The sequence below is a fragment of the Microtus oregoni genome, unplaced genomic scaffold (genome assembly GCF_018167655.1).
Source record: "Microtus oregoni isolate MIOR12 unplaced genomic scaffold, Mior012 000012F_ref0000307, whole genome shotgun sequence".
Lineage (NCBI taxonomy): Eukaryota > Metazoa > Chordata > Mammalia > Rodentia > Cricetidae > Microtus > Microtus oregoni.
The window spans coordinates 13809761-14053553 of NW_024543071.1; the positions used below are offsets into that span (position 1 = coordinate 13809761).

Below are 243793 nucleotides of genomic sequence, written 5' to 3' on the forward strand. Positions count from 1 at the left end.
CTGGAAATATCATTCTTTTTCTAAAACACCAAACAAGAAATAACTCAAAACTAAAAAAAGTATTTAAAAGTTTTGGGTCTGCAGAGATGGCTCCATGTTTAAGAGCACTTGCTGCTGCTCTTCTAGGACCCAGGTTTGGCTCCTAGCACCCGTATGGTGGCTCATAGCCATCTGTAACACCAGTTCCATGGGATCTGATACCCTCTTCTGACTTCTGCACACATCAGGGCACCAGGAATACACATTACACATACATGCAGACAAAACATTTATATACATAAGATAAAAAAATAAGGATTTTTTACAAGCTGATAATATACAAGCTTTCTTCTACATTCTTATCAAAGATACCTGATGGAGGAGGCAGCATGCTCAAGACCAAGCGAGCAGCCCACACAAGTGGTCTTCAGATATTACTCACCTTACGAGCACACCACCTGACAGAACAGTTTTCACATAGCCCCTCAGAAGCTGCCCTTCCTTGACATCCTGGATGGAGTTAATCTCTGGATCTTCAATTTTACTTTTTGCTTCTCTGTTAGCCCTAAAGGAATACAAGGCTTACATAGACATCCCTTTAACCAGTGATGCTCCCCAGTACACCTGCAGTAATCACATGTGTATGACTGCCTCTGCACCTAAAAGACTAGTCTACAGAGCCCAGCCTGCTCACTCCCACAGACCTGCCGGGCCAGGGCTATGTGTCTGACAGCTGGCTATGCAGAAACAAGCCAGAGAGAGGCCTGTTTAAAGCCTGACGTTGGCACACCTATTTCTAGTCATGGAATAAATGGATCACTGGCCAGTCCCTTCTACCCCATACTTATCCCAACAATGAACTTTGGAACCAGACACCTCCCCTCCCTGGTACCATCTTGTTACCTTAGACTCCTACATGTAAGTAAGTGAACCATTTCTTATGAGACAAGAGCCAGGACTCTTCTAGCAACCCGAATCCCACCCGACCCTTGGGCAGAGAAGGCAGAAGCTTGGAGTTATGTCACAGGAAATGCAATCCATACTGAGTCTTCTGGGTCGTTCTTTCTCCCTTCCCACCCCAACACCAACACTCACCTGGACGATCGTAATGACAAAGCCAACACATTGTGTTCTGTGGACAGAACATAACATCTGGAATGGGCAAAAAAAGGACACATTCAACCATCAATATTCTGGAGACACTCACATAAATAAAATTAAATCTTTAATAATTCTGGATTTTTGGTCAGGTTGGTAAGACACAGGATACTCTCACAGTGTATTCTCAGCTTCTGGTATCTTCAACTTACAAGTTTACTGGCATAAACAGACGTTGACAGATATCTATACTTAAAAGAAGAGACCAACTCCAAATTCTTTTGTTTTTCTGAACCGGTTTTTGTGTAGCTCTGACTGTCCTGGAACTAACTCTGTAGACCACACTGGCCTTGAACTTGAGAGATTTGCCTGCCTCTGCCTCCCAAGTAAGTATGTGCACCACCACCACCCAGCTCCCACATTAATTCTTAACTATGATCTCCAAGAGACAGCAAGACCACAAAAACACATGGCCAAGGGACTACTGAGTGAAGCTGCAAACAGCAAAGCGGCCATGCAGCAGTCAGGCCTGGGCAGAGCAAGACTCTTAAGAGAGAAGCGGGCTTGGCTCTCACTGGTCCCAAGCAGCTCAGGTAAAACTGACTCATGGCCTTTATCACAAAGTAGAAACAGAAGGAGAGGTGGAAAAGATCACGGCCACAACACTTGCAGAGGTTCCCACAGCAGATGTCTGCTTTTTGAATCTGGAAGGAGCCTTCAGACACTACCCTGAGGCAAATGATTGCCTACCCACATCTGACAGATGAAGGGAATTCTAATTGCATGCTACTCACAGGTCTGGCTATCATAAAAAGTATTCAAAATGACTATGTTGCTAAAACCACACCCTCATTTTGTAAGCTTCAAGAGACAAGCCAGAGACGATCTGTGTCTCTCAGGGACTCGTCACAGATTGGTTTCTTCTGCCAGGCTCTGGGTACTTTTGTTCTGTTTACGAGTAGTTGACAACTTAGGCGTATGTCGGTAGCTGGGACATTTGGATGGGAGTGGGCCATGACTGCGCTCTAGTCTCTGCCTCCCAAAGATGCACTCTACCATGAGCCGACTCTGCCTTGGCTTGGAGTAGAATACAGACCTTGAAATCTGGCTCTTCAAGGCTACAAAAACGGTCTTGAAACAGAGTGGGGGCTTTGTGGAGTATGTTGTGCTCCTAGTACTTGGAAGGCCTCTAAGAAGATCACAAGACTGAGGCCACCCAGACTATACAGAAAGACCCCATGTCTCAGCTCAAAAATACATAACCAAAGGAAATTCCCAGACAGGTTTGTCTGTGGGCATATGAAACAGTTTATAAAGTCCCCACCCCCAAAAAACACATACAGATTATTTTTTTATTAAAAATATGAATATTTCAAATATAAATGAGCAATTGACTTGGAAAACAAGAAAAAACATAAAAGAGACAATATAAGAAACACAAATTAACAGGCTAGAGATGGCTCAGCGGTAAGAGCACTGGCTATTCTTACAGAGAACCCAGGTTTGGTTCCTAGCACCCATATGGCAATTCCTAACTGGGTATAACTCCAGTTCCAAATCCAACGCCCTCTTCTGGCCTCCACAGGCACTGCATGCACATGGTGATTTACATATACACATAAAATATTTTTTAAAGTCTACTTAAGAAATGTAAATTAAAATAAAAGATCTAAAACAAAAAGAGTATCTATCTAATCTGGAGGAAGTGGAGGAAGGAAATGGGAGTAGAGGAGGGAGAGGAAATTGCAGTTGGGATGTAAAATAAATGAATAAGTTTAATTAATTAAAAAAAAAAAGAATACCTAGTCCAGGCTGGATAAAAGGTTCAGTGGTTAAGATTACTGGCTACTCTGTCAGAGAACCTGGGTTCAATTCCTAGCACTCACACACACAGTGGAACTCCAGTTCCAGGGAAACTAATATCCTCTTGTGGCTGCTATGGACACCAAGCATGCATATGGCACACATACACATAGGCCTCATACATATAAAACAAAACAAAACAAATAAACAAATCCAGTCTTATAACTGGGAACTACCACCTAGGACGCAAAGGGAAGCAGTCACATGTGTGACCGTTAGATAGGGCAACTCTGCAGACTGCACCATCAACTGGTCCATGAAATCTACTACAATTGTATCTCAGAGTTGTACTGTCATCCAAACGTGTAAGACAGGCACTTCAGCATAAGTCTAGATAACAGTAGGGTAATACAAATAAATACTAAAAATAAGGTGAAAGAACAAGGTATTAGCATGAAAAAGAAATTCATAATAAACTGCTTTGAGAAAAAAGCAAGTTGCAAATAATATATAAAATGAATTCTATTACTAAACGAAGTAAAATTATACCCACATATGTGTTTAAGTGGAAAGATTAGAGGTCAAAATATATGGCAAAAGCAGGAGGGGGGAGAAACAGGAACTATGTACTATTTTTATATTTGAGGCTTTCTTTCCAGTAAAAAAACTCAGGTTTCAGCTTAGATGTTCATCAATAGGATGTAATGAATAAAGAAAATGTTACAAATTCACGGAGTATAATCTTGCTTGATTATAAAGAATAAAATTACATCATTTGTAGGTAAGTGAGTAAAACTGGAGTTTATCATGATAAACCAGACTCAGAAAGACAGGGTCACAACAGTTCCTTCGCGTGTACAACAAACAAAAGCACACATGCACGCAACATGAAAAGGAAGGGACTATGGGGGTAGGAAGAGGAAAATGATAGTTGGAGAGATGGATGGGGATAATGAGCACCAGCTGCTCTTCAGAGTTCCTGGTTTAATTCCCAGCATCTACAAGGCAGCTCACAATCACCTGTAATTCCAGTTACAGGGGATCTAATGTCTTTTTCTGGCCTCTGTGGGCACCAGGCACACGTGGTTCACAGAATACATGCAGGAAAAACACCCATTCACATAAGATAAACAAATAAAGTAAGCAAGCAAATAAATAAATAGAAGAGCAAAAGAGGGTAATGGGAGAGGGGAGATGGGGCTAAATATATTTTCTTATATGCAGAACTGAGATTTAACTGCACCCCCCCCCCCAATAACATGGAAGCGGACCAGCCAAGGAGGAGAGATGGAGAAAGGTACTAGGAAGGATGAGTCTCAGCAAGGTACAAAGATTTAACTGCACCCCCCCCCCAATAACATGGAAGCGGACCAGCCAAGGAGGAGAGATGGAGAAAGGTACTAGGAAGGATGAGTCTCAGCAAGGTACAATGATCTTATGCGTGAAATGCCATAATGATACCCATTATTTTGAATGCTAATGAAGTTCAAACTAATCATGCTCTCAGCTGCTCTCTAGTTCGTGCCACTCCTAGCTCTTGGGGCTCCAGTTCAAGGAGAGAGGTCTCTATGCCATGGCTGCTGTAAAGCTGACTGCTGGCAAATGCACACACAAGACAACTAGCTTCTAAAGGTGCTTGTAAGAGTGTGCAGTCTCTATTGGCCCAGAGAGGAGACCACAGCATCACAGAACAATAGACAGGCTATGTGAAGTTAGACACTACCTGAAGTCCACTTAATTTCTTTATTCACAGACTCCTCTGGCAGAGCTGGCAGGAAAACTGCTCAGGACATCTAAATAGCTGTGCTCCCAGGGCACAGCTGCGGGCGCTGTGAGGGGGCAGGTGAGGCCTACCTGATGGGCCTTCTGAAGATGGCATCTTGTGCACCATCCATACAGAACACATGATAATATGTCAAAAGATACCTAGTTAGCACTTTGCATGCTTGAGGGACATGCTTAAGAATCCACTCTTGGGGGGCTGGAGAGATGGCTCAGAGGTTAAGAGCATTGCCTGCTCTTCCAAAGGTCCTGAGTTCAATTCCTAGCAACCACATGGTGGCTCACAACCATCTGTAATGGGGTCTGGTGCCCTCTTCTGGCCTGCAGGCATACATGCAGACATAACATTGTATACATAATATATAAATAAATATTTGAAAAAGAAAAGAATCCACTCTGGGGCCAGAGAGGTGGTTCAGGGGTCTAAGATAAATCTTGCCCACCAAGCCTAATAACTGAGTTCAATCCCCAAGACCACATGATGGAAGTAGAGAACCAACTCTCACAAGTTGTCCTCTGACCTCCACACATGTGTTGTGGTGTATGGAAACATTTCTCTTTCAATTCTGTTTTCCTTCCCCTCCCTGCTATCAGTAGTTCTAAATGCTAGTGATATTTTTCCCATATAGAGTCAGAAGGACCTAGGGAAGTGACTATCAGAGAACAGGGGCAGAAATAAGGTAGAACAGCTTTTCCATTTTTATCTGTGTGCATAATTTTAAATAAACATAGGATGCTCCAGTGAAAAGGTCTTGGCAGATCAACTTGGTATCAACTGTAGTAAACCTGTTAAATTTTTCGGTGGGCAGAACGGGGGGACTAAAATGACACACATACATACCACACGCTGCACATCAATTGAAAAGAAATTCCACCAACTCCATACATAGGCAGAAGAGGAAGGGCTCTGTGGCTTACTTACCTGACGATCTTCTGGGGAAAGAAGTCCTCCAGGGGTGCCTCAGAGTAAGAGTCACTCACATGAAATAAACTGACTTTCCCTATCTTCCCAAAGGGGAAGCAGACGGTCAGTCCCTTGTTGGGTGCCACACTTAACACTCGGCCCATGGCTATTTCCCCTTGTTCAAGTTTGTAAGGACCTGGTGGGCAGAGAAAACAAGATAGCAGCTGGCAGTCTGGCCTACTATAGCCTGCCAGCCCAGAGGAGATAGAGACCAGGTACACTTGAGGCGGCCAACTTGAGTAAGCTCATCATAGCTTGAAGCCTTGAACCCCACAGTCATATGACAGGTAATCCTTCTAAAGACCTGAGGAAATCAAGTTTAGAAAAAGAAGAGCCAGGAAAGTGATGCAATCATACAAACCAGAGAACAAAGTATAGAGAAAGCCAAACAACCCACTCCCAGGAAGCTCTCCACTGAAGGGTTTCTTTTACCCAGACAGGGACTGAAGACCCTCTCCTGGCCCCTCTTGCAAGCCCCTCTCCATCTAGAGACCGCTTCTTTTCATACCTATGAGTGACAGACACAAGAAAGCCTTGGGGATGTCTGAGCTGACCACAGTGGCCTTCAGGGCCTGCCCAATCTGGAACTTCTTGTCTGGGTGTTTCAGAACCTTAAAGGATTAAAAAAAAAAAAAAACAAACTTCTGATATCCCCATAAAGATCTGTCACATATCCAAAAACATAACATTTAAATCACTACAGTAAATACCTCCCAAACCACTAAACCCCGTATTAGCCCAGGGCTCTTTGTAGCCCATGGGAACTTGAGTCTTCTCCAAGGATTACCAGGCACTAACCTTGAAGCTCAGGGAGGTGAGCAACAAAGGAATTCTCCCTCGGACGTCTGGTGCAACATCTACCTCCAGCCACTTCTTAATCACGTTGTACTGTGCGGGGTACAAGGCAGATGTAAGAGCTTCCTGTGCTACCCCACCAGTAAAACACACTCTCTTAAGAACACAAGCTTGAGAAGGTCCAAACCCCACATTTTTCCAAGGGAGAGGAATCCACCCTGACCACCTCCACATCTCATGGGCTTCAACCAGAGTCTAGCCTGGCAGAGAATGAGTCCTTCCGGTGTCTCAGCTGAGACCGAAAGAAACATGCTGAAGACATCCTCAGGACACAGCAGGACCAATCCCACAATCCCACCCTCTTTCTGCACTTGACTGTTCTCTGACAATTAACCATCACCAGAGGCCAACGTTTTATTTCAAGATCAATTTAGATCTTTATTTCTCACTACCACATCCTGTATAAATTCTAACTTTCAACTCAATAAAATAAAACATTTACTAAGAAGTCACTGTATAAAATGGTTTATTGGGGCTGGAGAGATGGCTCAGTGGTTAAGAGCACTGACTGCTCTTCCAGAGGACCTGAGTTCAATTCCCAGCAACCACATGGTGTCTCACAACCATCTGTAAGGAGATCTGGTGCCCTCTTCTGACATGTAGGCAAACATGCCAACAGCACGTTGTATGCATAATAAATATTTTTTAAAAAATGGTTTATCATAGTGGTAAACAAAGCCAACCCCTGCCTTCAAGGTTACACTTTAAGAAGCAACTTCAATGTGCATGCAAATAACTAGAGTTCTAAGCAGTGTATACAAAGTTCAGCATGCTACAGGAATATGCTGGTTATCAACTACAGGGAAGATGGTAGATTCTGACCCTTAAAGGGTCCTAGACAGAAGAAAAATAGGTAAATCAGGTACAGGAATCAGCATGATACTGACAGGATGAAAAACAAAGATGGTTGTCAAGGCTGCACTAAGTCATCTATCTAGGGACTGTGAATGTCCACAGGCAGGGGTGACTAGAGGGATCAAATATTAGTGACACGCTCAGAAAGATGATTATGGATGAGACTCATGCTGGGTGTGGTGATACACTGGGAGAAGCAGGCAGATCTCTATGGATTCAAGGCCAGCCTGGCCTACAAATGAATTCTAGACCTGTCTTAAAAACAAAATGAAACAAACTCCACCAAGTAGAGAAAGACTGGCCTTTTTTACTGAGTCTGGAAAGCTGCAGCGTTAAAGTACAGTGGCAAGCATCGCAGCACGTGGTGTCTTTGTCTAGCAAACAGCGGCATATCAGACTTAGTATCAAGGTGTCTGTCAGTCTCTGGACAACTCATTCTGCTCAGCCAGGGCCACACTGCCCATGGAGTGCTCTGGTCCTGCAGCAGCTCCACGCTGAGGTCAAAGCATCTGAACAGTATCAGCTCTGCTGCTGCTCTTCTTGTCTTCCACTAAACAGCTGCAGCTGGACAGCTACAGTCACAAATGGTGCTTTAATTTCTCAGTCCTGATTAACACCACATCAATCCACTTAACCACACAGGCCATGGACTGTCACTTTGCTATTGTCATTAAAGACTGAACTCTGGAAGCCAACATACCAATCTGTTTACTCATTTTCAACCAATTGTACTGCTTGGTTCTTCTGGCATTGTCTGTGTTTATCCTGAAACTTCAGGCTGCCTTTCTGATGTTCTTTTAAAATTTTGGTCTTTTCAACCTTTTCCTCCCTATTACATAATTTTAAAAGATTTGTTTATTTTTATTTTATGTGTGAGTGTTCTGCCTGCATGTATGTATGTGTAGCATGTGCAGCCTGGTGCCTGGGGAGATCAGAAGAGCATGTTGAATCCCTGGACACCCATAACTAAAGTTGACAGATCCAGGTGGCAGCTGGGAACAGAACCTAGGTCTCCTGGAAGAGCAGCAAATGCTCTTAACGGCTGAGCTGTCTCTGCAGCCCTCTGCATTACATTCTTGGTGCTCTTACTCCATTCAGACTTTAAGGTAACAGATGTTTCTGCAAAGCTGAACAGAGAGCTCCTTGGATTCAGGGGCCAGAGTCAGGACATACATAGATGGGAGAATAGTAGAGGTACATCCACTCCCTGCCACCACTCCTTTATTTTGGTCCCACATAGAGGTAAGATTTTAGGGGCAGAAGCCATGTATCATCACCCTTAGCCTCCATGGGAGTAAGTAAGGACGACACAGAATGCCCAGTGCAGAGCCTCTGACTCCAGTGTCACCCACGCTGCTCTGGAGGAAGGTCAGCCCTGCAATGAGGGCAGCAACTGCTCACCTTCTTGAAGAAGCAAGTCACAGTCTGCCCGGCCTGGTATTGTAGAGTCTTCTCCATGGGGCTTACAGACGGAGTATTAAGAGCATTGTAGTCATCCTTCTTCAAATCACTGTTTGCAAAAAGGCAAAGGAAAGAATGAACCAATCACTGGGCAGAGTCTAGATTGAAAGAACTGCTGTAAAACTGCCAGAGGGTTGGTACGGGACTCTGCTATTACTTACTCTCATGGCCAACTTTCTCCTTAAAGGATACCCTTCTAAATAGCCTACCTGGAACAAATCGTCTCTTCCCCAAGTCATCAATCTATGTATAAACCAGCAGTGAACTAGCTCATGAGTCTTTAATAAACTTAATAAAATTTTTCTATTAACAGGAGTTGTTGGCACACCTTTGAACCCAGCACTTGGGAGGCAGAGGCAGGCAGATCTTTTTAAAATCGAGGCAAGCCAGGTCTACAGAGCAGGTTCCAGGATTGTCAGGGCTACACAGATGAGTCATCTCAGTACCTCAAAAAAAAAAAAAAAACGCTAAGCTACCATTATCAACTTATCTTCAGACACACAAGGGCATGCGATCTGAAAGTTGTCGTCAATCTACACATCACTAAACCAGCAAATGGAAAAAGGAGGAAGAACTACTAATCCCACTTACCCATTCAGATCATTTCTAAAACAAAACTCAGCCATATATTAAATAGTACAGTGATGCTGGCAAAAATGCAAAATATAGTCAAATGTGCTAGTGAACGTAGAAACGCTCCTTATACTAGAAAAGCACAACTGCATATATCCTGACTTAGTAACTCCACCTGAAAGAAACGCTTACACGTGAGCACAGTGGTGAGTGCAGAGTTGTTTTCTCTGTAATTTTAAGGAAGATCAGAAACGAGCCTAAACGTAAATTGTCTTTCATGAGTATGGTTTGGCACTTTGATGGGATAAATTACTACCATTTAAACTGATCCTAAATGAGTAGATCTCCTCCAAAACTTTCTTTTCAGCAGTGCTAGGGATCTAGGCCCCTGCAGATTCCAGGTAAGCTCTACTATCGAGCAACAATCTTCCATGCAAAATCATTTTTTTAATATAATGCAACCAATTTTTTTCTAGCCCAATTAGTGCCCATACACACAGAAACTCAGAGGGCAGGAAGTGCATTAATAAAAGCCAGTCTTTACCTAAAGAAAACAGAAAATTTATTATTGAGCTGGGTGTGATGGTACATGCCTGTAATTCCAGCACTCTGGAGGCGGAGGCGGGTGGAACTCTTTGAGTTCAAGGCCAGCCTGGTCTACAGAGTGAGTTTCAGGATAACCAGGGCTACACAAGAAACCCTGTCTCAAAAGAAACCAAACAACACACATACATACATTTGATTCAAAATATTTTACACGTGAACAGTAAACCTCAATAACTCATTCTGAATAGCTACTAGTGAGAGAAAGGAAAAGAACACTTTTTAAGAGGTCACAGACCTTGCAGCAGGGCGGTGGTGGTGCACGCCTTTAATTCCAGCCCTTGGAAGACAGAGAAGGGTGGATCTCTGTGACTTCGAGGCCAGCCTGGTCTACAGAGTGAGTTCCAGAACAGGCTCCAAAGCTACAGAGAAACCTTGTCTCGAAAAACAAAAAATAAACAAACAAAAAAACAGTAACAACAACAACAACAAAAAAAAAAAGAGTTCATAGACCTAGATGTGTTCCTTAAGCATTAATGCAAGAAGCAAGAATAACCGAGGATCTTAGTGGCCTCTACTGACTTCTGCTATCAGCTGGAGGTGGACATCTTCAAAAACAAAATGTTAATGAAGAAAAAAGTAAGTATCATCCCAGGTGACCCTGCATGGCATTCCCATGGTCACATGTCTTCAGCATCATTTACTGATGGTCCATCAACCCCGAAAGCTTGGGGTCTTTCACAGACAAAGCAGAAACGAGCAGGCCTGCAGGAGTCACTACCACAGAGACCACAGTCCTCCCCAGGAGTCTCTCACACAGTGTCACTCCACAGAACTCACTGGAATACCTAAAAGGCCACATCACGTCACATCTGTCACAAAGCAGTGAAGCTACATGTGCTGACAGAATAAGTTTCCTGGCTACGGTACTTAATTCAGGAATTACTGAGTCCTAACACACTGGGTCCAGAGAAGCAATGCTTACATTCCACGTTTGCTTTGTGAGATAGGCTGTTACTATAGTCTAGCCTGGCCTTGAATTTGTGGCACTCCTTCTGCCTTAGCCTCAAGTGCGAGGATGTCAGGTATGAGCCTCTATTTCCCTGGTTCTCAGCACTCCTAATGCTGGGGTGACTCCAAACCATAAAATGATTGCATTGCTACTTCCTAAGTCTAGTTTTGCTCATGACCTTAGGCAACACCTGTGAAAGGGCCGTTTGACACACCCAGGAGTCACAACATAGGCTGAGAGCCGCTGCTCGAAGCCCACTTTAGTTTTCATTCCTCCCACAAGCCTTAGGGGAGTTAAAAAAAAAAAAGCAGCCAGGAGCTGAGGCACAAATGTGTGATAACATGAGACCTTGGTTGCCACCCTCAGGATGCTCAAACAAAACCGTGTAGTCAAGAATTCTGTTATCTAAAAACGGACAAAGCCTAGTCTTTCTGTGTGGTACTCCCTGATGAGATGCTGAGCCGGAACTGTAGACATGCTCTGATGAGTTTGCAGAGTCTACTGGGAGGAAAAGGCAGAGCAATTCTCTATAGACACAGACTGTCCAGAGAAATAAGGAGACTTGGACGAAGAGAGGCAAAGATGCCCTAAGCCTGGTAGGACCAGAAGACCCCAGGATTACTGGTTCCAAAGCCCAGCACTCTTTCCATGAGGCACTGCCAGTTTCCCTCACCTTGGCCGAATGCTCAGCTCCAGGATGGTCAGAACAAATCTGGGGTGACTTATTGGGAGAAACCTAGAGAGAGAAAGAAATCAAATCACTCTGTACTCTCTGCTAACACAACAATCCCAACTCAGGGTCTTTCTGCCCCACCCTCCCCCAAACTGATTCCCACCACCTCTCTCCCCTCACACCCACACTAGGCTGACAAAGGGTTGAGTGACAGACTGTATCATTCCGAGATCTAGAGAGGATAAATGCCTTCCTGAAGATCCTATGCTTAGTTCCTGAAATTAGTATGCTGTTGTGTATTATTATTTTAAGATGTTACATTTGTTTACGCTGTGAAACTTTTGTTTTCATGATGCAAAGATGTGTTGCATTCTTTTATGTTGTATTTGTTTAACTCTGTGAAGCTGTGACTCTTTGCCTGCCTAAAACACCTGATTGATCTAATAAATACCTGAATGGCCAACAGAAAGGCAAGAGTAAGGATTGGTGGGGCTGGCAGGGAGAGAGAATAAATAGGAGAAATCTGGGAGGAAGAGGAGCAAGAAAAACAAGGAAATGAACACATCAGGGGTCAGTCACCCAGCTACACAGCAAGTCACAGAGAAAAAAGGAAAGAAAGGTATACAGAAATAGAAAAATATAAAAGCCCAGAAGCAAAAGATAGATGGGATAATTTAAGTTAAGAAAAACTGGCTAGAAACAAGTCAAGCTAAGGCTGGGCATTTATAAGAAAGAATAAGACTACGTGTGTATATTTATTTGGGAGCTGGGTGACAGGCTCCCAAAAGAGCCAAAAAGAGCAATGGGTAACTAACAACCAACAATAGTATGCCAACTATACATTAGATTTTTGAACCCCTTCTTTTCTTGTTAGAGCAAGAAATTCTACACAACAAGATTTAAAGTAAGGGGTCTTTAAGACAGCTTGTGTGCAGTAGTGACCACCTAGGTCAACCCTCCAGTCCCACAAGGAGGCAGGAGAGAACTGACTCCTGAAATCTGTCTTCTAACTGCCAGAAACGGGCCACAGTGTGTGCATGCCTGTGAACCCGTGTGTGCAAACACACAGATATTAAAACAAAGATGTGCCATGGAGGATGCACTATGATAACTGCTGATACATACTGAGTAAGAGCTATGCGGAAGCAACTTACTAAGCAGGCAGCACACATGTGTGCTCACTTTTTCTGTTTTCCCAATGGCTTTCCAAGGCAGACTAGGCCATTAGTCCCACTTTACAAGTTATGGAAATAACTCAGCAGTTAATCTGAAATTCAAAGGCAGGTCTAACTTTAAATCTACCCTTTAACCACTATGTTCTATGTTTAAAAACAATATGCTAAAGGTTCTGACTGATTTCCTTGTAGTTAACTGAGAGAAATATTTGCATGCAACTCTTTAATACCTGCCTATGTTCCTGCTCCTCCCCTCATTGCAAACTCCCCTCAAAGCCAGCCCAGTCTCCCAAAACTTCATACTTGGATGTCTTCACGTCTCGTCCACCGATCACTCGTGCAGTGACTGTCTCCCCAACTTTAAGTGTGGTTGTAGGAGAGGTGCCCACTGGAACGTCGTCTAGAATGCGGGAGGCATGGATACAGCCAATGATGCCATCTTCTAGGGTCACAACGACATGTGTGGCCTTCACAGACTTAATGGTCCCAGTGACTTTGTCCCCAATAGCCAGGCCATGCTTCTTTTTATTCCTCACAGTCAAGTCTGTGTCCTCCTCTTCCTCCTCTTTGCCATCAACCGTCTCGGAATCCCTCTGAGCTGGACTCTGGGTCCTCTTAGAAGCTGGCCCTTCCACAGCCAAAATCAGACCCGTCACTCCTGGTTCTGTGGTCTTGAGAGTGAGGCAGACACCCTGTCCCACATGTAGCTTCTCAGAGTCAAAGTGGAAGGTGTCGTTGAGATGAGAGGTCAGGGAGAAAGCTACAAGTTGGCCAGTCTCCATCAAGGAAGCCACAGCAAAGGACTCCTCCAGATGTTGCACGATGCCTTGATGTCTACTGTTCTTCCTCAGCTGGAAAGGGAAGTCACATTCATTCTCACACAGTATGGTTACTTTGTGCATGGCTCCACATGGCAGCGTGTAAAGAAGGCCCCTGATACCAGCAGACTGGGCTGTAAGTAATTAGCTTCCCCTCCACAGACATGGCTTTCTTTTCCTGAACACTCATTCCCAGATCACCAGAATCCCCTCTCATTGGTTCTTTTCTTTTAGACAAGGCTTTGCTAAGTCATCCACAGTGGCCTAGAGCTCAACTATTCCTGCCTCAGCTTCTCAAGTGCAGGGATTACAGAGGTATGCTATCATGCCTGGTTTGTTTTGAATGTAAATTCCTATGCCCAATCCTGGAACTATTGAATCTTAACTCTGTAGTTATTCGGGTGCACCTGATGCACAGCCAGGAGACCACCAGTGGTCTTAAGACTGACTGACGGTCCCGCCGCAGGCCCAGAGCACTTGTTACATCACTGAGGCAGGAATCTTTAATGGGAGCTCACTGTGTTCATGCCTGACAGTAAGGTGGCAAGGCCTTACCACCACCGAGGAGACTGCTTGGCATGTTGGCACACACCTATAAAGCCAGCAGCTGGAGGCTGAGGTAAGACAACTATTGAGAGTTCAAGGGCCACTTAGTGATTTCTAGGTGAATTTTTACACATGAGAAACTCTTCAAAACAAACAACTAGGAACACACACACACACACACACTAATTGAAAAATCTAAAACCCAAAATGTTCCCAAATCCATGTTTGAGAGTTATTAGCATATCAAAAGTTTTATAGTTTAGAGAGTTCAGCTTTCGGACCTTTAGAATTAGGAATATTACATGAGCGATGTCTATTTAACTATTCCAAAGTTCAAGAGTCTGAAGTTGCCTAGCATGCTGCTATACACCTGTGATTTCAGCACAGAAAAACTTGGTTCAAATATCAAAAACAAACACAAAAACAAAAACCTAAAAATTTGAAACACTTCTGGTCCCAATCATTTCATTTTGAATAAATGAATACACAACCTATATAATCTTACCCAGAGAAACTTTCTACAGATTGAGATTTTTCTTTAAATCTACTCTATCTTTTGGTTTTTCAAGACAGGGTTTCTCTATGTAACCCTGGCTGTCCTGGAACTTGCTTCGTAGACCAGGCTGGTCTCAAAGTCAAGAGATCCGGGCTGGAGAGATGGCTCAGTGGTTAAGAGCATCGCCTGCTTTTCCAAAGGTCCTGAGTTCAATTCCCAGCAACCACATGGTGGCTCACAACCATCTGTAATGAGGTCTGGTGCCCTCTTCTGGCCTGGAGACATACACTCAAACAGAATATTGTATACATAATAAATAAATATTTAAAAAAAAAAAAAGAGATCCGCCTGTCTCTGCTGGGATTACCATGCCCAGCTCTTCCATCAGACAGAAGGATACGGAGGCATCAGGAACAAGTGTGGACATGCTTCCTGAATGTAAGAAATGCCCAGACCTGATTAGTTTCAGGTGATTTTTATTTTTCTTAAGTTAGTTTACAACATTTATTTCAAATAAAATCTGAATTCTGCCTTTTCTTAAAAATCAAAGGCATGGTGGTACACAACTGTAATAAAACTAGCATTTGAGAGAGCAAGGCAGGACTGGGTTCAAAACCAGCTTGTCTCAAAAACCAAAAAAGGTAGGTAGGGGTGGAAGACAATATATATTTAGCAACATTAGACCCAGGTAGTCCTCTGCTAACAACTGGATGGAGCCAAACAGTCTGGCCTGTGTGGGCCAGGCACACATCTGCCAATCTGTCTGGTCTGAGCACTAACCCTCCCTAATCTATGTCCTACTCACTCATTACAGTACCTGATTGGCCCTAAAGCTAGGGGATCATAAAATCTGTCACCCTAACCAGCATGGAAACCTGTCCTATTAGCTACAGCAGGATAAGAGGTATAGTGGAAAATATCCTATACAGAATCAGGCACACAATCACTCTAACTACAAATTCCCTGAGCTGTGAGTGTAGTGTGGAAGCCGAGACACAAAGCCACAAAAGTGCAATAAGCTTACCTTTCTAGCTTTCCTATTCACCAAGTCCCGGTGAAGGGAAACATGGACTTCCAACTTCAACATGTCCACATGTAGGACTACAACCTTCCTCTTCTGCCCAGACTCCACCTCTTGCCCTGCAATGCAGAACCAAGCATAGCGCAATCAGCCTTGTGGAAAGGGGAAGGGAAGCTAGCTCTCCTGGGTCCCTCAGTCCAAAGGGCAAAGATGGCCCACAGTTTAGGGAAATCAAGATGGCCTACCACACCTAGCTACAGCAGGAGTGGGTCTTAATTTATGCAATTTAATAACATAAAATCCCAACTTTGTACAAACACAATAAAAGCACTTGTCTTCGTTTCCTGTTGCCATAATAAAACCCCTGACAGAACAGCTTATGGGAGACAAGGTTAGCTCTGGCTCACAGTTCAAGGTGCAGCCCACCATGGTGGGGAGTAAGGTCAGCAGGAACTGGACACACTAATCACACTGCACTCAGCCAAGGAGCAGAAAACAAAGGATGCATGCTACTTATCAGCTCCCTTTCCTTACTTACACAGTGCAGCCCAGCCCAGGCTTCCCATTGTGGTTAACAGAGCCAAGATGCCCCTGCTCCCTAGGGATGCTCAGAGGCCAACCCAGGTAATTCAAGACCCTGTTATGCACTGATACTAACCATCACAAGAACCATGCTTAAACATTTATCCTGCTATCAATAGTCTTGATTTTCATTCACACAAGGTAAGGATGCTTCAACTCAATCAACTCATCTACTATACGACCATGGAAATTTCTGTATCCAGTACAGGGAGCAAGCAAGCACAGGGTCTCCCAACATGAGGAGCAAACTCACCTGCCCGATGGTATCTGCTGGCTTTCAAGATCAGGTCAGGCACAGGACCCCCACTGAACACCACTGAACCATCTTCCAACACCTTTTGCACCATGACATCAAGAACCATCCCCGGGGTCATCTCAGCCAGTGTTTGAATCAACACAGAGTCTGTCAAGGCCCAAAGAAAGCAGGGAATTAGTAAAGGACACTCTCAGCATTTCTTTCCTCTGGAAATGTGCTGTCATCACAGAGCAGAGGAACACTCAAACACTGATAGGGTGAATTCACTTCCTGCAAACCATCCAGTGTCAGATCAGATGTAGGAGGCAGAGACTGTCAGATCTCTGTGAATTTGAGGACAGCCTGGTCTACACGTAGTGAGTTCCAGGCCAGCCGGGGCTATACAGTGAGACCTTGTCTCAACAAAACAAATCCCACACAAAAACAAAATAATCTAGTGTTATGGCCAGTAAGATGGCTCAGTGGGCTCCTGCCGTCAAGTCTGAGGACCTGAGTTCAATCTCTGCAACCCATGTGGTGGAAGGAAAGAACCAATTCCCACAGATAGTTCTCTGACCTATACACACATTGTATGGCATACTCACATTCTCTCATGTGCACACACAAATAAACCTAATCTTTGTTTTTGCTTTCTGAGACAGGGTTTCTCAGTGTATCTATGACTGACCTAGAACTCGCTCTGTAGACCAGGCTGGCCTCAAACTCAGATATCCACCTGCCTCTGCCTCCTAAGTGCTAGAATTAAAGGAGTACACCACTACCACCCAGTAAGTATTCAAGAAGATCTTCATCTTAATCTGGGTAGTAAATGGATGTCATTTCATAAACACGTAATGACTACTTTATGAACATTTACTATTCAAAAAAGCATAGATGGAGAATACAGGTCAGTAGTACAGCACTTGCTTGAGTTTCTAGGTTGGCTCAGTTTCTAGTAACACAGAAAGAATAGAAATAGAGAGAGAAAAAAAGGCTTGCTAAGGTGGCATGCAACTACAGCCCCATACTACTGGGGAGACTCAGGTACGAAAGTCACTCAGACCCACAGTCTAGGGCCAAACTGGCCATACAAAAACTCTATCAAACTGCACTAGTTTTTTTTTTTTGTTGTTGTTGTTTTTGTTTTTTTAAATTAGAGAAAGCCCCCATGTCACCCTAACAACAGGTACAATGGAAGTAGACACTCCTGTCTGGACCTTATCCTCTGCTTCCTGCCTCCATTAAACATGCCCCACCTTGGTTACTCATGAGGCTGCGGACACCCTGCAGCTCTTCCAGGCACTGGCACAGGAGGATAAAGCTGGTGTTAGCCGAATTTCCCAGGCTGCAGTCTGAGAGTCGCAGAGACAAGAGCATCCTTTGCTTTTCCTCATCCACATTGGTCACCTTAGCAACGACTGTCTGACCCACCACAAAGTGGTCACTTGGAGTGGTTACAAACTTGTCACTCATGATCTGAACAGTAGATAAAAAATGGGAAAAGGAAAGCAGCTGTCCATTAATACAGTTAGGGCTAAAGACAATGTTGTGGAGTAGAATATTTGTTTAAGTAAAAATGTGTCATATTTATGTTGCAAAATAACTGTTTAATTAACTATGTAAAGATGTGTTGCATTTGTTTATGATGTATTTGTTTAACTATGTAAAGATGTGCTCTTTCATCTTGGCTAAGGAACCTGATTGGTCTAATAAAAAGCTGACTGACCAATAGCTAGGCAGAGGATGATTGGCGGGACTGGTGGGCAGAGAGAAAACAGAAGTCAGTCAGACAGCTGGGGGCCAGGCAGCCAGACACGGGGTGAAGCAGGAAAGCAGAAAGGACAATACATAAATGAGATAAATGACCCTTGGAGCAGCACACAGATTAACAGAAATGGGTTAATTCAAGTTTAAAAAGCTAGAAACGAGCCTAAGTAAGGCCAAACATTCATAATTAATAAGTCTCCATGTTATGGTTTGGGGGTTGGGCAGCCCAAGACAGCCTGACACCTTTGGTGCCCAACATGGGGCAACAAATGCCACTTAACCTTCATCACAGTGGCTGGCTTTAAACTGATAGCAGCCCAGCTGCTCAGCCTGTAGCCTGGGGGGATTCTGTTCCCCCCAGACAATGGCTCTGTTGCTGTGGTTAAAGGCAGCTTTAACCAAATCTCTATTCTAATAAAACTTAAGATTCAAAGGCCAGGGTGAACACCTGCAAGCTCAGAGTTAGAGTAGCAACTGGCTAACTCTCTCTCTTTACTGCCATCCAGGAAGCCTCTCTCCTTCCACACCACCCCGACTAAAAAACCCATGCTAAGCCCACCTCTCTGAATCAGGTTAATTTTATTTAATTAACGCAAATGCAACACGTCCTCACATAGTTAATCACATGCAGCACAGACAGGTGTAACACATCTTTGCCTAGTTAAACAAACATTCCACAAGAAACCAGCCCTGTGCTGTGTGCAGTGCTGCCATACACCTGTCCATGCCCTTCAGGACCCAGCTTCTTCAGCAGGCATGGGAAGTTCCAGTTCCACTTAAGGAAACATTAGGATCTTTTCCATCTGAAAAACTTGTAATTCAATGGCACAGAGGAGAAAAAAGTAATTCCAAAGATATTTTGGTGCCTCCACACCTTAAAAACCACAGGTTTTTAAAAATTTTTTAAATTTTTAAAAATTACACTGGGCTACTCAGGAAAATTCAGTCTGAACATGCTATAAACACAAGCCAGTCCTCCTAAAACTGCTAACAGTCACCTATCAAAGTCACTGTCACCCAATACTGCTGTGTGAGACAAAGGCCCCTTTCTCTAGGACCAAAAGAGCAAGCAGGAGGTTCATTCAGTACATCAGTTGCATTCACCCTTTTTCCAGTGACTTCATGGCATTCACACCTTACATGATTCTCCTTGGCCCCCTTAAAGTACTCAAGCCCCCTGCTGCTTCTCAGTTTAGCAGGTCTATGAGTCTGAGCTCTCTCCCCAAAGGCCCTTGTACATAGAACTGAACTTACAGCTTTGGGGGCCAGTCCATTAAGACCTGAAGGGAACTGGATGAACACACCATAGTCCTTGATGCTCTTCACAAAGCCAAGGAGCAGCATTCCAGGCTGAATTTCCGAGAGACTCTTGGGGTCCTGGCCACCTTCTACTGTGGAGACCAAAGCTGGCTTCCTGCAAAGAAGCTAGTGGAACTTCATTAAGGAATGTTCCAGAAAGACAGATGAAATATCTATAACTCCATTTCCTCCTCCTAGTCCACTGACTTTACTATTACTATGGGTCTCTCCGGGCAGAGAACCACAGCAGGAGCAGCACAGTAAAGCTTGGGAGAGGCCAACAAGTTCTTAAGCATTCCCTAACTGCTCAAGTAGCAGCTCCAGTGGGGCTGCCCTTCAGGAGCTGATGTTCTGTGATGCTGGACAATCAATTTAGTTCTTCCTGCTAACTCCTCTCCAGAATCCTGTAGGTCTGCCAACAGGGCACAGCACATGTCCACGATCCAATACAGTTCCCTACTGATCCTGTCTGCGGCCAATGAACCCCACTCTACCCTGCTACCCTAAGGATTTTATCTTATGATAATAAGAAAGGGCAGTGTTGTCCTAAAAATTATCCATGAGCAGCACTCAAGGAAATCACTCTGAGCCCCATTCCCCAACAAGAACCTTTCTGAGTTACTGCTTCAGCCATGCCCGGTCCCTGGTAGGACCTGGGCCTGTTCCTGCTTTCCATGCACAGGTCTGGTCATCAGTTTGGTCTTACAGAGTATTTTCAAGCTCAAATAGTTGATTTTTCTCCCCTTAGTCCTGCCTAGAATTTCCCACCCAGGCACCCATGGCCCTCCACTGCCCCAGATATCAGTCAAGGATACAATATGTTTCTCACCCTGGCTCAGACACAGAACTCGATGAAGGGTGTCACCTGCCTGGAGCCAGTGATGCAACAGAGGGCCATTGGCAACATGATCCGACAAGTGAGGCGTGGGAAGGAAAGCAGGGATGTTATGGGGAAGGACGGCCACCTCCAGCCCATCTTTGGTCTTCTCCAAAACCTTCACATCCACCAACTGCTCAGAATCAAAAGGTAAATACTAGGGTCTGTCCTGAGAAAAGAGCTCAGAGGTCAGCAAGAGGCTAAAAACAAAGACACCTTCCTCTAGACCCCACATCTCCACCCACACCACGATTCCTCTGGGGTTCCCTTGCCAGTTTCTCTGTGATTCCTAGAAGGAAGAGGAAACTGCAGGCTGGCCTTAGCAATTAGAGAGGAGACCAGTAAGGCCATGCCCTAACATAACTTTTCTCTCATGCCAGTTTCCACTTGCAGGCAGGAAAGGTGCCCCCGATCTCACAGAGCCACCCCTCTTCTCCTCTAGAACTGATGTCACCATAAGACACAATCACTTGTCCAGGTACCTACCTGCCCAATGTTAACAGCTCTTCCTTTCTTCTGACTGCTTTCGACACTCTCGTTCTTTGGCTCTGAATCGCTCAACAGTTTGAAGGACAGGAGCATCCTCTCCTTGGAAGGTTCACAGTTCAGCACGGCCACCTTCACCACCTGGTGAGAAACCACATGTGTCTGGCCATCTCCTGCAACAGCAGGCCTTCAGAGCCGAGAGCAAATTGCCCTCCACGAGCACTACAGGGTCCTTGGGTCAGATCCAAGGGCAGGGAAAAGATGACAGAGGCTGCATTTAAAAGTCCCATAAGTGAACCTTCTTAACAACGACATAATAACTTCAAGTTATAAGCCTCAAGTTTTAAGAAGTTCTTTAAGAGAAACTCAAACCCACTAGCTTTCCAATACCTCCTATAGTGAGAGTCTGAGGTGACCATCTCTGGTTCATTATAGGTAATGAGACATTTCATTCAGGTAGTGGGCCTGGGTCCTCTGGATTCCAATGAGAGCTCCTGGGTCGTCACTCCCTCCCCGTTTTAACTGGCTTGGGCCCACTTTATCTTTGCTTCCTTTCTCTTCCTCTTAAAAAGCAGCCGTCTACCACTGCTCCATTAAACCTGCATTCCCAGAGTCACTAAGGGTAGACCACCTGTACAGAAGAGGGTTACCTGGCCAGTGTAAAAGACCCTCTCAGGGTCAGGAATATGCTGCTCACTGAGCTCATGCTTGGGCACCAGCCCCTGCACGTTATTGTAGAACTTTACGATGCAGCCGTAGCTCTTGACTCTTATGATAACACCATGCGTTTGCAGGCCAGGCTTGGCATCCTCGTAGCACGTAATGGCAGGTAGTTTGGATGTGACGAGAGTTTTCTTCAGCGTCATTATCAGCTTCTTGGCTTCAGGGTCACAGTGCAAAACCTAGGGAAAAGATAGAGGCTATCAATAAGTTGTTATCAAGGCTGTCACTGACTGATCTGTTGCCCCATGAACCCAAAGGACATAGGTCATTCTCAAAGAACCAAACACCTTTCACCTCTAATAATCTCAGCTGTAGATTTTTTGTTTCTTGCAGGATGGCATCTAAGGCATAGAAATCTCTATTGCAAATGTACTTCCTCTCATATTAACAACCCTTTTCCAGGCACACACACAGTGTGACTGGTCTCATATAGCAGCACTAGCCTGATGTTTCAGAAACTTACAATAGCACACCTTATGCCCACCTACCTTGTTATATGGTTAATGGTATTATTTATTAGTTATGATCTAAGACTGAGCAATCCAATTACCTTGAGAGAAAAAAAAAAACATTTCTAGCTATCCTGGAATTCATACTGTAGACCAGGCTGGCTTCAAACTCAGAGATCAAGCCGAGCGGTGGTGGCGCACGCCTTTAATCCCAGCACTCGGGAGGCAGAGGCAGGCAGATCTCTGTGAGTTCGAGGCCAGCCTGGTCTAGAAAAGCTAGTTCCAGGACCGGAACCAAAAAAAGCTATGGAGAAACCCTGTCTCAAAAATCCAAAAAAAAAAACAACAACAACAAAAAAAAACAAAAACAAAACTCACAGAGATCCACCTGCCTCTGCCTCCCAAGTGCTGGGATTAAAGGAGTGTGCCACCACACCTGGTGAGAAACCCGTTTTCAATCCCTTGACCTCACTACTTAAAATCTGCACCAATGTGCAATTACTGCCCTTTATGCATCAATAATAATAAAATACAGTAAAGATAAGAAAACTCAGCTCTAGCCAGTAGTATGTTTAAGTGGAACAGCATGCTTAGCACACAGGAAGCACTGGGTTCAACAATCAGTACCAGGACAAAACAGAACCAGGAACTCCCACTACCCAAACTCAGCAGGCCCTATTCTGGGTACTTATGCAGAATCACACTTACTTTTCATAACAAGCTTCTCGATGGACTTAGGTATCTGTGGAAATCTCTCATGTTTTTGTGGCATGGTCTAGGCTGTTATTCTTTTAGTTGCTTAATTATTGTGTTGGAGGGCATGCACATGCCATGATGCATGTGTGTTTGTATGTGGGGAAACAGGGAGGGAATTCACATGCCATGGTGCAGTACATTATGAAGGGAATGGGAGGTATGCACGTGCCATGGTGAACGTGTGCAGAGGTCAGAGGGTAGTTCTCTTCCTCCATTATGCGGGACCTGAGACTCCAACTTACCCATGAGCTACTTCCCAGGGTCTAGACTATTTTTTTAAAATAAGGTTTTGATTAGTATATGTTAATTATACATAATAATGGGATTTGCTATGATATTTCATACATAATATATCTCAGGACTATTTCTGAGTCTGAACATATTCCTTTCTCTTCCACAACCTTCCAAACCTTGTTCATCTTTCAAGTTCTACCATCATCAGAAGTCCAGAAGGCATTATTATACTGAGCTAACTCTGAAAACTGGTTCTGTCATTTATTAGTTGTGGGACTTTGGCAGATACTTGGCTTTCCAATCCTTTAATTGGCACTTTGAAAATGAGGACAATACAGTTACTTGACAGAATGATTTTAAGACACAGGACATGTGGTGTATGGCAGTGGCTACTGGCAATATGGCTCTGTTGTTGAATCCCACCTCTCTTTCTGAGCGCTAACCACAGCATACAGCCTGCACCAAACCATGCAACAAACGCCACACAACCAGCTTGCGTGGGTATTTTAACTTACAGTATACTACACAAGCCAGGGACTCACTTTTCTTTTCCTAATGTTCAGTAAAGGATACCCTGCCGATATTAGACACTCATTTTACAGAAAAAGGCAGAAATGTCAGCTTAGAATCTCTCTCTTCCCATCTAACCCTAACCCAACATGGACACCCTCAGGAGGCTCACCCGGCACTTGATCTCATCCCCTAGGTGGTACTTCTTCTCTGGATTCTTCATCATGATGTCAGCCAGGTGCATGGAAGGTACCAGGCCTCTCATTTGCTCACCTACTTTCACCAGTATTCCAAATGCCTTTATGGCCAGCACTGTACCCTATGGGATCCAAAGAAAAGACACCATGATCTCCTAAGAACAGTATTTTCTCTTACTGGGGTTGTCACCTTCCAGATCTCATGAAGGTAAGCCAATCCTTTCCCCCAAGCTAGACTTAGCCAGGCCTATGTATGAAGCTTTCAAGTTTTCTGGCTGAGCATGTAATTCCTGTGTTCCATGCAGGAACACTTCCTAAGGGGACTATGTCTCTTGGGGAATGAACTCCACCTTAAAAGTATCTGCTCCATTAGTGTTACATGCTGGAGGAGTGGGATCTGGAGCCAGGTTCACACTAATATCATACAACTAACTATCTGTTTTAACAGCTGCCACCAAATCCCAAGCCCAAGACTTGTGACCTATTGTCTCCATATGCTTGGGTGGAGCTAGTAAGGTTTTATTTTGAAATTGATTACAGTCACCTAAGGAATATACAGAAGTGTCTGTTTTTAGACAGTAGAAACATGTCTTCAATATATTAATAAGAGGACGAGTGAGCTGACAGTTAGCACATAAACTAAGGATGCATGATGGTGGAGAAGGGTCCTTACCTTTATCACTGTCCCCGATGTGATGTCATGATATCTAAGAAACTGAGCTGTAATAACTGATCTAGAACAAAAGAAAAACATACAGTTACACAGTCTAAGGAAGGGGCTGCCTATAATTCAGGACCTCCACAATCGTGCCAGCAAGAAAGGACACCCTCACCCAGCCAGTCCAGAGAAAGTGAAAATGCATATGCACAGGGGCATGCTTCCCTGGGTACTAACAGCACTTACTTCCGCAGAGACAGCAGGGCCAGCTCATCCATTTGACTGTAGTCAATAATCCTACACTTGTGAGTGCTCCCTGGTTTGAAGGTCTCAGCACTGAATAATTTTTTAGAATCAGAGAGATGGCTGAGCTACAGAATATCAAAAAGTAAAGATAAGTCAGAAACACAGCTCCAAGGCAGAGTGCAAAGCACACTGAGATGACTGAGATGACAACACATTTATCATCACTATAAAAACAGTAGTTTGTGAGATGGAGAGATTGCTCAGTGGTTCAAGCATCGGCTGCTCTTTGAGAGGTCCCAGGTTCAATTCCCAGTACCCCCATGGCAGCTCACCACCACCTGTAATTTCAGTATCAATAGATCCACAGACATAAAAGCAAGCAAAATATTCAAAACTTAAAAATATTTTTAAAAACAGTACTTTATTAAAGCAATCCTCACCCTTTCCTATCATGGAATCTCATGAACAACAGTCCACCTAGATCATGCATCAATAAACTACACTCATATGCCAGTAACTACTTTTATAAATGAAGAACCTTACGGGACTGTAGTTGAGCCTATTCAGTTACATGCTGTGGACACTTTCATACAACACAGCTGAGCTGCTGGGGCACAGATCAGAGCCTGTAAGCCTAAAATACTCTCCATCCAACCCTTTAACAAAAGCTCTACTGGGACTGGAGGGATGGCCGCATAGTAAAGAGTATGTACTCCTCTTGCAGCCATGATGGGTGGCTCTCAATCTCCTTTAACTCCAGCTCCAGAGGAACTGACATCCTGCTCTTGTCTCCATGGGAACTGTACCATAGGCACAAAGACACACATATACAAATAATCAGAAAATTTTTAAGATTTTTTTTCTTTTTTAACAACGACATCAAAAGTTTTTGCCAAGCCTTGGTCTGGATCCTATTTCATTCCTGTTCTACCTACTGGTCAGGTACCATACATACCAAGTGCGGCTAAGCATTCTGAAACAACAAACTTGTCACTGTCCTGACTTTAGGGATAGTTTTTCACATTGGAGACTGTCAAAAACAAGATTATCAAGGGATGAAGGAAGCAGAAAAGAACCTATTTTCCCTAAAGTCCTTCCAGTGATAAGATCTTTGACCAAACAAAGAAGCCTCCTCACCCGGGCATAGGCCAGGGTCCCATCCTTCAGCTTGAAGGTAGCCCCAGCCTTCTCAAAAAAACCCTGAACAGGAACATTATCCAGGACAGCCCCTATCTTCTGGAAAGAGATCCGGGTGAGTGGACGCCCAAGCTGCAGGAAGATGGGACGCAGGCTCAGTCGTACAACTCTAGTTCGAGGATGGATGCAGAGGATGCAGGCTTTTACCTGTACAAAAAAGCAAAGTGAACAAGAGGTGCCCACATAATACAGCTGAGACCAGACCCTAAGGGATCAACTACAGTTGTGCTAATCAGGTAGTACTAAAATCTTCAGGAGTAACAGACATCAGCCCATGGAATCAGTGTGTGGAGAAGTTAAACGAAATGTCCCAGAGGAACTGTGTCTAACTCAGTACCAAATTCATCATACCAGTGCCACCACAGTGAAGGCCTGTCTGAAACATCCCAACATACACCTGAACAACAAAGTAAAAACATGCAAACCATCCAGGCAGTGACAACACACACCTTTAATCCCAGCACTAGGGAGGCAGAGACAGGCGGATCTCTGTAAATCTGAGGTCAGCCTGGTCTACAGAATGAGTTCTAGGACAACCAGGGCTACACAGAGAAACCCTGTCTGGGGGTGGGGGGAACACTCGAATTGTGTCAACTCTTCTTCACACAAACGTAACAGCACCAGAGCTGGGCAGTGGTGGCGCACACCTTTAATTCCAGCACTCAGGAGGCAAAGAAAGGAGGATCTCTGTGAGATCAAGGTCAGCCTGGTCTATAAGAGCTAGTTTCAAAACAGCTAGGACTGTTACACAGAGAAACCCTATTTCACAAAAACAACACAACAGCAAAAAAGCACTAGAAAAGTCACTATGGTGTCAACAGTATCGGCTGAAATCAGGAGGAACATCTAATTTCTCTTAAAACATTTCTCTCTGTAAGATACATAAGAATGTAATACTATTTTAAAAGTGAAACTGAGTCATCTGAGAATTACAAAATTCTAAATAACATACATTCTAAAGTACCCATGTTCATTGTAGAAATTTTGTTTAGTTTTGGTTTTGGTTTGTTTTTCGAGACAGAGTTTTTTCTCTGTAGTCCTGGCTGTCCTGGAATTCACTCTGTAGACCAGGCTGGCTTTGAACTCAAGAGATCTGCCTGCCTTTGCTTTCAAGTGCTGGGATTAAAAGCAAGAGCCACCACTACCTGGCTCAGTGTAGAAAATTTAAACATTTAGGTAACTGTAGAAAACTCACCAGGGTCACTACTAAAATCTGATTATACAGTGTTTTAATCAAGTATACTTTCTACTATGGTGTATTTTAGGATCAGATCTAAGCTAGGTGTGCTAGCACACACTTGTAATGTCAACACTCTGGGTATAGAAACAGGATCACATGTCCAAGGGCATCGCAGCTACACAGAAAGTCAGAGCCTAGCCTGAGTTACAAGAGACTGTCCAAAAGACAGAGATGACAACATGCATGGTTGAATGGATGTCAGTGGGTAAAGGCATCTGACATCTTGACAGCCTGAATTTGACCCCCAGGTCCCATATGGTGGAAAGAGAGAACTGAGTTCCCCCCGGTTGGCCTGGAACTTGACCAGGTTGACCTCAAACTTGGGGTGATCATCCTGCCTTTGTCTCCTGAGTGTTGCAATCCAGGCATGAGCCACTAAACCTGGCCTCATAACTGTTTTAAAGCATATTTTCCTACTTGAACAAACTGTGTTCTATACTAACTACTCTTCCTTTAAAGTAAAAGGCAAAGCTACCCTCTATAGCTGTAACTTCTCTCAGTCTTGCCAATGGTCTTTCCCATGTCATTTCCAAAGAACCTTTTCCCATTTCCCGTATTTCACTGCATACGGTTCACATGAAGTCCTAGATAGAACACCAGACAGCTGGCTAAGGCACAACTAGGAGCCGGGCGGTGGTGGCGCATGCCTTTAATCCCAGCACTCGGGAAGCAGAGGCAGGCGGATCTCTGTGAGTTCGAGGCCAGCCTGGTCTACAAGAGCTAGTTCCAGGACAGGAACCAAAAACTATGGAGAAACCCTGTCTCGAAAAATTCAAAAAAAAAAGAAAGACACAGCTAGGAATCAAGAAAAGGTAGCTAGATGTTTCTTACTGTTTGAGCTGAAGAATAGGCTCCAATTTTCTTGGGCTCCAGATGCATAAAGTCAACCAGGCCTGTGAAGAACGTAAGGAAATTGAGCTGGAGTCCAAACTGAGTTACCTACAAGTAAACATTACAAGTTATGAAAAAGAATTCAATGGAGAGGAACATGAGATATTCTTCACAGCAAACACTGGATCCCACAATGCCCACAACTATGCATTTGTTGTTCTATAGCTAGCCCTTAACAATATGAATCACTTAATTTTAAAAAGTGAAGCATCTAGCCGGGCGATGGTGGCGCATGCCTTTAATCCCAGCACTCGGGAGGCAGAGGCAGGCGGATCTCTGTGAGTTCGAGACCAGCCTGGTCTACAGAGCTAGTTCCAGGACAGGCTCCAAAGCCATAGAGAAACCCTGTCTTGAAAAACCAAAAAAAAAAAAAAAAAAAAAAAAAAGTGAAGCATCTTTGAACAGGTATTTCTCCAAAGAAGCTGCACTAACAGCCAGTGAGTACATCATCATCATGAAGATGGAGAGAATCACTCAACTGTTGAGACAATGCCAATCAAAATCACCATGAGGTGTCACTTCACATCCACTAGCAGGCTTCTTCTCAGAAAGATGAATAAATGCAGGCACAAGGTGACAGTGAAGTCACCAACACCCAAATGAAAGAAAACAATGCTTCAAACTGGTAAATCAGGAGATACCAGCAGAAGCTACTATTATCAGGAGAGATGGCACAGTTCTTCACTATGAGCTTTTTAATATCACTTGACTTTTTAAAATCAACTTAATTTTTTTATCTTAATTTATTTATTCTGCGTGTGAATGAGCGCACTTAACACCAGCACAGCACCCAAGTGGGAGTCAAAGGACAGCCTGCAGGAATGGGCTCTGTCCCCCATCATGTGGATCGCAGGGATGGAACTCTGGCCATCAGACTAGACGACAAGTGTTTTTACCCACTGAGCCATCTGAGCAGCTTAATCAACTGTTTCGAGACAGGATTCACTATGTGGCCCAAACTCCATCTGTCTGTCTCTGAAGAGCTGTGATTACAGAGATGCCATCACCACATTTGGTTCCATCTGACTTTCGATCAGCAGTGTTCGGCAAACACCATGGTTACAACTGGGCATGGTGGTGTAGGCCTTTAATCCTAGTACTTGGAAGGCAGAGGCAGACAGATCTCTGAGTTCTAGGCTAACCTGGTCTACAGAGTTGAGTACCAAGACAGTCAGGGCTACACAGAGACACCCTATCTCCAAAAGAAAGAAAGAAATGCCATGAGTAAGGTCAGGTGTAATGGCACACACCTTTAAACTTAGCACTCTGTAGGTTGAGGCAGACAGATGTCAAGGCCAGTGTGTTCTACATAAGAGTTGAGGGCTACACAATGAGACCCTATCTCAAAAACTGAAAAGGGGGGGGGGGGGAAGGAAAGAAAAAGAAAAACCATGACTATAAAGCCAATCCCAGAGAAGCTAAGGCAGAAGGATTAAGACTTTGAGGCCAGCATGATCTATACAGTGAGACCCTGTCTCAAAACTACCAATTATAAACAAATAACAACATACGTGTGTTCATATAAAACACAACATAGTAACCTTAACTTTTTAAAGTCACTTTATAAAAAAGTGACTTTACAAGGAGCCAGTAAAAACATTTGCTACTAGCCTGGCAACCTTAACTTAATCCTTGCAAACTACATGGTTGAAGGAAAGAACTGAATCCCACAAGCTGGCCTCCAACGTCCGCATTTGCATCATGATGTGTGCTTACATCAGTGTAATTTTAAAAAGAATATCTTAAATTTAGTCTGCATGTCTGAGTGCTCTGGCTCCAGTGTAGAGCATGTGCATCTGGTGCCTGGGGAGGTCAGATCCCCTGGAACTGGAGGAACAGACAATTGTTATAGATGGCATCATATGGGCACTGGGAACTGAACCCAGGTTCTTTAAAATAGCAATTAATGTTCTTAACTGCTGAGCCATCTCTATAACCTCATAAATGTAATTTTAAAAGAAAAATTTTTAGTTTTACAAAACAAAAACAAAACCAGATGGAATTTGGTTGAATAATAGCTTGACCAGCCTGGGCATAGTAGTATACACTAATTAACCCAGCACTTGGAAGGGACAGGTAAGCAGATCTGAGTTTGAGGCCAGCCTGGTGTCTACATACTAGTAGTTCCAGACTAGCCAGAACTACAGTCTCAAAAAACAAACCGAGTAATAGTTTGTCCAAAATACTGTCATACCAACATATGGCACTGGCCACATTCCAAGTGCTCCATGACCAGAAAGATCTACTGGGTACCCTATCAGCTTTATTAGTAAGCATATTAATATTTTATTAAAAATTATAATTTACAGGGTCTTGGTAGATAGCTCAAAGGTCAAAAAGTGCCCTGCTCTGCCAAGGACCAGAGTGTGGTGTCCAGAATCCACACCAGGCAGCTAACAACCTCCTTTAACTTGAGCTCTAGGCAGATGCAATGGCTCTGCTCTTCACAAGTACCACACAAACGAACATACCCACACCCCCACACACATAACAATAAAGTAAATCTTTTGGAGAGGTGGTTCGAAGCAGAAACCAGTTTCTCTGTGTAGCCCTGGCTATTCTAGAACCCTTGAGAACTAGGCTGGCCTTGCACTCACAGAGCTCCACTTGCCTCTGCTGGGATTAAGGCGTGCACTACCATCATCTGGTGAACAAACTTTTCAAACATTAATAACAACGAACAGCTTACCTTCTGCACCTGGGCTTTGACCACGAGTCCTGGGAGCAAGTTATTCAGGTTCCAGCTTTGCTCCTCAGTTGCAAAGGCAGAAGAAATCTCTGAGTGCTCTACAGAGAGACTCACAATTCCTCCATTGCTTTTCACCTCTTCAACCAGACAGGTCAGGTACTGGCCAATTTTGAGCTTAGCACCTGTAAGCCCAGCCCCAGCAGCAAAAGAAGAGTATACCTTCATGAGAATGGCCCTTAACTGTGGGACCAAGCTAACCTGTAAAGTACCATGGCCCACCCACCCACCCAGTGATCATCTGATGCTCATCAGCCATGAGAAGGGTAGGATGTCAACCTAACTGCTCTAGAATTCAACTATCTCACAGAAATGTGAACCAAATAATCCAGTAGTGGCAGGCAAGTTCAGTAGACTCTCTGAGATAAAGCATACTGAAGCCTGTCTATCTCACCATAGAGATTTTTCATTCTCTGACCCTCCATGCATTATCTTCCCTATCAGCTGTCATTAATTCTCCAAAGCCAACCAGACTGCAGGGTCACTATTCTGTCCTGTTTCTAATCAAAGTGGCAATGAAATATAAATACAATCCCGTATGTCTGCGCTCACCCTCATGTACCAGCCCCATCTCCACTAGCCCTCACCTTTGTTCTTCTGTAGTGACAGAAAAGCTCTGGTCCCAACAACACCAATGTCCACTAGGTAGCCATGGTCTTCGAGGCTTGACACTGTGCCTGTCAGCAGCTGGGGGAAAGGAAGCAGTCCTAGAAGTTTCATATCAAAGGCAAACAGGACACCCACCAACTCCACCACCATACAAACATAACTTTACAAATGGACTCCTCGTTAATCATGGCACTCAACCTTGACATCATAGCTCCCTACCTGAAATCAGAAGGGAAGATGTCAACTCTCTCATGGGGCTTAAAGGGTTTGTCTCCAGAAAGTGAGGAGTATTATATATCAAGTTTGAAATGATACATGGACAGAAAAATCTTTTATATTAAGCAATGAGTTCCATGGCTCTATAGAATCACACCCAGAGCCAGGATTACCAAGAGAATCCAGAACCATCCTTTTATCTTCCATTCATTTTTTTCTAAACTCTTGAGAAAGCATATTTTGCCAACAACTTATACATTATTTTTTTTTTTTTTTTGATTTTGCGAGACAGGGTTTCTCTGTGGTTTTGGAGCCTGTCCTGGAACTAGCTCTTGTAGACCAGGCTGGTCTCGAACTCACAGAGATCCACCTGCCTCTGCCTCCCGAGTGCTGGGATTAAAGGCGTGCGCCACCACTGCCCGGCAATTTATACATTTCATAAGAAGCAGTAAGCAGCTTTGGCCTTAGCTGGTCTCTGTGAAATCACTGAGATCTCAAATGGAGAAGGGGAGACTGTCTACTACGTCCTATATTTGCTCTGAGAACTAAACAAGACAAAGTGCCAAAAAGAGCACTGTCAGGAAGGGGGCCTCCCGGACACTTGTCAATTTGTTGCAATATGGCTTACTTTTGTTCTCTTTGAACAGAACTAAATCCTATTCAACTTTATAGGCCTTCCTTAAACCCCACTGCTTCTAACCAAACACTTCAAGATATATCTGACCCTTAATCACCAGAACATTTGTGTGCAGCTCCCATTATTATACCTAGTGGACTTGGAGGATCTAGCCTAAGTTCACCTGTATCTCCAGAGTTGGGCATTCAGACAGCTGGTAGGCTGGCTGCTGTCTGACCTTTACTTGCACTCACTGAGGGGTCCTTGACATCTCCCAAGGCAGGGTTCTGGAAAGACTTACACTGTGAAGAACTAGTGGGGAGAGCATCACAAGAAACCCTTTTTACCACCTCCAAGCCTCCCTGCAGGTACTTGACTGTGCCTACCAAAGAAGCTTCAACTTTTCTTTCTTCCCTCCACAATAACAGAATTAGGTTCAAGTCTTCAATGTTCCCTGAGCACCTAACGGACTCCAGAAAGACCCACTGCCTGAACAGGCATTAAACAGAAAGTAAAAGGTGGCCTACGCCACACCCCCAGGAGACAGCATGACATGCTCCTCCTCCCTGTGACATCCAGATACGCACCATGCCCGGCCTCAGGGCCTCAGCACTCAGCACTTTGTTGACATGTTTGGGGTTTACAGAAAGCTTGACAGTCTTCTTGCCCCTATCTGTGATGTCCAGGCTGCTCACCACACATCTCACCAACATTCCAGGTGAGAAAAGGTCAGGCAAGCGGAGTAGGTCCTGCATAACGGTAATGAGAAAGACCGGATAGATGTACAGTCATGTATAATCCAGCTTCTCCACAGCTGCCCACCTTCATCCTAAGCTGTTCCACCTTTTGCTTATGCTAACAGCACTTTCTTTCCTGCTACAGTCTGACTTGCTTGGACTCCCCTCTTCCTGTACCTGGGAAACCTTCATCCTTCAGACCTCAGCTCCAATGGTATTTTCTTATAGAGGTGTTCTAGGTTCCCTAGACTAAGTCAAAAAATCCCTGTATTGGGCTGGAGAGATGACTCAGAAGTTAGGAGCACTGCCTGTTCTTCCGAAGGTCCTGAGTTCAATTCCCAGAAACCACATGGTGGCTCACAACTGCAGAATACAGTGTATATATAATAAATAAATAAATCTTTAAAAAAAAAATCCCTGTATTGTTTAAAAAAATACAACCCCTGGGTCAGCAAGTTGGATCAGCAGGTAAGAATGCTTGCTGAACATGCCTGAGGACTTATGTTGGCTCCCAGGAACCCACATGGTGGAAAGAGACCCGAACCTCACAGGCTGTCCCTCTGACCCCCATGTGTGATATGGCATGTGCACACCCGCACAAAATAAATATGAAACACAAAAAAAACAATGGTTTCCACGGCACCTGCATTTTCTTTTCTCAACATTTCTATTCTAATTCCAGGGGCAAGTTTCACCCAAACACCCCTTACTTCCAGAGGCTCTTCTTGGGCCACCTGCTCGTTCAGCTTCTGAGTGTAGGCATCACAGATTTCAGTCACTTGCACAAACCCTTGGAGGCCATTGGGAAGACTGATCACCAGTTCCAGTTCATTCACCTCTTTCACACAACCCAAAATCCGCATTCCCTCACACAGGGACTAGAAAGGAAAACATACATAGTAACTACATACAGTAAAGCACACAACAATGACGGCAGTTAGGGGGACTTTGGCTTTTTGTCCCAACACCAATACTAGAGGGATTTTATAAACAAAAGGAAAACACAGGCATGTGTATATATCCTGGCATACTAGCTATCTCACTGAACGCCAGGAAAGGTCTTGATCAGACAGGGCTACAGTGCTGGACTGCTAGAGCCGCCAGCACACTCTACCATACCCTAACAGCCCTCATGCAGAACACCTAGAAGACAGCATGGGAAGGAGACAGACCACTGTAGCAATGGCAGCCTGGAGTGTGCCTATCCCTTCTATGACACAGCTTCTAGAGTCCTCAAACATGGGGGAAAGGGGACTTTCTTTTGTCAGGAGTTTGAATTTTCATGACACCAGCCTCATATTTTTACATGAAATCTCTAGTATAGTATCACCAAGTTAAACAATTTTTTTTTTGTTTTTGTTTTTTTTTTGTTTTTTCGAGACAGGGTTTCTCTGTGGTTTTGGAGCCTGTCCTGGAACTAGCTCTTGTAGACCAGGCTGGCCTCGAACTCACAGAGATCCGCCTGCCTCTGCCTCCCAAGTGCTGGGATTAAAGGCGTGCGCCACCACCGCCCTTAAAATATCACAATAGAAAACAAAAAATTTCTGCAGGCTAATGAATTACCCCAGAATAATCTATTTTCCTATTTTAAAATGAACATATATTGGAGGATGAAGGTGAGAATAATAAAATTTTAAGAACCGTAAGACCACACCATTAATCTGAGGCCATTTCACATCTACACAATGAATGAGCAGAGGTCAGGCATGGTTTGACATACCTTTAATCCTAGTGTTCAACTGACAGAGGCAGGAAGATCTCTATTAGTAGGAGGTCAGCCTGGTCTGCATAATGAATTCAAGGCTAGCCAAGGGTTAGATAGTGAGATTCGGTCTCTAGTTCTAACTTCTACTAAAAGACAAGCATATATAAACCACACATATCTAACCATTTTCATGATTTGCTTCTTGAGACAGAGTCTTGTGCATCTCAGACTAGCCTGGAACTCACAGTTACAGATGACCTTAAGCTTCTGATCTTCCTAACCCAGGTCCCTAAGTACTAGGATTACAAGCATATACCACCACATCTGGTTCATGAGATGCTGAGGCTCAAACTCACGGACAGAGAGTAGGGATAGGGGGCAGATGGGAGGCAGGCTGACTATACACAGTACTCCCTGTACGTGCGAGATGGAGGTCCTTGACTATATAGACAGGTCAGACAGCATAAGACCTTACCTCAAAAAACCCCCAAACAGAGCCAGGCAGTGGTGGCACACACCTTTGATTCCAGCACTGGGGGGGGGGGGGGGGGGGGGGCACGGACCACGGAAGGACGGATAGGCAAATCTCTGTGAGTTCAAGGTCAGTCAGGTCTACAAAGCAAGTTCTAGGACAGGCTCCAAAAGAAACCCAAACCAACCAAATAGAAAGACACCAGGCGGCATTAGTTAATAAGTAAAGGAAATTAAGCTCATTTCTCATAATTTGCACTTGTCTCTACAGACACATACAGAAAACATAATTGTGTGCACGTATGTATACAAAGAATAAAGGAAAAGAGGGAAGAGCACACAAACTTAAACAAGGAGCACGTTACAGAGAAGACCAAGTATTACAAACCTCAACACTGAGGATTTCAAATTTCTCTCTCACAGATTTCTTGGCTTCTCTCTTTTCAGTTTTCAGTTTTTTTGTTTTCATGGGCCCTTTCTGGCTCTTCTTCCTTTTAGTGGATTCTTCTTCTGTGGAGATCTTAAGAGGGAAAAAGATTCACGGATGCAGAAGAATGATACGCAGCAATCTTAGCTGTCACCACAGGTTTGGGGCCTGTTACCTTGCTCTGTTACTTTACTCCCCCAGGCCACTCCACTCTCCCACCCCATTGTCTTCATTTCTGCTGCAGTCCCAAGCCTAGTATCCAGGTGTCAACGTTCTCCTTGCCCAGGGTCTGAGAAGCCTCCTCTCACTTCCCAATGTCTCTTCTATCCTGCGTGCTTCCTCTGGTGAGCGGGGTGGACACTGGGGTTCCCTAGCTTGAGAAGCCACGTATCATGTGGAAATGGAGTCCTGAGGCTCAGGAAAAACTCCAATGCTTTTCCACAACAAGCTTTATGCTTTCAACAAAACATATACCTTCCCCTACAGCTCAGTTTCTCAGCATGGAACAATGACTTCTACTCTAGAATACATGTGGAGAGATTCTATAATACTGATGACCTAAGACCACACACCCCTAAATGGTGGTTTTCCTTCTCTCCAGCATCAAGAGCACAAACCACTCTATGAGACTGAATTCTAATGTAAGCTTTCCTTACTAGGACTCCTTTTAAATAAATGCACAATGATTAGAACTGGGGCAAAGGAGCTCAGGAGAAGACAACTTGCCTAACATGCACAAGGTCCTAGGTTCGAGCCCAAGAACCACAAACAAAACAAAACTTTAGTATCAAATCCCTTTTGTCCATCCTTAATCAACTGGCACAGACTCCCTAAGGACAAGTCACAAAAGCATTTCAACATCAAACACTAAGCATCAAAAAGAAGCCTGAGGTGGCAGAGACTCTTTAACAAGTTCAGTTTCTAAAAGTGACATCGAAGAGAAACAAACTGGAACATAACTGCTGCCAGAGAGGCTCGGTCATCCCGGAGATGCTACCAAGTTTCAGGTCTCACCAAAGCAGCACACCACTTACCTCAAATAAGTTGTCCTGTTCAACTGCCTGCTGGGAAGGTTTCTCTGATTTGTGGCTTTTTCTTGTACCCCCTCGGGGGAAGTTTTCTTCCAGGTTTGCCATGTCTGGGTCTCCTAAAGTTGATAAAAAGAATAATGGTGAGCAGTAGCATTGGGGGTAGGTTTCATAAAGGATGTGATTCATGGCATGAGAACCTTCCAGCAAGGCACTAAACAAGATTTAAGAGTATGTTATATAAAGTTGATATGCCAGGTTCTTGTTAATCCATGTCTTTCCAACTTTGTATGATTCAAAACCATGAACTATACACTATGTACCATCTTCCAGGAAAGGATTCGATATAGTAAATGTTCATTCAATATTAATTATTGTAATTATGTCAGGTGTGTGTGCATCTGTGCATGTGTGTGTATATAAATACAATATGTAAGTAATTTAAAATGCAAATCAAATTATAAAGCATAAACAAAAAAGTGACAAGATTCAGTAAAGGTGGCAAGCTTCATGAGAAAGATGCTTTTGAGCTGAATGTTCAATAAGTAGGAAGCCAGGTCTGATGGGCCACGCCTTTAACGTCAGCACTTGGGAAGCAGGCTTAACTCAATTACCAAAAATTAGTTATCAAAAATAACTAATAATAATAAATAGTAATATAAGTAAAAAATGTGGGGGGGGGGGACACTGAAAAAAGCCTATTTTCCAAAACATACCAGTCATTTACCTATCAAACAACTGTTTGAAGGGCTTCTTTAAAAACTGAACACTCTAGTAAACCACTTAATAACAAGTTATATTTTGGAAATCAACTTGGGCTCTTCCGTGGAAGATAATTGAAAATAAGTAGCTTGTCTTTACTTGGTACTTCAGAGACTTGGGGGAAGCGACAGAATAATGAAAAACAACATTCTTCACTCTACCGACTGGAGAGGAAAAGAACGAAGTCAAAGCAAGTAACTCAAAGGCAAGTTTTAGAAACAGCGTGTAAGGGTTGAAGAGACACCGAGCAGGTCAACCATGGGAACCAGGGCAAAATATAAATGAAGACACAAGACAGGTTGGTTTATTCTGAGATACCTGGGGATAAAAGTTCAGTTACAGCGTGAGACTGAAAGAAGTGACGACCGAGAAGAAATGCAGGGTGCATGCGTCACAGAAATAGGGCCACTGTGCTGGGAATCCAATCCTTAATTCCCATTTTAGACCCGATGAGACTGAGGCGCCAAAGAGCCTGGCGATCACGTGCAGAGAAGGCACTAAGGGTACTTGAAGTGGACAGCCTGGCTTACAAGAGCCGCTAAGGCAAAAAGGGGCATGGGTGGGGAGACCACCCATGCCGACTCAAAGGTGCATAGCAGGAAGGCCGGAGACCCGGGCCAGGAAGCCGAGGTGGGAGCCATGAGGTCTCCTCCCTCTAGCTGAAGCTCCTGGGTTCCAGCCCCGCCGCTCCCGCGACTGCCTACCTCACCGACCGGTTCGAAGCGATCGCACGCGCAGGAAACCGCGCCAACAGCTCCACGCCGCTCTCCTAAAGACGTCAGCAGGATCCGTTCTACTTCCGTTATGAGGACCATTCAGACACGAGCCGAGACGGGAAGTAGGGGGGAGGGACTTTTTATGATAGCCAATCAACGCAGAGGGCCTAGTCGCCATGGCCAGTCCGTCGCGTGGGGGAGGGGGTGTCTTCCGGTCGGTCCGTGCTGGTGGCTGGGTTTGTTGAAGGACATCAGCTGCGGAATTTGTGATTTGGGCGAAGGTGGGTGAGAAGGGGCTGTCGGCTGCTCGGGCTGCTGACTGGGCTTCGCAGGGCCGACTAGAACCTGGCCGTTTCCCCGGTCTCGCACTAGCGAGAGGTCTTCGCTTTGCGGGGAGGGGCCGGGGAATGGCTCTGGAGAAAATGAGGGTCGGGGCCCTGCGGTGCGTCTGGGTAGCCTCAGCACCGCGAGGTGCATGCGCCCCAAGGCTCGCACGGTTCGCGGAGAGCCTTCTGTTCCATTTCCCAGTGGGAGGGTGAGACCCGTCGAGAGGGTAACTCCCCAAGGTCATCCTACAGTGTTGGAAGCGATCTCTGGCTTCTCACCCCATCTCTGGCTAAATTCTGTGTTTGGGCCTATATGGCCATAACTATTTGTTTTCTCTGAGCTGCAGTCAGGAAGCTAGCTCCCTTAACTGTGCGGCAGTCTTTGTCAAAACTAGAGTAAAAGAAGAGTAGCCCTTGCGAATCTCCAGGCCTGGGCGCGATTAACGGGTTAGATTTAAGTCTGTGTTCCGGAAGTAATCAGCTTGTGATTCGCGACCCCCCTTCCCAGATATTTATCTCCAAAAATTTTTACATTACGATTCATAACTGTTAAAATGGCAGTTATGAAGTAGCAACGAAATTAATTTTATGATTGGGGATCACCACAACAGGAGCTGTATTAAAGGGCCGCGGTATTAGGAATCAGTGGAAAGGTTCTACAAAAAGCTCTTGCTTGTAGACCCTGGGCGCCTTTGAGGCGACTTTCCTTTACTTAGACCTGGTCAGCTCGGTACTCCAGATAGGTGTTTGTAAGACAGGAGAATAGCAATATCCAGGGACCGATTGCGAAGCAAGGGCAACTGATCACCCTAAGCCTTTAATGAAACACCCATTTCACAGGGAGAGGGGCATGGAGAGACTGGTTGTTTTTAAGAGTAGTATTGGGTTATTTAAAAACAAGCAAAATCTATCTGCTTAAACTTTCTAACAGAATGCTGTTTAACGATAGTAAATCTTTAATAAATCACAGGTTCACAAGTATTAGTCTTAGGTGATCTTTTCACTATTGTATGGCTCTAGACTTGCATGTGATTTCAAGGAGAACACATTTTAGTTCATTTATTCCTATTGCCAAGTGTGAAATGGCTTATGCCTTTAATCCCAAAACTATCAGGCAGATCACTGAGTTCAAGGCCATCCTGGTGTATGCTGTGAGTTCCAAACCATCTGGCTTTGCATATTGAGACCCTGTCTTTTAAAAAATAAAAAAAAAAATCCCATAAAGGGCAGTATTAACAAAAAGGTTCCTGGTCATTACCCCAAAACAATATTCAGTTCGTTGGAAGGTGTAGACCTGTAATGCTTTAAGCCTTAATATGACAATTGTTTGCTGAAGGTGGCGCATGCCTTTAATCCCAGCACTCAAGAGGCAGAGGTGGGCAGATCTCTGTAAATTCAAGGCCAGCCTGATCTAAAGAGCGAGCTCCAGGACAGCCAAGGCTACACAAAGAAATCCTGTCTTGAAAAGCCAAATGATAATACCATTGTTTATCTCACAATCAGCATGACTATTCTTCTTCCATCTAAGATTCTTTAAGACCCCAGTTCCTATACCATGTCTTTGTTGTCTTTGACTACATTCATCCTTGTTCCAGTGTCTTGTAGAATGACGCTGAGGCTGTCAGCGCTGGCCCACCCTGCACTGTACCATGCTAGCATAGCAGTCAGTGAGTTTCTGTAAGGTTTCTCGTGAGAACCCACTTCATAGCTCTTTAAGAAGCATCATGAAGTGCATGGAAAACATGTGCTTTCGTAGTTTAGGAAAGGGAAACTTGACAAACTATGAAGTTGTTTGTTTAATGGTGATTTCCTGCTTTGGCTAGATTGGCCAAGGTCTGTGAAAGGGACCCAAAGAAGTTTAGATTTCCTTCACTGTTCCAGTAACCATTTTGAAAATGTTCAAAATTAAGGTCTGGAATTTGTTGCAAGATCTTTGAGTATGAATGCTTCTGAAGCCCTTTGAATGGTAAACAAAGGGGATGCCAGTTTCCGTCGCAACATTACCCTTACTGTTCTCTCCCACTTCCATTTCATCTAGAGCCAGCCAGCCAGTCTACCAATCTTGCCTGGACCTCGACCAGCTACTCCAAGTTGTCATTAGGGTCTGTGGCTCGGTCGTGGTAGGTAGGCAGTCATGCATACAAAACTTTGAGTGGTTTTGAATTCTGCTGTGGCTTTCTGGATTTGTGTCTGCATTTTTCATCCTTTTCCCTCACTGTCCCCTTCCTCCACCCCATCTAACTCGTTATGATCCCCTCCTTACAGCCAAATAGTGCCCCATCTCCCTTCATTCTTTTTTCCTCCCTCTCCTCACGCCCTTAAAATCTCTTCTTCCTTTTTCAAGGTCCCCTTTCTGTTTTCGTGATTTAACACAGACATACACATACATATATGCATATATATTTAAGTCAAGGGTCCTTATACAAGAGAAGATATTGGGTATTTGTTCCGAGTCTGGCTTATTTAACACAATAATCTGTTGTACCCTTTCTCCTGCTTGTGTCATAATTTCATTTTTGGGGCCAGGTGGGGTGGTGGCATGTGCCTTTAATTCCAGCACTTGGGAGGCAGAGGCAGGCAGATCTCAGTTTGTTCAAGGCCAGGCTGGTCTACAAAGTAAGTTCCAGAACAGCAAGAGCTATTACACAGGGAAACCATGTCTCGAAAAAAACAAGAGAAAGGGAAAAAGTTATTTTTTCCATTTTTCTCATGGCTGAATAATTACACAGCAGATACGTACCACATATTCTTTGTCTGCTCATCTGTTGACAGACATCCAGGCTAGTTCAGTTTTGCTTGGTGAATAGTCTAGCGGTAAACATGGTTATGCAAGTATCTTTGCAGTGCTTTGATTTAGTCTTTCAAGTATATACCGAGTGGAGTAATTGGGTTGTATGGTAGCTCTGTTGTTAATTTTTTGAGAATTCACCACACTGACTTGCACAGTGGCTGAACCAGTTCACATTGGTGCCAGCACTGTGTAAGGATCCTCTGTCCCACATTTCACCGGTGGGTTGTTGCTTTTTTTAATGTAATTTCTCACATTAAAAGAAATAAAGCTAGATGGTGGCACATGCCTTTAATCCCAACACTCTGGAGGCAGACTCAGGTAGACTCTGTGAGTTCAGGTCAGCCTGGTCTACAGAGCAAGTTCCAGAACAGCCAGGGCTACACAGAGAAACTCTGGGGGGGGGGGACTGTATTTTCTCCAGGGGTTTCCCCATATAATTATTGAGCATTAAACATTTTTCTGGTGTATGTGTATTGCGTATTAAAATTACCTAGAGGTCGTGTGTGTGTATTAAAATTACCTAGAGGCCTTACAAGACAGATAACTGGACCCAGGTTTCTAATTCAGTATGTCTGTGGTAGGGCCCGATGATCTGCCTTTCTAAGAAGTTTCCAGTGAGTTTTATGCTGCTACTTTAGGGACCAGACTTTGAGAGCCATTGATGAGCCCTGAAATACCCAGAAGTAGAGTTGATTTTTAGTATCACTTGGGGCCTCCTTCCATATGGTACGCAGTTTCCTTTGGTAGCAATTGTCATTTATCAGTTCATGTTGAATTTCTCATCTTTCCACTTTTGTAAACAGTGTTCGGTAACGAGCTATGAACCATGTATTTCTGCCTTGTGATATTTCTGAAAGGTAAATTCTTGGAGGAGAAATGACCCAGCTAGATAGAAGGTATATTTATTATATAATTTGACAGACACTTTAAATGTTTAAGTTTACGCTCCACACAGTATTAAACCCCAGTTGTAACAATGCTTATTGTAAGTTCATAGTTAGTTAGTTTTACCTTTCTTCTTTTGGGGGGGGGGCGGGGGGCATGGCCGCATGTTTAACCTGCAACTCAAATCAGCCTGCCTCAGCCTCCCTTGAGCTGGGATTAAAGACCTGTGCCACACCAAACTGATTTTAATTGCCTTGTGAGGTTGACTCTCCATTTTTTATTTCCTTTCCTTTAGACTTCTCTTTGCAAAGACAAGTAAAATAGTTGCCAATATTCTTCAAGAGGTTTTAGCTCCATTGTTTCCACTCAATTCCTTTATCCGTTTGGGTATAAGGAGTAGGTTCCAGCTTCAGAAACCACTGTTGACTGACACAATATCATCACCAACTGGTCTGTCTCCTGTGGAAGTCCTGAGTGATTTATAGTGAGAAAAGCTGTGAGAATGTTACTCTCTTCAGTTGTTTACCACTGAGAAGATGTGAAAAGCACTACAAGTGACCTAATTCAGTGTTTACTATATGTAACACAGGCTGGATAGAGAATGCGAACATTAAGCTGTCCTGAGTCAGAAGACACTGAAGGACAATCTTCTCTTTCTCTGCTAAGTGCTTAACTGTTCTGGAGTACTTAGAAGAGCAATGGGGGACGGTCCTAGTAACAGTCCTTGCTAGCTAGGCTTTTCCCACCAGCTCTGCTATTGCAGTGTCAGCTAAACCACAGAGATGTCATAGGTTTTGAAACTGAATTTTTATTTTCTTATAAATTGCACTCAAATCAATATTTTGTTCCTTTTTTTTTTTTTTTTTAAGATTGAAGTCATGGCTGGTCCTGAAAGTGATGCCCAGTTCCAGTTCACTGGTATTAAAAAATATTTCAACTCTTATACTCTCACAGGTAGAATGAATGTAAGTATAAATTACATCTTTAAGCACTTATATCTTAGAATAAAAGAGATATGATAACTTTCATTTGCATCTTTTTTTTCTCAGTGTGTTCTGGCCACATATGGAGGCATTGCCTTGTTGGTCCTATACTTCAAGTTAAGGCCTAAAAAAACTCCAGCTGTGAAAGCATCATAACTGGTAAGGAATTGCCATTTTAAAGTTTGTAACTTAGCCATTTCTTGTCAAGGTTTTTCTCTTCCCTTACAAAAAAATAAATTATTGGCACTCTGAAATTTATTGCGTACCTGAAAGCAAACACTGGGTATGATACACCTGTAAGCTCAACAGTGGGGGAACAGGGGCAGGATTGCATGTTAAGAACAGCAAGACATGGTCTCAACACAACTGAGAGAGAGAACAAGGAGTTGGGTGTAACGTCTCATACCTGTAATCCCTGCTGCACTGGGGAGGGTGGCACAGCAGGATGGTCTTGTGAGTTTGAGTCTGCTTTGACTCAAAAAAAAAAAAGACCAGAGAAAGGTATACAACAAAATGGTGTTTATTCAGGCTTAAATGCTTTCCCAGACGATTATGGAACACCTAGCTTTGTAAGAGGATATGTCTTTTATGTCAGCTGGTATAGACTGTGGTTTTTCCTAAACTGGCATGTTTAAGAAAAATTGTCTTTTGGGCTTTGTTGAAGTACTTTTCTCTCTCACCGTTTGTCTCTTAATGCAGTTAGATGACTTCTATATTTTATTTTTGGGAGCTTATTTATTTGCACACTCACATGCCATGACACTGGTGTGGAAATATATGAACAACTCTGGGGAGTTGGCTCGCTCCCCCTTGTTGAGACAGGTCTCATTTCTGCCGTCATGCTGCACTGTGCATTCCCAGCTAGCTATCCTGTCCTCCCCCGTCTTCAGAAGAGAGCTAGAATTACAAATGTGCCACTGCATCTGGCTTTTTTTTTTTCTTTTTAAATAAATTCTTGGGATCAAACTCAAGTCTTCATATACCCCTCAGCTCAACTATAAGCTTATGTAATTTGGTCGGGTTTTGTCTATTTAGGTATTGAGACAGTCTTGTTTATAGCCCAAATGGTTTCACAATTGTAGCAATTCCTCCTCAACTGGCTGAGTTTTGAAATTACAGGCTTGGGCCACCATGCCTGGGGCAGAGGCGGGATTAACCAGAGCCTGGACAGTGGCTCAGTGGTTAAGATCAAGTACTGTAAGAATAGAGGACTCGAGTTCAGATCCCAGCACCCATGCCAGGTAGCTCAAAACTAACTCCAGGCATCTAAAACCCTTTTCTGGACTCTCATACAGAAACACACATGAAACTTGTGGTACTGGGGATCAAACCCGGGGCCTTGGCAGGTGCTAGGCTGCCGCTCTGCCTAGTGACAGTCCCAACCCTAACCTTCAGTATATGAAGTTGCAAGTATTTGCTGGGTTCTGGTAGCTTTATATTTTCATAGAATACTGGAATGTCCCCCTGAAAAAAACCCTTTAAGGTTCTTACAGTCCCCTTCAATCCCTTTTACCTATCCAGAAGTCAGTAAATGTGGTGTTAGCAACATCTGTGCAGAAAGCCAGAAGGCTAGAACTCTGTCGAATGCTTTCTTCCCTTCTTTTTGTTCTGCTCTTAAAAGCTTTACCCAAGTCTGTTAAAAGTAGGGGTCTATGTAGTCCAGTACATTCTTATTCCTTTTTGGGTACTTTGCCCAGTTTTCTGCATGAAATTACTTCTGACTTTGGAAGGGTAATATATCTCCATGAAAACTTTATCTTGAACCGAGCAGTGTTGGCACATGCCTTGAATCCCAGCCCTCAGGAGGCAGAGGTTGGTGGATCTCTGAGTTCGAGGCCAACCTGGTCTACAAGAACTAGTTCCAGGACAGCCAGGACTGTTAAACAGAGAAACCCTATCTTAAAAAACAAAAAACTATCTTGAAAACAAAGTAGTGGACACTGTATCTTACCTATTTATATGTCTGTCCTACTGACTATTAAGAATCTGATGAATTTGTATTTTATCTTGGGGGGTTGTGATAATTACTGATCGTCACATTTGTATCAAACTGTTTTTGCTGTTTTGTAGGGTCTTTCGATGTCTGACCTCATCTGTTAAGTTCCATGCCTGAAGAAGCTGATGTCAACTCATCATGTGATACTCAATTTGTACAATAAATTATGAACCTGGAAAAGCTGGTTGTCTTTATTTACAAGATATCAAAAATATAAAACTGTACAAAATGCAACAAAAGCAAAAACTGGCAGTGACTTGGTCTAAATCTCTTAGTTTTCCAAAGCAAGGCTCAGTACTGGAGGTAAGCAACTGAAATGTCTGACTTCAAGTGTACTAGGTCGTATGTAGCCATGTCAGTTGAAGTAGAGTATGGGATCTAGATCTCTTCACCTGGTCTGTAGAGTGACTGCACTCAGAACTTAAAAGGTAGCAATTGAGATGTCAGTGGCTGGTTGGTACTACTAGATCTTAGGAACTGTAGTTCCTACCCAGTTACATACATCATGGTGAAGGAAAGCATGTTAGTGGGTCGTTTGCCATAGTGCTTGCGTGCCGTACAGAAACTTCATTTTACAGCAGACACACACATGTTCATAGAGCTCTTCAGCTACTCAAGATGGTACTGTATTTCTTAGTTTGAATCTTGAAGCAGAATAAATTGTTTAAATCAAATTGACTTCCTTTCTAAACATAATAAATTAAATAGCATTTGAACAGAAAAATGCATAGTTTCCACACAATCCAAAGCACCATAAATGTCCCCTCCATGAACATAATACCTCTCATTCAACTAACGGAAATTAGTTCAATGTGGTTGCTAGAGAAACGTGGAACTGTCCTGTTCAGATTTTCCAAGCAGCATACTCCCAGATCCATGTAGACAAAAACATTCTTTGTAGCTTAAATACTAATCACTGAGGTATTTGCTTTTTAGTCTCCCTTTTCCAAACAGTAGCTTCCAAAAAAGTCTCTAATACCGCTGGTTTATTGCGGACTGTAAGCTCCTGCAGCTAGAACCAAGTTTCTTCGAGTAAAATGTAGGTGTACAACTGGTGTTGATTTGGTCATATATGTACCCAATAATAACTCCTGGGAATTCTCAGGTAGGTTTATATGCCCAGTGGCGGTAGTAAAGTCATCAGTCTCTAAATCTTCAAATGCTTTAATGGCATCCCATAACCGGACTGTATTATCCATTGAACCTAAAAGAAAACCAAAGAAAATATTAGTATCCATCACATCTAGAGTCTGACATTTTCCCATGTATACTCTGTATTTGCCTTGTTTGTTTTTATGAAAACTAAACCTTTACCCCAAAGCCATTAAAATAATTTACCTGATGCCAAAATTTCACCATCTCTACTAAACCTAAGTGAACACACTGTATCGGTGTGGCCTTTTAATTCTCCAACCATCAAGCCATGTCCAATATCCCAAAGAAGTACTCTGCCATCTGTTGCTCCTGTAGCCAGGAATCTCCCATTGGGAGAAAATGTCAAGGAATGAATTGGTCCCTAGAAAAGAGCAAAATAAGGTTAATTATATCTGATAAGGCCAAGACAGAACTGTAGTTTAGTGGCATGGATACTATCTTTAAAGCGTGCATGCTGCTAGTTAGTATTTTGGCTTTAAAAGGATCTGTGTGTGCTGGAATAAGGAGGTGTGAAATACCTTGTGTCCAGTGAAGATCCTGACACAGTTACCATTGAGCACATCCCAGAGCCGCACAGTTCTGTCTGCAGAGCCCGTAGCAACATAGTTCGAATTTGGATGAAATCTAGTGCAGTTCACATCAGCAAGATGTCCAGCAAATATCCTTAAAGGCTGATAGTGATCTGTAGCCCAAAGCCTTTTTGAAATTAACGAAAAATAAATAGTAATTAATTGAAATAAAATTTAACCCAAAAAATTGGTACATCCAGATGAAAGTCAATTCTCAATGGCACCTCCTTGCCATCTTAAGGAAAGACAACAGAAGATTGGGCCTAGTTTGAGACAGGTCTCACTATGTAGCCTTGGCTGTTCTGGAACTCAAGATATCTGCAGATCAGGGTGGCCTTAAACTAGGCCCCTACCTTAATCTTCCAAGTGCTAGGACTAAAGGTATATGCCACCATGTCCTGTTCTAGAGTGCTGGGATTATGGGCATGGAAATTCCTTTTATTTATTTTTGGCTTTTAGAAACAAGGTGTTCTCTGTGTAGCTCTGGCTGTCCTAGAATTCACTCTATAGACTAAGCTCTGCCTCTGCCTCCCAAGTGCTGGGATTAAAGGACTCTACCACCACCACCCAGTTTATATAATATTATTTTATGTGCATTGGTGTTTTGCCTACATGCATGACTGTGTGAGGGTGTTGAATCCCCTAAAACTGGAGTGACAGACAGTTCTTGGCTGCCATTTGAGTGTTGGGCATTGAACCTGGGTCCTCTAGGGCAACAACCTCTGAGCCATCTCTCCAGCCAGCATGTAAATTCTATGATTCTTTGTATACGCACTGCTTCCCACTCCTAATGCACAGAAAACCATTTTCCTGTAGTTTGGGTAACTACATGGTTTCTAGGAAGAATTTTGCCAATGGAAACTTTACAATAACAGGAGACAAAAGGTGCTCATAGTGAGAATGGGAAACAAGACACATCTGACGTGGGGAACGTTATAAATTACATTAAAGCAGGACCCTTAGTGTACACATAATGAAAGACAGTAATATTCTTCCTCACATTCATTTCAAACTACGGCAATAAATGCTTATCTTCTCAAAAAGTCAGCCCTGATAGCATGAATATGATGTTTGCTGGACTTTGTATTCGCAACAAGAATCAGTTATGTTCAGTGAATAAACCCATGAGGATCATAGTGTTCTTACCGAGCTACTCGGTCATGGCCTCCTGACACAAAATAATATCCATATGGAGAAAACTGTGTGTCCCATACTGGGTAGTTGTGTCCTTTATATCCCACCAAGCAAGTAAACGTCTGAAGGCTCCAGAGTCTAACAGTTCCATCCTCTGAAGAGGAGAGCAGATAGTTCCTGAGGAGAGGAGGTGATATGTTTGATTTCCAGAATAATCTGGTTACCTGTTTCTTCCCATTCTCATGTTTCAGCAAATGACATAGGCCTAGGTATATCTCAGTGTGTGCACATACATGTGGAAATGCGCAGATAGTGCTGAGGACTGAACCTCAGGCCTTGCACACGACAGGCAGGAAATCTACCACTGAGCCCCTCACCTGTGTGTGCGGTATGAGGTATACATGGCATGTTCAGGTGTCTTCCTTGAGCAATCTCCCAAATGAACCCAGAGCTTGTCAAGTTTTCTCCAGAGATCCCATCTCCAACTCCAGAATACTGAGATTACAGGAGGGCTGCCATGCCAGTCCAGCATTGTAGGTGCTGGGGATCCAAAGTTTGGTCTTCACACTTGCATGACAAGCACTTTACCACCCACTGAGCCATCTCATCCCCACCTCTTTATTTATACTTAGAACCAAAAGCTAAAATTATTAAACTAATGTTAAAATGAAATACTGTCATACTATATTCTGAACATCAACTATATAAAGCTAATTATTAAAAATATATAGTGATTATGGGGAGGGGGTCACAGTACTTTAGAAAAAAATAGTAAATAGTCTGGTAACTCATGAGTGATCTCAGAATTTGGGAGATTGAGGCAGGAGGCTTGCCGCAAATTCAAGGCAAGTCTGGAATACAGCATGAGACTCCATTTCAAAACACCAAAATAATAATAATATTCAGAATAATAAAAAGTATGTTTACCAAGACAGCCAAAAAAAACGAATGTCAATTTGTGGATATTATTTCCTATCCACATGGGCTATATTTTAAAAAAAGAAAAGGAGTGGAATGTAGCTGAGTAGCAGAGTTCTAAAGTCTACCATTCAACCAGACTCTACTCCCATGCAAAATGATAATGTTCTACTTTTTCCAGGGATAAATACAAAAAGTCAACTGTTTTCACTGAAATCAGACATTTCTTCAAGTAAAATGTACAATCTGGTTAAATCACTATTAAATATATATATTTTTTAATCCCAAGATCTCACAAATACAGTTAAAACTCTGGTGGTTGAAAACTACTATTCAAGTAGAATACAAATGATAATATGGGTGAAAATTCCCTCTTCCAGTCATTTTTGCAGAAAGTTATAAATTAAAATCAAAAAATAGCTAAACACATATGGTGCTATTATTTCAGAACATGATCTCAACCACAATCCCCTCGCCTTAGCCTCCCGAGTAGCTGGGATTACAGGCACTTACCACCATGCCCAGCCTTCTTCATTCTTTCCATTATAGCCTGCTAATGCTTCAGTAGACAGCTATTAATGCCATTAGTATACGGAATTTGTGTTAAATTTTACAAAGTGCCACAAGAACAACCAAGAACTCAAGGAATTCAACCTCTATTAGAGGGTTGTTCAAAGATAAAGCTAAATTTTGAAACCAGTGAGCCCTGAATGTGCACCTTGATCCTGTAAATTTAGCATATACTTAGTTGCTATTTTATATACCAGTACTCCAAGATAAATTAGAAATGTAAGATTCTAAAAGATACTGAACTACAGGCAATCATGATGTTTTTCTAAAAAGTGTCTACGCATATGCATTTTATTTCCAGCAGTTAACTTTTAAATCTCAATACTGTTTATCAGTATTTAATTTTGTTTGTATTTTACCTATCCGGACTGAAGCTGGCTCCATAGACAGGCCCACTGTGACCATACAAAATCTTCAACTCACTTGCAGTTTTCTCATCCATGATTCTTTCTAAGACATCATCTGATTCTTTGTCTATAAGACTAAGATCTAAAAAGGTTCAGAAATATTATTTTAGGTTCGTTCATTAAAACACTTTAAGGCAATCCCATCATAGCTCAGAACTAACATTTCAACATTTCTTCCTATGTACCAATAACCACTATGCTAAAGCCTCTAAAGTCAGTGATACGTCCCCTTGTACAGAATAAAATGAACCTTCAAACAGTTAATAATCTGCTAAACCACACAGTTACTCAGAATGAGAACCAGGACTGATTCTCTAGTTTGCCTACTATGCTATGTTTCATAAAAATCCTAAAACAATTTAAATGTACTATTTAGGAAAAATAGCAACAAAAGCTTTAAAAAATCCTGACCTACCAGCCTGGTCTACAAGAGCTAGTTCCAGGACAGGCTCCAAAACCACAGAGAAACCCTGTCTCAAAAAACAAAACAAAACAAAAAAAAAAAAAAATCCTGACCTTATTAGAAGTTTGGGCTTTTGTTTTGTTGTGCCTTTGTTTTTGTTTTGATGAATGAACTTTAAGTGTATCAGTGTTCTGCCTGCATGTAGAGGAATGCACCAGATACATGTGCTAAGCCACTGAACTAGAGTGACGGCTGGTTGTGAGCTGCCATGGTGATGGGAGTCTAACCCAGGTCCTCTGCAAAAGTCAGTGCTCTGAACCACTGAGTCATCATCTATCCAGTCCCTTGTTTTGATGTTTGAGACAGGCTCTTCACGATGTAGCTCGGTCTGCTTTGAACTTGGCACTTGGGTGTATGAAGTGAATTTGAAGCATGTATGCCATCACATACATGTGGATGTCATCATATACATGTGGATGTCAAAGGACAACTTGCAGGGCCCTCCCAGCCCTCACTATGGTTTTCTTAAAATTTACAGGCAAATAATCATCAGATATTAGAGTTTTAACTTTATAGAGTTATCTAAAAAGGGCTAGAGAGTTGGCTCAGTGGGTGAGAATATTTAGTGTTCTTGCAAAGGACTCAGGTTTGAGTCTCAGCACTCACATGGAGGTTCATCAACTTTTTAGGCACCAGGCACGTGCATGGTACACAGACCTACATTCAGACAAAGCATCTATACACATAAAATAATAAAAACAAATCTTAAAGCCAGGCAGTGGTGGCCCACACCTTTAATCTCAGCACTTGGAGAGACAGAGTCAGACGGGTCTCTGTGAGTTCAAGGCCAGCTTGGTCTACAGAATGAGTGCCAGGATAGCCAGGGATACACAGAGAAACCCTGTCTTGAAACCTCATTTCACCCTGCCTCCCTGCCAAAAAAAGAAAAGGGTTGTCTGACCTAATCCCTTCATTCTACAAAGGAGAAAACGGAGGGCCAACCAGTTAATCATTGCCAACCCCAGCAGTTCTTTCATTATTGGAAATGGTATCTTAGTTTGGTGTTTAGTTTTATTTTCAGACAGTTTATCTAAGTTTTGCAGGCTGGCCTTGAATTCTCCCTGCAGTCCAGTCAGTCCTTGAACTTACTCTCTTTTATTTTAAATTATTTAGTGTGTGTGATTATGTGGGTGCGCACATGCCTAGCACATGTGGCAAGGTCAGAGGACAACTTTTGGGAAGCAGTTCTCTCCCTCATGTGAGTTCCAGGAACCAAACTCAGATCATCAGGCTCAGCAGCAAGTGCTTTATCCTGATGAGTCATCTCACCTGCCCAGTTCTTGAATTCTCAGTCTTCCTGTTCCATCCTCCTAAGTAGTTTATAATCACAGGCCTATATCACCACACACAGCTGGGAGTGTTACCCTTCAATTCAAGTGAAATCAATTCTGCAAAGATCACAACTTCCTGTCTACATTCCATGGAATCAAACAGATATAACTTCAAGTTTACACCAATAAGTCATCTCAGTTACCTGATGCTTGTTTGACACTACGAAGCTTTTTAGGTGTCACAGACCACACTCTGACAGTTGAATCTGCAAAACCTCCAGCAATCAGACTGGAATCATCAGTGACATCCACCGCAGTGAGGCCCTGACAGTAAACAAACAAAAAAGGGCATCTGAACACAAGCACATATAAGCAAAGTTAAATGCACACTTGGATATATAAACATACATATGAGTATATACATATAATAATAATTAAGAGTAGATCATTATGTAGGGTACACAGGGAGAGATGAGAGGCAGAAGAGATATACATGCAGTGCTCAAGGATGAAGTTCTCCAAAAAAGCATGCAGAACTAAAAATAAGAATATCTTCTGGGAGGTGGTGGTGCACACCTTTAATCCCAGCACTCAGGAGGCAGAGACAGGCAGATAGATCTCTGAGTTCGAGACTAGCCCAGTCTACAGAGCAAGTTCCAGGACAGGTTCCAAAAATTGAGAAATTCTGTCTTTAAAAGTCAAAAAAAAAAAAAAAAAGAAGTTACATTCTGTTACATATATTTGTTTAACTATGCAAAGATGTGCTGTATTTGTTTAACTATGTAAAGATGTGTTACATTTGTTTATGTTGTGAAATATTTTTTGTTTAAAAATTTTAACTATGTTTAAAAAAAATGTATTGCATTTGTTTAACTATGTAAAGATGTGTTGCTGTTTTACCTTGCCTGCCTAAAGAACCTGACTGGTCTAATGAGAAGCTGAACAGTCAATAGCAAGGGAGGAGATATATGGGGACTTCTCAGCAGGGAGAGTAAGTAGGAGGAGGGATTTAGCTGGGGTGTGGGGCACCAGGGAAACACAAGGGCCCAGACAGACATGGAAGGAGCAGGAAAGTAAAATATAAAGAATGAAAGAAAGGTAAAAAGGTCCCTCAGGCAAAATGTAGATAAATAAAAACAAGTTCAATTAAAAAGCTACTGGGACAAGCCTAAGCTAAGGCCAAGCATCCATAACTTAAGTAAGTCTCTGTGTGTTTATTTGGTTGTTTTTTTTTTTTTTTTTTTTGGTTTTTCAAGACAGGGTTTCGCTGTGGCATTGGAGCCTGTCCTGGAAAAAGCTCTGTAGACCAGGCTGGTCTCGAACTCACAGAGATCTGCCTGCCTCTGTCTCCCAAGTGCTGGGATTAAAGGTGTGCGCCACCCGTGTGTTTATTTGGGAACTAGTTGGTGACCCAAAGAAAATTCCAACTACAACATTCTCCAATGTCTGAAGGCACAAACATGAAGAGCATGATATCACTCCGTTTTTGCCTCTGTATCTGGAGTACATAATAGAAGTGTTAGTAATTCCTGTACTTTACTAGATACCTCATCCTCAGCAGTCCATTATAAGAAGTCAAGTAAAGACATTTAGAATTAGTTAAAAATGCCAACTTTACATTAATACTTAAACCAAGTTCAAAAGATGAGCCAGATAAAGTTCCTCAGAGGTTAGAACTCCAGTCAATCATCAGGGGTCAAGTATAAGCAGGATTCTGACTCTTGCAAGCTGCTAAAGGCTTTGAAACTCAGAAGACATCTATCTATTCTGACCAGTGTCATTTTCTTCTTCCTCCTCCTTTTTTTTGTTTCTTTTTTATTCTTTTAAGACAGGGCTTCTCTATTTTATAGTTTTGACAGTCCTCGACAAAGCTGCCCTCAAACGCAGAGACCCACTAACTCCGCCTGGAAAATGCTGGGATCAAAGGCATGTGCTACCATACTGGCTTTCCTTTGTTTCCCAGTTAAATAATGCCAAGAGTTTAAATAATAAAATTCCATTTTAGCTACTTTTTCTCAATGGTAAAGCACCATTTTATCTGACTTTTCTGGAAGAAATATTTGTTTTACTAACCTGGTAAGCATTGAGGAATGTGTAAAAACAAATGGAGGGCAAGCAGTCGGGCCCAAGGCGCACTCGTTTGGTCGTTTCTTTCATATTCATTATTTTGTCCAGTTTGTCTGAATCTTTCAACTCAGGGAGAGGGATTCTATAAGAGAAACAGACTAAGAATCACTCTGAATATTAATAAGCTTCAGCCCTCTGTAACATAGCTTTCACCTCCACACAAGTTTCTTCCCTACCTGTTTTGAGGAGGGGCATTGGGATCTTGTTTCTTGCTTTTAGACCCAGCACTATCCTTCTTAGGCTTCTTCTTTTTAGGTTTTCCTTCTTCATTTTCTCCTTCTTCATCCTCATCATCCAAAGGCACCTCAATTTCTGGCTCTTTTAATAAACCAAAAAATACCTACAAGTCAAAAGAATCAACATTTTTTTAATTAACTTTTCTTCAGTGTATTTGGCTAAATCATTTCTCTTTTCAGGCTCTCTTGCAACTACAAATTACCACATAACATGGTTCTAACCAACTGATATTTATAGACGTACACCGCATATAGTTTTAGTTAGAAAAAAAAAAGGCAAGCTGTGCTTGGTGACATATGCCTTTAATTCTAGAACTTGGGCAGAGGCAGGTGGATTTCTGTGAATTCAAGGCCAGCCTGGTGAACAAAGAGAGTAACAGGACAACCAGGACTACACACAGAGAAACTCTGTTTCGAGAAACCAAAAAAGAAAAAAAAACGGCAAAAAATCCACATATTGTCCTGATTTTAAGAGACTTAGTAGACCTCTCAATGTGGCCCCTCCCCCTCCCTGGATTCAGCTACAATGCCATAGTAGCCATTTGAGTGTGTTTGTACATGAACACACACACACATACATACACGCATAGACATGCATGCCACATTCTAAACATGGTGAGCCAGGAATTAGAAGCCAAGGGATACAGACAGCACTTTGAAACTATTATGCTACTCTCCCCAAAAAGACCCTTGTCTCAGCCGCTGTAGTTAGGGCTCTGTTACATGGAACCATTCCCAAACCCTTACATACACTAGTAATCCTTAGAACACCACATTTTAAAAGCAGTGGAAGGTTATTCTCAGGTATAAACTATGAAATGGAAACCCTACGATTTCCAGTCTACATGATCTGGTTCTGAGGCTTACTCCCATACCTTTGATTTGTTTGCTTCTCGCTTAGCCTCTCCAGCGAGACTTCCCACCATGGCATCTATCTGTTGCTTACTACGAGGCATCCCATCAAAGATGTCAATGTAGAGGTGCTCCTGAACTATGTTCCATATCTGATTGTTCTGTTTCTCCTGAAGATGCCGCTTCAAGAGTTGGTAAGAGTCACGGGAAATACGGAGAACAAATTTACTTGTTCGAAAGTCCAGCATGGTTTCATTCCCTTTCATATGCTCCTTTTTGGTAAGACTAGATAATACTCGTAGGTCATCCTGGTAATAACATTCCTGATCTCCATGGAACCTGTTTTAGTGATTTTAAAAAGTTATTTTTCAGTGTGTCATTAAGATAATATTTCTCCTCATACATTTATAAACCATCCCAGAATAATCTGTAACTAGTATATAGTAAGATATATTTATAATATAATAATGTAACTATATAAATAACCCTGACTTAGGCAGTAGGATAACTAATAATACATTTTTAAATGATTATAATTCAGTTTCTAAACCCACCCTCAAAAGTGACCAATTTTTCTAATGAAATGTATCATAAACATTTCAAGATAAAGTTTTGAAATAAAGCAGAGTGAACGAAACATTTGAGTGGAATGTAAAACCCACCACTAGTATGTATTTCTTTTGAAAACCATCTTCGGTAATACATAAAAATGTCAGAACCCTTGCTTTACTGAATTTTGTGTTTTCTCAAAACCCAACTCTTTAAAAATTTTTATTATAGAACATTTCAAGCATAGAAGTAGAAAATAATATGCCTCAGAAATAATCAGTACATGGATTCTCATAGCCTAAACATTTCAATTACTTCCTGTGTTAATACACATTAAACGTCAACTAAAGAACAAATATTGGTACTGAACAATGAGCACTTTCATAATTTCACTGTTCTCAAGGCAATGGAATAAAGCATCCAGCCTCGGTATAAGTTTAAATATACTTTTGTTTTACCCTCATTAGGAATGGGGTCATAGTAGACTGTAATGGAAGCAGAGACCCTTTTCTGAAAGCCCAGCTTCCCACATAGGAAGATGCTATCTCAGGAGACTGATAACAGGACTATTAGAATAGAAATTTTGTGCTCAGCCGGGGGCGGCGGGGCTCAGGCTCAGTTTGCTCTCTGTCCCCTCAGCTGGGACTCTGAGTTTAATAATGAATACGAGAGCTGAGAGTCTGCTGCTCCCCTTTCAGCATCATCTTTGTTAGCGGATGACTCTTGGCTTCACTCAAGTGCTTCCCTTCGGTCAAGTCAACACTGCCTCCTTGACATCAGAAACTCAACACCTTCCTGGATTTCCTCCTCTCTCCTCTTTCCTTTTCTAGATCTTATACTTGGTTGTTAAATGCTGGAGCTCCTCAAAGAAATGTATGGCTTCAGTGCCTCCTCCCCTCGCAGCTTTTATATAGGGGTGGGGAACCGGGTTACATTACAGAGGGACAGAGTGATTATTAGCTGACCAGTCCTGGAGGAAATGGTTCTTTTTTATTTGTTTATTTTGGTTTTTCAAAACAGAGTTTCTCTGTGTAGCACTGGCTGTCCTGAAACTCACTCGGTAGACCAGCTGGTCATAAACTCAGAGATTCACCTGCCTTTGCCTCCTTAAGTGCCAGGACTAAAGGCATGTGCCGCCAAGCTGGGCAAGGTTATTGGTTCTTAATGGACTTTTAAATTAATCAAAAGCAAATCTTAACTTGGAACTAAAGATTCATTCCCCTACTTGACAAGGGTTTCTGTCAGTAAAGTCATCCTTATCCAGACAGACCAGAAACCTGGCTTATCAATTATATTTCACCTCATAGCTAACCCATCAAGTGTTGAATCAATCTACTTTTCACCTACACCCGCAGACTCTTGTTTCTCATCAGGGATGCTACTAAGGTATTAGGCAGGGCAATTCTCTGCTAAGTAGGACTACCTATACATCCTATAATTATTATCCTTCTCTCCTTCCTTACCAGTTATTATGACAAACAAAATGCCTTGAAATATTTACAAATGGTCAAAGGGAAAAAGGAGTATCACCTCCATCAAGAACACTTAATAGCCCTGATCAAGCAAAGCCCCTCTGTCCCTCACCATGTTTGCCTCTTTGCATAAAGGTCCTTTACGTAAAGAGGTATACTCAGGCTATGGTGGGGTAGACCCTGCCTATAATTCTAGCACTCGGAAGGGAAAAGCAAGCAGAATTCTGCCAGTCTGAGGCCGGCCTGATTTGCACAGTAAGTTTTAGGCCAGGCAGGGCTATGTAATAAGAGCCTGTCTAAAAAGAACAACAACAAAAAAGAAAATTAGCCGGGCGATGGTGGCGCACGCCTTTAATCCCAGCACTCGGGAGGCAGAGGTAGGTGGATCTCTGTGAGTTCGAGACCAGCCTGGTCTACAGAGCTAGTTCCAGGACAGGCTCCAAAGCCACAGAGAAACCCTGTCTCGAAAAAAACCAAAAAAAAAAAAAAAAAAAAAAAAAAGAAAATTAATGAAATTATCCTCTATTGACATCTATAGCAGAGATGCCTCATTGTCCCCAAACGCTCTATCTATTGGCTGAGAACAGATACCTAAGGAAAGACTATATTTCCTACATTTGTAGCCAGGGATGGGCACTGACTGAAAAGTTAGAAAAAGAAGTGTGGGACAGGCAGTGGTGGCACACACCTTTAATCCCAGCACTCAGGAGAGAGAGGCAGGCAAATTTCTGTGAGTTCGAGGCCAGCCTAGTCTACAGAGCAAGTTCCAGGACAGGCTTCAAAGCTACAGAAAAACTCTGTCTCAAAAAAATAAAAAAAGAAGTGTGTGCATCTAGAATGTATGCCCCCTTGCTGATTAGAACATGGTGAGGACTGTTCACTGCTAGAGGACCTTCTGTGTCACACAGCGGAAACCACGTGACAAGGACGATAAACCAAGGAAGGCCACATCCTGACGATCAAGGATTTACTTATTAGTCTTAAACTTCCTACCTTTATGAAAAAAACCAAGCTTCCATTTTATATAAGCCTCTACTTGGGTTGTCAGTTATTTTAAGTCCAACCTAATTCTAACATAGTTTCTATTGCTCTTAGAATAAAGTTTTATTTATTTATATCAGTTTTCAGTGACTCTCAATCAAATCTAATTTCATCCGATACAAATCCCTATTATTCCTATGACAAAAATCCTGAACACAGCGCAAGAACCTGCCTGTTTCCAGGTCCCAACCAATGCTTCCTGTTCGAGTTTCTTTTCGTCTCTGTAACAACCATGACTGTTCTCCCAGGCCTTCCAGATATGCTCTTCTCTTCATCTGGCTAATTCCTAGCCCTTCTTCAAACTTCACTTCAAGTCTGGCTTCGTCTGGGAGATCAATTCCCCTAGCCCCATGTTAGGTTCATATTGCCCAAGGTACATCTCCTTCTCAAAGTACCTTCTGCTTTACAATCTTACATTTGTGGGGTTACAGATGTGTGTGTATCCATATACGGATATAGATGAATAAAAGATGTTAAAATTCACATACTTCTCAAAGAACGATTTTGCTTCATTTTCATGTTGATTATAAACTAGCTCCAAGTACATGTGTACAAACAGAGGATAAAAGAGTTGGGATAATTCTGCTCGATGGCAGTCCAGAGAACATTCAATGAAGTGTTTCAGTCCGCTGTAGTATTCTTCATACATTGCAGGGTCTCCTTGTTGGTTGTAGGCCGACAAGACAGCACTGACATCTGGCTGGTCTTCCACAGCTACACTTCCAACTGTTTAAAAAAATGAATGACAACTTTTAAGAAAATCATCTAAAATGAACAATGTGAATGCGGAAGTTTGCTAAGGCTCAAAGGAGAGTTATTACTCACGTTTGTCCTTTTCCTCTTGACCTCTATTCCCCAACACAATCATGTATCTTTTTTAAAATTTTGCATTACATTTGTTTATTTTGTGTACATGTGTGAGGCTGCATATGGGGGTGGGGAGACAAGCCACTGTGCTCAAGAGGAGATCAGAGGACAAATTACAGTAGTCAATTCTCTCCTTTCAAGATGGAGGCTTTAGGGAGTCACCTAAGTCTGTCAAGCTTGGTAGCAAGCACCTTTACCTGTTGAGCAAACCTGCTAGCCCACAATCACAGAACTTTTTAATGGGATTTAGTATGCCTTTCAGTTACCCAAGCCAAAAGCCCTTCAGTTTGACTACATCTTACCATTTTTAAATCAGTAACAAGAACAGTCAACGTTTTTCCTGGAACCGTCTTATTTAAAGACAAAGGATACATGCAGGTTTGGTATTGGGGCTAAGTGGACAGGAATTGTCTAGCATGTACAAGGTCCTAAGTTCAACCCCCAACCACCAAATAAATAAATAAATATGCAAAGCAAACAATTATGTTAATCTCTGTGCAAATGGATACAACACATTCAAGCTCTTTGTATATCACTCCTGTAATAGATCTAGCCCTGTGATACCTTCATATTCAAACATCAATCCCCTCATATAAAATATCAGCATTTCGGCCAGGCAATGGTGGCACACACCTTTAATCCTTGCACTTGGGAGACAGAAGCAAGTGGATATCTGTGAGTTCAAGGCAAGCATGGTCTATAAAGCTAGTTCCCAGGATAGCTAGGGCTACACAGAGAAACCCTGTCTCGAAAAACAAACAAACAAACAAAATATCACCATTTTAATGAAAAGAGGGAACATTCGTTATGGCTCAATATAAAATATAAAAGACTACAACTCAATTGTATATGCTTAAAGCAATTTTCTATAATCAATCACTTTAAGATTGAAAGACTGAATATTTATTTGTAATGTAGCAATACACAACAAACAATAATGCTTTTTTCAATCTTTTGTTGTTGTTGTTGTTGTTTTTGTTTTTCGAGACAGGGTTTCTCTGTAGCTTTGGTACCTGTCCCGGAACTAGCTCTAGTAGACCAGGCTGGTCTTGAACTCACAGAGATCCGCCTGCCTCTGCCTCCCGAGTGCTGGGATTAAAGGCGTGCGCCACCACCACCGGCTGCTTTTTTCAATCAAATCAGAGTTTGAATATTGGAAATGTTGGTAAACTGCAATTATAGTGTTCCACACTTCTGTGGTTTTTAGTGGATATACATACTCTTTGAAGCAAAAATTATAAATAAAGTTATAATATTATAGTCACTCTCATGGTCTCTTTTCCTCCTTGGCTTCTCAAGTGTGATATAAAAACTAAGTCAAGTTTCTGGACATATGATAGATATTTAAGAAATGTAACAACAATAAAATTCATGTTACAATATACTTACAAAATGTAGCATAAAGATCCTTCTCAGTCAAGTTTTCCACACATTCCTTACTTCCCCCTTAACTATACTTAAGTATAGGTTGGCTTTAATCTCACAGTAATTCTCCTGCTTCAGCATCCCAAGTGCTGGCATTATAAACATGACACATCTCTATTTATATACATAAATTACAGTGCCAGGTCTGGCAATGCTCTCACAGATACAGATTAACTTGTCTAGAACCACTACACTGGCTACTGGCTAACTTAATTCAATATTTACTGATATCCTTTGAGAATTTATACTAGGCGTGAGTTTAAATTTTTAAAATATGGTGTGTGTGAAAGACAACTTTTAGGTAGCTGGGTCTTTCCTTCCACACCACAGATGGTCAACCATGGTGCCATCACATTGCTGCAAGAGGTTTTGGTTTATGTTTTTAGAGACAAGGTTTTTGTTTAACAGCCCTTGCTGTCCTGGAACTCACTATTTAGACCAGGCTGGTCTCGAACTCACAGAGATCCGCCTACCTCTGCCTCCCAAGTGCTGGGATCACAGGCATGAGCCATCACCACTGGGCTGGAATGGTGTGTTTATGGTATGAATTTTGTGACAAGTGTCTGGGAGGAAGGTGGAGAGGAGTTGTTAGGACTGGATTCAAGAACTAAAGTTTTTCACTACTTTACTATTTTCACTATTTTACACTTTACATCTTAGGCTTGTATTAACCTACTTAAAAAAAAACTAGGACTCGAAAAACCAAAAAAAAAAAAAACTAGGAAAAATGCCTTTAACTGACATCACACGAGGGGGAGCAACAGAAACAAAAGTGTCTGCCCCACATCTAGCCGTAAAGTTCGGGTTTTTAAAGGTTAGTATACATCAGTACTCCTTAAAAGTCGTTAGGGCAGGTCCCCAGCCCCAAACCCTTGAGCATTTTACACCTGAAGTGATGCTCAGGAATTTGCATCCTCCAAAACACTGAACAGCACTTAGCCCACATTCTGATAAATACGGACTACCACTACTCTGGATGTGCGGTCCTAAGCGCCTTCCGCCTTTACTCCACAGCGCGTTCTCTCGTCTCAAAAGGAGAGATGAGAACCACGGAGCTGTGAAAAATCAAGATACAGAAAGGACTTGCAGTCAAAGTATGGAAGTGTAACGGTCCTAGTGGTGTTCATGCGAACGTATGCAAGGCTCAGAAATCTAAATAAGAGGAAAAACACCGAAACCCCGTGGTCCCCCACTTCTGTCAAGCCCGGCTTCCCGGCACCTCCCCTCGGCTCCACAGCTCTGCTCAGCCTCTGGCTGGAACTGACAGCTCAGAAGAGGGTTTGACTGCGCAGCCCGCGCCGTAGCGAAAGGGGCGGGCATGTGGCCCTAGAGGCGGGCCCAGGAAATTCAAAACAAGCCCGCAGAGGTGCAGGCCTGCCAGGCTTGCCTTCCCCGCTAGATCCCCTTCACGCCGGCGCTCCTGTCCCGGGACCCCGCGATTCACCTTTTCCTGGAGCCGCAGGACCTGAGGCTGAACCCGAGAATACCGTGGCCCCCGAAGCGCCGCTGCCAGGAGGGTCAGGGGCCGCAGAGCCGGGGACTGAAGCGGTGACCCGGCTGAGAAGCGCGCTAGCCGCCTCCGCGCCGGCCCCGTCCAGCTCTCCCGGAGCTCCGGAGCCCGCCACAGCCTCCTCCAGCAGCCTGGCCTCACGGCGCAGCGCCTCTTCGGCCTCGCGGAGGTTGCTCTGCCGGAGGAACTGCAGCACTGCCAGAAGGGTCTGCCGGTCGTGGGGAGCGCCGGCCTCTGTGGGAGCGGCGGACACCGGGGCCGCCCCCGCCGGGGCAGCGGCAGAGACGGCCACCACGGGATTGGGGGTCCCGCCATCCCCGCCGGGCGCCGCCGTCGCCGCCACGGCCGCCACATTCCCGCCGCCGCCGTTGGGGCCGTTGTTGGGAGTGCCACCGCTACCCTCGCCTGCGCCGTCGCCAGTCTGCGGAGGTAGCAGCGTCGGCGGTCCCTCAGGCTCTAGCTTGACCGCCACCTCCGTCTGCTCCTCCGCCAGCGCCGCCATCTTGCGGCTGAGCCACCTCGCGCCGTCAAGCGTGACTGCGTTTTCGCCACATGGAGGGCGGGGTAGAGCGTTTCACGACAATTGGGGCAGGCCATTTACGGCAGGAGGAGGAGCCAGCGAGGAGAAAAGGAATGAGCTCGAGCAACTTTCAAAACTGAGTGAAAGGCACGCAGGAAGTGGTAGTTGCTTACCGTCTCTATTACATTTGCCTGATAATTACAGTTCATTGCAGTCAGGCTGTAATCAGGCGTTGAGACAGACATTTTTACGTTATACGAGTTCTTCCAATTCAACAATTTTAGAAGGTGCTAACCCCTGGAGTCTTTATAGACGGCTTAACCAAAACCCAAAGAGGTTAAATACCATGGCAAAATCACACATGGGGGAAGACTGTCAATATTCAAGTCCAGGTATTTAATTCAAAAGCACATCTATTGAGTTACTGGTAAGGTTTGCTAATATTAGAAGCTGAACTGTGGTTACCTTTTATTTCAGTTTTCATTCCTGTAAGAACAATCTCACTTTGTGAACTTTACAGTATGTTTTATATTGTAATAAAAAGCCTTAGCCGGGCGGTGGTGGAGCACGCCTTTAATCCCAGCACTCGGGAGGCAGAGGCAGGCGGATCTCTGGGAGTTCGAGGCCAGCCTGGTCTACAAGAGCTAGTTCCGGGACGGGCACCAAAGCTACAGAGAAACCCTGTCTCGAAAAACAAACAAACAAACAAAAGCCTTACAAGTGCTGGGATTACAGGGGTGTGATCTCACAGCCAGCTAAGAAGTTTTTAAACTTAATCTGTGACTGAAATGTTTCTGCTGTGTATTAATTGTCAGTTGTCACCATTTTACCATTTTGTTGTTGTTTGGGGCAGTGCTAGGAGCTGGACCTTGGCCCCCTCTTGAATACAGACTATTGCTGAGCTACAGCAGCAGCCCTTAATTGGGAGGCAATCTCAGACGCACGGCCACCTTTGTCCCCTCTAGGGTGTCCTTTAGCTGAAGTTAATGACTTCAGGTACAGGGATTCTAGTTACTGAAAGAGAGGAACTCACTGAGTGCCTAGGAGATGGACTTTACTGTCTTGTTTTCTTCCCTTCTGATGCCTACTTCCACAGTCCCTCTCTTTCAGAGAGTCTGCTGTCAGGCTGGATCTTGGTTGGGAACCCGCTCTTTCTCTCTAGAGGCTGCCCTTTCTCTTTGGTTTTCTGTTGTTTTCACTGATCACGGTTTTGGTCTGACATCTTTTTCTGTAGGTCTTCATATTTAGTAAGCATGTTTACAAAGATTTCTTCATTTCCACGTTTGCCCTTCTTCCAACATCTCTTCCTATGAATGTACCAATGGATAGTTTTGTCTTTGAGGTCAGTTTGTCGTTTACAGTTGTCTAATACCTGCTTAGAGACTTAGTTCTTCTACGTGAGTTTTTTTTTTCAGTGTAGTAATACATTTTTAGCCTAGCTCTATATTGCTACATTTATTTATCTATCTATTTATTTACTTAATTTGGTTCTTTCTTCCTTTCTTTCTTTCTTTCTTTCGAGTCTGGGTTTCTCAAGTGTAGTCCTGGCTACCCTGGAACTCGTTCTGTAGACCAGGCTGACCTCGAACTCTCTGACTCCTGAGTGCTGGGATTAAAGGTGTGTACCACTATGCCCAGCTATGAACTATTTTCTTTAAGAATATAGGTTTGGGGTGGGAGAGATGGCTCAGCTGCTCTTCCAAAGGACCCAGGTTCTTTGTACTCACAGACAACTCATAACTAGCTATAATCCAGTTCAGGGCATCCAACAGACAAACACCAATGCACATAAAATAAAATAAATAATAAATAATATAATAATTTTTTTAAAAGGCCAGGCAGTGATAGCGCACTCCTTTGATCCTAGCACCCAGGAGTCACAGGCAGGTGAATCTCTGAGTTCAGCCAGCCTGGTCCACAGAGGTAGTTCCAGAACAGCCAGAACTACACAGCGAAACCCTGTCTCAAGAAACAAAGAGCAATAACAACAAAAAGAATATGGTTTGTTAATGGAGTATCTACCAGAAGAAGACTGCTTGGACATGGATATAAGCCAATGGAAAATCTATTAGCTGGCTAATGACCACACCGTGTGCTCGGGATCCCAGTGTAGGCCGAGTCTTTCTCATGGTGAGCTTTTAAGCATAAAAACCATATCCTGGGTTGACATAGTTCAGTTAGCAAGAACAGTTGGCCAGAAGGAGAACTAAAGAAGCCAAATGCCAAGGTTAGTACATTTAGAAGCTGTCCCAGAACTATGGACTTTGGTGAATTAGGCCTTTGTTTTCGTTTTGGCAGATGGTACTGTCTACATGCTGAGATTTATGGCCTGACTGATTATTTCCATTATGGAGTCAGTTGTGCTGAGGCTGGGGGCCTGTTACAGGTTATCTTATTTAAATTATTTTTCTACCTGATACATTTATTCTGATAATCTATTTCATTTTTTTTGGCTTCAATTGGAGCTTAATTTCTATCCATATTTCATTACATTTCTCCACGAATTTTCAGTTTCTTTGACTAGTTCTCTGGTGTTCCTGTTTGGGTCTCATGATCTCAGTTGCCAGCTCCCCATGCACACACAAGCATTCACTCACGGGAGCCTGCACACGAATGGAGACATGCACAATTCAGAAACCTTCATGTAGTCTGTCTCTAGATGTCTTCCCAGAGGAAGATGGGGAAACAGGCAGAAAAAGTTTTCCCCAGGCGTGGCCACCTTAAGACCATGCCACTTTGGGTGGCTGCCACATACACAAAGGAACACACAGGAGTTTTGCTGTTTCTACTGGCCTGCCCATTTAGTGCCCTCTGCAGGTTTGGGGCAGCCAATCCCCACACATGCTTATTATAACATTGGCTCCCAGCTACACTGTGACTTTGGCCAATCAGGTACTCCATTTAAAACCGACTTTACTTTGTCAGTTGGTAAAAGCTGGGGTCCTGGGTGAAAAGGCCTAGAGAAGCTAGAAAAAAAAATTCAAGAAGAATAAAACTCCTGAAGCTCCTGAAACAATATGGGCAATTTTTACTCCAGTTGGTTGCCCAGCAGAACTAGAGGTAAAATCACTTTGCTGAAGACCTCTATGCCTTAGTGGCAAGGCATAGAGTAAGCAAACCAAACTGGTCCGGAGGCTTCCTCCCCTGCTCATCAGCTCAAGAGGAGGCCATGCAGACTGCCTGGGCATGGCATGGATATTCCACTCCGAACTCACAGCAGCTATAATACCTACGCAAGGTTGACAGGGGACTGAAGCTCTTAACAGCTTAAAATGGGAGGTATGGGGGGAATGTTACCCACACTTCCCTAAGGACTTATGCACAGGTAACAGTTAATGGTTTTTGAGGTATATAAGAGTTTTGTCTGATTCTATATCCATGCCTTTAGGGACCAAAATTGAGCACTGGATTCTCCAGACCTGGAGCTACAGATGGGTTATGAGCCTCTATGTAGGCATTGGGAGCCCTTCTAAGGAAGAGAGGCAGATGACATCTCTTTACCCCCATCTAACTTTCTATAAAAACAAAACAGCAAAACACAGTGAGGATTTGCTCCACTCTTTATACTTAAAACCATGGTTCTTCTTGCCAGATAGGCAAGTGTTCCTCCCCGAGGTTGAGATGCAGGCCTTGCTCCTGTATCATCCCCTCCATTGATTGCCACTGTGGGTTTGCTTGTGGGACGGTGTGGGTAAGAGTGGAAAAACAGGGGGCTGGAGAGATGGCTCAGTGGTTAAGAGCATTGACTGCTCTTCCAGAGGTCCTGAGTTCAATTCCCAGCAACCATATGGTGGCTCACAGCCACCGGTAATAAGATCTGGTGCCAACCTCTGTCTGCAGGGACACATGCAGGCAGACCATTGTGTACATAATAAATAAATCTTTAAAAAAAAAAAGAGTGGAAAAACAGAACCAATGAAAACTTTGGATCTTCTCCCTGCTCTCTTGTGGGTGCCCTCTTCTTGCCTCTCTGACATTTTTTTTTTCCTTCTCAGTACTAGAGATTGAACATAGGCCTTGCACATGCCAGGAGAATGCTTTATCACTGAACTGATGGCTCAGGCCTTGGCTTCTCGACAGTGGTGAGATATATATATATACATACATACATACATATATATATATATGTATGTATGTATATATATATACCAATACACACACACACACTATGTGTGTGTTCATGCGCACAGGGATTCTCTCTATTATGTTGCTCTGGCTGTCCTGAGATATAGGTGGCATTTTATTTGGGCTGCCAACCAACTCCCAAATAAAGACACAGAGACTTGTTATTACTAGTTATGAATGCTTGTGATGTAGGAGTCCCCTCTGTATGATGTGAATACCCTTGGTGAATAAAGAAACTGCTTTGGACCTATAGCAGGGCGGAATTTAGGTAGGCGGGGAATACTAAGCTGAATGCTGGGAGAAAGGAGATAGAATCAGAGAAAAGCCATGTAGTCCTGCCAGAGATAGACACTGGAACTTTTCCTGGTAAGCCACAGCCTTGTGGCAATATACAGAATAATAGCCAAGCAGTGATTTAAATAGTATAGCTTCTGTGTGATTATTTCAGGGCTGCACAGCCGAGAACAAACTAGCAACCTCCCTACAACAAACTGGTGCCTAATGTAGGGCCAACTAAAATCCACTTAAAACCTGAGAGGGCTTGCAAAGGAATTCCAGACACTAAAAAACAAAGCTTAGCCACATTTTGTTTCCGAATGGACGTTGCTTACCTTAGGGTAGGCTGGTCTCCTAGCTCGTTTAACTTAATTTAACCTATTTCTATTCATCTACATTTTTGCCTCAGGGCTTTTTACCTTCCTTTCATTCTGTATGTCCTACTTTCCTGCTTCCTCTGTGTCTGGCTGGCCACTGGCATGTCTTGGCATCTCCTTCTCCCAGAAGTTCCACCTATAACTCCTCTTGCTATTAACCAATCAGGTACCTTAAGCAGGCAAGGTAAAACAGCAACACATCTTTACATAGTTAAACAAACATTCCTAAACACAGGAACTTGCTAAGTAGATAAGGCTAACCTTAAACTCACAGAGTTCTAAGTGCCTCTACCTCCCAGTGCTGGGATTATAGGCATGCACTACCACATCCAGCAAGATGGGGTCTTTCAAGGAACTCTCTCCAATTTGGTCTCAGTGGGCACCAGGCATGCATGTAGTTCACTTATATACGCTGGCAACCATTCATAAACCTTGAACTCAGGTCATCAGGCTTACACAGTGTCTTTACCCACTGACTCTTACTAGCCCCTCTTCTTTAATTTTTGTTTTTTGGGTTTTTTTTTTCAAGACACAGTGAGACCCTGACTCACTCAAGAAACAACAAAATGGGAACCGGTGAGATGGCTCAGGAGGTAAAGACTCTTGTTGAGAAACTCAACAAGCTGACTTCAATTCCCAGGACTCACATGGTGGGGACACATACACAGAGATAACACATAAGAAAAATGAGTATACTAGAAATAAAACATAGTGTTACACTTATATACCAGTAAAACTACAGAATTGACTCTCTTTTTTGTTTTGTTTTGTTTTTCAAGACAGGATTTCTCTGTAGCTTTGGGGCCTGTCCTGGAATTAGCTCTTGTAGACCAGGCTGGCCTCAAACTCACAGGGTTCCATCCTCCCATCTCTGCCTCCTGATTGTTGGGATTAAAGGCATACGCCATCACCATCCGGCCAGAATTGGCTCTATCTGAGATTTTTTGTGTGTGCATTTACATGAAGTCAGATTTATCAGTATTTTACTGCATCTGGAGCTAGAATCACTTGTAGGATGCCTTTCTAAGTGCATGGATAAGGAGGAATTCACCCATGTTTCCTTCTACAGCCTAGTTTCTTTTTGCTTTAGTTCATGAATCAGTTTAGATTTAATCTTGTATATGGTATAAGGTGTGCATCTAAATGTCTAAATGTCTTTTTGGTGCCTGTCCTGGAACTCACTCTGCAGACCAGGCTGGCATTGAACTCACAGAGATCTGCCTCTCTCTGCCTGCCAAGTGCTGGGATTAAAGCACCACTGCCACGTAGCTTGCATCTAAATGTCTTTTGCAAAAGCTTTCCAGGGTTTGGGGATGTGGCCCTGTGGTAGAGTCATTGCTTAGCATTTACAAGGCCCTATGTTCAATTTCCATTAGTGTCAGAACAAAAACCTAATCAAAAGTATTTAAAGGGTGTCAAGATGGCTTAGCAGGCAAAGATGCTTGCCACCAGAAGATGCTGTACCAGAAGATGACCTGACTTTGATCCTCTGAACCTGCATGAAGGTGGAAGAAGAGAACTAACTCTAGAAAATTGTCCTCTCATACACTCTGTGGTAAACACACCCCTCTCTTTCACACACACATACATACAGTGTGTACACACGCACACACGCACATACACACAATAATAATGATAATAGTAATAAAGTTGGAAAAGGTATTCCAGAAGTCCCACAGCTTCTGAAAGCCTAGTAACCCTCTGAAAATACATTCAGGATTCAGTAGCAAGTGAGGGCCAGCTGTGTTGTGCACACTTTTAATCCCAGCACTGGGGAGGCAGAGGTAGATGGATCTCTGTGAGTTTGAGGCCAGCCTAGTCTGCATAGTGAATTCCTAGCCATCCAAGGCCGAACAGCAAGTTCATGTCTCAAAAAAAAAAAAACAAAAAAAACAAAAACCAAACCAAACAAAAAACCCAAAAAACAAAAACCAATGGCTATCTTGCTACATAACCAGCCACAACTGTTTCAAAAGTCAGCCCTCTAACAATGAAACCACAGGCACGCATGTCATAAATACTGTTTTTTTTATAAAGCAGTGTGACAAACTGGCACAGCATGGTCCACTACCCCAGGTACACACATCGAAACTGTCAATCATTGACAGAGAATAAACGCTAATGATCGCAGTTCCAGGGGTTGACCAAGGGTCAGTCACAGTTCTAGATTTCCTTGAAGATAGAAAAGAATAAGCAACTTCCTCTGCTGTTTTAACTTTCCTCACTAGGCAACTAACCGTTTTTCCTCAGTATTTCTGTGAAAGTCTGCATCTACCTCAGGGATTTGGGATGCCATTCTTGCCTGTACTCCGAGGTCCCATATGCACTCTCATGTCCTTCCGGATTTCCTCTCCTGTTTCTGGATTACATTGGACATACAGATGCCAGGTTGAAGGGTTATGGAGCCGGGTGGTGGTTGTGCATACCTTTCATCCCAGCACTCCGGGAGGCAGAAGCAGGATGATATTTGTGAGTTCAAGGCCAGCCTGGACTACAGAGCAAGTTCCAGGACAGCCAGGGCTACACAGAGAAATCCTTTCTTGAAACGCCCCCCCCCCAAAAAAAAGAAAGGGTTATGGACTATTCAATGATTTATAGAGGGTGTCCATCACTATAGTTTTCTTTATGGTGTTTATCAATATTCTTTGAAGCATTTTTATTTTTCCAATCTATATTTTCTTTTTGTCATTTGTCATTTTAGAGACAGGAATAGCAAGGCAGTTTATGCCTGTAATTCCAGCACTTGAGAAGCTGAGGCAAGAGGAGCACTGTGAGTTCACTGTTACGTAGTGAGTTCCCCGTCAGCCTGGGCTACAGAGGAAGACCATGTTACAGAAAAACAAAACAGAGGCTGGATGTGGTGACATGAACCTTTAACCCAGCATTTAAAGGCAGGGGAGCCTATGAGTTGGAGGCTAGCCTGATCTACAGAGCGAGTTGTAGGAGAGCCAGGGTTAGCAGAGAAACGCTGCCTTGGAAAAAAAAATACAAAACAGGGCTTGTGAGATGGCTCAGAAGATAAAGGCTCTTGCTGCCAAGCCTGGCACCCTGAGCCCCATCCCTGGGACTTACGTGGTGGAAGGAGAGAAGCATTTCCATCGCATTGTCCTCCACCTTTGTGCAGTCACACCTCTGGACATACACACAGGCACAAGACATGTCAGGAAAACTGAAAAGACAAGATTCTTCCCTCTTTAATTAGCTTGGCACTCTTGTCAAGGGTCTCAAGACTAAATGTGAAGGTTCCGACTTCTCAATTTTATTCCGATTAATCTATGTGAAAATTAAAAAAAACATTTATTTATTTATTATGTATATAATATTCTGTCTGTGTGTAGGTCTGCAGACGAGAAGAGGGCACCAGACCTCATTACAGATGGTTGTGAGCCACCATGTGGTTGCCAGGAATTGAACTCAGGACCTTTGGAAGAGCAGGCAATGCTCTTAACCACTGAGCCATCTCTCCAGCCCACGTATGTGGCAATTTTTGTGTTTTGTTAGTTTTGTTTGTTTTTGCTTTTTTAATTTTTTAAAAAGTATTTATTCATTTATTATGTATACAATATTCTGTCTGTGTGTATGTCTACAGGCCAGAAGAGGGCACCAAACCTCATTACAGATGGTTTTGAGCTACCATGTGGTCGCCAGGAATTGAACTCAGGACCTTTGGAAGAGCAGGAAATGCTCTTAACCACTGAGCCATCTCTCCAGCCCCTGTTTTTGCTTTTTTTAAGTAAGGATTCTTTTTTTTTTCTTTTTGGTTTTTGTTTTGTTTTGTTTTTTGAGACATTTGAGACAGGGCCCCTCTGTAGCTTTTGGAGCCTATCCTGGAACTAGCTATTCTTTTTTTTTTTTTTTTAATGTTTACTTATTTATTATGTGTACAGCATTCCTTCCATGTGTGCCCGCAAGCCAGAAGGGGGCGCCAGGTCTCATTATAGATGGCTGTGAGCCACCACGTGGTTGCTGGGAATTGAACTCAGGACCTCTGGAAGTGCTCTTAACCACTGAGCCATCTCTCCAGCCCCCTTATGAGGCTATTCTTATCGATGCTGTCTTCTAACTTTTTCTCATTTTTCATATTTCTTTTCTTTTTCTGGTTATGTTTTTTGGAGCTAGAGATGAACCACGGTCTCACACAGGTAGTCAAGCACACGACCTTTGAGCCGTATCTTCGACCCCAGTCATTTTCTTTTTCGTATTCACCCGCTGACCTTTAATTGGATTTGGTATGTTCTTATAAATTCTACAATGGATTTTTTTTATTACTATTATTGTTTATTTTGTGGGGTTGGGGGGCACACATGAGCCTTGGGCACAAGAGGAAGTCACAGAACAACTTTCCGGAGTCGGGTTTCTCCTTCTACCAGGTGACTACTGGGTATTGAATTCAGATCCTTACGCTTGGTGGCAAATTCCTTTACCGGTTGAGCCATCTTAGCTTTTTTGTTTGTTTGTTTTTTGAGAACAAGGTTTCACTAAGTAGACTTAGCTTGGATGGATGCAATAGTCACAGAAGGAAAAACGTAAATAGTACTCAAAATGAAGTCATCATCATTTGTAATTTAACAACACATGGCATCTAGAGTTCCATTCTCTATGAACAAGCAAATGCAAGTAAAATACTGAAACTGTAGCATTCTAGTCTTTTTGAAAAGTTCAAGGCAAGCCTCAGACAGAAAAATTGGGTGACCTTCCTTTAAGGCGCGGCCCACAAGCCCCGCCCCCACCTGAGCAGCTCCGCCTCACCTAGGCAGGCACTAGGTAAACCACATTTCCCAGAGGCCCCTGCAAAGCTCCTGCGCCTGCGCATTAGAACGGAGAGGGTGTTGCTGTTGCTCTCCTCGCGCGCTAGCTGTCCGCCTCGCCTCGCGCTCACCTCGCCTGGTTTCCGACCCCCGCCATGGAAGAGGCTGAGACGGACGCCACTGAAAACTGTCGCGCCTCCGAGGCCAAGCGAGCCTCTGCCATGCCTCCGCCGCCGCCTCCCATCTCTCCGCCGGCCCTCACCCCGGCGCCCGCGGCCGGTGAGGAGGGCCCGGCGTCCCTGACCGAGGCGGGCGCTCCCGGCTGCTCCCGCTCTCGGCCCCCGGAGCTGGAGCCCGAGCGCAGCCTGGGCCGTTTGAGGGGCCGCTTCGAGGACTACGACGAGGAGTTGGAGGAGGATGAGGAGATGGAGGAGGAAGAGGAGGAGGAGGAAGACATGAGCCACTTCTCGCTGCGGCTGGAGTCGGGGCGGCCGGACTCCGAGGACGAGGAGGAGGTACCGACGACCCTTCCGGACCTGGCTGTGCCCGAGCGGCCTCTGGGACCGAGCGGGACCGGCAGACCTGCCATTGCTGTCGTCGCTTGCAGCTCGCGGCACTTGTGTAGCTCTCCATCCCCGCCCACCCAGGCGTGGCCTCGCTCCTGCTTTATTTTGCGGAGTCCCTGCAGATCACCTAGCGCACTCTCTGTCCGGCTTCTTTCTGTTGTCTGCAAGACCGGGAGGGGTTAGCCGTCTAGGTTTCGTGAGGCTGTCCTCGAGTCTACAAGTCGGACGGAGACGTAGTCATTTTCTGCAGGGTGTTGAGGGTGATAAATCCATCACTAACAGTGAGCGTTTGGGTTTTTGTTAACGTGGTGGTCTAATTTGCCCATTTTTGTAACTCTGTGGAAAGAAAGGCATCCCGGTGGTGGGCGTAGCCCTTTGGTAGTGTTTCTCTGGCCTGCAGGAGGCTTACATTGGGCGAGGCTGTAATACCGTTACTCTCAACATTCGGGCGGTGGAGGCTACAAGTTCAGGGTCGTCCTTGGTAGTGTGGGATGTCCAGGCTGGTCGAGGGGCGTTTTGTAAAACAACAAAAGAACTGATGCCCTTCACTATCAGCGTAAAGTATATGCCAGAGAAGCGGGATCTCTGAGAAACAGAGATTGAATATTTTGAAGGGTTGAAGGTGCAATTAAGTTACATTGCTTATAATGAAATCTTGAGATTATGGCTTAAATTGTTTTGAAATGAGGCCTTACAGTGTTGCTTTGGCCTGGTCTTGAACTCCTGGGCTCAAATGTGCCTTCAGTTTCAGCTAGTAAGGAGGAATATAACCCAAGACTGCCTCACCCGGCTGGTGTATGGCTTGGAGACGGCAAAGGCTTGTATTCTAAACTTGTTACCATTGCATTTGCAGCGCCTGCTGAACCTTGCTGAACTGACCCCGTACATCATGTGTTCTATTTGCAAGGGGTACTTAATAGATGCAACTACCATTACAGAGTGTCTTCATACCTGTAAGCATACAGCTCACATTTCAGAATTGTAGTTTACAAATTTGAAATGTCTTTAAAGTATCCTAAACTAAACAGTTTCTCTTCCAATAGTTTGTAAAAGCTGCATTGTAAGACATTTTTACTATGGCAACAGATGCCCAAAATGCAACATAGTTGTCCACCAGACCCAGCCTCTTTATAATATAAGGTAAGAAAAGATGCATTTAAAATGGATTTACCTTTAAAATAATTATTTTAAGTATTTTTTCTGAAATCTTGATATTGTGTAGTTGTATTGTATTCTTTGAACTCTGTCAAAATTAGCAGAAAGGGAATGGCATAAGCAATGTGTGTGGAGCATGTACCGTGTGCCAGGCACTGTGGTGTATGCTTGAGAGTATATGGCCATTAGTGACGGGAATGGGGAAGAAGTGACAGCAGACACAGGTTGGCTATTCTAACCTAACCCTGAAGGGGGGATACTTTCAGCCAGTCATTTCCACTCTGCAGCATGTAGGTCGTTCTCAGAATTCCTGAAACAACGAGCCTTACCAATAAAACTTAGGTCATTATAGCATATTAACTGACTTTCCATTTCATGCCGTTTCCTTAGAGAATTGGGGAGAGTTCGAGACAGGGTTTTTCTGTGTAGCACTGGCTGTCCTGGAACTCAAGTTTGTAGAGCAGGCTGGCTTCAAACTCAGATCCCCCTGCCTCTGCCGCCTTCCTAATGTAAAAGAGTATACCACTCCGCCTGACTTCAATAACTATTTTTTTTAAGGTGTGCCATATGTGTACCTGGAGCCCTCAGAGGTTAGAAGAGGGCAATGAGTTCCCTGGAACTGGAATTACAGATGGTTATGAGCTGCCATGTGAGTTCTGGGAATAGATAGAACTTGGGTCCTCTGGAAGAGCAATCTGTGTTCTTAACCATCTCTCAGATGAGATGGTACTTAACAGTTAAAATGGAGTCTTGAAAAAAAGGATAGGAGGTGGGCTAGTGAGATGGCTCAGTGGTTCTTCCAAAGGATCCAGGTTGAATTCCCAGCACCCACAGACACATGCAAGACACAAATAAAATAAAATAGAAACATAAGATAAAAATCATTAAAAAAAAATACGTAGTCCTGTCCTCAAGCTCAAATTCTTACTGAGTGCACAAGACCAAGGAACAGTTAGTGAACTATTCAAGAATCTATAAGATTACATATATGTCTTTGGTTTTCTTCCTTTTTTTTTTTTATTCTTTTTCTTTTTTTTTTCTCCCCCTCCCCCCAATGTCTTTGGTTTTCTGAGATGAAGTATGTCTTAGGCACTGCGAGTACTGCCTTACTCTGCCGACTCAAGATGTCTGCTCCTAGCCAGACATGGTGGCGCACACCTTTTAACCCAGCACTCAGGAGGCAGAGGCAGGTGAATCTCTTGAGTTTGAGGCATACAGAGCAGGTTCCAGGACATTTAGGGCTACCCAGAGAAACTTTGTCTTGAAAAACCAAAAAAATAAAAATTTTTAAAAAGATTTTTTTTTTTTTTTTTGGTTTTTCGAGACAGGGTTTCTCTGTGGTTTTGGAACCTGTCCTAGAACTAGCTCTTGTAGACCAGGCTGGTCTCGAACTCACAGAGATCCGCCTGCCTCTGCCTCCCAAGTGCTGGGATTAAAGGCGTGCGCCACCACCGCCCGGCTTTAAAAAGATTTTTGCTCCTGAGGGAAAACAGTGAATTGACTTTGTACCAAAATTCATTTTTCTGAATGTTGCAATATTCTCTATCCTTTCTTTTCTTAGGTTGGACCGACAGTTACAAGACATAGTGTACAAATTAGTGATCAATCTAGAGGAAAGTAAGTTTCTTTCATTTCATGGTTATGACTCCCAAAGGCTCTGATTCTGCTAGTTACATTTTACATGTAATTTAGTCTGTGTTTTATCATTTTTTTAGGAGAAAAAAAGCAAATGCATGATTTCTATAAAGAAAGAGGTCTAGAAGTACCCAAACCTGGTAAGTTTGAATGTGTATTGTAATGTATTCATGGACTGAAGAGATAAACTGTCCTTGGGGCGCTGTCCTCATTCGCTTTCTATTAGGTGATAAAGTAGACCTGGTAGGAGCAGCTTAGGGAGAGAGGGTTAGTGTGGCTCACAGGCTACATCACATCATTACAGGGAAATGAAGGCCGAGGAACTGGAGCTCTTAGTCACAACATGCTCACACTCAAGAAGAGAAAAATTCATGCACACATGCATACCCACTGCTCAGCTCACTTCCAACCCAGGGAATGATACTGCCCACTCTTAGGCTGGGTCTTCCCAGATAGATTAACATAACATAATTTTTTTTTTTTTTTTTTGGTTTTTTCGAGACAGGGTTTCTCTGTGTCTTTGGAGCCTGTCCTGGAACTAGCTCTCGTAGACCAGGCTTGGTCTCGAACTCACAGAGATCCGCCTGCCTCTGCCTCCCGAGTGCTGGGATTAAAGGCGTGCGCCACCACCGCCCGGCAGATTAACATAATTAAAAACTCCTCACAGGCATGCTCATAAACCCAGCCGGATATAGATAATCCCTCATTAAGACTTCCCAGGTGATTTTAGACTGTCAAGTTGAAAATTAATACCATCACAGGTGCTCTTTGGAAATACCTAGTTATATCCTCCCCAGAAATATTTTGAAGGTAATGCTACAGTATAACCTAACCTAACAGTTTGTAAGAATTAAGGGGACTGGATGTAGTGCATGCCTGTAATCTCAGCACTTAGGTAACTGAGTCAGGAGGATTGCTGTTGAGTCTAAGGCCAGCCTGAGTAACATAATGAGACACTTTGTTTTTTTCAAGACAGGGTTCCTGTATGTAGCCCTGGCTCCTCTGGAACTCACTTTGTAGACCAGGCTGGCCTCAAACTCACAGAGGTCCACCTGTCTTTTCCACTTGAGTGAGGGCATTAAAGGTGTGCACCACCACCCCCTGGTGAGACTTTCTTTTTTTTTTAATAATATTTATTTATTTATTATGTATACAATATTCTGTCTGTGTGTATGCATGCAGGCCAGGAGAGGGCACCAGACCTCATTACAGATGGTTGTGAGCCACCATGTGGTTGCTGGGAATTGAACTCAGGACCTTTGGAAGAGCAGGCAATGCTCTTAACCTCTGAGCCATCTCTCCAGCCCGACTTTCTTTTTTTTAAAAAAAAACGTGTGATTGCTGGGCAGTGGGGCAGTGGTGGCACACACCTTTAATCCCAGCACTCAGCAGAGGCAGGCAGATCTCTGTGAGTTCGAGGCCAGCCAGGACTGTTACGCAGAGAAACCCTGTCTCAAAAAACAAAACAAAGCAAAACAAAAGTGTGTGAGGAGGAATCACAAACAGACTCAAGAGCTAGATTTTGTGAGTTTGTTCCTAGCACTGACTCTTGGTTAGGTTAGGTGATGTGAGGAAATAATAGTAGATAATACAGTGACAAACATCTATAAAATAAGGATGAATATCATACTTGATTAAACACATTGATTAATACCAGCACTTTGGACAGTGCTGGGCACATGGTAACTTACTTTTATGTTAGTAATAATGTCAGGTAGATTTGGGTTTAAATCCTGATTGTTCTGTTACTTGGGGACCTTAGGCAAATTCTTCTCATATTTTAAGTGTAGCTATTGTACATTTATAATGATTAAATGAGAGTGTAATGTGCTAAGCATGAGTATTGTACATAGTATTTGTAGTTACTTATGTTGTTGCTGTTTTAATGAACTCTGTGTGGCCCATATAAATCAGTCACATGTCTGCCTTTTATTGTGGAGTGGTCCCTGAGCTTACAGTTAATTTTGTTGTTTTTCTTTCCTTTTTTTACATTTATGTTTATTTAGAGAATGTGTGTGTATATGTATGTGTGCAAGTGTATATATGTATGCACACGTGTTTGTACTTGCACAGGAATCCACTGGCAGAAGTTAGTACCTCACAAGGTGGGTCCTAGGGGTCAGACCCAAAGACTTGGCAGCAAGTACCTCTACCAGCTGAGCCATTTTTCCTACCTTAAAATCATTGATTTTTGATAGATTAACTGATGTTATTACGGAAAAGAAGATTTGTTCAGGGCTTTATAATAATTTAGTTAACATAGTATAATAATACTGTGTGATTCATTCCTTAAAGATGACAATTATTAAATTATTATATTATTAAATTATTATTAAAATTGTAATGCTACGTTAGCTTCTTTGTTTCTGTCTCAATTAGCTGTTCCACAACCAGTCCCTTCAAACAAAGGAAAAACCAAGAAAGTCCTAGAGTCAGTGTTTCGTATTCCACCTGAACTTGATATGTCTTTATTACTAGAGTTCATTGGGTGAGTAACCTAGAAAATGTGTTTGCTTACTTTTTGCATTTGCATTTTGAGTCAAGGTTTTTTTTTTTAATTAATTAATTAATTAATTAATTTATTTATTAAAGATTTCTGTCTCTTCCCCGCCACCGCTTCCCATTTCCCTCCCCCAATTAAGTCCCCCCCACTCAGCCCGAAAAGCAATCAGGGTTCCCTGTCCTGTGGGAAGTCCAAGGAACCCCCACCTCCATCCAGGTCTAGTAAGTTGAGCATCCAAACTGCCTAGGCTCCCACAAAGCCAGTGCGTGCAGTAGGATCAAAAACCCATTGCCATTGTTCTTGAGTTCTTTTACACTGTAGCCTAGACTAGCTTTGAACTCATCCTCTGGTGCCTGGTTTTCAGTTTGTAATCCACCATGCTTGGCTTGTAAATTACCTTTTGGGGGTGAAGAGGTGTTCCAGTGGTTAAGAGCATTTGCTGTTCTTGCAGAGGATAGTTCCCAATCATGTCATATTGCTCACAGCTGTCTGTAACTCCAGTTTGAGAGGATCTGTGTTGTTTTTAACAAAATATCAATCATTTGATTTTATGAATAAAGATTGGAACCCAGATGCTGGGGTGAAAGCCTGCTAGCTCAGAGAGGCAGAGAAAGAGCCCAGCTGACATTTTTCTTCTGCTCTCAAACCAGCCTTCTCAAACTCAATGTCCCTCCCATCTCTTTCTTTCTTCTTTTTTTTTTTAAATATTTATTTATTATGTATACAATATTCTGTCTGTGTGTATGTCTGCAGGCCAGAAGAGGGCACCAGACTTCATTACAGATGGTTGTGAGCCACCATGTGGTTGCTGGGAATTGAACTCATGACCTTTGGAAGAGCAGGCAATTCTCTTAACCTCTGAGCCATCTCTCCAGCCCCCCTCCCATCTCTATCCTCCTGACTCCCTCTTACTCTGTTTTTTTTTCCTTAATAATCTTGTATTCACTTCCTGTCAGCTGCTTGGTTGTTTTGCCTCTTGATCTGTGGCTGACTTTATTTAATTCTGTATACAATATTCAGGCAGAAAGCTCTTGGATTAAAGGTGTGTGACCGGTTCATAAACTTTCTCCCCCTCAGGAAATGAAGTGTGCAAAGTTTAAAATGCGGTATTAAACTTTACTTGTTTTACCACTAGGTGGCAGAAGTGACAATCTTATTTCTTTCCAAAGATTTATATAACCATGTTTTAAAAATAGAATAAGGCCTTTCCTAGTAGTATGCACGCCTTTAATCCCAGCTCTCGGGAGGCAGAGGCAGGCAGATCTCTGTGAGTTTGAGTACAGCCTGGTCTACATCTCAAGCCCAGAACAGCCAGACTACCCAGAAGCTTGTTCTCAACCTACTGCTCCCCCAATCCCACCCCACCCCAAAATGCTGGGTGTGGTAACACACAGCTGTAAAACCCCAGTGTTCAGGAGGTGGAAGCAGGAGAGTCAGAGATTCAAGATTAGCCTCAACTGCATAGTGAGTTCCGGACCAACCCCAGCTACATGAGCTCTTGTCTCAAAACATAATATAAAAATTGAGGCCGGTGAGATGGCTCAGCAGGGAAAGTCACTGTCAAGCCTGTCCACCTGAGATAGATCCCAGGAACTCGTATGATGGAAGGAGAGAACTGATGCCTGCAAGTTCTCTTCTGACCTCCACATGGAAAGCACTGTGGTGTGAGCGTCAATATAAAACAAATGTAAAAAAAGATTTTAGCCCATTATGGTGGCATGCGCCTTTAATCCCAGCATGCGGGAGGCAGAGGCAGGTGTATCTCTGTGAGTTCAAGGCCAGCCTGATCTATAAGAGCTAGTTTCAGGACAGGCACCAAAGCTACAGAGAAACCTTGTCTCAAAAAAAAAAAAAAAAACCAATAAATAAAGTATTAATATTGAGTAACCGTTCCTTTATTTTTTCAGTGCTAATGAAGATACAGGACACTTTAAGGTAATGCATTTTTTGTTTACTTAGAGGATGCTATAGATAAAAATTCTGAATCAGATTAGCAATCAAGTAGAGATTATCTTTAATTAAAATGTTTGATAAGCAAGCTACTGAAATTCAACAGTAACAGTAATGCTGTATTAGTGTCTCAGGGTAAGGAACATTAAGTGGAGCTTTGTTACTGATTCAGAAAGTAATATAAGGAAAATAAGTAAATAATTTACAAAACCAAATGCCATGTTGATTGGTTATTCATTTTTTTTTAGATTTTTGAAATAGATCTTATATAGCCCCATGCTGGCCTTGAATTTGTTATGCAGCCAAAGATGACTTTGAACTTCTGATCATCCTGCCTCTACTTTCCAAGTGATAGGATTACAAGCATGTACTACCAGTCCCAACTTTAATGTAATTTTAAAAAATTCTAAGAGTCAGGTTTGGTAATTATAAGCTTGTTTTCCTACCTCTCTGGAGGCTGCAGCAAGAGGATCCAAAATTTGAAGCCAGCCTAGGCTACTCTGTAAGACCAGTCTTAAAAAAAAAAAATCCAAAGTGTCTTGTATAGTTGGTGCTTAGAGTTTAACATGAATTTAAATTTTTATATTTAACATTTTTGACTAAGTTAACCTGCCTTAACTTGTCACTTCAAGCATTCACTGAGATTTGAGGTAAGAATAAAACTACTTTGTATCATACTTTGTCAGTTGTTGAGATGTATAGCAAGCTAGAGACACCTAGAAAAGTAGATCTCTGATGTATTTGTGATAAAGACTGTTCATTTTATTAAGAAATGGCAGAGTTGTTTTGTTTGTGACACCTATGTACTAGAGTTCTAAGGGAAAACCCATGGCTGTGTGAGTCCCAACAGGCAAGGCTCAGTTACCCATCCTGTTGTGACAGTTGAGGCGAGTTTGGACTAGGGATAGAGTTCCAGTTGGTGTGGCTTTTTCTTGCCACACTCCATAACCAGTGTGGTTCCTATGCCTGAAATCCCAGCACTTGTGAGGTACATGTCAAGTTCAGGGCAACTCTGGGTAATATTGTCTGGGGAAAAAAGTATTGATGAAAAGCATTAAAAGGTTTAATCAGTATTGCCACATTAGGAAAAGAACTGATAAAGAGGTTCCGTGATTCATTTGTCTTAAAGTCACTGGCTTAGCTTTTTGTGGTGGTTGTTCTTTTGTGTTTTTGAGACAAGTTCTCATTCTGTAGCCCAGCTAACCTGGAACTCACGTAGCCCAGTCTGGCCTTGAATTCATGGCACTCTGCTTGCCTTAATGCTAGGAATTTATGTGTGAATCACCATGCCTGGCAACTTTAGGTTTAAACAAAGCTGGGGCAAGAGGCAAGTATTTAACAAGTTTTGATCAGACTGTGGTCTGATGGGTCATTACCTTAGTTCTGCCTCTTGAAGCTGGTTCAGGAGTTTTTATTGTTTGAGGGGACAGTTTGGTTCTCTTGAGATGGTTGTTCTGGCTAAAGATGTTCTCACAATGGGGAGATCTGTCTGTGAGGTTCTGCTGTACCTAGAATCTAAGGTGACTCATTTTAGTGGAGATCTTCAGATGCCTGTGGGGAATCGGGAACAGGATATTGTAAAAGATGGCAGCATGGGGCAGGAGAGACGGCTCAGCAATTAAGAGCCTAGACTGCTCTTGCAGAAGAGCTGATTGTGGGTGGTTCCCAGCACACTCATCGAGCGGCTCACAACTACCTGTAACGCTAACTACCTGTGTCTAGATTTCTTCTTATTTTAAATTTTAGAAAGAAATTCTCTTTCTTTCTTTCTTCCTTTTTTTTTTTTTTTTTTAATGAAATAGGCCTATAGCTTAGGTTGTCCTTAGCTCATGACAGTTTTCCTGCCTCAGCTTTTAGAGTACTGGGATTATAGATGTGAGCCACCATACTTGACTTCAAAAAAACAAAAACAAAAACCCTTGTTTTCTCAAGTGTATGTATATGTTGTCCAGGCTGTCTTAGCTCTTAGGCTCAATTAAACCCGAACTGCAGGCATGTACTGCATTGCTCTTGTGTCGTCTTCTCCCAAGTAGATGAAACTACAAGCAGGTGCTGCAATGCCCGGATTTTCTTGTTTTGTCGTGTGTGTGTGTGTGTGTGTGTGTGTGTGTGTGTGTGTGTATATTTGTAACAGGATGTCAACCATAGCTCAGGTTGATCTTGAACTTAAATCCTCTTGTTTCCACTTCTTAAGTTTTAGGATTTCAGACATGTAGCATTGGACTGGACTTCCTTGTTTTTCATGAACTTTTAAAGTAAATCAACAAGCCTTTCTATTAAAAATGTTGTTGGCATATTTAAAAGATTTGCAGAATTTCTATTTTTCTTTTTTTTGGATTACAAATTGACTCAAGTTCATAGCAGTTTTTTTTTAAGAGCCTACTGAATTATCTTGGCTTAAAAATTTGCGTTAAAGGCTGGAGAGATGGCTCAGCGGTTAAGAGCACGGGCTGCTCTTCCAGAGGTCCTGAGTTCAATTCCCAGCAGCCACATGGTGGCTCACAGCCATCTGTAATGAGGTCTGGTGCCCTCTTCTGGCCTGCAGGGACACATGGAAGGAATGTTGTATACATAATAAATAAATAAATAAATCTTTTAAAAAAAAATTCTTTAAAAAAAATTTGCGTTAAAGTTTGTAATTTTATGTATGTGTATACTTAAATAATCTGAACAGTCTTGTCTGTTTTTGTAGCCATTAGAAAAGAAGTTTGTGCGTGTTTCAGGAGAAGCAACTATTGGGCATGTAGAGAAATTTCTTAGAAGAAAAATGGGTCTTGATCCAGCTTGTCAGGTACAGTACATGTATGTAAAAGGAAAGGTGAGGTTGAAAGACTACCTTTGACATACTGAAAAATTGTCTCTAGAATCATGCAGTGGCTTTTATATGATACAGATACTATGACTATTAATAGAATGTTGATATAACTGATATTAGTTATAATTCTCCAAGAAACAAAACTGACAGAATGAATATAAATATAATAAATATATGTATTAAATATATATATATATATATATATATATATATATATATATATATATATGTGTGTGTGTATAGGTTTACTAGAATGTTTTACAGGCTGTGATCCAACTAGTCCAACAATGAATGTCTCTTGATGCAAAAGTCAAGAATCTGATAGTTGAGTCCACGGGGATAAGACAGCTGGTCTTCATTCTGCATACTAGTAACAGCAAAATAATGCCCAAGCAGCAGGATAGATGAACTCTCGAGTGAGATAGGCTGCCACCAGCAGGTCGATCTTCTGATCTCAAATGATCCATTTAAGAAAATTCTGCACAGCTTGTCAGTGGTGGCATACACTTTTAATCCCAGGTCAGGGAAAGTCTTTGGGATTTAGTTCTCTACCTCCACTGTGGGTTCTGGGGATCAAATTAGATTGTTGGGCTTGCTCACTCAGCAAGTACTTTTATCTACTGAGTCATTTTCCAAACCCATTTATTTGTTTGTTTGTTTGTTTGTTTGTGGTTTTTGGAGACAGGGTTTCTCTATTTTCCCCAGCCCATTTATTTGTTTGTTTATTTATTCATTTGACAGGGTTACTTTATAGCCCTGCTATCTTGGTACTCACTTTATAGATTAAGTTAAGTAAGATCTGCCTGCCTCTGTCACCTTCCAAGTTCTGGGATTAAAAACATGTACCACCATGCCTAGATTCTAGGCCCACTGTTTTAGATTTACTTCATTTTTTTATTTAACGTAATATGTATGTGTACTGTGTGCATGCTTAGTGCCCCCAGAGGCCAAAAATATCGCATTGGATCCCTCAGAACTGGAGTTACAGATTTTCGTAAGCTTCCTTGTGGATGCTGGGACTTGAACCTGAGCCTTCTATAGTAGTAGCAATTACTCTTAATCACTGAGCCATCTCTCTAGACTCCCAATATATTGTTCTTATTGATAAAGATCATCTGTATATTTGTGCAACATTTACAAGAATATTTTGAAATTTGTACGCTATGAAATGACTAAATTGAACTAACAGAATCTTCTTTATTTTTCTCTGGAGACAGGGTTTTTCTTTGTAGCTCTGGCTGTCCTAGAACTCACTTTGTAGACCAGGCTGACCTCAAAGTCAGAGAGACCCACTGTTTCTGCCTCCCAAGTGCTGGGATTAAAGGTGTGCACCACCATGCTCAGCAAAAAAAGAAAAAAAGGCCACACCTATTTCAACAAGGCCACAACACCTAATAATACCACTCCCTTAGGGGGGTCATTTTCTTTCAAACTACCACAGAGTCTAAGTTATAGACTGTTGTGAGCCACAGTGTGGGTGCTGGGTATTGAACCTTGGTTCTCTGGAAGAGCAGCAAGTCCCCTTGATCACTGAGCCAGCCTAATAATGCTTTTTAAAAGATGAGACACTGAAAATGTTTATTCTCTTGACTGATCTGTAAAATATGGGCTTGGGACAGAGAGGTGGCTAAAGACACTTGCCTTGCAAGTTGAGTCACCTGAATTCAGTCCCTTGAGCCACATAGTTGTGGAAGGAGAAAACTGACTCTACACAGCAGTCAAAGCTTTGACCTCCACACACTCACTGTGGCACACAGGCTTACACAAATCTGCACACATACGATCTTTTTTTTAAAAAGACAGTTTCACTTTTTTCTCATAATATTCAAGAGTTTTAGAAATTATTTAAATTTTTTAAAATTTTGCCAGCTCTTAGTTATGTAGGTAAATATTCCTTTTTTTTTTTTTTTTTTTTTTTTTTTGGTTTTTCGAGACAGGGTTTCTCTGTGGCTTTGGAGCCTGTCCTGGAACTAGCTCTGTAGACCAGGCTGGTCTCGAATCCTACTGTTAATTCATACCTCGTAGTGGTCATAACTTAGCATTTTCTCAAAATATTGAAATAATGGTAAAGATTATCAAAGATATAGACCCATGAATTGTGACTTTCAGTGTTTAAGCTTTCCAAATCCTAGAGACGATAAATAAGTTGTTTCATTATGCTATATTGGAGATTGCACCCAGGGCTTTATACTTGCTAAGTAATGCTACTGAGCTCATCTCACAGCCTCCTTTTTTGTTTTATGTTTATTTTTTAATTTTATATGTATGGGTCTTTTGCCTGCATTTATTTATCTGTGTACCACCTGTGCGCAGTACTCAAGGAGGTTAGAAGAGGGCATTTATCCTCTGTAACTGGAGTTACAGATGACTGTGAGCTGCCATGTAGGTGCTGGGCTTAACTGGGTGCCCTTGGCTGCTGAGCCATCTTTCTAGCCCTTTGATTTTTTGCTTGTTTTGTTTTGAGACAGGATCTTATTGTGTAACATGGCTGGTCTGGCCTATTACTAAGAGATCCAGCTCCACAGTACATGTTTGTAGTCCAGGCCCAGGCACAGATAGATAGATTCCCTGAGCTCATTAGCCTTCCAGCCTAACCAATTAGTAAGCTCCAGTTCCAGGGAAAGTAAGTTAAGACAGTGATAGAGGACACTTTTTGGACTCCATGAACAAGGGTGCACATAAAGAAAACACTGTAATTTTTAGAAAATCTACTATAAAATAGTTAAATACAATCGTGAAATAGTCATGCTAATTCCCCTCTTCACATGTTTTGAAGCAGGAAAGTGGTCTGATATAGCCTGTTGTTTTCCCATAGGTAGATATCATCTGTGGTGATCACTTATTGGAACGGTACCAAACTCTACGGGAAATCCGGCGTGCAATAGGTGATGCAGCAATGCAGGTTGGTTTTTTTTTTTTAATATTTATTTATTTATTATGTATACAACATTCCTTCCATGCCTGCCTGCATGCCAGAAGAGGGCACCAGATCTCATTATAGATGGTTGTTAGCCACCATGTGGTTGCTGGGAATTGAACTCAGGACCTTTGGAAGAGCAGTCAATGCTCTTAACCTCTGAGCCATCTCTCCAGCCCCTGCAGGTTGGTTTTGGACTTTATCAGACTTATGCTAAACAGATTTACAATGTAATGAATTATAAGAATTCTGTGGTGATAGAGCTGAAGAAATGCCTCAGGGATTGAGTACTGCCTCATCTTGCAGAGGACCTAAATTTGCTGTTGAGTTTGAGGACCTTGGGCTACATAGTCTATACATCAAGCAAAACCAAAGATTCATAAACAAAAATCTTTGAATTTTAATTGAGTGTGACAGGAAACTATTGGAAACTTCTTGTAGTGATACTTCATTTGTATTTTAATAAATAAAGCATGCCTGAAGATCAGAGAGTAAAACAGCCCCACTGATCAGCCTTACAGACTAGGCAGTGGTGACACACACCTTTAATCCCAGTAGCCACCCTAGTTTGCCATAGAAACCAGGCGGTAGTGGTGCACACCTTTATTCTCAGCCCTAGAGAGGAATATAAGATGGGAGGAGACAACTCTCACTCACATTTTGAGGATTCAGGAGGCAGGATCACCATTTCGGACTGAGGTAGAGGTAAGAACCCGTGGCTGACTGTTTAGCTTTTCTGACCTTCAGGTTAAACCCCAGTATCAGTCTCTGGGTTTTTATTAATCATGCTACAACTTCTGAACAAAACGAAAGTGGCAGTTTGATTTATTACTCAAGAGTGCTAGTGGAGACAGCTGAAATTGCTTTATAATAGCCACATTTGCTGGGTGTGGTGGCACTCATACTGTCACTTGGTAGGTGGAAGCAGGAAGATCAGTAGTTAAGGCCACCCTTGGCTACATAGTTAGTTTGAGACCTGCTTTGCTATTTGAGACACTCAAGGCTTTAATACAGTCTCAACATTACCTGGTAATTCCCTTAACATGCATTAATACATTTATGAGAGTGGAGACCACTGATCTAATTACCTTCCACTGAGCACCACATCTTCAACACTCTACACTGGGAATCAAGCTTTAGATTTGAACCTATGAAGGACAAACCATAAACTGGCATAGAGTTAAAAGTTAACGGTGATAGAGATATGAATAGAAAATATAAATTTAAATGTTGTTTACATATACATATTTATAGAAAATATAAATATAGCATCTAGATTACATTTAAATTACAAGCAATTATTTTGAAAGATATGTTCATATATATGCACTGAAGTAATTTGAGATCTTAAAACAGCTTGTAAGCTACACTGAGTTTTATATCTGCATATCAATGTATTATTCTGAAAAATGATACTTTTTAACTTCTGAACTATGACAAAAATGCAAAAGTATGATTTTTATGTATATAAATCTGGTAATGGAATCTTTGTATTTGTGTTATATGGATATTCACTTTGATCATGCTAATTTGAGTAGGTATAATGATGGTTCATGGATCAAATATGGTATATCATGTTTTATTTGACCTATATTCTCCCCCACACACTTATTGATTGATTGATTGATTGATTGATTGTGAGGCTGAGTTTCTCTATGTAACAGCTCTGGCTGTCCCAATTGCTGGTCTTTTCTATATTTTAAATTTTTAAATTCATGCAGATAAGCATCTGCTTTTTGGTTTATCATTGATGTTTGCCATTCCTTACTATCTCACATTCATTTACATTACATTACTTTTCTGGCTTTTGTGAGCATTTGAATTTGTATATCCTTTTCCAGAATCTTCTTGTCTTTTCTGGAGTTTGCCAGGTTGCAGTGGGTTGAGTCTTTCTCAGATAGATCAAGTATTCAGTCTGTGAATAGTCTGTGGACAAAAAAAGTTCTCGGTTGTTTTTGATCATAAATGCCTGTCCCTGATTAGCTGTGGTTATATGAGAGGTACACATTGGCTTCTGAGCGTCATCATATTGAGCTGTTTGGGGTGTGTCACCTGAGCTGCTCAGGAGGCTAGGGCAAAAATTGTTTTCAGCCCAGAAATTTTTGGCCAGGCTGGGCCCATCTTTCAAAAGGACCTAGAGTCTGGAGAGATGATTTAGCAGTTAGGAGCCTGTACTGCTCCTGTAGAGTTTGGTTCATAGCACCCTTGTCAGGCAGCTCACAATTCTAAGTCTTAAGAAGAAAGGAATGGGAGGCATGGTGGTGCGAGCCTGGAATCCTAGCAGTTATTCAGAGAGTAAGGCCAGACAGAGCCGTATAACAAGACTCTGACTCAGAAAAAGAGAAAGAGGGGCTGGAGAGATGGCTCAGCGGTTAAGAGCATTGACTGCTTTTCCAAGGTCCCGAGTTCAATTCCCAGCAACCACACGATGGCTCACAACCATCTGTAATGAGATTTGGCGCCTTCATAAATCTTTTACCAAAAAGAAAGAAAGAAAAAAGATACATTGACGGCGAGTTTTTAGTCATGCCAATAAAAACCAGCTATATTTATCTTGTACTCTCTTTTTTAATGTTAAAGAATTTCTCATTACTGTTAGATTATAAAAAATAGGCCATGTTGGTTTGTTCATATATCATACATAACTAGTTCTGAAAGAACTGAATAGTCTTTTTTTTCACTTTCCAGGATGGTCTGCTTGTTCTTCATTACGGTCTTGTGGTTTCTCCTTTGAAAATAACATGAAGAATTGAGGGTATATGAGGAAGAAAATGCAGTAAGGATGCTTCTGCAGGTCTGCATCACACCAAAGATTCTCAGAAACATGTAGCCACCACTACTTTGTGCTGTTAAGAGCTAGCTTCTGATTTTCCACACCAGAACCCTAGCATTGTGTGTACAACTTGAAACAATAGAATGTATTTACTACACTAGAGACTATATACAAAGCACTCAAAACTCAGGGGAAAAACTGAAAACACTGAATTTTAAAATTCCTTGTGATTCCAAATACGAGGAAGTTGCTGGTTGCTTCCCATCTTTGAGGTAGGTTGGTCATCTGGCAGCTAGGATTCTGCCTTCCAGGCTGCATGGGTCGGGCAGGTGTCCTTGCAGAGCAGCTTTGCTTTGAGTTCAAAGCCGGACTTTAAACCGCAGGGTGCACTCAGCACCAAAACTACTGTCCGTTACACAATCCTGTCCTATTCTAAACGTTAAAAACCAACAGTGATCCTATTAAAGCAGTGTTATCCAGCTCTGAGACAGTGGAGAGACTGTCTCCTGTTGGGTACGGCTCTTAACATCCCTAAATATGAGGTGCTTCTCTGTGATGTTTTATTTGCATAGATCAGTGCTACTGGGACAGGTGTCAGATGGGTTCCCTCAGTGTGGCTGTTGATAATGGCACTTGTCATGGCACTGCTTCTGAAAGTAGCAAAAAATTTCAGGTGAATTACCAGAAGTTTACAGAATCCTTATTGTTTCCTCAGTCACTTACCTTAACTGGTTCTATGTTTAATGTTTGTTTTCTCATCACTGGGATAAAGAATGAGAGTCTGAGAACCTTGCTTTCATGAAGTAAGGTCATGAAATTTATATTTTAAACTTAATGTTTAAAATTAATTTTAAGCATTATTTTGCCTAAAATTAGCATCCTGATGCTTTCTAGAAGAAATATTTTATAGACTCTTATTTCACAGCAAAATTTCCAAACAGAAACTTATAAGATTGAACTTACATTGGCAGATGTTTTGTAAAAAATTTATGAAATTGTGTGTGAATCTCTTCTGACATTTAATAAAATTTATTTTATCCAATGTTGATTTCTTGACATTTTTTCTTTATTTTTTATTGTATGTATGTGTGTGCTATAATATCGTGGGAGGAAAGCAAAAGAATAATTTCTCTTCATCCACCGTGTGAGTCCTGCAGTTCAAATTTAGATAGTCAGGCCTGATGGCAACACCTTTATCTATGAGACAGCTCAGCAGCCCTTGGCTGGGTTTTAAAAAACAAAACACTTCAAAAGACAGGTGTCTGAATTAAAGTGCCGTGACTAGGTATTTAATCGGTGTCTTGACACTTGCCGCTGCTGTGCTGTGCCGAGCTGCTGTGACAGTAGACAGTTGTAGAATCCATGCCATTGCAGCGGAGGCAGCCAGCACCTAGTTAGGATTTCCAAGGCCATCCTCAGGTCAAATCCAGAGGATGCAAATTAAAATCAGCAAGGGGAACAGGCACATTTCCTGGAGTTAAGGACAACAAGGCACAAGTTTCTGCTTGACTTACTCCAGTTGTCATGTAGGGGCAGTTGTTCTCAGAAATTAGTGTGATGATGTCTTGCCAACAAGTTCACTGTATTATTCCGTTTTAGTGGGAGTTAAGGAGGCACTAGTGTATTTGTGATTTTGGTAATTAGCTCCTTATACCGCAGAACCTGCCCACAAGCAAGTTACACTGTTAGCATAAACTTCATGCCATGGCCCCAAATCTCTGGTGTACACTGGTAATCAAAGCCTGATGAATTTACCCTTTATTGTGTAATATCACATACTAGAAATCCTGGTTTGTTGCCAGAGAGAGATATGGCTCAGTGGATAATGTTGCCCATGCCAAGCCTTAAGTTCAATATCTGGAACTCACGTGGTAGGAGAGAACCAGTTCCTACAGATAGTTCTGACCTCCACACGTCTGTTATGGCATGCCTCCCATACATATATTCATACATGATAAATAATGAAAATAAAATTTTGTTCGGGGTGTGGGAGCTTAGGTCAGAAGTTACTCAGATGGTCCTCAGGGGCTGTCTACTTTTTTTTTTTTTTTTTCAATATAGGGTCGCTCCTGTAACCTGGGATTCACTGATTTGGACAGGCTGCCTGGCCAGCAGACCCCAGAGATGCTCCCATCTCTACCTACTGAGCCTTAGTTACAAGCACATACTGCCATGTCTAGGTCTTTATATGGGTGCTCGGGATAGGGATAGAACTCAGATCTTCATGCTTGTATGGCAGGCACTTGCTAACTCATCTCCCTAACCCCTGAGGGCCTGATTTTGGAATAGAGATAGAAGCCAGCTAGGTATTACGTGAGACAGGATCTCTGAGTTCAAGGCCAGCCTGGTCTACGTAGCAAGTTCTAGGACAGTCAGGGCTCCATGGACTCCATCTCAAAAACAAAATGGCACAAAACCCCTCAAGTTTGTGTATGCTAAACGTCTTTGTGTATATAGGTGCGTGTTCCTGTACATGCATGGGAGCCAGAAGAGGGTTGTATCCTTCAGAGCTGAAGTTACAAGCATTTGCTAGAAGTTTGAGTTGTAAGAAGAGTGCTGGGATCCAAGTCTGATGCTCAAGCTTGCACAGTGAGCATTTTTAACCACTGAGCCATCTCCAGCCCTCCACAGTTTGCTTTGAGACAGTGTTAGACATCAGCCCAGGATACATGATACCCTTTTCAAAGAAGAATAAGAGTCTCACTTTTTATCCCTTGAATGTTGTGATGTACAAATAAATGTAATTGTTGGCTTCTCTTCAAAACTAGACTGGGGAAATCTGAATTAATTTCCTACAGAGATTTAATAGTCTTTCCACAAATGAAATGCCATATTGATCTTCTGAAAGTCTGCCAAGCACTTACACATGGCAGCAGGCCTACTTGAGTCTCTTAGTACAGTCAGTTCCTTCCTAATGAATAAGGGAATCTATCCATTAATATCATGAGGTTGATATAGAATCATTTACTTCTTCCTTCTTGCTTTGCCTACATTTACCACTAAGCAGAAGAGGGGTGGAATACAGCCTGGGGATTAATATCTCAGATTCTGAGGCTGGATCTCCTGCATTCTGATTTTAACCTTAGATTCTTGTGCTTATATTTGATCTAAAGTGTCCCACGAACTTCAGGTACCAGGGGAGCTCCTTTTTGAGTGAGCTAAAGCTTGATGAGCCCTGAAGGAGGTGGTTTGTTTGAAAGAGGGTCTCTCTGGCTCTGACTGGCCTGGAACTTGCTGTGTGGCCAGGCTGGCTTTGAACAAAGAGATCTACTTACCTCTGCCTCCTGGATGCTGTGATTATGTTGTTCGTTTCTTGGCTGCCCAGACTCCCAAAATATTCACACAGAAATGGTATTAATTAAATCACTGCTTGGCCAATTACTTAAGTGTATTGCTAGCAAGCTCTAGAATTAACCCATCTCCATTATTTTATATTTTACCACAAGGCTCATGGCCTACCGGCAAGATTTCAACATGTCTGTCTCTGGCTGCGGCTCCATGACTTCTCCCGACTCCACCTCCTTTCTCCCAGCATTCAGTTTAGTTTTCCCCTCCTAGCTCTGCTTTACCCTATCACAGGCCCAAAACAGCTTCTTTTAACCAGTGGAATTCACAGCATACAGAGGGGACTCTCACATCAGGATATAGGGCATGGACCACCACATCTGGCCAAGACTTATTTATATTGGTCAGGAAGTCTTTATAGGCAGTCCATTTCTTCATTAATTTGCATAGCAGATGAGTCTACCTGAGGTAAATTTGTCTTAATACGCACTGCTGGTGGCTCAGCCTGTTACTTGGGCATCTGCAGCAGAAGAATCAAACGACCCTTGAGTTGGGGGCCAGCCTGGCAAAATAGACCTAAACCAGACCTGGTGGTATAGTCCTATAATCCTAGCATGTGGCAGATATGGCTAAGAAGAGTTTGAGTTTGAGGCTAACCTGGAGTAAATAGCAAGTTCCAGGCCAGTTTTGGCTATAGGGTCCTGTCTCGAAAAGGGGGGAAAAATCAGATGTAGGCTCTTTTAAAAATATATGTTTATTTTTGGTGGCACACACCATTAATCCCAGCACTTGGGAGGCAGAGTCAGACCGATCTCTGAGTTTGAGGCCAGCCTGATCTATAGTGTGAGTTCCAGGATGACCAGGGCTACAGAGAGACCCTATCTTGGAAAAAAGAAAAAAAAAGGTTTGTTTTGTAATCGTGTATGTGAATATCAGTGTGAGGATTTATGTATATGATTGTGTATGCAGGTCCCCATAGAGGCCTGAAGGGGGCATCAGATTCCCCGGGAGCTCAATGGTTGTGCACTTTTGTGTGTGTGTGCTAGGAGCTGAATCTGTGTCCTGTGCAAGAGCAGCAAGTGCTCACAACAGCCTCTAGATGTAGGCTCTTAAACAAGCAAACAACAACAAAACACTCCTTTGGGGTTTGCCCCGTGCAGTTATCACCAACAGACTAGACCTATTCCTGATATATTCCAAATTCCTAGCCTTTATTCTGTGATCTGGGTTACACTCTGCTGGGCACTCTAAAGCAGAACCCATTAGAGAGCTGGAATGAAATGTCACAAACATTGCACAGAGGCCACCTGCTTCATCAGGGACGACAGTTGCCATCTGGTGGCTCCCGTGATGAATCAGTGAGGAGGAGAGATGAGAAAGTCCTCCATGATCAATCTTCATTTCTGCTTGGTATCCAGAGCTACGAAGAATCACTGAGACCCTACAGAAGCATAAATCCTCAAAAATCTGCAGTGTGACTTACTGTTTTAATATAATCCCATTCTCTTTGTATGTGTTTTGTGAGAAAGGATTTATAAATCTTAGCTGATTTCCACCCCAGCCTAGGAAGCTTGGATGATCTGAGCATTAAATGTAGGAGCAATCAAATTGTCTTCTAGTAGATCGATAGGGGAGGAGAGAAGCCCTTTGATCTCTGTAGCCATAATTCTTTTTGTCTTCTAAGGGATGCAGCAGAGCATGGTAATGTAATAAAAACATCTCTGTGTTCAGCTGGGCTCAGCAGTGTTTCCCCCATTTAATGGCATATCCATGTGCTATATTTGGAAATTGCAAAATGCATGGTGGCATTAATCTAATATGCATATTTAATTGGAAACAGTTGCAAAGGCAGTATAGCGGGTTCTATAAAGAAAAAATTTACATGTGTGCTCTGTTATTTTCATTTTCAATGACTGTATTTGCTTTCAGGTGTTTGGTTAGAAGAAAAAAGGTTAGGTGCTTTTCCGTACCTCAGAGATGTCTGAAGATATTATAATGAAAGTAACAGTAACAGTGTTGGGAGCGCAGAAGTAAGCAACATTGTCTGTTACATTTTCTTCTGTTACATCCAGGGTGACTTCTGGCTTTTTCTCCAGGCTTTAATTTAAAATCAATACTCTTGTCGGGTCTGCTTTCTGCTATCCTGGAGGGATTCTTTCTATTTGGGGGGGGGGGGAAGGAGGGGAGGAAGTGGCTGTATACAATGGTCTCAGCTGGAGCAAAAGGTGCATTGGCTTCCATGACTTTTTTTCTGATAATTTTATAAATTCAATAGGTTTTTAGAATTGAGTTTAAATTTGCATAACACAAAAAGCAATCTTTTTAGGGCTAGGGAGTTGGCTTGCAGGTGCTTGCTTCTATCCCCCAGAAACTAAGTTAAAAGCTGGTCAGGAGACGGCCTGCTTCTAATCAGCACATAGGAGGTAGAGACAGGAACCTGGAGCAAACTGGCTAGTTTGATCAACCATGGCAATCAGCTGTGGGTTCAATGAGCATCTGTCTCAATCTATAAGATGAGAGCCATCGAAGAAGTCACCTGACATCAAACTCAGGCCTGCACATGCACACACACATGCATATCAGCCTCCTCTATACATGAAAATACAATAAATCATTTTTTAAATGTATTTGAGACAGACCTGGAACTAATTATGTGGATCAGACTGGCCTCGAACTCACAGAGATCTGCCTGCTTTGCCTCCCGAGTGCTGAAATTAAAGGCGTAGCCGGGCGGTGGTGGCGCACGCCTTTAATCCCAGCACTTGGGAGGCAGAGGCAGGTGGATCTTTGTGAGTTCGAGACCAGCCTGGTCTACAAGAGCTAGTTCCAGGACAGGCGCCAAAACCACAGAGAAACCCTGTCTCGAAAAAACCAAAAAAAAAAAAAAATGGAATTAAAGGCGTGCACCACCACACCTGGCTTAAAACACTTATTTAAGTGATTCAGAAGCTAGGCATGGTGGTACATGCCTATAATTCCAATGCTTAGGAAATTGAGGCAGAAAGGTCCTGAACTTGATGCTACTTGTATTACATAGGGAGATCCTGTCTTTAGAAAACCAAACCAGAGATTTGGTGTGCTTATAGTGATGTGCAGCTGCTTTCTCCCTAATTCCAAAATATTTCCCTCTGAAATGAAACCCTGTAGTAACTAACCAGTCATTCTCAATTGTTCCCCCTCTCTGGAAGCTATCAATCTACTCTCTGTTCCTATTGACCCTTACTCTTTCCCTCCCTCCCTCGCTCCCTTCCTCCCCCTCCCTCGCTCCCTTGCTCCCTCCCCATCCCCCTTCCTCCCCCTCCCTCCCTCCCTCCCTCCTTCCCTTCCTCCCTGCCTCCCTCCATCCTTCCTTTCTTCAGAGCCTTGTGCATTCTCAGCAAGTGTACTTCCACTAAGCTATATCCTACCTCTCCAGTGATTTTTAAATGATACATTTAAAAAACTGTTTTGTTTTTGTCTTTAAAGCCAGGAGCAGTGGTTCTTCTAGCCTTCTGCTTGAGCTCACAGGTAAAATCTAGAACTTTATCCCTATCTGTAACTAATTTTGGAGTCAGCTTGGACTCTGGCTTCCAGATGATTGCTTAGCTCTTGTACTCACTTTGGCCAGGGCAGTACAATAGGTTTCAGGCAGTCTGGATTTATTACCCCTTGAAGACGGGTCTTCTTTGTAATCCTTCTTTCCTCCAGGACCGTTGATGGAAAGTTAACACCCCTTTTGCAAGGCTATAAGAAAGCTTGTCTTCCCCCTACTATGGAAATAGCATCCACAGCTACCTAATATTTTAATAGGAAAAGAAATAACCCATGGTCAAATGGGACCAGCCAGCACCCTGGTTTGTTCTCATTATTGATTTTTTTTTTATTTTTTGTTTTGTTTGTTTTGTTTTTCGAGACAGGGTTTCTCTGTGGCTTTGGAGCCTGTCCTGGAAGATTTTTTTTTATTTTTAAAAATTTGAGACAAGGTTTGTCTGTGTAGCTCAGGTTGTCCTTAAACTTGAAATCTTCCTGCCTCAGCCCACCAAATAATGGAATTATAAGTATACACCACCCATGCCTAGATTAGGGCCAAGTTTTTGTTGTTGAGATGGGGTCGCATGTAGCCCAGGCTGGCCTCGAACTTGCTGTGTAGTAGCTCTGGTGGTTTAAGTAAGAATGGCCCCATAGGCTCATAGATTTGAATCCTTGGTCACCAGGGAGTGACACTGTTAGAAAGGATTAGGAAGTGTGGCCTCATTCGAGGAAGTATATCACTGAGGGTGGGCTTTAAGGTTTCAAAAGCTCATGTCAAGCCCGGAGTCTCTCTCTCGGCCTCTGGATCAGAATGTAGCTTTCAGCTACTTCTCCAGCACCATTTCTATCTGTATGCTGTCACGCTTCCCACCACGAGTTAATAACGGACCAAACCTCTGAAACTAGACAAGTCTTCAGTTAAAGGCTTTCTTTCTTTCTTTCTTTTTTTTTTTTTTTTTGGTTTTTTTTTTTTTTGGTTTTTTGAGACAGGGTTTCTCTGTGGCTTTGGAACCTGTCCTGGAACTAGCTTTGTAGACAAGGCTTTCTTTCTTAAGAGTTGCCTTGATCATAGTGTCTCTTCACAGCAAAAGAACATGGACTAAAACAGTGACCAAGGATGGTCATGGATTCTTGATTCTCTTGCCTCTACTTCTCAGCTGCTGGATTGCAGGCATGTGCCACCACACTGGACCCAGAGACCAGTTAGGTTTCCACTGCCTCATTGCCCTGCAGGAAGGCAGAAACTCAGGAAGTCTGCACAGGTAGCAGTTTGCCCGTGGGACTTGGTACTGCCAAGTTTTCTGGGCAGAGGAAGCTTTCTGTGAAACCTGCTGAGAAAAAGATTTGAAAAGATTTCTGCTCTCGTTGGCAGTACTGCTGCAGCCTCCTAAGCACCATGCTTCCTGGGAAGAGAGGCAAGCGTTGTAGAGTGCGACAGAAAGACCCAAGTTCTAGCTCAGCCACTTGCTGTGGGACATCCTACAGTGATCCAGGCTGCAACCGTGAGGCTCTGCCACCTGGCTTATAAAACGATTGTACAAATACCATACCTAAAGTGTGGGTGTGAGGTTTAATGAGATAATTCTATGTTTACTGTCTAGGATGGTATTTGACATTTATGATAGTAAGTAGGCATTAACAGGTAAATATCTTAAGATGCAGAGAGGTTTGGAAGAATTGGTTCAGTGGGTAAAGTGCTTGTTATACAAATATGAGGATCCAAGCGTAGAACCAAACAGCCATGTAAGAAAAGCCAGGTTTGGTGGCATGTTATCTGTAATCCCGGTGCAGGGAGGCAGAGACAGCAGGGTTGTGGCAGCTTGCTGGCCAGCTAATGTAGATGAACAAGTGGCCTCCAGGTTTAGGGGGAGATCCTTTTTTCAAAAAATAAGGTGGGAGGAATAGGGCAAGACTTCTGGCATGGACCTCTGACCTCCATATGTGCATAGATGGGCACACACACGTGCCACATAAATCTTTTTGTTCTTCGAGATAGGGTTTCACTGCGTAAGAGCTCTGGCTGTCCTGGAACTTGCTTTGTGGACCAGGTTGGTCTTGAACTCAGATATCCACCTGCCTCTGCCTCCCGAGTGCTGGATTAAAGACATGCATCACTGACCAGCAGCTTCTTTTAAATACAGGGATTCTGGGATCAAACTCTGGTCCTCATGCTTGAAAGGCAAATACTTTGTCCAACCAAGCTATCTCCCAACCCTCTTTTTTGTTTCTGAGACAGGGTATCAGTATGTAGCCCAGGCTGACCCACCTCAGCCTCCTGAGTGCTGGGATTACAGGCATTTACCGTTATGCTCACCGTGTAAAATGCAGGTCCTGTCCTCTCACTCTGGCTTCAGGTGACTAGTGGCAACTCGTTAAAAACAGGAGATAAAAAAGTAGTCAGGAACAAGCAACCTGTGAACAAATGACGCTTTCCTCAGGAAACCAATAGAAACCACAGAACACAAACCACGCTGGTAGGATTAATACCTTTTAATTTCTCATATTACTAGCATCTTACAGTAAGTGTGGGGGCCAAGAGGGGATGGTGGGTCAGAGAGAGGAAAGTGTCTTTTCAGTTCCTTGATCTACTGAAGCACGTGCTAGGATGAGTTCAGTATCAGCATCATGTCCTTATCAGCACAGCTTGCGATGACGTGGGTGGGGACAGGACAGACACTGTATAGCTCTGGTGGAAGTGAGCAGAGACAGGGAAAATCCTGCATCAAATTTGGCACACGAGGCAGACAGGACACGTGGATGATGCAGTTGGGTGCACCAGGAGCTGACTTTCCAGACTGCCTCTTTGGATCAGGGGAGGAGTGTGCATACACCTGAACTCTGAGTTTCTGTCTTTCCTTAGGGGGATCAACACCCACCTACTGCAGCAATGCAACACTGTTGGAGAAAGACTCTTGAGAGATTTTTTTTTTTAATATTTGCTGGTGGTGTTGATTGACCAGAAGTGTTTGTTTATTTTTTCACTTTTGGGCAGTAGCATTGTGTCTGGTGATAAAATATCCTATATGTAGCACTCTTATTAAAAAGCGAGGCCTCTTGACGCCCTAGACTAACAGGAAGGGGACTATAGATTTGAGGGCAAGGGTATGAAAAAGCTAATTCTATACCACTACACGGCAACCAACACAGAGGAGACCTTGGTCTTTCCCACTCAGAGACGTACTCCCCTCCTGTACTTACGCTACTAAGTCTAAGGTTGGCTTAAGCACAGCATAGACTACTATCACTGTGCTTCTAAAGTTAAAGTGAAAAGCTACAACATTTAAGGTAGGTTTCCCCCCCCCCCCAATTAAGTGGATTTGGGCAAGCTGAAAGCTTAAAATCTAGAGATCCTTTTTATTTTTTAGGAAGACCTTACAATCAATCACTGCTGTTATTATCTTTTTCTCTTTCTTTAAGCTACAAATGTGAAAGGACATGAAATGGGCGAGGAGAAGTCATTCCACAGATCACAGAAATGTCAGCATGCATCTACTCTTACGCACAGAGCAAAGAGCGCAAAGGGAGGAAGCTCTACAAGAGTTTAGGGACGCTACACTAGCCTTTCCCCTCCTCTTGGGTGGAAGGAAAGGAAATAAGGAATGGAGGGGAGGAAGGAATGTGCCCATGAGAGAACAACCTGTCATGTGTGACTCAGCTGTATCAGCGGGGATGGGGTGATGGGGTCTGGACCACTGGCTTATCCTTGGCAGTGATTTTGTTTTAGGCATCTACAGTAAGAATCTATAGCTGGGTACTGCGGGGGATAGTGGATAAACATAGGTTTCCATTTCAGCTCACAGCGAATGATGACCAGAATTAGCACCTTCCTCTGCACCCGAGTCATCTGTCACTGTGAAGCCCGAGCTGTGGGTGAGAAAGCAGTGTTCTCAGGGAACTCCTCTGACTGCTCCAGGACTGCAGTTTGCCCATAGCGGGTGGCTTTTCTACCGGAGAAAGTAAGGATTCAGTACTAAATGTGACATTGAAGCCTTAGAGACATTCTATAGTGGTGACTGGTGCTGCGGTTCAGAAGAAAGCTGTGGACAAGTCAAGTGCATTCCCTCTAGGCGCTAACTTTTTTTTTTTAAGTAATGGAATTACATTTTTTGGCTTGAAATGATGCTTTCTTCTATATTTGACTTCTCGGTTTTCTTCGTAGATATTACTGTTTCCTCCAGTGTTTCTTCAAAACTTTCCCCTATCTTAGATGTTTTCTCAGAGGTTTCCTTAGAAGCCCCTTCCTCTTCTTCCTCCTCTTCCTTTTTAAGGGACAGCCCAGTGGATAAGGCTTTGGGGGTTGCAGAACTAAGGATTCTAGGAGGGAGCAGATAACTTGGGTTGGGAAGTGGATTCAGCCCTGAAATGCTTAATCCACTGGTGCTAAATCGGGTCTCTTCACCTTCCAGCAGTTTCCTGTAAGTTCAACAGAGAAAAGCTCTCAGGAATCAGGTTGTTAATTTTGTTTAAAGAACTTAACTTTCATTTTAGAGGCTCCAAAGAACACCGCAGCTTCTTCTTGAGACTGAGGCCAGTAATGCTGCATTGAGCTGGAGATTAGCACTCCTGTGGATTCTTTCCCTGCCCTCCCTCCAATATCAGTAATGCTGCATTGAGCTGGAGATTAGCACTCCTGTGGATTCTCTCCCTGCCCTCCCTCCAATGTCAGTAATGCTGCATTGAGCTGGAGATTAGCACTCCTGTGATTCTCTCCCTGCCCTCCCTCCAATATCAGTAATGCTGCATTGAGCTGGAGATTAGCACTCCTGTGGATTCTCTCTCTGCCCTCCCTCCAATATCAGTAATGCTGCATTGAGCTGGAGATTAGCACTCCTGTGGGTTCTCTCTCTGCCCTCCCTCCAATATCAGTAATGCTGCATTGAGCTGGAGATTAGCACTCCTGTGGATTCTCTCCCTGCCCTCCCTCCAATATCAGTAATGCTGCATTGAGCTGGAGATTAGCACTCCTGTGGATTCTCTCCCTGCCCTCCCTCCAATGTCAGTAATGCTGCATTGAGCTGGAGATTAGCACTCCTGTGATTCTCTCCCTGCCCTCCCTCCAATATCAGTAATGCTGCATTGAGCTGGAGATTAGCACTCCTGTGGATTCTCTCTCTGCCCTCCCTCCAATATCAGTAATGCTGCACTGAGCTGGAGATTAGCACTCCTGTGGATTCTCTCTCTGCCCTCCCTCCAATATCAGCGTTGTTTTAAGTATTGTCAAAGGAAACCTATCACATTCACAAACTGTTTTCCTGCAGGGAAACATACAACCCTCCCTTGGCCACATTAGATACCCACTTTTGGCAATTAGAGTCTACAAAGCTCTAGAGAGAAGTAATTTCCCTAATTAACACCTTAACTGTAATGGGGTAAGGAAGTGAGAAGTCCACAGAGGAACAGGAAACTAACTGCCAAGTCCAGCCCACACTCAAGATTTGTGCCTTTTCCATGTATGAAGGTATGAGGGGAATGAGCCAAGCCATGACAGCCGCTACTCCACAACTTCAGGTACCAGTCTCTACTCAGCCTAGACTACACGGTACCAGATCAGAGTGGCCTTTGTCTTGTTTCTCACAACCCTAATAGAGTTTTGTTGTTGCTTCTTTATTTGTTCTTTTGCTTTTGGAGACAGGGTCCCATATAGTCCTGGTTGGCCTTGGTATATAGCTGAGGCTGGTCTTTAACTCCTTACTGTCTTTTGTTTTTTCTTTTGGTTTTTAAAGACAAGGTTTCTCTGTAGCATTGGAGCCTGTCCTGAAACTCACTCAGGTAGACCAGGCTGGCCTCGAACCACCTGCCTCTGCCTCCCAAGTGCTGGGATTAAAGGTGTGTGTCATCATCGCCTGGCTGTATTTTGATTTTTAAAGATTAATTTTAATAGTGTGTGTGTGTGTGTGTGTGTGTGCGCGCGCGCGCGCGCGCGTGCGAGCGAGCAAGTACAGATGCTTGGGGAGGCCAGAGGCATATTCCCCTGAAGCAAGTTATAGGCAGTTGTGAGCCACTTAATGTGGGCGCTGAGAGTCAAACTTGGGTCCTCTGTAGAGCAGTATGCCTTAACCACTAAGCCATCTCTCCAACCCCAACTCCTATTTTTGTTTTGTTTTGTTTTTGTAGACAGGGCTTCTCTGTGTGTCCCTGGCTGTCCTGGAACTTGCTCTGTAGTCCAGGCTGGCCTCGAATTCACAGAGATCCACCTGCCTCAGCCTCCCTAGTGCTGAGATTAAAAATGTGTACCACCATGCCAGATTCTAATCCCTATTTTTAAATTTAGATCTTTCATTTTGATCTTTAGAAGCCTGCATTACCTTTTAAGTGCCCAGCAGAGGTATGTAGAATATTCCGGGACTAGCAAGGTGAAGCTAGGATATATTCAAGAGGGACTGAAGGGTCAGCTCGCCTGACTGGTTAGTGATGCTCTCTCCATCCTCCCTCATTGGTCAGAAACAGATCACATGGAACCACTTCTGTAGTAACATTGCCCCCAGGGGAGCACATGCTTTGCTAGGGTAAACGTGGTCTTTTGTGTACCTGTAAGCCGCTATCTCAATGTCAAGGGCCATTTTGACATTGAGCAAATCCTGGTATTCCCGAAGATGGCGAGCCATCTCACTCTTGGTGTTTCTTAGGTCATTCTCCAGCTGCCCAATGCTATCCTGGAAAGAACATATCCAAAATATTTAGACCAAAGTAGCAAAAATTCATTGACATTTCTACAAGGCAGGATCTCAACCCCGACTACATGTTAAAATTATGTAAGGAACTGATAGAATACTTACACAGCAATCTGTGTCCAGCCTAGATTCGGTTTTGTCTGCTCTGGAGTAGGGGCTCAGCACTTGCATTTTTTCCCTTTAAGGTCCTTGGGAAATTTAGATGCATGTTGACAGTTGGGAACTTTACCAAGGGACACATGAGGTCATAAATCCCTCCTTGACTGTGTAAATTTGTGTGTATGTGTTTGCATGTCAGTGAATGTGAGTATAGGTACCCACAGAGGTTAAGAGATACTCTGGAGCAATAGTTACAAGCAGTTGTGAGCCACCTGACGTAGGTGCCAGGAACTGACTCCAGGTCCTCCAAAGGAGCAGTACACACTCTAACCACTAGTCCTATAGATGATAAAAATTTAATGTTGGGTAGATAGTTGTACATTTCTCAAAGCAGCAGCTTTTAAAAAAATGACAATTTTTAATTTTTGTACATTTATTTATTGATTTGTTTAGGTTTAGGTCAGTACACTCCACGGTGAGTCTGAGAACAAACAACAAACAATATAAAGTTTCATGGAAACTACACATTCCTAGCAGGGCGTGGCGGAGCATGCCTATAGAGCAGGCTTTAAGTTCAATCCTAGCTTAGACTACACAGGGAAACCTTTCTCACAAAATGGAATAAAAAACATATTCCTGGCCCTACCTAAGAAATACTGAATCCATTTCTTCAGGAGTGGTCAGAGAATTGCTGAAAACGCTGCTCTTGGTCTTGGTGTGTGTGTGTGTGTGTGTGTGCCACTAGGGATGTGTGGAACGAGAGGACAACTTGTAGAAGTTGGTTCTGTCTTCCTGTTAGGTAGGTCCTAGGGAGGAATGTGGAGTCTGGATACCAACTCAGGCTGTCAAGCTTGGTGCTAAGTCTTCACCTGCTGAGCTATCTTTCAAACAACCCTCAACATGATAATTTATATAAAACCATTTTACAGTGGCAAATACCACTTATTATTTGGACATGAAACATAGTCTTTCTCAGCAATCAAGTGTTGTGAAATGATGTTATTTTTCTGTGATTTCATGTCTGTTATCTTTCAGATATATTTGGGGTGTTTATTTCTACCCTAACAGTTCCAGAGAGCAGTGTCTGTCTTGATGTTGCAGTTTATTGCTCGTCTCTGTCCTGAAAAGTGCTCTGACAGGCGCTAGGCATTCTTGACAATGCCTGACTCTAGTGTTCTCCCATCTCTATCCTTCTACAGGCTTGAAACCCAAAAAAGGAATCATTTCTTTTGATAATCATGTTAAGAATGTTGGGCTGAGGGTATCAGGGGGGCCAACTTCTCAATATGTGGTTTAGAGGTAGATGTTTGTCTCATCAGCAGCTTAATTCAATTGTTTATTAAAAACTTTATTTCACGACTGTCTTCAGAATGAGAGGCTGCTAGGGTGCTGAGTTCTAGATAGGTGAGGGTTTCTTGCTCTTGTTTTACATCTCACATGGCTATGGAGCAGAGTCGACAAAAAGCGTAAGCCAGCCTCTTCCAGGAACTGGGGAACTGCTGACCGCCTGTGGGTCACTCAGCTCTGGTCTCTTTGTTTGTACACTCCTCCCCGCACTGGGCTGTCTTGCTGCCCTTCACAAGGCCTCCAGCGTGAAATGTGAGCAGAGTGCTGCAGTCTGCCCCCTCCCCCAACCATGCAGCTGCAGGAGAGGAGAGAGGCGGCATTCCCTGCTCCAGCTGGGACTCTCCTGGAGCAGCGAAGCATCTGGCCCAGGGTTGGAAGGAGGCAGGTGGGGAAGAAGACAAAGCATGATCAGCCTAGCGTGTGCAGTGAAGAAGAGGAACAGCGATGTGCCCGTTTCCTCTTTGGGAGTGGAAGGGGAGACCTCAGCCAAACAAGCCAGAGTGCAGGCCACACAGAACCACGGCTGTGCATAATCATCTAGCTAGGGAGAGAGGATTTTAATGTATGGTCACCTGCAGGACACATGTCCTTATTCTCACTCCTATCGTTGCTGTACCCTTGTCTTCTGTCACCCTCTGAAATCCTATCTTATGAGAAAGTGTGACTTAGGTCAGTACACTCCAGTCAGTCTGAGAGCAAACAACAAACAGAGTTTCACAGAAACTGCACATTCCCAGCAGGGCGTGGCGGGGCATGCCTATAGAGCAGGCTTTAAGTTCAGTCCCAGCTTAGGCTACACAGGGAAACCCTGTCTCACAAAATGGAATAAAAAACATATTCCTGGCCCTACCTAAGAAATACTGAATCCATTTCTTCAAGAGTGGTCGGAGAATCTCTCTTAAAAAGCTGCTCCTTGGTCGTGGCGTGCCATGGGGTTTAGATCGCCAATTTAAATTTCTTCCTATAAAGAAGCTATTGTGGTGGCCCGGGTGACAGCGACAGGGTGAGATGGGGGCAGGTGGAACCACTTTAGAGAATGAATCCTAATTTCAGAAATGGATCTATTAAGCTATAGATTTATATGTAGCCACGGCTGCTTCCGGTCTCTCGAGGGCCAGACCCTGCCAGCTAAGTAATTAGGCTGGTCTCCAATCTCATACTGGAGAAGAGGGTAGCCTTGGCTTATCTCCCTGGAGAACATTAACCAGCAGTGATCTTGACTGCTCAGCAAGGTCTTTCAAGGAAAGCTTTGGCTTTCTAAGACGCTCCACATTACAGGACCGAAAGCCCTTTGAGATGGCCTCTGCACGGCCTTAGTAATGTCTGAGGTTCTAATGGCAGTGCCCCAGCTATGCGGGGACCAGGAAATGTTCCCTGTCAGAGACGAAAGGAATGCCTTGTTCTTCTCTGCAAAGCATGGCCACCGTGGGCCTGTACGACAGCAGCCCCAGTTCTTCCTATTGTGTGCCTACCATGTCACCTTGAATCACTCTTTGTCCTTTTGAAAGGACGTTAAGCTTTCTGTCTTCTGATAGGCTATCAACTCTCTGGGGCAAGGAAAAGGACTTTAATGGGCTGAAAGCTCACATAGGAAAAATGTGCTCACTGTGAAACTCTGAACCAGAAGGGAAAGAGCACTTCCCGTCACTACTGTGGTGCAATGGAGGATGGGTACAGGGCAGGAAGACAATGGTCTCAGTGAGGAGGCTCTCCACCTCCACCAGCATGAAGGTTGCTGGAAAACAAGCAGGGGTGGCAGGCAGTGTTTGCAGGCTAAACTGTGAGCCCCACCCCAGCATTAGGACCCAAGGGGGTAGGAAATAGCTTTGTGTTGTTTTGTCTCCTCCACTCCCTCAGCAGGTCACTGAGGCTCTCCAGGCTAACGCTGACGGGGACAGTGCTGCAGACTGCAGGTTCTCATTCCTTTTGTTTCCTGGACGTGTCTGGACGACACTACTATTTTCCAACACAGAACGCCTGTATTTTAGAGCTAATAAGCCAGACAAAATCATCACCACCTCTTAGCTTAATTGGGCTTTGCTCTGCCATCCTTTTGCTTATTCTGACAGTTTGGGGGTAAGTTACCCCTTTTTGTAGAAATATTGGGCTAGTCCTCAAGAAGACTACCTAATTCAACATTTGAGGCTCCTGGAAGAAAAGACATCTTAATTAAGTATAATTGATTGATTGATTCAGATCATCCAAGGCCTGGGACACATACTGAAAAGCTCAACTTACATATTTTGTAGCAAAACAAGAATATTTATTTGAATAATACTATGCATCAAACTAACCAAACAGACATTTCAAACGGGCCTTTTCCCTTTATGCAAGGGGGTTGTTTGTAATGGCCAGTATATACCTTTTATCAATAATTCTTCAGCTTCTTAATAAAATAGTACTTTTGAAATATTATGCCATTTTTTAGTTCTATTTTTAGTGATGTTTCCCCAACACATTAATTTTTATCAAATGTAAAATTCAATTCCAGCTAGAATAACTTCAAGTTTCTGAATTTATAGACATTCTATTCAAAAGAGCTCTTATTGTTCCTTGTACTTAAGCCATGTAGTTTTGTATCTTTCTACATTTTTCACCAATCTTGTCTTCTTACTCTGTGCCCTTTGGGGACACAGCCCAGAATGTCCAGTGTAGAGAAACTGAGGACATGGTGGCCTTTGTTGGGAAGAAACAGCCAATCAATACCTTCACAGAGCTTATAGAGCAGGGAAAGATGGGGGGAAAATGTCACCTCTAACAAAGAAACCATCTCTGTAATTTGCCACATGCACTTAAGCTGAAAAAATATTAAGGTAATGGGGCCTTTCAAGTGGGACTGCACAGCTGTGGAGCAGATTAAATGGTTTTTGTTAAGTGCTAAGCCATCCATGGAGGCGAAAACTGATGCTGTCTACAAGATGAACTTTAACTTTAGGAAGCCAAGACTGATTGTATTATAGAACAAAAAAAAAAAAAATGAAGCAGTTAATTGCCCGGAGGCCCAGAGATTCCTAACTGGGACAGCTTGGAAACATCAAAGCAGGAGACATTTCGAGGCGGGAGGGGATCAGCACCGCGGACAGCGCCCCACCATTCTCCCTGCGGATCTGGCTCCGTACTTTCTTAGAACTGTCAGAACTGTCAGAAGGTGGACAAGGGAGCCGCGCGCGTGCAAGTGCGTGTCGCGGGTTCGGGAGGGGCGGTAAGGGTGGGGCAAGGCAGTTGTCACTGGCTTAATTATGCCAGTAGGCACTCCTTTGTAGAGCAAAACTCAAGAAAATGAGCCCAGTTCTCAACCGTAAAGCAGACCATGCTCTATAAACATCAATTCTAAGGCTCAGAAAAGCCCTTTCAGAGCTAACTAGACAAACCAGACAGGACCACTCGGAGGTTGTGACCTTGCCCTTCTGGGCTCGTCAGAGGGGTCGGGATTGTTCTGCTAGTGTGTTTATACGCTTGGTGACAGGAAGACACGGTTAGATGTTTCGGACTCCCCAAGACATTGAAGATTCCTTTGTTAGAAGAGTTCAGACGAGAGACTGGGGGTGAGTATTGTAGTTTGGTGTTACAGCATATACCTAGCATATGCATGAACACTTGAGTTCGGTTCCTACAACTCCCCCATCACCAAACTAGAGTGCAAAGACATTAAGGGCTTGAAAGGGCTTCCAGGCACATCCAGTGGAGGCTGCATGCATGGGACCGTGATTTTTTTTTTGTTTGTTTGTCAACACCTCCAGCCAACACTCCTCTCTCCTCCCTTCCCCTCTCCCGGTTTCCTCAGGACCCCAGTGTACAGGGAGTGCGCGGAAATGGACTGGGCACTCTTCCCTAGCAGGCAGCCCTTACCTGATAGCCGGCCACCTCAGCGCTGTGCCGCTCCTCCAGTTCCAAGATCTGCCTCTCCAGGGACTCATTGGCCCCGCGCAGACCCTCGATCTCAATGGTACGAGCTTGAAGCTGGCGCCGGTATTCGTGGATCTCCTCTCGGCTGGCTCGGATGGCTTCAGTGCTGCGCGCCGCCTGCTCGTTCAGGTTGGCGAACTTGGATTTGTACCACTCCTCGGCTGACTGCAGGTTCTTAGCGGCCAGGGACTCGTACTGGGCGCGGATCTCCCGGAGCGCCGAACTCAGGTCCGGTTTCGCCACAGACACGTCCACCTCGGCGGCGGCCTGCGACGACGCCTGCAGCGTGGCCAGGAGCTCGGCCACCTCCTCGTCGTGCACCTGGCGCACGAAAGCCAGCTCGTCGAGCAGCGACTCCACCTTCTTCTCCAGGTCCAGGCGGGCCAGGGTGGCGCCGTCCACGTCGCGCTGCTGCGCCTTCAGGGCGCGCTCGGCGCCTTCGCGCCCGCGGCTCTCCTCCTCGCAGCGCGCCCGCAGCCGCTGCACCTCCTCGGCCAGCCCGTCGCGCTCCAGCAGGGCCTGCGCCCGCGCCGAGCTCGCCTCCTCCAGCTGCGCGCGCAGCTCGCGCAGCTCGCGCTGGAAGAGCTCGCCGACGCGCGACGGCTCGGCGTGGCGCTGTCGCAGCGCCGCTAGCTCGGCCTCGAGCGCGCGGTTCTGCGTCTCCAGCTGGTGCACCTTCTCGATGAAGACGGCGAAGCGGTCGTTGAGGCCCTGCAGCTGCTCCTTCTCGTTCGTGCGGATGATCTTGTACTCGTTGGTGCGCGCCGCCGCTTGGCTCAGGTCCAGCCCGTCAGAGGCGGGCAGCCGGCGGTAGGCCAGGCCCAGGCCGAGAGACGAGGCCGAGGAGCAGGCGGCCGTGGAGGCCACATTGCTGCGGGACAGCGACTGCGAGCGGAAGCTGCCCGAGCCTCCCGGCCCGGAGAGGCGCGTGGACAGGCGCGAGCCGTCCCCGAACACCTTGCGGTAGGAGGAGGCAGAGCACAAGTAGTGCTCCGATCCGAAGCTCATGGTGCCGGGGTCGGGGCCGGGCGCACGGCTGCGGCGGGACCTGGCGAGGACGAGAAGGTGCGGCGGAGGCTGGGCGCGGCGGGGCGGTATGCGGGGCTTTTAAGGCGCGGGGCTGGGGCGACGCGCTGGGGGCGGAGCTTCAGTTCCCGACCTAGCGGGGAGAGGGAGGGGAGCCTGCGGGGGCGGGGGTGCGCAGTGCCACCGCAGCTGCGCGCCACCGACCTGGGCTGTCTGCGTGAGAGCCCCTCCCTGTCCGCAGCGCCTGTACCCCAAGAATCTGCTTTGGAAAAGACCAGAGGGGAGCGGGTCTCCCCAAACAGCCTGGACTTTCTAGCCCGAGAGCACTCAGCGCTCTGATGGCTTCAAAGCCTGTCCTTCCTTTTGCCTTTATTCCTTAAGGAGAGTAGGTTTTCTGAAAGGTGTCCCCTCATCCGCACCACAGAGTTCTCAAGGGTGAGGCCCCCCTTTTTCTTTCTTTTTTTTTTATTTTTGTTGCCCCTCCCTCCCCAGGGGGAGCGGACATCCCTTTATCTCCCGTCTTCGGGGGTCTCCTGGGGCTCAGCGGGGAAAGCGGATCCACTCCAGAGAGCATCCCACAGCTCCGCAGCCCCAGGAGACTGGAGGAATCGCCGAAAGCTTGAGATGCTCGGGGTCATCCGTGAAGAACAGGAGCCCGAATTCCCGAGGGTGCGGTGCGAAGGGTTACAGAGAGGGAAAGGGGCCAAGCCTGGAAAAGGACAAAGCGCTGAGAATTAGCAGGGTTCCTCTCTAGGCCTCTACCTATGGCGCATGCCAGGACCGCGGATTGGTAGAAAGGAGGGTACAGGCTTTGGTTAAACAAACAAACAAAAAAAGCACATTAGATCTTAAAACGTTTCAAAAATGGGTTTTGGCCAGGAGATTTCACCTAAAATGAAACTGATTGATGTTGACATTTTAATGCCTGCCCCCCGCCCCTGCCACTCTTTAAAATGGGAGTGAAGGTGACCACAGTGGGTGGAAGTGAGGTGCCCTTTGTTTAAGTGAGCTGCTCTCCACGGTCCCCGTCACTTTCCAGACTCACGTTTCATATCTCTAGCCCTGTATGTATTTGAAATTCTATTCTGAATTAGACAGGAGAGCCGTTTTCTGTGGAAATTAGTCTTTGAACCAAAGACTCAATTCCAGGAATGAACCGGAAGAGCACTGCTGGCAGAACTGACCTCCCTCACTACACAGTAAGGACAGAGTCTGAAAGATGAAGTAAGGATAGATTGCCTCAGTTTACCATCCAGCCTATGCACCACTCAGGGGAATGTGAAGCATTTTGCTCTGTAGTTCAGGATTCCAGACTTCTGTTTGTTTGCTTGTTTTGAGACAGCTTTCTCATTCTGCTCCCCCAGTAGCTCAGGTTGGTCTAGTGCTTGCTCTAGAGTCTAAGCTGGCCTTGAACTCCTGGCAGTCCTCCTGCCTCCTCCCAGACTAACATTTTATCAGTGTGGCCCACCACAGCTGGCTCCTACTGCCTTTTTTGATCTTGGAGTTCTAGGACAGATTTGTTTCACTTTGTGGGAGGGCTGTATCACTGGGACAGGATCCTAACGGTAAGAGGAAGACTTCTATGAGACTTCAGAGCACACCCCTGGCTCTGTGCCACAGCCGTTCTGGTTCCTTATCATTCACTGAAGGCCTGAGCTAAAAGCAATTCTGGGCTATTTTGGGCTCTGAAAGACTGGGAAGAGGATACTGGAAGAATATTAACCCTGGTGAAGAATTACTGCCTGTCAGTCACAGTGCCCACGCCTGTGTAGTTTTCCTTCCTAAGACAGCTGCCACTCCTGTCTTATGGTTAAGCCACTGAGGCTCAGGAATAGCACGTGTGCCCAAGGCCACCAACAAGCAAAGGCATACTTTATTTCCTCAGTACATAATGCCTCTTAGTGCAATGGAACTCTTGTCTCTTTGTCAGACAGGACAGGGCTGAGTGGGCTTCAAAGAATTTTGGCTATTAACAAAAGATCAGGTTTATAATTAAAGAATGCTGGGCTCAGTCGGAGATGATGTGACCCTCTTTCACTTACCCTGTAAGAGCAGCAGCACCTACCTCTACTGGATGGTGGAAGGCTGGCTGGATGCATGTGGCTGGGCTCTGTATTCTGCTTCTGGATAAGGAGTTTCTTTTCATCAACATTTTCAAAAAATATGTATGAGTGTGCACATGCGCCACTTATGTTCCTGAAGAGGGTGTCAGAGTCCCTGGAACTGGAGTTACAGACAGATGTGAGCCACCACCATGTGGGTGCTGGCAATTGAACCTGGTCCTCTGGAAGAGCAGAAAGTGCTCTTAACCACTGAGCCATCTCTCCAGCTTCATCACCATTTTTCCCCCAGGGGGATGCTGCTCCACTCCACAACAAATGGCATGAGCAGGATTCAAAGACTGTAGGAAACCATCACATTTTTCACAGGCTTCTAGAATGCTTTGGGAGAAGGTACAGCCAGCCCTGATTGTGGTACCAGCCTGGCTTGCACGACTGTAGAAAGTAGAAACACAGTTAGAGCTTCCTTTGCACTCTAGTTCCAATCTCACTTCATTCGTGTCTCTTGAGACTACTAGATCATCTGATGTTCTGGTTGGAATTCTGCTTTTCTTTTCCTTTCTGTCCTTCAATACAAGCAGTGCCCCAGAGACACAGATGTGCCTAGACCAGAAGAAAAATGAAACAAAAGACTTAAAACCCAGCCAACAGGCAGTGCTCATGAGGAATCGGGGTGGGCTACATTTTGCACCTTATTAACAGCTTACTTAAATTCTCCCTTGCATCTTCTGCCTCCCTTCCTGGGCATCCCGCTCTAGCCAGGTTTAGGCTTTAACAGTGTCAACACAGGAATATCCTACGGGAGTTATCTTGGCTGCACATCCGTCCATAGCTCCTCCCAGCTGGCCAGGTCTCCTGAGGGAGTACCCTGGCTGTTCCAGGCTCAGGTCTTCCTCTTCCTGTCAGCACTCAGGCCATGGAGCTGTGGGTCAGCCATCCTCCTTCTCCCTCGTGCCACATCCTTCTCAGTCTCTGTGGCTTTTGGCAGGCTGACTGTTCTCCTTGGCTTCAATTACAGATTTCTGCACTTCCCATGAGCTCTGGTTTTTACATAGTAGGTTTTCCAGAGTTAGGTAGACATTTGCTGAAGATGTTTTGCTAAGAGATCTACATTTGTGTCATGGTTCTTCTTAGCCATGTGACCTTGAACATATTACTACTGTTTGCTGAACTTTATCTATAAAACTGTCCACGTGAATCATCTTCAAACTTGGCTGATCTTTAGGACTACCTAAAAACTTAATATCATATCTTCAGGCTTCACCCAAGACCATCTTCTCAGTGGGTCTCATTTATCTCTCCAGAGGTTGCTGGGTGGTTTGTTGAGATTATGTGTACCAAGTGGATATCTCAAAGCTTGCTGTGTGACTATTCAGTAAACACTGAGATCAGAATTATCAGCTCCATTCATTCAACAAATAGTCGCTGAATGTTTACTATGTGCCAGGTACTGGAGCAGGTGCATAAAGGACTGGGGTGGGGTTGGGGAGGTTGAAATCAATGGCCTCACCTGTGACAATGAGTTGTAACTTGATGTTTCTGCTTTCCACCACCCTTTGGGTATCTAGTGCCTCATGAACGTTGCTGGCCACTGTTGATCTAAAGTAAGCTGACCTAGGGTGCTGTAGCACATGCCTGCATTCTCAGCTGTTATGGAGGCTAAGGCAGAGGAGTCACTTGGGTTTAGGAGTCACGCAGGGCTAGCCTGAGTGACAGAGTGAGATTCTTTGTCAAAATGTAAATAAGCAGAGCAAGTGGTGTATGCCTTTAACCCCAACATGTAGGAGACTAAGACTGCAGGGCTCTGAGTTCAGTAAGCCTGGGTTATATGGTAGGTTGAAGGCCAGCCTGGACTATGTATTGAAACCTTGCCTCAAACCACCCTAAGTAAGTAAGTAAATAAATAAATAAGCAATCTCCCTCTGGAGCCACCTTCCCCACTTTTTGATCTTGATTTAAGCTATCTTTGTCCCTCGATTTATGTGATTCTCTTTTCCTGGGAATTCTTCCCATGCTCTTACTATCCATGATTGCACTCAGAGAGATCTGCCTGCCTCTGCCTTCCAAGTGTTAGGATTCAGGGCATGTGACACCATATCCAGCTGAAATACAGTTTTTTAATGTTAAATTTTATTTACAATTTTTTTATTCTTCTTGTGCAGCAGTTAAAAAAATGTTATAATCTTAATGTAACTATGAGCCATGGATGGTTGACTCACCGAACAAGCTGTCAATAGCACAGCAAGAGCAGATGAAACTTTATTTTTTAAAATTAATTTTATTTTGATAATATATCATTGTTGTTAGTCTTAAGGTTTCAATTGCTATAAAGAAACATTACAACCACAGGAATGCTTATAAAAAAATTTGTGGTGGCTTGCTTACAGTTAAGAGGTTTAGTCCATTATCATCATGGCAGGATGGTGATGAGATCATGTGGTGTGCAGGCAGACATGGTGCTAGAGAGGTAGTTAAGAGTTCTACACTTTGACTAATAGGCAACAGGAAGTGGTCTGTGTCATTGGGCATGGCTTGAACATATATGAGACCTCAAAGCCTGCCTCCACAGTGTCAGACATCCTACACAAGACCACACCTACTCCTACAAGGCCACAGCTCCCAATGGTGTTATTCCCTTTGGGGGCCATTTTCTTTCAAACCGCCTCATTCCACTCCCTGGACCCCAAAGGCTTGTAGCCATATCACAGTGCAAAAATACATTCAGTCCAACCTCAAAAGTTTCCATAGTCTATTACAGTCTCAATAATGTTTGAAAGTCTCTTCCGAGATTCCTGCAGTCTCTTAACCGCAGTCCCCTGTAAAATCAAAATCTAAAAACAGATCACATACTTCTAACATATAATGGTATAGGATATGCATTGCCATTCCAAATTGCAGGGAACGAAGCATAATGAGGAAATAATGGACCAATGCAAGACCAAAAACCAGCTGGGCAAACTCCAAACTCTGCATCTCCATGTCTGGTGTCCAGGTCTGTCCAGCGCTGTTGATGCAGCACACTTCTTCTCTTGGGCTGGTTCCACTCGGCTAGCAGCTCTCCTCGGCAGGGATCACAGGACTCTGGCATCTCTAACATCTTGGCGTCTTCAAGGCAATTCTGGCTTCAACTTCACGGTTTTACACAATGACCTTCCTAGGCCTCCATTCTGGGACACCCCTGACACATACCTGAGCTCAGTGACTTTTCTTAGTCATGGAGGCAAATTCCATAATCCCTTTCTCCTATTCTTGACTCTAAAGCCAGAGCCATGTGGCTGACGTTACCATGTTCTGCTGTTTGCTGAGGCTGAAACACGCTCCCCTCATTCAATTACATCTTCATCATCTTTCTGTTTTCCATGGTTTCCTTCACTACCTAAATTTCACTGTTCTGGAACTTGCTCTGTAGATCGGATTGGCCTCAAACTCACAGATCCACCCAGCCTCTGCCCATGGAGCGCTGGAATTAAAGGTGTACACCACCACACCTGGCTTTAAATTTTTCTTTAATTCCTTTTCATAAATTGGAAATTTAGCTGGGTGTGATCTTGCCCTGAGATCACCACTCCCATTATTCCATTTCTTAATCTGTCTATCTCCTTGAACACAGAATTTAGCTCCATTTCACTTTCTGGTGCTCCTTTTCTCCTTAAATTTTGCATTTTGGAATTTACACTGCTCAGCTTGCTCCTTTTCATCATAAATCTTCATTAAAGTTTCTCCTAATAATCACATGACAAATCTATACTAGACTGTTTTGAAATTTCCTCTGCCAACAGAATTACACTTTTCATTTTAGCCTCAGGCAGACTCTTCAGATAAGGGCAAAAGGCAGCTACATTCTTCATCAAAATATCACAAGAACATTCTCTAGGAAACACACTAAAATTCTTCTCTGAAACCTCTTGAGCCAGTCCTCCACAGTTCAGGTCATTCTCAGCGCTATTGTCTTCCATGTTCCTACTAGTATGGCCCATTAAGCGATGTGTAATGCATTCCACTGCTTTCCTAACTCAAAGTATCAAAGTCCTTATTACTCCAGACAAAAACAGGGTCTGGCCTATTATGGCAATACTCCAGTCCCTGATACCAACTTCTGTCTTAGTGAGGGTTTCAGTTGCTGTGAAGAAACACCATGAGCACGGCAACTCTTATAAAGGAAAACATTTCATTGTGGTGGCTCACTTACAGTTCAGAGGTTTGGTCCATTATTATCATGGTGGGAATCAAGGCAACATGCAGGCAGACATGATGTTAGAGAAGGAGCTGAAGGTTCTTACATCTTGACTCACAGGCAGCAGGAAGTGGTCAGTCTCGTTGGGCATGGCTTGAGCATATCTGAGTTCTCAAAGCCTGCCTCCACAGTGTCACACTTTCTTCAGCAAGGCCACACTTCCTATAGTGCCACTGCCTTTCAAACCATCACATTATTATTATGTATTATTGTTATTATTTGGGTTTTGAAGATATGTTTCTCTATGTAGCCTAGGCTTTCCTAGAACTAACCCTGTAGACTAGGCTGGCCTTGAACCCATAGACATCCACTTGCCTCTGCCTTCTGAGTGCTGGGATTAAAGGCGTACGCCACCACCTCCCAGCTAAAAATAATTTTTTGAGACAGGAATTTTTTGAGACTGGGTCTCTTGTAGTCCAGGCTGACTTCAAACAGATTGTATAGTGTTCAGAATGACCCTGAGCTTCTGATCCTCCTGCTTTGCAAATGCTGGAGTTATAGGTGTGTACCACCACCCCCAGTTTAGGTGGTGCTGGGGAAATCAGGGCCTTACACATGCTAAGCAAACATTCTACAAGCTCATTACACTCCCAGCACCTTTAAATTAACTTTAAGCTTAATGTACAAGTAATGGGCCGGGCGGTGGTGGCGCACGCCTTTAATCCCAGCACTTGGGAGGCAGAGGCAGGCGGATCTCTGTGAGTTCGAGACCAGCCTGGTCTACAAGAGCTAGTTCCAGGACAGGCTCCAAAACCACAGAGAAACCCTGTCTCGAAAAAACCAAAAAAAAAAAAAAGTACAAGTAATGGGTTTCATTATGGCATTTTCTTCACCCCACACTTATTCTTTGAGACAGTGTGTTGTTGCGTAGCCCAGGCTGGCCATGAGCCTTCAGTATTCCTCCTACCTCAGCCTCTCAAGTGCTGCCTGGCTCATTATGGAATTTTCTTTATATGGTGGATTATTATGGTATTTTCTTTTCTTTTTCTTTTCTTTTTTTTTTTTTTTTTTTTTTTTTTGGTTTTTCGAGACAGGGTTTCTCTGTGGTTTTTTGGAGCCTGTCCTGGAACTAGCTCTTGTAGACCAGGCTGCTCTCAAACTCACAGAGATCCGCCTGCCTCTGCCTCCCGAGTGCTGGGATTAAAGGCGTGTGCCACCACCGCCCGGCCTATTATGGTATTTTCTTAAAAAATATTTATCCAGGGTGTGTATGTGTATATATGTGTGGGTGTGCTTGTGCCATGGAGCATCTGTGAAGGTAAGAGGACAACTTTCAGAAGTTGATATCGTCCTCCCCCTTATTAAGTCAGGGTCTTTCTCATGTTTTTGCTACTGTACTGCTTATGTTGGGCTACTCATTCATAAGATTCTGAGCAATTGTTCTGTCTCTATCTCCCTGTAAGAGTGCTGGGATTAAAGATATGTGCCGGGGCTGGAGAGGTGGCTCAGAGGTTAAGAGCACTGACTGTCTTCCAGAGGTCCTGAGTTCAATTCCCAGCAACCACATGGTGGCTCACAGCCATCTGTAATGAGGTCTGGTGCCCTCTCCTGGCCTGCAAGCATACATACTGACAGAACACTATATAGACAATAAATAAATCTTTAAAAAAAAAGAAAAATAAAGATATGTGCCATCATATTGAGCGCGCACGTGTGTGTGTGTGTGTTTGAGGTAAAGTCTCATCATGCTACTCTGGCAATCCTGGAACTTGCTATGTGGACCAGGCTGGCCTCAAACTCAGAGATCTTCCCTTTCCTGACTCTGAGTGCTGGAATTAAAGGTGTGCAACACCATGCATAGTCACACTCAGCTTTTAACATGGGTTCCAGGGATTGAAAATGTGTTTTCAGACTAGTGGGGCTAGCCCCTTTATCCACTGAGCCATATGCCTGGCCTTTTGTTCTGACACTTGAATACATGAATGTCATACTTTGTTCTTATTCATTCAGCTATTGGCATCCTTAAGATTCAAATGCTACTTCCCCCTTGAAGCCTTTCTTATATCTACAATGTAAAATGCTCTGTCCCGCCTACAAACTCTCCTTTTCCCTTCCTCCTCCATCTGTACAGCCTCACTGTGCTCACATGATTCATGTTTACTTATCATCTTCTGCTGTGATTATTCTAATATAATCCCAATGATCTAATATGATCTAAGGGTTTTGTGGTGGTTTGAAAGAAGATGGCCCCCATAGACCCATAGGGAGTGGTACTCTTAGGAGGTGTGGCCTTATTGGAGAAAGCGTGCCATCATGGGGGCAGGCTTAAGGTTTCATATGCTCAAGCTATGCCCAGTATGGCGCACAGTCTCCTGCTGCCTGCAGATCCAGATGTAGGACTCTCAGCTCCTTCTCCAGCGCCGTGTTCGCCTGCACGCTGCCACGTCCCACCACGATGATAATGGACTAAACCTCTAAAATAGTAAACCAGCCTCATTCAATGCTTTCCTTTATAAGAGCTGCTGTGGTCATGTGTCTCTTCACAGCGACAGAAGCCTAACTAAGACAGGCTTCTTATACTCATGTCTTAGAAAAAAAGAAAGACAACTGCTTGTGAAAGTCTTTGGCCTGACACCAAGATTGAGATCCAGAAAGAAAACAAAATCAATAAATTTGACTTCATTAAAATTAAAAGCCTTTTCTTTTCTATTAAAGACGCTGTTAGAGAAATGAAAAGACAAGCCATAGACTGGGAGAAAGTACAAGTCACAGGAAGGGATTGGTATCTAGAATATATACAGAACTCTGTAAACATAGCAGTAAGAAAATATGTTCCAAATACAAAGTAGAGGGAGCTGGAGAGATGGCTCAGTGGTTAAGAGCATTGCCTGTTCTTCCAAAGGTCCTGAGTTCAATTCCCAGCAACCACATGGTGGCTCACAACCATCTGTAAAGAGGTCTGGTGCCCTCTTCTGGCCTGCAGACATGCACACAGACAGAATATTGTATGCATAATAAATAAATAAAAAAAAGACAAATACAAAGTAGAAAAAGTCCTGAACATCTATTTCTACCAAAGGGAACACTGAGGTGGGGAAGGGGCACATGGAGACGGCACAGCATCACCAGCTGTGGGGAAGGGGCACATGGAGACGGCTCAGCATCACCAGCTGTGGGGAAGGGACACATGGAGACAGCTCAGCATCACCAGCTGTGGGGAAGGGGCACATGGAGACGGCTCAGCATCACCAGCTGTGGGGAAGGGGCACATGGAGACAGCTCAGCATCACCAGCTGTGGGGAAGGGGCACATGGAGACAGCTCAGCATCACCAGCTGTGGGGAAGGGACACATGGAGACAGCTCAGCATCACCAGCTGTGGGGAAGGGACACATGGAGACGGCTCAGCATCACCAGCTGTGGGGAAGGGACACATGGAGACAGCTCAGCATCACCAGCTGTGGGGAAGGGACACATGGAGACAGCTCAGCATCACCAGCTGTGGGGAAGGGACACATGGAGACGGCTCAGCATCACCAGCTCTTAGGGAAATGAATGTAAAGCGAGAATGATATAACATTCCATATCCACCACAGTGGCTAAAATGAAGAATCTTCAGAACAGTTGGGAATCCAAAATGGTCCAGCTACTCCAGAGACACCTTGGTAAGGTTAGGCTAAAAAATTATCCTGTGTTCACATAAAAATGTGTCCATAAATGTTCATGACAGCTTTGTTTATAATAGACTAACACAGAAAGCCTCCTGGGGTACGAGGTTTCCCCAGGTGACTAGGTAGAATATGTTTGGGAATGAAAAGAATGAGCTGCTCCTACACACAGTCCCAGGGACTCAGGCACATGCTCAGGAGACTGAGAAAGAGCTTGAGGTTGAGGCCAGCCTGGCTACAAGGCAAGTTTCAGGTTTGTGTGGGCTGCATATTAAAAGACCCTATTTCAGAAACAATTGAAAACCTGAGTGAGCTACAGGGCACTTTGTTGGGTGAAAAAAATTCTCAAAATACTATATTTTGATATTCCTCTCCCATTATAGTCTGAAGTGTTAGTAATGACTGACAGGGGTTAGGACTCAGCAAGGATGTATGTACTATTAGATAACGCAAGGGAGTGTGTTTTGTGTGTGCTGGGATAGTTCTGTTACTTAAATGAATACACATGATAAGAATGAGAGAGGGAGGGAGGGAGGGAGGGAGGGAGAGAGAGAGAGAGAAAGAGAGAGAGAAGGAGGAGGAGGAGGAGGAGGAGGAGGAAGAGGAAGAAAGGGAAGGAGGGAGGGAGGAAGAGAACGCTTTCTCCAAATAAGGTCTCTAGCTGGATTAGTATACTGTCATTTTCCTGTTTCTGATGGAGTGCTGTGGTTATGTAACTTTCCATGGAGAACCTGGTAAGCAGTACATGGGAACTTCCTGTACTATTTTTATAACTTCGTGTGAGCCTTAAACTATTTCAGAGTAAGATGTCTATAAATAAGTTGTGGGGTATTTGTACACTGTGTGAAGATGTATTTACTGTGATTGGTGTACTAAAAGCTGAACAGCCAACAACTAGGCAGGAGATACAGGTAGGATTTCTGGAGAGAGAGAAAGAAAGTAGGAGAGGAAGCTAGGCATACAAGACATGCCAGGAGACACAAAAGAAGCAGACTAGGTGGCACATGACAGAAGTTAGATTAATAGAAATGGGTTAATTTAAGTTATAAGGACTAGTTAGGAACAAACCTAAGCTATAGGCTGTTTTCATAATACTAAGTCACTGAGTCATTATTTGGGAGCTGGCTGGCAGGACAGCAGGGGTGACATGCAGTTAATGGGTGGTGAGTGTAGTGCAGGGGTGCACAGAGGTTTATTGTGTTAAAGCTAGCTTGCAACTCTTCTCAGCGTTTAACTTTTTTCAAATAAGTTTAGAAAATTGATTAGTAGATAGACAGGCAGGTGAATAAAGTAGAGAACGGGGAAATATCACCTAAGTCTGGGATAATGTAAAGTGCTTTCTCCACTCCTGTGTACCCAGCAACAGGAGAGCCTGCTGCTGGTTCAATCCTAGACCTTGAATTCACAGAGATCTGCCTGCCTCTGCCTCTACCTCTTGAGTGCTGTGATTAAAGGCATGTACCACCACTGCCCAACATGGTGATAAAACACCATGACCACAAGCAACTTGGGGGGAAAGGGTTTCCTCTGCTTGCCTCTCCATGTAACCTCCATCACCAAGGGAAGTCAAGGCCAGCACCTGTAGGCAGGATCTGATGCAGAGGCCATGGAAGAAGGAGAAGTGCTGTGTACTGGCTTGGTCCCCATGGTTTGTTCAGCCTGCTTTCTTAGAAGGACTCTCCTCCCTGGGGATGGAACCATCCACAATGATCTTGGCTCTCCCACATCAATCATCAATCAAGAAAATGCTCTTCAAGCCGGGCGGTGGTGGCGCACACCTTTAATCCCAGCACTCGGGAGGCAGAGGCAGGCGGATCTCTGTGAGTTCGAGACCAGGCTGGTCTACAAGAGCTAGTTCCAGGACAGGCTCCAAAACCACAGAGAAACCCTGTCTCGAAAAACAAAAACAAAAAACAAAAAAAAACAAAAACAAAAAAAAAAATAAAATGCTCTTCAGACTTGGCTACAGACCAGTTTGGTGGGTATTTTCTCAATTGAGGATCCCTCATACAAAATAACTATAGCTTCTGTCAAAGTGACATAAAACTAGCCAGCACAGGTAGTTTCTTGGTGCTTAAACCCATCGTAGTCACATGCTTTTGCTCTCTTTTCTCTCACCCCCTCTCTGTCTTTCCTCTACAGAATGTTCTCTTTACTTATCTACTTAGAAGCCAGAGACTAGGCTGTACCTGAGTTTCTGAGTCCCACAACTAGGGAGGCAAGCATGAGTCATTTTCTCTTCAGTACCTCGGACAGCTCCAAGTCTCCCACTGCCAGCTCTGCTTCCTCACCCACGCCCCTTCTTTTTCTTACTCTCCTGATGAAGTCACACATTTGATTGTCATCCCTGTGGTGGGTGCCTGGTTTTTAGATGTCACAGAGTTGGAATCAGAATGAATTGGGGAGACACTGCTGATTCTTCGAGAAGGATCTCCCACCGCGATGGGAGAATTGCTAACTGGGGAAGAAACAAAGGCTCTGAGGACTCCCCTCTCCCCAGATTTTCCTGTATTTGTGAGCTTGTTGTTGCTTGAAAAGAAAATTCTTTCAGAATGAATAAAGATACAGTTGTTTTTTTTTTTGGTTTTTTTGAGACAGGGTTTCTCTGTGGTTTTGGAGCCTGTCCTGGAACTAGCTCTTGTAGACCAGGCTGGTCTCGAACTCACAGAGATCCGCCTGCCTCTGCCTCCCGAGTGCTGGGATTAAAGGCGTGCGCCACCACTGCCCGGCAAAGATACAGTTTTGGAGGTTAAAAAAATAATTTCAGTCTGAAGAGGCTGGTAAGGTGACCCAGCTAGTAGACATCTGTCACCAAGCTTGATGATGGAAGCCACATGGTGGAAGTGGTTCTCTGACCTCCCCGTGTGCTCTCTGGTGTATATATGCATCATACCTTTCACAAAATAAAACAAGGTAGAAAACAGAATTCCGGTTTGAATAGAAACTTGGGGCTGGAGAGATGGCTCAGCGGTTAAGAGCATTGTCTGCTCTTCCAAAGGTCCTGAGTTCAATTCCCAGCAACCACATGGTGGCTCACAACCATCTGTAATGAGATCTGGTGCCCTCTTCTGGCCTGCAGGCATACACAGACAGAATATTGTATACATAATAAATAAATAAATAGAATGTGTATGATATCCATTTAAAAAAAGGAAAGAAAGAAAACCGTCCCTTATGTGTCTTTTCTGTGAGACAGAGGACAGAACAGCACTGCATGAAGGTAGGCACAGAAGGCTTGAGAGGGAAAGTCAGCATGGGTGTGGGAGTGGGGGCCTTTGCAGGCAAAGTTAAAGGGTACACCTAACACTTAACATTATTATTTGAGTGTACATGGGTGGATCAGGCTGGCCTCAAATTCACAGCAACCTGCCACTTGGTAAGTGGTGGAATTACAACTGTGGGTCACCGTGCCTGGCCTGAGTCTCACTGTGTAGCCCAGGCTGGCCTGGTACTCACTACTCAGGTATTACCTACTCACTACTGGTATTACCTACTCAGGCCTTGATCTCATGGCAGTTCTCCTGCCTCGGCGTTTGAAATGCTGTAATTACAGATGTGTTCAAATAGACTGGCTGGACCATGCAAGTGGAGAAGGAAGCTGAGTGACAGGACCATGCACTTGTGCTCTGCTTCCTGACTGTGTGCACGATGTGACAGACGGGTTTCGTTCCAGCTGCCTTAAGTTGCTTCTGTCAGGGTATTTAGTTAAAACAAGGAGAAGAAGCCAAACACTTGCTTTATCTTTTAGTTAAGAAGATTGTGTGTGGGCTGGAGAGATGTCTCAGAGGTTAAGAGCATTGCCTGCTCTTCCAAAGGTCCTGAGTTCAATACCCAGCAACCACATGGTGGCTCACAACCATCTGTAATGAGGTCTGGTGCCCTCTTCTGGCCTGCAGGCATACACACAGATAGAATACTATATTCAGAATGAATAAATAAATATTTAAAAAAAAAAGAAGATTGTGTGTGTGTGTGCACGAATGTGTTGGTGCCACAGTGCGTGTGTAGGGTGAGAGGACAGCTTGAGAGGGCTGATTCCCCTTCTACCCTGGAGGTTGTGGTGCTTGAATGCAGGTCGTCAGGCTTGGTGGCAAGCACCTTTACCTGCTCAGCCATCTCACTGGGCCTTCTTTCCTTTATTAGCATACAAAACAATAGGTTTCATGAAGGTATTTTCCTACAGCTGTGTTATTGTACTTGGTTTTAGTTTGTCTGTTTCTGTTCCCTGTTTCCTTCCGCTGTGTCCCACGCCCCCCAGCCCTGCTTCCCCTCCCTCCTGCAGACAGTCCTTGTTTTCTCACAGACATTCCACTGTCTCGTTTTCTCCTTTGACCTTCTCTCCCTCTTCTCTCATGATTCCCTTTCTAGTTTTGTGACTCACTGTGTTAGTTACAGTTTCTATTGTGGTGAAGAGACACCATGACCATGGCATCTCCTATAAAAGGAAACATTTAATTGGGATGGCCCACTTACAGTTTCAGAGGTTCAGTCCATTATCATGGTGGGAGAATGGCAGTGTGCAGGAGATGTGGTGCTGAAACAGTAGCTGAGAGGTCTACATCTTGTGGGCATCTAGAAGTCAGCTGAGGCACTGGGCGGCATTCTGAGCATAGGAAACCTCAAAGACCACCCCCACAGTGACACACTTCCTCTAACAAGGCCATACCTACTCCCACAAAGCCACCCCTCATAATGGTGCCACGCCCTATGAGATTATGGGAGCCAATTACATTAAACTACCACACACAAAATGTTTTTTTTAAAAAATAATTCTTTTATTTTATTTATTATGTATACGGTGTTCTGCCTGCATGTACACCTGCAGGCCAGAAGAGGGCACCAGATCTCATAGATGGTTGTGAGCCATCATGTGGTTGCTGGGACTTGAACTCAGGACCTCTGGAAGAGCAGTCAGTGCTCTTAACCTCTGAGCCATCTCTCCAGCCCCACACACAAAATGTTAATTTTAAAATTAGGTTCTGCATATAAGAAAAAGGTGGTATTTCCTTTATTTTCATTAAATGTGTACATGTATGTATGCCTGTAGATGTATATGTGCCTGAGATTAGAGACTTCCCTGGAGTTGGGGTTACAAGCAGTTGTGAGCTGGCTGATGTGGGTGCTAGGAGTTGAATTTAGGTTCTCTGCAAGAACAATGCATGTTCTTAACCACTGAGCCATCTCTCCAGCCCCAAAAGGTTGTATTTTCTTTCTGAGTCTGGCTTATTTTGCTTAACATAATCATCTCTGGTTGCATCCATCCTCCTGTTTGTCATAACTTCATTTTTATTTATGGATGACTAAAGTTCTGTTGTGAATCCGCACCACATTTTCTTATCTGTTCATCTGTTAGTGAGCATCTAGGTTGGCTGCACTTCCCGCCTGGGATGAATAGTAGCAATGCACGTAGATATCCATGCTAAGATGACTTCAGCTCAGAGTGGCAGAGTTAAATAATATGGTGGTTCTGTGGTAGAACAGAGACTGAGATGAAGAATCAAGGTTAACATATGAGGAGACTAGAGGGTAGCTGAGCAGTTAAGATCACTTCCCATTCTTCTAGAGGACCAGAGTTTGATTCCCAGCACCCATGTCAGGTAGCTCACCTATATAAAGCTGTGTACCTGTAGATAACTCCAGCTCTAGGGAATCCAGTGGCCTCTTTTGGACTCTACTTCTGGCACCTGCATTCATGTGCACATACCCACATACACATGACATACACATAATTAAAAATTAATGAAAATATATTTTGATACAATCTCACTTTGTAACCCAGGCTGGCCCTGAACTCACAGAGCTCCACCCACCTGTGCCTCAAACATAAAAATTAATCTTAAAAAGATTAATATATGAAAGAAGCCAATTTTCAGAGTAAAGCTGGATGCTTTTCTTTACCTAGATTTCATTTAACAAATAAAGCATGCACACACGTACACAAAGCAGGAGCGAGCACGTGCACACAAGGTAGGTGAACACAAAGCAGGTGCATGCACACACACATAAGGCATGCGCACGCACACACACAAGGCAGGTACACACACACAAAGCTGGTGTACACACACACAAGGCAGGTGCACACACAAAGCATGTGCACACACACAAAGCACGTGCTCACACACAAAGCATGCACACACACACACAAAGCCCATGAAATGCAAAGGAGAAAGGGGGACTATAAAGGTCCTGTAAACACATAGCTGGATCCTTTTGGGGTTATTTTCTTAGTCTACTAGCTCACTGCCATTCATGGGAATGCATTTCCTTTCTTTAATGAGCTGTCTGCCCCTATTTCTCTTTCTAATCATTGGAAAAAGCCCAGAGGGAAAAGCAAGACTAGATAAAAGAAAACTGAAAGGGCCTGCAGGATGGCTTGGAGGGTAGAAGCAGTTGCTTTACAAGCATGATGGCCTGAATTTGAGCCTTGGAATACACAGTTGAAAAGAATCAACTCCCAGAAGTTGCCTTCTGACCTGCATGTGTGTACTGCGACACACATGTACATGCATTAGAACACCCACACGAATATTAATAAATATTTTTTGTAAGATTTTGTTTATTTATGTGTATATGCATATGTCTGTGTGCATATATGTCACATGTATTTGAATGGCTTCAGAGTCCAGAAGAGAGCATCAGAGACCCTCGAGCTGGAGTTCTTTTTTTTTTTTTTTTTGGTTTTTCGAGACAGGATTTCTCTGTAGTTTTTGGTGCCCATCCTGAAACTAGCTCTTGTAGACCAGGCTGGCCTCGAACTCCCAGAGATCCGCCTGCCTCTGCCTCCCAAGTGCTGGGATTAAAGGCGTGCACCACTACCGCCCGGCCTGGAGTTCTAACATGTTAGGTGGTTGTGAGCCACCTAACATGGATGCTAGGAAACAGACTCTGGTCCCCTGGATAACAGCAAGTGCTCTTAGCCTCTGAGCCCTTCTCCAGCTCCACAAATAACTTTTGTTGTTGTTGTTTTTAATATTTATTTATTTATTATTATTATTTTGCCAAGACAAGATTTCTCTATATAACAGTCCTGGCTGTCCTGGAACTTGCTCTGAACTCTGTGAGTTCAAAGCCTGCCTCTGTCTCCTGAGTGCTGGGATTAAAGGTGTGAGCCACCACCACCTGGCATAACTTTTTTATTTTAAGAAAAGAAGAACAGGGCTGGAGAGATGGCTCAGAGCTTAAGAGCACTGACTGCTCTTTCACAAATCCTTAGTCCAATTCCCAGCAACCACATGGTGACTCACAGCTATCTATAATGAGATCTGGTGCCCTCTTCTGCTGTTCAGGCATACATGAAGGCAGAACACTGTATACATAGTACATAAATAAATCTTTTTAAAAAGGGGGAAAAAGGAAAAACAAGAGGAGGACTGAAGAAGGATGTTATAGAGAAAAGAACAGACAGAAAAATGAAAAGAAAAAACAAAAACTAAAGTTATCAATAATGAGAAAATTTAAAATCAAAGTTAGATAAGTATAAGAGTAAAATATAAAGATAGGAGGACTTTTAAAATGCAAACAAGCCAGGTGTTGTAGCGCACACCTTTAATTTTGAAACTTGAGAGGGAGAGGCAGGTGGATCTCAGCTCTACACAGTGAGACTCTTAAACAAAACAGAACAGGCAGGTGGTGATGCATGTTTGTAATCTTAACCCTTGGAAAGTAGAGGCAGGAAGCTGAGGGGTAAAATGTCATCTTTTAGCAACAGTGTGAATTCAAAGCTAGCCTGTGCTGTAAGAAACACTGCTTCAGGAATGGGGAAAAAGGCTGTTAAGATAACTTAATAAGGGAGCTGGAGAGATGGCTCAGCCGTTAAGAGCACTGTCTGCTCTTCCAGAGGTCTTGAGTTCAATTCCCAGCAACTACAACCCCATGGTAGCTCACAACCATCTGTAATGAGATTTGGTGCCCTCTTCTGGCATGAAGATGTACATGCAGGGGGAAACACTATACATAATAAATAAATAAATCTAAAAAGAAAATTAAAAAAAAAAACATAGCTTAATAGGTAAAGACAGTTAATTGCCTTAGGTAATTGTCAGGCCTGTCATTCTGAGTTTGATTCCTCACGTGTAGAAAGAGACTCTACTAGAGCAAGCTGTCCTCTGACCTCCACACACATTGTAACATACGCACCCCCCAATAAATAAACGTAAAACTATTGTTTAACTTTCCCTTCAAAAACAAACAAAAACAACAAGGAAAAGTTTTAAAAAAAGTCAACAAAACTTAAGGATATATTGAAAGGTAATAATAAAAACAGAGATTGGACTGGCAAGATGTCTCAGTGGGCAGCATGTTTGTTGCATAAATCTGAGCTGATAACGTCTTACAGAGGTATTTCTGCACATATTTTTAGATTATACAAATTATTGCCATATGGTCATGCATAGTTTGGAGTTGCTTAGAATATGCTCAGCCTACATCTAGCTGCCTACTGAGTTTCTGAATAGGACTATTTCTCTAAGGCTAAACGTCTATTTTCAGTTCTCTTGCCAAGTCTGCAGTAACAGGAAGACATTCAAAGCACAGGGTACACTGATTAACAAATCAAATTTCAACACATGCACATGCACTTGTACACACAGGTACACACCTGAGCATATATTCAAGCATACACACACAATTTCAGTACAAAAGCCACCACTTTGTACAACAAATATAAAAAAATTTACCACCCCTTAAGTTCTAAACTGACTCATGAAGAGATAGAAAGTCTAAATATACGTATATTAAGCAATGAGTTTCATCAATAACCAAATACCTTCCAGAAAAGAAAATATCAGGAACATATTGCTTATTGGAGAATTCCATAAATGCCTAAAGGAAAACCAACAGTATCTTAAGACTCTGGGAAAGAAAACAGAAGAAGAGACAACATGTTCTTACCCGTTATATGAGGCCAGTATTCAATATCATGAGTCAGACAAAGATGCCTTCCAAAGACAGTTACAAACTCATACCCCATTCTGCATACAGATGCAAAATTCTTCAATATTTTAGCAAGCTAAATCAAATAGCCTACCAAGAGAACTGTATATAGTGACCAAATGGGATTTAGCCCATTGATTTAGTGGTTCATCAACCAGTGTGATACACCAAATTAATAAAAGGCACTGCCCATGTGTGATCATTTCAGCAGACACAGAAAAGACACTTTTTACAGAATCTAGGACCTTACATAATAAAAACACTGAGGTGGAAATGCAAGGGCACTTCTTTGATTTGTGAAGGAAAGCTACAAAAAAAAGAAAATGTGTTGTACAGCAAGTCCCTGGAATCCTGCAAGCTGCCTGGTTCAGAGGCACCATGGGAAGTTCTGCAGATGAAATGGGAAAGGAGTGTCAGAGGCAAGGGTGATCTGGTTATCAGCACCAACGTTGACTCCTGCGTGTGGTGCTGTAGGATGAGGCCACATCTTTGCCCACAGCCACAGTCCTGCCATAGCAGCTGCCTCTCTTTCCACCCCTGTGATTTCACAGCCAAGACTGAACCTTAGGCTTCTTCAGCAAGTTCTTTACCCACTTTCTTGTTTAATGTCAGAACCAACTCCTGAAAGTTGCTCTCTAACTTCTTTTTTTAAAAACTTGTTTTATGTTCATTAGTGTTTTGCCTGTATGTCTGTGTGAGGGTGCCAGAAACCCTAGAATTGGAGTTACAGACAGGTGTGAGCTGCCATGTGGATGCTGGAAATTAACCCTGGTTCTCTGGAAGAGCAGACAGTGCTCAGAACTGCTGAGCCATCTCTGCAAGCCCCTTATTATCCTCTTTGACAACCTTAGTGGAAAGTATCTCCACCAGTCAGCAAACTGGTGAGGGGACTCAGAATCACTGCATGTGTCTTCTGGTTGTAGCCTGTCTGCCTGCTACAAATTTTTTTTTGAGGTTGGTCTAGTACTCAACATAAGACCCAGTACTCGGAGACTGACTGTTAGCACACAGTTACTCCATCGGGGTTTCTTTGGCACCAACCTGCAGGTAACTGACCAGCTTACTGGGATTTTTAGATTCAAATTTTGATTTTTTAAAAATATATTTTTAAGACAGAGTCTCCTGTGTCCTAGTTGGCCTGCAACTCATTATGTACACCAGCCTGGCTTTGAACTTAAAGATCTGTCTGCCTCAGCCTCCCAAGTGCTGAGACTAAAGGGATGCCCCACCATGCCTGACCATTTTCCTGGTTGCTGGAATCGAGAGTCACATTCTGATCTTCTCTACACACTGACTGAGTGACTGACAGCTACTGTGGTGATTCTGTTCTTCTGGATGGTGGCTGTTGTTATAGGTGCTGTCTCCAGCATGCTGTCCAGTGACTTATTCGTTTGGGCCATTTTCACCTTGATGATCTTTGTGGTAAGGTTCTCTAGGCTTACATCTTTGTGCTTGCGAAAGGTCTGTGGAGTGGAGTTCTTGCATTGGAATTCAGAATAATTTCTGGAGTGTCTGTTTAGACTGTGTAAATTAGACTTTAAAAGAACCCATACCTGACACTGCTTGGGTGGCCTAGAGAATAGATAGCCCAGAGACCCAGGATCAAACCAAATATTACTGATCTTAAAAAGAAAAAAGTATCCATAAAATGACTCCTAATAATATTCTCCTATATTCATAGATCAGTGCCTTGTTCAGTCATCATAGAGAAGCAACAGATGGGAATAGATGCAGAGACACAGAACCAGATGTGTGTGTGTGTGTGTGTGTGAGAGAGAGAGAGAGAGAGAGAGAGAGAGAGAGAGAGAGAGAGAGAGAAAGGAGAAAAGGAAGGGAGAGGAGGGGAGAGGAGAGGGAGGCAGACAGACCTTGGAATGTACACACAGTTCTTACTGGGATGAGAGGAAGGAAGAGGAGGGGAGAGGAGGGGAGAGAGGTAGACAGACCTTGGACAATACACATAGTTCTTACTGGGATTTCTCCAGCAAATCCCTCCCCTCAGAACTCAGGGAACTCCGTGGAAGAGGAGAAAGGAGTGTAAGAGCCAGAGGTGATGGAGAGCACCAGAACAATGCCTCCAAGTCAACCGAGCGAAGCTCATATTAGGTACAGAGACTGAATCTACAAGCAGCAAGCACAGGACCTACGCGGGTCTGCACCAGGTCCTCTGTAATATATATTATAGCTTTCACTATAGTATTTTTATGGGACTCCTGAGTGTGTGAACAAGTGGTTTCTGATTCTTGTGCCTGCTCTTGGGACTCTTCCTTCTGTTGGTTTGCCTTGTCCAACTTTGATAAGATAGCTTTTATTTTATGTTATTTAATTTCACTATCTCTTAGAAACTTTCTTCTAATGAGAGACAGAAAGGGAATGGATCCTGGAGGGGGAGTAGAGGGAGGAGAAACTGTAATCAAGATATATCATATGAGAAAAGAATCCATTTCTTCTTTTTTCTTTCTCATTTTAATTGTTTGGATGGGAATGTGCTATACATTTTCCCCACTCCCATTCCCTCCTCTTCTCTCTTCTACCCGCCCCCTGCATTCCATGCTCCCTATTTACTCAGGAATTCTTGTCTTTTTTCCCCCCTTCCTTGGCGAATCTATGTCTCTCTTAGGATCCATGTATGTCCAGGTTCCCTGACAACATAAAGCTGGTTGTCCTTTGCTTTATGTCTATTATCTACTTAGGAGTGAGTACATATTATATTTGTCTTAATGGGTCTAGGTTAGTTTTGTTTTGCATTTTTCTGGTAACTAAGGGTGTTGAGCATTTCCTTAAGTATCTTTAGATCTATACCCCATTTTTTATTGGATTATTTGGTCTTTTGATGTCTAGTTTCTTTTCTTTTTTTTTTTTTTTTTTTGGTTTTTTCGAGACAGGGTTTCTCTGTGGTTTTGTCCTGGAACTAGCTCTTGTAGACCAGGCTGGTCTCGAACTCACAGAGATCCGCCTGCCTCTGCCTCCCGAGTGCTGGGATTAAAGGCGTGCGCCACCACCGCCCGGCTTTGATGTCTAGTTTCTTGAGTTGTTTGTATAATTTGGAGGTCAGTCCTCTGTCAGATGTGGGGTTGGTAAAGATCTTTTCCCATTCTGTAGGCTGCCATTTTGTCTTGTTGACTGTGTCATTTGCTTTACAGAAGCTTCTCAGTTTTAGGAGGTCCCATTTCTTAATTGTTGCTCTCAGTGTCTGTGCTCCTGGTGTTACTATATTTAGGAAGTAGTCTCCTGCGCCAATGTGTTCAAGGCTACTTTCCACTTTCTCTTCTGTGAAGTTCAGTGTGGTTGGTTTTATGTTGATGTCTTCGATCCATTTGGACTTGAGTTTTGTGCATGGTGACAGATATGGATCTATTTGTATTATTCTACATGTCGACATCCAGTTATGCCGGTACCATTTGTTGAAGATGTTTTCTTTTTTCCACTTTATAGTTTTAGCTTCTTTGTTAAAAATCAGGTGTTTGTAGGTGTGTAGATTGGTGTCAGGGTCTTGGATTCAATTCCATTGGTCCACCTATCTATTTTAGTGTCAATATCAAGCTATTTTCATTACCCTAGCTCTATAGTAGAGCTTGAAGTCAAGATGGTGGTGCCTCCAAAAGTTTTTGTTTAGGTTCTTCTGTGATTTTGTTGAATATATTTTCTGTGTTTTTGATCTGGAGCTCTTCTTCTTCTATCCCTGTTATTCTTAGGTTCGGTCTTTTCATGGTGTCCCAGATTTCCTAGACATTTTGTGTTAAGAATTTGTTGGATTTAACATTTTCTTTGACCGATGAATCGATTTCCTCTACAATATCTTCAATGCATGAGATTCTTTCCCATCTCTTATATTCTGTTGTTTATACTTGTATCTGTAGTTCCTCATTGTTTACCCAGATTTTCCATGTCCAGAGTTCCTTCAGTTTGTGTTTTCTTTATTGCCTCTATTTCAGTTTTTAAGTCTTGAACCATTTCCTTCACCTGTTTGATTGTGTTTTCTTGTTTTTTTTTTTAAGGGATATGTTGCTCTCTTCTAATTTTTTTGTCTTTTCTTCCATTTCTTTAAGAGAAGTTTTCATTTCCTCTTTAAGGGCCCCAATCATCTTCATAAAGCTATTTTTAGCATTGTTTTCTCCTGCTTCATCTGTGCTGGGATGTTCAGATCTTCTTGCTGCAGAACCACTAGTTTCTGGAGCTGTATTGCTCTTTGTATTGTTTAGTGTATTCTTACCTTGTTGTCTACCCATCTCTTCCTCTAATTGGTATGGGTGGAGCCTGTGCTTCAGGGGGTCCCTCTTCCTTCAGCTGGTGTGGCTGAGGCTGTGGCTCCATTGAACATTCCTTCAGGTGCAGGCAGAGCTGAGCCTCTGGTGATTGCTGTTGCTCTTCCAGGTGAAGATGGGTCCAAGGCTCAGGCTCCTCTGGTGCAGGCAGTGTCCTGTGATCACTGCTCTAGGTGTAGGTGATGCTGAGACTGAGGTTCTGGTGGTCAGATAGTTTCTGGAGGCCTCTGCTGTCACCATGGTCCATGATGGTGATGTTGGGCGGTGATGCTGTCTCCAGGTGCGGCCTGGTCCCACGACAGGCGGTGATACTGCCTCCAAGAATCCATTTTTAATAAAAAGGAGCGGGGAAAGATTTTGTGTGGTTGGGCCACAAAAAAAAATCTGAGTCCACACCCTCATGGTGGCACTTGGAAGGTAAAGGCAAGGGCCATCCGGAGTTCAGCTACAGCCTTGGCTTCCTGGTTAGTTTGAGGCCAGAATGGGCTACACAAGACCTTATCTCAGTGAAAGCAAAGCTGCATTTCTGTCACTTCCATAACTGGAGGCAAGGGAAGTCCAATGGGTTGTCCCACCGCCTTCAGTTCGAGTATGAAGCAAGGAGGCATTCATTGCTTTACAGCAAGCAGGGTTATAAAATGAAATCCTTTTGCAACCTGATGGTGGGGCAGTGAGGTAAGAGGTGGGGTAATTTGGGCAAAATGTCATGGATCTTGGGAGATGAGCTATTCCTCACCTCTCTCTTAAGAGTCTTTGTTTCCTGAATAATGTACACTGGCAAGAAATGGGCAAAGAAAACCCACTGAAAGGAGGAAGAGTTAACATCTGGTTACTCTGGTGAGTGGTGGTGGTGGTGGTGATGGTGGTGGGTGGAGGTGGTGGTGGTGGTGGGTGGTGATGGTAGTTATGATAGTGGTGGTGGGATGGTAGTGATGATGGCGGTGATGGTGGTAGGTGGTGGTGGTAATGGTGATGGGTGGTGGTGGTTTGTGATGATGTTGTTGTTGTTGGTGGGATGGTAGTGATGGTGGTGGTGGTGGTAGTGATGTTAGTGGTTGTGGTGATGGTGGTGGTGATGATGGTGGTGGTGGTCAGATAGAGAGTTCTAGCTGAAAATGTGCTAAGACTGGAAACCTATCAGTCCTTTATTCCTACATTTCTTTCTTCATCTTCTTCCTCCCCCCCCCCCGCCATCCCCTCCTGACAGGTCTTATGTAGGCAGGTCTCAAGCTCACAATGGAGCAGAGGAGCCTTGAACTCCACCCTCCATCTCCCAAGCATTAGGCTTCAAGGCTTCACTGTATCCCATTCAGGGAGAGTCTTCCGCAGCTACAGTCCTTGGAAGATGTAGTAATGTCTCATCAGGCACATGGACCACACGTCAGACCCACACACGTGTTCTCTAATGAACGGAAATGTGTCTTTTCTCTGTCCTTGAAACACTTGGAAGTGAAAGCAGCCCCTTTGGGTTGAGGAACCAGGGATGTTAGACAACCCCAGCTGAGGTGGAAACGGCACCAGACTCTTTGCTAAGCTTCCACGTGTGTGGTCGAGTTGGGTGTATTTTAAAGTGATCCTGTGTGTGCCCTGGATGGTCTCAGGTCAATTCAGGTTGTGCTGGCTACATAAATTAAAAGTGGGCTTCTGAGAAACTAACTACTGCTTTACATATTTCCTCAGTTCCTATCTGGTTTCTTTGGAGACCAAGACTAGGGTAAAGGAAATAGGAACCAAAAAGTGAATAGTCCAGCCATCATCCTTCACCGAGGACCCTTTCTGGAGCTCTCTATATATCTGAATTTTCATTGAAACGGAACTGTACCTCTTCCCACCAACAGTCACAGAGAAGTCCTGTGCATTCCTTTTCTGTTGCTGCTTCTCATACTTCACTGGTGGCTGCACAAAAGCTCAGTGTTCTGCAGTGAGTGCCTAGGGACTTATATTTTCTATTGCTCACACAAATTCTTATTTTAAACTTTTGAGACAAGGTTTCTTATCGCTCAGGCTGGCCTTGAACTTGATGTGCAACTGAGGACGGCCTTGCTCTGGTCCTCCTGCTTCCATCCTCAGAATGCTGAGCTTACAGGTGTGCACTACCTTGTCCACTGAGCAATGCATGGATTAAGTTTTAAAATAGTCATTAATTTTATATGTATGAGTGTTTTGTCCCGCGCATGTGTGTGTACCACCACACATGTGCCTGAAGCTGGAGGTTAGAAGAGGATTCGGATCCCCAGAAACACAATGTGCTGGTAACTGACCCCACGTCCCCTGTAAGACCAACAAGTGCTCTTAACCTCTGAGCCACCCCCTATCCCCACATAAATTTATTTTATTTGTTTATTTTAGGTTTTTGAGACAGGGTTTCTCTGTATTCTGGCTATCATGGAACTTGGTGTATACCGGCTGGCCTCAATTTCACAGAGGTTCACCTGTCTCTGCCTCCCCAAGTGCTGGGATTAAAGGCGTGTGCCACCACCTTCAGCAAAGAGTTAAGGCTTCTTTCTATGTGTAGCCCTGGCTGTCCTAGAACTTGCTTTGTAAATCAGGCTGTCCTTGAACTCACAGAATAAATTTATTTTAAAGAAATTAGAATGTTTATTCCTCCTCTAGGAGGCGTGATTAATGAATTGGTGCTTTTAAAGCGTTTCCTGGAAATGCAGGCAGTCAGGGCCTGATTCAAAGGCTTGTATCTTTCTAATTCTTCATTAAGAACAACCTAGTACTTCGCTCTCCAGGCCCAGGGTTTGTTTTTTGTTGCTGCTGTTGTTGTTGTTTTATTTGTTTGTTTTTAATTCTTCCTCAGTTCCAGACAGGTTTCAGCTATAAATTGAGGTAGTATCAGATTTTTCGTAGGCTTGCATTAAATGGTAATGAAAAGTAATTAAGGGCATGCCCGTGCGAGTGCCCAGCCCCATAGCTGGCCATTGCTAAGTGCTCAGCAAGCACAGGTCAGCTCAGGCTCTGAAGATGGTTTAAACAGGTTTTGTAAAACCTAGGCATTATATTTTAAAAAACCCTATAGTTTAGGAAAACACATACAAGCTGCTAACCAGATAACAGAGAATTAAAGGAAGCCTGGGGAGATCCTGACTGATGAGATTCAGGGTTCTGGAAGAGCTGGGATCTGAGCAGATTTGCTGAAGAGTCAGGTGCACAGAGAGCAGGCTGGCTCTTGGCTGGGGTTGACCTTTGGGCTGCCCTGAGTCTGGTAGACCAAGTTGAGTTAGTCTGTACCACTAGGGGGCAGTATGGACTAACAGCTTGTGCCTTGCCCAACTTCAGTTCCTGAAGTTCAATTTTTTTTCACTCTAAAAAAGGCATCTATTCAACAAAATATATATTAAGTATCTCAAAAGGGAAGGCGTTGAATGAACAGTGTATGAAAGGATACTGCAATGAATCTTTTCTCCAGAAGAATTAACATGGGGATCAGTGGGATGGTTCAGTAGGTAAAGGCTCTTCCCATAGCTTTAGCCTATGACCTGAACTTGATTCCCCAGAACCCACAGGGTAGAAATAGACCTCTATGCATGCACAGGAAATAAAAATGCAATAAAAAGTAAAATACAAAACACTGTTAACTGTGATTATCTTTAGACAGTTGAATATAAAAATTAGGTAAGGTACTGGGCGAGTTCTGCTTTGCTGTTTGTGGTCTTCAGGGAATGCAAACTGAGCTGTGTTCCGTACTCTAAAGCAGTAAGCATCAGGCCCAGGTGGGTGCAGGTGCCTGCTATAGTTCCAGCTCTTCAGAGGTTCGAGGTCATCCTGTGCTGCATAAATTCAAGGCCAGCCTGAGTTACATGAGAACTGGCCTCAAAAAAAATAAGTCTAGGCATGACCCTGTGCTTAAATTAAGTGCATCTGAGTATATCTGTGTGTTTCTGTTCTTTAACTATGTTTTGGCTTAATCTCTCTCTCCCTCTCTCTCTGTATGTGTAAATATTGCTTTTTTAAAATGCAAAGAAAAAGCTGTTCTTTCTACACATTTAGCCTCTAATGAAATAATGTTACCAATTTAATGCTATACCAAGAAAGTAGAACTTTGAGGTTCAGTTTTGAGGTGATAGCTGCAGTCAGTAGGAGCTGAAAGACACAGCATAGACCTTATTTTGGGGGATACTTTTAGTGGGGGTTGCAGTGGCAGATTAATAACAGCTCCACCTTGTGTGGTGAGTGTCAGGGTGACACACTTGGAAGATATGATGCTGAGGAGTTGAAGTGTATTACTCAACTTTTAAATCTATTTATTTATTTTTCAGTTTTTGAGATGGGATCTCACTATGTAGCACGGATTGGCCTAGAACTTGCTCTGTTGATTAAATAGTGTTGAACTCACAGAGATCGGCCTGCTTACGCCTCTTGAGTGCTGGGGTGACAGACATGAGACATATGCCCCACTTTCTTTTTAAAATCTTGATGCATTTGTATATCTGTGTGTGTTTATGTCTGTGAGTGTGAGCACACGCCTGCCATGGTGCACATGTAGAGATCGGAAACAACTTTGGATGTTGGTCTTGCTTCCCACCCTGTTTGAAATGGGGTCTCTTGTTCCTTGGTACATATGCCAGGCTAGGTGGACCTCGAGTTTCTGGGGATTCTCTGCATCCCATCTTGTCTGTAGGAATGCTAGGGTGCGTATGTCTTTACAGTCGGGTCTGCGGACCCAGATCCAGGTCTGTAGGCTTGTGCAGAAAACAAACCCTCTACCCACTTAGCTCGCTCCCCATCCTGGAAGAGGTCTTGAAAGGCACTAGTGAACTTATTTATTTTATGTCCCTTCTTTAATATGTCTGCAATTCAATAGCCAAGTATTAAAGCAGGCATTATTATTCTCATTTAACAAATAATTTTATCACTTGTTTTCTAATTATTCCACCCTTCTACCCAATGACTCTGATATGATCTGTGTTTAGCTGGCTACTGGTTAACCCACTATAAAGTGCAACAGAATGGAAGGACCATGGACCTTGGCATTGGCTGAAGTGGATTCATACAGGTCAGACCTCGAGCAGCTGAGCCCTTTAGAACCCAGTGGTGACTATGCATCACCCCTTAGTCATTTGTAAAGGCCCTTCCCAGGTCAATGAGTGGCAGAACACCACCACCCAGGCTCTTCAGAGAATGCTCACCTCTGGCCTTTGTCTGCAGGAGCAGCCAAGCAGATCATGGAGCTAGGAGCTCTGCAGCTGGCCCCAGCCTCTGGGACAGGGGGCAAGGGGACAGATGGGAAGGTAGGGCCTGGGCATCCTGCCATAGCTGCGCCTTTAGTTAATATTTATTCTTTCTCCGTCTGCCTGGAGACTGAGGGGTGCCCAGCCACAGACAGTGAAGGAAATCCCTGGGCCTAGGAAAAACTGGTTTCTGTGAGGGATGACTCCAGCAGGCCTTTCCAACAGGCAGTGCCCCTGGCTTCTGAGCACGGTCTTGAGTGTAATTCTTAGAGACCATGTTATTATCTGCTCCGCACCATTGTCTCCTATGAGTCGAGGCGGGTAATAAATGCAGAACCTTGTTCCAGTCTGACCTCTGAATAATGGTTTTCCCATGTGGAGACCCCTCAGGTCTCATCTGGGCATGGCAACCCTTCTCTTGTTAATACCACCTCTAGCTTGGCTTTCTAAAACCCATTTCTTTAGTGTTTTCCTTCCCAAAGGAAGCTTGTAAATTGAACTCCAGATTTCTTAGCACAATATAGAGCTGATCAGAATTTCTGCTGACTCATTGTTCTTCCTCTCATCCTGCGCCCTTGCCCAGGGCTGTTCCGCGTGGCCTGTGAGCCGCCTTCTTCACAGTTGTTAGGACATGATTTCTGGAGCCCAGATAAACTGAATTTAATATGTATCACCTCAGCCCCAGACGACAGCTACCCTGAGAATCAGCATTTGGACAGCTGTACTGATTTTTTTAAAAGATTTATTTTATTATTATGTATACAATGTTCTGTCTGTATGTATGTTTGCAGGCCCGAAGAGGGTACCAGATCTCATTATAGATGGTTGTGAGCTACAACGTGGTTGCTGGGAATTGAACTCAGGACCTCAGAAAGAGCAGTCAGTGCTCTTAAGTTCTGAGCCATCTCTCCAGCCCCTGTACTGATTCTTGTGATGACTGCAGCTTAAGGACCGTTTTTCAAGCAAGATGACAGCTTTCCTGATTCATGAGCAGCCACATCTCAGTGGATTGCCTTCCTTGGGCCTTTTCTTCATCCTTCCAAGGACAGAACTGACTAGACATTTTTCATCCAGGGCCTGATTCCTGGGAACCATTTATTTCAGATTCTTTGTTATTATTATTATTTTAAGCAGGGTGTCATTTGATAGTCCAGCCTGTAACTCGCAGTATATCCCACTATGGCCTCAGACTCACACTAATCCTCCTACTGTACCCGGGTTACTTCCCGAGTCTCGGCCTCCTAACTAGTGTGAATACCACCTCAGTCAGGCACATCTTGGACCTTGACATGACGCTGTAACTCGAAAATGCCAGTCTACTGGTTTCTGGCCAGAGCTTCCTGACAATAGCTTGCTTACTTCCTCAATACCCAAACTGCCCTTGCTCCTGGCATGGCTTCCTGCATCTCTTTCTGAAAACGAATGGCCGGAGCTCCAGTTGCACACTCAGTTTGTGTGTGGTACTGATATGAAAACGAATGGGCTTTGGAGATGGCTCAGTTTGAGTTCAATCCCGAGGACCTATTTAAACATTTGGAGTATGGTGGTGTGCTCTTGTAATCCCAGCATTGAAAAGGCAGAGACAGGAAGATCTCTGGGGCTTTCTAGTCTAACTGATGAGCTCCTGGCCAAGAAAGACTCTGCCTCAAAGGATCTGCCTAGGAGGCTTTCCTGCAGATGACACCTGAGGTTGTCTTCTACCTCCACATGTAGGTGCACATACATGTGCATGCACCTTCTTTGAGAGACATGTATACACATGCATGCATAGATTTTTCCTTCCTTCTTCCACCACCGGTTCCCATCTGAACACTTCATTTGGATGCCTTGGTGCCTGCACCGCCACCAGCATCTCCCTTCTTCTGTCTTTTTCCTGACTATCCATACACACCATCAAGCTTCTCTCATCCCGACATGGTCTCCAACTGCAGCCATATCTTGGAAGCTCTTTTGACAGCATAGTTTATCAAAAGCCAAGGCTGTTTGCTACTGACGTGTCTTGACTCTATTGTCTCCTCACCAGTTCAGTGATTGCTAAGGTAGTTTTGAGCTGCCTGACATGGGCATGGATCTGAACTCAGGTCCTCTGGAGGAGCAGCAAGGTTTCTAACTGCTGAGCCATTTCTCCTACACTTAAATTACATTTTAAATTGAGTTACTAGATATTAGGTTTCCATCTGATTTTTTTCATATCTCTTTCAATTTGGTTAACCTCCTAATCCCTTGCCTCCCCATCCTTTCCACCCCTTCCTTGCTTAAACCTTTTCACCCTCATCTACCATCCTCCTTCTTTTTTAAAAAAAAAATATTTATTTATTTATTTATTATGTATATAATGTTCTGTCTGTGTATGTGTCTGCACTGGCCACCAACCTCAGCCCTCTCTGTGCCTGTAAAATTCAACAACGGTCTTGAGACTGTAAAAAATGGAAGTGAAGAGTTGGTGGTCCCTAGGCCCTGTACAAAACACTAGAAGGTGGCTAGGGGTTAGCAGGGAGTGAGAGAATTCATCTGCCAGGACCGTGTAGAACAGTTTACTTGATCCACTACAGTAGTGCAGCAGACAAGGGCAGTAACAGAAGAAAAGCCTGCTTTATTCAGGCTTGTTTATTATATTTCATTGTGTGTTTGAATGCATGTGTCTGTCTGTATTTGTCTGTGTGAGTCTCACTCTGATTCTGTGTGTGTGTGTGTGTCTCTATGTGTGCACGTGGTGTGCGTATGTGTGAGTGTGCATGTGTGTTATGAGGGATTGACCATAAAGTCTGAAGCATGCTAGATTCCACCACTGAACTCTATATCCTTTCTATCCCAGCCCTTATTATGGTGAATTTTGAGTTTCTCAAGTGCACAGAGTTGTATAATGAAGCTCCCACCAGTGCATGAGACATAACCAGCAGCCTCTTTAAAATAAAAACTAGATGAACTTCTGGCTCCAGTGTGCTTGCTCCCTGGTCTGGGTCATGCCACACACTTTGTACCAAAAGAAATTGCCTTGTCAGGTTACTTTCATCTTGTTCATGTGTGTCTTTATGCAACCCAGAAAATATTCTTTCCCAACAGAAGTGCTTGCCTGTGACCTCAGAATTCCACAGAGGCGAACAGGAGGATCAGTAGTTTGAAATCAGTTTTACTTACATTTCAGGGTTAAAGTCAGTCAGAGCTGTATGAAACTGTGCCTCAAAAAACAAAACAAAACAAAAATAAACCAAAAGCAAACAAACCCACCAAAAATGAAACAACAACAACAAAACCTACCATAAAAAAACAAGCAAAACTTTGCCCCCAAATACTAATGTGTAAGGTAGGTAGTTGGTTTGGTGATAGAGAGTGATTGTTCTTAGTGTGTGCAGAGCCTAAGGTTCCGTTCTATGCTGCAACAAACAGCAGAGAACCTGACTGTAGTTTACTGGAGTGGGGGAGAGCCTGGGCATAGGTGTGTCTTCCGAGCTGTCCTGGTGATCCCAGTGCTCAGGCAGAACTGAAAACCTCTGATCCACTGAGACAGGAGAAATTCTAGCTGCCAGGATTCTCTGGAGCCTGGGGAGTGGAATGTCTCCAGACAGTCTGGTTTCACCTGCTGTTGGTTCAGCTGGAAACATTGCTGAACTGGCTCACTAAGCCGGAATTCCAAGAGTGCTTGTGGATTTCTGAATGTTTAAATCTAGCAACTGACTTCAACTAGGAGAGTCCTGGGGAACCCTGTCTCTGGGTGAGGGAAAAACCTGTCCCCACTCCTCCTCTGCTATCTGTGCTTTGAATCCAGATGTCCTGGAGTTCCAATCAGGTTGAAGGAAAGTGTCTGTCAAACAAACAAACAAATAGAACAAGGGCCAGTGAGGCAGTTCACTGAGTCAGGACACTTGCTGCCAAGAGAAATAGTCCGATTTGATTGCTGGGACCCACATGGCGGAAGGAAAGAACTGACTCCTGAAAGTTGACCTCCACATGCACACCATGTAGATAGACAGACAGACAGACATAATGAGATAAAACAAATATATGATAGAATCAAGTCTTCAAATAGTTAAGACTCTTACCAAAAATTATAGTGTATCAGTAGCAGAATCAGTAGGCAGGTAAGCATAGGGAATAGCTTAGCAACCTAGGATTCCACTTGGTTTGAACTATACAAACACTCTCACAATGTTCATTCTGGAAAAAGAAATGGGATAATTTCTCTATCAAACTATGGGAATGAGAGGCTGGTCTGGCCTAGACTGGTTTCAGCTGCATGCTCAGCAAGACAAACTTTCCTCTGAATGAACTTTTAGTTGTAACCTCTATTTACCTTCTTATACCTGTGCATAATTGGATGGACATATTAATAAAATCAGATGCATCTCGGGAAGGAACATGTAACCCAAGCCTGTCAGTCAAAATAGAGAACAACTCTGGTTATCCCCCTTAGCAACAAGCCCCCCTTTCCCTTAAACCCCATAAAAGGAAAACCCCAAACAATTACTAGAGCCCTTAAGTACTATTTTTTAAGGTTTTAATTAATTATTGCTGTTATTGTGTGTTGTGATAGGTCCGGGCAAGAATGCATGGCGTGGAGGTCAGACAGTTATCACACAAAGGCCAGCTTGAGTTAGTTCTCTCCTTTGACCTTTATGTGGGTTCAGGGGATCAAACTCACACCACAGGGCTTGCTAAACTTAGCAAGCATGTTTATCTTCTGAGTCACCTCAGGGGCTCAACCTGGAGCTTTCATTCACACCAGCCCTCTTGGCAGCCTAACTGGTCTGCATGACTGCTCTACGTTTGAATGACATTTCCTCGCCTCTTTGTAGCGATGTGGATCTCTATTTCAGTTCCTTGAGTTTGCTACTAAGAGCCTGGAAACATCCAGCCAGACACTCATCTCCAGTAACAGAGTCAAAATTCTGCACAGCCAGGTTGCTGACAACATTCCTTGGACTTGGAGTCAAGGTTCTAAAATGGATCTATCTTATACTATAGGGCAGTGGTTCTCAACCTTTCTAATGCTGCAACCCTTTAATACAGTTCCTCGTGTTGTGGTGGCCCCAACCATAAATTATTTTCGTTGCTACTTCATAACTGTAATTTTGCTATTGTTATGAATCATGATGTAAATATTTTGGGGAATAGAGGTTTGCCAAAGGGGTTGCAACCCACAGGTTGAGAAGCACACTCTAGGGACAAATTAAAATACCTTTTAATCTCATGTGGTTCATCCTCCTCTGAATACCGTATCTCTCACTCTCTGGGAGCTTTAGCAAGTATCTCCCATTTTGCAGAGTTTGGGATATTCAGTTTGGCTTTGAATTTTGTCATTTGGGGATGTATTTGTTGAAACCCTCACTGTACCCAGGAACACTCAGCGCTTCTGCGGGAGCATCAGCAGGATGGGGAGATGCAATCCTTTACTGCTGCCTGTGCACCCTGATAAGTCTTAAAGAGACCTCTACTCAAGTGAAGCTGGGGTGCTTATCCATGCCATAAAAGAGAATGTCACGACTGATCAGTATGAAGAGAGGTTTTGCTAGGTGTGGTAATGTATGCCTGTAACCCTAGAACTTTTGTTGGGAGGGGGGCCCAGGCTGAGGCAGGTGAAGATCATCAGTCTGAGGCCAGCCTGGGCTACACTTGGAGAGCTTGTCTCAAAAATGACAACAAACCCACAAAACAATAAAACAAACAAAAAATACCAAATCAACCAAATAACGAAAGCTGGGGCAGAGGAGGATGAATCTCTGTGAGTTCAAGGCCAGCGTGGTCTACAATTCAAACTCCAGGACAGCCAGAGCTGAGAGAGAGAGAGAGAGAGAGAGAGAGAGAGAGAGAGAGAGAGAGAAAGAGAGAGAGAGAGGAATAAATATAATTAAAAACATTTTTTTTAAAGGTCAGACATGATGGCACACACCAGCACACACACCAGTACTTGGGAGGTGGAGGCAGGAGGGTCAAGGTTCAAAGTCATTCTCACCTACATAGTTAGTTCTGCATAAGACTGGTCTTAAAGGTTTTAGCATGGAGCCTGGTGGTAGTGGTGCACACCTTTAATCCCAGCACTCGGAGGCAGAGGCAGGCAGATCTCTGTGAGTTCGAGGCCAGCCTGGTCTACAAGAACTAGTTCCAGGACAGGCTTCAAAGCTACAGAGAAACCCTGTCTCAAAAAACCCAACTGGACATGGGCTTTTCAAGAATTAATTTAAGTGCCATAGCAACAGCTGTATGTGAAGGAGCAGTACTGCCTGACAAACCAGAAAAAAGTGTGCCCATTCAGAAAAATCATGCTGCTTTTCTCCAGCAGCTGAGGAGTGAGCCAGTCAAAATAGCTGCAGTCCTTACCTCAGAGCTGCAGCCTCTGCACAGTAGGAGTTAACTGTTGAGAGATTGTACACAGAGTGTCTCAGCCTAACCAGATGAGGGCCCCTTCGCCAGCCCATGGCTCATACTTGACAAAATCCCTTGCTGTATAGCTTGTATGGTTTTGATGGCATTTTCTAGAGACAGTGTCTTGTTCTGTTGCCCATGCTGTCCTCAGACTCAGTGGCGATCCTGCTCCCCAGCTGCTGGGACTACAGATGTGAGCTTCCACACCCAGATCTTTAAAGAGTTTCTAAGAACCCACCTCGTCCCCCAATGAGGTGACAGGGCAGGTCCTGAGGTTCATTGTTTAGGATGACAGATTAATATAATAACACAGGTTACAGGGGTCAGAGAATCCATGCTGGGTCACAAGAAAGGGGCTGAAGAGATGGCTTGGCAGTTAAGAGCACTTGCTGTTCCAGCAGAGGACCCAGGTTCAGTTCCCAGCATCCACATGGCAGCTCCCAACCATGTGTAACTCCAGTTCCTGGAAATCTGATGCCCTCTTCTGACCTCCATAGGCATGCATGTGGTGGTGCACATAAAACATACATATATACAAGCAGAACACTAATACACATAAAATATAAATAATCTTGTAAAAATGTTAAAACATGTATTGAAAGCAAAGAAAATTGATAATTTTGTTTGTGAGGTTTCTCAGAAAGCTGCAAGTTTCCAGCTGGGAAAAGAATAAGCTTACACTCAAAGGTCACATGCTTTTAGGCCTAAATCCTTCCTTATTGCTATTTTAGAGCCTTATTTTAAATCCTGCTATATCAGAGGAACATTGTCTCTGTACGCAGTCTTCACAGTAAATTGCGTTGGTTGTACTCACGTTTCCCGTTCAGCTGGCAAGCAGCTTCAGCTGGATCTGAGGTAAGGGCCTCTTTCCCTTTCCCTGTCACTCAGTTTCCTGTCTTACTGTTCTGTCTCAACCTGTCAAATAGCATTGACCACAGGCTGTGTCACAGACAGGACCTGGTCAGAGACCTCTATTTCAAGGTTGAGTGAGTGGACAAAAACAAAACAAAACAAAACAAAAAACAGGGTAGTGATGTCACAGCTGGCAGCTGAAGCTCAGTTGTGGACTAGTTCGGTGGGGAGGGAAGAGGAGACTGTAGAAGAAGGGAGGGAGTTTGCCACACAGGACAACAGGCTGCTCCAGGCAGAGTGTCCATGAATAGAGTGTTTGTGGAGAGAACTTGACTAGTCAGACTTTGGAGAAATTTGTGAACTTCATGGCTTTTCCAGGAAAGACAGGAAACTGAGGGGTGTCAGCATTTGCTCTGGATGAGCCTGTTTGTGCTAGCGCTGCTTGAACAGAGCTCTCACTGTGCTAACGTCTGTCAGATTCCTGATAGCTGCGTAACCAGGTTGACCTCTGCCTACAGTTCTTTTGTTTTTTAATGCGTTTAAAAATACTTACAAATGTTTTGCTTTCATGTATGTATGTGCATATGTGTATCATGCTCATGCCTAGTGCCCAGGGAGACCAGAAGAGGTCATCTGATCTCCTGGAACTGGAGCTACGGACATCTGTGAGCAGCTACACGGCAGCTGGGGCTCGAACCTGGATCCTAGGTTAAGAAATCGCTGACTGGTGTCTTCAGTTCTGGGTTTTGCTTGCTTGCTTACAGTTGTCGCTTTACTTGAGCCTGTTGACTTCCTGTCTCAGTGTGTGGATGCACACACACTAAAGGGATTTATGGAGGTCAGAGGGCAGCTTGCATGAGTCAGTTCTCTTTCTATCATGTGGGTCCAGGGGATGGAACTCTGTCATCGGGCTTGGGGGCAAATGTCGCCCTCCTGAACCATCTTGTCGGCCCTGTTTTCCATTTCCTTTTTAGCTCTGTCTACTGCTCTCCTGAGTACTAGGATTAGATGTGTGCGCTACCACACTGCCAGCCTTTTTCTATTTTAGCCAAACCGAGTCGTTATTTTCTTATTTATTGCTGTGCTAAGGATTAAACCTGGTGCTTTGCACATGCCAGGCAAATGCCATTACACTGAATCATATTCCCCAGCTCCTAGTGCCAAAATCCAATTCAGTTAAAATCCTATTAAAAACTAGGCATGGTCGTTCATACCTGTAATCCCATTTGTTTGGAAGTGAAGGCAGGAGGATCAGGAGTTCAAGGTCATTGTCAGCTACGTGTCACATTTGGGGCCAACCTGGGCTACAGTACATGAGATAGTGTCTCAAAAATAAGCAAGGACTGACAATATGGATCAGTGGGTAAAGGTGCTTGCCTGACAACTGGAGTTCATTCCGGGGACCCACATGGTAGAGGAGGGAGCTGACTTCCATGGGAGTGCGTAGGTACACAAAACAGATAGCCCTGTTATTCCCAGATTAGTAGGCATTTGCCTTTTCATGAAAGAATTATGATAGCAGAAGGCAGTTTATTATGAAACTTTTCCTGGCACAGTTAGAGGATTGCCAATCTGTATAATGGTCACCACTACTTTTTTGGTTTTGTTTTTCAAGACAGGGTTTCCCAGTGTAACAGTCCTGCCTGTCTTAGAGCTCACTGTGTAGACCAGGATGGCCTTGAACTCACAGAGATCTGCTTGCCTTGGCCTCCCTGATTGCTGGGACTAAAGGTGTGCGCCACCACCTCCCGGCCTACCATCCCTTTTTAAATGTTACTAACTTGGAATGATCCATAATCTCAGAGACAGTGGCAGGAGGATCACTGTAAATTGAAGGTCAACCTCAGCTACTAGGGAGTTGAAAGCCAGGATGAACTGCAGAACCTGATCTCTAACAAGAGGGGAGGCAGAAGCAGGCAGATCTTTGTGAGTTTGAGGCCATCCTGGTTTACATAGAGAACTTCAGGCCAGCCAAGACTACATAGTAAAATCCTGTCTTTAAAAACTAACAAACGTGAACAAACAAACAACAAAATTCTGTGTAAATGTTACTGACCCAAGAAATCCCATGTCAGTTAACCACTCATCACTTTGGAGTGTCAGCATTAATGCCACATGACCTCGGGGTAGTAGAGGCCACAGCAGTGTAGGAAGAAAGGAGCTGTTGCTGATAGAGCGATTGTCCAGTGTGCGTGAGATCTGAATTCCCCCCCCCCCCCCCGGTTGTTACCACCACTCAGATACACAAATAAAAACAAACCACCAGACATAGTGATGTATCCGCAGGCCCAGCTACTTGGGAGGCTGAGGCAGGAAGATCATTTGAGTCCAAGAGTTCATGATCAGCTTAAGCAATAAAACGAAGACTCTATCTCAAACAAACATTAATTTGTTTTTACTTATTATTTCCATTTTAATGATGAAAACACTAAGGCATGAGGACATTAAGAAATTTGCCCAAGGTCAAAGCTAGCTAGCAACAGCCAGGAGTTGAAGCCAAGAGGGGTTAACTTTGGAATCCTTGCTCTTAATCCCCATATCAGTATGCCTGGTTAAAAAGCAACTTAGGCTTTGCTGGCATGTAATGACCTATTTTTAGCCCTTGATACCATACACAGAAAGTGCCCATGGAACATTTCTGAACAAGCTGCCTGATATCTGCAGAGCTGCTGTCAGTGATCCCCTTTGAGGTGGAGGTGTTTCCACATCAGTCCTGGGGAAATCAGAGCAGATAGATATCCCTTTGGCAGAGTCATAAAAGTCCACAGCAGCCCAAGCAATGAACTTTGCATAAGGTTAATAAGTCCTTAGAATGTGGAGCCTGAGGAGTTATAACCTGGTCTAGTAGTTTCTAAAACTTTTTTTTTTTTTTATGATTCCAGTAGATACTCATTTAGGGTGAGACAGCTGCAGAGCAAACCATTCTTAAATGGTGATTCTGGTTGGAGCAGCTTCATAAGCACCTTAGACCGTGCATGTCCACAGATCTCAACCACACGATCACTTCTGCGCCCATTCTTCTCTCGCTTCTCTTTCCTGAACAGCATCTTCAGATGTGGCTGAAGTAGGACTTATCTCCTCGTATCTCATCCACTGTTCCTTAGCAAGAGCGGATGTCTCATGGTCAGGTCCAGGGTCTCTTAATGTGAAAATCCTGTCATTATATGTACACACAGATTAGCTCAGCCAGCTTCATCTGCTGCCTGCTTCTCCTTTGCTAGACTTTTGTTTCTTGACACTAGATCTCACATAGCCCAGCCTGGCCTCAAATCCTTGATCTTCATGCGTCCCCTCCAGAGAGTGCTGGGATTGCTACCCATGCCTCTCCTCTCTGACTGCAGCATAGTCCCCATCCCAGGAGTTGACTTATTTCACTTCCTGTAGCTGTTAAAACCCCACTCAACCTGTCCTCTTGAAATGAGTCCCTTTAGCTGGCTAATGTCTGCACTAAGGAACTAATTGGAAAGAATTATTTTCTGTTTGGTGAAAGTAAAAATAATAAACTCAATTATTAGACCTGGCGAGATGGCTCAGCTGTTAAGAGCACATACTGCTTTTTCAGAGGGCCCCATTTTGTTCCCAGCACTCGTATCAGGTGACTAGCAATGACCTGTAACCAATGGCCTCCATGGCCTCACTAAGAACCTGCATCTACCTTTACTAAGATATATACATGTATACACGTAATTAAAAATAAAATAAGTCTTTAAAAATCCTCAACTACTGGGCACTAATTTGAAACCAAGTCTATTTACTTTCTGAAAATTTTTATTTTATGCATATGCGTGTGTGCCTGGGTGTATGTATGTGTGTGTGTGGGAGCCTGTGAGGGTCAGAAGAGGGCATTGGATCCCCTGGAACTGGAGTTATAGGCAGCTGTAAGTCACCATGAGGGTGCTGGGAACTGAACCTAGGGCCTCTACAAAAGCAGTAAGCAGTCTTAACCCCTGAGATGTCTCTCCAGCACAAAGATTGATTTACCTTAGGCCTAGGAGTCAAGCAAGACAGCCCATTAGGAAGTAGAAGGCATGAGAAAGGAAAGCCCTTTCTGAGTCCCGTCTCACTGGTTGACATCCAGGAACTTTAAACATAAGTGCACAGAGGACTGGAGTCTTCTGTTTGGGAAACAGCACCAATGAGATCGTTAGAAATGACTGGTGACATGGAGGGTAGAAGGGCTCATGAGCCCCCCAGCAGGTGAGGAACTGCTGAGAGTTGATGGCTGCAGACAGGAAAGTTAGTGTTCTTTAAGAGTATGGCCCCACTCTCATGAGGATCTAGCAGAATGAGTTGGACTCGTTGGGTTACCTAAAAATAGCAGGACATAAAGACAGGAGGGATGGGAGGCAGGGGAGTAGATCTGGGGTGGGTGGGGAGAGAATATGATCAAAATACGTGTACACATGTGTGAAGTTCTCAAAGAATTAATAAAAATAACCATTTTAAAAATGACCGAGGAGCCGGACGGTGGTGGCGCACGCCTTTAATCCCAGCACTTGGGAGGCAGAGGCAGGCGGATCTCTGTGAGTTTGAGACCAGCCTGGTCTACAAGAGCTAGTTCCAGAACAGGCTCCAAAACCACAGAGAAACCCTGTCTCGAAAAACCAAAAAAAAAAAAAAAAAAAAAATGATCTCTGTCTGTCTGAGTTCGAGGCCAGCCTGATCTACAGAGTGAGTTCCAGGATAAGCTCCAAAGCTACCAAGAGATCCTGTCTCAAAAAAAACCCAGTGTGTGTGTGTGTGTGTGTGTGTGTGTGTGTGTGTGTATGAATGACTGAGGACTACGGCTCAGTCTTGTTGTGCAAGCATGAAGATCTAAGTTCAACCCTAGTGTCTACATAAAAGTCAGGTGTGGTGGTGTTTGTCCATTATCCTAGACATCCTATCCGGGGGCAGACAGGAGCATCTCTGGAGTGTGCTGGCCAGTTAGTCTAGCCAAACTATGATGAGCTCTAGGTTCAATCGTTAAGTAAAGTGGAGAGTGACTGAGGAAGATCCTAGACATTGATCTCTGGTCTCCATGCGTGAGTGCACATGAGCACACACATACATCATAAACACATGAGCACACACATACACCATAAACACATGAGCACACACATACACCATAAACACATGAGCACACACATACACCATAAACACATGAGCACACACATACACCATAAACACATGAGCACACACATACACCATAAACACATGAGCACACAATACACCATAAACACATGAGCACACACATACACCATAAACACATGAGCACACACATACACCATAAACACATGAGCACACAATACACCATAAACACATGAGCACACACATACACCATAAACACATGAGCACACACATATACCATAAACACATGTGCACACGCGCACACACACACTGGCTAATGATTAGGCCTTAAGCACAACCTCTTGTGACCTATGTTTGTCACAAAGATCCATGTGATCAATGTTTTATCTCTGCCAGAACTCCCTTCTCCAGCTTCAAGCCTGCACAGTATACCTGTCAAAAGTCTCCTCTTCAAGACGAAATCCTGTGGATAAGAAAAATCACACACTTTGCCAAATATCTAAACCCAATTTCTGATTAAGTAGCTTCACCCTCCTCCCCCAGTCACATACTTAATAGCTACTACTGTGTACTTCAGTAGCTATTAACTCCTCCTAACGCCTCCGCTTGACTCTCTTTAAGTGTGTCTTGTCTTTCTGTGTAATGAATCCACCAACCTTGTTCCACTTTGATTCACTCTGGCATTCTTTTCTGTGGCAATGTGTCAAGAACTGGGCTGCACCTTCATAGATACCTGGGCTCTCCAAAGGTGGCCCTTCAGGCTGCCCAGAGGCATCCACAAATTCTAGTTCTTGCCTGCTGATGATGATAGAGGTAGATTTTTGCATGTGCATGAGTGTGTGCACATGTGCATGTGTGTGTTGCTTTTTTGTTGTTTTTGTTTCTTCATAAAGGGTGTCAATGTATAGAATAGGCTGACTTTGAACTTATTGAATATTTCAGGTTAGTGCCCACCCCATCCTCTGAGTGCTGGGTTATAAGAACACCTTCCTTGCCCAAACAGGACTTTTATTACAGCAGGGGTGCTGTGGGTGTAAACTGGAGACTGCATCCTATTCATGCTGAGTGACTGGGGACTGGCATCTGCCACATGCAGAAATAAAAGTGAGGGAGCTGGTTAGAGACGGGTGCTCTGAAGGTGGTGACAGGCGTTTGTGATCCCGGGTCCCGTAGCCATTGTCAGTTGCTTTGTATCCATTCTGTACTTTTTGCAATAAATATTCAGGAGATTGTTGTTCAAAATGTCCCCTTGAGCTATCAAACAAAGAAGCTCACAGAGTCAGCTGTTGCCTGGGCAGCAGCAGGCAGATTGGCTGCTACCATGGCAACATTGATTTCAGTCACAAACAGGCTTTAGGTAAAGAGTTAATGTTGTCAGAGGACACATGAATGGGCCACCTGCCTCAGAAACACCTAGGAACTTGTTTAAATCTTTTGTTTTGTTTTTTAACATAGAGTCTCATGTAGTCCAGGCTATTCTTGAGCTCCAGATTTACTCCAGGCTGGCCTTGAACTCCTAATTGCCACTGTGATTTAGACCTTGAATTCCTAGGACTCAGACCAGATATTTTTAACTGGTAGAACTGTCACAGAGCCTAGAATCTACCTTTTAGAAAACTTGCAGGCCATAGAGCTATGGCTCAGTCAGTAAGGTGCCGCTGCGTAAGGTAAATCTCCAGTGCGCAGGTAAAAGCCTGCCATAGTGATATAGTCTTGTAATCCGTAATCCCTGTGCTGGAGCAATGAAGACAGGTAGACTCTGCATTCACTGGCCAATCAGTCTAGCAGAATCAGTGAGCCCCGTGTCCCAGAGAAGGACCTCAGATGTTAACCGCCAGTTGGTCGGTCTCTGTCTCTCTCTGTCTCTGTCTGTCTCTCTCTGTCTCTGTCTGTCTGTCTGTCTGTCTCTCTCTCTCTCTCTCTCTCTCTCTCTCACACACACACACACACACACTTGTGTGCGCGCGCAGAGGCATTGCACACAAACTCCCTAGGTGCTAGGTGTGGTGGCCCATGCCTATAGTTCTAGCAATCCAGACAAGCTTCAGCTTTAGGTGCATTTGAGACCACCTGGATTTCCTGAGACCCTGACACAAACCAGGTAAGTACACACAAGGAGAGTGGGAACCGTTAGAGGAGACAGCATGTCTTTGTTACAGAGACCTGGCTCACTTGTTTGAACTAGAGCTACTGTCTGCCTTACAAAGGCCTGCTGTTTGTTATTTGTTTGTTTAGTGATGGAGTGCCATGTACCCATCAGCAGGCTTTAGAGCAGAGAAGTGACACTGGGTCCTTACTGGCAATGTTGATGACTTCTTGATCGTCCCAGTGACTGCCATTCCTCAATGTGTGGTTTAAGCCTATTTTAACTGGGTTTCCTGTTATGTATGATCAAATTTCCTAACATCTGTGGTCATAAGTTTGCCTTGCACTCTCTGGTTTATGCAATTTATATGTAAAATTTTAAGAGAGTTAAAAGCAATGAGAAGGCTATGGCTGTGGGCAGAGTGGATGGTGGGGAGCTTGTTTACAGCAGAGCTGTGGTGAGCAGGCTCCCCCACCCCATACTGTCACACCTGTCACTTCCCACTAGTGTCTGTGCCCAGAAAACAAATTCATTAAATCTTTTATTTGCATTTCTTGTCTCCAAAATAATTATGTTTGTGTAGCTTCCTGGTAGCCAGCCAGAAAATTGTTTACTATTGTTGAAGTGAAATGGCTAGTTGGGAAATGAAATCATTGAGGAAGTGCTCTCACTAACTAATAATAGAAAGCCTAAAATTACCCAGATTTGTCATCAAATACACGGGCAAATGCTCTGCACTCCAAGCATGTCTCAGGCTTGAGTCCGGTGTGGGCTGAATAGCCCATCAAGCACGGTGCTTAGGCGCTTCAGTGCAGTGCTGGAGGCCTGATGCTTCTGATTTCACAATAAGAAGTCCAGCATCTTGTCACTTACGGTTCTGGCTTTGCTATCATCTAGGGTTCTTGACTGGTTTGTTTTCTCCACCAATTAAAGAATTAAAAGACATGACTGAAGAGATGGCTCAGCAGTTATGAGCACTTGCTGCTCTCCCAAAGGTCCTGGGTTAAAGACCTTTACACAGCTTACAAAGCTTCTCTTAAAAGTACGCAGCTCCAGTTCTGTGTTCTCTTCTGACCTCCAAGGGTACCAGGCAGTGTTTTTAGTGACCTGGGATGGGTTCCCCTTCCCTAATTTGGGGTTGGTCAGTTTAGACAAAGAAGGGGATTTGAAAGGTCCACAGCTTCGGGCAAATATGTGTTTATGGTGGGATAATACAGAACCTCTTCCCTAATTTGGGGTTTGTAGTGAGGAGGCAAGCAGGCAGGCCTGCTTTTTGTCCTGCCCGGCTCCCACACAGCTAGCTTAGCCCCGGAAATAACAACACACACATTGTTTTCTTTTAAACACTGCCTGACCCATTATATCTAGCCTCTTCTTGGCTAACTCTCATATCTTGATTAACCCATCTCTATTAATGTGTGTAGCACCACGAGGTGGTGGCTTACCGGGGAAAGATTCAGCATGTCTGACCTGGCGACTGGCTCCATGGTGGCTGTCTTACTTCCCTTCTTCCCAGCATTCTGTTCTGTCTACTCCATCTACCTATGTTCTGACCTATCAGGCCAATCAGTTTTCTTTATTAATTAACCAATGAAACAACAGATAGACAGATGACCCTCCTCCATCAGGGGTTGGTCAGCTTGGACAAAGAAAGTAGGCCAACATATTAACAGCTTTGAAAAAGTCAACATGTTCAGTTTCAGCCTTGAACATACCTGACCAGTCTGGACTGGTCAGCAGGAAACCAGGCCTGCAGGAGGAGGAAAAAGCCTACCAGGTTGGGCGGTGGTGGAACACGCCTTTAATCCCAGCACTTGGGAGGCAGAGGCAGGCGGATCTCTGTGAGTTCGAGCCCAGCCTGGTCTACAAGAGCTAGTTCCAGGACAGGAACCAAAAAGCTATGGAGAAACCCTGTCTTGAAAATCCAAAAAAAAAAAAAAAAAAAAAAAAAAAGAAAAAAGAAAAAGCCTACCAGGCCAATGAATCAGGCCATGATGGTGAGGAAGAAGCCAGAGTTTGCTATCTTGGTCATCCCTCTGTAATTGTTTTCTGTCTTTCTGTCTGTCAGGGATCTGTGTAGCTCCTAGCCCCTCAATTGATTTCTGTCACTCTGATAAACAGAACACTCTGACCAAAAGCAACTTAGGGGAAGAATGTGTTTGTTTTAGCTCACAGGTCACAGTCCACCACTGAGGAAAGTCATGGCAGGAACTCAGGCAGGAGCCATGGAGAAAGACTGCTTGCCAGCTCCTCACAGGCTCATGGTTAGCCAGTTTTCTTTCAATGTCCAGACTACCTTCTCAGGGAATGTGCCACCCACAACAGGCTGGGCCCTCCTATGTCAATTAACAATCAAGACAACTCCCTACAGACCCACCCACCCACACGCCAATCAGATCCAGGTGATCCCTCAATTGAGGACCAGTCCCTTTTTTGTTTGTTTGAGACAAGTCTCTCTCTGCATAGCCCTGACTGTCCTGGAACTCACTGTTAGACCAGGCTGGCCTCAAACTCACAGAGGTCCCTCCCTCCCAAGTGCTGGGATTAAAGGCGTGTACCACCATGCCCAGCTGAGACTCCTTTTTATTTAACACTAGACTATGCCAAGTTGACAGTTAAACTAACTAACATAGTGCATTTATTTTAATGGGTATTTAGGTAAGAAGGTCGAAAGGTTGGTGATATGTCAGTTCTTACTAAAAACAAACTACTGTTCTCTCATTCAGATTTTTGAGTAAGAGAGCTAATGTCTTCATAGGCAGGAATATAATAATGAAAGCTGGGCAGGAGAGACAGGTTAGCAGTTAAAAATACTCACTGCTCTTCCAGAGGACTTGAGTTTGGTTTCCAGCCCCCACATTAGGCAGCTCACAATTGCTTATACCTTCAGCTCCAGGAAATATGACTCCCTTTTCTGGTCTCCTTAGGCACATGTGCTCATTTACACATACTCATACACAGAGATACAAACATATGCATAATTTAAAAATAAAACAATTCTAAAAAAAAAGAATGGAAGACATGATTTGCTTCCTTTTTCCCAGCCTCTAATAATTCAATGAAATGTAGACCATTGACCTAGTAATGTAGTTCAGTGCATTTGCCTAACATAAAAAGACCTCAGATTCAATACCTAGAAACACACACACACACACACACACACACACACACACACACGCATTCTGTGTGTGTGTGTGTGTGTGTGTGTGTGTTGGGATTAAAGGCTTGTGCCACCATGCCCAACTGAGACTTTCTTTTTATTTGACGCTTAGTTATGCTATGTTGAAATTAAAGCTAATGTAGAATATTTATTTAAAAGGGAGAAAGGATAGAAAGGGTATGTGTGTATACATATATAGATGCACATTAATTTTTTTAGATTTATTTACTTTATGTGAATAAATATTTTATCTGCACACAGGTAAGTACACAAAGTGTATGTGTGTGTATAAAATCAACAGATATTTAAATCTGCTCATATGCTCAGTATACATTTAGTTATTCATCAGTTGGTTTAAAATATATGTGCACATTCAGGAGGTAGAGAAACATCAGAAGGTTAAGGTAATCCTCAGCTATATAGAGTTTGAGGGAAGGTATATATGAGATCTTGTCTCAAAAATAAAATACACAAGACTGAGGCGCTGACTCAGTGGTTAAGAGCACCCATTACTCTTGCAGAGGACCCAGGATTTAGTTCCAGGACTCACAACCCTCTCTAACCCCAGTTCCAGGAGATACAACAGGCACTCGTGTGTGCATATGTACATGCAAGCAAAACCTTTATACACATAAGATAAATAAATCTAAAAAGTTTTTGATGTGCCTATGCGCGCACACGTGCGCGCGCGCGCGCGCACACACACACACACAATGTATATATGTAGTCTCTGATGTGTCAGACCCTAGGTTAAGAACTGTGTATCTCTCTGGTGATGGATCGAGATAGAGACAGAGACCCAAATTGGAGCACCGGACTGAGCTCTTAAGATCCAAATGAGGAGCAGAAGGAGGGAGAACATGAGCAAGGAAGTCAGGACCACGAGGGGTGCACCCACCCACTGTGACAGTGGAACTGATCTATTGGGAGCTCACCAAGGCCAGCGGGACTGGGACTGAATAAGCATGGGATGAAACCGGGTTTTCTGAAGGTGGCGGACAATGAAGGCTGATGAGAAGCCAAGGACAATGGCACTAGGTTTCGATCCTAATACATGAACTGGCTTTGTGGCAGCCTAGCCTGTTTGTATGCTCACTTTCCTGGTCCTGGATAGAAGTGGGAGGACCTTGGACTTCACGCAGGGCAGGGAATCTGGACTGCTCTTCATTCTCGAGAAGGAGGGGGAATGGAGTGGGGGGGAGGGAGAAGGGGAGAGGAGTGGGGAGTGGGGGGAGGGGGAGATGTGTGCGAGGAGGGGGAGGGAAATGGGAAATTTTTTTTGCAACAACTAAAAAAAAAAAAAAAAAAAGAACTATGTATCTCTGTTGGCAAGGTAAAATGGAAATTCTCCCTGCCTGAATTAGAGAGTGTTAGAGGGAAGGTACTAAGGCATATAAATACTTACTTTGTTGTACCTGTGGCAAGTTAAGGGAGAGAAAGGAAGGTACACCTGACACGGGAAAGAAAGTAAGGGCAGCAGGGTCCGGTGCCTCGTGCCTATAATTCCAGCTCTCCAGAGGCCAAGGCAGAAGGATTGTTATGAGTTTGAGGCTATCCCAGGCTACATAGAGAGTTCCAGGTCATCTGAGGCTGTAGAGCAAGACCCTGTCTCAGGAAATAAAACAAAAAGAAAGGAAGTAGGAAGTTCTGTTGGATTGGACAAGGTGTTAGGATGGCCTCTCTGGTATTTGAGTTCGGGGCTTCAGGATGAATGGGAGCCAAGAAAGTGTAAGCTCTTCATAGAGAAAGTTGCACCTGCAGAAACCACAGGACAGCTGTAGGTGAGTTTGGATGAGATAGTTCTATAGTGTGTTTGATTCCTTTTCCGAAAGTTAATTCTTTTTGGTTTTGTGTTTTGAAACTGAATCTCTTATAGCCCAGGCTAGTCTTGAATTTAATATGTAGATAAAGATGTTCTTGATAGCATGTACGTACATGGTTCAGATTTAAACTTAGAAACTTGGGAAGAGACTCTCAGGATACAGAGAGTTGAATCTGCATGTTTTGACAGTAGCTAACCATGTGATTTCATGGTGTATGTGGTTATGTTCCTCCAAAGATACAATTAACAACTGAGCTTAAAAACTACGTAGAATCTGGGCCACTGAAATGGCTAAACATGCAAGGAGTTTACCCCCAAGCCTGGTGATCCGAGTTCCAGCTCCCACAACTTGTGTTCCCACAAACATAAACATAACTATGTAATCACTTAAATATTAGGTAGCATTTAAAATGAAGCAAAAACATATGAGATGTTTTATTTATTTTAGTTCCCTGTCTTGTTTTCTGAGACAGGATTTCTCTACACGGCACAAACTGGCCTTGAATTTATAACAGTACTCTCTGCTTTTGCCTCCCAAGCAAAAAGTTCCAAGATTACAGGAATGCCACCACTTCTATTTTTTTTTTAATTGTTGAAGAATTCTCTCAGGGGCTGGAGATGTAACTCAGTAGAGTGCTTGCCTTGCATCCACAGTGTCCTGGGCTCCATCTTTAGTGCCTACATAGATGAGTTGGGGTGCCACATGCCTATAGTCTCAATACTGGGGAGAATGGAGGCGGGAGAATCAGAAGGTCCAGGTCATCCTTGACTACATAGCTAGGTAGTTCAAGGCCAGCCTGGATGAATGAAATCCTGTTTTTGTTTTTTAAATACTTGTTTTAAGCCAGGCATTGTTAGCATATGCCTTTAATCCCATCACTTGGAAGGCAGAGACAGGCAGATGTCTGTGAGTTCGAGGCCAGCTTGGTCTATAAAGTGAGTTTAAGAACAGGCTCCAAAGCTACAGAGAAACCTGTTTAGAACCCCCCACCCCCCAAAAGATTTGTTTTTATTTTATATGTATGAGTGTTTACCTGCCTATATACCTGTGTACCATACTCGTGCATGGTGATCTTGGAGCCCAGATGTTTTCAGGTCCCCTGGAACTGGTGCTACAGTGGTGAGCAGCCGTGTGGCTGCTGGGAATCAAACCTGGGATCTCTGGAAGTACGACAAGTTCTCTTAACCACTGAGCCGTTTCTCCAGCACAAGATCCTGTGTTAGAACAAGAACAAAACAACAACAAATGTTTTCTTGTCAATGAAATCGCAGTTTTATAAGGTGCATTGCATAGATGTAGCAAGGAGACAGGAACACCGATCAACCCAGCTAAACTCAGGGTCTCCACATTCCTGCCTGAAGTTTATTTGTTGCAGATGTTTCTGTTTGAGGTCTGAAACAGTCATCATCTCTGTGGCAAGTGTGATTTTATTGGTTGTACTGAAGTTTCTGAGTCACTGCCTGTCTGATAATATCTAGTTGTTATGAAGGAAGGTGTGCGTGTAAAGGCATAGACAGTTCTGGAGTAGAGACTGCTCCTTTTCTCGTGTCCTCTAACTTTTCTTGTCATTTAATTCTGCCTCAGTATAACATTAGACCTTTTGTGTCTGTGTCTTTCACTTGGTGTGATGTGTTTAGGTTCCTAGAAAGCCTTTCAAAACTTACTCCTTTTTTGGTTTGTTTCTCTGAGATGGTATAACTGTGTATCACAGGTTAGCCTTGAACCTACAATCTCCTTGGCTTCCCAAATGCTGTAATTATAAGCGTGTGCCAGCGTACCTGGCTCAATTGTTTTTAATTTTTAATTTTTTCAGATAGCATCTTGTATATGCCTCTGACTAGCTAAGGATGATTTACCCTCTGCTCCCAGCTCCAGGTACCAGGGTTATATTATAGGTGTATGCCACCACTCTCAATTTATCATCCAGTTTGTAACATGTATCAAAACTTATATTTATGGCTGAAAAGTTGTATGTGTACACCATTTTTAATTCATTTCTATGTTAATGGACACCTGAAGATCTATGTGGAACTGGGATTGTGAAATCACATGGTAATTCTGTGTTTAGGTTAAAAAAAAACTGCTGATTTGGTTTTTACTGCAATTTGCTATTTTTTTACATTCCCGTCAGCAGTTCATAAGCATAAGGATCCAAATTTATCCACATTTACTAACACTCCTACTTTTCGTGGTTGTTGCTCTCCTTCATTTCTGGTTTTTGAAACAAGAGTCTTCCCTGTGTGTAGCCGTGGCTGGCCTTGAACTCAGCAGTTTTCCTGCCTCAGCCTCCCCAGTGCTAGGATTATAAATGTGAGGCACCATGCTCATGACATAGTATCTTTGTATGTTTGATCTTGATTCTCTTGTGTCTTCAAGAATCCTCCTGGGTCTTGTGCACAGCTCTGTAGTCCCAGCTACTTGGAGAGCTGAGACGGAAAGATGGCAGACTCAATGCCAGCTTGGGTAACTTACTGAGATCCTGTCTCAAAAAGGGTGACATCGCAGGGTGTGTGAGGATATTGGTCAGTAGTAGAGTGCTCGCCTAGCATGCATGAGACCCCAAATTCAATTCACAGTCCTACAAAATAAGTAAGCAAATAAAATAATATATCTCTCTGAAATTCTGAAGCACGTTGGGGTCATTAATCTGGCATGGGCCTAATAGTTGAGACCTAATGTTACCTTTCTTCGGGCCTTACTCAGGATCTCATTTCCTAAATAGTTGTGTATCAACTCTGAGAGGATATGGGTAGAAGTTAAATTTTTAATCTCTAGAGACTTCTGCTTGGTGAATGTTCAAGAAATAAAATAATTTTGCTAACAGTTGTAGATCATCTCTCATGTTGTAAATATCCAGTAGAAGACTCCAACAAACAAATGAGTTACTTTTTATAACTTCATGGGGGTAATTGGCTGGTGAATAATATTTAAATTGTGAATCTGATTCTTGCCATTCCTCTGTTTTATCCTTTGAGTTCTTCTCTGGTGTCCTGACGGTAGGGCTCCGGGTCACCAGTAGTGCATAGATTTGTTCCTTCTGGGACTGTTATTTGACACTTTTGTTGTATTGGAATATGGAGGATTGAACCTAGGGCCTTGCACATGCTAGACTTGTAGTTGAGAATGGCTTTGAACTTCTGATCTTCGTGCCTCTGCTTTCTGAGTGCTGGGATTACAGGTGTGCACCAGCATCGCCCTTAACATTTAATATTTATTTATTTATGTGCACATGGAGGTCTGGTGACAACTTCGTGTAGTTGGTTCTCTCCTTCCACCATCTGAGTCCCAGGAATTGAAGTCAGGTTGTCAGGGTTGGCAGCCTGCTGGTCCTGCCTGGTTTTGTATGGTGTTTACCTAGCAGGCATGAAGACAGAAGGGTTGGGAGGCAGGGGAGTAGATCTGGGATGGATGCATGTGTGAAGTTCTCAAAAACTTAATAAAAATATCCATTTAAAAAATGGCTGAGATCCGTGCATGCTAGGTAAACTTTACCCACTGAGCTGTATCTTCAGCCTTATTTACTTATTTAAAGTTCGTCTTCCAGATTGTCAGCAAATTCTGTGAAGGCAGGCACTCACATCTGCACTGATGAGTGTTAGTTAGGCACAGGGTCAGTACGTAATGCACAGAAGTAGAAAAACTGCCAAGTGAGCTGTGAGCACTGCTCATAGTTTGGCTGAATCAAGGCTTATAGTACTTTTTATTAAAACAGTGTTGATCAGATGGTGTGGTGGTTTGAATGAAAATGCCCCTATAGGCTCCCAGGGTCTGGCATTATTTGAAAGGATTAGAATATGTGACCTTGTTAGAGTAGGTTTGGCTTTGTAGGGGTGAGCTTTGAGGTTTCAGAAGTTCAAGCCAGACCCAATGGCTCGCTTGTCCTCTCTCCCTGCTGACTGATGATCTGGATATAGGAGCGCTCCAGCACCAGTCGGATGTGTGCCACTGTGCTTCCCACCATGATGATCCTGGACTAAAACTCTGAACTGTAAGCCAACCCCAACTAAATGTTTTCCTTTCTTAGAGTTGCCTCAGCCTTGGTGTCTAGGATTATGACAGAATAGAAATCCTAAGGAGGATTGATGGAACAATCATGCAAGTGTTTTAGCTGGAAGTCTGGTGCTTGGCCATCTAAGGTGGAATGGCTTCTTAGACCAAACAGTGCTGAAATTCTCCAACCAATGTCAGGTTAGAGACTCAAGCCCCTCATGATGGATGCCCCAGCTTCCTTAGTCCTCAGTTACAATCAGCTTAGCTTGGCAGGAGTTCAAGGTCATCCTTGAATTTACAGGAAACCTGGTTTATATGATATGCGTGTGTGCATGTGTGTGTATTTGTGTGTATATATACATGCACACACATACACTTGATTTATGTTAGTACATATAGTTCAAGATCCCTTTTAAATTCTACACAGAATACCTTTATATGAATATTCTGTGTTTTATTTAGTTATGCCCCTTTGGTAGGTATTGAGGCTGATTCTAAATTTATATTTATATTTTATGTATTTTAATTTTAAAAGTTATTTTCATGATTTTTTTATGTATATGGGTGTTTTGCCTGCATGCATGTCTGTATACTGCATGTGTGTTCTAGGAAGAAAGGGTATTGATCCCCTGGAACTGGAGATGGTTGTGAGCAGCCATATGCGTGCTGGGATTCAAACCCCTGTCCTCTGGAAGAGTATCCAGTGCTCTTCACCACTGAGCCATCTCTCCAACCAAGACATTTTATATACTTTTTTTTTCATTTGTTTTTTGTGGTTTTGCTTCTTCGAGACAGAGTTTCTCTCTATAACCCTAGCTGTCCTGGAACTCACTCTGTAGACTAGGCTGGCCTTGAACTCAGAGATCTGAGTGTCTTCTAAGTGCTGGGGATCAAAGGCACACACCACCACCGCTCAGCCCTATAGTGTTTTTTCTGTTGTTGTTTTGTTTGTTTGTTTGTTTTTTCAAGACATGGTTTCTCTGTGTAGCCCTGGCTGTCCTGGGACTTGCTCTGTAAATCAGGCTGGCCTCTAACTCACAGAGAGCCATCTGCCTCTGCTTCTGAGTGCTGGAATTAAAGGTATGTGCCACTAGGTCTGGCTCTGCTTGGTCATTTTATATACTTTTTTTTTTTTTTTTTTTTTTTTTTTTTTTTTTTTGGTTTTTCGAGACAGAATTTCTCTGTGGTTTTGGAGCCTGTCCTGGAACTAGCTCTTGTAGACCAGGCTGGTCTCGAACTCACAGAGATCCGCCTGCCTCTGCCTCCCGAGTGCTGGGATTAAAGGCGTGTGCCACCATCGCCCGGCCCATTTTATATACTTTTAATGTAAAATATGCTCTATAGCTAGGCAACTGTGGAGCATTCCTTTCGTCAGAGCACCTGAGTGGCAGAGGAAGGCAGATATCTCAGAGTTCAAGCTCAGCCTGGTCTACAGAGTGAGTTCCAGGACAGCAAGGGCTTCAGAGAAACTCTGTCTTGAAAAACCAGAAAAAAAATACACACAGTATTTAAGTGCTTATACACCCAACTCCATATGTGTGTTTAAGTGTGTGGGCGTGTAAACCTGTGTGTGTATGTAAGTGTATAGGAATGCAGACCTGTGTGTGTGTGGGAGCGTGCACATGTGTGTTTATGTAAGTGTATGGGTATCTAAATAACTAAAAAAAATTGTGTTAGTCTGCACACAGTTGCCATGTAGATGCTGAGAACTGAACTTGGGTCCTCTAGATGAGTAGCAAGTGCTCTTAACTGCTAAACCATCTTTCCAGACTCTCCACAAATTAAAAGAAAAAGTTTCTTAAATGAATATGGGTATTTTGCCTTGTACCACGTGCAGGCAATGACAGTGGAGGCCAGAGCATCAAATCCCCTGAAACTGGAGTTACAGCCATTATTGATAGAGCAATCAGTGCTCTTAACTGCTGAGCTATCTCTTTAGCCCCTTCCACCAAGTATCTTGAGATAGTCTCACTGAACCTAGGCTAACTAATTGGCTAGATTGGCAGGTCAGGGAGCCCAGGGCATCCTCATGTTTCTACCTTTTGGCCTTGGGATCATAGGCACATACAGCCATCCTGGCTTTTTTATACAGCATCCTAGAGAGCCGAATTCCAGTCCTCAGGCTTTAGCAGTAACATCACCCCAACCTCCTAGATTTATTATAAAAGCAACACAATGTAAGATAATTCATGAAAAAGTATAAAGAAAAACCAGACATGATGGCTCATATTTAAAATTCCAGCTGAAGTAGGAGGATTCTTTGAGTTTGAGGCTAACCTATGTTAAAGATTCCAATGAACAAACAGAAAAAGGAAAATAAATAAAAAAATAAATAAATAAACACCTAGACTCTCGTCATGGAAAGAAGAGTATTGTTTACACATGCAGTTGTTACACGCTTCTTTGTTGTCTTCTGAGTGTGCTCTGCACTGTTTACATACGCAGTTGTTACACACTTCTTTATCGTCTTGAGTGTGCTCTGCACTGTTAACACACGCAGTTGTTACACGCTTCTTTATCGTCTTGAGTGTGCTCTGCACTGTTTACACACAGTTGTTACACGCTTCTTTATCGTCTTGAGTGTGCTCTGCACTGTTAACACACACAGTTGTTACACACTTCTTTATCGTCTTGAGTGTGCTCTGCACTGTTAACACACGCAGTTGTTACACGCTTCTTTATCGTCTTGAGTGTGCTCTGCACTGTTAACACACGCAGTTGTTACACGCTTCTTTATCGTCTTGAGTGTGCTCTGCACTGTTAACACACGCAGTTGTTACACGCTTCTTTGTCTTCTGAGTGTGCTCTGCTTCTTCTGTTTCCTGCTGTGCTCACATTACATGTATAGACAGTGAAGAATGTCTTTATTCACAAAACTGGGCATTTTTTACTTATTTATTTTGAGACAGGGGCTTACTTTGTAGTCCTGGCTGGGCCAGAACTTGCTCTATAGACCAGACTGGCCTTGAACTCAGAGATCCACCTGCCTCTCCTCCAGAGAGGGATTCAAGGTGTGCACCACCCCAGACCTACAAAACCAGGCTTTATAAAAATTGTATTTGTTTTAAAGGTGTGTTAAACTAACTGCAAACTGTTGTATGTCATTTTCCACTTTGGAAAGTCTAGTAGGTGAAAGGTTGGGGGCTTATCCTCAGCTGACCTAGCCCAGTGTGAAAAACCCAGGAGGGGGTAGGTAAGAGCTGGAGTGGAGCCTTACTGAAAGAACTTGGCTGTTCAAGGTGACTGCAAGTTTAGTATGAGTCAATAGTGTGTCTGCCAAGAACTTCTCTTTTTTTCCCTTTTCTTCTCCTTCCTCCTTTGCTTCCTTTCTCTCTTCTTTTTTTCTTTATTTCATTAGGTTGCTCAGGTTAGCTTCAGATTTTGAGCTCAAGCAATCCTTATGTATGGGCCCCAGCATCTTCACTAGCTAAGACTTCAGCCAAGCCACCACACACACTCAGTGTGCACCGCAAGCCTTACTGCGCAAATGCGAGGCTACGTTATGAAGTGGAAGTCGTAGTCCTTTTTGATTATGATGCTATTACAAAACCTCGGATTAGTCTTGGATGATACAATCAAAATCAGCCACGTGCTTAAGGCCGTCAAAGATCCAGAGGAAAAATAAAAACAATGGAATGGATCAAATCAGAGAAGACATTGGGAAAAGTCCAGGGTCCAAGAGCCATTAGATCAGTTTGATCTCAAAGGCTTCCAGGGCTAGGACTTGGTCTTTGAGATGAAACTCCAGAGCTGCCCAGACTAAGGAATACAATGTTCTGGACATAGTGGGCTTTCTGTCTTGGATGACTCTTCTTGTGGTGAAGTGCAGTAATGGGTGGCGGTACAACTGCTACTTTTTATTGTTCGCCAAGAGCCAGAACTAAGCCTGGAGTCTTTATTATTTCATTCTGTCTGTGTAGTCTTCGTTGAGATAATTGGGTGGGAGTCTGAGTCCTCGGTCAAGTTCACTCAGTTGGTAAGAGCGAAACTAGGATTTGAACTCATTCTGAAATGACCAAAGCTGGTCCTTTTGGTTACCACGGAGTTGAGTTCAAGGGTCTCTAGAAAGGGTCTGGCCAGAGAGGCCCTCAGGTTCAGCAGTGTGCAAGACTAGACAGCTAGACCTAGTGAGGGACACCCTTTCCACCCTAGGGAAAAGCCTCCGGCAGAGTAGGCGGGGTCACTTAGGTGGGGGCGGGGTAGCCAGCCCTCTGCGGAAGGGCACAGGCAAAACGCCAAGCGGTGGTTATCAAAGGAAATGGTTGGGTTCTTTAGGTGCATCACCTCCAGAGCTCAGAAGCCCCGGGGGTTCTGTGGTTGGAAGTTCCTCGAGCCCTGTGAGGGGCTGAGGCAAGCCCACCCTCCAGAGAGCATCGCCGTGGCCAGCTTTTGCGGCACAGCCCGAGTGCGGAACAGAGCGCTGGTCCCTGGCCGGGCGCGAGCTGGGGGCGGCGCCGGGGCGGCGGGGGCGGGGAGGGCGCGCGCCGAGGCGGCTGCGGCAGTTGCGCGCTAGGATTGCTGCGGTGCGGCGGGGCCGGTGAGTGCGGAGGCACCGCGGCGGGAGGGAGGGGGATTGGAGCGGGCGGCGGCGAGCGAGCGAGCGGGCTGGGGAGGCTGCGCGGCGGAGTGCGCGACCCCGTGGCCCCTGCCGCCGGCCCGGGGCGTCCTTTCCTCAGGGCCCCCACCCGGGCCCAGATCCGCCCGCGCGCCCGCGGCCTCAGCACCCCGGGGTGGCGCACGCCCCTGGCCCGGCCACCCCCGCCCGGCCGCAGCCCCTTCCCCGCGCGGCAGCGACGCCCCCGGCCCACGTCACGCTCGCGCCATTGTTTCCCCGGCGTCGGCTTGCTGGGACCCCGCCTTTCTCGCGGAGCGGGCCAGCGCCGCTCTCTGTCCCCTGTCGTCCCGCTCGGCGGGCAGCCTCGCCTCCGTTCTCGTCGTGGGGCGGGCGCGGGGCTTCTCCCGGGGACTGAGGGCTTGGTAGGGTCTGCACCCAGCCGTGGAATGGCCCACGAGCCAGTTCTGTGGTGTGCGGCACTTCCTGAAATGCTTATAGCGATTGCAAGTCGCCCCCAAAAGACGTTTGGGGGCGGTCTGTCCCTTGCCTTTTTCCTGGGGTCCCCCGAAGCCCCGCAGGGCGATATGCCACCTGGGGCCTGTTACTACAAGGCTATTGGTTTTGCCTGGCCCTGGCTGTTCAAAGCAGTAGATGAAGGTCTGTGTTGGAGTTGTTCAGAGCCGTGCTCTACTACAGCGCTCTGAAATGACTAGTCACTAAACACGATTGCGTGTGTTTCACCACGTCTCTGCCCGCGCCCGTCCACACATTGTTTCATAATGACCACAGGCTATTTCTTAAGGAATGTAAATTTCTTAGCTGGCACGTGAAGGGGAGGATGTTAAAACAGTGCCATTAATGGAAGACATAGTGACTACAGGAAAGGCTTCAGTAGTCACCTTAGCATTTTCCATCAGTGCTTAAGAATTGATCCAAATGAAGACATCTGGCCTTGGAGGTTCAGTTCAAGAAGCCAGCTAGTTTGAAATAGAAGCTTTGAGGGTGTCTTGCAGTGGCAAAGTGATTATTCTGGGCCGTTGATACTTGGATTGATGCTACCACACATACTTTCGAAGAGCATTTCCATTACAGCGTGAATCTGTTCTGTGGGCCTTAAACAGGCTGTGTATCCTAGTGGCCTCGAACCTGGGATCTTTCTCTCTCAGCTTCCCTAAGTGCAGGTGTTAGCAGACTTGTTTCACCATGCATTGGCTTGAAAAATAGTCTTGGTGCTTCACTTTTACCAAAAAGCTCAATGAAAGCAAGAAACAAATTAAGTAGTTTTGGTATTCTCAACCTAGAATTTAGAACCAGCTAATCTGTAAAATAAGATGATGTCCTTCAAGGCTCTGTTCTATGAAAATGTACAGTCAGCCAGAAGTTTATAACTTCAGTAAGATTAATACGAATACTCAGAGTGCCTGCTGGCCTTACTAGATGAAGAAAGCCAGATTATGGAGTACTGTTAAGAAGAGGAGTGTTCTTTTATGTGACAAGACTTTCTGTTGTATGAGGAAAGTAGTGTACAAAATATGGTATTTAGAAAAAGTTGGTGTGAATGTTGTTTTTGCTGTTTATTTGGTGTTTCCATGAGACCCCAAATGTTGTTATGCATTCCAGGTTGTCCTAAAAACCCTGGTTCAGCCTTCAGAGTACTGGGGAACACACTACTTGGCCTGGTCTAAACTGTAGGCTCTCAGTTTGGTGTGGTGGTACACTGGAGAGGCAGGGGCCGGTGGATCTCTGCGTTCAAGGCCAGCCTGGTCTGCATAGCAAGTTCAGGACAGCTAGGGCTACTAGAGACCCTGCCTCAAAAAACAGCAGCAGCAACAACAAACCCAAAAATAATTTTTAAAAGACTCTGTAAGATTGACTTCTCTCTACACTGGAAATTGAACTTGGGTCAAGCTTAGGCTAGGCAGTGCAGTCTTCTGTTGCACTGTATCCCAGTCCTTTTTGTTTTACTTTGAGAAAGAGCCTCATTAAGTGCTCATGGGCTCCTCTCCCCCTGGCCCAGGACCCATCCATACCTGGAGTTGACTGTGTGGTTTAGGCTGGCCTCCAATTTGGGATCCTTCTACCTCAGCTCTCCAAAGTGCTGGGATTATAGACATGAGCCATCATGCTTGCCTGGGCTTGAAAAAAGGAGAGGTTGTGTGCTACTGCTTCACTCTTTCCAAAAAGCTTAACTCAGTTAAAGCAAAACAAAAAACAGCCTGCCTAAATCTTATCATGGCATTTATGTTTAATGCTATTTGTTTCTAGCTTTATGAGATAAGGTCTCACTTTGAGGCCGACCTGCGTAAGCTTCTCAAGTGAGCCACCATGGGTGCTCTCAGATTTCATTAGTGAGGATTGCTGTGTACGTATTGCCACTGTGCTGTCCATGTTTCTAGGGATTTTCGGTTGTGATGCTTTGTAACAGGCCTTTCTGCACTGTAGTAGGCAGCGCCTGGCATGCGTGCTTTTAGTAAATTTTTGTTGACATGATGTTTTTAGCTTTTATGACATCTAACAGGAAATGTTAACTACTAAGGCATATGTTAGGTGATGTGTGAGTAGCAAACACTACTCTCAGCCAGAAGAAGGCCTTGTGTATACATTTTAAGGGCAGTAGTACGAGATAAAGCCAGAATGTTCTGGTAAGCTCTTTATAAGATAATGCTACTTGGATTCTTTGAAGCTAGAGCAGAATGAATAAAGAGAATCATTTATTTATTTATTGGTTTGGGTTGAGTTTTTTAGGTCAAACCCAGGAAGTTAATTTCATTAAATGAAGTTGGTAACAAATTGCCATGGAGTACTAAAATCTTGTCATTTGACCCACTAAGTACTTTTTTATTAGATTTATTCATTTTTTATGTGTGTTTTGCCTCTGTGTGTGTGTATGATATACACACACACACACACACACACACACATACACCATTTGTGTGCCTGGTGCCTATCAGTATCAAAAGAGGGCATTGGGTCTGGAGCTGTAGTTGCATATGGTGGTGAGCCAGCATGTGGGAGCTGGGACCTGAACTCCAGTTCTCCCGAAGAGCAGCGAATGTGCTTATTCACTCAGCTGCCTCTCCAGCCCCACTAAGTCATAAAAGATTTATCTTTTGAGGGGATGTAAGGGAAGGGGGCTTGAAATGGGGATCTCACTGTCTCTTAAGCAGGTATGGAACTCAGTTCAGGCTAGCCTCCAACCTTCTAGTCTCCTTCTTCAACCTCTGCAGGGCTGGAATTACAGGTGAGGGCCAGTATGCCCTGTTTTATGTAACTATTTATTGAAATTTGATTGCATCCTGTGGTGATTGTTTGCCAAGGTTTTCAGAAAATAGCTAGCAACAATAAAAACCCAACAGCAGTAAATCCTCTAGTAGCACGATAGATAGCAAAAATACTCCCCCTTTTTATGCTGAGTACAGAAACAGAAAGATGAAGTTGATTTGGAGATGAGTGAATGATTTGTTCTACCATTTGTGTGGTTTCGTTGGCTAGGAACTATTACCAGGAATGTCACACAAAATAGCCAGTGTGACAGGATCTACTTGGGAAATCTGGCACCTGAAACTTAATGTCTTTCAAAAAAAGTGAGGCCAGCAGTGGTGAAAACAGAAAGATCGGGAGTTTAAGGTCATTGGCTACACATGGAGTTCAAGGCCAGCCTAGGATCCAGAGACCACGTCTCAAAAAAACAAACAATAATTTATTTGACTAGTTTCTTTTTTGTTGAGAATTTTATATATGAGTACTATATATAATCTTCCTACTTTAACCCCTCCACACCTCCAGTGCACCCCCTTTCTCAAATTCATAGTCTCTTTTTTATTATTGTTACATATATGTGTTCCTAACAAATTTATAAATATAACCTGGTGAGTTCATTTAGTATTGCTGATATCTGTATTTAGATATATTTAGAGCTGACTACTTGGAAGTGAATAACCTGTCAGGGAGCTCATCCCTAAAGAAGACTGATTCTGACTTTCTTAGCAACTATTAATTCCCTATAGCTCCTCATATTGGAGTGGGCCTTGTGAGAGTTTCCCATCCATGTTGGTATGTCAGTTGATAGTAATATTTTTTTCAGGTCTTGTTTAGGCAGCCATATTGTTGAGTGTCCATGGGTGCAGCATCCTTGTCACATGTAAACAGACACTGTCTCACAGCAGACATATTGATGCTTTGGCTCAGAGTCCCTCTTCTTCCACACTTTCCTCTGAGCCTTAGGTGTAGGAGTTGTGTTGTAAATCTGTTAGTTGGGCTGAGAGAGAGCGAGAGAGCGAGAGAGCGAGAGAGAGAGAGAGAGAGAGAGAATATGGAGGATGTGTCCTTGAGGAGGGTGAGAACTACACTACCTGTTAGAATTAGGACAAGTGTTTAGAGTGCAGTTAGAAGTTACACTGTTTAGGAATTGGCAGGAATAGGGTCCCCTCTAGGTTCCATGTCCTCCCCAGCCACAGCTACTTAGCTAGGATTACAGTGGCAAGCATGAATTCCCTCCCGTTGAGTGGCCGGAAGTCTAGTTAGAAAACTGTTGATTACTTCCAGGATGTAAGTGCCTCTATTGCATCTTTAGGGATGTCTTGTCAGTTTGGTCATTGTCATGGTTCATAAGCATTACAGCTTGTTAGGACTGTTGATGCTTTTCTCTCTTGGAAGCTTGCATTACTTCTTCAGATGCTATAAGAGCTAGTCCTTGGGGAGGAGACTAGGTCATTTCTCTGTCAGGTCCTCCAAGTCCTCTAGCTGAAGTATGTCAAGTCTTCAGCAATAGGGTCTTACCTTCAATTTTTGGGAGGCTCTCAAGGGCATTGGCAATAGCTTTATTTTGGGGGTCTCTTGGGCTTCTCTGACAATTTTAAGATTTATTTATTTATGTATATGAGTGCTCTACTTGCATGTATCCTTGCAGGCCAGAAGAGGGCATCAGATTCTATTATAGATGGTTGTAAACCACCATGTGGTTGCTGGGAGTTGAACTCAGGTCCTCTGGAAGAGCAGCCAATGAGTGCTCTTAACTGCTGAGCCATCCCTCCAAACCCCTCCCCCAATACACAACTTTAAAGGAAGTTGCCTATACCTGGTACTAGGGTTTTGTTAGATAGTCTATAGGCTTTTAGGGAGAAATACATATTTTTAAAGTTTCTTGTTTTAGTTGCTGGAACATCTAATATGTAATGTCTTACTGTGGTACTGGGAGCTTGTGCATGCTAGGCAGGGGCTCTACCACTGAACATATTCTCAGCCTCCCCTCCCCAAATGTTTTGTTTTGATAAAGCATTCCACCAGTTGTCCAGGCTGGCCTAGAAAATGCCCTGTAACCCAGGCCAACCTTGAACTTAGAGTCTGCCTGCTTTCAGCCTCCAGAATAGCTGGGATTATAGGTCTTTGCCACCAGACTCAACTTAAAATTTTTCTTCCCTTGGGGCAGAGAGGTGGCTCAGCAGGTAAAGGCAGTAGTCTTGCAAGCTTGGCATCCTGAGTTTGATCCCTGTGGTTGACAGTGGAAGAAGAGAATTAATTCCACAAGTTATCTTCCAAGGCCCAAGTGTATTCTGTGGCACAGATGTCCCCCTCCCCGCGATAATAAATGTAATAAAATTGTTTTGCCTCCCTCTCTTTTTATTTTTTCTTTTTTGCTTAAATTACATTTTATTTACTGTGTGTAAACACATACCCACATGCATGCACATGCAGGAACATGCCTTTGTTTACACATAGGACAGAGGACAGCTTGTGGGTATTGGTTCTCTTCTTCCACCGTGAGGGACCCAGAGACTGAACTCAGGTCATAAGGCTTGGTGGCAAACACCTTTATCTGCAGAATAATCTGGATGCCCCTGTTCTGTTTTGCTTTTTTGAGAGATGGTTTTTAATGGTAGCCCTGGCTAGTCTGGAATTCACCATGTAAAGTAGTCTGCCTCTCATTTGAAGTGATCCTCACAGCTGGCCTCCAATTCCAGGTAATCCTCCTGTCTTTGCTTCCAAGTGCTGGGATTCCAGGAGTGCCACTAAACCCCTTCCTACTTTTTTCCTTTTAAACAATTTTCTCCTTGATCTTCTACTGGAAAACTTACTCAATTTTATGCCATTGATTGCTTTGTTTTGTTTTTGAGACAGATTCATAAGGAACCCAGCCTGGCACACATGACCTTAAACTCCTGTTTCTTCTTCCTCTGTCTTCCTAGTACTGGGGTCAGTGTGTCACTACACCCAGCTTCCAGTGCTGATTTCTAAGTCTTCTTTCAGTTGTGTTGCCAATAGCTCTTGTGTGGTTTTCATTATTTTTTCTTCTGTGCATCGGTTTACATTTTTATCCAAATTTTTTACTTGAAAGTTTTAATTCTATAGAAAATTACTGATGGTCTAATAAATTCTTTTATATCTTTCACCTGGATTTACCAGTAATTAACAATGGCTATCTTACTTTATATTGTTGCATATAATTTGAACTTTTTTTTTTTTACATTTATTTATTTTGTGTGTGAGGGAAGTGCATGTGTGCCTCTGGGTGTGTGTGTAGAGGTCTCTTCTTCAGCCATGTGGGTTCTGGGGATCAAATGCAGGTTGTCATGCTTGGTAGCAGATCCCTTGCCTTTACTGTTGAGCCATTGGCTTTACTTACAATGTTTTAAATCTAGAACCACTTAAAAATAAGTTATAAACATAAAGGTATTTCATTCTTTAGAATTTTGATTTGAATAACCTAAGAAGAGTGCCCTACAAAACTATGGTACTATTATCACTTTAAAAAGTAACGTAATGGGAGGAGTGTGGAAGGGGAGAGGGGAGGAAAGAAGGGCATGGGGGAAAATGTATAGCTCAATTAAAAACAAAAAAAAAATAAAATTAAAAAAATAATGTAACATTGGACTGGAAAGATGGCTCAGTGGTTAAGAGCACTAGTGGTTCTTCCAGAGGACCTGGGTTCAGTTCCCAGCACCTCCATGTTTGCATACAACTATCTCTAACTCTAGTTCCAATGGAGCTGATATACTCTTCTCACCTCTTCAGGTAGTAATGATGCACATGGTGCAGATATATGCACATAAAACACCCATACACATACTTTCTGATTTTCAGGTAATGTTGAAAATTTCTTGATGCTGGAATTGTATACGGATCCATGGTGGAGTGCTTGCTTGGTGTTTATAAGATCCTGGCTTGGAGCTCAATATACAAAACTAAACAAACATAAAACTCAAAACATCATGTCTTAGTAATGACCTGTATGGTTAATTCTTGTTTCTAGTGCTGGTTTGAAACTTTTTGGCATTGGGGGTGTTGTCTATTGTAACATGAGGGCCTTGCTTGTTGAGGTTTCTGTCCTGACAAGTTCCCACAGTCAGTAAGCCCCAAAGAAAATCACACAGTATTCTCCATAAGTTGTAAGCTGATTGGCCCATTAGCTTAGGCTTCTTATTAGCTCTTATATTAACCCATTATCCTTATCTATGTTAGCCACATAACTGGATACCTTTCTCAGCGCGGTAGGACACATCTTGCTTCTTTGGTGGTCTGGGCAGGACTGGGAAGAAATGGGCTTCCTCTTTCTCAGCATTCTTCTGTTCTCATCACCCTGCAACTCTACTTCCTGTTTGGTTGTCCCACCTATACTTCCTGCCTGGCCAATCAGCGTTTATTGAAAACATGATTGACAGAATACAGACAATTCCCCCCCCCCCCCCCCCACCAGTCTGTAATTTGGAATCAAGGTCACACTGTATTTCCCTGGTTGACAATTCTGCTTTTGCTTCTTTTTTTTTTTTTTGACTTTTTTTTTTTTTTCTGCTTTTGCTTCTTAAGTTGCTTGGTACTGTAGGTGATATCACTCTTCTGTCTCCTAGTCCAGGATTTAGTAATTAATTGTACTTTATATCCTTTAGGGTTTTGTGTGTGTGTGTGTGTGTGTGTGAGTGTGTATGTGTGTGTGTGTGTGTGTGTGTGTGTGTGTGTGAATTGAACCTAGGGCTTTAGACTCTTACCACTGAGCCCCCTCCCCCGCATTTACTTTTGAGGTACAACTCTCCAGCTTTTTATTGTTTTTTTTTTTAATGTTGATATATTTTGAGTATAGCTTAGTTTTGTTGAATGTCTTTCAGTTTGGATTTGTTCAATAATTTCCTTATGTTTTGATTTAGGTTAAATGTATATGTTTGGAATAAATGAGCTGTTAATGGAGTTATGGACTGTGTTTTTTCTCTATCTTTCTTGTCTTTTAAAAGTTTTTTCAATTTTGCCCTCTTTCTTAAATTTATAGACAATGCTCACCTTTTCCTGCTTTGTCTGTCTTTAACATGGCGCTTGAGTAGCATTTATTTTCTACCGTCTCTTTCCACTGTTGTTTGTCCATGAAATTACGCTGTGAGCTAATAGAGACAAGATAGGTTCATTATAATCTTAACATGCAGAATGTGGAATGTGAAAGATCTGATTTATTTTTTATTTATATTATATTATTAATATTATATTGAGACAGGGTCTCATGCAGCCCAGGCTGTCTTTAAACTACATAGCCAAAGATGACCTGAAATTTCTCACTCTGCCTCTGAGTGGTGGGATTGCAGGCTGCAGCACCATGCCTGGTGTGGCACATTGGACACAGGGCTTCTATGCATGCAGGGCAAGCACTCTACTAGCTCCACATCTTCAGCCCCCAATTTCTTCTTACTCTTTTCTGCGGTGTTGGAGACTGAACTTCCCAGGTTGTGCATAGGAGGTGAGCACATGCTCTACCCTGGAGTTGCACACTATTTACTTATTATGACAAAGTTTCATGCAGCCCAGATTTGCTGGGAACTCCCTGTGTAGCTGAAGATGACCTTGAATTCCTAAACTTGCTTCCACCCTGAGTGTTTGGATTACAGGCATCCATCACCCAATTTATGTGATGCTGGGGTTCGAACCCAAAGCTTCATGCTTGCTAGATAAGCATTCTACTAACTGAACTGCACCTTAGTTTCATTTTATTTTTTTGTTTTGTGTTTGTTCAATTTATGTTTATTTTTGTGCGTGTATGAGCTTGTGGAGGTCAGAAGACAACTTAGGGTGTCATTTTCAGAAATGCCATCTACCTCTTTGAAACAGGGTCTCTTGTTGGGCTCTGTCCAGTAGGCACTAGGAGTTCAGCTCAGGTCATGCTCTGGAGGAAAGGTCTTCATGGTGTGTAGGTAAGCACTGTACTGACTGAGCTGTCTTCCTGCCTCTGGTTTGCTTTTGAGGTGGATTTTATGAATTAGTTCTTGAAATAGTTGTGTCTATGGATAGTAGATTAAATTTAATTTACCTAAATTGACATGGAAGATTTATTATATGCTGAGAACCTTTGGCATGTGATGGGAATCAAGAAGCTTTGGGCCTGGAAGTAGAAATTGGCTAGACGTTTTTTCCAAGCATGAAGTGCTTTCTGAAGAGGTATTAAAGTATTGTGGGTTCAAGTGTTTCTGCATGTTAGCCACTATGCTTCACACCTTACACTTCTTTTTTAGAGACAGAGTCTCATGTATTCCAGGCTGGCCTCAAACTTGCTATGAAGCTGTGGTTAGCTGTGAATTCCCTGTCTTCCTGCTGTTACTGCAGGCCAATATGCCCTGATAAATTTATGTTTCCAGCTAGAATTTCCGAGTACAGATAGGAGAAGGCTTTTGCTTGAAACAGAAAAACAAATTGTCAAGGTGACAGGTACTACATTCTCTCTGGACACAGTCTTCTCAGCTTTGTTATTTTCCACCAGAGAACAAGGAACCTTTTGTTCTAAAGCCTCATGTTGAAAGGTTAGCAAAATATTATTACATTAATCAAGCCAGAATTTGTACACATTTGTGAATCAAGGGTAAGACTTTTATAGTTAGAGCATTAAAAGGAACGTGGACAGTATTTTTGGGTTTTCAGGCTTGTATACAAATTAGCTTTTGAAACACAGAACTTGAAATGTAGAGGTTTAGTAGTTCATTTATTTTACATATTTGCTTGTGTACATTGTGTGTGTGTGTTGTGTGTGTGTGTGTACTGAGACAGCTATTAGAAACAGGATCTTTAGTATATGTGCTGCCGAAGCGAGCACAAGAAACAGGATCTTTCACTGTAGCTCAAGCTATTCTGGAATTCACTATGTAGCCTAAGGCTGGTCTTGAACTTTGGCAGTCTTCCTGCCTCAGCCTCCCAAATGCTGGTATTACAAGTATGAACTACCATGGCTATATATGGGAGGGGATGCATGTAGTTCTGTCTGTGTACAAAGTTTATTGTGCATGATGTTTGGAATAGTCCTGAAAGTAGAGTTTCAGCATCATGGGGTTGAAAGAGACAGACAGAGACAGGCACTGAGAGACTGATGATCAAAGGCATACTTAGCATTTGGAAGTGTTATAAGCAAAAATATGAGTAATGTTCCCACTCCCTTGGAATTAACCATCCCTTTAGTATGCAGATACGTGTATATTGGTGTTTGTGTGTGTGTGTGTGTGCTGTATGTGAAGGTGAAGAGGATATCACATCCCCTAATGTAGAGCACAGGGGTGGTGAGCTGCCTGATTTGGGAACTGTAGTCAAGAACAGCAATTGCTCTTAGCCACAGTGATAAAAACAAAAACAAAACAAAACAACAACAAAAAAACCCCCACAATCTTTTGAGTGTTGGCTTTGACAACAATTTATTGTACAATTTGGGGCAAATGGTATGAATATTTACGGATTAAAAAAATGAATCGAATGAAAGGATGTCAGTGGTAGAGTGCTTTGCATAGCATACTCCCGGCTCAAGGTTCAGTCCCCAACACTAAAACAGAAAAAGGTGTGGGGATGCAAAAAGCTGTTAGTCATGACTTAGGTACAATTTAAAATTTTTTTTTTTTGAATTTGATTTTTCATGATACTGGGATTGAACCCAGGGCCATAAGTGTTCTAGGCAAGTGCTTTTCCATGGAGCCTCCTCTGGTCCCACTCTGTTAATTATGCTATAAAAAAAAATTATAAGGGGCGTGAGAGATGCCTTAACAGTTGAGAGCATTGTCTGCTCTTCCAGAGAATATGGGTTTGATCCCAGCACCCACATAGTGGTTTGCTGTTGTCTGTAACACAGTCCAGGGGATCTGATGCTCTCTTTTGGTTTATGAGAGCACTAGACATGTCTGTGATACACAGACATACCTGGAGTCCATACACCCATGTGTTATTGTGCATGATGTCTGTGTGGGTGAGCATACCATGGCACACACGTGGCACTGAAGACAGCTTTGCAGCCAGCTCTCCTATCCCTATGTGGGTTCTGGGAATCAAATTCAAGTTGCCAGTCTTGTGTACCAAGTGCCTTTAACCCACTGAGCCATCTTGCTGGCCTTAATCCCACTTTTTGAGGCAAGGTCTGTTGGCCAGGCTGGTTTGAAACTCACTATGTAACCCAAGTTGGCCTCCAACTTGCAGAAACAATGTTATTCTTAACCTCCCAAGTTCATTATATGTTTTATTCGCGGTACCACTTGACATGAACTTTTGAAAGATTCAAAGTTGAGACATTTAGTAGTTTTGATACACAGTTTTTATGAGTTTTTTTCTGCAAAATTGGTATTTTTTCATCTTAAAATACTTTAGATGTATATTTCCTTCTGTAGTTACTTTTGTGATACCAAGGAACAAAAGCTGTAACATACCTTAAAAACAATAAGCTTAGCCAATTTAGTATTGAATCCTTATGGAGAGGCTGAGGCAAGGGATTCACAGCCTAGTCAGAAGTAAAGAGGGTTGGGTTGAGTAGTGCCTAGCATAGGGTAAGGCCTGAGGTTCAGTTCTGAGGATGAGGGGAAGATGTTCTAGAGCCAGGTCACATGCTCGTGTCCATCCAGTCCAAGCTCCAGGCTGAAGCAGGAAGTTCAGACTGCATTTTGAGGCCAGCAAGGACACTATAGAGAGACTCTTAGAACAAAGAAAAGGCTATAGTGTATTTTAAAAAATTGTAGAGCTATTTCAAAATGTTCTTTAAGTGTAAGTGAGACTTTTAACTACCAATATGAGTTTTTTTTTAATATTTGTAAATGAATGAAAGAAAATTCACATCTAATTTTTCTGATTTTTAAGGGAATGTATAATATATAAGTTGATTTGCAGATACATTAAGGGAGACCCGTAAGTCCAATATAATGATAAAATCAGCTGGGTAACCACTATGCTTCCTTGGCTTTTACTTGGCCATCTGTCAAAGGCTAGAGTTAATCAAGGACTGTATAAAATGCAGCAGCTCAGTACAATACAGGCATGTAAGTGGAGGGCATAGCATTAACTTCATTTTTCATAAATTACTTATTTTAATATATATATAAGTAAAAGAGGTATTAAGGGCAAAATCACCTCTGGACTGATGAGATTATTTAGATTTATCCTTCATATTTTTAGTGTCACAGCAGTATTTTCAGAATGGAGATCGTTGATTATAAAAACTGGTAAATTCCAAGTTTTTATTTCTGATACATTAAAGTTGGGTTTTTGTTTGTTTGCTTGTTTTGTTTTTCTATACCAGATTTCTGTGTGGAGCTTTGACAGTCTTGGAACTCACCCTGTAGACCAGTTGGCCTTGAACTTACAGAGTTCCACCTGCCTCTGCCTTCCGAGTGCTCGGATCAAAGCTGTGTGCCACCACCGTCCAGTTTCAAAATAAAGTTTTTTTAAAATTAAATTTTTATTAGATTTATTCATTTTTCTGTGTATGTATGTATGTATGTATGTATATGTACCACATATGTGCTTGGTGCCTGAGGAGGTCACAAGAGAGACTGACTGGGTCCTCCAGACTGGAGTTATGAGTGGTTGAAAATCATTATGTGGGAGACTAGGAATTGAACCTGGGTCCTCTGCAAGAGCTACAATTGCTCTCAACTACTAAACTATCTCTCCAGCCCTCCAAAATTAAATTTTATTGTGAAATAGTGACTTCATTTTTAATAATTGTTATGACCCTTTTGTCTGTGTTGGAAAGTTTTCCATTATTTGACTAACACTGCTGTGCAACACTTGCCTGATAAGATTATACTACATACTGTTAAAGTTCTCACTTCTTCCCCACTGACGTGATTGGAAACAGTCAGAATAGCCTGGGCAAAGAACCCTTGTCGGAATAAACTCTGGAAGTGTGATGATGTTTTGTTTTATTTTTTTTTTTTTTTGTTTTTTGTTTTTTCGAGACAGGGTTTCTCTGTGGCTTTGGAGCCTGTCCTGGAACTAGCTCTCTAGACCAGGCTGGTCTCGAACTCACAATGATGTTTTGTTTTAATGTTTAAATATGAAAATAAGTCTTGATTGCCATTTTCAAACTTTGATTTTGGACTTGAAGAAAATAATAGGATATTATAATTATTGATTTTTTTTGACATTTTATGGGTAGATACAAGGTTTCCTTTGTGTCAGATATCAGATTAAATGTCAGCTTTGCTCTGGTTGTAGTTTTAAAATACTGGGTTTGTTGTCTGTTTTCTGTTCTTTGAGTCAGGGTCTTGTTATGTAGCTGAAGTTTAGACTCTAGCTCTTTATCCTGCTGAGTCCTGGATTGATTGTATGTTGAATCCTCTTTACCTGCTGAAACCCTGGGTAACACTACTTTCTTCACTATAGGCTCATGAGCAGTTTCTAGAATTTTATATTAATAAAATTATATATTATGTAGTCTAAATTTTTTTATCGCACTTTATCTATTTTGTGTTTGTATGTGTGTTTGTGTGGCTGCACGTCAGAGGAGAGTTTGCAGGAATCAGCCCGTTCCCCCTGGGGGTCCTGATTTGACCTCAGGTCTGCAGGTTTGGTGGCAAGGACCTTAACCGGATGAACCATCTCATCTGTCGGTCTTTTTTGTCTGTTTACTCTTAGCATTATCTTGTGTTTTAATGTTTTTTTTTTGTTTTGTTTTGTTTTTGTTTTTCGAGACAGGGTTTCTCTGTGGCTTTGGAGCCTGTCCTGGAACTAGCTCTGTAGACCAGGCTGGTCTCGAACTCACAGAGATCCACCTGCCTCTGCCTCCCGAGTGCTGGGATTAAAGGCGTGCGCCACCATCGCCCGGCCGTGTTTTAATGTTTTGTGTATAACTAGTTCATTATTTTATTGCACAGTAGTAGTGTAGTATATAGGCATTTCACTATCCACTCATTGTTAGGTTTTTGGTTTTTGTTTTTCTTGAGACAGGGTTTCGCTGGCCTTGGAGCCTGTCCTGAAACTAGCTCTTGTAGACCAGGACATATTTAATTTTTAAAACAATGATAACACTGTTTTCTGGGATTTGTGGTATATTTATTCTCCTCCGCAGTGTATTAGAATAGTTCCTTTATTTCCAACTTTTATTTGCCAGGCTTGATTTTTTTTAAAGTAATATTTTTATTGCTGTATGGTGGCGCACACCTTTAATTCCAGCACACACTTGACCTCTGAGTTCTAGTGTAGCCAGGTCAACAGAACAAGCTCCAGGACAGCTAGGTCTACACAGAGAAACCTGCCTCAAAAAACAAAGAAGCATACACACGCATACACACTCATTGGTTCTTTCAGAATCAAGTGTATTTTGATCTTATCACACTCCTCCCAACTCCTCCTGATCCACCCTGTGTAGCTGCCTTGCTGTGTCCTCTTGAAGTTCATCAAGTCCAGTGTGTACTGCCTGTATGCTTTTGGGTGTGGGGCTGTCCCCTGTAGAATGGGCCACCTACCTAAGGTCACCCCACCCCCCAAGACAGGGTTTCTCTGTGTAGCCTTGGCTGTTCTGGAACTCATTTTGTAGATCAAAGTGGCCTCACAGATATCTGCCAGCCTTTGCCTCCCAAATGCCCTGGGATGAAAGGCATGTGCCACCACTGACCCTCTTAAATAAAAGTGACTCTCCCTTTTTCAGAAGTTATCTGTTGGGGATGGGACTTCATGCCCATTTCCCTCCTCCATGATGGGGTTGCATCTGGCTTAAGCTTGGGAAGGCTTTGGGTGTTCTGTCACAGCCTGAGAGTCCTTCCGTTTAGCTTGTTTTGCTCTGTCCAGAAACCACTTTTTTAAAAGTCATCCTTGGCTCTGGTTCTTAGTGTTTCCACCCCCTCTTCCACAATGACCCCTGGACCTTGGGAGGATTGTGATGCAGATGTTTCATATGTAGCAGAGTACTTTGCAGTCTCTTACTTGCACTTTGGCTCATTTTGGGTCTAAGTTAATGTATGGCTATTGCAAGAAGTTGTTTCTCTGCTGAAGGTTGAGAGATGCACTAATTTGAGTATAGCAGTAAGTCACTATGTGTTGGCTTGATACCATTCTCGTTTAGCAGAATAATAGTATGTCCTCTCCTAGGACCTGTGACCTGTCTAGTCTCTTGAGAGGCTCTCGGGCAGCTATACTATTGTAAAGTTCTATGTACAGCAAGGACTACCCTTACATAATTTCGTATATAATCTTGAGTGGTGGATTTCATGCAGGCCCTAAATCTTTCCTCCATGAAGGAATGTTAATTGGCCTGATCTCTTGTTGGTCTTCAGAGTGGGAGATATTACAGCTGCACTGCTTCATGAAGGCAGTTATCTTCATGTTATATTCTAGATGTTTTCACAAACATGGGTATTTTAATAAAAGTGTAGCTCAGTTTTGGAATATTTGCTTAGTTGTGTGAAGCTTTAGGTTTGATCTCCACAGTAGTAAAAACACAGTAAAATGAACAAGTGAAAACTTCAAGAAAGTAAAATAACCTACTTGTCAAAGTACTTACTTCAGAGATACTCAGCTCTCTGCTCTGCTCCTGATGGATGTTTTTCCCGATGGGATGAAAATTGCACCTTTTTTTTTCTCTTTTTTTCTTTTTTGAGACGGGTTCTTTGTGTAGCTCTGGCTATCCTGGAACTTTCTCTGCAGACCAGTCTGGTCTTAAACTCACAGAAATCATCCTGTCTCTGCCTTCTGAGTGTGGGATTAAAGGTGTGCATCTTACAGCTATAGTTTTTTAAAAAATATTTTTTAAATGGCATGTTATTATACCAGTGTCAATAACTAACTATTAAATTGTTGATTTTTCTCTTTTAGAATTCATTATACAAATAAAATGACAACTTCCTGGAGTGATCGATTACAGAATGCAGCGGACGTACCTGCTAACATGGATAAACATGCCTTGAAAAAGTATCGACGAGAAGCCTATCACCGGTAAGAGAGTGTCATCCTCAGCATTTCTAGGAAGACTGTACTTTCTATTCTTGCTCTTCAGGTGATGGAATTCATATACAGAGATCAGTATTTATCATAGAGCATATACCTAGTGGTTCAAACTTAGTGACATTCAGGATTTTACCTATAGCACACTGGATGCTATTTATAACTACTGGTAAGAATCCTGGGGAAAGTCTTTATTTGCTAGACAATTGCACCTAGGTAATTGGATTGAAATTTCCTTTTCCCTCTCATCTTGGTCGTTTCGCATAGCCCAGGTTGGCACTGAACTCATGAGAGTCCTCCTGCTTCCACTTGTCAAGTGCTGTGAATACAGATGTGCACCACTATACCCACATTTCTTCCTTTTTTAAAAGATGGAGTCTTGGTGTGTTGCCCAGGCTGGCCTTGAATACATAGACCGAAGTGCTCGTCCATTCTCACCTTCCAAGTAGCTGGAGAATAGGCACATGCCATCATGCCTCGCTAAGACTGACATTAGTTTTTAAACTTATTGATGATGATGATGATGTGTGGGCGTGTGCCTGTGTGCATGTATGTGGCCATGCCACAGTCCACATGTAGAAGTTAGATGACAATCTGTGACATCTGTTCCCTTCTTTATGTGGCGTTTGGGATTGCGCTTAGGTCACCAGACTTTCACAACAAGTGCTTTTACCTCTGAGGATAAAATTTTTAGGTGCTGTTTACTATAAACTGATAATAATTAAAAAATCTCTCTCTCTCTCTCTCTCTCTCTCTCTCTCTCTCTCATCTGAGACAGGGTTTCTCTGTGTAGCAGTCCTAACTGTCTTGGAACTAGTTCTTGTAGACCAGGCTGGCCTCGAACTCACAGAGATCCACCTGCTTCTGCCTCCCAAGTGCTGGGATTAAAGGTGTGTGCCACCACCACCCGGCTAAACAAACCTTTACCTTTAAAAAATATTTATTATTTTAAATTTTTTGTGAGCATTGGTGTTTTACCTGCATATATGTCTGTGTGAGGGTGTCGAATCCTCTGGAACTGTGGTTAAAGACAGCTGTGTGCTGCCATATGGGTGCTGGAAATTGAAGCTGGGTCCTCTGTAAGAGCAGCCAGAGCCCTTAACTGATAAGTCATCTCTTTAGCCCTTGGTTATAATGTTTTAGTAGAATTTAAAATTGTGTTTACTTAACCCAAATGTGGTAATGCACACCTATAATCTCAGCACTTGGGAGGTGGAAACAGGAGGATAATGATTTCAAGGTCACCCTGGGATTACATGAGTCCTTGTCTCAAAACAAAGAGAAAACCACAAAATACAAAATATCAATTTTGTTTATAATATTAGTTTTTATTAAAAAATGTTCTATAGTTCTGATCTTGTCTTTCTACCCAGAAAAGAATAGAATTAAGGAGTGAAAATGTAGCCTGGTTAGTAGTTGATTTTTGATGTAAGCTAATGATACTTCACTAATGGTAGGTCACTCTGTATACAGAGAGTAAACTCAGGTTACTAAGGCTTGTGCAGCAAGCATTTTTACCAAATGTGCCATCTCTTGGGCTTTAAAACAGCATGTTTATATGTGTAAAGAAAACACGGGGCTGTGGATATAGCATTGTTGTCAGAGTGCTTGCCTCGCTGCAGAGTCCTGGGTTTGATCCCTAGCACAGCACAGATCAGGCATAGTGGCACACACCTGTAGCCTCAGTACTCTGAAGGCAAAGACAAGAGAGTAAGTTCAAGGTTTTCCTCAGCTACATAGCAAGTTTGAGTTCATCTTAGGCTATGTGAGACCCCATCCTTGTAGTGAAAGAAAGTATAGCACAAACACTCTAATGAATGCAGGTGTTTTATGTATTTATGTTCCATTGTTTGCTTAGTCTTGAGGTTCTAGAGCTGTGGTTCTCAACCTTAATGCTGTGACCCTTTAATATTGTTCCTTGTGCTGTGCTGACCCCCGACCATAAAATTATTTCATTGCTACTTCATAACTGTAATTTTGCTATTGTTATAAATCATAATGTAAATATCTGCTATGTAGGATTTCTGATAGGCAACCGTCAAAGGGGTCGTAACCCCTACGTTGAGGGTTGCTCCTCTAGAGGATACATTCACATGCAGCGTTCTTAGCAAGGGAAACAGGGCTAAACTTACACTGTGAAGAGAGAAACATTAACCATTTCTAGCAAATATCATCTCTGCCCTGGGCTTGTGGTTGCTGGTGTTATAAATGTATTCCAGAAAGCCTAGTTTAATACATTTTCAAATTTTGTTTGTTGTATTGGTTTTTGTGTGGTACTGAAGTGATGTGCTCATATATGTTAGGTAAATACTCTGCTGGGGCTCGAACCCAGGACTCTGAATACTGAACTATTTCACTCTGTCCTAATAAAATACTTTTTAATAATAAAAAACTGAGCTTTGGACTTGCTTTTAAAAAATTTTGTATCTTTCTAAAATTAGCAAAAATTATGTATGCGATTTCAAACATTGTTTCATGAACCCACGAGAGTCTGTTAAAGGGTCTCAAGAATTTGTTTAGATATAAAATGGGGATAAACACTCACTGATGCACAACAGATTAGACACCGCCTTGATCCAGCTGCTGAGTATTGCCATTCTGCCCAGGGGAGATATGGGGACCAACCATTCCTGGCTCCTACCACCTGAGAGTGAGCGCAAAAGCATGTGACACCCTCTCCCTCAGCTCTTAAGTGGTCATATATACTGACAGGACCACACCCTAGGGCTTGCTGCCCCAAAAGTCATTGGCTAAATGGATCGAAATCCCACAACAAAACGTCATATTTTAAAGTAGGTGTATGGTATGGCCTGGCTAAATAAAACTAATTAGCATACGTTAACTTAGGACTGAGAAGATAGCCTAGTTGGTGAGGTATTAGCTATGCAGACTTGAGGTCCTGAGTTGATCTTCAGAACCCTTAACAAAACAAAAACAAAGCAAGACCTTGAGCTGGCTCAGTGGTTGAGAGTGCTGACTGCTCTTCCAGAGGATTGGGTTCAATTACAGCTGCCACATGGCGGCTCACAACTGTCTGTAACTTTACTTCTAGGGGACCTGACATCCTCACACAGACATACATACACAGACAAAGCACCAATGCACATAAAAATAAAATAAAAAGTTAAAAACAACAACAACAACATCAGAAACCAGGCCTTGTGGCATCCATTTGGAATGCCAACATGGGGGAGGAGAATACAGGTGGATTCCTAAAGCTCTTTGGCTAGCCAGGCTAGCCTGCTTTGTGAGCTTTAGGTTGATGAGAGACCCTGTCTCCAAAATATGGTGGAGATACTCGAGGATAACATCAGAGGAGGACCTCCAACCATGCACACATGCCTATGCCTGTGTGTAAACATGTCTATACGGGTGAACGTATATTTTTATGGATGTGCATGTGCATGCATGTGTGTGTGTGTGCGCGCTCACTCCCCCTCACCATTAATTAACTCTTTTGGGTGAGAACATTTGAAGTCTCTCAGTCAGCTGGCAGTGAGTCGAGGCTGAGAGAAGAGGGTCAGAAGTTGAAAGTCAGTTTTGGCTACATAATGAGTTCAAGGCTAACCTGGGTTACATGAGACCCTGACTCAAATAACATCACCTACCCCAAAAGAAAAAAAAAAGGAGAAAGCAACAGAGATTTCTCAACTTCTTTGAGTATATAATATTTTATTATTTACTATTGTTACCAATTGTAAAGTAGATATCTTGAACTAATCTTCCAAACAATATTTTCTTTGTTGCTAAAAAGTTTGAGACGTGAGACCTTGCTTCAGATTTCCTCCCAACCCAAACTAAATTGGTTCAGCATGGTATCACACACTGTAATCATGGCATTTGGAGCTCTGAGGCAGAAAGATTAGGATTTCAAGGTTAGTTTTGCCAGAGTCAGTTTGAGGCAGGCATAGGCTACATGATATCCTCTCAAATAGCCAAACATTTAAAAAATAAAAACATATGTAGTAGCGGTATGTGACACTATTCCTTGGGAGATATCAGCAAACATCTACTGAGCCTACATAGGGGGCCGACGACAGCAAACTAAGGGAACCAACACAACAAACAAAATTTGAAAATGTATTAAACTAGGCTTTCTGGAATACACCTATAACACCAGCAAGCCCAAGGCAGAAAGGTTATGAACTAATTCCCAGTATGACCCATAGAGTGAGAACTAGTTTTTAAAAAAAATTGTAAACCTTGAGAAATGCTTTTATTATTATTTCCATTGTTCCATATCACTCCTACCTTATGAAAAATGTAGGGTGTGGAACCTGTCTAAATTATTGCAGGAAATACCATTGTAATTGAGTCAGAAATGTATTTGAGCTATGGCATACCGAGTGCAATTAGGATGCATTACCACACCTGGGTTAAGTAAACACAATTTTAAATTCTGCTAAAACATTATAACCAAGGGCTGAAGAGATGACTTATCAGTTAAGGGCTCTGGCTGCTCTTACAGAGGACCCAGCTTCAATTTCCAGCACCCATATGGCAGCACACAGCTGTCTTTAACCACAGTTCCAGAGGATTCGACACCCTCACACAGACATATATGCAGGTAAAACACCAATGCTCACAAAAAATTTAAAATAATAAATATTTTTTAAAGGTAAAGGTTTGTTTAGCCGGGTGGTGGTGGCACACACCTTTAATCCCAGCACTTGGGAGGCAGAAGCAGGTGGATCTCTGTGAGTTCGAGGCCAGCCTGGTCTACAAGAACTAGTTCCAGGACAGTTAGGACTGCTGCACAGAGAAACCCTGTCTCAGATGAAGAGAGAGAGAGAGAGAGAGAGAGAGAGAGAGAGAGAGAGAGAATGAGAGAGAGAATGGAATAACTAGTTTACCCATCTTTAGAGCATCCTGTACCTTACCAAGCTTCCCTCCAGATAGAAGTGTACCTTGGAGGACACAGCAACACAGTAAATGGAAACTATTAGTTGACTCTTCCTCCTTCCCATTCCCTTCTGTTCCCCACCCTCCTCTCCCCTCCCCCCTTCTTTTCCCTCCCTATCTCTTTCTTTGTGTATTTATTTTTGAGCAGGTTCTTAGGTATCATAAACTGGCTTCAAATTCGCTGTATATATACTGAAATAACAGTAAACTTCCTGATCCTCCTGTCTCCATCTCCTGAGTACTGAAATTGCAGATCTGTGCCCCATGCCCAGTTTTATGCAGTGCTCAAAGAGGACTTTGCATGCTGTACAAGCCCTTTGCTACCTGAGCTACATGTCTAGCACTAGAGAGTTGTTTGTTTATTTGTTTTTAGTTAAGTCTATTTGTATTGTTTCTGTAACTTCATTAAAGATATTTATTTGAGTTGTTTTTGTCATTGACTAAAGTAGGCTGTCTAATAACCATTCTCATAAACTATATATTGTATGCGATGTTTGAAATTTTTCTTTTAAAAGAAGCTAAATATTCTTGTGTGTATATGTGTATGGTGTATGCATGGAGACCAGAGGATGTGTGTCCTGCTTTACCATTTTGTTTTTACTCTTTTGAATCAGGCCCTCTCACTGAAGCTGGAGCAGCCCCAGTGATCCTCCTGTCTCCGCCTCCCTCAGTGCTGAGTTTACAGGTGCACATAACCATGCCTGACTTTTTATGTGGGTGCTAGGGATGTGATCTTAGGTCTTTACGTTTACTTGGCAGCTGTTCTCATCCACTGAGCTGCATCTCTACCCACGGAAGCCAAATGCTCTTAGGTAAATGCCCAGCACGCTGCCTTGCTTCATCATTGTCGTCATTGTTGTGTGCTTTGTGCTAGTGTTCTAGATATCAGCATTGAGATGACGGTGATGGATCGTTAGGATATGTGACCTCAGTTTCTGAGTTGAGGATAATCATCTGGCCAAACCCTTCATTGGAATATGTTATGCTGTAGTCAGAAGGTAATCCAAGATACTTGGGTTTCATAGTGACTTGGAAGAAGCACATCAGAAAGGCATTTCTTAGTTTGTTTAATGTCTAGATGCTAATAGTGTTTAGTACAGCTCAGAATTTATAGTCTTCAAATTCAGAATGGAACCCTTTGCTTTTTCATCAACTCCTGATGTTGACTGTGCCTATGATGCTGAAATCAGGTATTTGGATTTTCCATTTTGAACTCTGATAATTATAATAAAGCAGTTTCTTTGTTATAGAGGATTGACTTTTCTTTGTAAGTTTAGTATAGTGTTTTTTTATTATGTCAAAGTGAAATTTGATAAATGAACTTGTGAATTTGTATTAAGCAATCATTTGCCTTACTTTAAAAAATAGTGCAGCCTGGTGTGATGGCTTGCATCTGTAATCTGAGCATTCAAGAGTCTAAAGCAGGGAGAACTGCTAGGAATTTGAGGCTAGGCTTGGCTACATTGTGAATTCTAGGCCAGCCTAGGCTCCAGAAATGAGCTGTTGTCTCAAAAGAAAAAAATGCAGTTCTTTGTCTTTAAAAATATTTAGAGACACTTCACATATTTGTCTAAATTATCTAATTATATAGGTCTCACTATATAACCCTAGTTGTTGTAGAGTTTGCTATGTAGACCTAGCCTTAAACTCATTGAGATTCACTGCCTCTGCCTCCAAGTGCTGGGATTAAAGGTGTGTACCACCGTGCCTAACCCTCAAGTTTTCTTTTAAGGTTGATTGACTTTGTGTGTGTGTGTGTGTGTGTGTGTGTGTGTGTGTATACAGGTAATTGAGCTGCTATTCTGCATAGGTTCTGGGAACCATACTTGGGTGCTCAACAAGAGCGATTTATACTCTTAACCACTGAGCTCTCTTTCCAGTGCCCTGAAATTATTGCTTAAATTGAATTTAAATCTCCAAAGCATTGCCAGTCTTTATTTAAACATATTGAATAATAAATTTTTCTTAAACTATTTATATAAATTTAAGGAATAAAAATGAATTTTTTGCCATTCATAAATAGTTTCTTAATACCTCTCTTAGCACATTAATACTGGGAGACATAGAAATGACATAGAAATGTTTATAATACTTTCTTTTGACCTCAAGGGAAAAATCAGGTTATATGCAAAGAGAGACTGTCAGGAGAGACTAGTAAATCTTTATTTTTATTTTTTATTTTATTGATTTTTATTGAGCTCTACATTTTTCTCTGTTCTCCTTCCTGCCTCTCGCCTCCTCCCTTCACCCTCACCCAAGGTCTTCATGCTCCCAATTTCAGGAGATCTTGTCTTTTTCTACTTCCCATGTAGATTATATCTATGTAAGTCTCTCTTAGTGTCCTCATTGTTGTCTAAGTTCTCTGGGATTGTGATTTGTGGGCTGGTTTTCTTTGCTTTATGTTTAAAAACCACCTATGAGTGAGTACATGTGATAATTATCTTTCTGTGTTTGGGTTACCTCACTTAAAATAATGTTTTCTAGCTCCATCCATTTTCCTGCAAAATTCAAGATGTTGTTATTTTTTTTCTTCTGTGTAGTATTCCATTGTGTAAACGTACCACATTTTCCTTATCCATTCTTCGATTGAGGGGCATTTAGGTTGTTTCCAGGTTCTGGCTATGACAAACAATGCTGCTATGAACATAGCTGAGCAAATGTCCATGTGGTATGATTGAGCATCCCTTGGATATATACCCAAAAGTGGTATTACTGGGTCTTGAGGAAGGTTGTTTCCTAATTTTTCTGAGAAATCGCCACACTGACATCCAAAGGGGCTGTACCAGCTTGCATTCCCACCAGCAATGCAGAAGTGTTCCTTTTTCCCCACTACCTCTCCAGCATAAATTGTCATCAGTGTTTTTGATCTTGACCATTCTTACAGGCGTAAGATGGAATCTCAGAGTGGTTTTGATTTGCATTTCTCTGATGACTAAGGATGTTGAACATTTCCTTAAGTGTCTTCCAGCCATTTTAGATTCCTTTGTTGAGAGTTCTATGTTTAGGTCTTTACTCCATTTTTTTTATTGGATTATTTGTTCTTTTGGTGACCAATTTCTTGAGTTCTTTGTATATTTTGGAGATCAGACCTCTGTCTGATGTGGGGTTGGTGAAGATCTTTTCCCATTCTGCAGGCTGTCGTTTTGTCTTGTTGAGCGTGTCCTTTGCTTTACAGAAGCTTTTCAGTTTCAGGAGGTCCCATTTATTAATTGTTTCTCTCAGTGTCTGTGCTGCTGGGGTTATATTTAGGAAGTGGTCTCCTGTGCCAATGCGTTCAAGTGTACTTCCCACTTTCTCTTCTATAAGGTTCAGTGTGGCTGGCTTGATGTTGAGGTCTTTGATCCATTTGGACTTGAGTTTTGTGCATGGTGATAGATATGGGTCTATTTTCATTCTTCTACATGTTGATATCCAGTTATGTCAGCACCACTTGTTAGATATACTTTTTTTTTCCATTTGATAGTTTTTGCTTCTTTGTCAAAAATCAGGTGTTCGAAGGTGTGTGGGTTAATATCTGGGTCTTCTATTCGGTCCCGTTGGTCCTCCTGTCTGTTCTTATGCCAATACTAGGCTGTTTTTCGTACTTTAGCTCTGTAGTAGAGTTTGAAGTCAGGGATTGTGATACCTCCAGAAGTTCTTTTATTGTACAGGATTGTTTTGGCTATTCTGGTTTTTTGCTTTTCTATATGAAGTTGAATACTGTTCTTTGGAGGTCTGTGAAGAATTTTGCTGGGATTTTGATGGGCATTGCATTAAATCTGTGAGACTAGTAAATCTCAATTTCTCTCTTAACCACTTAAAGATATCATTGGATGTCATTCAGTGTTTTTTTTTGTTTGTATGTTTTTTATTTTCAAATTGAGACACATGGTTGATCCTATTTATTTGGTACTCTGATAATTTGATACATATGTGTATAATACATAATGACCAAATCTGAGTAATTAGTATTTCTATTTCCTTAAACATTTATCATTTCTTTGTGTTGGGAGGCTTAGGATTGGTCTCTTCTATCCCTTTTTAATAAATCCTAAGTTATTGAAAACCATAGTCACTCTATTCTGCTGTAGAACCCCAGATCTTAGTCCTAAGTTAATGTAGTTTGCTAACTATTACCCAACCTCTCAATATTCCCCTACCCACTGACTGTGCATGCTTCTGGTAACTCGACTCTATCTCTTCTGCAAGATCAACATTTTCAGTTTTTACATAGAAATGTGGAATGTAGTATTTGTCTTTTTTTAAAGCCTTTTTTTTAAAAAAAAAAAAAAAAGATAGGGTCTCATAACCCAGACTAACCTTGAACTTATGCAGCTGAAGATGAGCTTGAGCTTCTGATTCTCCCGTGTCCACCTCCCGAGGGCTATGGTTGTAGGTCTTTACCGCCACACTAATTTTATGTGGTACTGGAAATGAACCTAGAAAAGTGCTCCAACTGTAGATTTTTAAAAACACTATGAAAATCAGTCAAAGAAAGAAGGCTGGCTCCTTTAACTTAGCATCATAAAAATATTTTGAGTTGGAAAGATGGTTTATCACATAAGAGTACTTGTCCTTGCAGAGAACTTTCTTAACGCCCATATGGTGGCTTATCTATAACTGTAGTTCTAGGGGATCCAGCACCCTCTTTCTGACCTCTGTGGGCACCAGGCACACTCATAGTACACATACGTATACACAGGAAAAGCACTCATACAATCTTAAAAAATACCATACTACTATTATTTGTGTGTATAGGCCTAATAATATTCCATTGAATAGGTACGCTGCATTATATTTTTTCATTAATCTATTCTTTAGCATTTGGGTGGTTTTCCTTTGGGGATTGTTGCGAATAACACTATGTGTTGTTTAGTTGTTTGTTTACTTTTGATTTTTGTTGTTGTTTTGTTTTTTGTTAACTTCACACAATCTGGAGTCATCTGAGAAGAGATAACCTTAATTGATGACTTCTTTGGAAGTGCCTGTCCCTACTAGGGCGATGTGATTCTTAGGCAGCTGTTTTTGGAATGTATGATAAAGCAAACTAAGCAAACCAGTCCGCAGCCTTACTCTGTGGCCTCTGCTTCAGTTTCTTATAGGTGGGGGTTTTCAGTCCTGGCAGCTGCTTCCCAAATAACGACAATAAAGTCTTATTAAGTATAAATGCTCAGCCAATAGCTTAGACTTGTTACTAGCTAACTCTTATATTTAAATTAAACCATATTTCTTAACTGTGCTCTGCCTCATGACTTGGTACCTTTTCTCAGTTCGGTATCTGCTGGGAACTCCTGACTCCACCCCTCTTTCTTTCTAGTCCTTAGTTTAGTTGTCCTGCCTATACTTCCTGCCTGACTGCTGGCCAATCAGCTTTTTATTAACAATGAGAACAGCAGATTTTCACATTGTGCAGAATATTCCACAGCAGTTCCTGCGTCTGAGCTCCTGCCCTGACTTCCTTCAGTGAGGAAACTGTGATTGGGACACCAAATAAATGCTTTCCTCCCCAGCATGCTTTTGGTCATGTTGTTTTATTCCTTACACAGTTGCTGTTGCCTTTTGATTAGAATAGCCATCTTAGTGTATGTGTCTCACGGTTTCCAGTTTTTATTTTCCTCATGAGGTTGGCTGGGTATCTTTAAATAGACCTATAACTCGTGAGGAAATAGAAGCTGTCATAAAAAAAAAAAACACCTCCCAACCTACAAAGCTCAGGACCAGATGGTTTTAATGCAGAAATTTACCAGAAATTCCAAGAAGAATTGATACCTATACTCCTAGTAATCGTCATCATCATTACTATTATTGTAAAGATAGGTTCTCACTGATATGGAAGTACATGCCTATAATCTTGGCACTTGGGAATAAAAGCGGAGTTCAAATCAACCCTCACCTACATAATAAATTCAAAGCTAACTGAAATTATGTGAGATTTTGCTTCAAACAAAACAAAACACCCAGACAGGTTCTCACTCTGTAGTCCAGGTTGACTTCAAACTAGCAGTAGTCTGGCTTCAGCCTTCCAAGTGCTATGACTTTATTATGCCTTATATTTTTAATGTTCTTTTTAAAAAAGATTTTTTAAAATGTGTCTGCGTGTGATGTGTGCATGTGCTCATGAATGCAGATGCACTAGGAGGCCAGAAGAGGATATTAGATTTCATGGAGCTATAGTTACAGGCAGTTGTGAGCTGCCCAGCATGGATGCTGGAATCTGAACGCAGGTCCTCTGAAGAGCAGGCTTTACTACTAAGCCACCTCTGCAGCTCCATTCCCATGCACTCAATGGCCATTTATATATATTCCTTTGAGAAATACCGTCCAGATCTTTGTTTGTTTGTTGGTTTAGGATTTTCGAGCCAGGGTTTCTCTGTAGCTTTGGTGCCTGTCCTGGAACTAGCTCTTGTAGACCAGGTTGTAGACTAGTTCTTCTGAGTGCTGGGATTAAAGGCGTGTGCCACCACCACCCAGCACCATCCAGATCTTTTAGTCTTTTTAAAAATAAAATCTTTTTTTTTGTGTGTGTGTAAAAATGTGATGTGTCTCTGTGTGTGTATGTTTGTTTTTCTTGTTGTTGTTGTTTTGTTTTTTTGAGCCAGGGTTTCTCTGTGTAGCTTTGGAGCCTGTTCTGGAACTAGCTCTTGTAGACTAGGTTGGCCTCGAACTCACAGAGATCCACCTGCCTCTTCCGAGTGCTGGATTAAAGGTGTGCGCCATGAGTGCTCGGCTTGTGTGTGTACATGTTATACTCACATATGTGTATATGTACATATAGAGGTCAGGTCAACATCAGGTGTTTTTCTCAATCGCTCCTTCCTTCCTTCCTTCCTTCCTTCCTTCCTTCCTTCCTTCCTTCCTCCTTCTTCCTTCTTCTTTCTTCTTCTCGTTCACCAGTGTAGCAAAACTAGCTGGCTTGCCCCTACCTCCCCAGCTCTGGGACTCCAGGCATGTCCTGCCAGGCCTAGCTTTTGAGCTTTTTGCTTGAATACTGAGGGCTTTTTATTGACAGAGTAATCTCCCCAGCTCCAGAGTTTCACAACTTTAGAGTTTACACTTAGGTTTTAGGTATCTTTATTTACTATACACAGCCAACCCTCCTGCCCTCACTCTTGTTTTACATAGTTGCTCTTTATTAGACTGAGTAAGCTCCTGTCTATTCCTGTTGTTGAGTTCTTTTCATCAAGAAGGATTGTATTGAATTGTGTGTGTGTGTGTGTGTGTGTGTGTGCGCGTGTGTGTGTGTGCGCGTGTGCGTGCATACTCAAGTGTGCCACAGTGTGTATGTGGAGGTCAGAGAATAACTGTAGAGCCTCTTCTCTCCTTCCACCTGTGGGTGGGTCCAAGATTGAGTTCAGCTCAGCAGGCTTTTATGACAAGCAGTTTTTGTCACTGAGCCATTTCACTGGCTCTTTTGGTCTTCTGTGAGACAGGGTCATGTAGCCAAGGTTTATGAACAACTGCATCCTGCCCCCATTTCTTAGATGCTGGATTGTAGCAACTACCAGCATGCCTGGTTATGCAGTGCTGGCAAGTGAACCCAGGGCTTTGTGTGCTAAGCAAGCGCTGTATCAGCTGAGCTATCTTCCCAGCCTAGAACATGTCTTGTTTATTTTTAATTTAAATGAAAGGACTTACTTTCCATCCCAGTGTTCTTTGTTTTTTGTTTGTTTGTTTGTTTGAGGCTTTTTGTTGTTTTTTTTCTCTCTTTTTATTTATTTATTTTTTTTAAAATTAGGGATTTAACAGAGCTGCTCACAGGCAGTTAGTTACTTTACCTCTCTCTCTTTCTTTTTGAGACAAGATCTCACCTTGTAACTCTTGCTGGCCTGGAACTCACAGAACTCTGCCTGCTTTTGTCTCTTGAGTGCTGGCACTAAAGGTGTGTGCCACCATGCCTAGCCCTGATCCCGTGTTTATGTTTTTGTTTAGAGACAAAGCTTTACTGAGTTGCCCAGACTGACCTTGAACCCACTGTGTGGCCCAAGCAGGACTTGAACTTCCCAAGTATTTGAGATTACAGGCTTACGCCAATAGATCTAGCTCTGATGTGCTTACTTCTTCCCTTGCCACAGAAACCCTATGTGTTAAATTTGTCAGGATATGTTGCAGATAGTTTTCTTTCAAACTTTAGCTTCATCTGATATTTGTCATTAACCTTTAGAATGTTCTGGATTTGCCCTTTATATAAAAAAATTATAAATATCTTTTCACATGAGCTGAGTATTTTGAGTAAATAATATATTTTTGAACACAGGTATTTCCTTAAAAATAGTTAATGAGCCGGGCGGTGGTGGCACACGCCTTTAATCCCAGCACTCGGGAGGCAGAGGCAGGCGGATCTCTGTGAGTTCGAGACCAGCCTGGTCTACAAGAGCTAGTTCCAGGATAGGCTCCAAAACCACAGAGAAACACTGTCTCGAAAAACCAAAAAAAAAAAAAAATAGTTAATGAAATTGGGGGTGGGGTTGGTGTTGAAGTGCTTTAATCCCTATGTTCAGGGCATAAGCACCTCCTTGAAGCTTACATTGCTTTTTTTTCTAAGAGGGGAAAGTAATTGAACTGTTCATTAAAACTAAAACTAATTATTTATCTGGTCATTTCCTGTTCTGAGTAAATGGATTTGAATGATTTTGACCAACTAGGGCTGCTCCATTCTGTGAAACTCACATTGTGTACTGTTGGAGGGCCTCTTTAGGGGGTAGATTTGCTTTTTCTGTGTTTGCCAGTAACAATTCCTGTCTCTTACAAAACCTTGCTTTTGGGTTGTCTCCTTCCTTAACTAGCTAGTGTTAAATATCCCAGGCCATTAGTAATTTTTTCTGGTCTCTGCCCCTTCTTTTTAGGGTTTTCAAATTTTAAAGCTGAAGATATTATTCCCTGAGATAGAGCCTAGTGGCTTTGTGCCTGAATTTGTTGGGCCTCTCAGGGCCTGTGCTCTCAGCTTTAACAAATAAGCTGCAGTTCTCTAGAGACAGTGGGGCTTGTCTGTTGATCCTGTGTTCCTATCCAGAGGAAGTAGTCTTTGAGAATGTCTCAGGAAGGGTAAGTGTGCTTATTATACTGTCTCTTATTTTCCTGTGAAGAATTTTTATTGAGTACACTGAAGATTAATAAACAGTGCTCCCAGTCTGAGTTTGGAGAGGGAGGCAGATTGAACAAAATCTGACCAAAGCTAATATATTTTTATATAATCTACTGTAAAAATACAACACTGTTTTGAAAGACAGCAGTAAGTACCTTGCTTTTCTTCCTATAGAACTCACTTTTGTTTTTGTTAGAATGTTTAAAGATTAGAAGTAAGAAGTAGTGGCCTAAAAGAATTTAGTGGAGTTTAAAAATTTAAAGGCATTTAAAAATAAACTGTACTTTTAGAAAGTGGAGTGAAAGATTGAAAAGCAGCCTCTGATTCTGTTTCTTGACAGTGGAGGCAAAAATACCTTCAGGTGTGATTAGTCCCTCTTCTTTTTTGATTTGTAACATAAAATACTGTGTTAATTTTCATTTTTGTATTTTCTCAAATGTTTTGGAGTCTTTAGTTCTTGATTCTCCTTTTGTTACCTTTGTGATGAATGACAAGTTAGTTACCAGGTCCTGTGAGCTATTTGATTTCTAGTTTGTGATGAATGACAAGTTAGTTACCAGGTCCTGTGAGCTATTTGATTTACAGCCTTTCCTGGGAGCTGTTCCTTTGCGCTCTTTTGTCTTGTGTGGAGTTTTGAAGTGCTCCTAGGGTCTTGCACCCATGATTTATTTAAATTCAACCAGTATTTATTATGGATAAGGTAAAATTAATTGGTCCACTTTATTGATATTCTCTCTCTTCCTCGCTCGAATTTTACTTCTGTTCCTAAACTTCATTACTGAATAAAAAGAAGAATCAGGGTATAAATAATTCTGTATTATGTTTTGATGTTTTATGACATTACTTGAATTTGAGAGTTTTCTTTCAAATTGAAAGTTATAAAAAAGGACTATTTCTTAAGGCTTTCATGTCTCTTGACTTCCAACACTGTTACAGATGGTAGAAGCATTACAATAGGGATTATCCCAGATGTTGGCATGTTTGCCAGATGTGTAAATAAAGTTATTTAGAAATACAGGCTCCAAAACCACAGAGAAACCCTGTCTTGAAAAACCAAAAAAAAAAAAAAAAAAGAAATTTAGATTTAGGATCTATTTCTAGATAGAGTTGAAATTTATTGATTGATTGATTGATTGATTGATTGGATTTTCGAGACAGGGTTTCTCCGTAGCTTTTTGGTTCCTGTCCTGGAACTAGCTCTTGTAGACCAGACTGGCCTCGAACTCACAGAGATCCACCTGCCTCTGCCTCCCGAGTGCTGGGATTAAAGGCATGTGCCACCACCGCCCAGCCGAAATTTATTTAGGATACATAATTATTGTTTATTTTCTCCTATGGTAAGCATGATATTAGAGCTATGTATTTAGAGAAAGTTATAGTTAAGTATAGCACAGAAAAGCACCATAAAGGGGTAAGATGGTCTTTTAGGTTTGTCTCTGTTGGCTAATGGGACAGTCCCTTTAAAGAACATAGGTTATGTAAACAAAATCAACTAGCTTTAATAGTTGTTGCTATTTTTGAAATAAGTGGATAAATTTTGTACTTTGGGATGATTTTTTTGTTTTTTAAAAAATAAGGTTTCATGTAGCCCAGACTGAACTGTATGTAACTCATTTTATACCTGAGGCTCTCTTTGAATGCACAGTCCTCTTGCTTTCCAAGAGGTGGGATTGTGGCTACCAGCATGACTTACTTAGAATGCTTATAGTCAATTGTTTTTATCATTAATGTTCACCAGTTTGTTACCTTGACATCTGTGAAATACTTCATGTGGCACAAAATGATGCTGCAAAGAATCAGACTATGTATTTGTCAGAGCACTATAAAGATTATAATGGAGGTGAAAATTCCCTGTTACCTAGTGACATAAGGTCAATACATTATTTGTGTTTTTATGGCATGCTAGAGTAAACAAATCAATTGTGCTGCCAGCTACATAAAGATCACATAATTATGTACAGTATATGATACTTGATTATAAATAATCATATCAGTACTTTATGGATTTATTACACTATTTAACAAATTATTAATTTAGAGTGTATTTTTTCTATTTATAAAAATATTTGGGACTGGAGAAATAGAGGACAAATATTTGGTCTTCAGAATCCTTGTAAAAATCCAGGAGTGAGCCGGGCGGTGGTGGCGCACGCCTTTAATCCCAGCACTCGGGAGGCAGAGGCAGGTGGATCTCTGTGAGTTCGAGGCCAGCCTGGTCTACAAGAGCTAGTTCCAGGACAGGAACCAAAAAAAAAAGCTACAGAGAAACCCTGTCTCGAAAAAAAAAAAAATCCAGGAGTGGTAGTGCATGCTTGTAATCCCAGCCCTGGAAGCCAGAGACAAGTGGATCCAGGGCCAGCTGGCCCTACTCGAGAGTTCCTGAGTAGTGAGAGACCTTGTCTTGAAAAGAAAAGAAACAGAAAAAATGATGGATGGTCCCTGATTAATTATACACAAGACTGCCTTTGGCTACCATATATCCATGGGTACATGCATAATTGAATACACACATAAAGGTACACATATAAACACACACTGTTGTGGGATACTTGTACATTGTGTGAAGATATATATTGTGTAATTGGGTTAATAAAGAGCTGAATGGTCAATAGCTAGCCAAGAAGTATAGGTGGGACTTCTGGGGAGAGAAAGGAAGAGGAGATGAATCTAGACGCCATAGTGATTTGTAACAAGTCAGACACACAGAATGGGAGCGAGGTAAAGGCCATGTGGTATAACTTAGATTAATAAAAAATATGGGTTACGTCAGCTGGTGGCCCCCAAAGGTCCAGCTACAACACACACAGAGAATAAGTTTGTTGTAAAAAAAAGTAAGATTGTGTCAGTCTGTCAGCAACCTTGGTAGCTCATGTTTACTTCCCTCTTGATTGCATTGAGGCCATCTACGTTTGTGTAAGTATACTAATGTTCACATAGTGTGCCCCATCATTATGGGATGAATGTTTGAGCCTGTGTAAACCCTTGGTTATTAAGACAGTTTGATATTAGTATAAGGACAGATGCAAAGATCACAGGATCAAGTAGGAAATTGAGAGACCCTATGTGTAGCCATAATTTTGAGCAGCGAAACCAGGGATTTAAGTGAGATGTTAATTTGTTTGGTTTCAGGTGGTTCTTATTTGGTTTGGTTTGGTTTTTGACAGAGTACCATGTATTTCAGGTTGGCTTCAAACTTCCTTGGTAATGTGGATAACCTTGAACTTCTGATCCTCCTGCTTCCACCCGTCCCCCACAAATGCTGGAATGTCAATCATGCAACCACTGCACCCTGTTTATGCACTCTGCCAGCTGAGCCACATCCTCAGCCTTAAGTTATTACTTTTTGTGTTTTGTTTTGCTTTGTTTTTCCCCCCGCCCCAAGACAGGGTTTCATTGTAGTTTTAGAGCCTGTCCTGGAACTAGGTCTTGTAGACCAGGCTGGTCTCGAACTCACAGAGATCCGCCTGCCTCTGCCTCCTGAGTGCTGGGATTAAAGATGTACACCACCACCACCTGGCTAAGTTGTTACTTTGTAAACAAACTACATCTACACATAGAATAATAAAAATAATGGAAAATGTCATATAGATCCAACTACATGTTTTTCACCTTGAATAACGAAAAGTTTGTAGTTAAAACATATAAAAGACTAAATAAATTTGGCTTCATCAAAACAAAAACTTGCCTTTTGAAAGGTTCACTAAGAAAACAAAAAGAAAAGTCACACACTGATATTTTCATATTTTTATCTGATAATACAGTGTGTTCTCACAAACCTATATCCAAAATATGTGAAAAAAAACTCTTACTACATATAAGACAAACAATGCTTCTTAAAAATGGAAAAAACCACTTGAATAGGAAAAAAAAGCAAGAAATGTCAAATAAACACTTGAAAGTTGCTTATTCATTCATCAGGGACCTGCTGGTTGAAACCACAATGAAATGCCATTGCAGGGACATTAGAATGGCTAAAGTTAAAAATACTCACAGGAATATGTGTGTATCGGGTGGGACTAAGTGACAGAGTGCTGACTAGCATGTGCAAGGCTCTGCTTTCCAGCCTAACACCACAGTGGACTGACAGTGTACAACAGCTGCTGTCTCATCACTACTAATGAGAGTGCAGGCTAACAGTCTGGAGTATCTTTTCAAGTTAAATATACCGTATCACCCTAGTCATTCCACTTTTAGATATTTGCCCCCCCCCAAAAGAAAATATAGCCAGGCAGCCATAGTGTATACCTTTAACCCCAGTACTCTGGAGGTAGAGGCAAGTGGATTTCTGTGAGTTCAAAGTCAGCCTGGTCTGCAGAGTGAGTTCCAGGACAGTCAGGGCTACACAGTATACATACGTGTGTTCATTGGAGATTTATATATGATGCTTTATCACAGCATTTATTTAGAATAGTCTCAGTCTGGAAACAGCTGAAATTGACAGGTTGGATAAACAAATTGTGGTCTATCTATACAATGGAATACTTATGAATAAAAGATGTAATTATGATCTATGCATCAACATGGGTGAATGTTAGGAGTACTATGCTAAATAAAAGAAGCCAGGCGTGCAGCTTCATATGTGATTCTGTTTACTTGAGTACTGTGGTGCTAAACAGCAGAGATCAGATGCTAGGGAGACTCACTCGGTAAAGTGTTTGTAGTGCAGGTGTGAGGACCTGAGTTTGGGTCCTAGCATCCATGTAAAAGACAGGGAGAGAGACAAGCTGTTGTGCTTCAGGCTCAGTGAGAGACCATGCCTCACAAAAGTTAGATGGAGTGCTGTATTTTTTTTTTTTTACTCTTTGCAGGCCTTTGCCCAGCTCCCAAATAAATACATGGAGACTTATTCTTACTTAGCTTGTCTTGTTTCTCACCAGCTTTTCTAACTTAAATTGTCCTGTTTCTCTTTAACTGGTTTGCCTCTGAACTTTTAACCTTTCTTTATTCTATATTATCTTTCTTTCCTTCTCACTCTGTGGCTAGCTGGGTGGCTGGCCCCTGGCATCCTCCTCTACTTCTCCTTTTCCTTTTCTCGATTTTCCTCCTTCTCTTTTCACTAGATTTCCCCTCCTATTTATTTCTTTCTGCCTGGCAGACCCACCTATTTTTCTCTCTCTGCTTAGCTATTGGCCATTCAGCTTTTTATTAGACCAGTCAGGTATTTTAGTAGGCAAAGTAACACAGCTTCGCAGGGTTAAACAAATGCAGCATAAAAGAATGCAACATGTCTTTGCATCATTAAACAGACGTTCCACAACATAAACAAATGTAATACATCTTAAACTAATATTCCCCCAACAGATAGCAGTTAAGGAGGATATCTAATGTCAATTTCCATGCATGCCCCCATACACACAGAGATGTGTACATATACTACACACACACACACACACACACACAAAATCATAACATAAAATCAAACCCAAATCCCCAGGTGAATGGCCCCTGAGGAATGACACCATGACAGACCACCCTCCCTCCACTTACTTCATACGTGGGGAGAAAAAAAAAATCAGTGATCTATGTGGTAATGTAGGGTCAGGTGCTGGGAAGGGCATTATGAAAGGACATGATTTTGTTGGATTGGAGGAACTAGTGGTAATTGTATGATTGTATACAGCTGTCAAAACTTAACAACTTTGTAGGTAATACAGTTGGGTTTTATTTATTTATTTTTTTTTCTGAAATGGAATTGCCAAGGCTGTCCTTGATGTTTGACCCAAGCCTTAGCTTCTTCCCCAGCTGATTTTTTTAAATGGGTAATCTTCCCACCCCCCAAATCGATTAAAAATGAAACAAAACACACAAAAAACTCCACCTCACTCCTTTGTCTTTCCAACACCTCTTCCTTTATCCTAGTGGCACTGGGTGCTGCTGTGTGTCATGCAGTGTACCCCTTTTGTCCAGTCAGCCCCACCCACAAAATGTTCATTGCAATGAGTCTTTGGTGTGGTTCAAGTCTTCTGGCCTCTGGCACACCATCAACACTGGACCTTTACCGAAACTTCTCTTGGACATCTGTGTTGCCCTGAGTCATGGAGATCCTGTTGTTACTGCTCTGCAGGAGCAGTCCCTTCACTCACCCCAGCAGGCCATTGATGTGGTCGATGGTAGGATGAGCAATTGAAGGCATACGTGTGGATCTGGGTGGTAGCTAAGCTAGTCCACTGGGCCACAGGGACTGCCCCCTCATGTGAGGTATGGAGCCTGCTCTCCTAGGCCCATGCCTTAGGGGCTAGCTCTCCCATGCCTCTGCTGTTGGGTGGGACCATCTCTCCTCAGTGTCTGGGACAGTCAGGGGCAGTAAAAATGCCAATTTCTTTTTTTTTTTTTTTCGAGACAGGGTTTCTCTGTAGCTTTTGGTTCCTGTCCTGGAACTAGCTCTTGTAGACCAGACTAGCCTCGAACTCACAGAGATCCGCCTGCCTCTGCCTCCCGGAATGCTGGGATTAATGGCGTGCGCCACCACTGCCCGGCTTTTACTTGCATATTTTGTGTGTATGTCAAAATAGGTAGTTGCCAAAATAAAACACTTATGGTTATATGTTGGTGAAATTTCTTTCATGAACCAGAGAAGTAACCTGAGCTCTAAAAGCATTAGTGTTTGTGGCACATCCAGGATGTTGCCATGTTCATACTTCCCCCAGCTATCCATGTACTCTATCTCCATCCCAGGAGAAAGAATCTTCTTTAAAAAAAAGATTTATTTGTGTGTGTGTGTGTGTGTGTGTGTGTGTGTGTATATGTGTGTGTGTGTGTGTGTGTGTGTGTGTGTGTCTGCCATATGTGTCTAGGTGCCCACGGAGAACAGAAGACGGCATGACAGATTCCCTGGAACTGCAGTTACAGTGGTTATAGGCCATCTGATAAGGATGTTGGAAACTGAACTCAGGTCTTCTGGTGCTGCAAGAGTAGCATGTGTTACCATTTATAAAGAGGTGGTGGGGGACTATCCCACGAGGGGTGGTAGCGGGTCACCTGAGGCCTCGATGGGTCCCTTGGCATGTGGCCTGAGGCCTCAGCCAGCGACAGACAGATATGCTATACAGAGAGAGTTTGGGTATAGAGTTTATTTAGTGGGTTACCAAAAACATGCCTCTGTGCAAAACACACATGTAACACAGTCAGTAAGAGGAATTTAGAGACAAAAACGTAAGTAAACTATTAGAGTAGGCAAGGAATACCTCAGTAACCATGGCAAATTGGTTACTTAACCTGCCCTTAGCCAAGATGGTGGTGAGGTCATCTGACCTACCCTTAGTCAGAATTCCAGCGGTCACATGTTGTATGGAGGAATCACGTTTTCAGAGCTGTGGTGGGAATTTTAAACAGATACAAATAACAAGAGAGACATAGAGGCTGTGTAGAACATACTTTTAAAACAGAATCACATCCGTGGGGCCACACCCATTACATATTCTTTCATACATGAAGTAAACAGGAAAATTACTTAGCAGCGCCAGCCGCCACATGCCAGCTGTTGTGGGGAGTGAGGACTTGGAGTGAAACAGCTGCTCATATCTGGGCCAGTTTTGCTGGTTACTGTAGAACCAGTAGCTGTAGCGGGAGCAGAGACAGAATAGAAGGAATAGGAGCAAGAAAAAAGAGCCTTTACTGGCGGGTGGGGTTGGGGCTGCCCAGTGAAAGGAAAAGTGGATGGGCGAGAGCGCGAGGGACACCGACAGTGCAGAGCATGGCTGCATAGAAATGTTTTAATTTGCCTGTTTGCTGGTAGAAATTGGAAGCTACCACTTCAGGTTATTATTTAAGGGGTAGTAGGTCATTTGTTAGTGCAAAGGTGGATAAGGTTAGGAATCTGTAAGTAAGACAGAAGTTTTAGGGGCTGTAGAAGACATACCAGGGGGAGGTTGCGCAGATAGTTTTAGGTGTATTCCCCAAGGCAAGAGTGTGAGAAAGACAAGGACCCAAGGGCTCTTAACCAATCCCAGATTTGTCAGTACAGGAATTGGAGACCAGATAGGACCACTCTGAGTGGTCTGAGAGAGGACAGAAGTCCAAGTGGCGAGGAGCCAAATCTCAGTCCTAAGTCGTGGGGAATAACCAGAGATGAATGTCAGTGAAAGCTGATTTGGAGAAGGGGACCTTACCAATACCAGCGATGGAGTTGGCACAGGATGTTGGAAAGCCTTCCAAGTCCACAGTTCCCATGTGTCCTTAGCCAGCCCGCCTGTGGGCACGAGGGAATGTGGAGAGGGAGAGAGTAAGAGACATCTTGGCCGAGTCACGGAGCCAATGTTATTATTTATAAAGAGGTGATGGCGGGTCCCCTGGTAGGTGACAGACCTTGGAGGGTGACAGGCCATGCAGAGAGAGTTTTGGTATAGAGTTTCTTTAGTGGGTTATGGAGGGGGAAGGGGAGAAGGGCGGGAGAAGAGAGAGGCAGAAGCTGCCTCTCCAGAAAAAGGGCAGAGAGAGAGACAGAGACAGAGAGAGAAAGGTGGGACAGTGGAAGGGGGAGGTTGGGAGTGGGCGGGGCCCATCTCCTAAAGGGATAGGGTACCCAGGTGACAGGCCAGGCCAGCAGATTACAACAGCATGTATTCTTAACTGTTGAGGCATCTATGAGACTCCCAAATGTTTTTCAAAGAAAGCAGTAGGTATGCAGGAACTTGAATTATGACCGAAGTGGATGGTTATAGTTAATAGCATAAACAAAGCCTCAGGGCATGTTTAGGAAATAGCAAACAGTTTGCTAAATAAAACAATAACTAATAAAGTAATGACAGGAAAGGGTGCATGGTGTGAATGATACAAGATCAAACTGATTTTAACAAAATAATAGAAGGTTTCAACTCCTTAAAAAGCTAAGAGCTGGTAATTTATTAGTTGGGTAGCTTTGAGCATTGACTAAAGATAATTTGGAAAGAGTAGTATGTTAGAGCTCGCTTTAGAACTGCACTTCTCAGGCTGTCCTGGGAGGACTTTTAACATTGTTTCCCATTCTATTTCCAGTTGGTAATATTTATAAACTATAGCAAAAACAAATTACATACAGACAGAAAACATTTTGTTCTTTTTTTTTTTGAAATAGGTTCTCACTTGTAGATCAGGCTATCCTCAGTTGTTCAAAAGTTCTGGTATTATAGGCACTTTTTACTACTATATTCAGCAAAAAATATTTTTCTATAAAATTATTACAAAAGTCTCTAAGTAACTGAAACTTCTGTATAATGTCGTGGATGAGTGAAATATTTATAGATGAGCATTGGTTTCAAGCAGCCCTGCCGGTTTCAGAGTCGTTAGCTTCAGTGTGAGGACAAAACAGTGAGCAATGGCTTCTGGAGAGTTAGGGCCTTGGTGAATTGTTGATGTAGAGTGGAGGGAAAGGCACTTGGAAAGGTAAACAGCGGGTGGAGGCAGCAGGCTGTGGCTGTAGGCTTGAGTGCAGGAATGCTGTGGCAGAAGCAGGAACTGATTTGGGGGAAAAAGCTGCTAAATTGTTTTCATAAAAAAATCTACCTTTATAGCATTTTTCTTTTCTTTTTTTCTGTTTTTGTCTCATTCTGTTGCTCAGGCTGGCTTCAAATTGTGGCAGTTCTCTTGTCTCTGCCTCCTAAGTGCTGGAGTCGCAATTTAACGCTAATTTATTATAGTTTATAATTTTAATTTGACTACTCAGATGCACTTGGAATCTTGTGCCGAGCAGTCTGAGTCCTTGCTGACAAGTGCCCACAGCGAGAACAGATGTCCAGGAACGTTTCATAGCCGAGTCCTTGCTCATCTGTTGCTGCAGTAGCTGTTGTTGGGCACGTGGCCAGGAAACTGTGACTCCTAAGCAAAGGGAGGAGTTACAGATAAAGTTCGCCATTGCCAGAGAGAGTATCCAAATGGATTTGTGTGGAGCAACAGTGATATCCAATGACAAGTTAAATTAGACGCAGAGGTGTTTTCTCCCACACTGTCTCAGAAGATACATGTCTTTTTGAAGTTAGGTTAAAGTCACACACACTAAAGAATCCTAATTTTAAGAAGAATTTTGTTATGTGACTTCAGGAACTACTTTACCCAGATAGTTTCAGTTTGCACAACGGCAACCATTGACAGATGAGGTAATTCAGCTTTCAATTAGAGTCAATCCAAAGCCAGTAGAGTTTGCTGTTTACAAAATTTCTAATATAGTAAGTTGCATGTTTATGTTAAGTCGGAGACTTTTAGATTCCTATTCTTAAAGCACATTAGTATAATTATTTTATTTCTTGCAGTTAATATCTGTATATGAATGGCATTTCTTCAAGTTTTGTTTGTTTGTTTTTTTGACTTCACTGCTGTGGGATGTGATAGTAAATACTGCTAAGCGTGTTTTGTTGAAGTCTGTTAGTTTCACAGTGTTTCTGTGAACCTCCCAGAGTTTGTTTCTCCTGGTAATGCTCAGATCTTCAACTCACAAGTGGCTTATCTATGGGAATTTCTGGCTGGTAGTTACGATTGGATGCTTAGTATAGCTGTAAGTTTTTGTGTGGTAATTAAACATTTTAAAACTTGCTTTTAATTTTTACAGATGTGTTCATGCTCTTGAATGTAGGTAGAATTATTCTTGCAGTTAATAATTTAGTAAAAAGAACACAGTAAACTGGCATTGGAGGATCTGTAGAAAGGTCTTGGAACTCAGAAAATTTTGATTAATCTTTTGTTTTGAAATATGTATGTCAGTGAGCTAATCTTTTCATTGATACCTTATAGTTGGCATAACATCTTACACTTTGTTAAGTTTATAAGCTCAGTGGAGAGTGTTTCAGGCTTTGAGATAAGCATCTGTTGACTGTGCAGAGACATGTAGGAAGCTTTAAGGTTTCTCCTGTGCCAGAGTCAAGGCTTCTCTTTCAGCAGTTGGGTGTTTAGCATCTTGGTAAACCTTAGCGTGTATGTGCAGTCCTTCTATTTGGCTTAGTACTCTGTGGCATAGCTGTTCCTTTGGTTAGTTATTACAGCTTTGCTTCTGCAGCAAATTAGATTTCATTTTATATAGCTCCTTCCTTTAGGGAAAGAAAGGGAAGGAGGTTTTCACACAAGGGTCATAGCAGAAATGAGGAGGGAATAGGAGTGGTTCTCTAAGTTCCAGAGCTGGTTCTGTGAAGTAGAGTACTTGTTTTGAGTGAAAAGAGAAAGGATATTTGATGAAAGTTTTTCATAAATGATTGCTTCCTAATTAAAGTGTCTTATTAATATATTGTGTGCACTTTTGTGCAGATGTGTGTATGTGTGGGGATGCATGCCACTGCAGGCAGTGGGGGAGGTCAAAGGACAACTGAGAGCCTTCTTTGATGATGTTCCTAAGATTGAGCTTAGATTTTTAGGCTTTACAGCAGGTGCTTTTGCCCATCTGCCAGATCAGATTTCCTAATTTTAAGAACATATAAACTTTTGTAGCTCTGTTGACCCTCAAAAGACATTTACCAGGAAGTAGAAAAAGACAAGGTTTCCTGAGTAAATTGGGAGCATGGGGACCTTGGGAGAGGGTTGAAGGGGAGGGGAGAGGCAGGAGGGGAGCAGAGAAAAATGTAGAGATCAATAAAAATTAAAAAGATTTACCGTGGTATATGTCATGTGAGATCTGTGTTGTAGCCTACATCCAATGAATGTATTGATTGAGTAGGTAATGTGTTTGGTTAAGTCAAAGAGGAATGAGAAATATGACTTTATGGATATTCAGCAATGATTATTTTGGCAAAAGCAGATTTTCATATTCCTGAATATGTCACTCCCAGAGGTTAACAAGGATGTGCTGTTCTTACTGTCTTTTGAAAATGCGTGTGCTTTTGAGATTTCCATGGCGGTGCTTATTGGCAGTCTGACTCTAAAACCAGCTAATGTCTTTCTTCTATCAAAATTGAAACCACTTTTTAAAATTATGTGGTTCTGTATCTCTTTCTTAGAATATGTAATGTGAAAGAAAAGTCTTGCTCAGTTCCCTCCTGCGTATATCCCCTTAGGATATTTTAGGCGTGCCAGCTGTTAAGGCTCTGAGCAAAGATTTATTCAGTTGGCCCCTTTGCTGGACTTGAGCCTGTGTGAAGAGCCCCAGCATTAGTAGTAGCTCTTATTTTTTAGAGTTACAACCATTATTTTGTGTCTTTCACCTCTGTTGTTTTCAAAGGATTTATGTAGCTGGGGATCATCAGTAATGAAGGAGATTTTGTTATCAGTGAAAAAGCAAGGTAGAATTTGGGAGGATCACTGTGGTGCTTGGAGTTAAGTTCTTGTTTTTGTTGTTGTTTTAAGGTCTGTAGCTTGGTGATAGAGTGCTTGGTGTGCAAGCCCTGCGTTTGCTTTCCTAGCACTTCAAAATAATAAAAACACGAAACTAACAAAAAGGTTTGGGTAGGTATCATTTCTCCTCTAGTTCTTTTTTTCTTTCCACTGTCAATATTCTTTTTCTTCGCTTACCATATATAAGTCAAGATGAAATAAATACTGATGTTCAAAAAACTAGGTTTTTTTTTTTTTTCACTGTGTAGTTGGGGATGACCTTGAACTTTTGTTCATCCTGCTTCCACCTGGGACTACAGGTGTGTGCTACTGCACCTGGTTGTAGGTAGTGCTGGGGATTGAACCCAGGGCGAGTATGCATGCTATGTTCCGCAGACCTTGGGGAGTTTTTTGTTTTGTTTCCATTTTAGACAGGGTTACACCATATATCCTAGACTGACTTGAACATGAGATTGGCCTGCCATGGCCTTTTAAATGCTCCTTCACACCTGCCTTACTTCTTTATTATTCATTTACTTGGGTTTGTTTTCTTTTGAGACGGTCTACATGTAGCTCAAGCTGGCCTGGAATATGTGATTTTCCTGCCTTAGACTCTCTCTCGTCTGCTAGGGTTACAGGAATGCATCATCATATCCAGCTATTCATTTATTTATATTTTATTTTATTTTACTCTTTGGTTTTTTTGAGACAGGATTTCTCTGTAGCTTAAGAGCCTTTCCTCAAACTCACAGAGATTCGCTTGCCTCTGCCTCCTGAATGCTGGGTTTAAAGGTGTGCACCACCACCACCTAGCCAGCTGTTTACTTTTTGTTTTGTCCCGTCTGGCTTTGAATCCTGGGCTCTAATGTTCCTTCTTCCTTAGCATTTTGATTACTTCAGCACTGGGCTTACCGTATCCCTGGGCCTACCTTACTGCTGGGTCAAACTGCTAGAAGTCTCCTCCTACCCCCTTTTATCTAAATGGAACAGATAAATAACAGAAAAGAAAACCCAGTTAAAAAATAGGCAAAGGACCTAAATAGACTTTTCGCTCAGAAAGACATATAAATTGCCAACTGATATGTGAAAAGGTATTCAAAATTATAGACCAGGCGGTGGTGGCGCACGCCTTTAATCCCAGCACTCGGGAGGCAGAGGCAGGCGGATCTCTGTGAGTTCGAGACCAGCCTAGTCTTCAGAGCTAGTTCCAGGACAGGCTCCAAAGCCACAGAGAAACCCTGTCTGAAAAACCAAAAAAAAAAAAAAAAAACCAAAAAACCAAAATTATAGACCATCTAATCACCAGGGAGGTCCAAATTAGCATCATAATTAGATATACAAGGGTGTTGCTTAAATTGTTATAGCCAAAGTGGAAAATAACACCAAGTTCCCAAAGAAATTAAAGTAATGTAAGTAAGTACCTTATGAACCAGCAGTGCCTTAAAAGGGAGCTTCTACTATTTGCAATGACAGAGATAAACTTAAATGAGATTAGAGTACAGGAAGAAATACAGCACAATATCACTTACATGTGAAATTTAAGAAGAAGTTATATAGATAGATATAGAGGATAAACCAGTGGCCGGGAGTGGGATACAGTTACCTTGGAGTCATTTGTCGAAGATCTCTAGGTACGCTATAAGCACCGCAGTGGTCTGGTGTACTCGAAACCGCAAAGGAGAGAGGAGGGAAGCGCTGGACCCCCGTAGTCACTGTGTGTATGTAGCATTAAGTCATCATGTTAACACCTTAAGTAATACAGTAATATAAAGTCAGCTGGGAAAATAAGGAGACAGTATAGAATAATAATTTCATTAAACTTCAATGTTAATCAAGATACAACTTTCTTATTTTTTTTTTCATAGGGTGTTTGTGAACCGAAGTTTAGCCATGGAAAAAATAAAGTGTTTTGGTTTTGATATGGATTATACCCTTGCTGGTGAGTAATGATTTTTTATTTCTTAAGAATTGCTGGTTTTGATTCAATATAGTGGGTCCACAGGCAGTTCAATAATCACTTGTCCATGTAATTAATCATTTATTTGGCTGCAAGAAGCTTTTGTTGGATTGTCCTTCCATTGAGATATATGAACACTGAAGATACTCAGTATTCTTGAGACTTGTTTTCTGAACTTGTATTGATAGTTAGAAAAAGTCCTAATGTTTCTTTAAAACTCTTATAAAAATCTTTTTAGTAAACTTATAGATTAATGAATACATCCATGTGTGTATTTGGGCATTTTTGGCTCTTATTCTTTCAAGCTGTTCTTCAAAAGTAGAAGAATTTTTTGAGACAAGTATCACACTATACTCCGAGAAGACCTGGAATTCATACGGGCTGGTTTGGACCTGACATGGATCTTTTGCATCTGCTTCCAAGTGCTGGGTTTATAGGCATGTGGCAGTGCCCAGCTTAAAGATGAATTTCTGGATTTCTCACTCTGCTATAAAGTTAATTATTGAAGTTTTTAGTATTTTATTTTTATGGATCAGAATGGGGGTTGTAAATGCTTGGATTGCAAGCATGAGCCACCACACCCAGCCACAGAGTGTTTTGTTTGTTACCCCATTTCCATGTTTGTTTGATTGTGGTGTTAGGAATCAATGCTTCAACCCTCCAGCATCATAACGATTTACTCTTTTTTTTTTAAAAGAAGATTGATTTTATTTTTAGTTATGTGTGCACATGTGTGTGGGGAGGTGTGCACATAAAAGCAGGTGACCACCACGGCCGGAAGAGGGGGTCAGACCCCTAGACTTGGAGTTACTGTGCTTGTGAACCTCCTGCCTCGGGTGAAGTCAGGTCCTTTGAAAGAACAGCGCACACTCACCTGTTTAGCCATCTCTCTCTCTAGCCCATTAACAGTTTATTCTTAGACAGATAGGCCATGTGTTCATTTCCATCAAAATGGTTGCATGAGCTTTGCTCTTTATTACAATCTCCTTAAAGACTAACACTGTGCTCTTTCTTCCTTCTGTCTCTGAGATATAGCTGAAATAATCAGTGTATTAGGCTATAGTTTCATCTCCTCAGAACTTAAAATTTTTTTTGACGGCATCATCAGTATATCCTTTACCTTAAGTAGTAGTAGGTTTGATATATCGGTTGAGCACCTGTATATATGTTTAACACATACAAGTGCAATTATGATACTCAAAAGAATCTTTCAGAAATTCATTTTAAAAATTGATTTTAGCCAGATATGGCAGTGTGCACTGGAGCCTCAGCGCTCAGGAAGCCATGATTGAAGGACTGCGTCCGTCATGTGCAGAGGCAGCCTAGCAAGAGCCCTCTGTAAAACAGTGAGATAGACAGAACCCTAGAATGTAAAGCTTGCTTTCCTGAATGTTGTCATTAAAAGTAACTGAGTAACTTTTGACACTGCTAAAACACACAAAAACACAACAAAAAAAAACCCATAAAAAGACTTTTTATTAGAAAAATGTTCCATGAAATACAGTGATAAAATAGAAGAGGTATGTGTTGTTTGTCCGTGCCTGTCTTTAAGGTTTGAGTGTTTGGGATAAATACTTTTGGTATGTATGTATGTATTTAGTTAGTTATTTTGAGGCAGGGTGGCCTTGAATTTATTATCTCTCCTCAGCCTTCTTAGTGCTGGCCTGCTTGGTGTGAGTCTTTGTTCATTACAAATCATTCCCTGTGCGATTCTGACATCTGCTAAATTCCCTCACAGCATTAAAAATTTTGTTTCTGTGTATGGGTGTTTTGCCTGTATGTGTCTCTGTACTCGATGTGTTCCTGGTGTGCAGGGAGGCCAGAAGAAGGCATTGGATACCCTGGAACAAGAGTTAACACACTGTTGTGAGCTGCCAGGTGACTGCTAGAAATCAAACTTGGTGCTCTTAACCTCTGTAACCTCTAAGCCATCCTAGCACATCCCCTTCCCCAGAGGACTTTTTTTTTTTAATTGAGAAAAGGAGAAAAAAAAAAAAAAACAAGTTTCCACCTCCTCCCAGCCTCCCATTTCCCTCCCCCTCCTCCCACCCTTCTCCCCCTCCCCCCACTCCTCTCCCCCTCCCTCTCCAGTCCAAAGAGCAGTCAGGGTTCCCTGCCCTGTGGTAAGTCCTAGGTCCTCCCCCCTCTGTCCATATCTAGGAAGGTGAACATCCAAACTGGCTAAGCTCCCACAAAGCCAGCACATTAAGTAGGATCAAAACCCCGTGCCATTGTCCTTGGCATCTCATCAGCCCTCATTGTTCGCCATGTTCAGAGAGTCCAGTTTTATCCCATGCTTTTTCAGTCACGGTCCAGCTGGCCTTGGTGAGCTCCCAGTAGATCAGCTCCACTGTCTCAGTTGGTGGGTGCACCCCTCGTGGTCCCGACTTCTTTGCTCATGTTCTCCCTCCTTCTGCTCCTCATTGGGACCTTGGGAGCTCAGTCCAGTGCTCCAGTGTGGGTCTCTGTCTCTATCTCCATCCATCACCAGATGAAGGTTCTATGATGATATGCAAGATATTCGTCATTATGGCTCTAGGATAGGGTCATTTCAGGTTCCCTATCCTCAGCTGCCCAAGGAACTAACTGGGGACCTCGGCTTGGGCATCTGGGAGCCACTCTAGGGTCAAGTCTTTTGCCCACCCTAAAGTGGCTCCCTTAACTAAGAATTGTGGTTCCGTGCTCCCCTATCCAATCTTCCTTTATCCCAATCCTCCTGTTTCCCCAAGTCCCCCCCCCCCACCTTCCCTTCTACCTTTTCTCTCCCCATCTCCCCTTACCCCCATTCCACCCCACCCCCAAGATCCCAATTTTTTCCCCGGCAATTTTGTCTACTTCCCTTAGCCAAGAGGATAACTATATGTTTTTCCTTGGGTTCACCTTCTTACTTAGCTTCTTTAGGTTCACTTATTGTAGACTCCGTGACCCTTATTTATGGCTAGAAACCAAATTCGGGATCAACCTACCCCTGGACCCAGCAATACCACTCTTGGGAATATACCCAAGAGATGCTCTATCATATGACAAAAGCATTTGTTCAACTATGTTCATAGCAGTATTATTTGTAATAGCCAGAACCTGGAAGCAACCTAGATGCCCTTCAATGGAAGAATGGATGAAGAAAGTATGGAATATATACACACTAGAGTACTACGCTGCGGTAAAAAACAATGACTTCTCGAATTTTGCATGCAAATGGAGGGAAATAGAAAACACTATCCTGAGTGAGGTATCCCAGATCCCCAGAGGACTTTATAATATAGTTGAAGGGCTTGTTTGCTTGCCTTTAAGACAGTGTCTCACTGTATATCCTAGAATTCAGTACACTGGGACGTCGTTAGCTTTCAGCTTTGTGTGCAGTTCAAGCTGGACTTGGACTTGTCGCAAACTCCCCTGCCTCTGCCTCCTGAGAGCTGTAGCTTTGGATAATCTACTTACTGGCTTGTAAGTGTCTCAAGGTCAAGGGTTTTCCTTTTCTGTATTTTATGTTTAGTGTTAAAGTGTTATATGGTAGCTGCTAAATCCATACTAACTTTAGGTTCATGTGTTCTAGTCTGCCCTCTAGTCCAGTGATTCTTAACCTCTGGGTCATAACCCCTTTGGGGGTTGCATATCAGATATCATGCATATCAGATATTTACACTGTAATTCACAACAATAGCAAAATTACAGTTATGAAGTAGCAATGAAATAATTTTATGGTTGGGGGTCACCATAGCAAGAGGAACTGTATTAAAGGGTCACAGCTTTAAGAAGGTTGAGAACCACTGTTCTAATCTATTTGAATACCCACATTTTGTTCTTTTAAGAATTTTTCCTGATAAGACAAGTCCTTTATTTTACTGTATGAATTATTAGAAAAAAAATCACACCCCAACAAAACCCCTCCATTAGAGGCAACGCTGTAGAGATGGCTTAAATCAGTATAGTGCTTTCAGCGCAGCTCTGCGAGCCTGAGTCTGCATCCCCAGAAGCCATATAAAACCGTTGACCGTGACTGTTGGCTTGTAATCCTAGTGCTGGAGAGGTGGAGAAAGGGGGATCCATGGGGCTCACTGGTCAGCCAGCCTTGCCAGATAGTCAAGCTCTTGTCTTATAGAGCAAAGTTAGAGGTGCTTCTGTCCCTTCATGTTCAACTCCAAGGCCTACATGGAAACTCAGCCTACAGATGTAGCCCCTCCAAGCTCCAGGTTGCTGACAGGCAGACCTTGGAGCCTTGCTTTTAGGGTAGGGAGTGTGGCACCAGTGTGGACCCAGCATGTAGGTGCTGGGCATCTTTGATGAACCCCAAGGCTTAGAAGATCCACAGCAAAGCTCCTCGTCCAAAGAATCCAGGATAAAAGTGAAAAGTGTTCTGTGTTTGAACAAACTGGAAAAAATCCAAATAAAAGTCAGTTTGAAGAAAAATATTTCACCTTGACTCACTTTCTGTCATCTTATCTAAAAACCATGGAAAGACAAAGGATCTTGGAGGGCCAATCTCTCAACAAAGATAGCAGTTTTCTTATTTCAAATAAAAAGGAGACAAAGTGTGCATAAACATTGGTTCAGTTTTCTCCAGTACCAAGTACAGCGTCTGTATAGACACAGATTTTTTTCCTATCCACAGTGTGTTATCAGATGCCTTGTCATGAGGAGTAAAGATTCTTCACATTGATGTCATTAGATAATACACTGAATAAAGTCAGAATTGTGTGAACTCAGCTACTTCTGTAAGAGATGCAGGGACAAGCTGGTGTTGGGACGCAGAAGCAAGAACGGGTCCCTTTTTAAAGTCGATGTGAGCCAGTCGTACAGCCCTGTCTGCCTTTATGAACTGTCTATCCAGAAGCCAGTCCATTTGATGAGATAAACCCTCCAGTGTCCGAAAGCCAGCAGGCTAAACTCAGCTGACAGTAAATACAGTGGAACCCCAGCTTAACTTCAGTTGAAGGAAAAGAGAAAAAAGAGATCATAAATGTTGCTTACAGAAGTTTGAAGATCTTGAAACTGTAAATGTAATTTTGTTCTTGGGATTGATATTTTAAAAGTCTTAATAATGTTTTTATGCTTCAATCTTATCTTGCTGTTCTAATTGTAGTTTGCAACATAATTATAAATACTATACTCTTTGATAGTGGTTCAGTCGGTAAAGTGCTGTCCCCAACCCCAAGTTAGAATGTCCAGGATTGAATTCAGTAGTTTCTATTAGTGATTCCAGCTTTTTGGGGATTGGGGTGGGGATGAGGGAAATGGATCTCCAGAGCTCATTGGATAGCCAGCCTAGCCAATAAGTGAGACCTTGCTCTTCTCATAAAGGTGATTGCCAGGCAAACTTAGAGGTCTGAGTTCAATTTCTGGAACCTCCGCAAAGGTGGAGGAGAGAGTGGACTCAACAGAGTTATCCTCTTACATGCACACATGTGCAGTCACAGGTGCCCCCAATAATATAATACACAAAAAAGTGGAGAGGAAGACACCTAATATCATTCCTCTGACCTCCATATGTGCATCATATGCACATGTACACACATACACAACACACACTATACATCTACTCACACCAAAAACAAGTAAATAAAATTTGAAAATAAATATAAACAAAATAGATGGTTCTTGAGGAACATCACCCAAGGTTGACTTTTGTCCTCTATAAACACACACACACACACATGCCTGTACTTGTATCTGTTCATACCCACAACTTGTATGCACATGAACACAGACACACACCAGACAGACTGACCACTGAAATTTTTATTGGAATTACCTTAGTTTTGAGATAAGTTTGTCAAGAATTCATGTCTTAGATGTTTTGTGTTTAGTATATACACATGCTAAATCTTTTTATTTACCTAATCTTTATAGCATCTCTAGATGGCTTGTGACTTTCAAACTGTTTTATTTTATGTGTATTGTATGTGTGCCTCGTGCCAGCAGAGATCACAAAAGTATGTCAGAGCCCCTGGAACTGGAGTTACAGAGTTGTGAGCTGCCGTGTGGGTGCTGGGAACTGATCCCAGGTCCTTTGCAAGTGGATCCCGTGCTCTTAACTGCTGAACCATCTCTCCAGTCCTTGGTTTGTGGTTTTTGATATAATGGCATTTCTACATTGTGAAATTTATTTATTGTAGATCATTAATATATTTTGTTATTGATTTGTTTTGTTTTTGAGACAGGTCTCACTGTATCAGCCTTGGATGGCCTTGAACTCACAGAAACCACCTGTCTTTGCCTCCCAGATGTTAGGATTAAGAGAATGGTTCACCACATTCAACACAAACTTTATTGTTAAATTTCATTTTCTGGTTTTTGTTGGCATTTAAAATACATTTTTGTCTATTACCTTGTCTAATAGAAGTCATTCAATAAACATTTGATTTTCTATTAGGAGGTAAAGGAAAAAACCAATTTATTGTTTTTATCTAAAAGAAAAAGGTTAAACATTCTATTTTAGTCATAACTGTTTACATCTGTAAACAGTTTTGTTTCCCATGGTGGTGGCTAAAAAGTCTCTCTAGCAGTAGATGTGGTTGTATTTATACACACGCGCACACACACAGTTCAGAAGCCTTTTTTTTTTCTTTTTTTTTTAATTTTTTGAGACAGGATTTCTCTGTGCAATAGTCCTAGCTATCCTGGTACTAGCTCTTGTAGACCAGGTTGGCCTTGAACTCACAGAGATCCTCCAGCCTCTGCCTTCCAAGAGCGCTGGGATTAGAGGTGTGTGCCGCCACCACCCAGCTAGTTCAGAAGTCTTAAGGGAATAGGACAATATTTGGGGCTGAGGTTGTTATTTGTATTTATTTAGTTCCTTCATAAATATAGATGGACACATTGACTCTTAGCTTATAACTATGAAAATGGAGCCAGTGGGTTTAGTGGCGCATTCCTTTAATCCCAGCACTCGGGAGGCAGAGGCAGGAGAATCTCAGTGAGTTTGAGGCCAGCCTGGTCTACAGAGTGAGTCTCAAGACTGCCAGGGCTATATAGGAAGACCCTGTCTCAAAAACAAAACAAACAAAACTGTGAAAATTGTTATTTCTAATCTGGTTCCTCTTGGAAGCCACTTTGGTCTCCCTCCCCCCTGTAATGTAGAAGTCTGAAGGTTTTGTTTTTTGTTATTTTGGTTTTGGTTTGGTTTCACCTTCTCATTCTTAGGCACTATGATTGACAGGATGCTATATACTCCCCAGACCTGTATCCCTAGATCTAACTTGTTTAGCTTCTGAGCCATTTCCATCAGTCCAGTGATAAACACCTTATTTGCTTTTGTTAGAACAGATGGATACCATGGCTCTTATCCAGTCTCCACCAACTCTCTTGAGAAATTATCAGGCAGACAAGAACTAACATCTGTAAGTCATGTACCTGTAGTAGGAAATGTTCTTTATGAACAGTGTGCCTTTAATCATAGTAGTTCCTTGAGCTCGGGGTCACTGGGAATGTTTACAAAGAAAGCCAAGTCAAGTCATAGGATGGCATACACATAATACAGGAAAAAAGAAATATCTTTACTTTCCATTTACGCTTATGGCCAAGACCCATAAAGCAAAGACAGGTTAGCAAGAAAAAACATTGTTTTGTGTTCTGTGACATAGACCTTCCAAGGAAACAAAGACCCCGAGATATGAGAGGACTTGTGTGTTTTCATGCTAGGATTTGTGATAAAGTAGACAGTCACGGGAAGTATGACTGGACAAAGGTATGTTCAGATTCTTCCTGCATCTTCAGAGAGAAAGATATTTCTTTCTCTTCCTTGGTGGTCTAGCAGAGTGGTGGTATTTCCTAATGTTTATGAATTCACTAGCCCCGGGAAGATGGCTAGGTTTTCCATACCAGGTATGATTTTCCTCCTGTTGAATGGGCTTAAGACCAATTAAACAGCAGTTGGTTACACTCATTACCTAGCCACGCTGGTGACTGCTGTGGTTCACATTGTGACAGCTGGGGAGGGCTGTTTACTTGCTTCCCTCCCTTGATAGCTTATGTAGTGTTTTTCTAGTACCATGGACAAAAGAGGTTTCAGATCCTGACCAGCATGAGTTATTTGAGTATTGTGTTTTAAGCGTTCAGTGTCTTCAGCAATAGGGGCCACCCTCAACCCCTGAGAGGCAGCCAAGGCATTAGTAGTCTCTGTTGCTTTGAGAGTCATTTGGACTATCCCAACCAACCATTTAAAAAGAGGTTTCTCCTACTTAGTTTGGGAGTTTTGTAAGTTTATAGTTCTGAGGGGGGGGGAGCATTGTCAGCCCAAATAATTTAACTTCCTTTAAGATCACACAGACATTTATTAATTCTTTGAGAATTTAATATACTGTATTTTGATCATACCCACCCCACAACTTCTCCTATCTCTTCTAGCTTTATCTCCAACATTCTCCTCACCACTTCTTAAAAAAAAAAACAACCCAGTGAATCCAGTTTGTGCTGCCTGTGCACTCATGAGTGTGTGCCTGGAGTGTGGTAAACCTATCAAGTGCCACACTATTAAAGAAAACTGACTCTACCTAAGCCAGAAGCCATTAACGGTCAATAGCTTCTCAGATTGGAGGCTAGTGAGCCCATCTTCTACATGCTGGAATGTTGACTGTTTAGCTCAACATTTTTTTAGAAATAATCTTAAAGGAATAGTCTCACCATATAGCTTCTTTCAGATATTTTAAGTACTAAGATAAAATTGTGTATATTTTCCTTTAAAAAGAAATCTCAGGGAGAGGCTAGTGTCTTAGTCACTGTTTTAATTCTGTGAAGAGACACCATGACTAAGGCAAGACATATGAAAGAAAGCATTTAATTGAGGACTTGCTTACAGTTTCAGAGGTTTGGTCCATGATCATCATGGCGGGTAGCATGGCAGCCTACAAGCAAGTACTGGAACAGTAGCTAAGAGCTACATCCAGCTACATCTTGATCTATGTGCGGGGGTGGGGGTGGGGAGGACGATGAGTGAGCGAGCACGTGCCCAAGTCCACTTCCAGTGACACACTTTCTCCAACAAGGCCACACTCCTAGTCCTTCTAATCCTCTCAAATAGTGGCTCCCTGGAGACTAAGCATTCAAATATATGAGCCTATGGGGGCCATTTTTATTCAGACCATCCCACCTAGAAACTACACAATTTGAGCTGTTGCCCTCATCTATTTATATGCCATATCATTAAGCTATCTTGGTTGAAATCCACTTATCTCAAACCTAAGTACTTTAAAGTACTTCTCTTAGCATGGAGAGAAGCATCAGAATAGAACTATTGAAGAGTATCAGGGAAGAAATTAAGAAGAACTAGCCCCTGATAATCCTGCTGCTAGCAGAAGCATCTCGGGACTGTTGATCTTCACCCTCTAATAAACACATAGCAGGTGCATTCTGATTTTATATTATTGTTACTGGAATAAACTCAACTTTCTTGACATTTAAATGAACATTTTTATTCTCGTGGCTTGTTTACTTGGACTGGAGTCCAGGGCACCCATCATGTTTCTGTCAGCAGTTGTAGATCCTCACCAGACTCCCTGGCAGCAGAGGCCTGTAAAGTGAGGAGGACACAGTCGAGAGGAGATGCTCAAGTCACGGTGCTCTTCCCCCCTTTGGGTGCTGATACATAAAACTTAGTAATTTAAGCTTTTCTGCCGTTGTGGGACAGTGATAAGGTCTCCCCAGGCCAGCCTCAAACTCCTTATATGTCCGAGGATGGACCTTGAACTTCTGCTTCTGCCTTTGCCCAATGTTCAGATCACAGGCTCCCTCTGTTACTTGGAGTGTTTTGTGTCAGTCTTACGGAGATATCAGATTCAGATGAACATACTTGGTATGGCGTTGCAGTGGCTGACCAAGATTCTTTATTTAAACCTTCCAGGATGCTTTGTGGTTTCTGAAGAGTGGACTTACTTCCATCTGTATTTCTAGCTTACATACATGAGTTTTATTAAAGACTCTTTGAAGGATATAATAAAAACATTCCAAGAACTAGGATAAGTTTATGGAGCCAGTACTTAACACTTTCTGTTCAGTTCTCCTGTGTACCTGAGCATTTTATACATGACCATGGTACACATAGGTCTATCAAATAAGGATACAGACCATTTACTGACAATGAATAATAAAATAAATAATAATGATATTTTTAATAATAAAAGTTATTTTAAAACACTTATTTGTATACATTTATTAAAGACAGGCAAATTTGTATTGCTAGTGAGATAGATGTGCTCGTAATTCTTACATGAAAGAATTAAATCTCAGTTGGATTTCTGTCTATCTATCATCTGTCTGTCTGACTGTCTATCTATCTACTTATTTTGGGTCTCACACTGTAGTTCTTGTTGGCCTGGAACTTCTTTTGTAGACCAGGCTAGCCTTGAAACTCACAGAGATCTGCCTGCCTCTGCATTCTGGGTTTCAAGGCGTGTGTCCTGTCTGATCTTGGCTGAATATTTAATGTGTAATATATAGAACATCTTCACCATTTCACATGCTCGCCCTCCTTCTGTGTGACCGGGACCCAGGTGAGTCTGGATATCAGGGCTGTCATCAGGTCAGCTCTGTCAGCATCAGTTCCCTTCGTCAGCCCTGCTAAAGCACACTCAGTGGAAAGGGACACTTTCCTGGGCTGAGTTAGTTGGCTTCTTTTCTGCCCTGTCTGTACTTTCTAAAGAGAGTTAGAAATACCTGATTGAGTACCTTGTAGTGTAGCGTGAGTTGTGAGTACCTTCAGGCTAAAGGCTTTTTGTTTTGGGGAAAAAAAGTGACTTGATTTAAAAAAATACAAATTAAAAACAGTACTGAAAAAAAAAAAACAGTAATGAAGATACAAGGTCCTGAGAAGTATATAGATATTCTCAGGGGGAAAAAAAATCTTTAGTTAAGTTATTCTTTTTCCTTTTATTTTAAAATAAGCATTCTTTTAACATTCTTGTTTGTTTTTGTTTGCTTGCTTGTATGTCCTCGTGTTTGTTTGAGTTTTATTATGTATGGATTCTTGCTCACTGTGTAGACTTGACTGGCTTTGAACTTGAGACAATCCTACTTCTGCTTCTCAAGTACTAGAAGTACATGCATGTGACATCATATCTGGCTTAATACTTTTAAAAAAATTGTATGCATATGCCTGTGTGAATGTATGCTTCTTCTGTGGGTAACTGAGGAAATGGGAAGAAGTGTTGTAGGCCCCGAGTTACAGTTACAGGCAGTGCGGGTCCTAGGACCTCAACTTAGGGTTCTCTGGACAAGCAAGAAGTGCTCTTAACCGCTGGGCCATTTCTCCCGTTCCCTGGCGTGGTACTTTAAAACAAATAAATCTCTTAATTACCATTTAATTTTGATTTTCAAGAACGGAAATATTGGCAGCATTTTACAGCCTACTTATTTACTTTACTTACATATTTAGTAACTTGGAGTATTTAAAAAATATAACTAAATGTGTTCCATGGTATCTAGCTTCTTTATTTTTTATGCAAATTAAAATTGAAGTAGTTTAAAGAAATTTCCAACCTTTTAGATTATTTTTATTTCCTGGGGTTAGAGAAAAACTGTTGCCTGTGTCTGTTGCTGCCTGGGTAGTTCTGTAGAGTAGAAAAGGGGCGCTCATGACTGTGTGTGGCACTAGGAAGATTTTACTAGTGTTTTCTCTTTCAAAAATGCTCATCAGTGTGTTTTCTAGTTATAATTACAGAGGACTAATGCCATATATCCTAATAACTAAACAGAAGAATGTTAATGTTGATTTCATACACAGCTTAAAGGCAAATGACTCTTATGGGTAGTCAGGCTGCGCTTTTCATATTGTCTGTAGTCATGGTTTCTCCTAGTTGCAATGTCTTTAGTACTTTTAGATACTACATTCAGTCATTCCCTGTTACATAAGAAAAACAAGCAAAAACCCACAACCCGGAACTGAGAGGAGTCTCAGGACTATAAAGTGAGTCACAAGGATGTGTACATGACACTCAGCTCAGTTATTTTGGGACATTTGTTTTAACCATGAAATGCAGTATTATAATTCTGCTTACTGAGAAAAAAATACACTGACAAAAAAAAATGAAAAAATTTAAATTTTTATTCCAGATCTAGACATTGTTAGCTTTTTTAAAGCAGTATGCGGTTGACACTGTGCATATCAAATGACAGCTGTTGAAGATCGGTGTGGGGAAATTCAGCAAGATGGGGTTGCTTTGGTTTTTTTTTTCTTTATTTAATCAGTCTTATTCAGTATAGTCCAATTTAAGCACCATTTATCAGGCAGATTCTATAATGGTAACCTTAAAGCTGCTAAAGAAAATAAACAAGGCCAGGTGGCTGTGGCCCAGGCCTTTAATCCCAGCACTTGGGGGAGAGAGGCAGGCGGAACTTTGAGCTCAGGTCCAGCCAGGTCTACAGAGCAAGTTCCAGAACATCCAGGGCTACACAGAGAAACCCTGCCCAGAAAAAAACAAAAAAAGAAAACAACTCTTTTGGCTTAAAATTTTATTATTAGCCTTAGCTCACAGTGCCAGGAAAAGAAACAATACACAATATTTGTGCTTATTTTTAATGCTTGTACTTTGTTGTATCCAATTAAAGTTCATTTTAGTGATGATTGGAGGCTTCTAGATTGGAGGGCAGTGGTAACTCTTATAAATACCAGTTTCCAAATGTTGTCTCTCCGTTCCAGCTCATCACAACAGTTTTAAAACCAGCTTTTGTTTTTGTTTTGTTTTGTTTTGTTTTGTTGCTTTGTTTTGTTTTTAACAGGAGAGCCAGTGTAGCTCCTTCAAGACTGGAGTGGCACACACTACCTGCATCTGCCTCATGTGAGTTCTCGTTTTGGCAGCAGCACTCGAATGGGCTAGAACTACTCTTAGAGGTCTGCCCTTCTTTTTCTAAAATCTCTCAGCTGCTACAGTGTCTGGGTGACAGTGGTGAAAGATGCATAAGCTCCCAGAGTCCTGGCAGAGACTTCCTCGTCAAAGGAGCCTTGTCTGTGCATGTCTCCGCTCTGGTTGGGTGAACAGCTCTACTCGGCAGAGCCCCAGCTCCATTCCCACAGCATGCAGATATTTCTGAGGAGCTGTTTTTCCTTGCAGATTATTGAGTAAAGAATAGCTTTAAATGCACTCAGTAGCTTCAACTTTCAAAGCTTTGGCTGTTCTCTTTATGGTCTTGTTACATAACCTGAGAACACTGTGTGCTGGCCTAGTGGCTGAAGCAGGGTGGTGGGGTTTTTTTGTTTGTTTGTTTTGTTTTGTTTTTTGGGTTTTTTTTTTTTTTGCCTATTTCTTTTGTACTCTGGCCCTTAAAACAACTTCTTTCTTTGTCTTGGGATTTTGGGTAAATTGGGCTAGGCCACAGAATCTCAAAGAGTAAGTAAGCAGTTAATTTTTTGATCATCTACACCCCAAAACCGTGGCCAGGTGTTGGAGCCACGGAAGGGAGTTGTCAGAGTGAGGCCCGAAGCTTTGGATCATTCACTTCCCACAGTTTTGTGAGAAACGCTGAAGTTAGAGCTTTTGCAGCTGTGGGAAGGCATAGAACTGCAGTCTGAGGGATAGATGGTCTCTGCAGGTGTCTGTAGCCAGTTTACAGGGCCTGTCGATGAGGGGTTGGTGGTGTTGGTTTTGAATTTTTACCTTTTTTTTTTTTTTTTTTGAGATGGTCTCATTAAGCAGCCTTGGGTGACCTAGAGTTTACTGTGTAGTGCAGGTTAGCCTTGAACACTGAGGTGTGCCTGCCTCTGCCTTGAGTGCTTCTTTATCTTTAGGGGATGTGGTTATTCCCCAAGGGGCTCTTAGAAGAAACGTCTGAAGCCTTACTCCGTGCATCCCAGTCATGTTTCTTCAGCTGTTGCTGTGCTGTGACCTGGGAGTGCGCACTGCCGCAATGATGTCAGGGGCTTGTCCATCTCGCTGATGGTGAGATAGATAGAGAGGACCTGGACTCTGTGATGAGTTCCTGCCCGAGAGTAGGGCAGTCTATCTGTTACATTTTGATGACCTGCATAATGTAGAAATTCATAGCGACAGGTACAGACTCCCAAGACAGAGTTCTGACTCAGACTCGGGCACACCTGAACTGTAGCTCAGGTCATCAAATGAGGAGGTTGCTTTATATTTCTAGGAAGTGCTCTGAACTCCTTTAGAGGAAGGAAAATTGCTGTTTCTAAGGTGGAATTTATAGAAAGTCACCATAGTTAAATATTTGAGACATTCTGGCCTCTGAACACAGTGTAAATGTGATATTTTGGGGTTTTGTTATTTTAGGGTTTAGAATTATTTTTCTCTATTTTTTCACTCGTGAGATTGGGTCTCCTAGGTATGACTGGAAGCTATACACATGATAGATTTCTCAACAATATAGCTGCCTAAACAAGACCTGAATGATGACATGCTGATGCAGAAGTGAGAAATCTCAAGGTCCCACCCTTAGCCAAACTACAGAAGACTAATGACTCCTGATAGAGAACTACCCTCTCCTAGGGTACAAAGAAAGCATTCAGCCTTGAAATTATATTTACACAAGCCACACTGGATGGACTTAGTAGGTTGCATTTATATATTTATGTATTTGTGTGTGTGTGTGTATGTATATGTGTGTGTGTGTGTACCAACAACAATAAAAAAGACCATCAGTTTTAGAGGAAGTGGGGAGAAAACAAAGGAGGGTTTGGAGGGAGGACAGGTAAGGGGAAAATTAATTATATTTTAATTAAAATTTTTAATAAAATAAAAATGTTAAATTAATTTGACCTTTAGTTCAAATTATCTCGTGGACATAATTTTCAGTGACAAATCAGTTCATCATTACTCACTAACCATAGAGAATTGTCAATTAGGGAGGAGATTGGGAGAGTGGGGAAATAAGGCTTAGTTTTAAATCTTCAATTTGATGGCATATTCAGCAAATTATTCTTTAAAAAAGATTTATTTATTATGTGTAGTGTTCTGCCTGCGTGTATGCCCCTCCATGCAAGAAGAGTGCAGCAGATCTCATTAAAGATGCTGTGAGCCACCATGTGGGTGCTGGGAATTGAACTCAGGACCTCTGGAAGAGCAGCCAGTGCTCTCAGTGTCCACTGAGCCATCTCTCCAGCCTCACCACATCCTTCTTGAAATATTAATGATTGAAAAATATTTCACATGTGCCAGATCCTAGGAAAAAAGTATTGAAATTTTGTTTCCTTGACTATTTTTTTTTTTGAAGTAAGTAGGATTTTGATTAGGATAGAGAAGTAATTTGGGTTTTTAGAAGTTTTATCAAATTTTTTGGGCTTTACATCGAATTAGGGAGCCATCATGGCTGGGAAAGATAGGTGAAGATCAAGTTTTTGCTGTTTTCTGGGTGTAAACTGGTCGGTGTCAGCAGTGCCGGCCTCACTGGTCACCAGCTCTTACTCTATTGGTGCACGTAAATCTGCACTATTTCCCTTGCCACGGGGTACATCCTGCAGATCTGGAATTAAACATTGAAGGCTTTGAGGGGGCATAGCATGGGGAGGGTAAAGGACACCTTATGGGAGGAGAGAAGTCTAGCTGCTTTTGAAGACATTCAGAGTTAATGTCAGCCATGCTCAGTCATTACTCCCTCCGAGGCTCTGGTGCGGCACCTCTGCAGTCTCCTGGGAAACTTGCAGCATCTTAGTAGCCTGGCCATTGTGTACTGAAGGAGTTTGAAAGCCCAGCTTATTTTACATACCAATCTCAGTTCCCTCCCCTCTTCCTGTTCCTTCCACCTTCTCCCCCACTCCTCATCTACTCTTCAGAGAGGGTGAGGACCCCCATGAGGAGTCAATGTTAAGTCTGCCTCACTTTGAGGCAGGACCAAGGCTGAGCAAGGCATCCCTCCAAAGTGAATGGGCTCCAAAAAGCCAGTTCAAGCAGTAGGGATAAATCCTGGTCCCACTGCCAGTGGCCCCACAGACTGCCCCAGCCACACAGCTGTCACCCACATTCAGGGGATCTAGTTAGGTCCTATACAGGTTCTCCCCTCCCCCCACTGTCAGTTCAGAGTCAGTGAGCTCCCATTAGCTCAGGTCAATGTTTCTGTGGGTTTCCCCATCGTGGTCTTGACCCCTTTGCTCAAATTATTGCTCCTCCCTCTCTTTGACTGGATTTTGGGATCTCAGCTTCACTGTGGATCTCTGCATCAACTTCCATCAGTTGCTGGATGTAGGTTCTATGATGACAATTATCATCAGTCTGATTACAGGGCAAGGCCAGTTCGGGCACCCTCTCCATTATTGCTTAGGGTCTCAACTGGGTCATCCTTGTGGGTTCCTGGGAATTTCCCTAGTGCCAGGTTTCTCACTAGCTCCATAATGGCTCCCTCTATCAAGATATCTCTTTCCCTGCTCTCCCTCTCTGTTCTTCCTCCATCTTGACCGTTCTGTGCCCACATGTTCTCCTTCCTCCTCCCCTTCCGCCCTCCCTTCTCCCCCCACACCATGCTCCCTATTAAGAGGTCTTTTATTTTACTGGTATTTATAATGTGGCTTTCCTGCTCCTAGATATGAGAAAGGTTGCTAACCTAAATATTTCATTTGAAAGAAGCATAATTAAAGCATTTTGTTTTTGAGCTTTGATAACAGTCAAGGTTTTTCATTGTGTAAAATTTTAGACATAGTAAAGGGAAACTCCATTGTCCGAAACCCTTGTTATTTGGCTTGTAATAAATAGTATGTTTCTGAATCAGATTAGAAGAAATAAGTAATTTTTAACACACACACACGCACACACACATGCACACTTGCATTGAGTACCTGCTGTGACCATAGTGACCCTGTCTGATGAGTCAGAATTTAATGTCTAATTCCTGGTTCACAAAATAGGTTTTCCTAATTGTCTTAGAGATGTTTCTTACGGTTTGTTTGCAGTGATACTTGTCAGTATGGTTTGTTTGCAGTGATACTTGTCAGTATGGTTTGGCGATAGCGATGTTAAGCCTAACGGTTGTTTGGGCTGATAGCATTTGGCAGGCAGAGCAGATACACTGATTAGAAGGCCACAGAGCAACTACCAGAAAAAGCTAAAGTAGAAGAATAAAGATAAGGGGAAACTCGTTCTGAATATTGCTACACCAGTTACAGAGACACCTTCTACAAATGCATACAGCCGTTTCTGCCGAAGGTTGGATTTCCTTAATTACTGGGTAAAATACAGAAAAAGTTTGAGGGAGAAGAAGAAAAGAGGACTTGGGAGAGCAGGGACTCATTCATTTGGCCTCTCTTCCATGTGCTGCTCTTCCTGCTGACTAATGAGCCCCTTCTTTGTGCAGTGTACAAGTCTCCAGAGTACGAGTCCCTAGGCTTTGAGCTGACTGTGGAGAGACTGGTTTCCATCGGCTATCCTCAGGAGCTGCTCAGCTTTGCGTATGACTCTACATTCCCCACCAGGTACATTTTCAAGATAGGTTTTGGATTAAGATTATTTCCCCTGTCCCAAAATTACAAATTCCAAACTTATCCCTGTCCCTACAAAAACAAATGATTGTTAGTATTGATTTTAAAATTACAGAACTTTTCCTGCACCTTCTCAGTCATCACACCACTGTCTCTTCTGTGCTCTCTCTTCTTTCTCTGCCCTTCCTTCCTCCTCCCTCTTCTCTCTCAACAGTGTGTCTATCCCAGGCTGGCCTCAAACTCGCTCCTCCTGCTTCAGACTCCCAGGCACGTAGTGTTCAGCTCCTTGTACTCTTGAAGCCCCACTGATGGGTAAGAAAGGGGGTTGTTACGGCTGGAGATGACTACAGGTGTCCTGTCTGCCCTGTTGATTGCTGGAGGGCAGCTATGTGTTTTACTAATACATTTAACTTGGTAGGAAGAACCTTTTGGCACTCTGCTTTTCTGCATTTGATTAGAAATTAAAAGACATTTATTTGAGATACTGTCACAGTTGCCTCATGTATAACATTGGATGCGGGAAAATACAAGCAGCTCAATGTCCAGAGAAATGCAAGGACTGTGGTAGAGAGACAGTCCCTGTCTTAGAAGGAAGTGGCTTATGCTTGTTTGATTCAGCCCGTGCTCCTAACATAAAACAGTTGTGACTGTTTCATACATGGAATAAGTATTATTAGTTGCTCTGAGATACATCTCCTTCCCATCATCCCTCTGCCTCCACAAGTGCTGGAATGGATGTACAACTGAGCTGTATCTCCAGTTCTGTGATTTATTTTTTTAAAATGCATTCATTCACTTTGCGTATAAGGTTCTTTTGTTTGGGGAACGAAACTGAATGCTTGGGCGGTGACTGTGCATAGATTGCTGCCTGCATTACCTTGTGCTCTCAATGTCTTCATTTTCATGTAGAGGACTTGTCTTTGACACACTCTACGGAAATCTTTTGAAAGTTGATGCCTATGGAAACCTCTTGGTTTGTGCACATGGATTTAACTTCATAAGAGGGTAAGTACAAAGAACTTTTAGCCTCTTTTGATGGAGGGAGGAAGGGAGGGGGGGAGAGAGAGAGAGAGTGCCAGCTCATATGCGCATACATACATGCGTGTGCCCCAGGACAACCTTAGGTGTTATTCATCAGGAATTGTCCATCTTACTTTAATTTTATTTATTATTAATGTGTGCACGTATGTGTGGATGTGCACACATGCCACATTATGTATAAGAGGCGGTCAGAAGACAACTTTTAAAAGTTAGTTCTTTCCTTCCATTGTGGGTACCTTCCGAGGAGTGAATGCAGTCAGTCGGCCTGTACGGTAAGTTCTTTTGAGACAGGGTTTCTCTGTAGCTTTGGAGCCTGTCCTGGAACTAGCTCTTGTAGACCAGGCTGGCCTCGAATTCATAGAGATCCGTCTGCCTCTGCCTCCCAAGTGCTGATCCCAGGGTCAGATATAGGGGTAAATGCTGAAAGATCAGAGAGACAAAGGAGCAAGCCACAGCCACTTCTTACTTGTCAACTCCTCAGCCTGAAAAGGGGGCCAGGCCTGCCTTATCAGTTCCTCTCTCCACCCAGCTCAGCCATATCACTTCCTGTTTCCTCCTCCCTGGTGCTAGGGGATTAAAGGTGTGTGCCACCACTGCCTGGTGTCTATAGCTCCGCAGTCTGATCTCCAGACAAGCTTTATTTGTTAGACCACAAACAGGTATCACCACACTGAGAATTTAGCAGTTCCCACCTCCCCAGAGCTGAGATGCAGGCGTGTTCTTCTTGTGCCCTTGGCTTTAACAGGTGGATTCGCAGATTCGATCCTTATGCTTCTATTGCATGTACTTTACCAGCTGTGCTGTCTCCTTAGCCTTACCGTGGTATCTTAGTAGTTAAATGACGACACATTAGCTCTGCAGGTGAAGTACACTTCCCACTTCCTTCTGTCATTTAGAATCCTCTCTTTATGTAGCAGTATTCTAAGATTTTTTTTTTAATTTTTGTATATTGGTGTTTTGCCTGCATGAGGGTGTCAGTTACCCTGGGATTGGAGTAATAGTTGTGAGCTGCCATGTGGGGGCTGGGAACTGAACCTGGGTCTTGTGGAAGAGCAGCCGGTATTCTTAACCACTGAGCCATCTCTCCAGCCCTAGTTCTAAAATTTTTATTTTTCCTTTTTAATACAGAAAAGATACATGCATATAAAAGCCATTTAAAAGTTTTTGAACTATATAACAATTTAAATGACTGAGTACATTTTATCCTTTGAATGAATATCTTCAGACATTTGTATAAAGAAAACATCTTAAAACACAGGGTTAAAAATACAAGGGACCCAAATACAAGGTAGTTCTGCTCACAAAGAACACTTGGTCCATGGTACTAACTACCCTGAAACCCAAGATAGGAGGATTCTTGAATTCAGGAGTTCTATGCCAGTGTTCTGGGTAATCTAACAAGATCCATCTCAAGAATCAGGAAAAAATGGGAGGAAAAGCTGGGTGTGGTGGTGTATGCTTTAAATGTCAGCACTCTGAGACAGAGGCAGGCAGACAAAGTGAATTCCAGGACAGCTAGAGCTAGGCAGAGAAACCCTCTCTCAAAAGAATAAGTAAATAAATAAAAAAGAAGATGGGGCAGTAGATGAGAATTCAATCGCAGAACATTTACTCAGAATGTAAGGAGGTCTGGGTTTGACCCATAGAAGGAAGAAGACAGTCAAGTGAGAAAAGGAAGGATAATGATTTTAAACCAAATAACTAAAAATAATATTTTTACAGTATTTTCATTATCTTTACTAACTTGGGAGTTTCTTCCATAGTAAGAAGTAAACATAACCTAGTATCTACTTATTATTATTACTCTTATTATTGTTTTTGTGAAACATTCCTAGTTTTTTATTTAAAAAAAAAAAACAACACAGTTGCCGGTAGTAGTGTTGCATGCCTTTAATCCCAGCACTCAGGAGGCAGAGGCAAATGGATCTCTCTGAGTTCTAGGCCAGCCTGGTCTACAGAGTGAGTTTCAGGACAGCAGGACTACATAATAGACCCTGTCTTGAAAAAATTGAAAGAAAACAAAACACACAGTTTGGGGACTGCATAGATGGTTCAGTGACTAAGAGCACTCGTATCTTCAAAGGACCTAGGTTCAGTGTTCAGCACCTGTGCAGTGGCCCACAACCATCTGCAGCTCCAGTTCCAGGGGATCTGATGTTGTAATAGGAGTGGTGGGGCTGCGTCCCCAGCACCCCGGCCGCCTGCCTAGCTTATGCCCCGAAATAACAACACACAAACTGTATTCATTTAAACACTGCTTGGCCCATTTCTATCTAGCCTCTTCTAGGCTAATTCTCACATATTAATTTAGCCCATTTCTAATCATCTGTGTAGCACCGCTAGGTGCGCTTACCGGGAAGATTCTAGCCTATGTCCATCCTGGGTTGGAGCTTCATTGCGTGTGCCCCAGAGAGCAGAGGCCATCCTCCCCTCTCCCGGGCAGACGCACGCGATGAAGCAAGCCGCCAGGTCAGACATGCTAAATCTTTCCCGGTAAGACCGGTGCTACAGTTTATTAGAAATGGGTTGATCGGGATATCAGAATTAGCCAGTAAGGGCTAGAGCTAATGGGCCAAGCAGTGTTTAAAAGAATACAGTGTCCGTGTAATTATTTCAGGGTATGAGCTAGCCAGGCTGCCGGGGTGCTGGGGACGCAGCCATGCCGCTCATATTACAACAATCTGATGCCCTTTTCTTGGCCCTAACAGGCACCCAGCATACACATGATGCATATACATATGTACATGTAGGCGGAACACACACACAAATCTGAAAAAAAACTATATATATATAATACAATTTGACACTGTGTTAGAGTTATAGCTTCAGCTTGAAATGAAAATGGATTATGTTTTCATGTAATTATCCTGAATTATTTATTTTTAATTGTTTTTATTGAGCTATACATTTTTCTCTGCTCCCCTCTCCTCCTCTCCCCTCCCTGTGACCCCTATGTTCCCAATTTACTCAGAAGATAGATCTTGTCTTTTTCTCCTTCATGGTAAAGTTGTCACAGTCATATGGGGATAATTAAAAAGACAATGTTTTTGGCAAACACTTTTTCTTATAAGAAGCATAAGTTAACTGAAATTGTCTCAGAACATCCTCTAGACTTGAAGCTGAGTGCTGTTCAGCAAGCTTTATTCCACAACACAGGCTCAGAGATGTCTCTGTATACGTTATAAGAATGAAGTCAGTGTTCACCCTGACCTCTCTGAGCTGGCCAGGAAGGCTGTGTGTTCCTTCTGTTGCTCGAAAGGGTGATTTTGTGTGAGGAAGCAGGATTTAGAAGGAAAATGATTACATGTAGGATGACCAACCTAAGCTCATTCATGTACAGATACTGTCATCCAGGGTTCTAGTTATGTCTGAAAGGGGATTTCATTACTGTGGTTCTTAGTTGAAAAGAAGGTAGAGGAAAAAAAGCAAAGAGAAGTGGTTCAGTAAATTTGTTTTACAACCAAACTTCAATTCAAGATGCTCAGGCCTAAGATAGGGTCCACATCTGTAACCCCAGCAGGAGGGTTAGGAGCTCAGGCATCTTGGGCTGCATGAGACATTATCCCAGACAAGTAACAAGATCCATCCGCCTGCCATGTTCCCTCAGTAAAGTTTCAAAGTAGTTCCTTTGGAAACAGTTTTGATAGTGTTTCTGAAATAAGGCATTTGTGAGTAAGTGCAGATTCGTTCAAGCTTAGCATCAGGAGGAGGAAGTCTAGGCGAGAAGAAACTTGAGGAAATGGTTTCAAGTGCAGTGGACATGGGAGCTCTTTGTCCAGCTGGCACTGCCTTTCCTTGTTAGCCTGGGGCTGTGGGTCACGAAGTTACCAGTGTTGAGATTGTGGCTGCTTTCTTTCCAGCTCCAAATAGACTGGGCCTGTATTGGACATTGTTTTCCCTGATTGGAAATGTAATGGCTGACCTCCATTTGTCAGTCAGTTCGAGTTGCGATTGGCAGAAGTAGCTGCACCTGTGTTTCTGTAAAGACTGTCGTTCACTGAACTGGATGGAGTGAGGGCCTGTGCCTGAAGCCCAGAGAGGTGGCTTTCTATTGAGTCTTTGTTAGAAATTTCTTTTCATGGGCTGGAGAGATGGCTCAGAGGTTAAGAGCATTGCCTGCTCTTCCAAAGGTCCTGAGTTCAATTCCCAGCAACCACATGGTGGCTCACAACCATCTGTAATGGGGTTTGGTGCCCTCTTCTGGCCTGCAGCATACACACAGACAGAATATTGAATACATAATAAATAAATAAATATTTAAAAAAAAAAAAAGAAATTTCTTTTCATAAGGATGGTAAACAAGGTGACTAAAACAAGAAACTAGCATAATTTTATGGTCCTCACTGAGTTCTTACCCTTCGGAATTAAGTAACTTAAATAGGAATTTAATTATACTTAAGTATAAGCTTTAAATTTGGTTTTCATTGTATTTGTGAATTTTTTACCATGAGAATTGCATTTTTATTTTAGACTTTTTGCTATTGGATTCTTTTTATTAATTCTTTTCCCTTTCTAAAGTTTTTATTTCAGACCCCCTCCCCCCCCGCCCAAGCTTCTTTGTGGGGATGTGTGTATGTGCAGGCCAGTGGTTGATGCAGGTGTCTTTCTCAGTCACCCCATCCTATTTAGTGAGGTAGAGTGTCCTGGAACTCACTGTAGTCTCAGACCACTCGCCGGAGAGGTCCTTTCTACCTGTCTTTCTCCAAGAAAGACAAGACAAGCACTTTACTGATGTGAACTGGGCCTTGCAAGTTAAATAGGTCAATAGGCCACCATGCCTGGCTAGACTCATTTTGGTGGAGCTATAGTGTAGTATTCATGGAGCTACAAAATAGTTAAGATTTGTCTGACCCTGGACCTAGTGAATTAGAAAACTCTAAAGCAGGCCTGCTGACTGTATCTATCATCTTCCTCCTGGGCCATCTGTGAAGTCAACAGCACTCCTTGCTTGATCTGATGTGGGTTTTTGCTTCCATCAAAAGGCTAATAAAAAATTTTAAAGATAAAAAAAAAAGAAAGTTGATCTTTCAGGAGAGGAAGAGAAGTGCAGCTCAGGTGGTAAAGGAGACATGGTCTTTGTTCTAAACTCCACTCAGGACACCACGCACACAAGTCCTTTCTGGGTTGTCTTGGCCTACTTTTCCACTTTCATTTCCTTTACCAAATCGGCTTATTTATTTTATTATCTATTGTGAGACAGTTTCACTGTGTTGCACTGGATGGCCTGGAGCTCCCGTGTTCCCAGGCTGTCAGTACTGGGAGCACAGGGTAAGCTGCCTGTTTCAGAACTGTTCTCCTTAACCCTTTAGTCTCACAGTTCCTCACAGCTGTATTGCAGTAGTTGGTTGTATGTTCTCACTGTCCCTTCCCTAGCACAGTGAGAATTAAGTGTTGTCTGTGAAGAGAGCTCTTTAAGGGCTCACCTGAGCTGCTCATCTTTAGAGCTGCCCAGATTCAATATCTGAACACTGTCCTGCTTATAACCATCAAAATGTTTTCAAATTTTCAATAATGACTATTTACTAGAGTTAACATGTTAACTTTTTGTATGTCAATTAACTCTTAATATTTTCTTGCAGACCAGAAACTAGAGAGCAGTATCCAAATAAATTTATCCAGAGAGATGACACTGAGCGGTTTTACATTCTGAACACACTCTTCAACCTTCCAGGTAGACCACCCTCTGCTTTCTGTGCGTGCTGTTCTCCTCCAGGACCACTTGTTGTTACTCAAGGGGTCTAAGGAAATCAGCTTGACTGTTTTACTTAGAGTTTATTAATTTTGTTCTTCATTTTTCAGAGACCTACCTGTTGGCCTGCCTAGTAGATTTTTTTACTAATTGTCCAAGATATACCAGGTATGTTTATACTACAATTTTCTTTATCTAGTTGATTTTTAAATTAATGAACAGGGTTTTAGAGAACTGGCCATTGTAGGTCTTTTCTGCTTTTCTAAAGTGAATTTAGTGCTAGTGAGAGATGCTACATTGCCAGCCTGAGAGATGGACAGCACCAGCAGCTCCATGCAGGCTCTCACCTCCCACACGGCCCCTCTCCTTGCCAGTGTGCTGCAGCCATGTTGGAAGGGACCACTTCTGATTGGCTTCTCCTGGGAATGAAGACGGCCAGCAGAGGTGCTAATTGTGACAACTGAGTGGGAGGTTTGTGTGATGATTATCTGTCCAAGCAGAATTACACTAAAACCCCCCAACTCATTTCACAGCAGCTACCCAGGAGCCATTCAGGGATGGTCATTTAGTTTCGTTCCCAGGCCCAGCAAGATTGCATCAAGGAATAAATGTTGTTTATTTTTCCTAAAGCAAAGCTTTGCTTAAGTCTTAGACAGGTTAGATTTCCCTCTGGGGAGCTGTGTGGCCATTGCTTGATGTGTAACAGCCTTCTGTGCTTGAGTCTGCTAACCTCATGTCTGAGGCCTTACCCACTGAGGACACTCAACTTGGTAGAAACTGAGTCAGAGATAGAAATGGACAGCACCTTTCTACCTAGGGACAATGCCAAAAAGGTCGGGGTGGAAGAACCTGTGTTCTAAATGTTTGTTCAGTGAAAACCTGTTTCTAAGCGACACACTTGGTGTTTTGGGACCTTGGCCTTTTAATTTCCATCCAGTATATTATTCCTTCACCTTGTACTTGCTCAGAATTATGATACTCCACCTGTACAATATTCTGGCCATTTCTAATGCTCAAATGAATTTTGATTAGGGAGCAGCTCCTAGTTACCCACAGCCTGTACCATGTGATGTGGAACCTTTGGTTGGGTCCCTTGGTAGTTTGGACATGCACTGTATTGATCCTCTTTTGGATTCCCTGTCATGTTCTTTTCATTTTTCTGTAGTTGTGATACAGGATTTAAAGATGGGGACCTCTTTATGTCCTACCGGAGCATGTTCCAGGATGTAAGGGATGCAGTCGACTGGGTCCATTACAAGGTATTTACAAGCTGCTTCCTTACCAGTCTTCTCTCTGGCACACATGTATGGTCTGATACTAACTTTGCAAGTGGAAATAGAGCAGAATGTTCCTCCTTTTTAAAAAGAAAGTGAGGGGCTGGAGAGATGTTCCAGAAGTTAGGAGCACTGCCTGCCCTTGAGGAGGATCCCAGTTCAGTTCCCAGCACACACATGCCATCTCACAACCGTTTGTAACCCCAGTGCCAGGGCATCTGACCCCTCTTCTGGCCTCTCTGGGCACCCAGCACTCATGTGGTGCAGACATGCATGCAAGCAAAATAAATGCTCACGCACATTAACAGAAAAAGAAATGATTTTTAAAATCTTAGATAGGGCTTAAGAGAGATTTGCCACCTATATCCATTCTTGTCTGACCATACAGTCTTCCTCAGTCGTGAGGCTCAGCTTTTAGATTTTATGGTTTGCATTTCTGAAACTTATTTAGAAGGATCTTAGTATATGAAATTATACTTATGGATGACAGCCCATTTAAATTTTGTCCAAATAACTTGACTAGTAACATTAACTAGTTAGTATTTGATTTATATTTGCACTAAACAGTTTAATACAATATGAAATATCTTTTAATTTCTAACTTAAAATATGAATGATTTTATATTTGAAGTCTTTTTAGTACTTTATGTACATTTTTCATTTTGATAAGCACAGATTTATTTGATAGTAAGCACAAGTTTTTCTAGTAGAAGTTAAAAACAGATTTATAGGTGAGGTATGGTAGCGTACCCACAATCCCAGATACTGTACAAGTTCAAGGGCAGACTGAGTTACAAAGTGAGGCTTAAACTTCAGTTTGTGAGGTGGGCATGATATCATCCTAGATCTGTAATCTCAGCTCTTAGGAGGCTGAGGCAGGAGGATCATTAGTTCAAGGATAGCCTGGGCTATAGAGCAAGAACTTTTCTTTCTTTTTTTTTTTTTAAAGTAATTAAAACCTCTTTTCTTAGTTCTTTTTCTTTCTTCTAGGGCTCCCTTAAGGAAAAGACAGTTGAAAATCTTGAGAAGTATGTAGTCAAAGATGTGAGTACTGGGGACACATCTGCATGGTGGAGGAGTGAGTGATGAGCCTGTGTGTCTCACAGCGAGTCCTGCCAGCGCCTAGTTTTACTAGTTTTCCCTGTTTGCTGAGAAGCAAGAAGACTCATTGCTTGGTTTGTCTTTAGTGGCAGCAGCTGGAGGGTTACCATGTGCCATGCCATGGTTGATTGACAGCAGCTGGAGGGTTACTGTGTGCATGTCACCATGCCGTGGTTGATTGACAGCAGCTGGAGGGTTACCATGTGCCATGCCGTGGTTGATTGACAGCAGCTGGAGGGTTACTGTGTGCATGTCACCATGCCGTGGTTGATTGACAGCAGCTGGAGGATTACCGTGTGCATGTCGCCATGCCGTGGTTGATTGACAGCAGCTGGAGGGTTACTGTGTGCATGTCGCCATGCCGTGGTTGATTGACAGCAGCTGGAGGGTTACTGTGTGCATGTCGCCATGCCGTGGTTGCTGCATTCTACTGTCTAGTCCTCATGTAGCTATAAGCCAGACTCTGTTGTTACTTTTTCTAGATGCAGACCCTTCAGAATAAAGAAATACTTAAATGTCATGTTGAAGGCCACACAGCACATAGTTAGCTGAGATTTACACTCCAGGCTTAAGCACTACAGCTGATCAACTGAAAATGTGCGTGGATGCGACTTGTCACTTAGTGTCTTTACCCTGCCAACAAAGAGTGATGAGCAGAGATCTAAGATGCAGTAAAGATTAGTAGACACTTTAGAAATAGCTTTGCTTTGTAGCCTTTTACTAATGTTATCCTTAAATTTTTTATAATTATGCTACAGTGTTAATGTTACTATTAAAGGAATGTATGAGGAATGCATAGGAAGTGTGCATGTGCGTGCGCATGCGTGTTTGTGTGTGTGTGAGGCTAAAAGTGTTTAACAGGCTAATTGTGTAGCTCAGTGACAGAGCACATGCCTAGTGTGTGCAGGGTCTTAGCACTGAGTTTTGTTTTTTGGTGGGTTTTTTTTTTTTTTAATTTTTCCCCATGTGTTGGGAGTTAGCTGAGTGGTTAAGAGCATTTTCTGTTCTTTTAGAAGACCCCAGTTCAAGTCTTAGCACCCATATCAGGAGGCTCTCAACTGCCTGTAACTCCAGCTCCTGGCAGACCTCTGATGCCCCTGGCCTCTCCTGGCACCTGCACTCAAGTGCTCATGCCCACACAGATACATAATTAAAAATAAACTAAGAAAAACACATTAACACATAGAGTCCCAAGATAAAATAACTTACTTTTCTCTAGAGTAAAAGCAGAAAGCAGTGATAATTTCTAAGGATTTGTATTACTGCCTTGTCCCCCGTGTTGACCTCCCTTTCCCTTATTGCTTGAAGAAGGAACACTGAGTAGTTGAACCGGTTTGTGAAGAGGGGGACGGGGGCGTTCTTGCTGCTAGGCACATCAGGCGTTAAACTTTGCTCATCTCTCTTCAGTTACATGTGGATGTTTCTAGGTAGCGCCTGCATCTGTCACTTTGTTCTCCAGAGTGCTTTATAAAGCCACAATGTGTACGGTGGGATCATATCTCAGCATCTACTTCTGATCTTTAGTGTACTTAAACCCATACTTGAGGAATCACATGGTAATTCAAACTCTTTCCTGAAGAGGATGGTAAAGATCTGTTGTTAGGGACCATATACTTATTATGAGTTATATATATATTAATACTTTGAATGCCTAATAATGTGGCCTTTAAATGAATTCTGAAACCAACCAACTAAACCAACTAACTAATCCTTAAAAGACTATTCCTGTTTGGGTGGAACCCTGGTCTGACTAAACTGACCACTCAGCACTGAAGTACCTTGTCACTGTTTCAGGGGAAATTGCCACTGCTTCTGAGCCGGATGAAGGAAGTAGGCAAAGTGTTTCTTGCCACTAACAGCGACTATAAATACACAGATGTGAGTACTTAATGTCTTAATTTGCCTACACAGGGACAGGCATTGACCTAAGGAACTGTGAAGACTTGAGGGGCTTCTAAGTACACAGGATAAGGACATGATAGAATTCCTGTAATTTTTCCTAAACATTTTTTTTTAACTATTATAGCGCTATTTAGAGGTTTTAATTTGGGGAGTTAGAATGGATTCTCTGCCTTTTTAGAACATTATTTATCTAGATTTGAGAAATCCTACCCTTTCTATAATACCCCTTGATATTGGAAGTCCTGGCAGGAGAGGTGATATAACAGTGTTTTGAATTGTTGAATTTTTAAATTTAAAAAAGTCATGACTAAAGGATACAGAGGAAAACACACAGACCAAATTTAAATGCCTGCTTTTGCTGATGCAATTGTAGGTTAGCAGTTCTAGGAAGCTTTCTTCCTCCACGCAGTTCTTTGCTGATGAAATGGCAGTAGAGTATCTCAGCTGAACCCTCCCTCAGCTCCTTACTCCACACGTTTTCTAGGAGAACTGCATAGGGCATATGAGTCATTGTGTACGTAAGCACTCGGAAGTCTGTATCTTTCCTGAGAAGCCATCTGCCTTTTTGCCTGGTGAAGCATTAATTTGTTAACTTCCCCTGCCATGATTTCATAAGCTGTAGAGAAAACAGGAATGTGGTGGGACTTAGGTTGAGAAAAAGTTTGTGTCTGTCTTGTGCAAATGTCATACATATATGGACCTTTCTTTCCTCCCCCAGAAAATCATGACTTACCTGTTTGATTTCCCACATGGACCCAAGGTATTATAGTAATTTGATATGCAATTTGTTAACTAATAATGAATACATTTAATCATTTTAGAATATTAAAGGGAAGGAAATGGCCAGGATCCACCTATAAAAGTTCTAGTTTTAGATGCGTATTGTTTAATTGCATTCAGAGAAGTAATCCAGGACTAGCAGAATTGAAATCTCTGGTAATCTAAATATTTACTAAATAGAAATAAAATGAGCATGCTGTGGTCTGTGGTGAACAGGATCAGAGTAAGTCTTTAAGCAGAATTGTTGTTTGTGTTGTGTGAAATTGTAGATTGGGGGTAATACCAGTTTAAAAGAAACAGAATTTCAATGTGAATGCTCTTGACAGCTTCTAGATTAGTTACCAATGAGCTTTACACCGAGAAAGCAGTTAACCTTGGTATTTAGAAGTCTTTCTGTAGTATGACCATGCTCGGGTTTAACAAACAAACATTGCATCTCAGTTGCCTACTTGAGAATTTTAATCCTAGACTTCTATGAATAAGCTTCAGTAGATGCCAGAATTACAGTGTATAATGCTGTTCATGCTGGCTGAAAAGGTTAGCACCATCTCAGAACACGAGTGTTTGTCACATAATGTCTCTTTGTGGTGACATAAAGCCAGTGTGAACCTGGACATCACTCTTGATAACAAGTGGGATTCTCCCCAGTGCCCAGTTCTGGTGCTGATGGACCCCTGTCCATCTGCCCCTTGAGTTGTAGCTTCTACCCGCCTGGCTCTTCTCTTATCTCATGTTTGAGAGTACTGTAAGTACTCCGCTTCAGAGAGAAATTTACACTGTTGTTTATATCTGTCAGTTCCCAGAAAGAATTATTTTAAAATTCCTTGTGTTTGAGTGAGATTAAGTGTTACGTTAGTTTAAGTGCAGTGATGTTTTGGCTTTTGCTGATTCTATTCCACAGCCTGGGAGCTCCCATCGACCATGGCAGTCTTACTTCGATCTGATTTTAGTGGATGCACGGAAACCACTCTTTTTTGGGGAAGGCACAGTACTGCGTCAGGTGGATACTGTAAGTTGAGAAGGTGATATGTTCTAATGCACGGTCCTTTATGTTTCTTCTTTGTCCACTTCCCTCTCCGTAACTTTCTGGGCATAATTTGATCTTAACTGAAGCAGCCCAGCAAAATTGTAGTTGAAATGAATGCATGCCTGGGTCAAGCAGCAATGTGGGTAGAGGCCATGGTAAAATGGCAGAGCACTTCTCAGTCTTATTCTCTTTACTCAGAAAACTGGGAAGCTGAAGATCGGTACCTACACAGGCCCGCTGCAGCACGGCATCGTGTACTCGGGAGGTGAGCCAAGGCGCGTGCGTCTGCACAGTGCTTCACTAGAGTACTCGTGCAGGTCCATGGTCTTTCAGCATAGCCACACGGTCCTCCAGGACCTGGGTCCATCTACTGAGAGGCAGCGGTCGTCTGCTGACAGAAGCCGAGGGGTTGGGTTCATTGTCACGGGAAAGATCCCGTCCTCCTTTGACAGCTTGTCTCAATGTTCTGGAACCATTTGGGCATATTTCTTCTCAAAGGACTTTCTTCGAAGAAGCCCATGTGGATGCAGTTAATGTCAAGAGTCAGAAGTAGTTGAAATGGTGATAGTACCTTTGGTGGTTCTGAGGATTGATGTAGGCCTTTGGTGCTAGACAACCATTGTACCACTGAGCTGCCTCCAGGCCTCCTGTGGTATTTGGTGGTGTTCTTTCTAGACTTTGTTGTTGGTTTTTTGAGACAGGGTTTCTCTGTGTTGCCCTGGCTGTCCTGGAACTCGCTTTGTAGACCAGGCTGGCCTCAAACTCAGAGATCCACATGCCTCTGCCTCCTAAATTCTGGGATTAAGGGTGTGTGCCATCTTGCCTGACTTAGAGCTCTTGTTAAAGCTTTGACCAGAGCTGTACAAAGAATAGCGCACCTTCGCTCTGTACTGTGCCGTGGAGCTCTGGAGGCCGTCTTTAATACAGAAACATTGTTCTCATTTGCTCCTCGCAGGTTCATCTGATACCATCTGTGATCTCTTGGGAGCCAAGGGCAAAGACATTTTGTACATTGGAGATCACATTTTTGGAGACATTTTGAAGTCAAAGAAACGACAGGGGTGGAGAACTTTCTTGGTGATTCCCGAGCTTGCACAGGAGCTTCATGTCTGGACTGACAAGAGCTGTAAGGAACCGTCACTCTCACTTCCAAATCTTTGCCACAGCTAGTTTGATCTTACATGACAGTTTTGACTCAGTTCCCTTAGATAATAAACTGTTACTTTGTATACAAGACATCCCAAGTGGACAGCCCTTGTCATTAATATAGTCCGTCATTCCACACAGCTCTAGAATGTGTGTGTGTATATGCATATATATCTTGTTCACATTTTCAATACTTTGAGGTCGTGTAGAGCGTTGCTGTCCTGACTGATATTACAGGAAGACTTTGTGAACTGCAGTCCATGTTTCTCCCACCACACCCAGTAGTCTCGGTCTCTGTCTAACACTCACTGTTTGTGATTCTGGGGCGGCAGTGGTTCTGAATGCTAATCGCCAGTATTCATGAAGACAGAAGCCAAATTGCATTCTTAAACAGCCACACAGTGTGCCTTATGTGGTCCATACCCTTCAGTTGGGTTGCAGGTAGCTATATAGAGGCGTTTGATATGCAAGTTCTCCATCTGGTCCTCGTACGTCATGCTGCTGTGGTAATGGTTACCAACTCTGCCAGTGTGACCCACATTAATGGGAACTCTTCCTCCTCTACTCAAAATCTGCATGCACCTGAAGCCTTATTTTACCACATATGAAAATGGGAGACAATATTTGTCTCCAAGCTGGTGAGTCTCAATTGAGGCAGTACACATATAAAGAAAATAGAAATGATGGCTTTTCTTCTCGGTGACCAGAACCTAATTTGAGTGACTCTTCCTGACCGTAAAGATGTTCTGTGCAGTGCAGTAGATAAGCCAGGGCTTCTCTTGGGGAGCTCAGGAAGCAGCTGATGCTGACTTGCTGCCCACATAGTTTAAGCTGGCCCCTGTGAAGTCCAGAAGTCTAGTTGTCCTGCAGCTCTGGGCAAGTCTCCTCATTCTTAGTGCTTTTTTCTAAAACTGAGGCTAGCTCGACGTCTCGGCGGGTTAAGGTGCTCGCTGCTGAGCTTCACCTGAGCTCAGTCCCCAGAATGGTGAGAACATGCAAGCCCACACACACAAACCTCAAAAGTTAAACCATCAGTAGTTATTTTGGCTCCTGCACCCAAGGGAGTAGAAAATTAGTACTGTGGAAGCCCCAAATCAGCACATGGCTGGAAGGGGGAGTTGTGGTCAGGGCCTTTAGGTAGCAAGGACAGTTTAAAAGGGAATTGCGGTGTCCTTCGTCAGCAGAGTCCACATAGGTGCCAGTGAGCGTCCGAGAGATGCAGGTGATGTATGCGCTCCACTCTGCCCTGTTTTTTGTCATATCTGAAATCTCACTGATGCAAGCAGCACTTAAGAGCCAGGAGCTTATGCTTGGTTTATGTAAAACATTTTCTTTTCCTTTCCAAACATGAACTAGCACTTTTTGAAGAACTTCAGAGCTTGGATATTTTCTTGGCTGAACTCTACAAGTAAGTTTTCAAGTTCTAAAGCCCACCTGCCTTTTCAAGAATGACACAGGTCACAGTGTGTTCCTTTAGAGATTTTCACTGTGCTCTCCTTTTGTCCCTAGACACCTTGACAGCAGCAGCAATGAGCGCCCAGATATTAGTTCCATCCAGAGACGGATCAAGGTATCCAGATTATCCAGATGGGATTTGGGGTAAAATATAGAAAATCAGTTGTCTAAATCATTTACATGGTTTTGGTTTTACATAGAGACTTGTATGTAGCTGGTAGCCAATAGTTGACTAAACTGAGAACTATTTTTTTTTGTTTTTAGAAAGTAACTCATGACATGGACATGTGCTATGGGATGATGGGAAGCCTCTTCCGTAGTGGCTCCCGGCAGACGCTCTTTGCCAGTCAAGTGATGCGCTATGCTGACCTCTATGCGGCCTCCTTCATCAACCTGCTCTACTACCCGTTCAGCTACCTCTTCAGAGCTGCTCATGTCCTGGTGAGTAGAGCTGTTTCCTCAGCTAAGATGTACCTTTGAGGGTGACACGGGAGAGCTTGTGTGCAAGCTGTGACTGGCTTGTGTGGATAGTGAGGGACCAGACAAAGAATAAACTCTGTGAACGTAACACGACTTCCTGAAGTCACTCTGAGCAGGGTGACTCACACCTGTAATTTCAGCTTTCGGGGGGCAGAGCTAGGAGGATTGATTGGGAGTTCAAGGCCAGCTTCCACCACACAGGATCCTGTGTTTTTGTTTTTGTTGGGTCAACATGCCTTTAGTCTGAGAACCTGGAAGGTGGAAGCAAGCGGATCTCTGAATTAGGACCACACTGAGAGACTTCTTTGTTAGTAGTAACTGAAATAAATGTATTTCTATGTCTGTCCCGATACTGCTCTGTTTCAGGACTGGTTTAGGGAGTATAAAACGGAAATAAGGTTTTTCTGTTTCACTCGTTTTCATCTGTAGGAAACAACCTAGGCAGCTTGGGTGCTTCTATCACTATCCCCGCCCTTATCGATTTAACTCCTGCAGACATGGTTAGGATTCAGGTGGCACTTACCTTTGCTTTTTCCTAGATGCCTCATGAATCAACAGTGGAGCACACACATGTGGACATCAATGAGATGGAATCTCCTCTCGCCACCCGGAACCGCACGTCTGTAGATTTCAAAGACACCGACTACAAGCGGCACCAGCTTACAAGGTCCATTAGTGAGATTAAGCCACCCAACCTCTTTCCACTGGCTCCCCAGGAGATTACACACTGCCATGATGAAGATGATGATGAAGAGGAGGAAGAGGAAGAGTAGAAGGCAAACTAAAAACCCTGAGCACCCATCAACAAGTCTGGCAGGACTCAAGGGGCAAGGGTGGCCTTGGTTGGATTCTATTAGGGAGGGTGGGAGGACCTCATCAAAAGTACATTTGGAAAGTTTCTGAAGGCTTTAAATAATTCTAATCATAGCTACTCACTTCAGTTTTGTGTATCTGTACTCTCTGCAGATTGTTCGAAACTGTAGGAAGAACAGGTAAAAGGTCAGGCGGAACTGCATGCAGATGGCCCCCATTGTGATAGTGTCTCCCTGTCTGTCTTCATCAGTGTGTCATCTCCATACACTCGGGGAGGAAAGGGTTTCAGAGCGGAGCCTAGAGCCTGTGGGAAGAGCTAGCCACAGTGCCGTGGTACAACTGTGCTGTTGCTCCAAACCCACCTCCCCAGGGTATTGCACAGTATTGTACGTCCATGGAGAACGGCGTTGTTTCATTATCAAATGTGGTCAGTCCCTGTCAGGTCAAGTTTCCTTCTGTTAGCTTTTGGGTTTCCTCTGTGGCCCTGGCAAGGCTGCTGCTGTGTTGGTGCCTTTGTGGGTTTCCCTGCTGTAGTGTGGTTCTAGACTAGACTGCAGGGGTTTGAATTTGAGGCAAAAGTCCTCATCCTTGCTACATTTTAAAAAATCAGTAGCACAAATGCTTTTTGCTATATGAAAACAATCCTTTTGGGGAATGCAGCTGAAGACATGAAGACAGGAACGAGTTCCCTGAGAAGAGCGGCTGCTGCTTCCAGCCAGAGCTGCCTTCGCCAGCATGGACTGCAGGCGCATCCTGCTCCCCACACAGATGGGAGGGCTCTCTAGCCAAAGGCAGTCAGAATCAGTGCACTTGAGACTACTCCAGGAAATCACTTCCTGCTCTGAGTAAAGCAAGGGCCTGTGAACATGAAGGCATATGACTGCCCTGCCAGTTCAGGGAGTTGCTCAACACTTGGGGTAGTTTACAGATTCTTGCTTTAATTTTCAGTCGTTTTCTTCCATTCTTGTCCCTGGTCACTAGGGTACTGGCTGCTCTGGAGCTCAGTGGAGTGTGAGTCTAATGCTGACATCCACCTGTGCAGTACAGCTGTCAGCGGTCACAGCCGTTGGTCTCTGGATGGCTCTAGGATTGACATTCTCTTAAGGGAAATTACATTTTCAAAATTAATAACTATATCTGTATCACTTTTAGTTAAAGAACATGCTTATATGTACAGTGTTTCATAGGTATAAAGATTTTTTTCACCAAGGTTTTTGGCTTTTTTTTTAAATTTTATTTTTAAGATAAAGTTTATCTGTGTAGCTCTGGCTGCCCTGGGACTCACTCCATTTGTAGAACAGACTGGCCTTGAATTTCACAGAGGTGTGCCTGCCTCTACCTCCTGGGCAACAGGGTTAAAGGTGTGCTCTACCATGGCTGGCTTGCTTTAATCCTTTAATAGGTATGGAACACAGCCCAGCAACTTAGCCAAGGCCTGCGGCTGCACAGCTTCGCTAACTATGGCCTTAAAGTAAGTCATAGCAAGTACCATGTGTTCTGACTG

At 42.9% G+C, this 243793-nt stretch overlaps 6 protein-coding genes across 14 annotated transcripts in view; 3 read left to right on the forward strand and 3 right to left on the reverse strand.

Annotated features, from left to right (window-relative positions):
• Positions 1–38079, reverse strand: part of Pdcd11 (programmed cell death 11) — a 44484-nt gene extending 6405 nt beyond the window's left edge. The window contains exons 1-27 of one of the 2 annotated variants that reach the window (XM_041661672.1): positions 38023–38079; positions 36563–36675; positions 35490–35621; positions 33636–33803; positions 32776–32937; positions 31335–31434; positions 30691–30872; positions 27942–28049; positions 25811–26017; positions 24674–24798; positions 24443–24503; positions 23745–23891; positions 21551–21802; positions 20901–21041; positions 20353–20547; positions 19493–19663; positions 17728–17947; positions 16490–16639; positions 15658–15773; positions 13077–13624; positions 11599–11661; positions 8738–8846; positions 6425–6514; positions 6135–6237; positions 5585–5762; positions 1075–1131; positions 422–544 (exon numbers count right to left, since the gene is read on the reverse strand). In XM_041661672.1, the coding sequence (XP_041517606.1) occupies positions 422–544; positions 1075–1131; positions 5585–5762; positions 6135–6237; positions 6425–6514; positions 8738–8846; positions 11599–11661; positions 13077–13624; positions 15658–15773; positions 16490–16639; positions 17728–17947; positions 19493–19663; positions 20353–20547; positions 20901–21041; positions 21551–21802; positions 23745–23891; positions 24443–24503; positions 24674–24798; positions 25811–26017; positions 27942–28049; positions 30691–30872; positions 31335–31434; positions 32776–32937; positions 33636–33803; positions 35490–35621; positions 36563–36664 (4010 nt within the window). In that variant the 5' untranslated portion in view covers positions 36665–36675; positions 38023–38079. Of the gene's footprint in view, positions 1–421; positions 545–1074; positions 1132–5584; positions 5763–6134; positions 6238–6424; positions 6515–8737; positions 8847–11598; positions 11662–13076; positions 13625–15657; positions 15774–16489; positions 16640–17727; positions 17948–19492; positions 19664–20352; positions 20548–20900; positions 21042–21550; positions 21803–23744; positions 23892–24442; positions 24504–24673; positions 24799–25810; positions 26018–27941; positions 28050–30690; positions 30873–31334; positions 31435–32775; positions 32938–33635; positions 33804–35489; positions 35622–36562; positions 36676–37636; positions 37991–38022 lie in introns of those variants that run through there. The other variant, XM_041661671.1, reaches the window with a different exon arrangement.
• Positions 38080–38184: 105 nt separating this feature from the next.
• Atp5mk (ATP synthase membrane subunit k) lies at positions 38185–45195 on the forward strand. Of its 3 annotated transcripts, none has more exons than XM_041661323.1 (5): positions 38246–38315; positions 40399–40480; positions 42906–43001; positions 43086–43178; positions 45090–45195. In XM_041661323.1, the coding sequence occupies exons 3-4, from the start codon at positions 42915–42917 to the stop codon at positions 43173–43175; spliced, it is 177 nt and encodes a 58-aa protein (XP_041517257.1). In that variant the 5' UTR covers positions 38246–38315; positions 40399–40480; positions 42906–42914; the 3' UTR covers positions 43176–43178; positions 45090–45195. The 3 variants fall into 3 exon arrangements, with proteins under 3 accessions (XP_041517256.1, XP_041517257.1, XP_041517258.1); XM_041661324.1 differs by having other exon boundaries at positions 38255–38315; positions 40399–40484; XM_041661322.1 differs by lacking the exon at positions 40399–40480 and having other exon boundaries at positions 38185–38315.
• Positions 45154–62086, reverse strand: Taf5 (TATA-box binding protein associated factor 5). Its single transcript, XM_041661321.1, has 11 exons — positions 61516–62086; positions 58268–58505; positions 54741–55056; positions 53806–53969; positions 53576–53711; positions 51706–51826; positions 49721–49850; positions 47886–48050; positions 46689–46866; positions 46354–46531; positions 45154–46219 (listed from the first exon to the last, which is right to left on the reverse strand). Exons 1-11 carry the CDS (start codon positions 62081–62083, stop codon positions 46002–46004), a joined length of 2412 nt encoding a protein of 803 aa, XP_041517255.1. The 5' UTR covers positions 62084–62086; the 3' UTR covers positions 45154–46001.
• A 9625-nt stretch (positions 62087–71711) lies between these two features.
• On the forward strand, positions 71712–88983 carry Pcgf6 (polycomb group ring finger 6). Of its 5 annotated transcripts, none has more exons than XM_041662215.1 (11): positions 71712–72142; positions 73047–73146; positions 73237–73333; positions 74910–74965; positions 75064–75123; positions 77339–77471; positions 79394–79421; positions 80069–80086; positions 82129–82227; positions 85067–85153; positions 87857–88983. In XM_041662215.1, exons 1-11 carry the CDS (start codon positions 71783–71785, stop codon positions 87911–87913), a joined length of 1095 nt encoding a protein of 364 aa, XP_041518149.1. In that variant the 5' UTR covers positions 71712–71782; the 3' UTR covers positions 87914–88983. The 5 variants fall into 5 exon arrangements, with proteins under 5 accessions (XP_041518149.1, XP_041518153.1, XP_041518151.1 ...); XM_041662219.1 differs by having other exon boundaries at positions 85071–85153; XM_041662217.1 differs by having other exon boundaries at positions 77363–77471.
• Positions 88984–97211: 8228 nt separating this feature from the next.
• Positions 97212–107767, reverse strand: Ina (internexin neuronal intermediate filament protein alpha). Its single transcript, XM_041660913.1, has 3 exons — positions 106703–107767; positions 101265–101389; positions 97212–99149 (listed from the first exon to the last, which is right to left on the reverse strand). Exons 1-3 carry the CDS (start codon positions 107765–107767, stop codon positions 98834–98836), a joined length of 1506 nt encoding a protein of 501 aa, XP_041516847.1. The 3' UTR covers positions 97212–98833.
• On the forward strand, positions 107720–243498 carry Nt5c2 (5'-nucleotidase, cytosolic II). Of its 2 annotated transcripts, none has more exons than XM_041660911.1 (18): positions 107720–107824; positions 179979–180098; positions 208143–208216; positions 225458–225575; positions 226491–226586; positions 232202–232293; positions 232422–232479; positions 233477–233570; positions 234576–234629; positions 236481–236564; positions 237307–237348; positions 238270–238377; positions 238594–238660; positions 239351–239521; positions 240898–240949; positions 241051–241111; positions 241261–241437; positions 242016–243498. In XM_041660911.1, exons 1-18 carry the CDS (start codon positions 107766–107768, stop codon positions 242247–242249), a joined length of 1761 nt encoding a protein of 586 aa, XP_041516845.1. In that variant the 5' UTR covers positions 107720–107765; the 3' UTR covers positions 242250–243498. The 2 variants fall into 2 exon arrangements, with proteins under 2 accessions (XP_041516845.1, XP_041516846.1); XM_041660912.1 differs by lacking the exon at positions 107720–107824 and adding an exon at positions 163886–163937.
• Positions 243499–243793: the final 295 nt, after the last annotated feature.

Coding starts and splice junctions, on each gene's coding strand:
- Ina (XM_041660913.1), bottom strand. CDS start 107,767: ATGAGCTTCGGATCGGAGCACTACTTGTGCTCTGCCTCCTCCTACCGC. Junction 101,390..106,702: donor CTGAGGTGGCCGGCTATCAG/GTAAGGGCTGCC, acceptor TGTTCTTTCCAG/GATAGCATTGGGCAGCTGGA. Junction 99,150..101,264: donor ATTGAGATAGCGGCTTACAG/GTACACAAAAGA, acceptor TTGAACTTACAG/GAAACTGCTGGAAGGTGAAG.
- Taf5 (XM_041661321.1), bottom strand. CDS start 62,083: ATGGCGGCGCTGGCGGAGGAGCAGACGGAGGTGGCGGTCAAGCTAGAG. Junction 53,712..53,805: donor AATGCCCCTCCTCAAAACAG/GTAGGGAAGAAA, acceptor TTTCTCTTATAG/AATCCCTCTCCCTGAGTTGA. Junction 46,867..47,885: donor GGCCATGACCGAGTAGCTCG/GTAAGAACACTA, acceptor AATTTCAAAAAG/GCTTTGGGCTACAGATCACT.
- Nt5c2 (XM_041660911.1), top strand. CDS start 107,766: ATGGTGCCGGGGTCGGGGCCGGGCGCACGGCTGCGGCGGGACCTGGCG. Junction 232,480..233,476: donor AATTGTCCAAGATATACCAG/GTATGTTTATAC, acceptor ATTTTTCTGTAG/TTGTGATACAGGATTTAAAG. Junction 234,630..236,480: donor AGAAGTATGTAGTCAAAGAT/GTGAGTACTGGG, acceptor TCACTGTTTCAG/GGGAAATTGCCACTGCTTCT.
- Pcgf6 (XM_041662215.1), top strand. CDS start 71,783: ATGGAAGAGGCTGAGACGGACGCCACTGAAAACTGTCGCGCCTCCGAG. Junction 73,147..73,236: donor TACAGAGTGTCTTCATACCT/GTAAGCATACAG, acceptor CTCTTCCAATAG/TTTGTAAAAGCTGCATTGTA. Junction 74,966..75,063: donor AGTGATCAATCTAGAGGAAA/GTAAGTTTCTTT, acceptor TCATTTTTTTAG/GAGAAAAAAAGCAAATGCAT.
- Atp5mk (XM_041661322.1), top strand. CDS start 42,915: ATGGCTGGTCCTGAAAGTGATGCCCAGTTCCAGTTCACTGGTATTAAA. Junction 43,002..43,085: donor CTCTCACAGGTAGAATGAAT/GTAAGTATAAAT, acceptor TTTTTTTCTCAG/TGTGTTCTGGCCACATATGG.